The following is a 280114-nucleotide window of genomic DNA, read 5'->3' on the forward strand; positions in this document are numbered from 1 at the left end:
CACGAGAAGCTACTGGCAAGCTTTCTCACATACCCACATTGGCTGAATCCGAGACTCGAACTGCCACAGGCAGCGGTGAGATGACAGTGATCCGTAACGGAAAGCACTTTAGACCACTCAGCCACTCGGGGGCCCCTTGACACAAGGTAATCATCACAAGAGTTCATGTGGTGTCTAGTTGCTCTACACTGAAAATAACTAACCCTCAATATCTTGAAAATATTATTTCTACTTCTTCCCAATGGAGGGCTGTATGAACATGGGGTTTTCACCAATAGATACCTAGTTGGTCCAAAATGAAAAGTATTCCAGTCATGCATCTTATATGACTGTCATTATAACTCCCAAGAACCATGTTCTCACAGCTCTGCATGAATGGTTCATCATTATAACTTGGTGTTTTCACTTAAAGACTTCTAATAATGCCTACTTGATCCTTAAAGAAAATGGTATCAAGCTGAAATCCAATACCACTGCATGTAATTTGAAAATCTTAATGTTGAAGAATATCGGTTATGGTTTCAACGCTTGGCAGTTTCAAGGAGGAAATGGTCTTATCTTGAATGTATAGAAATTCTTTTTGTCAAGAAAAGAATCATTTCATTAGAGGAACTCCTGTTTATTTAAGTGACTTTGCATTCTATGTACTGTCAACAGTAATGTAGTCATTGTCAGTGGTAATGTAGTGAAACCTATCAGAAGTAACTGCCATTGGAATGTGAGAGTTATGTCCTCTTAGGACAGGTGATTACTTAAATAGAAGTTCATTTCTGCAGTGATTGGATTGGAAGGACTCAGAATAAGCGGGTGATTAAGACAGATGGTTGCTTAATAGATATTACGTTTATGACACTGATGATATTAACATATCTTTTAGAAAAGATCCCCTGTATTGAGCTTACTAGGTGAATAAAGTTGCTCTAAGTATTTATCCATCGCAGAAAAATAATTAATTTGTCTGGGGCTTATAAATAATTGTAACGACTGTAGTCAAAAGTCAGTAAATGTTTAATAGTATGACAATTCTAGTAGTCTTTTTTTTTAGGAACAAGAAATCACTTGGTAAATTTTGTAAGAATTTAAAAAAGTATACTGCAAAAGTTATGCAAAAGATGGGCTTTTATTAAGGGAAGTACCAGTATAAATTTGATGGATCAGTATGTTAAAATAAGTAAATGTTAATATTTCAGGAAAAAGTTTTACTGTTGCCCATGTAAATTGTAGATATTATCTGTGTAATTATGAAAAGATGTACAGTTGTCCAGCAAATAGTTAGTTTTTTTTTAGTAATGTATGAAATACACAAGGTGAAATTGCATGCTTACCTATGATATTATGTCTGGTTATTTGTTAGAATCATTTTGCACTCATGCATGCGTACGCGAGGGTTCTATAATGATCTGGACAGTTGGTAATAGTTTAATCTATTGCAACATGGCAACTTTGTGGTAATACAATTGTTTTTGTTTCTAATAAAGTCTAAGCTGATGTTCTGTATCTTTTACACCTTTTACATGGAATCGTGTGTCCAACTGCAAAATGAATATACCCCGATCAGCTGGTAGATCTGGGTCTGTGTTGATTGCAGTTTTATGCCCATAAGTCGGAAGTTAATGTGTCGTACATACATTTTGATGATAAAGATACCTCTAACTTGTAGAAAGACTGCTTTATGCTGAAATGGATTTTAAACTGAATGATATTACTGAGTATACATGGTTATGATAACAGTTAATGGAAATGGATTTTAAATTGAATGATATTACTGAGTATACATGGTTATGATAACAGTTAATGGAAATGGATTTTAAATTGAATGATATTACTGAGTATACATGGTTATGATAACAGTTAATGGAAATGGATTTTAAAATTGAATGATATTACTGAGTATACATGGTTATGATACAGTTGATGGACTATTTTGGGATATTTTTCTTCAGAAATTAACCTTGTTGTCAACTGTAAGTTATTAGATTAATTTATATTTATTTCTTTATGTAATGAGGAAATAAAGATTGTAAATGGCTTTTTTGTTGTACATTAATGACATGAGATGTCAGAACTGTTGATGTGGGGTTTAACGCCATCTTTCAGCACATGATAGGCTATGTATGGCAGCCAGTATTAATGGTGGAGGAAGAACCCGGGAAGAACCACCGACCTACAAGAAGCTACTGGCAAGCTTTCTCACATACCCACATTGGCCAAATCCTAGACTCGAACCCATGCAGACAGAGGTCAGATGGCAGTGATCCATAATGGAGAGCGCTTTAGACCACTTGGCCAGTCAAAACTGTCATGGCCTACATATATTATGTGTGAAACAATAAATGTATGTCTCATGGATGGACATGACTGGGCATTTTAAAACTCTGTAAGGTTTTCTTAACTAGCTTACATTAAGGAGAGGATGTCATTTCACTAACAAACAAATTATGGTCTTATTTTTACACAAGCATGGGACTCCGTAGGATTTTGAAAATGGAAATCCAGGGCCAGGGCCACAATTTCTTCAAAACCACGAGTCTTGTATATGGAAAACTGCTTACCAGATTTTGAAAATCAAGAGTTCAATTCCAGAAACTAGAAGTAGGGTTACTAACTTTAATAAAATGATTGGACTGTTCTTCTTTGAACTATTTTATCAGTTTTTCTAGTTGGCCCATGCTTATATTAGTTATGTAAGTTTAACAATACATGTATCACCTTTTTTTGTGAAGAATCTTGAACATGTAAACACTTGATTTTATTGTACTGTGCAGAGAATTAGGAATGAATTTTTATTTTTATAACAGTATTGATAAATACTGCAGGTTAGGGAATCATTAAGTTTAGGTTACCATGGTTACTCGCTTATAAGTCAAATCCAACTGCAGTTTGCAAACCCAGCTCTGCTATTGCATAATGTACTAGCAGATCTGTGTCTGTGCAGTTTGTTAGGAGTAGTCAGTAGAAACAACATAGACCCTGCAGATCATGATAACTGTGGTTTGCAATTAAACTTGACTTATAAATGAGTATGTATGGTACTCTTCCACCCATTATAAGTTGCATCAGCATTTTTTTAAACTGCTTGTCAGTTCTTCAGTGACTTTTCAAACATGTTACATACTACTTGTAGTATTTACTCAAAGTTACTACTAAAATGGTCACATTTAACTAAAAGCAATAACTGGCAAGTGAAAAGTGTCGGCCATCTAAAAGTAATAACTGGCAAGTGAAAGTGTCAGCTATCTGAAGGTAATAACTGGCAAGTGAAAAGTGTCAGCCATCTAAAAGTAATAACTGGTAAGTGAAAGGTGTCAGTCATCTGAAAGTAATAACTGGCAAGTGAAAGGTGTCAGTCATCTTAAAGTAATAACTGGCAAGTGAAAAGTGTCAGCCATCTAAAGGTAATAACTAGCAATTTAAAAGTGTCAGCCATCTAAAAGTAATAACTGTTAAGTCAAAAGTGTCAGTCATCTAAATGTAATAACTGGCAATTGAAAAGCCATCTGCTTCCCTCTGAATTCTAATGTGCCAGCTAGAAAATTATCGGTACTGTCTAACTACAAGCACCACATTTCACATTAAAAACGTTTGGATGTAGTTTAATTCACAGCATAATCACAATTTGATTTTGAGACTGCTTTTTTCAGTATTGAGTTGGTATCTTGACATGTGACTAGTCTGGTTTAAATTCTGCTGACCATTTTAATACATGATTTGTGCAATGACCATTTTAATACATGATTTGTGCAATGAATCTCAGCTAATGGAATGGATCTGGAAAATTTGGGGGCATGAATTCAAATGCTGAATATAAAGATGTCAGTCAAACTTAGATAAATACTTGGTTTATTTAAACCTTTACATTCATAATCTTGTACTATTTCCCCATTAAATTAATTTTGGCTCTTTTTGTGTTAGGCAACCAAATTATTAGGGTTTGGCAACATAAATTTTAAATGGCTTCTAAAATTGTATGTAGGTAACCCTGTGCAAAGTTTGATAGGTGCTTTCTATTACAACATTATCAACTTGGTAATGATGGCAAACTTAGTTCTATCTCTTAAAATGCTGTTCATGGGAGACAGTGTACAACATTATAAGTGAAATCTCAGTAATGTCATGGGTGACAGTGTGCAACATTATAAGTGAGATCTCAGTAATGATGACAACTTGCAGCTCTGTCTCATTAAAATGCCGTTCATGGGAGACAGTGCACAACATTATAAGTGAAATCTCAGTAATGTCATGGGTGACAGTGTGCAACATTATGAGATATCAGTAATGATGACAACTTGCAGTTCAATCCCATTAAAATGATGTTCATGGGAGACTACACATTATAAATGAGATCTCAGTAATGTCATGGGAGACAGTGTACAACATTATAAGTGAAATCTCAGTAATGTCATGGGTGACAGTGTGCGACATTATGCGATATCAGTAATGATGACAACTTGCAGTTCGATCCCATTAAAATGATGTTTATGGGAGACCATGTGCAACATTATCAGTGAGGTCACAGTAATGTCATGGGAGACTGTACAACATTATAAGTGAGATCTCAGTAATGATGGCAACTTGCAGTTCTATCTCATTAAAATGCTGTTCATGGGAGACTACACATTATAAATGAGATCTCAGTAATGTCATAGGAGACAGTGTACCACATTATAAGTGAGAAATCAGTAATGTTGGCAAACTTGCAGTTCTATCATTAAAATGTTGTTCATGACCGGCAGTGTACTGCATTGAGACAACATAAAAAAACCATTAACATTGAGGTTAATTTCCAGGGTGTGGTGAGATGGATATGCACAAGCCAGGACACTATATGATAGGTATGCAGAACTTTCACCATGGCAGGCTTGAGTAAGATTTATAAATATAAAAGTGATGTTTCACATAATCTTCATAGAACTTCAGTATTTTGCTACCAAAAAAGTGACAAATTACTAAAATGTCAATGAACTGTGATAACAAACTTTAAAGCACTGGAGTTGGGATGAACAATCTTAACTATATACAATATCTGTCAGATACCTGAGAAGGAGGGAAGCGTTTAAATCCAAAAGAGAAGTCTGAGAATTTATTATCTTTTTCGTGTGTTCTAGTTCATGTTTGAACTTGTTTAAAGTACAAATGTTTGAAATTGTTTGAAGTGCAAGTCATAAAGGTCATGTAGGTATTTGGAACCAACTATTTCAGCTACAGGTGTCATTTTTGAGAATCAGATTACACCTACCTTTAAATGGTGATTATTCAGCGTATTGCACTTTTCATTGATTAACTTTCCTCGGAAGACCTTTACATTAATGTCCAGAGAAAAAGAAGAAAAACACTGTAAAAGTATGTTGACATTTTTAGATTAGGCCCATAAACTATTGTAATCCAGTATAAACCAGACTGAATGTCAAATATGATGATGTCAGAATAAAATGATTGCATATTGGAACAAAACTGAACATGTTTTGGAACTGATTAGACCAAAAGTTAGCTTTTCCTACCCAAATTCAGTGCCAGTTTGCCACTGTAAAAGTTCACATAAATCTATTATTTTCTTTTAGAAAATTTGTGATAACAACAACAGTCCTGATTACTCAACCATCAGGAACAAGAAGATTTTGGTAAAACTACTTTAGTATTAAATTTTAGAATATTTTGATATATATTAGTATACTTTAACTGTGTATTGTTACTACATGATACACTAGCAAATAGTTTTGGTCCCTTTTGGGCCTGGTATCACTCAACCGGTTTTCACAGCTTTACCACTTAACTAAGCATGCTTATGTAAGAACACAAACCTAGGTAAACTAACTCCCAATCTTTAAATTGTGTCAATTCACTCTAGTATGATAAAAGATTCCTTCCAAAAATAAAGGCATAAATAACTCGTGGGACTCGAGCTCAAAATCAAACTTGTCCAAAATCCTGATGCTATAAACCTATTTAGTTTGATTAAAATTGGACATAAAATGGCTGCTATTCTGACCTCTCGTGAGACTATCACACGCAAGATCCCTTGATTAATATGTGTAGATTTCATTTACTATGAGCCTAAGACCATGATGCTATATAGCTTATTTACCAAGATTGATCGAAATCCTATAAAATATACAATCTATAAATTATATGCAGAGCTCTTGTTCATAACGAGACCTGCCCAGCATTGTGATATTAGCATATTTAAAAAAAATTAGGTCAGAAATAGTTTCTTCAGTGTAAAGTCACCCTGCCATCCAAAGGCAAGATCACATTTAAAGGACAAGTCCCATGGGTCATGTATGCACATTTACTCATTTTAAATTAAAGAAACATTTTACTTTTAAAATTTAACACTAATTTTCTTTAACCCAAGTCTATTGAATCCCAATTATTGAATGCTCTGCAACTTAACTGTCACCAAGAAACTTCCAGACGAAAATCATCTATCGCTATGGACTTTTACAATGGTGGCCATGTAATAAACTTGGGTCGAAATAAGAGCGCATCTAGTAGAATCATCACAATCAAGAGTAGTACAAATCAGTTTATCAATATGAATAATTTTCATTGTGACATCACAGCGAGTGACATTCAATCCGGATTGTACTGGATCACACCTTTAGATTCATTTCATCAAAAATATGTCTATGTAATTTAACATTGATTTTGCCATATGCACCTCTCGAGGCATCTAATTAATGACCTTCCAAAGGAATATGTCTGTATAAATGAAGTGAATACTTGCCACTTAAAGGTACAGTACATTGTATATAGAATCAAATTCTAAAAAAAAATAACCACTACTGAAATAGTCCATGTTGAATGCCTACATGACCCTGTGTGACTTGTACTATAATATGTGTAGATCCTGCACACATTAAAACTTTAGGGACATCTTGAGAACATAAGACCATTTCCTAAGTTGGATCAAAATTACATCGGAGATAGTTTCGTGAGTTTGACAAGTTCTGCCAAAAGATGCATAATAATCTCATTAATATTCATGAACCTTTGCAATAATCATACTCAAAAGAGATCTCAAAGATATATATATTGGACAAGAAATGTGACCTCATCAGAAAATAACATGTTTAGCCAATCAATATTAACTCTTTAAAATGCATAGATTTCACTTTGCTGATAAAAGCTTATCTTCTACAATTTAAAACAAAACTGAGAAATATGGCCTCAGAGTGTAGAAATCCTCAGCCAATCATATGAAAAAGATCACCTGACATAATGTGTATATCATTCTTTATTACTGAACCCAATATTCAAAGTCTGATCAAAACCAGATGATCATAGATCAGAAATAAGGCCTCCATAACAAGCTCAGCCAATCTGATGCAAGATCACCTCATTAATATACATGAACTTAGCTCATTGCTGAACTCAACTGATATCTTGATGCTAAAACCAATATTACTGGATCAGAAATATAACATCAGAGTGGTAACAAGCTCAACCAGTCAGATTCAAGACCACCTCATTATTATGCATGGATCTTGCTTATGACTGAACTTGTCCGAAACCTTGATGATATCAGTGCAGATTCTAAGCTTGAGCAAAATCCGATCAGATTTCCTACAGACTGGCAACATTCCACAGGGATGGACGATCAATGGATGTATCAATGAAAAATCCTAGGCCACATCATAAGCTCACTTGACCTTATGACCTAGTGAGCTGAAGATTACTGTAACTTCCTCATCTGATTCCAAGATCTGAATACAGTTGATGTTACAAAATTGCCAACGTAAAACCAACTGAAAATACACTTGTCACATATTAATGAATGTCTTTAACAATAAAAGAAAGTTGAGCTCCATTTTATTTATTACAAACAAAATAAAAAATAGATGCAAAGCAATTTTCCCTCAAGATATGCATTGATAAATATGAAGGAAACGTCATTTACAAAAAAAACCTTTAGGGATTTTTGAAAAAGTGAACTTATTCATGGACTGCTTTGTTCCACTTCTTAACATGCTAAAATTAGTTAATTGTTTTTTAAAGATAATATTTTTTGTATTTCTTAAGCAGACAGAATATTTTAACATATTGAAACTGTCAAAAAAATTAATCTATCATTTCAAAGATAAACTTGTACATAACAAAACTTGTACATAGAAAAAAAATAATTTCACATTCTAAAATGAACTACTGATATAGAAAGATATAGATTACATTCTAAATTGCATCTTTATTAGCAAATTAAAAAAATCTGATTGTTAGTCTTATGATGTTTTTACCTTCTTTAAATTTCTTTGGCCGTTTCTTTAACAAACTTCTGTTAAGCAAGTAAGTTCAAGGGTAAAATATTTAGATTTTCAATTAATTAAGCAATTATTAAGTTTTGGCACATTTAGCAGACCGTGTTGTTTGGAAAGAGAATCTAAAAATGTTTTAATTCTAATTTTAATTTTTTTGTTGAAGAAAACAAATTACATTAAGAATCTTCTGAAAATACATATTTATGTGGATGAGGGCACGTTATCTTTAACAACCTTCAAACCCTGTACAAGGAACAATTTTGATACAAAGATCTACAGTTATTTATGTATGAATTTTGTTTCTTTTATTTTTTTACCACAAGTCTTTGACAAAAATCACAACTTCCAATCACATAAAAATTTGACAAACAGTTAGGACATTTAAATCTCGAGAATCTTGGATGAACAGAAGTAAAAACAAAAACTGCAAAAATGTCACAGGTTTGGAAATTTACCGATCTGAAAATTTAACAAGAAAGTTGTTATACTATTATTGGTTAAGTAATTAAGAATTTTTTTTTTCTTCAGTCCAATTTCTAGCCACTAAAACCTATAAATAAGATTGGTCTCTAAAAAGTATAATGGAATGCATCAGTTGGAAAGGTAATGCCTGTGTCATTAAATGTACTTAAAATTACACAACTCTAAGGCACCAGATCAACTAAGAAGTAGGTAAATCTTGTAAAATGACAAGAAAATAGGACAATAAAGAGTATGTATATAATAATTCTTTAATGAATTATAATAAACAAGTATTATTTCATTATGTCTTGATGAGATACAAAACTTATACTAAATGACAATTAATGGGTACATCGCTTATTCCTGGCAGTGAGTCTGATATACTCAATATTCTATTTGTGTAAGCAGAAAGATGGGATAACTGTTCACAGGTGAAATGTCACATTTTGTAAAATCCTTGACATTTACTTGCTTTGATCCTCACTTTCTGAAAAAGACTAGTAAGAAATAAAAAATATACACCATTATCTCAACATCCTACACGGATATTTTTCCAGTAACAGTCATGGGAACTGATGACAAAAAGACACAAAGCAACTACCCTTAAATCAAACAATGGTAGATCAATGTCTTGCAGATGAAAGTAAGTAATATATAAAACAAAACGAATTCATCTATAATAAAAACTTGACTAGCTCTGTGGAAACATGCATTAAATAAGAAAATGAATACAAAATAGCATACGGACCAGATCTTATCTCCCCATTTTCAGCATTTCTCCAAAAACAGGTCTGCTTTGTTAAAGTTTTCAACAATTTGGGGTCATTTTAACATCAGATATGTTCATAGTAAAACTTTGCAAAATTTCTGAAAAAGTTGATGGCCATTATGATCCAGCATCAGCATATCATAGGAGAGACTGTTTAATCTGCGTATTATCATCTTCACTAGCCAAGGTTCCAATGTGATAACTCTATCTACACTTTGGCATATCGAGCAGACATTTCTGTGCTTTAAGTCTGAGAATTTCATTGGATATAATGGTAAGCCACTGCATCCAATCAAAATTTTGTTCAAATCTGAATAATGTTCCTGCATGATTGAGACAAGGGAAGCACACAACTTGAATGGACTGATAAATAAACAATTTTTCACTGCCGGTCCGTGTTTGCACAAATACCTTTCACTCAAATACACCTGTTATGGCTTCCCTCTGGTATATAGCCATACTTTTTATGTTAAACTTACAAAATATCTTTTTTAGGTCAACTGCCTCCACCAGTTTCAGCTAATGTGCAATGCACCATGCTATTCGTTAGTTAGCATTACATACTAAGGGAGGTAACTAATGAAATCCAAGACGTGTTGCTAGGACAAAGCACCAATATTATCTGTTTGATCTGCCACGGTGTAAATAGGGTTATCATATCAGAACCATGGCTAGCAAAGATGGGGTAATATACGCTTATGGATAATGACGGGAGCATTTTATAGCAAATATAACTCCCAAAAAACTTTTCACTTTCTTGTTTAAAAAAAAAATAAAAAAATTTAAATACACAAAGGTATTATATGTAAGAACAATAAATGGACTGGAAAGTGAAATCATTTAACTGAACATCTTTCAGACAGTGTCAATCTGAAATATGTCCCAAACAGAAAGAGGATAGATGTGGAAGAGGTTACTGAAATTCAACTAGTACTTGGTTGTTTCATACAGGTTTTTGTGAACCAATGCTTGCTGTTGATGCTGGAACTCCATTTTTCAATAAAGCTCGAATGTAGACCACTTGGACATAGAAGAAATTTTGTTCACTTTTTGTGACTGCAGGCACTGCACACTATGCACTTTTGGTCTTATTTGTTTCCTTGTCCAGTCCAGTTTTACAACCTAAAGGTCAATTATGGATGTTTCTGATTGACTTGTTTTTAAATTTTCCATAGCTTAACATACCATATTCATTGTTAATATAAATGTAACTTTGCGTTATTTATGAGAAATTGCATTTAAAAATATGACCCAAACAAATGTTGGCACAGGTATCACCTCCTTGATAGCAAGCAGAAGTGATGAATCACTAAAGAACTTACTAACATGGAGGTTACAGCACAAGGTAATTTCTAATAGTTTGTGAAATGAACAGTAATACTGTGAAAGTGAAATGGCTAATGCTATACCAATGGTCAGTGATCGATCATGAGCCCCAAAAATGGGAAAAAATTAATGACAATTATTGGAAATATTCAAATACAGATGCATTATCTCAATGTGTTTTCTAACTTTTATATAATAAAGGTCACACTTAGAAAATAAATACATCAGATTCTTTTTTCAAGTCAGAGTTAAAGACAAAAACTCTTAAAAAATAAACCAGTTTTTAAAATGTGCGACCCCTTTAAATCTAACCCTTTATCTCCTAATAAAATTTATATTTGCCTCTCATTTCTCCTTCATAAATCTCTAAAGCAAATGTTTAAATAAGAAATGTGTTTGCAGTTCAACTTCTGTACCCTATGAATGGGGATTACTTATTTTTAATATTCTTCATCTTTCCCTCTCTTGCCATCTCTCAACGACTGCCTAAATATATCTAAATTAGCTCTTTTTAAAAAAATGATATTACACATAACAGCAAAATAATCATTAGTCAAGTAATGCAGGCAGTAATGTTTGGACAACCAATCTTTCATTAACTGTAACAATAAATTTTGGGAATCTGTTGTAATTTTACTAACTTCAAACCTAATGTTGTAGAAGAAACATTACAAATGAACAGTCCGAAATTTTTCTTCATTAACTGACCTTAAGTATCAAAAAATGACTTATCAGATTAAAGGTATTTTTAAATTAATTAAAAAGGCCAATGAGTCATAAGAAAGTATTCTAAGATCATTATACATTAATGCACACATTTAGAATGTACAAGTACACTTCCAACACCATTTAACCATAAATATAGAAATGCTTGTACATATTACCCAAATTTGACAATATTAATAGTCAATGACAAATTATTGTGAAAGCATTACAAAAACTAGGTATAATAAAATGATAAATTCAAACCCAAATATTTGTGTGCATATATAGACTACCCTGACAAATCACAAATCTGTTTAGTTAAAAACCATACCCTGATGAGAAATGTAACCCTGTTATATTTCTTAATAGATACAAAATATTCATATTTTATTGACTCATGAATATAGCAATAATAAAATCTGTAAATACATCTCAAAAAACTATGTATTATGATTCTGGCATTATTGTACTGTTACATTTAATTAACCAAATGCTTAAAACTAATAAATATAAAAATACACTAATGTAAACTCTGAGGAAATTTTTTAGACCTACCATATGTACTTGCTTGTAAGTTGAGTCCAACTGCAAATTGCAAAAAAACCGCCAGATCTGCTGTCACTTAATGCACCAGTAGATCTGGGTCTATGCAGTTTTTAAGACGTAATCTATACCACAACATACACCTTGTGCTGCCATCACATCATGTGATGACAGATCAGTGTCGTTTGCAGTTGGATTAAACTTAGCAGGTATAAACAACTGACAAGGTTTTATTTTGTTCCTGCTGAATTTATTTTTATCATATTCTTAATTGTCTATTTCAATTTATTCTCCATAAAACCTTAATTTATTAGATCATTTTGTTAATGCTACATGAGAGGTCATAAAGGTATTCTTACAAAGCTCTTCCTAAACATGTAAAAACAGAAATAAGAATGTTCTTGAGAATTTCATTTAAATTAATGCTAGTTTTACATACCCCAAAAATAAGTTTTACCAATTCTACCGAGGTGCCGCTGGTTAGATTCAATTTAAAAATTAAAACAGCAATTAAAAACCTAGAATACTGAATTAAAAAGACTGCTATTCTCTCCGTTCATAGTGTGAAATATGTTGAATGAGAAAGAGTATTCATCATACAATAAAGATACCTTATAAAGTATACATGCTTGCAAATCAAACTGCAAACAACAAAGATCTTGATCTGCCATAGCATAATGCACCTGCTGATCAGGGTCTATGTTGTTCGTTCTATCAATTACTCCTAATAAACTGCAAACATCCAGATCTACCAGTGCATTATCTGCAGATCTGGGTCTGTGCAGTTTGCAGTTGGACTCAACTTATAAGTGAGGACTGTTCCAGTAAACTATACCTAGGACCCAGGGAAGACACTTTTGACTTTTGGGTACTCACCCTTAGATGCAATTTAGAATTTTCTTATCATTTTAATATGAACTCTATGAAAGGAAAGTACCCTGGCATATATTTTTTAAAAACTGCCTTCCCTGGGTGCCATGTATGTTTAAATGGAACAGACCTGAGTATGTATGGTAGCAAATACAAAGCACTATGTGACATGTAAAGTATTATAATATGAAGCATTAAAATGTACAGGTACTATCATTGGGAAGTCACATATTCCCACTGGATAACATGGTTTATGCAATGACTGACTGTCTTAAATTTTCTTCACAAAAATGTCTCTGAATGAGAACAACAATCATGCTAAAGGATTCTGAAAACAAATTTGGTGGTTTAAGTGTTGCAAAATGCTGCACTGACTGTAAACCTCAAACTGCAATGGACTATTTACATCACATGAGATTCTCAAATACAAAATAGTTGTTATCCCGGAATTAAAATGAAATAAACTTGAGTGGTAATAAGCTCAGCCAATCAGATCCATGATCGGTAACAGTGGATCTTGACTTTGACTCTTGTCTTATAAGTCTGATCAGAAATATGGGTTCCAAAGTCATAACAAGCCAACCAGATACAAAATAACTTCATTAATAGAACTGGATGTGACTCTCGACTGAATCTGTACGAGATCTTGATGATAAAAACTTATATTCCAATATCGATCAAAATACGATAAAAATATTACTCGCTGATGAGAGATGATTGATGGGCCATTGACAACAGCTGCAGAGCAAAACCATAAGCTCACTTGGCCCTACTGCCATGCAAGCTAAAATTACCAAATCCATTAGCAAAATAAAACATTACGAAAAGTGCATAGGTACATATATATATATACATGACTGTATTTTTCTGGAAGCACCAGTCAGTGTAAAGGAAAATGTGCATAAAAAATGTTAACATATACTTTCTATCCAAACTGTTTGATAAAGAAATGACCCCACAAAATACTGCATGAAAATGAGATTGCAAACAATCAAAATTGGGACTTCCAGTCCCCACTGTCCAATATGTATATGATTGCATATAATGCCCAATCTTGTAACATAAGAATATTTGTAAATTTTGTTTAAACCGGACACAAAAGTCATATATACAGAGTATTTTGATTTTAAATGAAGTTCGGAACTTTTTTGAGAGTTATTACCTGAATTTGTTAGTGATCAATAACTGATATACACCATGGAAAAACTGGCAAATTATTAGATCAATAAATCAAAAAAACAAGTTCAATTAGTTTTAACAACTGAAAACAGATACTGCAAATGATGTATATGCATGTGACACAAAATAATGTTCTTAAAAATATAAATTTAACTTTCAAAGTTAAGAGTTTTATCAAATCTGTATGGTAACAAGCACAGATGTACAACTTTTTGATGGTGAAATCAATATATAAACTGACTTCACACAAAAAGTTCCATCTAAAAACAAAAGATAATGGAGAAAAACCCACCAATCACAACCAATTTCTAAGAGCTGTTCCATTTAAACATACCCTGGGAAGGCAGTTTTTAAAAAAATATATGCAATATAGAGCTCATATTAAAAGCATAAGAAAATTCTAAACTGCATTTATGGGTGAGTACACTAGTTTAAAAGTGCCTTCCCTGGGTCCCATGTATGTTTTAATGGAACAGCCCTAACTAACTGGGCAATGGGTGTGGTGACAGGTTTGTAAATGCAAAGTTACTCTAATGGTAATCCCTCTCTCATAGGCACCTTTATGAAGCACAGGCAAGGAAAGTGCTTGGAATTGGGCCTCATAACTAGATGACTTAATGACATGTATACAGGCAAGAGAATGAAAGAACTGTTTGGAAAAAATTGTACATTTAAGGAAGACAAGAGACTAGTTTAAGCTAATTAGCACCTGAACTTCTTCCTTTAAAATTTATACAACAAACATACATCAATATAGAGTGCCTATCTAAACTGATGTCAATGACGTGAAAGTATTTAAAAAAATAAAATATGAATATAATATTGATTTCATGTTGCATTAACAAATTTTTCAATACGTAAATGTAAATAGGTACATCATGTTAGCTATATCCCCCCTTTTATTACATATTGGTGGGGGAGACAGAAAGGAATGATCCTTTAATCAACATCTCCATGTGACTGCACAGGAATAAAAAATAATGAACTAATGTTTCTTCAAAATTAATCAAGCTTCTTCAATCTGGATTCTGCAAAAAATGAAAATGTCTGACACATTTGGAATCTCTTCTTAGACTAGCAGAATTCTTCTGACTGGTCAGTGATTGTCAAGGAGTCAATGTCAGCATCCACTTCCTCCAGCATCCATGGAGCTTCATCAATCACCACAGAGATGAGGTGGTCCAGGTACCACTTCTGTCTGCTGGCCTCTTTAACGATCTCTTTCAAGCAGTCCACAACCTCTTCCTGAAATGGGTTAATAATATTATGATAATAAGAAAAAGAAAAAAAAAAACAATAACTTCAACAAGTGTTCCAAAAAACATGCCTCACCTGTAAATGGAGTTCATATGATGTAGCTTTTTCAAACAATGTTGCTACTGTTTCTGTCACCAAGCAAGATGATGATCTTAATAACAATAATGACTGAGATGTTGATGATGATGATGTGTCCTGTATTATTCTATACAGTAAAAGAAAATTCTCATATGGACTCCCTTCAAGATGCATATTTTTTTCTGAATTAATGATGATCTGGATAAATATTACTAACAATGATGATCTGGGTAAATATTAACAACAAATTACAGGTTTAGAGGACACTTGTCTGGGTTAGTTATAAGTTCAAACTATTGGTCTGGATGAGTTAAAAGTTCAGACAACTTGTCCTGGGATAACATATATTTACTGTATTACTAGATACAAAGGATATATTCCATGTAGAAATTATATATTCTATGTATAAAGGATATCTTCATTGTAAAAAAAATTCTTCTACAAATGATATCTTGTATGCATAAAGGACATCTTGTATGTATAAAGGATATCTTCTATGTATAAAATATATCTTCTATGCTCAAAAGATATCTTGTACGCATAAAGGACATCTTGTACGTAAAAAGGATATCTTCTATGTATAAAATATATCTTCTATGCTCAAAAGATATCTTGTACGCATAAAGGACATCTTGTATGTATAAAGGCTATCTTCTATGTATAAAATATATCTTCTATGCTCAAAAGATATCTTGTACGCATAAAGGACATCTTGTACGTATAAAGGATATCTTCTATGTATAAAATATATCTTCTATGCTCAAAAGATATCTTGTACGCATAAAGGACATCTTGTACGTATAAAGGATATCTTCTATGTATAAAATGTATCTTCTATGCTCAAAAGATATCTTGTACGCATAAAGGACATCTTGTACGTATAAAGGATATCTTCTATGTATAAAATATATCTTCTATGCTCAAAAGATATCTTGTACGTATAAAGGACATCTTGTATGTATAAAGGATATCTTCTATGTATAAAATATATCTTCTATGCTCAAAAGATATCTTGTATGCATAAAGGATATCTTTTATGTATAAACATCCTCTATGTATAAAGAATCATCTTCTATGCACAAAAGATATCTTCTATGTATATAAGATAACTTTTATTCATAAAGGATATCTTCTATGTATAAAGGATCATCTGCATAAGAGACATCTTTTATGTATAAAGAATATCCTCGTCTACATACACATTTATATCTTTTCACACAGTACATTTTGCTCTGATAATATAATATTATATACAAACTTGGTGTCAAATATGGTCAATGTCTGTAAATTTTATGCAATTTGACAGGTGCACAGACCTTTGATGCAGACTGGATATTTAATGACTCCATTGTCATGGAATAATATTCAGACCCTCCCCTGCTTCTACTGTCTGAAAAAAAAAAAAAGAAAAATGAAAATATTACCATGAACAGCCGATACTGCAAATTCACTTTTTCACATAGCTGCAACAAACCACAAAATCTGAATACCTAACCAATGATATTTTCTTTCAAAACAAATTTCTATCTCAATCCATGAAAATAAGTACCAACGAAAAGCAAATTTTTAGTAAATTATGTTTCTCCGAGAATACTTACCCGATCACATTAACGTTAGGGGATATAAGCCTGCTACCTCTCGAATCCAGCCCTACTAAAAGATGAAAATTTGTCTTTTCTGTCTATCTCATATAGACCAAAGGGCAATAACACTTGCCCCTTACCTTTCCTTGCCACCGCCAGGTGTCACTAGTTTTTTAAGCCGAGCGATATATATTATACGAGGATGCTTGCATAGCGGGGTGGTTGGGAGGGTTTTTTTAAGTAATATGATCGGGTAAGTATTCTCAGAGAAACATAATTTACTAAAAATTTGTGTTCTCCTTTAAATTCGTTCCCCGATCACATTAACGTTAGGAGAATAGGTAATAGGAGGAGGGAATGCTGAGCATCCTACCTCCACCCCGGGTACCTTCTAGGGAATGATGGCTGGATTCCCCATTTGAAAGATAACCCGTTCTCCTAATTTCATCAGCAACACAGCCTAGGGTCCTGTGATATGTGACCCCTATATACGGTTAAGAAGAAATCTTCTTACCTACGAAATTTCACTGGCGAATCCAGCGAAGCTGATAGGCTGTGCTGATTGTTTTAAATGGGTCTGGTGGTCATCTGGGCTGCCGACACCGGACCTACCAGATTCAAGGTTTGCCTCTGTGAAGCCAAATCTCTGAGATAAGAACTGAAGAAGGTTGACTCTGCATGCCAGCCAACAGCTTCTATTATATCTTGGATCGAAACATTGCATTTCAATGCAAGGCTCGCCGAGATTGCTCTAATCTCATGAGCTGTAATCTTCATGAGGCGACTCTGATCTTGTGAGACCTCAGAGTACGCTGAGTGTATAACCCACTTCAGCCATGAAGCAAGGGCTTGAGGGGTGATATCCTGTTTACCAGCTTTGACCGGAAGAAAGAGGCGCTTACATGTGTCCCGACACGCCCCTGTGCGTTTTAAAAAGTGCTTGAGTGCATGAACAGGATTTTGCATGGCTGCTGCTCTTGACTTATCTATGGAACAGAGTGAGCGAATGACGATTCTTTGATTGCCAATGGATGATAACCTATTTTTGGCTACAAAGCCTGGTTGCGTCAGGAGGACCACCGAACCATCTGATCTGAACTGAAGAAAGTTCGGGTCACTGGAAAGGGCATGTAACTCACTCACCCTGCATGCTGAAGCTAAGGCTATCAAGAAACATGTTTTGTATGATAGTAGCTTTAACGAAGTGTGGGCTAAAGGTTCAAATTTGTCTGAATTGAGCCATGTTAAAACCCAAGACAGATTCCATTTTGGAAACAGGGTGAGGGATTTTGGTCGATTGAAATCAAAATTGGCTAAAAGATCTGATAGATCTTTGTTATGCCCAATATCACATCTACCATGATGGCGGAATGTGTCTGATATCATGGAGCACTAGCCTTTGATAGTAATTGGGGCCAACTGTTTCTCCTCGAAAAGCCAGAGAAAAAAGTCGGCCAGTTGAGGGATTGAGACACTCAAAGGGACGATGTTATTGATATGGCACCAGTCCCTGAAAACACGCCACTTTCCCTCGTAAGCCTTCAAAGTGGAGGGCCTTCTTGCTCTTGAGATTCTCTCCACAATCGAAGGTTTAAATTGTTTGTCTCACAAGGCTGTCCAGACAAGAGCCAAGCGTGACGAAGAAGACGGTCCGGGCAGGGGTGGAACACCCATGACTGCGGTTGTTTGAGAAGATTTGGGCTGGTTGGAATCTTCCTGGGTAGATCTATCGCTAGATCGAGTAGATCGGTGACCCAGGACTTGTTCCATCTGAGAGAGGCAATCAGAATCATCTGACAGTTCTGACCCCTTAACCGCTGGATTATTTTCGGTACCAAAACCATGGGAGGGTAGGCGAATGCCCACAACCCCTCCCAGCCGATTGACAGAGCGTCAACGGCCCAAGCCTCTGGGTCTGGAACCGGAGAGACGAAGATGTGCAACTTGCGATTCCACCTTGTCGCAAAAAGATCGATCATCGGACGCCCCCAAAGTGTGCAAATCTGAAGAAAGACTGATTGATGGAGTAACCATTCCGTGTGAAAGGTCATTTCCTGGATAGAGTGTCGGCCAAGACATTGAGTCTGCCGGGAATGTGTCTGATTTGTATGTTGATGTGGAGGTTGTCGCACCAAGGGAGAAACTGCCAGATCAGAATGCACAGGTCTGGTGATTTGGTGCCCCCTTGTTTGAGGGGGTAAGTCACCACCACAGAGTTGTCTGACATAATGAGGACAGTTTTTCCTGAGAGTTGATCCTTCCAGAAATGAAAGGCGTTGAAGACAGCCCTCATTTCTAAAAGATTGATGTGGAGAGGCCTCTCCCCTGGCTCCCACGTGCCGCAGACTGTAGCGAAGTCCGGCAACAGGTGGGCACCCCAACCATAGGTACTGGCGTCGGTACATACTGTTATCTCCGCTTGGGGCATCTCCAGAGGAATCCCCATGGCCAGCCAACCGGGGTTGTGCCACTGATGCAGGAATCATCGTATCTCGGGCGTGATCATTATTGTTTGATTGAGGGGATTTGAAAAGGGGCGCCACTGTGCCAGTAACGTCATTTGTAAGGGATGCATAAAAAGACAGCCAAGTGGGATCAAGTCCACCGCCGCATTGAATAATCCGAGGAGTTGCAGGAATTCTCTCGCTGAAATCCATGTCCTGTTGGAAACGGACTTGACGAGTGCGACGATCCGGATTACGCAAGCGCGAGGAAGCCGTACCAGATTCAGATCGGTGAGAAACTCCATACCCAGATGGACAAAACGCTGGGATGGACGGAGATCGGACTTTTTCCAGTTCTCGAGAAAGCCTAGTTGATCTAAAAGTGCTAAAAGATCGTTTCTGCCTTTGAGCAGAATAGAACTTACCATATGTTTCTGAAGGATGTCATCCAAGTACACTGCTGTCCCTGTAGATGAAGTCGACTGGAACAGGGTGATGATGCAATCCATAACCGTGGTAAAAGCCCAAGGGCTGATGTTGAGGCCAAAGGGTAGGACCTGGAACTGATAAACCGCGTTGCGGTAAGCGAATTGGAGAAATTTCCGTGACGCGTGGTGGATAGGGACGTGAAAATATGCGTCGGTCATATCTAGACTGACGGCATACTCGTCCCGCCGGATGGAAAGACAGATTGATCTTGCCGTTTCCATCTTGAATTTCGGTGGTAAAATGTATTGGTTGAGGTGACTCAGGTCAATGATTGGCCTCAACTTGCCGTTTTCCTTCTGGATAAGAAACAGCCTGGAATAAAACCCCAGCGATTGCGTTTTTTTTTTCCCCACAATCTCCACCGCCTGTTTTTCTATGAGCAGCCGTATCTCCTGTTGTAGAAAGGTATGCTTCTCCTGATCGGACGGTACGTCCGTGAAGAGGGGAGAGGAGGACAGGGGAGGGGGTTGGATAAATGAAATCCGAAGCCCCTCTGAAATGACCTGGATCACCCAATCGTTCTGAGGAAAAAAGGTGGTCCAGTGGTCCTGAAATTGCAGGAGGCTGCCGCCCACGGGTAGGCTGTCCACGGGTGGTGGGGAGGGTATGTCAACTTTTAGAGTTAGGAGGCTTGAAGCCGGAGAAACTTTGTTCCTTACTGCCTCTGTATGGTTGCCTCCTAGCTTGATTAGACTGTTGTCTCCTGGCATTGGGTTGGAATCTATACTGCACATTTGATTGTAAGGATCCCTTGTCCCTGGTCCGCCAATCATCCCTCCACTGTGGCAGGGGATTTTTTCTAAATGCCAGCGAGGGTTGGGCAGCGAGTTGGAGGGGCAGTTCCTGAGCTGCCTGCTTCCAAGCTTCTTCAATTTTTCCTCAAAAGAGTAAAGGCGACCCAAACGGAGTCATCCGTAAAGCCTGAGTATGATGGGGCTTGAGCGACGTGGACCGCAGACATGCGTCACGTCATATCAGGTCTAAGTTGGCAGAAGCAGTCAACGTATTAGCCATGGAATGGTGAGCTGCCCTGTTAATAACTCTAGCAATCCAGGCCATCGCTTCCCAAGCGTGGTCATTGTTGGATTTTTCTGCGAGTCGGAAAATGGCTAATGAAGCCAAGTCTAACATTGAAGACGTAGCGACTACGTTCCGGTATAGCTTTGACGTGGCATGGAACACATTTTTGTCCACTTTGTAAAACTGGAGCGGACATGAGAATTGCTGCCATATTTTTGTCCAGGGCCGGAAGATCCATACTGAAGGCGTCTGAATGAGTTTTGTACCAGCGACATGAGAACGTTGCTGGTACTTGGCTTTCTGAAAAGAACGCCTTAGCATTCCTCAGATCACCTATTCGTCCTGATAGACGATCACTGATCTCCTTAATTTCTTTACCGACTGGGGAAGGAGCCGGAAGGACGGCGTCTCTTCCTCCCCGTCAAGATCTACAGACGCCTTAACTTTGTAGTCTTGAGTGGCAGTAGGAGGTGGAGGGCATTCTGAAGTTGCCAACACCCTATAAATTTCTTCCACTGCCGCCTTGAAGCAAACTCAGTCCGTTCCATGGCTGGATCTGTGTACGGCTGATTTGCAGGAGTTTCATCACCCTCACTGTGTGCCGAGTCGTGTTCTGGAATAGCTTGCATTTCTGGATAGAGCATACCAGGTGGCATAGATGATTCCGTCATCCTTGACACTGTCACTAACTCTCCCTTGTGGATAAGCCGTGAACATATGGACGGCCGGCCCTGCCGACTGGTTTGTCTGGCTTGTGGTTGGCCTGAATGTTGGCGACGGTCCTGCTATCACCGGTACCGGCTGCTCCAATGGCCTGGCTGGACAGACAGATTTCTCACTAAAATCTCCGCCATAGTATTGGTATGTTGCCAGCGGTACAGCTTGACAGATGGATTTATCACTAAGATCCCCATAAATCATATTTGGTCGGACCGTTTTAGCAATAGGGTCCCCATTTTGGGACAGCTGGATGGCCGGTCACATAGAGGTTGTATAATGAAATGGATCTGATGGATCTGGTAAAAACCCCATGCGTCCTGACTTACAGGCCCGAAGGCCATGCTCGGACATGCGGGGGGACTTATGCCCACTGGGCAGCCTAAAAATTGGGGGAACATTCCCCCAAAGAGTCAGAAAAAGCTGTGGAAGCGAGCGAGGGAAATAAGGGTAATATCAGGCCTGATGTCAATAGCTGCATCATCGTTTCCTGGACCAAACAATGCATCTGTTCAAAGGTGGACTGTTGTACCCTGTCAACATTATTTTCCTCCATTGCCGCTGATGTTCCTTCTGGACTACTTGAGCCCACATTTGCTCTGTCCAAGTATTACACACGCTGCATGGTATAGATGATGTACACTTGGTACATACAATACAAGAGTCATGGTTGTCTTCTTTTGCTTTGAACTCTTTGCATTTCATGCATTAGGTTGACATTTCTACTGAAACGACACAAGAAAAGAAAACAAAGCACAAATTAGCAATTCAGCATGTCATTAATTCGCTAATACCACAACCGTTACTAATGGAGTAAGCGAAATTAGTCGGTGTCACGTTAACTCTTAACTGACAACACGAGTTCAGCAATAGCGTGTGTAACATGGTCTTTAGTACACGAAATCCGTAAGGGTGACAAAGTCACTCAATTTTGAAAAAATTGTTAAAATAATGTATACAACCTGTAGAAGAATGATTGTCCAACACAAAAAATCCAAATTTAACTTCGGATGGTCCAATTTAACGCTAAGATGGCTTGGATTGTTTGGAGGTATAATGTACGTGTTATCAGTACAAGAGAAGCTTAAAAACTAGTGACACCTGGCAGTGGCAAGGGGAGGTAAGGAGCAAGAGTTATTGCCCTTTGGTCTATATGAGATAGACAGAAAAGACAAATTTTCGTCTTTTAGTTGGGCTGGATTCGAGAGGTAGCAGACTTATATCCCCTAACGTTAATGTGATCGGGGAACGTATTTGAAGGAGAAATGACATTTTGTGCAAAAGCAAGAGATGTATTGCCAGAAAAATTTTCAACAAATTATATTTAAATCTGACAATATTCTATCTTTGATTATACTGCATAAGGAAATATATTAAATATGATCTGGAACCTGATACTTTTTGCACAAAAATATATTTTATGGCAACAGTAGTGAAAATTAAATGCCCTTTGAGAAATAACTTCACTAACTGAATGATGTCATGGCATTTCCAAATCTACCTGCAACATGCAGGGTCTACTCTGTTTGTAGGGTTGCATGAATACTATAAATCACAACTTGATCTAAAGTCTAATATTAAGCTACACAACCAGCCAATAAAAAAAGGCATTTCAAAAAGGCATTTCAAAAAGTAAAGTCGCTTGCAATTGGTTAATCATAAGTCTGGAGCTTAAATGCAAGTATTTTATGCTTTCCAGGTATGAACTTTGCACACAACATGCAATGGGAAATCTGGGTTTTGGCTGTTGTCATTTGAAAGCAATTTGCAAATGAGCAAACATGGTACCTTATTTGAATCAATCACTCAGATCAATCTATCTTTATTTCATTCTAAAAATCTCAGATATACAAACAATCCACTCTTCAAGCATGCTGACAACAAATTTTAAATAATAATCTATACATAGTCTGCATTCCAAGCTTTTGATAAACTGGTATGATCAGTTGTACACGTCAATATTTATCCATACACTTGTAAGTGAGTATGATCTTGATTCTTATCTTATGAATCACTAAGTGCATGAACTATACCAATTTCCAACAAAAAGAGTTCTCTATGAACACACACACACACACACACACACACACACACACACTGCATGCATTTGTGTATTTGCACACACACAAACACATGCACATACACATACAATCACACAAACACCCTCTGCTAAAACCAAACTGATCACATAAGAAATAGGCCTTATAAATAATGTAAATACCGTAAGTAACAAGAACTTGCTGTGCAACTGAGATGAAATCTTATAAAGTTTAATCTCAAAAGGGAGATAAATCTTACTTTTTGTAACTCTCTCTTTGGTCACTTCATGGAGTTTACTGATGGCTTGGTCCCTCTCATCCTCTGCTTCTTGTAGATCGAGTGTCTGAAATATATACAAGGAGTATTTAAAAAGTTCTGAATATTATTGTACAATGCAACAAAGTTCTTTACAGTACATCCGTGCATCCCGTCCATGTAGTCACATGCACCTCCACACACTTTCTAGTCTGATTGGCGAATTATTACATGCCATTCTGTATTCACTCTTTGATATGTTGTCATTACACTAGAAAACTGCACTTCCACCAACATGGCGATGTTCAAATGTTCAAATCATCTTCCCTTCATCAAATCTTGATGACAAGATTCAGCCAAAAATCACTTGCTACTAAATCACAGCTGTGACAAAGTTTGGAGGCTGTGTTCCTTTGGGCATTGTCATGGAGTAGATTGCAGACCCTGAGTATCAGTGCATGGACATGTGTTTCAGCAGTGTTCAACAAGTTTTGGCAGCACTTAGGAGGCATTAAAATGTCCAGTGCTGCTAGCAGAGTCTAACACCAATACCAGTATGACCAGGCCTTTTACAACAAAACTTTTACCAGGCATTTAATCATTAGATTATTCTTTTTAATCAAAGAATAGATAATCAACCAACACTGAAGTTACTATTTCATATTAGATATTCCATCAGTTCAAAATCATAAGTGAATGTTATGCCAATTTCTGCAAGAACATAGCTGAGGATGAAAACTTGTGCACATTTTACAGCAAACACATGGTGAGATCAGGGTTTAAACTCAGAAGGTATCTGAAATCTTTGAACGATCATGACATATCAACCATGTGGTTGACTTTCTCTATTTGATCTAGGTTTGTTACTTCTCAGCAGACTTCATTTGCAATGGACAAGCAACTGAGCTAGCTGTCTCCTTAATGTATCTATAAACAAAAACATACTACAAAAGCTTCTGGAAATCTATGAATTAATTCTTTCCATCAGAACAGAATGACTGTTGATGTTGTTATGGTTTTAACATCATTTTTGAGCACATGATAGGCATAAGATGGAAGTCAGTATATTTGGTACATGAAGAACGAGGGAAGAACCACAGACCCAAGGGAAGCTACTGGCAAGCTTTCTCACATACAAACATTGGTCAAGCCTGAGTCTTGACCCCATGTGGACAGAGGTCAGATGTTAGTGATCTGTAAAGGCATGTGCCTTAGACCACTTAGCCACCCAGGACCCTAGTACAGAATGACAACTTTATACAGTGCAAATAGACAATCATGCCAAATGATGAAATAATAATAATAATGATAATAATATAAATAATAGCAGCAATTGTAATATTGGTATTCAAAGATGGTATCTGTTCAACCAAGTTTGAAAGGTGAACATGCAATCAGAGGCCACCTGCATACATTGGCCTTAATGGCAATTTCCCATGGGTGGCTGCTTATATCAGGCTTGACTACTGATTGAGTTCGAGTTACAAAAAAAAGAGTGAACGATGGAAGGATGCCCTGATGAATTGACAGATGGGTGGACAGACAGAGAGACATTTGATCAGTCATTATATAAATTGACTAAAAACTAGTAAAGGAAGACAATACTGCCATTTGCTCTTCTAAAGGATGAACCACTGGAGTTATATATCCACAGAAATGACAAAATTCACCTGCGTAAAATTAGAACACAAATGTAAACAATATCAGCCCAGATATGCCACAGCACACCGCATTATCAAATCTGAGCCTACACGTTGATGTTAAAAACCCATATCTGCCAGCTAGTTCAACAACAGTAGATCCAAATTAATGGTGTTGATACCTGGGAACCAGTCTGTGTGAGATCCAGTCTGTATGGTAATAAGTCAGTGATAGCTTACCTTCGAATCAAGTTCTTGCTGTAGATTTTCATTCTTCTGCTCCAGAAACTTGATTTGGTCCTTCAATTTTGTTATTTCATTCTGCAAAACAGATAATAGCACATCAGTGAGCAAAAAATTATAAGAACATTTGTAAAATATTTTTGCTGTGGAGGAGCTGAACAATAAAACTGTAAGTACACTCTTGATGTGAAAAGAATACATAAGAACACACAGAATAAATGTGAACTAATAATAAATGCAAAAAAACCCGAATAAATGTGAGCAAAGAAAACATAAGAACAAACTCAAACCAGCAGTCAAAGTGTTGTTTGAATGTTTTGCTCCAAAAAATACAGCTGGTCTGGGATTTACACAAAATACACCACTGGCCCAAGTTTTACCCTAGTTTTTCAAATTTCATATGCAGCTGGTTGCTGTATGACCACAATATGTTTCTACTATGCCTTGCTTCATGCTCCAAGCTCTGTTTTTTTTAGACAAATAGAACAAAACTCCATTTTTCAAGGCTTGCCTTAATGAATTGTCTCATACAAACTACACTCTCCTTGAACCAGAATTAGGAATATTCTTGCATAATAGACATTTTCTTCACAAATATATCTTTTTACAAGGAAAATCTATAAAGATTCCCAACTCAATACAACAAAAAACTAGGTGTTCTATAATCTAATTTAGGTGATGTAAGCTCAATGTGGACTGTGAAGCCAAAGCTATCTTACATTCTTAAATATGGTACAAAACAAAAGTGTGAGTTGTGGTCTCCTCAGTGCATAATCAAACATTTTGTAAACAACCATCCCTGAAGAAGAAAAAAAACCAAATGACTTCTCAGGTGGTCACTAACAAGATTTTTATTTATCAATGCTTTGGTTAAGAGAGTCTATAAAGGTAGCTTTTATGCCAGGTACAAATCTCTCCCTTGATAATACTTTTATGCCAGATACAAATCTCTCCCTTTATGATACTTTTATGCCAGGTACAAATCTCTCCCCATATAATAATATGTATGAATGCCGTAACAGAAAGCTGCAATATAAGAGGTGAAGTTATACACTGAGGGATGTTCCAACATGGCTGTGTAGCGATAGTGCTTTAGTGCTTTAGAAGACAAAAAAATTGTATTGAATGCTGTGAATCACACTACAATTGGTTCTCATAGGATATGAATTATAATAGTAATTAAGTAGCAATTACAAAACTAAATTCATATTCATATTATAAGGTGGGCAAAAACATACTGAAATACTTACTAGCGAGGAACCACCATATGTGCACTAGCATAAATAACAGACCAAAATCTGCTGCTGCATGGTGTACTGGCAGATCTGGGTCTTTTTGTGTTAACAATGTATACTGCAGTGAAAGCTATGGGTGATCAGGGCAGTAAATCTCACATTCTGTGATATCCAAGCAAAGGTACAATAATGAGTTGGTAAAAACCAGAAATAGCTTTTTTGCTATTTTTTGCTCCAAATCATTGTTCACAAAATCTGCTTTGGGAGCTGTTATCATTGCTGACACCTTAGAAGCCCAGGTTGTACTGAGTAGGAATTACCAGGCTCTGAGTAGCCTTAAAGTGGTAGATGTCCATTGTTAAGCACAGTTCATGCATCAGTACTTACCTAGATTAACCACTACAACTGAGATCTCACATGTATAGTAGTTATTATGAAAAGTTTACCATCAAATAAACATTTTTAATTCTACTTTCAACTGCATGGGTCAGTAAGGCTTTCTGTGGAGTTTTGGATATATATATATATATATATATATATATATATATATATATATATATATATATATATATATATATATATAAATAAAACATGGAAAGGAATTCTTTTAGTAAACTGTATCCAGCCCTCCCTGAAAGATTAGAAAACATTTTTCCTTTATATACATCATGTGGATCAAGGGAAGTAACCCTTACAGGTTAACTCCCCTGTTCTTGATAGGCAGCCAAACGTAACAAGATTGTTACTAGTTTAAACTTGAGCAGGACTTGTAACAAGATGCTCACATTTGTGGAGAAAGGTGGGAGGGATTGAGAGTAATGTGATGAGGTAAGTATGGTAAAACAATGTATTAAAATATTTACCTTAAAATTAGGAAAATAGGTAAGTGGAAGAAGATATGCTTGAGCATGTTACCTTGAAGGATAAATCTCTCCTAACGTGAAGGCAGCATAACGGAAGATAATGTGTTTATATATGCACAAAGTTGCATAGTAATGCCTGAGGCTAAGGTTGTGCTGTCATGAATGGGGCATAGTAATTGTTTGGGCAGCTTATCAGTGGCTCAGGAAGATTCAGCTCTCTCCTTCATGAATGCTTGTCTCAAAAATTGAAGCTAGAGAAAGTAGACTCAGCATGCCAGCCAACTGACTCCACACTGTCTCAAACTGGAGACTATGTCTGAGGACCTGGCTCATGGATACTGCTCGTATTTCATGAACCAAAATCTTCATAACCCCCTTAAACTAAGAGGCCAGCACATGTAAGTTTACGTCTTGCTTTGACGGCCAATGTGGTCATTATCCATGTGCCTCAGATAGCAAATGACAGCAATTACCAGGAATGAGGTCAAATAGTGATTTGTTGATTGCTTACTGCAGTAACCTGTTCTTAGAAGCAAATCCAGATTGCATCAATAGTATGACTGTGCTGTCGAAATAGAACTATATGTAGTTTGAATCCATAGATAGCATATGTAGCTCACTCGTCTATGAAGCTCAAGTTAGTACAATCAGTCTTGTATGATAACTGTTTGAGCCACATCAAGACCCAAGGAGGGCTCTATTTTGGGAACATGGAGAACAAAGTGCGGCATACAAATGTCAAAACTGGACACAATCAAAAAGGATCCTCTTGCAGCCTATCTCATCCTCTCCTACTTGCAGTCAATGTCATCCTCTCCTTTTTGCAGCAAATGTCATCCTCTCCTTCTTGCAACTTACGTCATCCTCTCCTTCTTGCAGCCAATGTCATCGTCTCCTTCTTGCAGCCAATGTCATCCTCTCCTTCCTGCAGCCAATATCATCCTCTCTTTCTTGTAGCCAATGTCTCCTTCTTGCAGCCAATGTCATCCTCACCTTCCTGCAGCCAATGTCATTCTCTCCTTCTTGCAGCCAATGTCATCCTCTCCTTCTTGCAGCCAATGTCATCCTCTCCTTCTTGCAGCCTGTCATCGTCTCCTTCTTGCAGCCTATGTCATCCTCTCCTTCTTGCAAACTATGTCATCCTCTCCTTCTTGCAGCCTATGTCATCCTCTCCTTCTTGCAGCAAATGTCATCCTCTCCTTCTTGCAGCCTATGTAATAGTATATATTCATTATGGTAGGGGCTAGCCTCTTGTCCTTAAAGAGGAAAAGAAGGAAGTTACCAACTGAGAAACAGAGGCTGAGAGTATAGAGATATTATTATAATAACACCAGCTGGTAAAAACATGCCACTTACCCTAATATACCTTCAAAGGGGAGGCCATCTAAACTGTCATGATTTTGTCCAAAACAGAAACATAAACTTCTTTTCTCATGGAACATCAATGACAAGAGTGAGGCATGAAGGAGGAGTTTCTCCAGATGTGGATGGATAACAGCAACCTCAGCTGCTTAAGCAGCATTAGGGCTGCTATAATTTTTTTGTTTCCAGAACGAGCTGTTCATTCATCCAGGATTAGTTTTAGTATTAGTCTTGCTGAAGGGAAGGCATATTCCCATATCCCCTTGAAGCTAAATGAAATGGGCTTTGAAGGCCCATCTGTCTGGAAAGGATAGATGATTGTAGGGTGGGGGTATTTTTTCCACCTTGTCATGAACAGGTCTAACATCACCTGGACCCATCAGTGGAAGACAAAGACAGACCACTCAATATGAAGCAGCTGGTTTATCTTTGATGATGAACTGGCTAGGGCATTGAGTCTACTATGGATATGTCCGACATGTATGCTTATATGATACTAAGCACACCAGTGAGGTTGATCCTAGTAAGGAATTGATTAACTCTATTGATTGTGAGGACAATCTGCCTGGAAATGATGGATGCCAAAATATCAGCAGATATCGTACACTTTCTTCTCCCTTTAGAAGTGGCCAAACAGAACTGTAAATCCTAAGTTGGGAATAATAGTCAATGCTGATCATCTGTAGTAGAAATATGTCTGCGACTGGAGACCTCTACTGAGAGTGGAATTTTACCACACAAAGCTGCTTTTGAGATGGTTCATGGAAAGGGTTGATAAAAACCACAACATGCACAAGAGAATCCACCCATGCATTAGTCAATAAGAAACAGGTCTCTGCAACTCAAAATACCTGATACAATTAGAAATATGAGGATCCAAACCAATGGCTGGGCAATTTCAGACCATTTCCTGGCCTGAGTGATGCAATTGGCTCAAAAACTTGTCCTGGCAAAAAAATACAACCAAATAAGATGAGCCAACCATGAAGCTGGAGAATCTGTGGGCTGTTGTGCAGAAAATATCCTCTGTGTTACTCGAGTAGGTTCCTCTACTGATGCAATGTCCTGGTGACTGGTGTTCAATGTCCAGTCACAGGTCAATGTTTGGTCAAGAAACTCTGATCTTATAGTGGAGCCCTCCTCAGAACTTACTGAGCGAGAATGCTGCTCTCCCTTTTTAAGTTGGCTTGATCTACTTGTTACCATCAATAGGCTAAGAGTTTGGCAAGGGTGCTGTTCCTCCCTCATCACTGGGGGACCACTCTTACTCTTCAACCAAGTATTTCCTTCCTTGGGAGGGACCATGGACTGAAACACTGAGTAAGATCAACCATCAGGGGTCCAATGGCCTTATGATCATAAAGTGAAAGATACCATATCCTCCTGGGACCTAGGAGTATTCTTCTTTAATGACGAACTGTTCTCCTTTTGAGCCCCCTTTAGGCCCAGAGAAGGATCCCTTATTCTCTGGGATTTAAATTTAAATTTAACACCAGCAATACATTATCTGTTGATATAGTATTGATGATAATAAGTGGTGTGAAACCACCAAAACTTACTACTTATGATAATGGCTGTGAGTCCCACAAAAATCATCTAAGAGCCATCATGTAATATTAGTCAATGTACCATCCAACCAGATCTATTCAAAATATTGATAGAAGAAGAAAAAACGTCAAAGAAATTCTGGACTTGAAGGGAATATAACACCAATCTTCAAAATTTGGAAATAATAAAAATAAATAATTAAATTAATTTTATTTAATAAAAATTAATTGATACAAACTGGATGTCAATAGGAATATGACAGGTAATGTATTTCTGATATTAAAATGACTTCACAACATGCATTTCATTGGGCAAGACAAAACTGGGTGAGCAAATGAATCTTCAAAAATCGGCAGCTCTCAAAAGAGGCAAAGGAATCTAATTCTTCTAGTGACTTGGATACTATTTAAGACATCATCTCTGGGCACTCTTTATGGTAAGCCCTAACCTCATAATATACAGTTATTATGTTGAATGTAGTATGAAAAATACCTGTAGTGTGTATCTGTCAGTGACCACCTGATCCTTCTGCACAGAAATTTCCAACTCTTTCAAGCCTGACTCTGTGTCTTCATTCATCATCTGAACCAAAAGAGACCGCATTTTATTCCAACGCCATTCATCACTGTTGATGTTTTCAATGTTCTCAGACTCTGGGATACTGTAAGATAAATGTGTGCTGTCAGATACACACATCTTAGAAGAGAAATTACTGAGAATAATATGCCCATACTTTTCAAAGAAAAGGTGGAAATTAAGTTGTCTTTGATGTTTGGACATGTGAATGTGCAATAATGCAAAATTAATCCCATACCTTTTAAGGCAAAAATTTCAAACTTTGGTTTATGATTTAAGGTAGTCCTGCAGAACTGTCTGGGATATGATTTAGGGTGGTCTGTAGAGGTGCATAATAGTTTGAGATATGATTTAGGGTGGCCTGTAAAGGTGCATAATAGTTTGGGATATGATTTAGCTTGGTCTGTAGAGGTGCATAATAGTTTGGGATATGATTTAGCTTGGTCTGTAGAGGTGCATAATAGTTTTGGATATGATTTAGGATGGTCTGTAAAGGTGCATAATAGTTTGGGATATGATTTAGGGTGGTCTGTAGAGATGCATAATAGTTTGTGATATGATTTAGGATGGTTTTAGAGATGCATAATAATTTGGGATATGATTTAGGATGGTCTGTAGAGGTGCATAATAGTTTGGGATATGATTTAGGGTGGTCTGTAGAGATGCATAATAGTTTCGGACATGATTTAGGATGGTCTGTAGAGATGCATAATAGTTTTGAATATGATTTAGGATGGTCTGTAGAGATGCATAATAGTTTGGGATATGATTTAGGGTGGTCTGTAGAGATGCATAATAGTTTGGGATATGATTCAGGGTGGTCTGAAGGGGTGCTTAATAGTTTGGGATATGATTTAGGGTGGTCTGTAAAGGTACATAATAGTTTGGGATATGATTTAGGGTGTCTGTAGAGATGCATAATAGTTTGGGATATGATTTAGGATGGTCTGTAGAGGTGCATAATAGTTTGTGATATGACTTAGGGTGGTCTGTAGAGATGCATAATAGTTTGGGATATGATTTAGGATGGTCTGTAGAGATGCATAATAGTTTGGGATATGATTTTGGGTGGTCTGTAGGGGTGCATAATAGTTTGGGATATGATTTAGGGTGGTCTGTAAATTGCATAATAGTTTGGGATACGATTTAGGGTGGTCTGTAAAGGTGCATAATAATTTGAGATATGATTTAGGGTGGTCTGTAGATATGCATAATAGTTTCGGATATGATTTAGGGTGGTCTATAGAGGTGCATAATAGTTTGGGATATGATTTAGGGTGGTCTGTAAAGGTGCATACCAGTTAGGGATATGATTTAAGGTGGTCTGCAGAGGTGCGTAACAGTTTGGGATATGATTTAGGGTTGTCTGTAGAAATGCATCACAGGTTACAATTTGATCCATATTTATGGGCACTTTTGTACTGCTGCAAATATACACTTACCTGCCATTCTGCTTATCAATATTCCTGACAACGACAAGCTGCATGCTTTCCTGGCGGTCCAGTAACATCTGCAGACTAGTTTCCACATCTTCCTGGACCAGAGACAGGTTACCCAGTACTTTGCCATTGACCTCTATGATCCTTAATATACAATGATTAAATAATGAACAACAAAGATTGTCTGCTTTTAGACATGGATTCACAAATAAAGTAAAACATAGTTAACGTAAGCATGTAAGCCATGAATATTATTGTTACCAAATATACCTGCTTGTAAGTCGAGTCAAACTGCAAACTGCACAGGCCCAGGTCTGCAACTGCATAATGTGTAGGCAGAAATGGGTCAATGTAGGTTTTTGTTTGGCGACAGATAATCCGAGTCTATGTTGTTTACAGTAGTCTCAACTTATAATTGAGTACAGATGGTATTATAACAGAAATTCTCAGTATGTTTCGTCACGGCTCTGTAAGTGAGTACAGACGGTATTATAACAGAAATTCTCAGTATGTTTTGTCACAACTCTATAAGTGAGTACAGATGGTATTATGACAGGAATTCTCAGTATGTTTTGTCACGACTCTATGTTTTTAAACTATGTTACAAAAAGAAGCAAAACCAATAAGTTCAGCAACATCAGCAAATAACTTATTTCCCAAGAATACAAAGTGAAAATTCAAGATACATACAGTATTATGAATTAAATCCCAAACGATCCTAAATATTCTACTAAAAGTCCAAAAGTACAGAATGTTCCAAATGAATTCCAATAATCGTCTTTAATGAGCACTTTGTAATTACACTGAATAATTAAAACAAATATATAATTCCTCTCAAATTATATCCGAACACAACTAAAAGTCATTCCACGCACTGATCACAAAACAGGAACAAGTGTACACACATCAGCATCCAGGGAACTAAGCTAAATAAACAAACTTAAAATAAGCACTGGAAAAACTGGCAGTGCAACCTAGTTGTTTAGTGAGTAGTACCCTCCAATATAAATCCACCGGGTCCAGTTTCATAAATGTACATACAGCAGTGTCAGAGAAACTAGCTAAATGCAAATCTTAATGCAATCAGTGAAACATACAAAGTAGATCACAATGACCTCCATTCAAAATGTGATGTGTAGTAACCTCTAACATGAATATACCTATCAAATTTCATAACTGCACATACACAGGTGTCAGAGTAACTATGTTAAATGTAAAGGTTGAATGCAATTGTGGTAATATTAAAAGTAGATCACAGTGATATACTTTTGCCCTTGCTAAGTGGTACCCTTTGCTAAATACAAAAACGATACGATTACAACAACAAAGCCATTCAAAAAATGATCTATATGTCTCACCTATGCTATGCTGGCAAGACAAAAAAAAAATCAAAGCAGAAACTCTGTATCTGACTTTTTATGATGGCTATTTTCCTTTGTCCATCTTGAAAGACATACCTGTCTCCTTCCTGAAGTTTCCCCTGTACTACGTCTGATACGGATTTCACTGTCACATGACCTCGACTGTTGATGTTTAGTACAAAGCTGAGGTTTCCATCGACCTGCCTCTCAAGCTCAATGTATTTAATGCATGACGTCCCAGATTTCAAACAGCTATCAAAGAGTGAACGGGGGCCTCTTTTCTGAAGAAAAAACATAAATTCATTTAAAAATTTTAAAACCGCAAATGGAATCCTATTTTCTGAAAAAATTAACTGAAAATGTATCAAATAGCTTTCAAAATAGGGATACAATGTATTTATTTATGCATAACCTCCATTCAACTGCAAAGAGGGACCCAGATCTGCTACTGCATGAAACACTGGCTCTTCAAGAAAACAGTATAGACCCTGATTTGCTGTCATGTCATGTAGTTGCAGATCTGGGTCCATGGTCGTTAAACAGTGCTATGATCTGCTGGCATGTTATGTGATGGAAAATCTGAGTCAGTGCTCTTCAGACCATATAAACTCTGCTCTGCTGCTATGTACTGCAATGGCAAATCTGGGTCAATGCACATCAAACAGTTATAGACTCTGATGCTACTATGTATTGTAATGGCAAATCTGGGTCAAAGCACTTCAAACAGTTATAGACTGATGCTGCCATGTAATGTAATGGCAAATCTGGGTCCATCACATGCATCATTAAGAGCATGTTATACACTAGCAAATAGAGGTCGCAGGTTCGAACCCCAACTGAGTTATACCAAAGATTTATAAAAACGGTACTAGCAGCTGCCTCCCTAGGCACTCAGCATTAAGAGGATAGTGTTAGGACTGGCTGGCCTGGTGTCAGGATAATGTGACTGGGTGGAACATGATGCTACATATCTGCAGCATGATACCCCAGTGCTAAACATCACTATAAGCTGTAACACTGCAGCCATCTTAGTGATATGATTTTAATTTTTTTTTTAAGGCCATGTTAAAAATCCAAAACACACACACACACACACACGCACAATGTGTTAAATACCTTGAGTAAAAACGGAACTACACAGTGCTATAAGCAATCTGAGTGGCTACATACAGGAAATGATGATCAATTACAAACTGATAATTTGCAGCAGTAAATTTGTTACTCTAATATTTTAAAATCTATAGGCTGGTTTATGTTTGTCTGTATTTTAAAATCTATAGGCTGGTTTACATCTGTTTTAAAGTCTATAGGCTGGTTTATATCTGTTTTAAATAATGTGATGTCCCCTCTGTTGTTGTTGTTGTTGTTGTTGTTGTAGGGTTTAATGCCATTTCAGCACACGATAGGCTATACGTGGCGGCCAGTATTATTGGTGGAGGAAGAACCCAGGAAAACCCGGAAAGAACCACTGACCCACGAGAAGCTACTGGCAAGCTTTCTCACATACCCACATTGGCTGAATCCAAGACTCGAACCCACGCAGACAGAGGTGAGATGGCAGTGATCCATAACAGAGAGCGCTTTAGACCACTCGGCCACTCAGGGCCCCCCAATGTCCCCTCTGTAACACAAGTTTATTTTCTAGTGAAACATGAAACAACAATGTATACTTACTCCAATACCCTAATAAAATATCATGCTATTATTAATCATTTGGTTATAATCTGAACTAATGATTGTATGAAAACAGCTTTCATTAAAATGAAATTACGTATTAAGAACAGTATGACATATCACCTATCTGTAGTCTATATCAACATGGTCATACAGGTATAACCTTCCAGTTTTGTATTTTAAAAAATTCATTAATTAATTAAACAAAAATGACAACTACAAACCCAAAAATTATAATGTGAGAACTGAATTATTCTGAGCAGGCAAATGAATGTCAAATTCAATTAGAAGTATAATTTACAACAGATGATGGTAAATGTGGAAATTCCTGTGCAAATCAAATATTTATGAGAGTCATTGTGGACAATTTTAAAAAAGGCAAAAGTGGCTGAATGTTACAGTCAAATCTGCCCTAAAAGTCAACAGCCTGGTGACCAGATGTTTCCAAGCCAAACATTTTTTAGAACTGTTATAAGGATTAAAAAAGCATAATGACAAATGCAAAAGAAGCACTACTTTTCCCAAGAAAGGTAATATCTATGTACAGACATGTCATCTGAATTGATGTGTAAGCATGCCTTATCTTTCTTATTGTGACCACACTCCAATCTGTCTGTACCTTTAAATTAGCTAATCTCTCCATTGTCATTTTAGGAATTTGAAAACAGTCACAATAATGTCTAGAAATTCATTCCTGGGATAAATACTCTAGGTAGTGTAGTATCATTTATTTTCATGGGTCTCAAATCCAAGACTTGCATATTTGTAGGTATTTAGTTTCATGGATAACCAGTACAAATGGGTCCCGAGTGGCCAAGTGGTCTGAAGCACTCTCCATTATGGATCATTGACATCTCACCTCTGTCTGTGTGGGTTTGAGTCTCGGATTTGGCTAATGTGGGTATGTGAGAAAGCTTGCCAGTAGCTTCTCATGGGTTGGTGGTTCTTTCCGGGGTTTTCACTGACTGCCATGTACAGTCTATCGTGTGCTGAAAAATGTCGTTAAACCCTACAACAACAACAACAACCAGTACAAATACCTCAATTAAGAATACAAACGAATAAAACTAAACACTAAGTTGTTAAAGTATATAACTTTAAAGTATATAAACTATAAAATATATAAAGTATATAATAATGATTATATTAAGTTTGTTTATTTAGCTTAGTTCCTTGGATGCTAATAATAACCTTTCCATTATTTTTGGTGAATAGGGAGAAGAGAAGCATTGATGACTAATAAATATATTCATCGGAAAGGATTACTTGTGAAGTACTTTTACTCAGAATTTGTATTAGTTTATGCAATCTGACCTATTTAAAAAATTCAGTTAGTGTTTACTAGTTAGTTTGGGGTTGTGATAAGAGCTTTGTACGTTTATGTGAAAAATTAAATACAGCTTTCTAACAGTGTTCATTTCTGTTGGATAGGTGGATTGTAATTATTGTAAAAAAAAAAGAATGAAAAATTTGAAAATCTGTATATTAGTATAAACAAGTGTGCACAAATCTGTAGGCATAAAACTACCTTGTGGTAAAAGGAAAAGAAACAAATATTCATAATGTACATACTGGATTTTCATTAAATATCAATTGACATTTGAATGAAATATTTTAATAATGATTTAATTTATCTGGGTACTCCATTTAATATAAGAACAGATAATGAACCAACAATACAGTCACAATTTCATATTTTAGTTTAAAATTTTCACTGAACACTCTGTTGAATTCTGGAAGAACACAAAGCTGAGTACAAAAACGTGTGCATGTTTGGTAGTAAATACATGATGGGATCAATGTTTCAACTTCAACTTAAAGTGAACACAAGTCTTTTAATGAATGTGATCTGTAAATTGTTGGGTTGACACTTTCTAGACTTGGCCTACCAGACATATTACTTATGTGACAGCTAGTTCCAGGTGCAAAATACAAGCAATCAAGCTATCCATCTTTTACCATATACTTTTTAAGCAAAAACATACTTCATGAAAAATAGACAACAGGAAACTTTTTAAAAAAATCTAAGAGTTAAACCCTTTACCGCCAGAATTTCTGAATTATAAATTTGCATGGTCAATTCTTTGAATCTGAAATTACACCAACTACTTGAAAATACACCCAAATTATCCCTAATCAATATTAAGATGCTCTGAACATTTTGGGGAATATAGACTTAAGATTTATTCTAGATTTTAAAACTGAATCAAGTAAAAGTAACAATAGCAAAAACAATAATAATACTATAAGTACTACTAATAATAAATAGTATCTGATGTATGATATTTGCTCAAAAACAAATTTTATTAGTGGAACCTCTGTTCAGAGGTCAAATATGGTTGGCCTATTCCCATAGTTGGTGTAACTACTTTCACAACTTCAACCCCGCAATGAAAAGTTTTGCAATGGTGAAGCTAGCACCAGTCATACCCATAATGCATTGCAGAAAAAAATCAAATAATGACTTGTGAAGAGGGAGCTAATTTGTACTGGTTTCCATTGCATATGCAATTGTCTAATTATACTTGTAAAAGCCATTCATTCACCTGCTCAAAATAACTGATCTCTCATGTTATCAAGGTCTGCAAATATCATTTTAATCTAAGCAATTTTTCACAAAATCTGAAAGGAGATACCCACCTGAATAATTTATGTGAATTCTTATATAAATGTAATGTAAATCATTATGCCGGAAAAAAATGGGTCTTCCATTAATATTCATCAAATGCTATGCTAGCTGTGATATATAAGCACCAGATATATCACTAAAAGTCAAAGCAATAGAAGAAGATACAGTTTTGTAACAAACGTTTGTGTTTACACACAAAAAAATACTGCTCTGCATGCTAAGAACCAACCTTTGCTGTTGTAGATCTTTCTGTGGAAGTACTTGAATTGGAATCCGAAGACACTGACTCTCTGGAAATGGACAACATAAAGTTTGTGTAACAATGCAGGGTCTATTTCAGAATTGAAACTTAGGGCGTGAATCTACCCCCTCACTTTCATTTCAGAGAAAGGTAAATTTTCTGCATATGAACCCAACAATTGCACATCCTAGAATCGACCCTGCAATGTATATTAAATAATTCACTTAAAGCATGTCCACATCATTTCCATTTGTCTCACAAAATAAATGACTGCTATAGGAAATAAAAAAGAACTCTGCAGAAAAAATGTCAAAAGTGACAACTATTTAGTTCATTCCTATCATATATGTTATACAGACACTCCATGCGAGAAAGGCATGTGTGATACCAATATCCACAGGTGCACACTTTAAATAATATCATTATCCTTAACATAAAACTGTGTAATATTTCTTGCCTTTATAGTATTGACAATACCAACTGTTTGCGGGCCTATAAACAGCAGTTCTTATTTGGCAGTACATTAAACATGATATACTCCTTCTAATGACATAAAAAACCTTTGTTTTGAGATCTTAAAATATTATCTTACCTTTGTAAACATACTGAGACTAATTGCTGTTGTTGTGGGGTTTAACGCCATATTTCAGCACAAAATAGGCTATGCATGGCAGCCAGTATTAATGGTGGAGGAAGAACCCGGGAAAACCCCAGGAAGAACCACTGACCCACAAGAAGCTACTGGCAAGCTTTCTCACATATCCATGTTAGCTGAATCCTACACTCGAACCCACGCAGACAGAGGTGAGATGGCAATGATCCGTAACGAAGAGCGCTTTAGACCACTTGAGACCCATACTGAGACTAATAAGATCCATACTGATGTGAGATAGGGGAATTCCATCATCATGGTCAAATTTGTGGGCAGAAACTTAGCAAAGCTTCAGGGAAATCCAACCATTTGGATCTGAATTTGCAGGCAGAAATTACATAAAGCCTTGTTCCTTTCTTTAAATTCTGGTCCTCCAGTGGGATTTCAATTGATTATGTCAGACTCACTATGTTTTATATAGATGAGACAATAGCTGAAGATCTGAAAAAATTAATACATAATTAAACAGAAAAGCTAAAGCATCCTGGTCAAATACTTTAAAGGTGTTCTACAATTACTCTAATAAAAACAGGTCTGTTGTCCCTGTAAAATGAAATTAGTGCCTCTTCTCACTCTTGTAACAAACAAATCGTACATTTAGGATCATTTTTATTTAATTATGTTTCTTGACTACTTTCATGTACATGTGGTTTAGTTAGCCTGATATACAAAGATAATAATCTATTAAAGTACATTTTTGCTAATAATTGACACTTAAATATTTCTGCCTATTTAAAAGCAAAGACCTTATGTCCATGAAATTGAGAATCTTTGCATGTAAAGCCTACTGAGGAAAAATACAAGGAAAGGATTACTACATTTAATAGATTTGGTTACCTTGTATTTAAATCTCTTACATGCACAAGATCTGTTTCATATTTACAGTTCTGGATTGGGGCCCCGAGTGGTCTAAAGCTCTCTCCAGTCTAGGATTTGGCCAATGTGGGTAAGTGAGAAAGCTTGCCAGTAGCTTCTCGTGGGTTGATGGTTCTTCCCGGGTTCTTCCTCCACCATTAATACTGGCCGCCATGCATAGCCTATCGTGTGCTGAAAAATGGCGTTAAACCCCACAACAACAACAACGACAACAACAGTTCTGGATTGATTCAGCAAAGGTCAACATTTCACTTTATTTATTTCAGTTGTAAAATTAAAATTTTATAAGTTTTACAAAAGTTTGCTTCGTCTCAGAAATAGAGATGAAATAAATTATCATTACAATGAGAAAAAGTGTTAAAGTCATGAGTAGTGTTTGCATGATAGTGTATGTCGGAGTGAAGAAGATAGAGCCACACAATATTGTGAGACTAAATTTAGAGACTGAAAAATGCTTCATTACAGTGAAAAAAAATACTAGGGTTTTTGACCAAATCTGTGTTTGTTAATCTGTGTGTGCATGTGTGTATGTGTGTATGGGTATGTATGTGTGTATGGGTATGTATGTGTGTATGGGTGTGTATGTGTGTATGGGTGTGCATGTGTGTATGGGTATGTATGTGTGTATGGGTGTGTATGTGTGTGATAGAAATAGAGAGAAATTGGATGATTTAAAATACTGAATAGCTTATACATATTTATGCATGAAGCAATAGAAGTAGAAAACAACTTTTAATGACTTCAACTGGAAAATGCTTGATCTGCAAAGTAAGAAAATTTACACTGTTTGGCATTGGGAGCAGTGCAGAATTTTAGCCCTAAAACAAGGCCTGAAGTATTTCAAGAGAAGAGTTTAGATCAGATTATCTATTTACAATTTTTTTTAATATTCTGATAATACAAATTCAAGTTTTGTTATTTTCTTACCTTTTGACTGCCTCATAATTTTCTCTAAATGATAAATAACAAAAATAATCCAAACTTGCATTTGCCCTAACACAAATCTGTTCCAGTGACTCTACTGTGTTTTGGAGAAAATTATGCATGGTGTTTGTTGTGACATACTCAGCAGAGTCTGACATCATGAAAATTTAACTGTACAGAAATATAACCATGAATGGTAAGCATACTTGTGTGCAACACATTCAAATGATTCCTGCAGTCTTTTATTGTAAAACTAAAGCCATTAATGATTCTAATTTATCACTCTCACAATTGCAGAAACTATGGCAGACAACATAAAGATCCAAACCTTTTTTGATCTAAGTTTGTTGATAACGTAGGACTTTTGCTGGTTTGTGAGCTCTGTGAGCTATTTTCGTCATACGGCTTGGCACTAAACTGTAAACTGGAGGCACCTGACTCTGATTTATGTCGAGGTTTAACTGCTGGTGAAGACTGACTAGAGGAAGTTGTAGGGGGGTGTTCTGAAGCCAAGACTAGGACAGAACTGGATCTGAAAGTAACCAAAATTGGTGATACTAAATTTTGTTGTGTTTATAAAACATGACCATAAAAGTACCAAAGTAAAAATAAATGAATTGGTATCATATAACTGACACAAAAGTTACATGGCCCTCTACATATTCATGTAGACATATAAATCTAATTTGTCTTGGTCAAGCACTTTCTATGTAATTGCTGTTCCAGTAAAACATTATTTTTGTTCCATTAAAACATACCTGGGACCCAGGGAAGGCACATTTAATGTGGGGTACTCACCAACAGACACAATTTACAATTTTCTTACCATTTTAATGTGGGGGCCCTGAGTGGCCGAGTGGTCTAATGCGCTCTCCGTTACGGATCACTGCCATCTCACCTCTGTCTGCGTAGGTTCGAGTCTTGGATTCGGCCAATGTGCATATGTGAGAAAGCTTGCCAGTAGCTTCTTGAGGGTCGGTGGTTCTTTCTGGGGTTTTCCCGGGTTCTTCCTCCACCATTAATACTGGCCACCATGTATAGCCTATCGTGTGCTGAAAAATGGCGTTAAACCCAACAACAACAACAACAACAACAACCATTTTAATGTGAACTCAGTGAAATCAAATTACCCTGACATATATTTTTTTAAAACTGCCTTCGGTGGGTACCATGTATGTTTAAATAGAACAGTCCTAACTGTGCTAACATGGTTTTCACACAAATAGTCAAAGCCCCCAAGAAGGCGAAAAAGAAATTTTAAAAATGTAGACACTGCTTATATGGAGTGAAAATCAGGTCATCTTCACTTACCTAATCTGTCTAAATCAAGTTTCATTCACAAATCTGATATTAAGAACTGAAGACAAGGTATTTCATTGATAAAAATGACTTGACATTACTCAGTTCACTTGTTGTTGATAGACATTTTTTAAAATTAAATTGCATCATTGGTGAGGAAGTAAATATGTGATTGTGAACTCTTAATTAGAAATTAATGAAGTTGTTAACATCAGGATGCATTGGCATCAAGTACAACCTATATTTAATCATTTTTTTGGCAAGTGATCTTTATCCATCATTTTTAATTACTTTAAACTTGATGCAGCTAGAAAGAAACTATAGCTGGCAAGTATATTTATTAAAATGAGGTGTTTACATCAATTTGATAATGCTACCCATGACCTATCATATGTATGAAAATATGGGTTAAAACAAATCAACATGAAACCTTGTATTATATTTTTTATTTACTTTTTAAAACAATATTATTGGACACAAATGTATAAATAGTATGCAGTGAAAAAACACATACCCAATTTACATACACTACCAGTATTACCATACGTTTCCATATAATGTTCGATCATTTTCGCTCTAACACTCTTCGGTACACAACACGGTCAGCAGTTATGGACCCAGACTCTCACATTATAACAGTGAAGAGATGAAGCAACCAGACAACATAAGATGTTGATATGACCACCTATTTAGTAGAAATAGCAATAACACCATCTATAACATACACTGGACAACAAATTTTTACAAAAGTCATGTTACTGAAATAAAATTAGTCAATTCTTATCAATTTTTATGTGCTGAACACGAATATGACAGTCAAATTGCAAAATTGGCTCTAGTTTTTTTGTAATCTGCAAGAAATTAATGTTTACATAACGAAATGCATTCCAATAGTAAAAGGTCAACTGTAATAGCCTATCTATAAAAAATCAAGTCATTGACTACATCTTAGATTTCTTCGCCTGTCTCTTGTACAGCTGTTCGGGAGCATCTCTGAGGAGTGTCCAGCAGTAGTCAGCCAGCATTGTAGTGGACCATTTTCCCTGGTATCTTTGTTCCATTGTTGCGATATCTTGATGAAAACGTTCGCCGTGTTCATCACTAACAATACCACAGTTGCTAGGAAAGAAATCCAAATGGGAATGAAGGAAGTGAATCTTTAGAGACATATTGCAGCCAAGTTTCTTATACTTCATCAACATGTCTTCTACTAGTTCCTTATAGTTTTCTGCCCTAACATTTCCGAGGAAGTTTGTAGAAACTAGGCGAAAAGCATTCCATGCTTGTTTCGCGTCACCTTCCAGCAAGTTGTTGAACCGGTCATCTTTGAAAAGCTCTCGAATCTGAGGACCCACAAAAACTCCCTCTTTAATCTTTGCTTCGCTGAGTCGAGGGAATTTTTCATGCAGGTATCGGAATGCTGGCAAAGTCCGGTCAATGGCTTTCACGAAGTTCTTCATCAAACCTAGTTTGATGTGAAGGGGTGGTAGCAAGATTTTCTGAGCCTCAACCAGAGCTGGGTGTTGGATATTCTTCTCTCCAATGGCTACATTCTGCCTGTGAGTCCATTCCTTCCTCATGTAGTGCATTTCCCTTGCTCGGCTATCCCACTCGCATAAGAAACACATGTATTTTGTATATCCTTGCTGCAGTCCCATTAAAAGGGCAACTACCTTCAAATCACCACAGAGGTGCCAGCTCTACTTGTTATACTCAATGGAATTCAGTAGCTGCCTTAAGTTATCGTATGTCTCTTTCATGTGGACAGCATACGCTACTGGAATAGATGGAAGAATGTTTCCATTGTGCAAAAGCACAGCCTTGAGACTCAGTTTCGAAGAGTCCACAAATAGTCTCCATTCTTGTGGGTCATGAGTGATTTTTAAAGCATTCACGAGGCCCTCAATATCGGAACAGAATATCAGATTACTTTCCTTTCTGAAGAAAGGCTCCAATTGCTGGTGGCGCTTTCGATATGCAGTAATTGTGACATCTTCTTCTAGAAGATTCCATTGTTGGAGTCTTGATCCTAGCAATTCTGCCTTGTTCTTTGATAAGTCCAAATCACGAATCAGGTCATTTAGTTCTTCCTGTGTTATTCTGTGTGGGGTTGATGATGCACCACAGTGAAAATCTGGATCACTGCATGCTGATGGACCAGGAGAAGAACAGGTCGACTCACCTTTGTCTTCGTCAGATGAATCAAGAGAATATTCTGCTGGAGGTTCTGGAATAGGAAGTCCCTCACCATGTGGAACTGGTCTCAATGCAGACGGAATGTTTGGGTAGACTATTCTCGACTTCTTTCGCTTCGTTATTCCGCCGGAAAGAGGAGGAACCAAGCAGAAGTAACAGTCATTTAGGTGGTTGCTTGGCTCTCTCCACACCATTGGGACTGCAAACGGCATTGATGACCTTTTGCAATTCAACCACTGTGAAAGCTGTGTTGTACATGTAGCACAGCATATATGCGGAGCCCAAGGCTTGTCTTGGTCACCAACCTTGCATCCGAAGTAAAGATGATATGCCTTCTTCACTTGAGAATTGATACTTTTCTTCTGGTTGGCAAATGTCACTTCCCCACAAATATAGCAAAAATTGTCCGCGGTATTAACACACTTTCGAGGCATTACTGTTCTTTATTGTACGTAAATGGATAAAATAATAAGTTTTATGTAACAGTAGCTTGAACTGTCTCGCACAACGTCTAAAATATTTTAAATGCTGAACCTATCTGATTGGGCTTTATATAGTACACTGCTTACGTCAGCTTCAGCAGCCGCCTGGCATTAGTATAATAGGCCTACACATGTATAGTACACTGCTGACGTCAACTTACTTCAGCAGCCGCATGGCATTAGTATTGCATTGCATCAGAAAATGATGCAATCAACTGTGGATGATGTGAGCATGATGGTATTATGCAATGTTACATCATTATTCCGGATGTTGCTGCAGTCCTACTGGAGAAATTTACACAGTGAAACATAGAAAATGAGGTATATGAATATCTTCAAAACGAGAGCCAATACAAATTTTTCACGGTTATATTCGTGTTCGGCACACCAAAATACTACAGATTAGGGCCTTTTCAAGTCAGTAATGATTTCACTGTTGACCAGTGATATTGGACATCAGATCAGCACCATTGTCATTCAGAATAAACTAGACATTGTAGGAAGTCTTGAGGGGAAACAACATGTTGATATGACCATCCATTCAGGTAAAGAAGTGACATGATTTTCAAGATGGTTGATGTGGTGGGCATATTGGATATCAGATCAGCACAATTTTCACTTAGACCAACTAGACATCATATGAAGTCTTTTAGTGAAAACCTCGTGTTGATATGACTTTCCAAACAGGTGGAGTAGCCATAACAAGATTTTCAATATGGCTGTTATGTTGACCATTACAGATATCAGATCATCATTGTTTTCATTTATGACCAGCTGGACATCATAAGAAGCCTTTTAGTAAAATCCCTATGTTCATATGACCATCCATTGAGAAGCAGTAGAAATAGCAAGATTTTCAAGATGGCAGCCATACCGGATACCTGAATAGCACCATTTTTTTTTAGGACCAACCTGAGCATGGGATGAATGTGTGTGTAAAGTTTCAAGGCAATCTTCCAAGTAGTTTACAAACAGCAGTGATAAAGTTGTGCAAACAGATAGATGGATGATGAGGACAAACAAAAGACCATACCATTAGCTCTTCTGGTTTATAACCATTAGAACTAAGAACAAAGACCCATCACATACTGCACCACTGTTGCTTGTTCTACAGATTACTCATACAAAATGTATAGACCCTGTTCTGTGAGCATATTATATGATGTCAGATCTGGATCTGTGAATCTGGTGTTGGACTCAATTTACATGCAAGTATATATGGTAACAAATATCACAGTGTCCAACCTTAAAATTGCCCCTGCAGGTTGGGCAAGTTGGATGGCAGCTAGATACTTTTCCCTCTGTGCTGGGGACTTGATTTTGCTGAGATCCTCTTGGCTGACACACTTTGGCTTGGGGTTCAATAGGGCATAGATCTCTCCCAACAACACTTCTCTTTCCTCCACTGTGATGTGTTCATAGTCCTCTTGAAAAAAGCAAAAGCAATGATTCTTATATATGAGTAAGTAAATACAATGATGGCATTTTATTAAATAGATAATACATGGCTTGAGAATTTCATATATTGTGCTAGAATATAGGATATAATTTTGAACCTGAAAGCAAAGACTGAAGACTGGTAACTTTTTTTTAGAAGTGCTTCAACTGAAACTGCCTGTATATTATGACTGAGGGCTGTTCCAGTAAAATATACCTGGGACACAGAGAAAGCACTTTTAATGTGCATTAGTCACCCATAAATGCAATTTAGAACTTTGTATGATTTTCATTTTAACTCTTGAGTAATCAGAGTACCCTGGCAAATATTTTTTTTAACAGTGCCTTCCCTGGTACCATGTATGTTTAACTGCAACAGCCCTGAGTAAGTATTACTGAATAAACTTGTTCAGCTGCATAAACTGGGTTCTTTATATACACTACCTAATCATAATACATTAGTTAAACAGGTAAGAAGTGGAGGGATTTACATCCCCTTACGCTGGAGATGTCCCTGGTTTCCAGTCTCCTAACATTTGCAAATAATCTAGTCTCATGTGAGATATGGGCTAGATTACCACAGATCATTGAAGGGATGCAAACCTAGAGAACAAGAAGCTGCTAAGTAATCTGGCTTGTTGTGCTGCTGATACAAGAGGGTTCCACCAGGTCAAATGTAGCCTTTTGGGCTGAAAAATGTCCCTGATAGAATCCGAAGAATGTTGTATATAACCTGAATAATGTTATATCATAACCCCAATCCAAGGCTTGAATGATGTCAATCATGAAACAGTTTCGCCTGACTGCTTTGCTGTTGGCAAGTACCCTAAACTCATGTACTGATACACACAGGAAATTCATATAGACTTGAAAGTAGTTACTTGTAGGCTAAGTGGAAAACTAATGGATCCAAGACAAAAGAGTCTGCACATAAATACTGTCTCCTCCTTCTCTGAGTGGACTAAACTAGTGAGATCTCCTTCTGCTGAATGGCTCAGTTGGTTTTAAATACCACTTAATGCCCTTTCAGGGTTCTGAAAATGCCCTTGGGAACACGAGTCCAAAGGAGACAGCAGTTTAAGACAGAAGACTGATTTGCAATGAGTCTGGTCTTAAGAATGAAATTAAGGGCCGATCATAACAAAAAAAAAAACATCACGAGAAACGGTGTAAAGTTCAGGCTGCCAATAAGGCATGGATTTAATTAATTCTGTCAGCGAAAGCTTGAAGTCAATCGTATATGAAAGTGGAGCAAGACAATGGTTCAAAAGGGATCTTGTTCAACGATGTCAAAACCCACAGAATGTTTAATTTTAGACAAAAGGCCAAAGCCTTTGGTTCAGATGAATCAAAACTGGCTAGAAGGTCAGAGAGGTTTTCATTTCGGCCCATGTCCTCCCTTTCATAATGGCCAAACATGCTGGAACTCTTGATTTTGTTTTGGAGGTTAGCATCTTCTCCTTAAAAATCCATATTGGGAAGTAAGCTCTTTTAAGTGACAAGGTGTTTAAAAAAAGTGATATTTCTCTGCTAGGAACACTGGAAGTAAACTCTGCATTTCCTCTCACAAGCTTTCAAGAAGGTGGGCCTTCTTGCCTTGTTTATGCAAATGATTATGGGGTTTTATTTGTCAAGAGCCAGGCATGCAGGTTTAGCATTTTGGGTTGGGATGGAAAACCTTGCAGTGCTTTTCTTGGAATCTCTGATACTAGATTTAACGATGCTGACACATGATTTTTTTCGTATAAGAGGGAGCATTCACAATTAGTCTGTACCTGGGAATTGGAGGGGTTGGGGAAAGGGCATACATAGTGAAGCATTACAGATCAGAGAATGGCTGCTCACTGGCCTGAATTCAGGTCCAAGAGTGGAGTCACAAGGGATGGGAGCTAGGTGTTCACCTCCATTTTGGGTTGTCCCCAATGCTTAGAGATTTGACCGATGACTGATTCCATCAAGACAGCAGGACAATGAGCAGATTCAAATGTTGAGTTGACAACAATGATGTCACATGGCAAAAACCCAAAGAAGAAGGCAGAGATCTAAGGACACTGTTCCATCTTGCCTTCTGAGGTAAATGATGATAGCTGAGTTATTGAAAAGATCTAGAATGCCCTTCAAAATACCACTTCCTACTCCAATCAAAAGGCATATGCTGTGGCCTTTAACTTCAGCAAATTGATATTCATGGATTTCTCATGATGGGACTATACCCTGCCCACTGGAAGGAGGGCTGGAGATGGGCACCCTAGCCAGTTATGCTGGTGCCCATGAAAATTAAGATTTCCTGTCAGTGGTGCTAAAATGGAATGCCCACCATATGAGGTCATCTAATTTGTTAAGATGGAGCTTCAACCTATTTGAAGTTTTTATCATTTGGTTGGGAAAGCTTTGGCCACTACTGAGGTAGAAGGTTTATCAACTGGGATTTCTTATGTGAGTGGCCCTGGGTATGAAGAGACATTCTGTACAAAAATGGTCCCCAAAATGAGGCCAAGTATGTACTTAAAAATCAAATATGAAGAAACTCTTACGATGGTTTTTGTAGAACATTATAGCTATACTAAAAGTCTGTTAATCCTGTAAAATTTTCTCCACACAAATTCCGTATATTAATTTACCATTAAAATTAAATTAAGAGTTAGTAATTGTCCACAATTACCAACTGATTTACCTCCCTTGACTATACATTATTTGCTGTTTTATGTGATGTCGTTCTAGAATGATCAGCTCAGTCACTAATATAGAAGTGTATTGACTGCAAGCCCATTTCAAGTAAAATAATGATTTTAATGTTCATATGGTCACAGACTGTGATGAAACACAAAATGGACACAGTTTCCCTTTCATAATTTCTAAAAAGAATGATACTGAATATTAGGGTTCACCAATTACATGTATATTGTGTCAAAATGAAGCTTTATAATGACCTTTCTGAGTAAGAACTATTGCTCGTTCAGATTTTTTTCAAACAGATCACAAACCCTGCTTATTGCTGATAGACATATCATTTAAGCAATCATGAAGGAAAAATGAGAGAGCAGGACAGAAGAAAAAGAATACTGAAAAATAACTAGTCTCCTTTCATAAAATGCAGAAATTTGAACTTCAAACACATATCTACTTGAAATCTTTGCTTTGAACATTTATGACAAGAGAAACAAAAGCAGAAACAATTAAGAGGAACATAGTGAAACATTATGTCAGTAGATAAGGCAGATATGTATTCATTTCCCTACTTTAGCTTACATCATAGAAACATTACAAATTCTGTAACGATCATGCTCCTGCATTGGAATGCACGTTATTTTCATTCCAGTAATTGTCACCATTTGTTTTCCTTATTCTCAATTTATGGCTGACAATTATGACTGTAGTCAATACAATTTCTTAAAATGCCCACAGGATCACTGTTCTATTCACCAATGCTGGACACTCTGTAACATTTTTCTAAGGATATGATGTGTGAAAGTATGTAATATCACAGCTTGTGATCAATACAGTAATTCATGTCATTCAGTGTACATGGGTATTTTCTGTTTTCCACAAATAATCAAGATGTGTTAATTTAAAAGGCAATTCGAGCCCTGTTTATACTGCTATAGAAAGCTAAAGTATTATTAATCATGTATACAGGGTTCAGAGTTTTGGATTTTTTGTTATAGCCATAGTTAAATTGAACTGACATTTATTTGGTGCAAAGGATTTCATCTGATTAGCTGACTCAACTATAATTATAATATATGTATGTATGTGTATATATATATATATATATATATATATATATATATATATATATATATATATATATATATATATATATATATATATATATATATATATAGACTATATAGCAAAAATTCATTTGCCAAAAGGTTTCATGTTGGGAAGACTCAAATAAATAAGATCATAAAAGATAACGAGAATATTCTGTGGCAGTGGGAAAATGGAGTCAATGGAAAGAGAATTATTTTAAATATGAAACAACATATGTACCAAGATTTAGATAACGTTTTTGAATCGTTTTATAATGCGCATGCCAACAATATCTCACTCACATTTCACACCAAAGAACAACAACTTTTAATCTATGTTACATTGAAATAACTCCGTTTTTAAACAAGAAGAACATTTTAATAATTAATGCTACTTTTAAATGAAGATATTAACCGCTATAATTTATATGTAGCTTTCCTACTATATACACATATACATACACATCTCACTAATATAGTCCCCCTCTGGAAAAGCCACCCATCTTATAATGCCACTTTTCCGGTGCAGAAAGAGTGGCCGTATAAGAGGGAGACCACTGTATCACTGTGACCTACTTTTGCCTCAAGTAAGAAGTATATCTCAAGACAAATACATCTAACAGTTTCATGACTGTACATACAACAGCTTCTGAGAAAAAGAGCTAAATGCAAAGACTTAATGCAATCAATGGAGTTGGAAAAGTAAACCAATGTGTGCTCCTTTTGCATATAATTATCAGTTTCCTCATTAATAAATATATCCATTAAGTTTCAGGACTGCATGTACAACAGTGTCAGAGAAAATGAGCTACAAAAAAACTTAATGCTGAGGCTGATGACTATGAAAACAACAACAACGCTAATATAGTAAAAGAGATACCTATGTTTCATATATGCTTTGCAGGTGTGTCAGAATGTGACATGGATCCACAGTTGTAGTCACATGACAGGATCAAATTTCTACTTACCAAGGAAAGGCAGATTTAAGTCACACAAATCTTCACCTGTGACATGGTGTCCTGAAAGACAGAACAAATTTATTTGTTATGCAAAACTTACAGCATGGGTTTTACTATCAATGTATTTGTTCACACAGTCCAATATATAAAAAGATACTGACTAAAAGAAACGAGTTCTGCAAATGGCACACGATATTTCTATACCATAACCTTTTACCAACTTATGACTTTTAAGCTACAGACATGGCTACTATATAACATGAAACATGTAACAGTTTCATCAAAAACTCTGCAAGGGTTGAGTTCATCACCCAATGGGAATTAAAAAACATCTCTGCTTTACTTGTGTAAAATCATGACATCTGGATATTACAACAGTGCTTGCTTTGCACTTCTGCAGTCCTGGGTTCAATCCCTGGTTAAGGTACAAACATGAGTAATAGCTGCCCATCAAAGGCAATTGGAATTTTCTGGCTGATGGCATGTGGAATGTACCCCTAACTGCTGTTTGTCACTTTGGCCCAATGAGTAGGGAATAAAAGCATTTTTGTCAAAAGTCCCATAAGTTTCATACCAAGAAAAAATTAGTATAAAAAATATCAATGGATGTTGCAAAGAATACAGCAAAACCTAATTTTATTATATGAATGCACAGTCATTAGCAACCAGCTGCTGAACACAACAAGTAGCCATAATTTCTTTGCAAAATATGATTTTCTACACTTCTATGCCTGACCACATCACAAAAGCAGATACGAACACCACTGACTTTTATTGAATCTTTTGTAAATATGGTTGCTGAGTCGAGCCTGCACCAAATGCCACTGCCAGTCATCAAAATCCCTATTACAAGTATCCATTCAATTATTAAAGGATTTGCAATCATGGACACACTTTGTTCAAAGGTTAATATTGTTTATCCTTTGTTAAAAGCCAAACAAGAGATAACAATAATGTCATAATGAGGGATCTTCTCACGCTTCTTTCACTGTAGGGTAATAAGTCTGTGCCTGTAGTGTCACAATACATAATGAATGGAGTGAATAAGGTCTGTCTTTTGCTCTTAATAGGGTAAGGTGACAAGTCTGTGCCTGTAATGTCACAATACATAATGAATGGAGTGGATAAGGTCTGTCTTTTGCTCTTAATAGGGTAAGGTGACAAGTCTATGCCTGTAGTGTCACAATACATAATGAATGGAGTGGATAAGGTCTTTGTCTTTTGCTCTTAATAGGGTAGGGTGACAAGTCTATGCTGTAGTGTCACAATACATAATGAATGGAGTGGATAAGGTCTGTCTTTTGCTCTTAATAGGGTAGGGTGACAAGTCTGTGCCTGTAGTGTCACAATACATAATGAATGGAGTGGATAAGGTCTGTCTTTTGCTCTTAATAGCTTATTTGCATTTTATGGATTAGCTAATTGTTTCTGTTGTTTTAAAGATATGAACTATTTGATCCTTAATTAATGTTGCTGTTTATTAAACGTTAGTATGAATGTACTGTGGTCAGAGATCTCATCATCTGTTCATCTTAGCACAACTGTTACATACTTTTGAATTTTGAGCATTTATTATTTGTTGTGGGTGACAGAGATTTTGGCTTTGGCTCTAAGTAAATTTATTGGGTAAGTGTTATCTTAGCTAACTTTACAATTTGTTGGCAAGATAGAGAAGTGTTCCTTAACTTTACAATTTTTATGCAACAATGTCAAATGACACCATGTAAACTTCAAGTAAAAATCAGAATGTATATAATCAGTGTATTTTCAGTGCTATGTATTTTTTAAATGAATGCATGTACTATTTCAACAAGAGCTATGAATAAGAAACAAAAAGGCATGTGCAATTATCTTTTTCCTTATTGAATTTAGACCTTAAAAACGGGTCATCTGTGCAAACCTCTTATGAGGAACTACATGTCTTGAGCAATCACTATTCACTGGCTGTTTGGTGTGGTCTCTCAAGCACGTCAATAGTTATGTGGAAAGACTACTTTGTTTGGTCATAAACATATATATACTGGTCATATATATACTGCAGTAAAAAAGTATGAAAATCTGCTGGGACAGGCAGTACCACAAAACTGTGGTACATGCAGAAGGGAGTGTATAATAGATTATCATCTTGCTTCTGAGTGTAGAGGGCACATCTTATTTATAAGGCTTGTTAGTAAGGAGTGTGTGTGTTTGTGTGTGTGTGTTTTGGATTTTTAATGTACCTTTAACAATTTTTCAGTCATATCACTATGATGTCTGCAGTGTTTCAGTTTTCAGTGATGTCTAGCACTGGGGCATCACGCCGCAGACATGTAGCATGATGTCCCACCCAGTCACATTATCCTGACACCAGGCCAACCAGTCCTAAAACTAACCTCTTAATGCAAAGCACCTATCAAGGCAGCTGTTTGTACCATTTTTATAAGTCTTTGGAATGACTAGGCTGGGGCTTTGAACCTGCGACCTCTTGCACTGAAAGCTAGGCCACAGGAGCAGTTGTTAGGAAGGAAGAAATGGTTAAGAAGTGAGAGGTGTCAACCTATTTAAAAATAAAGCACATTTTTCAGTAAATTATGTTTCTACAAGAAGACTTACATAATTACATTAATGTTAGGGAATAAAAGTCTGCTGCCTCTGTCTTTTCTGTCTATATCATATAGGCAAAGGGCAATAACTCTTGCTCTTTACCTCCCCTTGCCATGATCAAACAATTTTCTTCTTTTTTTGGAGAACTCCTATTATTGTGCAGAAACCATTTCATCAATCAGCAGCCATGATTTTTTGAACCCAGAAATGATTCTTACACCAAGTGCAAGCTGTCTACAAAGTTTTTGTCCAGATCTAATGTTACTGTCTGAACTGTTTGAAACTGTTTTCTTTCAATCAGTGACCTCTGGATTCCAAATTCAATAGGATTCTTAGTCATCCCAGGTGCAATCTATCCACATAGTTTGGCAGAGGTATATGCCGTAGAACTTAGCTCACTGTACCAAAGAAAAAAGCTAATGGACAGCTAGACAGACAGGGTCACAGCCTGATACTCTATGCCAAAGTGTCAGACGTTTAATAAAAAACAGGAAAAAAATGAGATAATACATCATACAAGTATAGCTCGTGAATAATATGCTTTCAAATATAAACTAAGTCTGACATCACATAATTCACCAGCAGAAAAAGGTAGACACTAAATCAGCCGCCACATTATATGATGAAGATCTAGGTCTATGCTGTTCAAGATAATTGCGTGCTTCACATGTTAGACATGGTTGTTGCAAAGCCAAGAAGAAAAACAACTTACTTTGGAACATGAAGATGAATTTATTCAATCCTCTTTTCTGTTGCCATCTGATTACATCTGCTGTGGACCACTCTCTTATCTGGAATGGAAAATTAATTAATTAGTTAATTATTAATTTCTTTATAACGAAGTCTTCACATTATGTATTTACTCTTATGTTGACGGGAAAATTAAAGCATATGTCATTACATGGCAAAGTTCCACAGGTCCTTTTTGATGAAAATATATTTAAAAAATTCTGATAATTATAATGTATATAAAAAAAATTTGCTTTATTTGTGGTATCAGAAACCTATTTCAATACAGTAGTCCCACTCTTTAACGCCCCCCCCCCCCAGACCAGTGGCCACCCACTTCTTATGGCCTCAATCCCTTGGCACTGACGAGTTTGCATTTAAAAGTACCCCTCAAGAATGGCCACCCCTCTACTCGACCAGTGGCCTGCATATTAGTACAAAAATGTAAAATGTTCCCCTCATGAGTGGTCACTTTTTGCTTCAACTCTCCCGACTGAACATCGACATTGCCTGCCTCCAGGAGACCCGACTGGCTGACAGTGGCACCATCAGGGAAGCCAATTACACATTCTTTTGGCAGGGGAAGCCCTTGGATGAACCTAGGCAGCATGGTGTAGGCTTCGCTGTCAAGAACACGCTAATCGCCTTCATTGAACCTCCATCATCAGGTACTGAGAGAATCCTTGCCCTCCGGCTGTGAACATCCTTAGGCCCGGTCAACATCTTCAGTGTGTACGCTCCAACCCTCTACTCCACCTACGAGGAGAAAGACAAGTTTTATGAGGCTCTGGATCAGGCAATATCCAGTATCCCCAACAATGAAAGCCTTTACTTACTAGGAGACTTCAATGCTAGAGTGGGAGCTGACCATGAGGCCTGGTCCACCTGTCTCGGCTTTTACGGAAGGGGCAAGATCAACAAGAATGGTCAGCGACTGCTGGAGATGTGCTGCTCCCACAGCCTATGTGTGACCAACACTTTCTTCAAATGCAAGGAGATCCACCAGGTGTCGTGGAGACACCCACGTTCACGCCACTGGCACCAGCTGGACCTCGTCATCACCAGGCGTGCAGAACTGGCCAGTGTCCTCCTTACCCGGAGCTACCACAGTGCCGATTGTGACACGGACCATTCCCTCGTGGCCAGCAAGGTGCGAATATTACCCAAGAAGCTGCACCACGCCAAGAAGAAGGGTCACCCACGTATCAACACCTGCTGTGCAAGCAACCCAGAGAAAACACAGCAGTTCATCAGCAAACTGAAGGAAGCCCTCACCAAAGTGACACCTGATGACACCATTGATTCCAAGTGGTCCCATATCCGTGACTCTGTGTACAATTCAGCCATCACAGCTTATGGGAAGAGGGAGCGAAAGAATGCCGACTGGTATGAGGCAAACTGGGAGGAGATGGAGCCCGTGACTGAGGCAAAGAGGAAAGCCCTCATGGCATACAAGGCTGCACCTAGCCCCAGAACACTACAAGCCCTCAGGATTGCAAGGAATAACGCCCAGAAGACCACCCACCGCTGTGCCAACACCTACTGGCTGAACCTTTGCAACAGTATACAGACAGCTGCTGACACCGGGGATACAAGAGGAATATATGAGGGTATCAAAAAGGCAACAGCACCCCCCCGCTACAAGACCACCCCCCTCAAGTCCAAGACGGGTGAAGTCATCACAGACCAGGGGAAACAACTGCAGCGATGGGTTGAGCACTATCTCGAGCTACATGCAACCCAAAACAATGTCACTGGAACTGCCCTGGATGCCATTCCTGGCCTGCCTGTCATGGAGGAGCTAGACACACAGCCCACCCTGGAAGAGCTTGGAAAAGCCATCGATTGCCTTGCCTGTGGGAAGGCTCCTGGAAGCGACGGCATTCCGCCTGAAGTCCTCAAAAGCGGAAAACCAGCACTGCTCCAGCCCCTACACACACTCCTCTGCCTTTGCTGGGAACAGGGATACATCCCACAGGACATGCGTGACGCCAACATTGTCACTTTGTACAAAAACAAAGGAGACCGTAGTGACTGCAACAACTATCGGGGCATCTCCCTCCTCAGCATCGTCGGAAAGGCCTTCGCCCGTGTTGCTTTGGCGCGCTTGCAGATCCTAGCCTCCCGCGTCTACCCAGGGTCCCAGTGTGGATTTCGAGCCGGCAGGTCAACTGTAGACATGATCTTCTCACTACGTCAGCTGCAGGAGAAGTGTCGTGAGCAGCGGATGCCCTTCTACATTGCCTTCATAGACCTGACGAAGGCGTTTGACATGGTTAGTCGGAGTGGACTCTTCAGACTCCTGCAGAAGATCGGCTGCCCCCCACGTCTGCTTGCTGTCATTATGTCGTTCCACGAGAACATGCACAGCACAGTGTGCTTCAATGGCGCAACATCTGAAGCATTCCCAGTCATTAGCGGAGTCAAACAAGGCCGTGTCCTTGCACCGACGCTCTTCGCCATCTTCTTCTCCATGCTTCTCCAGTACGCATTCAAGGACTGCAGCGAGGGAGTGTACATCCATACCAGGGCTGACGGCAAGCTGTTCAACATCGCCCATCTCCGTGCTAAGACTAAAGTCACAGAGGTACTCATCCGTGAATTGCTCTTTGCCAATGATGCAGCCTTGACATCACACACGGAAGATGGACTTCAGCAGCTGGTATGCTGCCTCTCCCATGCATGTAAGGAATTTGGACTGACCATCAGTTTGAAGAAAACGAATGTCATGGCACAGGACACAGACTTCCCTCCCTCTGTCTCCATCGATGGGTACAATTTGGAAGTTGTCGAGAACTTCACATACCTCGGGTCTAACATCTCCAGCTCACTCTCCATTGATTCTGAGGTGGGCGGCAGGATTGCCAAGGCAGCAGCAGTGATGGCCAGACTTAACCAGAGGGTCTGGAACAACCCCAGCCTCACAGAGAAGACCAAACTGCGTGTCTACCAAGCGTGCGTGCTCAGCTCACTTCTCTACAGCAGCAAAACATGGACCATCTATGCAAGACATGAGAGGAAACTCAACAGCTTCCACCTGAGATGTCTGCGGCACATTCTGCACATCCAGTGGCAGGACAAAGTACCCAACACAGAGGTTCTAGAATGCGCCAACATGAACAGCATGTTCTCCATACTCACCGAGAGGCGCCTTCGCTGGCTCGGCCATGTCAAGAGAATGGACCCAGGTCGCATTCCCAAGGACCTGTTATATGGGGAGTTAGCAGAAGGTGCACGACCAACTGGACGACCATATCTGCGCTACAAAGATGTTTGCAAGAAGGATATGAAAACAGCAAACATCAATGTCAATGACTGGGAGAGCTGTGCAAACAACCGTTCCAGCTGGCGACTAGCTGTCAGGCAGGGAGTTCAAAATGCAGAGGAAAAGAGAAGAATAAAGCAAGCTGAAAAGAGAGCTAAAAAGAAGGATAAGCAAAAGCGTACTTTGGAGCTATGCCATCGTCTCCCGTAGACGGACGGATGCCAAGAGACAAAGACCAAAAAATCACGCGACAACACATTATCGCTTCCTTTACGAAGAAGGCATTTCATCCACTTGCCAAACCATTTTATGTAGAAAAGACTAGAATAAAACAATTTAATGTTTAAAAGACTCGAATAAACAACTTCATAACCGATAAGGAGGTTATTCAGCAGCAGTGGAAAAATGGAGCAAATGGAAAGAGAATTATGTATGTACCAAGATTTAGTTTTTGAATGGTTTTGCTACGTGCATGACAACATTACCCACTCGTATATCATGCTTATGCCAAGAATAAGAGCTATTAATGTATATTCAGTATATTCAGTTGAAATAAGTCTATTATTATAACAAGAAGAACCTTTTAATAGTTAATGTTACTTTTAAATGAAGATATTAAGTGCTTTGAAGTATGTAGCTTTCTTACTACGTACATTACATATAAAATACTTCTCACAAAAAGTTTAGTCCCCCATCTGGAAAGGCCACTCATCTTATAAGGCCACTTTCCTGGTGCAGAAGGGGTGGCCGTATAAGAGGGGGACCACTGTATTGTTCATTTGTTAAAAAAAGTACTGAATTAAAATTAAGATTTCATGTTTTACATCATTATCTACTTCATTACTTCAAAAATCTCATAAAGCCTTTTTGGCTCATGTCGTGTTGAATGAAACAAAATCTACACATTACTGACAATAGCAAAGCTGCTGTCACCACCTGAAATTGTCACTCTCTGCTAAACTAAACAATGTTTTTTTCATTTAGATGCAGTATAAATAACAAGCTTTTCATAACAGCTATCGGACGTCATATTGTCACCATTTTTGTACAGTACCAACAACACATCATAAGTAGTCTTCTTGTGAGAAAACCATCACTGATATGAAGCAGTAGCCATAGGAATCTCAAGATGGCCACTGTGATGCCCATACTGGACATGAGATCTGCACAATTGTTATTTAGGACCAACTAGACACCATAAGAAGTCTTTAAAAAAAAAACATGCTGATATGATCTTCCATGGCTGCCATGGTGACCATAATGGCCATAAGACTGTGTTACGTTTAGGCTCTTTTAAACAGCAACAAGAAAAGAGTGAAGAGAACAAGCTTTGTAAAATTTAATAAATAATTACTAAGATTGGCAAATTAAACCTTGATACATTGCTCGTTTTATCATTGAAAATGGTGATTAATGCCCATAAAAATAGAATCCATATTTTGAAATTTGCAAGTTCTAAATAAAAATTAATTTCAGAGATCTCGAAAACGCCTAATTACGCGTATTTGGACGACAATTTTTGATCTGGGAAGCAGAAAATCACTGAAGCAAGAGTCCTCCGTACGCATGAAAATTCAAAGATTTGCCAGTCCTGTTTCAGCCACCTGTTTGTGGGAAAATGTGTTGATCAGTTAGCTGTGCTGATATTTACAATGAAAGAATTCGGTGACTGAAAGACTCCTTGATGTACATACATGTTGCCATTTTATAAGAGTACATAAAAAAAGAACATGATGCAATAGCTAGGTGGCTAGTTCAAAGACTTTCACCGGCGGCCGGGTGAGAAAATGTACTGATAGTTAGTGATTGAATTCAGAGGCAGAAAGACCCAGTTTTAAAATCCTAGCGAGACCTCTGTTTAAAGATATCATATATTATGTAAGTTTTTATGATAAATAGTTGTCAGTACACTGAAAATAAAGTCTGATGAAATAGCGATCAATGAAAACTTCTGGTAAACGCTAACAGAAAATGAAATAAACACCAATTCATTGTCTTCCTATGTGAAAGTCACGTTCTAATCCTTTAATTCCGTTTCAGTGTAAACATTATAATCACAACATATTCTGTTCATTCGAAACATGAAAAGAGTCAATCGATCGTCACATCGAAACCCGTGAGTACTTCTGTGAGAACCTAATTACATGCCGGCTTTGTTTTGATCAACAACTTGGGGAAGTGTTTGTTGCATTAAAAAATTGATTACAAGAGACCTGGGGTGCTGGATTAAGGGTCTTGGAGCAGCCTTTGATATAAAGCAAAACAGTAGCAGAAACAGCGACGATGATAGTGACTTTGAAGGTTTCAGTGAAACTGATGTCATTAATGCCGAGGCTGTTTGGGAGAAATTCGTACAGACTCATGGTCCTGAGATGGGCGTTCCTCTTGATGATATGGCGGAGTGGATTTGTGCTGACAATGATTGCCCCACAGCTGAATACATGTCAGATGAAACAATAAATAATTCTATAATGAACAAATTTGTAGCAGAAGACAATTCTAACTGGAGTACAAGTGTTGAAAGTGATGCAGATGCAGATGTTGCACCACCTCCCCCCTCAGCACAGGAAGCAATCAAATCTTTTGATATTGCCATAAGGTGGCTGGAGACCCAAAATGTTGACTACGTAAAGCTCATGCAGTTGAGAAATCTGAGGGATTTTGCTCTGCGGCAGAGAAACCAAGGAGTAACACACAAAATTTTTTGTCAAGTGTGGCACAAACGGCAAGTATTAACTTGTTCTTATTTACATTGTTTTAAATTTGTAGACCCATTAAATTCATGTTAGTACTGATTAACCCTTGTTTTTTGTTTTCCATTTTACTTCTATCGCAATCAAATTTATCGATATATCTATCGTTCGATCGACACTGTTTCTTGAAAAGAGTCGATCTTTTTTATATATAAAAAACGTCTAATTTGGATCAAACAATAAAACTAGAATGTATCCAATTTAACATAAAAATTAGTGACGTAGTATACAATGTGTGAAGTGGTACACATGTTAAGCGAACGGAAACCACGTGGAATAATGTTTTCGATGATCGCCTCAATATACTGTAATTTATCCTGAAATTAATGTTGCTCTATGAGGAAATAATAAACAAAGTACACCATTATGAAGAGATATTTATTCACAGTTAATCTCAGCACAATTATAAAGTGAGTATTCAACACTATAATCAGCCTACCCCTCCCCCCCTTATTTTTCCTTTATGTTGTCAATCACTTTATTGGTTTTGGGCTTATTTTATAGGTCCCTCGATAACTCGTGCCTCATAATGCGGTCGATGTTTCTGGACCCCAATGTGCGCGAGTTATCGAGGGAGTGGTGTATGTGGTAGACCAGTCAAAATTGAAAATAAATGGTGCCAGATCAGAAGATAAATGGGCTTTACCAATATGACTATTGGATCTTACATGACTGAAAAATTATATTGAAGAGAGATTTTGTTAAACTTGAAAACATGCTGCAACTGGAAAAAGATAAATCAATAGCACTTTAAAAATTCTGAAATAAGAATTTTACAGTGATGTAAGACAGCAGTGATCATTTGTGGACTTGACCATTCGTGAAAGTTAGATATGTAGACCAGGTAAAGTGAGTGTTATGCATAAATAATTTATCAATTTCTTCTGTGTCTAGGTTCTTGTGCTAAGTACTAATCCACATGGATTTAGCTGATTTGTAAGAAGAATATTTTCTCCTCTTCTTGACAGAAAAAAAAAACGTTTCATTCTTTCCATACCAATCAATGAATTAAATATAGCGGAGCCTACATGCATTTTCTAACACACTAATACAAAATTTGATTTTGGTTTTAAGTGCGGTGCCTTGAGATTTTCAAGTTACATATTTTCTTACCTGTTCAACTTCTCTTTCATCACTATCAGTCTCTGAAACTAGAATTTGTAAAGAAAAGATAAATTCCCAGCATATTTGGTTTGGTGTGTATTGCCATACACTTAAGAAAGATGCTCACACAGCATCATGCTAATTTTACTAAGATAGTAATAACTGTCTGATGAAAGAAAACATTCTGAGTTAAATTACAATGAAGCTTTGAATAGTCCTTCATGCTGAATATCAATAAACTTTACCCCAATTTTTTATACAAATATTCTGTACACAAGAAACTCCTTCCCACTATGCCAGTGTGAACTGACGATTATGAATAACTAAAAATTATCTACAGGAATCCTTACCTGAAATGTGCAGATCACATTTACATGTTGCTGAAAACATGGTGCTCCACACAGTGAGAGGCACTTCTCAACTGTATTTCCTGAACATTAATCATAAAACACTGTATTAATCTGCTGACAAGCTAAGGGTTCATAAGAAACCCACTTCACACTTTTACAAAATCTCGGAAAATATTCACTAAAGACATTTATGCTTAGTTTTATCTAGGCTGTACCCTTCCACCTTTTACCACCTTCAGCAGTATAGTAAAATTTAAAAGCACAAGTACAGACAATGGCAATGCATCATACAATGTAGAAACAAACAACAACTGTACATTTTGCAAAAAAATTAGTCCCCCACCCCACCCCAACCACATTTTAGTATCAGTAATACCATACCTGTTGCTACTGCATGCTGAATTTGTCAGTCTGGTGAGAAAAATGATGATCCCACAACTGGAAATACAAGGAATACTGATCCTCATGGAAGAGTAGGAGACTACAAGGATGGAATCCTCATAGGCCAATGAGTGACGATGATTGGGCCTAATGAGAAAATGCCTTTGCTTTAGTGTGCTAATGAGTGATGGTAAAAAGAAGAGAAAGCAACATTATTACATCCTCTAAAGATGAAAAAGTTAGACAGGCTCATGAGGTTTAAATGTCATGGATTTTAATTTTCATGAAAGACAGGTCCCTATTGGTATGGTACTAATAAGCTTTCTTGATAGTTAATGCAATCCACTTAGAAATGGTGGAAGCTAAAATATCACCTATCAGATAAACCTTTAATGGGGAGGAAAAATTGCTTCCTACCCTTCCTTCTTATTTTAGAGGCTGCTAAATAGAAATGTACAGCCCTAGCTGGACACAAAGTCTATCTTGATCATCCCCAGCACAGATACAGCTGAGAGTGGGGATCTCAATTGAGAGTAAGTAATCAGTGGAAGCTGGATTTTGCAAAAATGCCTGGTTGGCAAAGAAGAGAAACTGATTCATAATTCCCACAGAACATTTGAGTTGCAGATGCTATGGCAAGCAAGACAACTGTTTTGATGGTAAGGTTTTCAAAGGAAGCTTCACCTTAAGGGTTAAATAAGAGACCAAAAGACAACAGAAAGATTTGATTTGGGTGAAATCGAAACACTAGTCTTTGCAGCTCAAAATACCTGATCAAGTCTGCTAAGTGAGAGTCTTTCCTGATGGCAGGGCCTTCAAATTTTTTTTAGAGTGTTGGAAAGGGATACTTGATAGTCCTTAATAGCAGAAATTCAGCATTTTTCACTTTAAAAAGGAATTAAAGAAAATCATTGGGTGCAAAGAGGGACATTAGGATTGACACGTGGTTTACTACACCAAAAGAGTTTCCATTTGGCATCATATATCGGACTGAACGATGCACTTGGCAACTTTGGTCTAAACTTTATTTTGCAGAGAGATAATTTGAGATGAGCCAAACATGAAGATAGAGAATCTGGGGGCTGTTGTATATAGAGAACCCCTGTGCTGCGACAGGAGGTCTCTCCTCTAAGGTAAGGACTAGGGATGGGCCAGCAGTTGATCAAAAAGACCACTGAAACATGACTGTTGGGGTCACTGAGGGGGTTATCAAAACAAGATGAGCAGTGGAGTGCTGAATTTGTGTAGAACCCATGGGAGCATCCTGAATGGTGGGAAGGATTAAGCAAACAGATGCCACTTAAAGTGTCCATTGCCAAGGACCTCTGGTCGGGGACTTGGGAAACATAAATGGAGAGTTTGTTGTTTAGCTTGGTCGCAAGCATGTCCACCAAAGAAGTCCCCCAAAGATGGAACTGGAAGCTTGATATGGATGGGTGGAGTGAATATTCTCTGAAGGCTATCTTCACATTTTTCACCAAAATATTCTTTCTGCTGTGAATGAGGCAAACTTAAGAGGGTAATTCCTCCTGAACTTGGCCAGTGAGTGAGGTTCCCAACATCCATGCAGTAAGTAAGTGCATTTGTACGTTCTTGTCAACTGAGATGCTAATAATGATGTGTTGTTGGAGGAGACCATCACACAGCAACCTCTTTTTTGGTGGACATCAAGAACACTGCTCTCATTTCCAAACTGTTGCTGAAGAATCAGCTGGCTCAAGATGAGTACTCCAACTTGAATGTGGCACGTCTGTGAACAGGTAGGAGTGGGGTTCAATGGAGGGGTGCATGGGGTCTCAAGCCTGAAACCAGTCCCAATTTGTTCACCAAATCAGATGGTGGTGGTAATGCTGACTTAGAAAAATTGGAGCATTGAGGGTAAATTGGAGCATTGAGGGTCCTTGTGTTGTTTCTACGCCACCAAATGGAGAAACTGGAGTGACACGAGTGGGGTCTGCTGTGGAGTTCAATGTCCCCAGCAGAGATAAGAAAAAGACTAGCTGACAATGTGGTCTTTACTCTCAGCACCTCCATCAGGATCTTATCTACTCTGTCCCAACAGAAATGGACTTGTCCTCTGCTTTTGAGGTAATTCATTCCCACATAGACAAAATCTTGAGATGGAGTGAACTCTGATTCTCTAAGTTTGCCAGAAAGTCCAGCCTGGTCACTATGGATCAACAGTGAGACATGTCTAATATGAAGAACTCTAGATGACCATTGTGGATCAGCCAATTTTCAAAATATTGGAGGATTGGGATACCTGGCGACATTAAATTGAATGCACCTATTTCCATGACCCTGTTAAATTCTCAGGGTGTGAAGGCCAGGCTGAATGGAAGAGCTTGAAAATGGAAGACATCAGCAAAACTGGAGATACTTCCTGTGTGGAGGAAAGATAGTGATGTGAAGGTACACATCCTGAACATCAATGGAAACTGCATAATTGCCAAGTCATTCCTATTCTGAGTGGTTCCTCCAGCAGAAGGCTGTTTAGAGATGAAACGCTGATAATTAGATAATTAGACTTACACCCTGAAGATGGGAATGAAACTCATCCTTTAAGTGCTCTGTGTAAGTCTTTGCCCTGGCTAAATCTATGAGGCAGCTCCTTAATTGTAACTGAGTAAGGAAGCAACAAGAGATCTGCTTGAAAGTTTCCCACAGGAAGTTTTTTTCCAAACTGGAAAGAATGTTAGAGTCACCAGAACCTGAAGGCTTGGGACACAGCTCACTGGGCCAGAGGTTGCAAACCTTTGTTAACTGTTTTATCAGAAGACCATCTCTCTTCCTCCTCTGCCACCTGAACTGATGAGTAAGAGGGCAAGGGACTTCAAGGGATGGGGTACCATGTCAGCCTGTTTTGTCTCAAACTTGTGTGTATCACCAGGATGGAAAGGATGTCATCATCGTAGATTTCTGGGAGGCAGGACTACATGACCAATTGTCTCTCTGTTACATGGAAAGCTTGAGGAAGAGGAACTTGAACAAGCAACTCCTCCAATGGAGTCAACAGACTGTCCTTAGCAGGTGGGTGAGGGCAACTCTCCACCTGCCTATACCATTTGGGGGAAAAAGGTCAATCCCCTCCCATTTTTTGACCCAACTTCATAAAATGATGTAGGTTCATGGATCACAGCAATGACTGCACTACCATCTGGCCAACAACCAGAAGACCATGGCCGCATGTTGTGAAAGGGCCAATTCCTTCCCTGCGGTGGAAGGCCCCACATCCCAAAGGGATTTAGAGGGGTCATAGGGAAGGCAGGATGACGATACTATCCACTTCCCTAATCTGGCATCTGTAAGCCATTCCCAGTCCACCACAGGATGAAATTTGGAGAGGGGAGACTTGGCACAAACCTTTTTCCTCATACCATACGGGATCCATTGACTGTTGGCTGATCAAAGATCTGTCAGGTGACTCAGATCAGTAGGAAGACCCTTTCCTAGATCCTCATGATCTACTCGCTCTTGCTCTGCCCTCACAGAATGGTGAGTGTGCTGCTCCTCTGACACGAAAGGCATGAATCACTCTGCACCTATTTATAACCTTCCTTAAGAGAAGGCCAACTAACCCTAAGAATCCCTGGAGAGATTTTGGTAATCCTTCTCTGAGACCAGAGTTGACACAGAGAATGACAACCCTGAAAACTCTAAATAAGAAGAAGAAGGAATCTTTTTCCTCACTTTATAGGTATGTCTATGCTCTGTGATTTGGACTGGGACTTTTTAACATAGCTTTAACAATTTTTCAGTCATATTGCTACGATGTCTGCAGCATGGCAGTTTACAGTGATGTCTAGCACTGGGTCATCATGCCGCAGACATATAACATGATGTCCCATCCAGTCACATTATCTTGACACCAGGCCGACCAGTCCTAACACTAACCTCCTAATGCTGAGCGCCAAGCATGGCATCTGTTAGTACCATTTTTATAAGTATGACTTGGCTGGGGATCGAGCCCATGACCTCCCACATCCGAGACAGACACTCTAACCACTAGGCCACCTGAGCAGTCTATGCTCTGTGAGATCCCAAACTTCATCTGATCATAAGCTGCAGAAGGGACAACCATCTATCTGCTCTCAGTGTGTGCAATTAACTGAGGTGCATGTTCCAGGGGGCTTTCCTGTGAGAACAACTACCCACACTCTGTGTAGGTATTGTTCCATGTAAAAGAAAGATGAAAAGAAGATTCTTATACAAAAAAATTCTATGTAACTTTATGTAATTACAAGGTAATATGTAATAACTCTTTAAAACAATTGCAGGAACAGTGATTTGTTGACAAGTTGTATTAATGTGACTGCATTCAACTACAACACACACACACACACGCACGCATGCATGCACACACACACACACTATCAACTGGGCTAGTTGCTCGAAATAGATTATGTGCCAGATGGATGGATGGACAAGAGAATTCCTATGGTGGTGGTAGTATAAAAAGATGACAAGGTCACAATAAGCCTCTCAAACTGAAAATTATAAAGGGCAGGGTGATGCATGTGTCCAAGAAATGAATTTTTACCTGCTGACTTTGGTTTACTGTTCTCAGTTTTGCTGAGTAATGTTCTGGTCACTTTTTGTTCACGTTGTAAGTCATTCAGTGATTCATTAATCTTTATATCCTGTTCTTCCTTAATTCTTTTTAGTTGCTCCAAATTACTTCCAAAGGACTCTGTAGCACGCTCCAAAGTTTGGCGTTTGATTGACATTTTCTGAGGAGCAATGAAAAACTTGATTTAATACCATGTCATACAATACACCCATAAAGCAAAATAAGCAAATCATCAACAAACAAAAAAAAACTTGCACCTTTAATTTACACAAATTATACATCCTGCAAAAAATCATTTCAGTAAAATAAAAACAAGGTGATGATACTGTTCAAACAAATCATCAAAAAAAAAATTCCCAAAAATTGCACCTTTAATTTACACAAATTTCAGTAAAAATAAAAACAAGGTGATGATAATGACAAAATTTTCAAGATGGCTGCTATGGTAATCAGTTGGTGATGTCAGATAAACAAGTTTATCTGAACAAATTGTGCAACAGAAAAAATGTTTCAATGGAAACCCCACCCCAATAAGGCAATCTGTTGAAGACAAGAAGTGATATAACAATTTTCAAGATGGCAGTGAGGCCAGATTGGTACCATTTATATTTATAATCAACCACAATTACAGTAAGAAATGCTCACAAGAAGTAGCAAATACATCTTCAAGAAGCCATCACACTGGAGGTCAGCTCATAGCCATCTTCTGCGAGGTCTTTTAGTGAAAATGCCATCCCAATATGAAGAAGAAGTGTTAAAAGATTACAAAGATGGCACCCCATAGAATAACCAGCCACTTGGAAAAATGTTTTTTTTAAATAAAGTTGCATGGCAATCCTTTCAGTAAATTTGACAAATATGGATAACATTGTTCTAATGAATGGCTACAGCCAACCATAAATTCTTCTGGTCTTTGACTATTAGAGCTATAATTTTTATAAACAGTTATCTTTATAAATTTATATTTGGAAATGATAATGAGAAACTTTGCCCAGTGGGTATGCATTAATCCAATGGATTAGGTGATGCTTTAGCAAACAGGGGATAAACAGCCAATGATACACATCACTGTTTCCCTGCACTCATACATCCACTTGTGGAGAATAGTGTGACTGCTGTACTTTAGTACTGTTTGTTCTTTAACGTCCAGTTCAATGCATACCTTTGTGCCAAATCCTTTCCTATCTGCACTGGGAGATGTATTAATTTTTATGGCAATCAGATGATGTTGTTGTTGTAGGCTTTAATGCCATTTTCAGCACAAGATAGGCTATACAAGGCGGCCAGTATAACTGGTGGAGGAAGAACCCTGGAAAACCCTGGGATGAAACACCGACACACGAGAAGCTAATGGCAAGCTTTCTCACATACCCATGTTAGCTGAGCCTGAGACTTGAACTCACGCAGACAGAGGTGATATGGCATTGATCCAGAACATGAGCACTTTTGACCACTCTGTCACTCAGGGCTCCCACTCAAATAAGATTCTTCAAAACACATGAACTTGTAGATCTAATGATTGTATGCCACAAACAGATTGTTTGGTAGTTTACCAAGGGATCTAAAAGTCTGAATGCTTTTTGAAACTATGAGAATGTTAGTAAATCAGTAATCTAACAGGAAAACTGTCAATTGACCCGAGCAAGACCAAGTAATATTTGTACAACACAATGACAATCATTGCTATTATATTAGACTCAAAATGCTTGTCAAAATGTCACCACAAAAGCAAAACAGTTCTTCTGTCACCACAGAAACAGTTCTTTTCATTTATAATCTGATTTAGAATACAGTCACACCAAACTGTCCATAATGTCAAGTAAAACTTCCCTCATTGAACATGAACTGGCAATGTGGGTTTGCGAGAATGCAAAAGAATTAACTAGAGTACCATAACTGATATGAATACTCCATATTTAATAGCCCTCAAAACCATAACTAGCACATGATATGCCTGCCCCATATTTAATAGCCCTCAAACCAAACTGGGCACATATCTGCCTGCCCCTTGTTTAATAGCCCTCAAAACCATAAATGGCACATGATATGCCTGTCCCATCATGTGGAAACCATTTACCTTCTTTCAGTCTCAGCAACCTTGATTGCTTTTGATGCCAAAATCAATAGCATCCTCCCTTAGCTCATGTGCAAGCCATCCCAAATGTTTGGTCCAGGCATGTGATTTAGAACTTCTGATAATGGGTGCAAGAAATCAACAAAATTTGGTAACTGTAGATGGTGGGGAACTTAAGTTTTTGCACAGAAAACAGTTTTATTTTTTCAGTCACGGTAACCTTCATCTTTCAACTTTCGACACAAAATTAATAAGGTTCTTCTGTACCCAAGTGCAAGCCATCAATGGAGTTTGACAACTGCTGATTGCAGGCAAGTCAAGTTATTGTGCAGAGATGAAATTTTTAACAGACAGATGCACAAATCAATGGGTGGACAGATAACATCATGATATAATACATACCACCTTATGGCAGCATATAAAACTGATATCTCTGCGATATTTTCCTAATTCTTTGACTAAGAAAATTATATATAAAAATATATAGATACACACACACACACACACACACACACACATATATATATATATATATATATATATATATATATGTGTGTGTGTGTGTGTGTGTGTGTGTGTGTGTGTGTGTGTGTGTGTGTGTGAAAATCATTAGATATTTACACAAAATGGTGGCAGCACCTCTGAAGACGGAAGGTCAAATCAATCAAGCCTGTTGTCATTATGAAAAATAAATAGAGGTGTAGATATGACTTTTTAATGAGACCCAAGTGGACCTGACACATAACTTAACTCATTATGATCAAAAAGTCTTTAATATGCAGTCTCTAGTCCATAAGTGATGTCATTAAAGATTTTCATAAGTTCAATGATCAAGCTTTAATCTCTAATCTACAGATTCATATGTCTTCACAGTTATGAATTTGTTCTTCAATTGGAAGATTGAGAAGAAACGTAATGCTTATTTCCTTCACAGAACAAACTACACTTACACTGTTACCTTCTCAATGTGTGTATAGCAAATTAAAAAAATCACCTCTTGAACAGACCATAAAAAATTGTGGTTGCTATGTTTTTTTTTATGCAACAGCCACCAAAAGCAAAAAAAAAATTAAAAAAATGAAAATTATGAAATTATAGAGCTGTTTATCAGGTCTTGGAAACGCTTAGTCATGCATATTTGGACACCAATTTGTTTTATCTGGAATGCTGAAAATCACTTAGGTGGGAGCCCTCCACACACATGTAATAGGTGGGCGGCAAATTTTTTTAAAGACTTGACAGTCCTGCTTCAGCCACCTGCTTAGTGAGAAAATGTATTGATCAGTTAGCTGTGCAGATATTTACAATGACAGAATATCATGGCTGAAAGACCCCTTGATGTACATGTTGTCATTATAAGAGTACATCAAAAGAACATGATGCAATAACTGGGTAGTAAGTTCAAAGACTCTGACTGGCGGCAGGGTGGGAAAATGTGCTGATATTTACAATGACAGAATTAAGTGGCTCTATGACCCACCTGATGTACATGTTGCCATCAAAAGAGCATGATGCAATAGCAAGTTCAAAATCACTGACTGGCAGCTGGGTGGGAAAATATACCACCATGTTGGCTAATTCTGTGAGTCTGGTAATTCTGCGCAACGATACGTCATTTCTGTAAATACTGGATCACGTGTTATTTGGGTCAAAAATCCATTTTGCATCAAGAAAGAACAGCCGTACTTTAATTAAGAAAAGTGGTATTCATAAACTGTACAAAAATACCCCACATTTTGACTCAAAATGCATATAAAAATGTGATTTCTAAATGTCAACATGAAGACCCACTCCATGACCTTCTTGAACATGTAACCCAGAAAATCCTATTTACTATGTCTCTTTTAGAATCATACAAATAAATACATTATATAAAAGATGGAAATGTATACCCTAACAAATTCTGCATCTTAATCCAAGTTTCCAATTTTGCAAATAGTTGCTCCACACGTACAATATCGTCTGCTACCAAATGTGTTAACTTGCCGCTAGAACAGCATTCTCAAGAAATTCCCCGACATATAGTATGTTTCTAAATTCTTTAGTAATTCTTCCCCATAAACAAGACATTGTAAACACATTACATCCTATTCATTGTTGTTTCTCTTCCACATAATAGCTTATTGTTTTTATAAAATGTTGAACTTTACAATTTTTTTTACAAGATCGGTTTAGTTTGCTTAATATCTCTTGCCATTTATTGGCATTGTTACGTTGAACTTTGTAAAACTAGCTATAAACCTAATTACTTGACTGAAATGCTGACAGAAACAGTCGAAAGTAAAGTATTTCATTTCAATAGCCCAACGGATAAACATTACATCATTTCAAAGCTGTGTGCAGAATAGGTCGACGTATCGCGAGTCACAAAAACATGGGGGTGGTATCCCGTGTGTCCAAAATTAATATTATTTAGAACAGAATATTCTGGTGACAACTGCCTCTTTTCAAATGGTAAGTATTGCAGTATTTTATTTTCATTAATCGGTCAAATTCGGTAAATGTTTTGCTTCAATACTGGAGACGGAAACCGTAGGTGCGCAGATATTCCAGACAGCATTGTACTGATATTTACAGTGATTGAATTCAGAGACAGAAAGACCCAGAGATGTACATGTGGTCATTTATAAGAGTACATCAAATAAACAACTTCAGCTTTCATAATAGTGTTCATTTCTGAGTGTAGTGGAATAAGCAGTGCATGTGACCTCAGAATCGAGACATGTTGAGACTTAGACAAAATGCCATTCACAATTTTGGATAGTATTTTGGAGTTAAACGGCAAACTGTGAAAGATTGTAATGAGATTCAAAAGACAGCTAAAGTTGCTAGAACTGAAAGTTCAGATGTGACAGTAGCCAAGTGTAAGAAAAGTGTGTGATGCCTAACTTAGTGCTTGGAACAAGATCTTTAATGGATTGACAAAATTCAGTCTCACTCTGATGGACGAACAAGAGCTATGTCAATGTTATAAAGAATGTAGCAATTAAACTCAATGGCAACCAATGGTTCTTCTAATTTGCATAGTTTTCTGGGAGGGGACTGCAACTTTTGCTGATGGGACTCCTATTATTACCAAAATGGTAGTCCTGGACTCCTAGTTTTAAAATCGTAGCGAGATCTCTGAGGTTTATGATCAGTTATCTAACTTTATGTAAACAGTCTTTACCTTAAGAGCCTTCAAAGAGGGCTCTGGCTCTTCGTTTGAATTCATGGTCTATGACTGTTACCCACTCATGGCTTACCTGAAATGATGAAAGGGAGTCATGAGAGAATCAGCCATGGCACTACCGTTAGAAATTTATTTTTCAGAAACCAGGCAGGTGTGCATTTAAATTAAAAATTTTAGCATGATTTATTCTACAGTGACTGCTAGCATGATTTATTCTATGCTGATTGTTAATATGATTTATTCTACACTGATTGTAAGCATGATTTATTCTACACTGATCGTAAGCATGATTTATACTACACTAATTGTCATCATGATTTATTCTACACTGATTGTTAGACTGATTTATTCTACACTGATTGTTTAGTCTCAGAATTCCAACTAAGCACCTTGACGTGTATATCTAGGTTTAATGGTGTGTGTGTGTGTGTAAGCATGTGTGTGTGTACACATACACATTCACTCATACACACATGCGCACACATATAGTGAAACAATGAAAAACTGACAAATCTTTGGGGAAACAATAAATTGTATTTATTTCAGTTTTCAGTTAAATCCTGGTTTCACATATGTCGAAAAAATGTCTTTTTTATAAGCACTGATGTAATGAGATGGGAGTGAGAAACAGGGAGAGGGAGAGAGAAAATGCAATTATGAGAACATCTGTCAATGTGTGCATAAATTAAGAAAACTGGTTGTTGCTTTAACATTTAATAAAAAAAAAAAAATAACAATGTATGTTTTCTTCCAAAAATCATGAGACACATGAACAGAGAAATAGTCATCATCTCTAGAAATGCTTTGGGGGCCCCGACTAGCCGAGTGGTCTAAAGCGCTCTTCATTATAGATCACTGCCATCTCACCTCTGTCTGCAGCGGTTCGAGTCTCGGATTCAGCCAATGTGGGTATGTGAGAAAGCTTGCCAGTAGCTTCTCGTAGGTCGGTGGTTCTTTCCGGGGTTTTCCTGGGTTCTTCCTCCAACATTAATACTGACCGCCATGTATAGCCTATCGTATGCTGAAAAATGGCGTTAAACCCCACAACAACTAGAAACGCTTAAGGAATACAACAAGATACATTTATAACTTTACAATCATCAATAAACCATGATAATCCATAATGTTTAAATACTCCATATAATTCATAATGTTCCAATACCAATTTCTTCTCCATGTTTCTTCACTGTAGGTTTTGGTTTTTGGTTTTTAATCTTTGATCAAACTTTTATCCAGTGCTATAATGCATGCTTAGCTGGTTGTTCTGACATCAGAATATGCAAGTGAAGACAAATGAATTTGGGCAACATGAATGCATGAAAGTAATGAATTCTCTTTTTGAAAATGTCTTGTCTGTCTCCATCTGCACAGCATCAAACACGAGGCAGCATGCCTGATTAATAAAGTCTGGACATTTAATTAGCAAACAAAAAGAAGAAAAACAAGAAAAGAATTCTTTTGATCAATAATAGGAATGAAGAGCATCAATCACAATTATGCAATAAGATAAACATGATCCTTTACAAATGGCTTATCTACATGCATTTAATTATTAATAATTTACCTTAAAAGCTAACTCTCAATTTTTTTGTGTGCACAGAATTCAGATTAGAAAAGATGTAACCTTAAGTACCGTTGATACATTTTCTTAACCAAAAACCTAACTATAAATAATACGGACCAGTGCTTTACAAGAATTTAGCAGCAAAAACACATTTTCAGGTTTTAAGTACTTTCAGTTTTATGGTTTTTTTTATTTAAGTCTAAAATTGTAATCTGAGATCAAAATTTGATTTGGCTTTCAGGGTAGAAGGGTTCTGGATTTACTAGGAAATGAGGATAAAAGAATTAAATGCAGGATTCCAAAAACTTTTGATCGTGAGGGGATTCTGGTTTACTAAGTGCTCAGTTTAAAGAGTTTCACTATATATATATATATATATATATATATATATATATATATATATAGAGAGAGAGAGAGAGAGAGATATATATATATATATATATATATATATATATATATATATATATATATATATATATATATATAGGCTCACTTATAAGTCAACCTTTTTACTAAAAATGTTTTAATGCAGAGCAGGGGTTGTCTTATAAGCTAGATATTACAAAATTAGGTTTCAAGATCTAAGATGATGGCAAGTGTTCAGCAGTCTTAAATATTTTGATACAGTGTATCTATCCTTTACACAAGGTTAATTTCATAACATCAGCAATATTTTATTAACCAATCAAATGTCCTCAATGGTCAATACAATGGGATATAATATCTCCAGACGAGAAAACAATCTGATCAGAGATTTGCAATCAAACAATGTACAGTAAAACCTGTCTTGAAAGACCACTGCTATGTGAGACCACCTGTTTTGTGAGACCACATTCTCAGTGCACAAATTTATTGATTATATAGGATTATGACCTGTTATGAGAGACCACCTGTCTTGAGAGACCATAATTTTTTGGCAAAAGAGGTGGTCTTTCAAGACAGGTTCTACTGTAATATAACTGTGTATTACTTCTTTTAATAAATACACCCACAGATAGGCAGCTAAACATGGACAAAATATATTATTTTTGTCAGTTAATTTAATCCAGATAAATTTCAGGAATGAAATTAAGTGTTTAAATTTAAGACAAATACTAATGATACTATTAAAGCAATTAACCTTTCATAAAACAGATTTTTATGAGGAAAGTTGTGAAATTTATGAGTAGATTTACATGCATCCTGGAGAAACCACTGAATATATGGACATGCAGTTTGTCAGTTAGAAACACCTTGATAAGTTTAGACATAAATGTGTGTGTGTGAGATTTGGATATTTAATGTAGCTTTAACAATTTTTCAGTCATATAGCTACATTGTCTGCAGTGTGGCAGTTTATAGTGATGTCTAGCACTGGGACATCATGCTGCAGACATTTAGCATGATGTCCCACACAGTCACATTATCCTGACACCAGGCCGACCAGTCCTAGCACTAACCTCCTAATGCTGAGCGCCAAGCGAGGTAGCTGATAGTACCATTTTTATAAGTCTTTGGTATGACTCGGCTGGGGATCGAACCCACGACCTCCTGCATCCGCTCTAACCACTAGGCCACCTGAGTGGTAGATATAAATGGAATAAATGTATCATCAACTGTTTAGGAGCTGAACAGATCCAATCATAGTGGTTAAAAAGAATGAGACTGTTGTCAGAAAGTTGATGACTTGTTCTATTGGTAAATTTAACTTGAAAAACTTGACATTTAGCTTCTGTAATATCTTTACAGTTTTAATGTATCATTCCTTCTTTGTTAACAAATGATCCTGAATTTCAAAACGTAATGTCTAGGTACATGTATTTGTAGCAAGTTATATGGGGCAATATAATTAAGAATAATGACAATTTTGACTAAACATTCGTATCTTTATTGACCACTTTTTGAAAATAAGAATATTTTTTGTTTTTTGTTCATTATAACTACCTTTATTTCCTACTAGTGTTTTGTTACAGCATGGGTTCAGCTGGTGAAAAATTAGATCAACAAGAACTCTTTTTCTGAAGGCATGACTGGTGGTAGAGAACAATGGTATAAAGACAATAATCAATTTTAAAGGGTCAGCTTGTTAAAAAGGTGGAGTATGTGGCCGCTCACTACTAATTAATCAATTTATCTGGACTGACCATTGTATGCAGACAGGTAAGTATTATCCCTCTTCTACTGATCCCTGACATTGAGTCCATTAAAATACTTTAAAGTATATTCTCTTTCAGAATGCAGTACCTGTGTTTTCTTTAGATGCTGACCATGGATCTGGTGACAAATGCAAGGAAAGCATTATTGCCTCAAGATAACTGTCAGCAAGGCTTGTATAACCAGGAAGTTACTCATGCTTGGTACAGGATGTAGTGTCAACAATACAGAAATTTGGGAGAGAGAAATGTTATGTCAGAAATTTGAGCAAGAGGATCATAAATTAAAAATATACCACAAATTGTATTAAGCTGTAATAACTTCTACAGGATAGAAATAATGTTACACAACAACAACAACAATAATAAAATTAATAATAATAATAATAATAATAATAATAATAATAATGACAATATTATTATTATTCATGGTAGCAACAGTAGATTTTCAATTACAATGGTATTAATGGATATCCTACATGTGCTGTACATATATGTGGGAAGAAAAGAAAAATAAAGGGGGGGGGGCTATTAGTTCTTTGCACATACTGCAAGCAACACATTGACATACGACAACTCGGTTCTGACCAGAATTCACTCAGAAAATCCAGCAGAGAAGTTTCAACACCATGACCATCCAGTGAGTGTAGTGATGACGACATGATGAACACTAATGACACTTGCATTACCTTCAAACCCCTTTGAACCCAACTGAATTTAAATTCAAATTGTAGTAATTACAACATTGTGTGACAATATTAAAAAAAGGGGAAATTTTGGGCATGTGGAAATTGGAGTCCCAGCTTGTGGAATTTCAGTCAGAGCTTGTGAGTTTATTAAAGTCAAAAACCCTGGGCCCATTGTCTAAAAAACGTTTTTCAGCACTGTGCTGCATCCATCAGTAGTCTGTTATTACTTGACACAATAAATGATAATGTGCACAATTTTCCATTTGATCAAAGACAATGTTGACAAGTTTTACAACAATCTGTACTACAGTTGCATTTGTTGAATAATCAAATGGTGCAATTTCCCATTGAATATTTTCTTTTAAGTCATTTGAAGGTTACCCATTTCTGGGATCTGCAATGCTTCAAGAATTTTGCTTCTTATACAAACTTGCCAATCATTGGCAACTTTGATCATGTTTTCATCCATTGTCATCTTCATCGTGCTTGACTTGCAAGGTAGAGACAAGCATCACACTTATGACTACCTCAGGTACATCTCCCAATCTATTTGTATTGGCTGTCTGGTATCCATTAATACAACTGTAAACATTATTATTGAAAATACTACTACTATTTCAACTATTATACTATTACAACTGCTATTATTATTATTATTATTATTATCTAGCATTATTTCAATTCTATATGAGTTATTACACCTCAATATAATTGAATTTTTAAAAAAAATTTTAAATTTATTTTACTATTTCAAATTTCTGACTTGATCATTCCATCTCTATCTCTCCCTATCAATTTCTACCATTAGAAGCATGACAATCCCACAACTCTGTCCAAGCATTAGTCATTTCCTTATGATATAGGGCTTACTAGACTATTTTCACATGTTGCCAAGAATACGCAGTTAAAATCTGAGGTCATCTGCTGCTGAATGCACTTGATCTATTCTGACAGGGATTAATATTAAAAAATGAGTGTTCAAATGGATTTTGTTGGTGCTATTGTGGGCTTAATGTGGTTTTTCAACACAAGGTGGCTAGTATAACTGGTTGAGGAAGAACCCAGGAAAATCCCATGATGATCCACAGACAAACAGAGAGCTACTGGACACTCAAACACATGTGGACAGAGGTTAGATGGTAGTGATCTGCAATCGGCAAGACCAGTAGGCCACCAAGGGCCACTTGAAATGATTTAATGTCATGGACCAATGATGGATTAGATCCATCTGGATACTAATGTCAATCAAAATAAATTTACAAATTAGCCAAGTGCAGCCCAATAATCAGACTGTATAATAAGCTGATCCCCCAGAAAGGATTATGATTTTAGAGTTATTCTACAGTTATGTCTGAGAATTAAAAAAAAGATGGAAAAATACTTGTTGTTCATATTAAAAGCTGCATCAATACATACAGTGGGATTTATGATTTTCATAAATTAGAGTAGTGATGGGAATCAGTCAGAATTTCATAATTGATAATCGGTTCCACTTAATCAACTGATAATTGATTATAATTGATTACTAAGAGCAAATTTTCATGTTTGTGAGACAAATATATATTTGCTCAAGTGTTCAAAATTTTAACAAATGTACAGGAGTAATATCTACTAATGACATGTATAGTTAAGCTGATAAAAATATTACCTATTGTGTTGTGTTTGTTCTACAATTTTATTAAATGAAAGCACTTTTTTATGGCTGAACAGTCTCGTGTAACTGAAATACTGCTGCAATCCCCCAAAATAATTTCATTCATATGTGATGTGTCTATAAGTTAATGTATAGAAGGATATGATTCTCTTGTTTGTTGTTATTTACAAATACTATAACGGATTTAACATTTAAACTGAAACAAATCATCAAATGTTTAAAAATTTATTAACTCAACAATTTAACAGCTTAAATATGTAATCATGACTTAAGTTCCTAATTGTGAAAGTCTGCACCTATAAAATAAGGTATGGTCTTATATTGGTAAGTTGAAGCAAATAAATAATTCAGATCAACTTTAGTGGATTGGGAGCCTATTTAGCTTCCCATCTGCACAAGAATTTTACTAACCTTTGTGTTTTGAATTCAACTAAAATGTAGTATTCCTTTACATACAATCAATTATGGAGTTTCACAATTGATTATCTTATTATTTTGCTCAACCAGCTGATAATTGATTATAATCAAAAATTGGAACAACACTAAATGAGACACCAGGCTAGTCAATGAAGGTACATGGATCATGCAATCCCTTAGGGCAAGTTTATTTGAGCATCCATTACTTGCACAGAACTATATAGTTTGTTCCTCACACCATTGTGAACGATATCCATGTCTGACTAGCTCAGTAAAATTTCACTTCAGCATCATTAAATGTACTTAAAATTACTTAATTCATTTAGTGCATGAACTATATCAACACCATTTGTATCAATAAACAGCATAACACTTGTCACTCAATAATGCTTAAAAAAGGTGGTCTGTTTTTGTCAAATTCTTCACTGCCACCATAACCTGTGGAAGAGTCAATTTGTTTATTAAGTATTTATCAGTTTACCTATTTAGCAATAATATAGTTGCCTCACTTTGATGTATCTGCAATATAAAAAACTGACTGTTCAAGAACTAAGGACAAACATGGTGGATTATTTCATTTTTGATAGCCAAGGCTCCAGTATGTTAACCCTATCAACACCTTGATGGATTAAGCAGATATTTGAGTGCTTTGTCTGAAAACATTTATTGGATTTCATGAGTTGACTCTCTTAGTATGAAATGCCAACTAACCAATAGAGTCTAACTGCGGTGCATTGTACATCAGCCAAAAATGGTGGAGGTAATTGACTTCAAAAGGATACTTTGTAAGTTTAACATTGAAAGTATGACTACGTACAAGAGAGAAGAAATTATAGGTGTATTTGAGTGAAAGGTAAATGTACAAACTCCGACCGGCAGTGGAAAATTGCTTATTTATGATTCCATTCAAGTTGTGTGCTCCCCTTGTCTCGATCATGTAGGAACAGTGTTCAAATTTAAACAACTTAATTTTGAAATTCACAGCTCCAAAGCAAATAAATATCTGCTCGATCCGCCAAGGTGTAGATAGGATTAACATATAGGAACCTTGGCTAGAGAAGATGACTGCATGTATATAGACCGGTCTTTTTCATTATATATCGAATGAATGTGTTGCATCAAATATCAACATGAATTATGCTTAAATCATTCGTGCACAAAACGAATTCGGTAATGTTATCTACACTACGAGACGATGACGTGAAAATTCAGTGTGAAACACGCGGATATCATTCGCGATGCCGTGTTGAACGAAATGTAGAGTGAGCTCAGTACTTACAGATGGGTATATCAACCGCCATACAACACTCTTAAAAAAGTTCCACAGAAATGCATAAAACTGAAGTATTAAACCCACGTTATGCCTATCCTAAATATGCATTCATTCCCATTATATCCATCATACCAGTGATCATACTATTGTCTTAAGTCAGGTGACAATGTAAATATGGTGTACTGCAATGATCAGCTTCATTGTTTGCAATAATTGGTTTCTTTTGCGTAAATATATAAAATACAAATGGTCCATGCTAAATTTTATAAAATAGTTACTGTGTAACATCCTGACCACCTGCTGCTTTACATTTCATGAATGCTTATGCAGTGCAGTGACAATCGTTGAACATATGGCTATTTTATTTTTTAAGCAGGATTAAATATAGGTGGTCAAAAACGGTCGAATACACGGTTATTTCCGGAAAATGACGGGATCTCTAACAATATTATGAGAGTTAAAGTTGCTATAACATCTGAGTATGGCCAATCAAAGGATAGAGGTCACATGACTTATTGGTTAAAATGGCGGATGGTAAATATGTATCTTATTATAATTTTTGGAGAAAAATGAAATTTAAAAAAAATGTATAGATCATTTTACAACTTCGCCTATTAAGAATGTGCACAACTGATATTAAGTTGCCTTATTATAAGTCATTCAAACATAAGTTGATAAAATGTACAAATTTTAACGCATAAATGCACTTTCCCCACCCACATCTCACACAGCTCTATTGCAAAGTGACCCGCCCAGACTATTTGTAATTGATGTTCACTTTTTGTTGCGATCTTTTAAAAAGAGAAGACACAAACTACTCTCGAAAAGGAAAAGATAGACCATGTCGTATAATGTAAAGTATAACCCATATGATTCTGTTGGCAGGGTAGACCTATCGGCAGAATATTCTCTTTGATATACAGATTACTTTTTTAAATTGTGTTTATGAGAGAAAAGAAACACACAATTCTGGTTATGCACACTATTACCGAATAACACTCTCTCCGATAGCAAGCATTAATTTGTTGTGTTTTTTTTTTTTTAAAGATAACGAGGCATTTGAAACTGAATAGTGTTTAAATAAGGGCCTGTGTTGGTGTGTAGATGATCTGAGAATGCGTTGCTGAAAAAATTACTTGCCTGTCAACGTTTAGATGTAGATAAATGATTCATGATATAACATTCTGCCCCATGGTAATATATACAAATAAGTCAAAGCCAATGGAATGAAGTTAATGTGTTATACATTTTACTTTTAATTGTAAGTCATGTTCTGAAAATGTAATCATGTTTATATGCATATTATCTTTATTATTGTCTTATCAATAACTCAGTTATTAGTTCCTAAAATGTAAACAAATTATCTTAGCACACACTAAAAATTCCTTCCTATGAAATGATGAAAAAGAATAAGCAAATTTATATTATAAGGCTTGTGCTAATATTGTGTTAGAATAGAATAATAATTTAGAATTTTATTTTGTCTTCAGGAAACTTTGTCTCTTAGTCACATTATTATCATTGTCTTTGCATTTGTTTACTTTCTTAATATAGGAAACAATTATACACATTTAGCTATAATCATTATGCCTTTCGTAGCTGAAATGGTGCATTCAGCTGTATTGAATGGCATGGGGATTGGGAGTTTGTCTTGTTGATTCTGGTTTGATAATTACTCCAAAGTTAACCATTGTTCATGGAAATATTTTTTAGACATGGTCCCAGGAAAAGTGGCTATACAAAAAATCACTTGCCCCAACTCAAATTAGCTTACTGACAGGGTCATATTTTTGTTTGCTAAATATCATTTCATTTAAAGCAGGAGCCATAGTGGTACATTGGTGAGCATGCTGGACTCATGACCAAAAGTGTGCCAATGTGAATCCTACGGTTGGACTGGCCTGGGTCAGCTGCTGTGGTGCCCTTGAGCAAGGCACTTTACTTCAGTTGTCTCAGCACTAAATAAATTACTTTTGTTGCTGTGCTATAAAGCATCAAGGCAAACCAAAGCAATGTTTTCTCTATGTTCTTATGTAAACTGGGTGCTTAGTAGTTTCATTTTCTGGATGGTGCAGAAATGCCTACATTTCTTGGTCAGTATTGAAAATAAAAATTAATATTGGAGAGGTATTGGTACTTTTAAAGAAAATATTAATCAGTAATTAGTTCATGTCACACTACTGTGGATGTGTCACAGTTACAGAAAAGACTCACTCCTTATATCAATAGAATGTTTTACTGTCAAAACATACCCAAAATGAAATGTACCTGAGTGAAAATGTACTGCAATCAAAATATACCTATAAATGCAAAATGTACCCAAGTCAAAATGTACTAATGAGTCAAAATGTTACCATACCAAAATTTAACTGATTTGTGTGTGTGTCATTAGCATTGTTAACGTTAGCTTTAAAAAAATTTCATTCATATTACTACGATGTCTGCAGTGTGGCAGTTTATAGTGAAGTCTAGCACTGGGACATCATGCTGCAAACATGTAGCATGATTTCCCACCTAGTCACATTATCCTGACACCAGGCTGACCAGTCCTAACACTAACCTCTTAATGCTGAGCACCTAGCGAGGTAGCTGTTAGTACCATTTTTGTAAGTCTTTTGTATGATGCAGCCAGGGTTCGAACCCATGACCTCCAGCTTTCGAGGCGGATGCTGTAACCACTAGGCCACTGGAGCGGTCGAACTGATTTTTATGATTTAGCACAAAATAAAATATTTTATGCAGTTCACCCACCAAATTAAAAAATTATATTATCACAGGGATAAAGGAAACTATGATAATTTGGGCCAATTAAGCAATAACCCAATGATTTATGCACCTGATCAGTTTGAATCATCAGTTATAATTTCCTTCTGAGTCTCTTTTTGTTAAATACTAGCGATTTTAATAAATAATATGAATATTTAGCCACATTCAAATCCATTTATTCCGACAAACTTTTATAGTAATTAAATCATCTGAACTGGAAAAAATATGTTTACACACCTGCAGTCCACCCAAATTTATATAAATGTTTGGCTACTTTTGATTCCGAGCATTGATTACACAATGTTGTTAATATCATAATTTTCACTACATTCATAGCTGTGATCTTTTTCAAATTTTCATGCATTATGTGCTTTTGCATCTGTTTTTATGGAAGCCCTATGAAATGCTATTTTTACCATAATCAGATTTATCACTTTACCGACAAGTGAACTGGAATGAATGATGACTCACATGCAAAATCTCACCTAGATCCAATTAAATTGAAGGCACTTTCTCTGTTTTCTTTATTTTCAGTACTTTTTATCATGAACAGTTAATTGTCACAGTAACCAAGTTACTTATACATGATGTCAGTATTATAACTTTACATATGCAATGCTTTGATCGCAACAAAGTGCACAGATTGACAATCATCTTACTATAGAGGCTATTGCAAGTTTTTACATAGCAGCCTGGTAGAGGATATATAAGACAGATCTAATTCACAACTGATATTTCCAAAGTTATCTCATTTTCTCTATCCATCTATCTCTTTGTCTCTCTGTCTAGTAACTACCTACCTTCCTAGGGTTCATTTTTTAAACCCATACAGATAGATTTTATTTGCAAATTATATCTCTTACAATAATGTGTTATTCCAAATTAAATTTGTTAATGGGCTCTCAATATCAGTATAAATTGCACTTGCTAAGATGTTGTTTCATTATTCACGTTATCTTTTCTGCAGTGTTAAAAAAAAAAGAATCTAAAACCATCTATCCTATTCACAACTTACTAAGAAGTGGTATCTACTGATGTATGTAACTTTCATCATATAAAAGTTAGCAAATGTCCAATATTGTGTTGGGTCTTGCTTTAGTTTGGGTACATTTTGACTTAAGTGCATTTGACTTGAGTATGTTTTGACCTGCTTCCAACAGAACCACCAACTACAAATTTGAATTTAATTGATCAAAATAAAATGTAATTATACCAGTTCCTTTAGGTTTGAAAAATATTGGAGTGTTTTATAAATTTCTAATCTCCTTGCTTAGCTTAATTGTCAAGTAAATGCATAACTACAACCCAATATATTTAATTATTGATTCATTAATGAGTAAGCATGAGCAGGGGTCAGTTGATTCTTATTCATAAAGGATAGATGAATGTTAATTATAGGTAACCAATGAAATTCCCCATTCAGTGCAGTTAAGCAGAAGATCTTCATAAGGTCAAGGGAGATAATGGAACCCTAACAGTGGGCTGAATGTTAATAATACTGCAGTGCCTTTTCAAGAACTTTATAATGAAATACAGTATTATGTCAGCATGCTCAGGTTTACTATCAAGAAAATTACATCATACTTATGTTTGGAAAAGCCTAATGTTCTGCTCACTGGGAATATGGAAGGGTGCCATAGATATTCCTCAGCTGTCTTAGACTTGTATTAATTTGTGAATTTGTTTCTATGACACATATCTAGATTTTCAAACTTCAGAGTCATAAAGTTATAGTTGCAATCTCATCTTTCAAATGTTGATGGCAGTTTTGACTTTGGGCTGTTGAACATTGCTTCAAGGGGCTTGTGGTCAGTGATAAATTGGAAATTATGGCCATAGAGATATAAATGAAATTACTCACAGGCCCAATTTGTTTTTGACTTCTTTGAGTAATGTTCAGTATCAGTGTTCTGCTTCCATATGTAACAACTTGATTACTTTTACTCATAAACCAACATAACTGGCATCTACAGGTTAGTGCTGTTTGCTTGCTTGCATCAAAGTAGTTTATGACAGTGCCGCTTTTCAAGCTTTCCTTCACTTGATCAAATACATTGTGCTGGTGGCTTTGCTAATACCAGTATGTATCCTTTGAGTGAGTTTTCTCTGTGGCTCATTTGAATAGTCATGACTGACCCTGGAGGTTTCTCAGTGGCTCATTTGAGTAGTCATATTTGACCCCAGAATTTTCTCATTGGTTCATTTGAGTAGTCATGTATGACCCTAGAGTTATCTCAGAATATGGTTTATCTTTGTTGAATTCACATTTTGTGTAAGCATTTTGTTACATGCCAACAGGTATTGGAGTGTGGTATGCAGACATATTTTCAGCATGTTTTTTTTGTTTTCTAATTTCATGGTGTTTGTTTTTTGTAATCATATCATTATATGTTTTTTTATGTTATAGGTGTTGTCTAATGTTGTAAAGCGCTTAGAGCTTCAAAAGATTAGGCGCTGTACAAAGTCTTCATTTTATTATTATTTATTATATATCATGTTTTTCTTGATTCTTCATATAAACAGTTATGTCATCACTGAGAATCTTGTATTGCCATCCAGTCCTTCTAAGGCCTTGCTGACTGCTGTTTGGATTACTTTTATTGCCATCCAGTCCTTCTAAGGCCTTGCTAACTGCAGTTTGGATTACTTTTATCACCATCCAGTCCTTCTAAGGCCTTGCTAACTGCTGTTTGGATTACTTTTATTGCCATCCACTCCTTCTAAGGCCTTTCTAACTGCAGTTTGGATTACTTTTGTTGCCATCAAGTCCTTCTAAGGCCTTGCTAACTGCTGTTTGGATTACTTTTATTGCCATCCAGTCCTTCTAAGGATTGCTAACTGCAGTTTGGATTAATTTCACTGTAGATGACGTCCCATATATAAGCTCTTTGTACATGTATCGTCAAAGTTGTTAGATATCTTGACTGTGGATTGACTCTGATGGAACACAGTTTTGTGTTATTTTGAACAGACAGTTGCTCCATATAGATCTAGTATCATGCCACTGACAGTTGACATTGTGTGTCCTTCATGTTGGCTGCCTCTGAGTGTCCAGTGGAAATTAACTTGGTTACTGTTTTCTTGGCATGATATAGTCAGTTATGTGTTAAATGTTGCCATGTAAGAAAAACACAAACCATTATTAGTGGTCTCATGTCAACACAAATTTGGATTTCGGCATAGTGTGTCATTCATTTTACCTGCCCAGGTCAGCTTTGGTTAGCTGCCTCTGTGCCATGTGTCCATTGGAAAGGCATTTTGCTCCCATTTTCATTGCATGAGCTTGTGAATGATGTGTTAAAAGTGCCATTTAAAACAAAAACAAAACAAGCAAACAAAACACCAAACATATCATCCATGTTCACATCCTTATTTGGTATTTGCATGTTGAAACATATTCAGAATTAAGTGTGTTTCGTTGGTTTTGTTGCTGAGATATCCACTGAGTATGTCCCTCATCCTTTCAATAATATGTAATTCCTCAAGTCATTTGAGTTCCAGGGCTTGAATTGTAGCATTTTTTTATTAGCCCACAGGATCACCAAAATAAAATTTTCACTGATCCTGCTTAACTTTCACTGTTCCTTCTAAAATCAATCAGAACCAGTTTAGTATCTAGTTCAACATTTGTTCAGCAAAATAGATTCAAAACAATAACATCTCAATTTCACCAACAAGACTCATGAAAAGTTGAAAGTTGACGTTCAATTTATGTATCTGATTCATTATTGGATCTTGGCGGACTGCCTGTTTCTTGGTCCATCAGCATGATGGCATTTCTTGGATTATAACCCTTGTTATCCTAGTGAACTCTTTTAAAATGATTTCACCATTTTAATTTCACAACACCCATTCAGCAGCAGCATATTGCACAGTTGGAGTCTGAATGAATTTCATCAGTCCCATAATTTGTCTCCCACTTCCATGTTATGAACATCTCCACAGCTAAAAGAAAATTTAATTTCTACCATTTTGGTGGTAGCAGCACACCTTGCAAATACTTCCACATTAACATTTGTCACTGCGCACTGCATCATATGTTTATCAATAGTGATATAAATATTAAAACGTGTTGTTTGGTATATTACTGGATTATTCATTGAGTCGGCCAATGCAGCCATTTCCAGCCGGTCAGTTCAAGCCTGAGATCCTGTACCTGTTATATACAGTATAATAAGTAATGAAATCAGTGTTTTTTGGCTGGTTCCAAATATATCTGCACCACATTTCTTTTCATAAGGTCATTCCCATTATACACAGCAGTTGAGGTTTGGGGTTTTGTTCTTTTCTATACAGTAAAGAAGCAACTATTTAGATTTCTATGCAGAAGCATGTTTAGTTTGTTGGTGATTTACTAATCTCATTGTGCTATACATGAAAGGTGGACAATTTTATATACATTTGTTGTAACAGCCTACATTACATATACTTTATAAAATTTCAGCATGTATGTATAAAACATTACGAAGTGTGAACAGCATAAATCCAGAATAATAAAAGCAGAAATATTTAAAGCTGAATGGTTGCTCTCTGGACCACTGTACTTACTTGGGTGCATGTGATGAATTGGTTTTCATTGAACATCATTAGATATGATGCACACTTATATAAAGTAATTAAGTCAGATAAAGTATTGATAATTTTTCACAGCATGTTACTTACACAGATTTATGTCATAATGTATCAGATTTTAACTGACTTACCATATATTATATACTCATTAATAAGTTGATTCAGACTGCAAACAACAAATAGCCTTTAAGTTAGCTTTCATAGCATAATATGCCTGTAGAGCAGGGTCTGTGCTATTTGGTCTACTGATTACTCCTGACAAACTGCAGAGACCCAGATCTGCTGGAACATTATGCAATGGCAGATCTGAGTCTATGCAGTTTGCAGTTTTACTTGACTTATAAGCAGTTATATATGGTACAGGAAGCTGGCTTTTTTCTCATAATCTTATTGCATACATATTTCTTGCTTCTTTCAAATGTTTGAATGTTGCAAGATATAAAATTCTTTATTTCTACTATATTCAATAATTACTTGCACTCTCAGAAATTGAGTCTATTCAAGGACTGCTATTTTCATGCAAATTTCTAAACAAATTGCACCAAAAACTCAACCAAAATGTGCAAAAATCATGCATTATATTATTTTAATTTTACCTTTATTTTGATGTCAAATCCTGTCTCTATTCAAAATATTTTTTTTATTATTTAAAATTCCTTGTATTTTTTTTGTTCTTGAATAGACTATGTGAAATGATTGTTTCACACATATACCTCTATTAATCCGCTTCAGGCACTAACCCAAGGTTTGGTGTGGATGATCTACTAACCACGGTAACAAGTCCTACGAGCTCCTCTGGCAAGTGGATTTTTCTGTTATTGTTTACTTTGATATCTAATGACTTGTGATTTTTCTATATTGTATACTTTGATATCTAATTACTTGCATTATTTTTTTTCTTTCTTTCATTCTCCTTACTAGCATAGATTATGATACTGCAAACAGTGGCATGGGAATATATTATTCTCTGTTGGCTGCCATCTTTATTTTGAAATACAGAGTAAGGATTCTTGCATGAACTAATTTCATTGTACTTTATCTGGAGATAACATTTATATGTATTTTTTTCTTCGTTTTTCAAATTCACTAGACAACGACTGATATTTTAGCAATGCATTGACAAAAGACAGTCCTTGTATATTAGTGGTCCACCAATTATATAGTTATATATGGACTCTATTTGGCTTAGGTTGTCCACTTTTGTAAAATGAACATTTCTGCTCAGTTTGAAATGAACATTGTAACATAATATGACATCACTTTTTACCTAGGTATATCACAGTGCTATGAATTCTGGGATTGATTGGAACTAACATGACTTGGTTGTAATTTCAGTCTCTTTGAAAAACAAAAATATTTTTAGAATTGTTCTAATTACAGTAACAGTCCCATGATAGAAAATTACAAAGTCCACAATACCTTGCAATATCTTTAGCAATCTATAACCTGCCTTGATCATACATTTTTGGATATGGAAAACCATTTTGATATTAATAACTGTGTTTATGATAGAGAAATGGAATCACCAACATAAGCTTTTCTTTGTGTATTTGATAAGAGGTATCTGCAGTCTGTGCAAATCTCATTAATTGTTAAGAACTTTTTCAGCTATTTATGGACAGTAGGTGACAGGTTTCTTTTTCACATATTTTTCTATGCCTTGACCCTTACTTACAGACGTGTCGCTTATCCTGACCTACTGATTTTCAGAATTTTTACCCAAAAGTCTTATTTTAAAAAGGACCCTGACCCTTCCCAATACATGTTGATTAACAATAGCATTGCCTCTTTTATAGAAAGTAAAAGTGGTGCAGAAATTCCATGAGGAATGCACTACAGTTATAGTATAAAAATCTATCCTTTTTCCATTTTCATCTTTTATGCTGATATCTACTTTGTTAATTTAATTAATACTAAATATCAGCATAAAATACAAGAAAGGAAACAAAGTATTAAGTAAATAGCACATGACAGTGGAGATGGCAATTCGTTTGTTAAGTTTTTGTAAATATATAGTTGTGAACACTGATCCAGATTTTTATTCCTTTGGCATCTGATTTTCATTCCACTCGAGGTGGCAGGTCTGGATAACTATTCAGCTAGAGTACTGTAAGAAAATTCAAACTGATCAATGAAGATTTTAAGTAATTTTGGATTGCTTGGTCACTTAACTATTTAGAAAGAAAATTAAAAAAAAAATTTATTATGGTCAGTACTCCACATTTTAGAAGTGCTCACCCTTAAAACTTTTGAAATACTCTGCCTTTTCCTATTCTTTAGTACAATGACACCCATTCATCTGGTCACTTTCGTTTCAGTCCATTATTTATTTATATATTAGCTAGAAATCCAGATTTACAAAGCATAGCAGAGGAAATATTTTCAGAAATGGTTACCTGAATCCTAAGACATTCATAAAAACAGTCTGGATTGACAAGAATCCACATTCTATGAAAATTAACAATAATTCTTCAATCTCTTGGCTTATTGCTTCACTATTATGTTGATATCTTTAATGCTGTAATTATATTGTAATGTTCAAGAATTTTTTCCAGACCTATATTTTGTTCTAAAAATACGTGTTGGCAGGTATAACATTGTTTAATCACAAAATATTTAGACTGAAATCCCTAGTTCACGCACATCTCATTCAGATTTAAAAATCATACATATGACTTAAAATATGTTATTTAATCCAAATCCATCAGACAAACTTGACAATGGTTTATATTGAAGTAAATAATTGGAAATCTGAGTTTGTAGTCAAAATTTCAGAAAGTTTGTCTGATCCCATGCGTTGAATGTTTTTCCATTGTAGGGGAGGTTATCAAGCTTCAGAATCATTTACGTCTGCTACGAGAAGAATATGTCAAGCTACAGAAGCGTCTTGCAGAAGTGGAGAAGAAGTACCAGATTGCCATGGCATCCAGTGGACAGGGGGAAGAAAACAGTTTTGTTGCCAGACTTATTAAGATTATAGCAGATTTGTTCAATAAGGAACTCTACAGGTATATATTGATATGAGTGATGAGCAATTTAAATTTCTGTTATAATGCAGTATGTAGTTATGATTATCTGATGACCAGCTCTTCTGTTATATAACCATGCAATTGCCTGATGACCAACTTTGTGTACTATATAACCATGCAATTGTCTGATGACCAGCTTTGTGTACTATATAGGTGGCACTCCATATTTTGTATAGGGTTAGAATTTGAAAGAAAAAGAATTTCCCCAGTTTTCCTCACTGGTTGTACTGGCTATTTAAAAAAGACCTTGTATATCTTAGGTATTGTTCAAAAGAACCTTTAATTCCCTTTATTTTGGTGTATGATTGATGGTTGTAATATGAGTTATAGAGTATACAGCTTGGTCTTACTCCAGATGTACACCTTTCCAAAAACTGTTAACTCCACTTGGTCATTTTCACTTCCTGAACTTCAGAGGTAGATTGTAAAAAAAGAAAGAGCCAATAACTATTTTTTACATTTTATATATTTGGTAATTCATTGATTGCACTTTCAGAAGCTAATATTGTCTTGTTGAGAAAAATTCATTTTCCTTATTTTAATAGGTGCTAAAGATAGTGTACTTTAGACTAATTTAGGCTGATTTTTCTAGCACAAGGTAGCAGTCATTTAGCATTGTGCTTAGATCATGTATAATTTCCATAAGTACAGTATCCAAAGAAACGTCAGCCACATTACATTAAAGGAGCATAGAGGAATGTCAACATTCTCTCCACTGTGCATGTTTCAAATGCAGACAACCTCACTTTACATATGTCACTCTCAAAAGTACATAATAACTGGTGAGCACAGGTATTATTATTGTATGATTTAGGTTTAATCGTATGGCTGAAAAATTTAAGTTACAAGCATCAAAACAGTCCTTTTTAACAATTCTCCTGTATATTCCCCCACAGAACAATATTTATTGATGTCAGAGTCTCACACAAGCCTAGCCCCCCACCCATGATGAAAAATGAGCTATTTTAAAAATGCACATTACATTTTGTCAACATAGTAACCAATATTATGCTGAAAGACAAGAACATGAAACTTGCCAGAATTATTCCTGAGATGTCACCAATAAATTTTACAGTTTGAAAAGGGATTGAACAGATGCAGTTCATGAAGGTCAAAGGTCAGATGTTAAAATATTTGCTGATTGTTTAATATGGAAGAATACAAATTTGCTTTGTCATCATTTATCTTTTAATTTCATTGCAAATAAATGAAAAGAAACATTTTCACTATATATTTCTTTTACTTAATGTAACAGTTTTAAAATTTAAGTTGGCTGAATTTAAGTTGACTTCATTCCTATATTATAAGACTTCTAATTTCCTTATAATTAAGGTCACTACTCATACAATACTGCCTCAAGGTATATTATGGAAGCACAAGCAAAATAAGCATAATTAGCTTATTTTCCTACATACTATCAATGTTAATGTACCATTTTGTTTAGAGCATCATACACAATGATATGAAAATAAGAAAAATATTGAATACATTTTCATATTTGTATTAAGATGGTGCATTACAGTTCCATATTTTGTATAGGGTTAGAAGTTTAAAGAAAAAGAATTTCCACTGGTTTCCTCACTGGTTATACTGGCTATTTAGAAAAGACCTTATATATGTTAGGTGTTTTTCAAAGAACCTTTAATTCCCATTATTTTGGTGTATGATTGATGGGTGTGATATGGGTTATAGAGTATGCAGCTTGGCCTTACTCCAGATGTGCACTTTTAAATAAAAAATATTAGCTCCACTTGGTCATTTTCACTTCCAGAACTTCAGAGGTAAATTGTTAAAAAAAGAGCTGATAACTTTTTATATTTTATGTACTTGGTTATTCATCCATTGCACTTTCAGAAGCTGGTATTGTCTAGTTGAGCAAAGTTCATTTTCCCTATTTTAGTAGGTGCTAAAGATAGTGTACTTTAGACTAATTCAAACTGATATTTTTTTAGCACAATGGAGCAATCATTTTATTTTGCAGTGTGTTTAGATCATGTACAGTTTCCATAAGTACAATATTCAAAGAAATGTCAGCCACATTACATCAAAGTAGCACAGAGGTATGCCGACATTCTCTCCATTGTGCATGTTTCAAATGCAGACAACTTCACCTTACATATTTCACTCACTCAAAAGTACATAATAACTGGTGAGTGCCCCCATAATGAGCCTGATCATGCAATTGCCTGATGACCAACTTTGTGTATTAAATAACCATGTAATTGCCTGATGACCAACTTAGTGTACAATATACCATGCAATTGTCTGATGACCAAGTTTGTTTACTATATAACCATGCAATTGTCTGATGACCAACTTAGTGTACTATATAACCAAGCAATTGCCTGATGACCAGCTTTGTGTACTATATAACTATGCAATTGTCTGCTGATCAACATTGTGTACTATATAACCATGCAATTGTCTGATGACCAACTTAGTGTACTATATAACCAAGCAATTGCCTGATGACCAGCTTTGTGTACTATATAACTATGCAATTGTCTGCTGATCAACATTGAGTACTATATAACCATGCAGTTGTTTGATGACCAACTTTGTGTACTATATAGCCATGCAGTTGTCTGATAACCATGTTGTGTACTATATAGCCATGCAATTGTCTGATGACCAGCCTTGTCTGCTATATAACCATGCAATTGTCTGCTGACCAACAATGTGTACTATATAACCATGCAACTGTCTGATGACCAACTTTGTATACTGCATAACCATGCAATTACCTGATCAGATTTTTGTAGTATATAACCATGCAATTGTCTGATGACCAGCTTTGTGTACTATATAACCATGCAATTGCCTGATGATCAACCATGTGTACTGTATAACCATATAATAGTCTAATGACCAGCTTAGTGTACTATATAACCATGCAATTACCTGATGACCAGATTTGTGTACTAAATAATCAAGCAGTTGCCTGATGACCAACTTTAGTGTACTATATAATCATGCAATTATCTGATGACCAACTCTGACCAACTTTGTTACTATATAACCATGCATTTGCCTGATGATCAACCATGTGTACTATATAACCATGTAATTATCTGATGACCAACTTTGGGTACTATATAACCATGCAATTGTCTGATGACCAACTTTGTGTACTATATAACCATGCAATTGTCTAATGACTAACTTTATGTACTACATAATCATGCAATTATCTGATGACCAGCTCTTACCAACTTTGTTACTATATAACCATGCATTTGTCTGATGACCACCTTTGTATACTATGTAACCATCAATTGTCTGATGACCAACTTTGCGTACTATATAACCATGCAATTGCCTGATGATCAACCATGTGTACTATATAACCATGTAATTGTCTGATGACCAACTTTGTCTACTATATAACCATGCAGTTGTCTGATGACCAACATTGTATACTATATAACCATGCAATTGTCTGATGACTAACTTGATGTACTACATAATCATGCAATTATCTGATGACCAACTCTGACCAACTTTGTTACTATATAACCATGCATTTGCCTGATGACCAACTTCGTATACTATGTAACCATCAATTGTGTGATGACCAACTTTTTGTACTCTATAACCATGCAATTGCCTGATGATCAACCATGTGCACTATACAACTATGTAATTGTCTGATGACCAACTTTGTGTCCAATATAACCATGCAGTTGTCTGATGACCAACTTTGTGTACTATATAACCATCAATTGTCTGATGACCAACTTTGTGTACTATATAACTATCAATTGCCGGATGATCAACCATGTGTACTATGCAACCATGTAATTGTCTGATGACCAACATTATGAACTATATAACCATGCAATTACCTGATGACCAGCTTTGTGTACTATATAACTATGCACTTGCCTGATGATCAACTGTGTGTACTATATAACCGTGCAATTACCTGATGACCAACTTAGTGTACTATATAACCATGTAGTTTTCTGATGACCAACTTTGTGTACTATATAACTATGAAATTGCCCGATGACCAACTTAGTGTACTATATAATCATGCAATTATCTGATGACCAACTCTGACCAACTTTGTTACTATATAACTATGCAATTGTCTAATGACCAACTTTGTGCACTATATGACCATGCATTTGCCTGATGACCAACTTTGTATACTATGTAACCATGCAATTATCTGATGACCAACTTTGTGTACTACATAACCTTGCAGTTGCCTGATGATCAACTGTGTGTGCTATATAACCATGTAATTGTCTGATGGCCAACTTTGTGTACTGTATAACCATGCAATTGTCTGTTGACCAACTTTGTATACTATGTAACCATGCAGTTGTCTGATGACCAACTTTGTGTATTATATAACCATGCAGTTGCCTGATGATCAACTGTGTGTACTATATAACCATGTAATTGTCTGATGGCCAACTTTATGTACTGTATAACCAAGCAGTAGCTTGATGACCAGCTTTGTGTACTATATAATCATGCAATTGTCTGATGACCAACTTAGTGTACTATATAACCATGTAGTTTTCTGATGACCAGCTTTGTGTACTATATAACTATGAAATTACCTGATGACCAACTTAGTGTACTATGTAATCATGCAATTATCTGACGACCAACTCTGACCAACTTATATAACTATGCAATTGTCTAATGAACAACTTTGTGCACTATATGACCATACATTTGCCTGATGACCAACTTTATATACTATGTAACCATGCAAATGTCTGATGACCAACTTTGTGTACTATATAACCATGTAATTGTCTGATGGCCAACTTTATGTACTGTATAACCAAGCAGTTGCTTGATGACCAGCTTTGTGTACTAAATAACCATGCAATTGCCTGATGACCAACTTAGCATACTATATAATCACGCATTTGTCTGGTGACCAACCTTATGTACTACATAACCATGCAGTTATCTGATGACCAACTCTGACCAACTTTGTTACTATATAACTATGCAATTGTCTGATGACCAACTTTGTATTCTATATAACCATGCATTTGCCTGATGATCAACTGTGTGTACTATATAGCCATGTAATTGTCTGATGACCAACTTTGTGTACTATATAACCATGTAATTGTCTGATGGCCAACTTTATGTACTGTATAACCAAGCAGTTGCTTGATGACCAGCTTTGTGTACTATATAACCATGCAATTGCCTGATGATCAACTGTGTGTACTATATAACCATGCAATTGTCTGATGACTAAATTTGTTTACTATATAACCATGCAATTATCTGATGACCTACTCTGACTAACTTGGTGTGCTGTATACCCATGCAATTGCCTGATGACCAGCTTTGTGTATTATATAACCATGTAATTGCCTGATGACCAGCTTTGTTTACTATATACCCATGCAATTGTCCGATGACCAACTTTGGGTACTATATAACCATGCAATTGTTTGATGACCAACTCTTCTATTATATAACCATGCAGTTGTCAGATGGCCAACTTTGTTGTTGTTGTAAGGTTTAATGCCATTTTTCAGCACACGATAGACTATGCATGGCGGCCAGTATTAATGGTGGAGGAAAACCATGGAAAGAACCACTGACCCATGAGAAGCTACTGGTAAGCTTTCTCACATACCCACATTAGCCAGATCTGAAACTCAAACCCACACAGACAGAGGTGAGATGGCAGTGATCTGTAATGGAGAGTGCTTTAGACCACTTGGCCACTCGGGGTCCCGCCAACTTTGTGTGCTATATACCTGTGCAATTGTCTGATGACCAACTTTGTGACACCGCTCCGGTGGTCTAGTGGTTAGAGTGTCTGCCTTGGCAGCTATAGGTCGTGGGGTTATTCCATGGCTGAGTCATACCAAACACTTTCAAAAATGGTACTAACAGCCGCTAGGCGCTCAGCGTTAAGAGGTTAATGTTAGGACTGGTCGGCCTGGTGTCAGGATAATGTGACTGGGTGGGACATCATGCTACATGCCTGTGACATGATGCCCCAGTGATAGACATCACTATAAACTGCCACACTGCAGACATCATAGCGATATGACTGAAAAATTGTTAAGGCTACATTAAAAATACTAATCACACACATACACACGCACCAACTTTGTGTACTATGTAACCATGCAATTGCCTGATGACCAAGATTGTTTATTATATAGCGATGCAGTTGTCCAATGACCAACTTTGTTGTTGTTATTGTTGTTATAGGGTTTAACGCCATTTTTCAGCACAAGATAGGCTATACATGGCGGCCAGTATTAATGGTAGAGGAAGAACCGGGAAAACCCCGGAAAGAACCACCGACCCATGAGAAGCTACCAGCAAGCTTTGTCACATATCCACATTTGCTGAACCCGAGACTCGAACCCACGCAGACAGAGGTGAGGACCAACTTTGTATACTCTATAACCATGCAATTATCTGATGACCAAATCTGACCATCTGACCAACTTTGTGTGCTATGTACCCATGTAATTGTCTGATAACCAGCTTTGTGTACTATATATAACTATGTAAATGCCTATGACCAACTTTGTGTACTATATAACCATGTAATTGTCTGATGACCAGCTCTTCTGTTATGTAACCATGGACTTGTCTGATGACCAACTTTGTTTACTATATACCCATGCAATTGCCTGATGACCAGCTTTGTGTACCATTTAACTATGCAATTGTCTGATGACCAGCTCTTCTGTTATATAACCATGTGATTATCTGATGACCAACTGTTGTCTTACATAATCATGCAGTTGCCTGATGACCAGCTTTGTATACCATGTAACCATGCAACTGCCTGATGACCAATTTTGTGTACTATATTACCTATGCAACTAATTGCCTTATATTTTACTTTTCATACTTTATATTTTTCAGTGATATACAGATTAAGCTGGAGGGTTCAAAGAGTATACATGCTCATAGATTTGTTCTGGCTGCTCGTAGTGAACACTGGGGAGTCCCAGATTTATCTCAAGTTTCTACATTAGACTTCACAGGTATACTGCATATAGTCTGCATAAGAATCATTAATTAAAAAAGGATATTTAATATTTTATTTATGTTAAATGATGGATCATCTTCTGAGAGTATCGTCAGATCTGCAAAGTATAAAATTAGAAGGTTTAAAAATGACCATTTGTAAAAAAAAAGAAGTTTGAACAGCAAACAAGGCTGCAAAACCAAAGTTCATTATGACACAGGATCAGAATAAATAGAATGACGGCATCTACAGTAGGAGAGATTACAGATGCCGCAAATATCCCACAATGTTAGTGCGAAGATTAAAATTTGTAAGAAATATTAGAACTGTAACTGTGCACCAAGGGTTGACAACAGAACCTGAAGCAGCAAAAGCCTATGCAATACACACAAAAAAATAAAAAAATTAACCTCTATCCTTGTGGAGTGATTGCAAATTTTTGGTGTCCTTGGTTTGCTGCAAGTCCAGACCTTTCGATTTATTAGAAATTAATTGTCCACTGGTTGTCAGTGTCCTAGAGGTCAAATATCTGGCTAAAGTACAAAGTGGAGTATTTAAGTTGAAAAAAAAATTCACAAGTACTATTACTAAAATTTGAAACAGCTTGCAGTTACTGGATTACAGTGATGTGATCTTTTGATCTGGTGTCAAAATGATCAGCATTTAGAAAAAATATATTTCAACCAAGCCATCTGGCAACAAGTATAAGACAAATTTGATGACTTTTGTTTCAACTACTATTTGTAACAAGGATCTTTAAGGTCCAGCATTTGACTGTGCTTGCACAATGGGACCTCTAAAATTTGCAAGCAAACAGGCAACAGACCAGAGTTGATTTATTGAACCAGTTAGTGAAAGGGAAATTGGAGAATCAAATAAACGATTTTCTTTTATGTTTCTGTTCATACGTTCAATGTGAATCCTAAGTTTTGCAATTTGCTGTGTTTTTTTCAAGTTTGCCAATACTGAACTGCCTTTTAATGCTTAGAAAATCAGATATATGCAGTGTAATACCCTTTTCAGCCAAACTTTTACGAATAGTGAAACCTTTGTCTGCTGTGACATCATCCCCACGTTCTAGAAAATCAAGTGAATCAGATAATTTTGCAATTTCTACATCAGACATGCAACCAGTATAAAGTGAAGATATGAAAGTTATTGCTCCATGAGGTGCAATACCCAAAAGATGTGTTGACGTTTTTGTTATTTGAAAATGGCTAGGAATTAAGTACAAGGGATGAAGGTTGTTGAGTTCTGTATCAGTACAATCAATTACAACCCAGGCGGATGGCTCTGAAACTTTCTGGCATTAATTTTTGAACTACCTCTCTTGGTAACCAAATAGGAATGGCACTAAGAACAAAATATAGAAAGTTAGCCAAAGTGACTGTTTTATGGTTTACAGTTGCCAAAGAACAATTGAATCTAACACTGTGATCCTGTTTAAGAAGACCAGCTTTTAAATGACAAAGAAACATGAACAATTCATCTATAAGGAGCATACTACATTTTCTGCCTGCCAGACTAACAGTTTCACTATATTTGTAATAGGCAATCTGTATGATTGGAGCTGATGGTTGAATACAAGTAAAGAAAGCAGTAAATATGTCATAGGAGGAGCAACCTGTATGAAATAATATAAGAGAGTTGTCACTTGAAAACCTATTTAAGCCAAAATGTTCTTTTTGCAATTGTTTTTTTTAGCCTATCACATTCTTCTGATTTATGCAGAAGTTTCTCATCCAGCATTTGTGGATTGTTCTTAAGCCTCATTAGGCATTTGACGTCTGTGTCAACTAACAGATCTATCTCAGTCACATCAGTATCCAGTCTATTCAGGATTTGACGTCTGCGTCAACCAATAGATCTATCTCATTCACATCAGTATCCATTCTTTTATGGATTTGACATCTGTATCAACCAAGAGATCTATCTCAGTCACATCAGTATCCATTCTTTTATGGATTTGACATCTGTATCAACCAAGAGATCTATCTCAGTCACATCAGTATCCATTCTGTTAAGGATTTGACGTCTGTGTCAACCAACATATCTTAGTCACATCAGTATCCATTCTGTTAAATGAAAAATGCATCCTTGTACAATCCAACAATATTTATAGCATTATAATGTTAGCCAAACACTAACATATTTCATCTGCTGTATCTACAATTACCTATGATGTAATTATGCTTCTTTTAAATTACCTGGCTATATTGTAGTTTTTTATTAGCTATGTCATTAAATGTTGTGTTCAGTTAACAGCATATGAAAATCTATTTTCTTGTTTATTTTTCCCTCTCATTCTACAAAACATGTTCTTAATTAACTTTTAGAAACTGTAAGTGGCACTTCAGAAGCAAGCAGTTTTCTTTTTAAGGGTCTCCTGGGTGTTTTTTCACTGCTGCAATCAAAGATTGATGGCACTGCTTAGCGGCATAGTCTTTTTCCTATTGGTGTCCATGACTTGTAATCTTCCTTTGTAAATTGTTTTGAACACATGATTGTTGACTTTTAACCTAGTCAGTGTGAATAAACAAACTATGTTGCATAAAAAGACTAATACACAATACTAAGAAGAAATATTTAAGGCCTTTACTAAATATTACTATTTAGTAGTAACTGAAATTTTTTAAAAATGTAAAAGAGAACAAGTCTTTAAAATGAAGAACTTTTATAGCTGAATAATAGTAAAGAGAGCTGGAGATTTTAAATAAAATTAAATAAAAAACATTACTTCATATTTCAAAACCATATTCAAAATTTTATTTAAACAAGAGTAAAATTTGGATATAATTTAGAAAACTCACTTGAAAGAGTGGATCTTGATCTCTTCTCTTAGTTATTCATAGCTTTTTCAATGTAGACTCTTCTGATTTGAATGAAAATGAAGTGTTGGATCATATCATGAATCTGACATACAGTGGGGCATACAAGAATGCAGTGCTGATTTTCTGCTAGTATTACTTTTGGCATCCATAACTTAAGCAGTTTCTGCTACAGCTTGCTAAGTTAGCCTTGTTTTAGCAATGGAATGTCAGGCATGCATATAATTTGAGAGAGGTCTGTCGTTGTTTACACTCTAGTTCATGATATGTAGATGTAACATGTTGCAATACATTACCAGCAGTAAGATCACATGCATTACATTCCCAATAATATCACATGTATTACATTCCCAATAATATTACATACATTACATTACCAATAGTGAAACTGCATGCATTACACTACCAAAAATAAGATTACTTGTATTATATTGCTAATAATAAGAACATGTGTATTACATTACCAGTAAAGACCATATGTATTACATTGCCAATAATAATAAGAGTACATGTATTACATAGCCAATAATAAGATCATGTGTATTACATTACCAATAAGACCACATGAATTACATAGCCAATAATAAGATTACATGTATTACATTGCAAATAATATCACATGTATTACATTACCAACAATAAGATCATATATGTTAAATTACCATTAAGACCACATGTATTACGTTGACAATAATAATATTACATACATTATATTGCCAATATTATAACCACATGCATTACGTTACCAAAAATAAGATAACATATATTACATTGCCAATAATGAGATTACATATAGTACATTATCAATAATAAGATTTAATGTATTACATTACCAATAATAAGATCACATATATTACACTGCCAGTAATAAGATCACATGCATTACATTACCAAGAATGAGATTACAACCATTACATTACCAATAATAATATTACATGTATTATAGTACCAGTAATATAACCACATGCATTACATTACCAATTAAAAGATCACATGCATTACATTACCAATAATGATACCAATAATGATATTACAAGCATTACATTACCAATAATAATATTGCATGTATTACATTACCAGTAATAAGATCAAAGACATTATATTGCCAATACTATAACCACATGCATTACATTACCAATAATAACATCACATGTATTACATAACAACACTAATAAGGTACATGTGTTAGATTTCCAGTGATGAGATCACATACATTACATTATCAATAATAAGATTATATGTATTACATACCAATAATAAGATCACATGTATTACATACCAATAATAAGATCACATGTATTATATTACCAAAAATAATATTACATATATTACATTGCCAATAGTAAGGCTAGATGTATTACATACCAATAATAAGATCACATGTATTACATACCAATAATAAGATTACGTGTATTACATACCAATAATAAGATTACATGGATTACAGTACCAGTGATAAGATTACATGGATTACAATACCAATAATAAGATCACATGCATTACATACCAATAATAAGATTACATTCATTTCATACCAAAAATAAGATTACATGGATTACATTACCAATAATAAGATCACACGGATTATATTACCAAAAATAAGATTACATGTTTTACATTACCAATAATAAGATCACATTCATTACATACCAAAATTAAGATTACACGGATTACATTACCAGTAAAAAGATTACATGGATTACATTACCAGTAATAGGTTCACATGCATTACAGTACCAAAAATAATATCATGTGCTATATTACCAATAATTAGATTACATGGATTATATTACCAATAATTAGATTACGTGGATTATATTACCAATAATTAGATCATGTGGATTATATTACCAATAATTAGATTACATGGATTATATTACCAATAATTAGATTATGTGGATTATATTACCAATAATTAGATTACGTGGATTATATTACCAATAATTAGATTACGTGGATTATATTACCAATAATTAGATTACATGGATTATATTACCAATAATTAGATTACGTGGATTATATTACCAATAATTAGATTACGTGGATTATATTACCAGTAATTAGATTACATGGATTATACCATAAAAAAGAGATTTGAATCAGAAGATGTAACATTTTTAATAGTGATCATTTGAAGCATTTTTTGTTGCCTAAAAAACAGGACATGATCCCAAAATTGCCAGGTTGAAAGTTTGTCGATTACTTACAGTCACTGGTTGTTTTTCTTATTTTAAGGTAATTATATTTAATTATAATATACTTAACTACACTGGTATGTTTTTCTATTTTATAGAACACCATAATCATAATTTGGAAATGAATCATACTGACATTCACTTTGAGTATTTTCTAATATGATGGCCATGATAAGAAATCATATCTATAATCAGAATAATTCCATTCTGTTCAATGTCTCTAGGAAAAATTCCCATGGATTTCAGTACAAAATTGTCAGCAAGTATGGAGAGTAACTTTCTGTTACAGGTTTTATGCCACTTGGAACATATCACAGCACAGGAATTGTAATCCAAATACCCCATTGCCTATTAATTCATCCAATATGGATGTGATCAATAATCACTGCAGGGAAGTCATGCCTGTTACTAAAATAACAGCTAAAGACCATAATTATCACCAATAAAATGCAGGTATTGGAATATTTATCATTAACTATAGTCCACAGCTGCTTTTATTTATACTGTTATATTTTCAGCAATTAACTACAATGTTGCCTATGCAGTACTGAAGTGGGTGTATACAGATGAAATAAACATAGAGACAGATAACAACTTTCTCTTAGAACTTTTAAGAGCAGCCACAAAATTCAGACTGGAGATGCTAAGACAAAGGTTTGTTATAAATGTCAAGTTAATGACAAACAGTGGTCAAGTTTTTCAGTCCTGAATTATTACATGTAGTATTCTCAATGAATGCTAATGCAAAATATTTATTCTCATCTCAATTTTAGCTCATAATTGAATCATTAAAAGTACTAAGATAAAATACTGTTAGATCACAGTTTTATCATGGGGTCCCAATTTTTGCGGATCTCATAGTGGCTTATAAACCATGATTTTTAAAAACAAGCAATGATCATTTTTGGCAACTTTCAGTTTCCCATTTCCTCTGTTTAAGTGGCAATGATAATGTCATATTTGGCAAAACTAAAAATAAAAAAATTGATGCCATTTAAAATAAATGAACCCATAGTACCTGTTTTGGGAACTTGTTATAAAGTTTGCATTGTGTAATGGCTTTACATGTAAAACTTATCAAAAAGATTTTGTGGGGTTTTGGATCACCTGAGTGTAATGCCAAGTTCGCTGATCATAATGTCCTACAGCTAATTTTTGTCACGCATTACTGATCTATCAGAATGTACTGTTTTAAACTTATCAGAAACTACAGAACAATTTTAACCAAATCTGACCAGAGCATCTTGGCATAAAGATCTTTCAGGTTTTTACAAATTAAACCAATCCACTTTAAAATACAGCCACTGTTACTAAAAATAGATAAACCTTTAAACAACTTTTAATGAAAGATTGCTGAATGAAAATTGACCAGATTTGATGTAAAGTATCTTGTGATGAGGGCCATTGAAATTGATATTAAAGATGCTGACCTTCTGGCAGATATGGTTACTGTTGCTAAATTTAGGGAAACCTTTAAACAACTTCTTTTCTAACACTGCTAAACAAACTGTCACCAAGTTTTACGAAAAGCATTCTAGCTTGATGTACTTTGAGATTTGTACAACTGATGGCAACTGTTACTGAAAATGGTGAAAAAAATGTTTAGATGACCTTTCTTCTGTTCAAAACTACTTAACAAAATAAGAGTCAATTTGACAGAAACCTTCCTGACATTAATATATGTTACGAAGACCTAGGTCTGGATTGATTTTCACTCTCTTTACTCAAATTAGAGTCATTGCCCCTTCTTTTCTATAACCATCATGTCAGGGGCTTATTTCTTATAGTTTTAAAGATCTTATTAACACCATTTTAATTAGATATTTTGGTTTCAACATTTTTATCTGCTACAATTTTGTCCTGATTCTATTGTATGTAGCATTTTATTTTAGACTGCTGTTTCAATCTTTCTGATAGCTTAAGATCAGTTCATCCATCATAAAATTATTTAGTATTTGAAACAGAAGGATCCTTTCTCAGCTTTAGGGTTGAGGAAAACTATGTCATGGTGGTCTTTATGCAAAGATCACTGCTACATTAAATGTGCACATATTGTAGGGAATAATCAAGACATATTCAGTTGCAAGACATTTTCTACATTTCGTAAAGTTTGCTTAACTTAATTTGAGAGGTTGAAAGTTTTCATAATTTTGAAATAAACATGACTAAACTAACAAAAGAATTTTTTAAACAGGTCCATAAAGAGAGCTTTCATTTAAGAATAAAAGCTGTGAAAACCAGATTTACCATTATAAGTAATTTTAAATGCATTAAATTTTAATGAAACATTTGTACCATTAATTTACATGCCTGGCATTGTTCTGCAGGTGTGAGAATGGCCTGATGTCTTATGTCAATATGAAGAACTGCATCCAGTTTTACCAGACATCTGAGGAGATGGGGGCTGAGCTACTGAAAAAACACTGCTCAGAATTAATTTCTAATCACTGGGTTAGTATTTATGACTTATTAATGCAGGATCGCCTGTGATTTTAGGTATTTTAAAGAAGGCAGTTTGCTGGCTTTATCACCCATCTTGTCTTAAATTTACAAGATCTATGTTCATGAAATTTCTTAATTAAATAATTTTAAAATCTCACAGCAGTCATCCAGTTTTCTTATTTACATGTTTGTTATCAGAAGGCAACATTAAGTAGGACCTAAAGTGATAACCAACCAAGCAGTCACCACTTAAAATTTACACAGTTATATAAATCATGTTTAAATGCAAGTTACATAAATCATGTTTAAATGCAGACAGATTATAATCCTACATTTTCATGTAAACTTCTATTTTTAAATATGCATTTTCCATCAACCACTCGGTGGTCTAAGTGGTTAGAGCTTCCACATCGGATGCAGGAGGTCGCCTATTCAGACCTCAGCTAAACATACCAAAGACTTATAAAACAATGGTACTAAGAGGTTAGTGTTAGTACTGGTCAGCATGGTGTCAGGATAATGTGAGTGGGTGGGACATGATGCTACATGTCTGCGGCATGATGTCCCAGTGCAAGACATCACTGTAAACTGCCGCACTGCAGACATCATAGTGATCTGACTGAAAATTTGTTAAAGCTACGTTAAAAATCCAAATCACACACACACACACAAATTCCATCAACTTCTTTCAGGTTGAATAAATCACTTTCTGCAAACATGACCTTGGTCTGATTGAAATTATTTTACTGATTAAGAATTTAAGCTGGTTAAGAGTTAAGACCTAGAAGCAGAACAAGTGGGGCAGATTATTTCTCAGAATATTATTTTGCATAATTGTTGCTATCCAATTTATTGTAAAAATCATGCAGTCTTCAAATGAAAATGAAGGTGGTTCTTCCTATTATTTATTCATGCAACATATCCCTTGTGATTGTATGTTAAAAGTATTGTTATATAATGTGTGGTTCATTTGTGTTTAAATTTATTACATCATAGGGGTGGCCAAGTGGACAGAGTTGCTTGCCTGTACAGATCATTGACATTTGACCTCTTTCCATGTATGTTCACATCTTAATTCAGCTAATGGCATGTGAAAAAGCTTGCCAGTAGCTTCCCATAGATCAATGATTCTTCTCAGGTTTTTCCGAGATTCTTCCTCCACCAAATATACTGGCTGCCATGTATAGCCTCTTGTGTGCTGAAAAATGACATCAGACCTTATACTGTATTGGTTTTAATCGTGCTAGAAGTGTACAAGAATGTCCAGTAGATTAAAAACATATACCTTTGTTTTCAACCATCACATTTGGATTTCCTTGAATTAGATTGTCAACTTTAATGACTGCCAAATAAATTTACAAGACAGGTGGTATAGTAGTTTGATATGTCAGCTGAAATTTACTTATTGTTCAAAGCTGAAACTTGTCCTGTGGAAGAGAAAATGTAATTACATCCAAACTTGTGCTGTGTTGTTTGAATGAGCAGCAGACTGTCAGCATTTGTTGAAATTTTTCCGTAATATTTATTGTCTAAGAATTCTTTTGAATATTAGTCAATTCTCACAGAAGGTGATAAATAGATTATTAGCCCAAAACACCCCAAACAGAAAATATAATAAATAGATTAAAATACATTGTTCCCAAGGTGTAATTCATGAGTAGGTGACATCATTTATCAGAAATATGTTTCCATGACAATATTTTTTTGTTTAATTACATGTATGTTTTTAACAACGATCACTTTGTCTTCAGCTGCTTTAATTGCCATTTCAGAATGATTTCACCAGTGAGGATTTTTCCTCCATGCCAGCCCCTCTCCTGTACAAGATGTTTAAGACAAAAACAGAGTACCCTCTCCACACTGCCATTAGAGCCAAAAGGGAGGATGTTGTCTTCCTTTACCTTATTGAATATGACTCACAGGTATAATGCTTCAGTGTAAATGCTGATGGTGTGTTTGTGTTGTGTGTCAGAGTTTATTCTTAATGAGAATTAAAATATATTCACACACAGTTATTTCATTTATTTTCATGGACAGCATATTTTTGTTTGGTTTTGCAATAAGATTACATTTTTCTTTCTGCTTAGGTTCATAACTGTGCCTCAGATTGAAATAACAAGTAAGGCAAAGAGATTTTATTTTGAATATACAATAAAACCTGTTATTAGAGACCACCTCTTCTGCCAAAAGAAAAGATGGTTTCTCAAGACAGATGGTCTCTCATAACAGGTTTGTAAAAAAAAAAAACAGTTTCCAAGGTCCAGATTCAGAACAATCTAAAGAAAAATAACCACAATCACTGTATATATTTTCTATTCTTTATTAATAGTTATTGCTAAAACATTGTAGGCACTCATCTGAAAATAAATTTATATAGCAATAAAAATGTAATTCTGTCATTAAACATGAAATCACATTTACTTTCAAAGATCATATATACATGTATTAGCATATGAAATCATTTCTGATGTACTCCTTTTCCTTTATAACACCCTAAATTTGTTTTACCGACATTTAAACTGCTATTTTGCAAGTGGTTTGCTCTTTTTCTCTTCTTTCATTTTCATAATTGGTTTCTCCAGCATTGAAATTTGTCTTGCTTTAGTTGGAGGTTTTTCCATTGTTATTAAGGTACTAGGTGTTAACTGTATGAGTGCTCAGTTGTAATATCTTCTGTAAAGACAGTTTTGAGATGGCTTTGGGAAAATATGAAAAATCTATACATATGCATTGTGTATCTAACAATTAATGAAGTAAAAAGAAACAGTTAACTCATCCAGGAACAGAATCATTTACTCAGAGACAAAAAACAAAACAGCTTAATTCAATGAAGGCATACAGGGATTAACTCTCTAAACAAGGTGTACAACCCAGTCACACCAACTTGAATAGACAACAGCTTGGTGACTGGGATGTAATCCCTGTAACATTGTAACATGAGGAGAGAAAAAACCAAAACAACAAATATCACAAGCCTTTAACACTATAAATCAGTTCCCTCAGACCATTCTCACTTGCTGGTTTAATAGACAAAGACCATATTCACCCCCAGGCAATATGGATTAATTTTAAATACACACAATATACGCGACCACTACGTTAATTTCGGCATTACAATGGCTAATTCATGACATGTACATTAGCCTGGTTTACAGACTGTACCATCTGTCACTATATACAAACCGGTTTCCAGAATCCTTTTTCTTTTCATGCATGTTTTTGATCAGAACACTCTTTACTATTCAAGTGATTGCTGTTGCAAATGATTTCATAATGGCCAGTGGTGTCTCTGTTCTTGTGATATGGTCGTTCATAGAGCTGGACAATGGACCCTACTCATAGCCTACATGTCAGCGGTAGCTATGATGGTCCCACTATGATAAGGCCAAGAACCAGGCTAAGTGCTTGAATACAGGTACTTTATTCTGGTTTACAGCAGAAAATACAAAATACTAAAAGCATATAAAAAAAATTCATATACTGGCAGCCAGACTTTTTTTTTTAGCACATATAATCGGTCATTGGATTAAATAAAGGTCAGTGGAATTTATCCCCGATTTTGCAATGCGGTCATTTATAGCAGTGTTGAAATGCATATTTTGCCAAGACATCGTGGTCGCTGGTTCATGTTCAGCATGTGGTCGCTCATGATAGAGCGTTTATATAATGAAATCGATCCGTGCATTATGATTGTGGTCAGAAATAACAGGTGGTCACTCATAGCAGAGGTCTCTCCTAACACTTTTTACTGTATTTGATGATTTTTTAGCAACCACAAAAATCTTTGCATTGATGCCCTATAAATTCATGGTACTTTTCTCAACCACAGAATCTATGTCAGTTGGCATCCCATTAATTTACTGTACTTTATTCAACAGATTTTGTTGCCTATGTGTGTGAAAGGCAAGACATCATGGTCATGATGTTTATCAGTCTGTAAATTCATAAGTATTGCCTTTTGTTGTCCTGGAATATTTTAAATGGTTGCATCCAATGACGACATTATCAGATCAACTGGAAACTCTTGAAAATAGGATCACTAGGGACTCAGTGTAGATGTTGGGTTTACTGCTGTGATTTTTGTCATGAATTTATTATTGCATGGTTTCTTACTTAAACTAACAGATTCAGTATTTTGGTTTTTTTGTTATACCCCATAGTCATCTTCTAGGTATCTGAGTGATACATCATCAGAGATTTACTTAAGAGGCTTGTTACGCCTATTAGTTAGATGTCTACCTTGATTATAAATGTAAAAAAAAGCATTTTACCAGTAACATATAAAGAGGCTGCCAGCAAAAGATTTTGAATTGGCGGTGATGAAAAATCGTGCCATATGAAAAAATCTGACACTTTTTGTTGAGTAAATTGACCATCTGTAGTCGAGCCCCAACAAAAATGTGTTTCCAGTCAGCCGACCATTCCAGTTTCTCATTGCCAACCCTAGCACTTTTTTCCCCAATGGTAAAGAAAATAAAATCACAAAAATTACACTATATATATAAATATAATGTTTTAAAAAAATATGCATGCCTACCCAAATTTTAAAACTTGTGCAATAGGAAACATATTTTTTCTTAGCCTCTTTAAACTAATTTATTATTGACATTTGTAGATAGACAAACCTGTTGTGATCTTTATTAATTATAATCACATAATAGGACTGCTCATCTCTGTGGACCTTATTAGAAATTTGCAAAGCATTATAGATAAAAGAAATTGGAAGACAAAATGATGCTGTTTCAGCTATGACAGACAAGTTTACCTGGTGATTTTAAATGCTGACTCTGGATTTATGCCAAATTTGGACAAGTTTGTTGAGGAATTTCATTTTTAAATCCAGGTTTAACTTTTATCAAAGAGAATGGTAAATGAATCAGGATGTATCCAGTGCAGAAGTCTGGATTAGTCATTTCTTGCTGCTACTAAGTTTAATAATGCTGATTCATTAAGTTTGTTGGCCAGTAATTTGCAGGTTTTTTTCACTCTCTCATGCACACATGCACCAACAATGAAATACACATGTGCATACATCCATCACTAATGTATGTTTCTGATAATGACTGCTGATGCTGTTAGAAATGGATCAGAGGGTTAACCTGGATCAAAATAAATATGCTGCTTGATACCCTATTCCAGTTCTCTGATTGATGCTTATTATTATTTCCACTTTTGTGCATATTGGACTAAATCAAAGTTGGCATCATTTTGTCTTCCAAATTGTTACTCGTGTTTCTTTGTGAATTTCTGACAAGGTTCATTCAAAACTGCTTTCCTCCCAACACTGCTTAAATTTTTACCTATCTTTATTAAAAATAGGTGGTCCCCTTAGCAGCTTAACAGAAGAAATATATCAATGAAAAAAATGTCCCCTTGTTTGTATCTTGAAATCCATTAGAAAACACAGGATCATGGGGTTCAGATTTATGGGTTTACAGTGAGAGTGATATCCATTGCAAGTGAGTTTTATTTGTCAAATTTTATGATCATTTTTCCAAATTAAAGGCATTGTTCATAGTGTGATCTTTTTTCCCCAAATGAATGAGCATTGTTTTAACTGTGATCTTTGGAATGTAGAAGTGTAGGAAGGAGATCTTTCTGATAGTGTTTTTTTTAAATATATTATTTGTATGTAGTAAATATTTTTGTCATTTCATAATTGCAGCTGTTTTGCAGTTTTAAATATAGTGTGCACATATTTTGTTTTGGACTTTGTTTTTAAAAGCTTATATACATCTTCACCACGTAAATTTTACCATATTGCAGTTATCAGCAAAGTTGAATGAGGTAGACAACTTGGGTGATCTCCCCCTGGATCTTGCATTAAAGTCTCATCAGGAGAGTGTTGCCCAAACTCTAGTTGGTCACCATGTAGATGTTAACAAGAGAGATAACTCTGGGAAATGTTTGCTTCATAAGGCAATTAAAAGAGGTATGCAATAGAGTTGCTTTCTGAAATATCATTCCAATATATGCCCACATGAACAAACAAACCTTCAAGTTCTTAGTTAAGCAGATGAGAAAGTGAAACAAATATCTGGTACTGTAGATCATTTTATATTGGTGTTACCAGAATTTGGTGCTTTTTGAAACTGAAGTCATTCGTAACAGTAAAATTTGTCAGATCTTGAACATTAAGAGAATTACAACACATTGACATAGTTTGTTCTGATATTTCCATAGTAGTCTTTATTTTGGTGCTGAGTGATTTTCCAGCAATGTTGCAAAAATTAAATCGCTACCAAATGTATATACTATACATTAAGTAAACTTGAATCAGGTAAATAAACCATGACCTCAGGGTGACAAAATCAGGTGAGTCATATCTCTGATTCAAAATGCATAAATGCATGAAAATAGAAAATTCCATTAGATCTGTGATCAAAGTCAGGACGATTCCATTTAAACATACCTGGTTTTCAGGAAAGGCCCTTTTGTAAAATCAGATGCCAGGATAATCTGGTTGCTAAGAGAGGCCACATGAAAATGATAGAAAGTTCTAATTTGTATCCATGGTTAACTACCCCCACATTAAAAGTGCCTTCCATTATTGGAGCATCCCTCATTCATATTCATTGTGAACAAGACTTTAAAAATGAGTTCTTTTTAAATATTTATATTTTTTTGAATGTCTTAAGTTTGTTCACTAATTAATATTTTAACTTGAAAAGATTCCTAAGTGAGAAGTTTCTTGATTCTGAAATCCAGCAGAGCTTGTTCTTCATTTTAAATTCATTCTTGGCAAAGCAGTTTTTATTTTAAATTTTTTTCTTTGTTTAATTAATTAATTGTTATATTTAATATTCTGTTGCAGATTTGTAGAAGTTTTAAGCCTGATTTTAAGCATCTCCAGACTGCTTCAATAAGTGTACAATTTGGTATTAAAAACTGTCATTGTTATACAAGTCACCTTTATTCAACCACAAATTGAATGATAGTTGCAGAATTGTGCCTTTAAAATGTATTTGTGTATGCAACTTGCTCATTAGCTGCAGAATTCGGTATGTATTATAGTAGAAAACCGTTGCTTTATGTACAACTCTTCATCCACAGATTCTAATCAGTATAGTGGGAAAGAATAATAAATGTTTTCATTGTGACTATGTTTAGTGATTCGTAAGTGCCATTAATGAAGGAATGAATGCTTCACTGAAGTACATCTTTGATCTGGTGCATTCCATCCTGTGACTCATGAATTACTAATCATTATATTAATATCAACTGTTCTGCTTATTATATGATTATTGTTAGGAATGATTTCCTTTTTTGTCATTGTACAAATAAATCACTTGTAAATGTGCAGGTTTCTTTTCTTGTTAGGCAAATTAATAAATTGTGCCACACAAATTTACACACTTTAAGTATCCATAGATTTTCGTACCATTTGGTATGAGAGTAAAATTGATTTCATCCCATATTGTTAGTGTGATGACTCAGAGGTAAAATGTGGCAAACATATTGTTCACATGAGGTAAATTTTAAACAAGGTATAATTGTAGAAATGAAAACTGGAGGGGTGAAGTGATGAGAACATGGGGCAGAATTGTATATAAAAAAGTGAAGAATTTAAGAAAGAAATGAAGGTATGGCTTGAAAATATGCTCAGTTTCTGCACATTTGGGTTTAGAGCTTGGAGCACGTTGTGTAGACATTAGTGTCATTTTTGCAATGACATGCTATAATGTAAAACCCAAGAGTAAAGTTTGGTTGTTTGGTTTTTTTATGACATGGCAAGTCATAAAGGACAGTGAGTAAGGTGCCCTGCTCAAGGATACAACACTCTTGGCTGATCCAACAGTGGAAATTTAACCTGCACCCTTCTGGTCATAAATTCAGCATCTGAACCATTGCTGATCTGATAAATAATGACAATTCTACAAATGCTTCTAAATTATGTGAGATCACTGTGAATGCTGAAGTTCTGTAATATTGACTCGGCAAAGCAGGTATGACCATTTCATTAAGGTATGACCATTTCATTACAATGTTAGATTCATCTGCCAGAAAAACCTATTCATCCCTTCTGGAAGACTTTACTCATCAGAGATATCTGGTCAGGTGCATTAGAACAAAGTCTAACCATCACCAGCTAAAAGCAGTGCAATTAGATTAACAATAAATGTTTAACATAAGCACCTAGCAAACAAGAGAATGGTGAAAAATATGAATTTTCTCAATACAGCCCTGAAACATTGGCTGCAAAATTCAGTATATAATTGGACCTAATTAGTAACATACTTTATAATTTTCAGCTGCAACACATGATTAATGCTATGTTTTACATAATGTAAAATCTAAATATGAGTGAATAATGACATCATAATGGATGAAAAGTTAAGGGAAGTGGTGTGTGAAGACTTACAGTCAAGTTTGATTACCAGTGGAAATTATACCTATAATTAAACCTATCCCACATTTCAAGTTTTATCTTACAGAATGCTCATAGCTTTGATGGTAGTCAAAGAGATCGAAAAGTTACTGGAAAAATATGTTGCATGATTCATAACGGACACGGAATAGACTATAAAGTTGGTCTTTTGGGGCAGGTTTTCTTTATATAAAGGTATAGAACTTGTGCCATTTATGTATGTGTGTCTTTTGCAATCAAGGTATTCACAAGCACAGGTTTTATTGCATGATATTATTTCTCTGTTTCAAGGAGATGAATTCTCAGCAAGTTTCTTGATAAAGAATGGCTGCAACGTGAACCTTGCAACTCATTTGGATAAAGAGTCACCGTTACACATGGTGGCTTGTTTTAACCCTGAGGTAACTAGTGCAGAGGTGTTGCAAGGGATGGCCAGAATTGCTAAGCTGTTGCTAGATCATGGATCTGACTGCAATGCTCAAGATGCAGTAGGAAAGTAAGTACTATATTGCATGTATTTTTTTAAATACTTTTTCAAAGGTAACTTTTATATTAATAATTATAGATTGTGTATTGCAGTAGGTTACCCTCAGTAGGTTAACTATGCATTGTACAGTGATTTAGTATAGGAATTAGGTGAGTTGAGCTCATGGTGCATGCATTCATGTGAGGCCTCAGTTGTAGTGGATAATCAAGGTAATTATTAGGGCATAAACTATGCTTGTACCCATGGCTGTCCCACCAAGTTTGTTCAAAGCCTGTGATATTCACCCAGTAATGTCTGAATTCTGGTTGTGGACAATGACAATTACTTTTTAAATGGATTTCAGGAATACTTAATTACAGACTATAATATAAAATCCCAGTAACTTCGCATTTTTATCAACTTTTTGTAGTATCTCTACTTTGATATGATAGAAAAGAGTTTTCATTTTATTGTTCTATGTCTTTTATGCAGTGTCATAGTAGGTAAGTTTGTAGGTAAGTGGAACGGTGGGTGGGTAGGTAGGTGGTTTACCAGTACATCAATGCAGTACTAGCCACAGAGTTCCATTTAAAAGTTAACATTTTAAATTAAATTAAATTATTCTGATTTAAAATTGAAAGAGAAAAGTCGGCTAAAAATATGCATTTGAATAAGAAAAGGGACAATATTTTGTTGTCAAGATGACATTAGTCAAAACTTATTTTCACAATGGCAAATAATATTTACAATGCCTTTTTGAGATGACTAAAGGATTTGTGTTGGTGAGCTTTTTAATCAGGTTGGATTATAACATAGTTGAGCAGGCAAGACACAGCATTCCTCAAACTTCTTGTTCTTAATTGATAAATTTTAGCTCTGTTGGTCATACATCAGGGGACCTCAAGAAATGACCTGTCATCCATTGTTCACACAAGTTTGTTATCGCTATTCCTCCTAAACTACTTGGAGGATTGCCTTCAGACTTTACACATGTATACACCCAACGGTCTAGTTGGTTCAAGTGAAAATGGTGTTTCTCAGACATTTATTATTACTGTTGTAATGGTTGAAAATTCTGTTGTTGTTGTTGTTGTTGGGTTTAACACCATTTTTCAGCACACGATAGGCTATGCATGGCGGCCAGTATTGATGGTGGAGGAAGAACCCGGGAAAACCCCAGGAAGAACCACCGACCCAGAAAATTCTGTTTTACTACTTCTGTAAGAATGGTCATATCAACAGGGGGTTTACACTACAAGGCATCTTATGATAAAGAAAAGGTGCTGATCAAATGACCATTATGACTACCATGGCAGCCATTTAAAAGATACTGTTATCACTTCTCCCTTGAACATAAATTCATATTGCCATAGGGGATTTCACCCAAACGCTTCATGTGATGACCAGCTGGGCCTAAATGAAAATGGTTCATCAAAGATTTCCAATATGTCTACAACAGTGGCCAGCTTGATCACATTTTAATTGCTACTTCTCTTGAATAGATGGTCATATCAGTGTAGGGGATTCACTAAAAGACTTCTGCTGTCTACTTGGATCTTATTGTAAATGGTTCCCATTTGACATTCATTATGGGCACAATGGTATCCATCTATCCATCTGAAAAATCTTGTTATCACTACTTGTCCTGAATGGATAGTCATGTTGACATGGTTTGTTTTTTTACCAAATGATTTTGAAATCTTGTTGATCCTGAGTGAAAATGGCTGCAACAATCAACATATTGAAAATCTTTTCACTGCATTCTTTTGAATGGATGGTCATATCAGTATTGGTTTTCATGAAAATCTTCAAATGGTGTCTAGTTTGTCTGGCAAGAAAATGGTGCTGATGTTTGATAATTATAGGAACTATTTGTATGTTAACTACTTGAATATATAAACAAAATAGAAGCTGGGAAATACTTCAAAATCATTAAAGAACATACAGTTAATAAAAAAAAAGTTGTTAATATTAGAAAATGTTTCCAATCATTTTGATACTTTTGACTATTGTGCAGCAAGGGCATTAACTTAGTGTAAAAGTTTGATTAAGGCCATTGTTAAACTTGGCAAAAAATCAGTATTTAAAAATGTTTTTGCATATATGCTTATATAATTTCTTAAACATACAAGTTACCTACACTTTGCATCTTTTATATGAAGTAAATTTTGTTGCAGATTTCACAGAGATGATATGCTTGTATTTCACGTATGTAATGTGTTACTATAGTCTTTCTTCCACTTGTCCTAAGAATGGGGCACCCAGGTTTCTTTGTCACTTAGTCATCTACCTTAATTCCTATCCTTTGGATTCCACTTTCTTTCTTTTAAAGCAATTTTTCATGTTGCATATAAGTGCAGTTTTTACGAAATGCATTAATTCATTTTCCATCACCTACTCCATTTTTCTTACCATTACAGGACACAAAATGATGCATACTTAACATGTCAGACAACATTGTATGAGATTCTGTTTCAGCTCTATTCTACTTCTTGATCATTTCCTTTTAGTTTTCTGTGTACTTTCCACCTCTCACATTTTCACTACTCGTCAGCATCAGTGTTAGGATACATCACAATGAAAAATTCAATGAAAAATAATGACTTGTATCCACAAAAAATCCAAATATTGCACCCTTTCTCTCATTTTGGAAGATTGCTGGTCAGATAAAATGGTTTATTTTGCGACAGAAATTATTCAGCTAGTTAAGTTTATCTTAACACAAGAATACCAGTACTTCAGCATGAGTGCACACTTTTTAGCTCTAGTGGTTATAGATCAGAAGAGCTTATCAGATTTTTTCTTGTCCATCGTCCACCATCCATCTGTCCATTTTTATTATCACTACATCTACTAAAGTACTTGGAGGATTGCCATGAAACTTCACACAAGCATTCATTCCAAGGTTTAGGTGGTCCTAAATGAAAATGGTCCAGCACAGGCCTTCAGTATGGCCTTTACAGCAGCATCTTGAAAATCTTGTTATTGCTACTCAATGGTCATATCAACATGAGGTTTTCGCTAAAGAACTTCTTGTGATGTCTAGTTGGTCCTCAATGAAAATGCTACAGATCTGATGTCCAGAATAGTCACCTAGTCACCATAGCAGCCATCTTGAAAATCTTGTTATTGCTACTAGATGGTCATATCAACATGAGGTTTTTGCTAAAGGACTTCTTGTGATGCTGCAGATCTGTTGTAACCATAGCAGCCGGTTTTGAAAATCTTGTTATTACTTCTTTTCTGGGACTGAAAGTCATATCAGCATGGAATTTTCACCAGAAGACTTCTAATGATCTTTAGTTGTTCCTTAATCAACATGGTGTCTGATGTCCTGTATGACCATCACTTAAGCTGTCTTGAAAATCTTTTTATATCAACTCCACCTAAATAAAAGGTCACATTGATATTTTCACCAGAACGCCTCTTATTATGTCTAATTAGTTTTAAATGAAAATGCTGCTGCCCAGACATTCAATATGGCCACCACAATGGCCATCTTGTAAATCTTCTAACTGGTTATATAATCATGTAGTTTTCACTAAAAGACATCTTATCTTGTCTAGTTGGTCCTAAATGAAAGTGGTGCCAATCTGAATTCCAGTATGGCCACCACAGGAGCATCTTGAAAATCTTGTTATTGCTTCTTCTCCTGAACAGAAAGTCACATCAGCTTCAGGTTTTCACGAGAAGAGTTCTTATGGTGCCTAGTTGGTCTTAAAGAAATTCTTATATCCAGTATGATCGCTATAGCAGCAATCTTTACATTCTTATCAATAGTCAGAAAATATCTTAGTTTGTACTTAATAAAAATAGTGCTGATCTGACATCCATTATGACTTACATGGCAGCCATCTTGAAAATCTTGTTATTGTTGCTCATCCCAGCTGGAAAATCGTATCAAAATGTGGGTTTTGCCAGAAGACTAATTATGATATATATTTCATCCTGAATAAAAATGGTACAAATCTGACCTCCACTATGGCTGCCACAGTTAGCACAAAGCCTGTCACTAATTCCCAGAATGGATGGTCATGTAACATGTTTTTTACCAAACATCTTCATATGGTGTTGAGCTGGTTCTAAATCAGATGGTGTGATCTTTCATCTAACGTGGCTGCCACTGCAGCTAATTTGAAAATCTTACTGTTCAAGAATATCAGAACTGTTTCTTTTCAAGCACTAGATGATTGTCAGTCCCTTTGAGGGATTCTTTTTCTAAATACATTATAAATTGGTTGTTCCTAAATCAATCTATATAATTATATAATTTTTAAAATAGCAGAGCTGCCTGTTTCTGCTACTTTCCATGACATATTCACTATTTTCATCACAAGGGAAACAAGTTAAAAATAATAACATGCAAAGAGGTAAGTTATTAGATAAACACCTCTTTGTTGTTGTTATTAAACCAATGTAAATCAGTCCAAAAGAATAATAAAAATATGTAACATTATATATATATATATATATATATATATATATATATATATATATATATATATATATATATATATATATATATATATATCTCAAGCAAATACCTAAGGCATTTTCGTCAAGCCCACTTTTCTGACTGGCAACAGTGGTGGTGCAATCAATAACTTGTGGTCTTGGCTTAAGTTTTTTTATTCATATATATTTCCTAATCCCCTTGATAAATTCTCATCATATCTGGCATGAATCATTATAAAGAAAATTCATTCTGTTCACTCATCCCATTTACCTGTGGTCAAGAACAATTGCATTTAAAGTTTTGGATAAAATCTTTGAGAGATTCTCATGATACCTAACATTAACTGTCATAGAGTCAAGACAGATCATTTTAGGACACACTCACTTACCCCTGTCACCTTGGGCTCAAGGTCACAGTCTTAGGAGATTTGTGTTAAATTAAAGGTTAGTGATGTTTTATTTGCATATGTCTCCATATGGATCTTCTTCATATTTAGGACAAATCATTTTCAAGTTAAGACAGTTCATTTGGTGACATTCCTGTTTGACAATGTAGTTAAGATTACAGTATTAGAACATTTATTAGGTCTTTGGTTCTAGTTTTGTGTTTGCTTATACTTCCAAACCCATTGATGAATTTGATTGATATTTCAGCTGAATCATTATCAAGCTAAGACAGTTTATTCTATGATGTGCAAGCTTGGCACTCTGATCTTAGGTTCAATGTCATATTCATTGAAAATTTGTATTAAGTTTTGGTTAAAGTTTTTTCATTGTCACTAGCGGCCACTCATGGGAAATAGGTAAAACTGCCTGTTGCACAGAGGTGACCGCTGTACACATGTTCACCCATTCAAATTGTCTTTTGAACAAATACCATATTATTATTACCATGTTATTATTATTATTATTATTATTATTATTATTATTATCAAGATTGTTTTATGTGCACTGTACAAAAAACTATAATTATAGTATCTACTGTTCTCTTTCAAATTTGTGTTCCACACAAGATGACTGTATCTTGCTTACTTTAATCTGTCAGATAAATAAAATCTTCACCAACTTAAATATATACACCAACCAAAGGACAGTCAGCTTACGTTGGAAACACAGAAAATCAAAGCTTTTGTTATGACCCATGAACCAAAGCTTCACCTGCCTTTACAGATTTGTTTTGAATGTTAAATGATCCAGACCCTAATGAAAAGGGATCAACTCATACCTCTTCTCAAAGATGAACATTTTCCTTCAGAAATAGCACAGGCAAATAGTTGAATATATCTAACTATACTTGTGACACAGGCACATCAAGTGACTTCAGTTTCTGCTAATATATCACAACAAGTTTTCCCACCATTCATCAGAGAGATTGCTTTGACTCCCTATACTTATGATAACAACTACCTTGCCTTGAAATTTGACATTATTATAGCTTAGAGTTACACTGTCAGTGGGACTGAAGTTATGAATACAAGTGAGATAAGAAATGTTCGCACATTGATTGACATGATATTCTTTCATCCACAGAAGCCTTCCTTGTGAAGCAGAACTTAAGTTTGCAAAAACAATTTAGATATGCTCTAGTGACTGCTTAATGCAGGGAGAAACTACTGTATGGTTAGGAAACACCTGGCCACTGACTCAAGAAGTCAGGTGACCATTACATACAGGACATTTATGTAGGAAATGGGGGGTGGGGTGAAATTATAATGTTCATTGTAAACAGGTGACTGCTGAGTAAAGGTAACCATAGGATGATGTTGTTGTTTTGGTTTCAATGCTATTTCTTAGCACATGGTGGCCACTATAACTAGTGGAGGAAGATCCCAGGAAAACCTTGTTAAGAACCACCGACCTACAGGAAGCTACTGTCAGCTTTCTCACATACCCACATTGGCCAAGCCACAGGCTCAAACCCATGTGGACTAAGGTGAGTGGCAGTGATTGGTAAAGGTGAGCACTTTAAACCACTCAGCCACTACTACTCTAAAACTGGAAGAAAGTCACACATGAAACTGGCCACAGCTTCTTCCAAGTGTCTGGTTTGCTGTAATGAGACTGATGTTTCCCCAGGTTACCATGTTCAGAATTTATTTGTTTCTGCTCCTTCTCTATGGTTTAGGTTTTCACTTTTGGCCATGATAAAAATGGTGCCAGTTGGACTTTCTATATGGTCGCCATAGCAATTAACTTCAAGATCTTGTTATAATTCCTGCCTCAGAATAAATGGTAATACCAGTATGGAGCTTTATTTGAAATGAAACATTTCCTGTGCTATATAATTGGTCCATAATTGCTGATCTTCACTTATTTATTCATTTACCTTTTATATTTTTAGAATTTGACCAACCTCAACAGAAATCATGCTAGCATAGAGCCCTTTCAGTATATGACCAATTCTAACAGAAATCATGCTGGCATAGAGCCCTTTTAATATTTGACCAGCCGCAACAGAAATCAATCTGGCATTGAGCCTTTTCAATATCTGACCAAAAATTAACCTCAACAGAAATCATGCTGGCATAGAGCCCTTTCAATATTTGACCAACCTCAACAGAAATCATGCTGGCATTGAGCCTTTTCAATATTTGACCAACCTCAACAGAAATCATGCTGGCATAGAGCCCTTTCAATATTTGACCAACCTCAACAGAAGTCATGCTGGCATTGAGCCTTTTCAATATTTGACCAACCTCAACAGAAATCATGCTGGCATAGAGCCCTTTCAGTATTTGACCAACCTCAACAGAAATCATGCTGGCATTGAGCCTTTTAAATATTTGACCTTGGCATTCGTCCGTCTACGAGAGACGATGGCGTAGCTCCAAAGTAAGCTTTTGTCTATCCTTCTTTCTTGCTCTCTTTTCAGCTTGTTTTATTCTTCTCTCTTCCGCTGCGTTTTGAACTCCCTGCCTGACAGCTAGGCACCAGCTGGAACGGTTGTTTGCACAGCTCTCCCATTCGTTGACATTGATGTTTGCCGTCTTCATATCCTTCTTGCAAGCATCTTTGTAGCGCAGATGTGGTCGTCCAGTTGGTCGTGCACCTTCTGCTAACTCCCCATATAACAGGTCCTTGGGAATGCGACCTGGGTCCATTCTTTTGACATGGCCAAGCCAGCGAAGGCGCCTCTCGCTGAGAATGGAGAACATGCTGTTCATGTTGGCGCATTCTAGAACCTCTGTGTTGGGTACTTTGTCCTGCCACTGGATGTGCAGAATGCGCCGCAGACATCTCAGGTGGAAGCTGTTGAGTTTCCTCTCGTGTCTTGCATAGGTGGTCCATGTTTCGCTGCTGTAGAAAAGTGAGCTGAGTATGCAGGCTTGGTAGACACGCAGTTTGGTCTTCTCTGTGAGGTTGGGGTTGTTCCAGACTCTCTGGTTAAGTCTGGCCATCACTGCTGCTGCCTTGGCAATCCTGCCGTTCACCTCAGAATCAATGGAGAGTGAGCTGGAGATGTTAGACCCGAGGTATGTAAAGTTCTCGACAACTTCCATGTTGTACCCATCAATGGTGACAGAGGGAGGGGAGTCTGCATCCTGCGCCATGACGTTCGTTTTCTTCAAACTGATGGTCAGTCCAAATTCCTTACAAGCATGGGAGAGGCGGCATACCAGCTGCTGCAATCCATCTTCCGTGTGTGATGTCAAGGCTGCATCGTCGGCGAAGAGCAATTCACGGATGAGTACCTCTGTGACTTTAGTCTTAGCACGGAGACGGGCGATGTTGAACAGCTTGCCATCAGCCCTGGTATGGATGTACACTCCCTCGCTGCAGTCCTTGAATGCGTACTGGAGAAGCATGGAGAAGAAGATGACAAAGAGCTTCGGCACAAGGACACAGCCTTGTTTGACTCCGCTGATGACTGGGAATGCTTCAGATGTTGCGCCATTGAAGCACACTGTGCTGTGCATGTTCTCGTGGAACAACATGATGACAGCAAGTGGACGTGGGGGGCAGCTGATCTTCTGCAGGAGTCTGAAGAGTCCACTCTGACTAACCAGGTCAAACGCCTTCGTCAGGTCTATGAAGGCAATGTAGAGGGGCATCTGCTGCTCGCGACACTTCTCCTGCAGCTGACATAGTGAGAAGATCATGTCTACAGTTGACCTGCCGGCTCGAAATCCACACTGGGACTCTGGGTAGACATGGGAGGCTAGGATTTGCAAGCGCGTCGAGGCAACACGGGTGAAAGTCTTTCCAACGATGCTGAGAAGGGAGATGCCCCGATAGTTGTTGCAGTCGCTACGGTCTCCTTTGTTTTTGTACAAAGTGACGATGTTGGTGTCACGCATGTCCTGTGGGATGTATCCCTGTTTCCAGCAAAGGCAGAGGAGTGTGTATAGGGGCTGGAGCAGTGCTGGTTTTCCGCTCTTGAGGACTTCAGCAGAATGCCGTTGCTTCCAGGAGCCTTCCCACAGGCAAGGCAATCGATGGCTTTTCCGAGCTCTTCCAGGGTGGGCTGTGTGTCTAGCTCCTCCATGACAGGCAGGTCTGGAATGGCATCCAGGGCAGTTCCAGTGACATTGTTTTGGGTTGCATATAGCTCAAGATAGTGCTCAACCCATTGCTGCAGTTGTTTCCCCTGGTCTGTGATGACTTCACCTGTCTTGGACTTGAGGGGGGCGTCTTGTAGCTGTGGGGCCTGTCGCCTTTTTGATACCCTCATGCATTCCTCTTGTATCCCCGGTGTCAGCAGCTGTCTGTATACTGTTGCAAAGGTTCAGCCAGTAGGTGTTGGCACAGCAGCGGTCAGTCTTCTGGGCGTTGTTCCTTGCAATCCTGAGGGCTTGTAGTGTTTTTGGGCTAGGTGCAGCCTTGTATGCCAGGAGGGCTTTCCTCTTTGCCTCAGTCACGGGCTCCATCTCCTCCCAGTTTGCCTCATACCAGTTGACATTCTTTCGCTCTCTCTTCCCATAAGCTGTGATGGCTGAATTGTACACAGAGTCACGGATATGGGACCACTTGGAGTCAATGGTGTCATCAGGTGTAACTTTGGTGAGAGCTTCCTTCAGTTTGCTGATGAACGGCTGTGTTTTCTCTGGGTTGCTTGCACAGCAAGTGTTGATGTGTGGGTGACCCTTCTTCTTGGCGTGGTGCAGCTTCTTGGGTAATATTCGCACCTTGCTGGCCACGAGGGAATGGTCCGTGTCACAATCGGCACTGTGGTAGCTGCGGGTGAGGAGGACACTGGCCAGTTCTGCACGCCTGGTGATAAGGAGGTCTAGCTGGTGCCAGTGGCGTGAACGTGGGTGTCTCCACGACACCTGGTGGATTTCCTTGCATTTGAAGAAAGTGTTGGTCACACATAGGTCATGTTGGTCACACAATATTTGACCAACCTCAACAGAAATTATGCTGGCATAGAGCTCTTTCAATATTTGACCAACCTCAACTGAAATCATGCTGGCATAGAGCCCTTTCAATATTTGACCAGCCTCAACAGAAATCATGCTGTTATAGGACCCTTTCAATATTTGACTAACTCTAACAAAAACCGTGCTGGCATAGAGCCCTTTCAATATTTGACCAACCTCAACAGAAATCATGCTGGCATTGAGCATTTTCAATATTTGACAAAAGATATTGAATGCCATCAACTATGAATGAAGGTATAACAAGAAGAGTAACCCAGGAACAATGAATTTTATTGAAAACCCTTCATCTAAAGTCTTAGTGTGTTACCGTGGATAATCATTGTCTTCAGAACATATCTTTAAAAATTATTTTAAAAATCTAAATACTTTGCAGGCATAGTATGTTGATGTCCACTGCATTGAAGGCAATAAATATTGTTTTCTCAGTCATTTTAAAAGCCAGTGTTCAGTTAGTTTTTGAAAATATTTTTCAAACTGGTACTAATTTCTATTTCAGTACACCTATACATTGTGCAGTAATCTGTAAGAATCAGGCTGTATTCAGTGTCCTTTTGCAGCATGGCAAGCTGAATCTGGAACTTAAAAATGCAGATGGTTTCACACCACTCTGGCTAGCATTACAAGAGGTACTTTTTTCTATTCCTACTTTATTTTGTTTAGCTTGCATGTACAGTTAGTTACAGTATTTTGTTTAGCTTGTGTGTGTAATTAGATGCATTATTTTGTTTAGCTTGCTCGTACGATTTATAGTTACTTTTTTTTGTTTAGCTTGCATGTACAAGGTATAGGAGCTATTGTGCTTTGATTTGTGTCAGCACCCACACATAAAACTGCATGTATATGTACAGCCTCACAGCATTTGACTCATTCTTTCTTTTTTTCATCCTTGGCAACAGTTTGGAGTGGGTTTGATGGCACCAAACCCCAGGGGTGGGGAACAAGAAGTCTTATGTTTTTTGCAATCAGTATTCAAACTGTTATCTCAAGAGTCATGAAACTTGGATCAGGATGCATCTCAGTGAGCAATTCAACCTGATCACAGAGTTGGTCACTGTGAACCACATTTCATGATTCACTGATTTTGGTTACATTTTTTGTTTATTGCTAAAATCATTAAACTAGAATACTGTACACATCTTTATTCGTATTCACCCTTACAACAAAAGAAGTTCACTGATCTAAATTTCACATTGTTTTGGATGCATAGGCTACGTTTTTGTGTTTAACTCACTTCCACAGGTAATGTGCATTGTTATATACATACACTCACTGTCTTGATAGCTGCTTGGTTGTACACACACCCTTGTCAGAAGCTTCAAGTTAGTTTATATATTTTCTAGACAGGCAGCAGGACACTTCAAATAACCATAATCAGTATATGGTGGAATCTATTAATTTATGTTATCTGTCTACATGTCTGTTTGCAGTTTCGTTTCCATACAATAACTCGTGAATTGCCCAGTGTCTAAAGTTATCAAACTTTGTAGATGGCTTGCAAATGGGATAAGGAAGACACCTATCAATTTCAGGGTCAAAAGTTCAAAGGTCACTATGACTGAAAGAAGATAAAATGGTTTCTGCAGTTCTCTACCTCAACATTTACCACACTTTGTGGATGACATGATGTTATGATAAACAAAATCCCCATTGCTTTTGAGGGCAAATGGTCAAAGGTCAGTGTTTAACACCGTGACTTAAGTTCTCTACCATTTATAGTTACCAACATTGTGAATGACATGCACTTGGACTAAGCAGTAAGCCAGTTGATTTTGGTGTCAAATGGTCAGTGGTCCAGGTCACTGACAAAGAAAAAAGTTGAAGGTTACTGTGACCTCCAACTTGGCAGCCATAGTGGCCAACTGAATTATCTAATATTGCTAGTATTCTTGGTTGAATAGCAGCACTGATAGTTTTCACTAAAGCACTTTTTGCAGTATTACATATAATATTGAATTTAGTATATTTGAGAAAAATCTGCCAATGTTTTGACACTTCAGAGTAATATTTCTTTGATTTGACAATAAATTTTAAAATGTTTCTTAAAGATGGCATCTGTGAGGAAGTGTACTTTCAACATCTATTCTATGCTCATAATGTTTCAATTTGATGTTTGGTTGCAGGGAGAAGATATTCAAGGAGAACCAGATGAAGTGTACAGTGAGAATAGTTTTGCTGCACAGCTTATTAATAAAGGGAGCTCCCCAGATGCAGTTGAACCAGAATCAGGTATTACTTCATATGATTTCTTTTGATTCCATGCTTTGTGATGGCTTTTTATGCCTTGGTGTTCTCAATACGAATATTAACAATTCAGATTATGAAATCTGAGTACTTACCTCATAAAGGGATTTGGAATATCTGGACAAATATTTGATTTCTGTAATGTCATTTTCCAAGTAAATTTTATAGGAATTGTTTGCATCATTTTTTTTAATTGTGAAAATATCTGTTGACTTCGGACTAATTCACAGCTATCATATGCAGTAATTTCTGTCAGATATATCAGTTGCTATTTCAACTTATGTTTGTTAGCTTCTATTAAGAGACTCCTTTCTTCCAAGCAACCATTACTTGATAGGCTTATTAAGTGAGCTAGGTTGCAGTGTAATTTCAAGCTTTGAAAAATAATTTGAAACTTAGAAAAGCATTGCTTGGAGCAGACTTTGCTTTGTATTTGAAGGTTGCAAGATTGTTTATGGCTGGGAATGATGAAATGTATTCTAGGCCTGATTGTCAAGAAACTCCTTTTTGTTGTTGTTGTTGTTGTTGCTGTTGTAGGGTTTAATGCCATTTTCAGCACACGATAGGCTATACATGCGGCCAGTATTAATGGTGGAGGAAGAACCCAAGAAAACCCCGGAAATAGCCACCGACCCATGAGAAGCTACTGGCAAGCTTTCTCACATACCCACATTGGCTGAATCTGAGACTTGAACCCATGCAGGCAGAGGTGAGATAGCAGTGATCCGTAACGGAGAGCGCTTTAGACCACTTGGGGCCCCAACTCCTTTTTGTGGAATAGTGGTATGAGTTCATCTGTCTGCTCATTCATCTGTCTGATATCAACACTTTGTATGCTGTTCATCTGTCTCATCTCAGTGTTTTGTATTGTCATTCATCTGTCTGCAGGGTTCCCACACTTCCGGGAAATCTGGAAAAAGTCAGGAGAAATGAAAAAAAAATGTCCCGACTGTGAAAAGTCCTTGAATTTTGCAAATATTGGCAAAAGTCGGGAAAAACCTGGGAATTTTCCTCCAGAACTTGATGCTTGAAACAATTACATAATTGAGTCATAACTGAACTGATCGTGAGTTAAATTTATCCATTTCTTAACAGAATATTAGGAGGTTGCAGTATAGAGCATTTGGGTGCATGCCATAAATATATTTGTTTAGACAATCCAAACACTCAGTGGATTAGATTTGTCTAGTACACTTTTGCTTAATGCATTGAACTTTGTTTCTCAGACTCATTATCCTGCAGAGTTATGTAACATGTTATGTTGATGTGTTATAAATAGTGGTGCATGTTTCAGAAAAAAATTAGGTCACTATGATCTTTATTTCACACTGCAGTTGTCTGTGTTAAGTTTTGCATTTAGATTACTTTCTGAGACACTACTACCATAAGAGCAATCTAGATGAGTACAAAACAGTAGGGGCTCTGAGTGACCAAGTGGTCTAAAGTGTGCACCTTTACCCATCACTGCCATATCACCTCAGTCCACATGGATTTGAGTCTCAGGCTTTGCAAGTGTGAATATGTGAGAAAACTACCAGTAGCTTCCTGTGGGTTGGTGATTGGGTGGTTCTTACCAGGGTTTTCTTGGGTACTACCTCCACCAGTTATACTGGAATCCATGTATAGCCTATCTTGCACTGAAAAATGGCATTTACTCAAAAACAAACACAACTGCTACTAAACAGAAAGGCAAAACTATGTCATTGTAACCTGTTTTTCTTGCACCAGTGATCTGCATTAAGTTTTGCAGCCTGCTCAGTTTCATAGACACTATACAAATCAGAGACCAGTAGTTTGATCTATAATTGCCAGATGAGATGCAATTTTTTCATACTACTATAAGTAGTTTATTGGCCATACTACCATAAGAGGTTTTCGTCTATTTAAGTTCAGATTATATACTTGTTACGGAAATTGAAAGTGTGGTTAGTTTTACCTGCCTCTTGCATTATGCTGTCTTAAAATTGACAAGATTGTTCAAAGCAACAAATAACAAAGCTTTACAGAGTGGTGAAATTGTTATAGACAACATTTTGACAATGAATAAGCAAAGTGGTTTTTCTACTGTGAAAGGATCTTGATTATTTTCAGTAATACATTTTGTATATACAGGTGATTCTCTACTTCATTTGGCCACTAGAGCCAGCAATGACAAGGCAGGGATATTCTTGGCCAATTCAAAAGCAAAGACTAACCACACTAATAGCAAGGTAAGTGTGTATGTATGTGCATGCATGCACTGTGTGTGTCTGTGTGTGTGTACAAGCCACCCTTTTTCAGATAAAATTTTAATTTGGTTTTGGTCTGGTGTTTTATGGCACAGTAATTCCAGAAGGTTATTTAGTGCTGCAGCAGTTGATGCCTTGCCCAAGGACACACCGTGGTATCCATCCAGATCGAGTTTTAGGGTTCAAACCCTCACCCCTTTGATCATGATTCCAGCATTACAACTACTGTGACTTCATCAGTTTGTTTTAACAGATTTTGCATTCCAACAGCAGTATTGCTTTAAAGTTGATTTTTATGCTAATGTAAAATTAAATTCCCTTGATTAAGTCTTAACAAATCACAAACCACATGCTGTCCTATCATTAGACCTTTTCATTCTTACTTTTAGCGATGGAAAATATAATCTAGATTGACAGAATCGTTAGATCAGCATTTAAAGTGATTTCCTAAAATTTTCTTTAGTTGACTAAATGCTGGCAGAAACATAGCATTCTTTGAATCTTTATATAGCAATCTCATGTTTCTCCCTGTCTTTACCTTTTCCATTTGTTTTTATTCACACATAAACAAATAATTTTGCTGTTTACATATTGGTATAAAACCTTGTTTGTTTCAATCATGTTTTTATATCTTTATCAAACTTGTGACTTAGTAGGAGATAAAAAGCAGAAATTGAATGAAATATTGGAAATGATTTGAGGGTTCCAAAATACCACTCATGATGCATGTTGTTCTCTTTCAAGTTTTTATAAGTATAAACTACATGACATTGCTTTATTACAGCTGCTTCTGTTGTGATTTGTATCGGAAATAAAAATTCAAAATGCATGAATGACTTGTCTTTTATTAGCTTGACCACTACAATGGAATGGCCTCTATTTTCATTCCTTTATGCATATTAGTGTGAGAGAGAGACATGGATGGACTGAGTGGGAACTGGTGAAAAGGACAAAAATCAGTTATCAAAACAACAAAATTTATTTACATAGAAATAAAAAAAATGGAATAAGATAAAAAAATTATGATATAATAAGCAGTTTCTGGTGACATATATTTTTGCATATACACAATCTAGATATTTCAAACATCAAATTTTGATCAATTATTCAGTTCATGATGGAATACACATTTTCTGTTCATTGTTTACATATGTACAAGATAGTATTACTGAAGAGATAAAATACTGAGATGTTGTCCTCATGATCATATAATAGAAATGGCTACATGCTGTCTATTCAGTAATGGACTGAAATATCCTAGCCATATAAAAGGGGTGGAGTTATTATGCCCATATAACAGGTGTGAAGTTATCCTGTCTACATATCAGGTATAAGAAAGTATCCTATCCCAGCTAATTTTAATAGGACTTGTAAACAAAGAATGAACCAAATTCGGCATTCCTTCCAATCTGCTTAAGAACTCCCAAAGGACTGTCACTTCCAAGCAGATGATGAAGATGGAGGTATATCTTTCAAGTAGAAATCCATCATTCCACTTAGCACTGAATTGGGTTAATCATGGCTTTTACACAGCCAGTCATCACCTTTTGATTATGCACCCATCATTCCACTTACCATTGAACTGGGTTATTCATGGCTTTTACACAGCCAGTCATCTCCTATTGATTATGCACCCATCATTCCACTTACCAGCGAACTGGGTTATTTATGGCTTTTACACAGCCAGTCATCTCCTATTGATTATGCACCCATCATTCCACTTACTATTGAATTGGGTTATTCATGGCTTTTACACAGCCAGTCATCTCCTATTGATTATGCACCCATCATTCCACTTACTATTGAATTGGGTTATCCATGGCTTTTACACAGCCAGTCATCTTCTATTGATTATGCACCCATCATTCCACTTACTATTGAATTGGGTTAATCATGGCTTTTACACAGCCAGTCATCTCCTATTGATTATGCACCCATCATTCCACTTACTATTGAATTGGGTTAATCATGGTTTTTACACAGCCAGTCATCTCCTATTGATTATGCACCCACCATTCCACTTACCATTGAACTGGGTTAAACGTGGCTTTTACAGAGACAGTCATCACTTTTTTATTAATGCACCCATTAAACACCAGTGGGTTAACTAAAATACTCAAGAACCATGCATGATGTGGTCTTAAGTCTTACATGTATTTGGTGGAAATACAAATATACATGTTAGTAATGCATATGCAAGAAAAAATACCTTGTTTAAACAGTAAAATTATTCTATATTAAGATTAACTCAACAGATTTACATGTTAACCAAATCTGTACATGAAATCTATGAAAAGAATGATTATATGGGATTATAAGAAACTAGAACTTACTGTTCTCACCATTTGCTCTACACAGAATTTATACTAACTTGAAATTTAGGATAAAATTATGACTGATACAAAAATAGAAACTAAAGAAAAAGCATTATTTGATGGTGAATTGGACTGAAATCTATAAAATCCAGATCATCCAATAAAATTTATTAAAATCAGTCAAACATTAATGAAAGAGGAATGGAAATGACTATCACATACTGATATAGCCATAAAGGAGACAGCATCCATACAAGTTTTAACTGTTTATGTATGAAAGAATATGGTCTTTATGTATTCATTATAAACTGAAACCACAGAACAAGAAACATGCAGTAAAGTTAGTAGCACAAGCAAGATATGACAGCTCACACAAATGAGGTAGTGTGTGAATCACCTCAGATAGCTCACACAAATGAGGTAGTGTGTGAATCACCTCAGATAGCTCACACAAGTAAAGTGTGTTTGAATCACTTCTGACAGCTCACACAAATGAGGTGTGTTTGAATCACCATTGACAATTCACATGGGCAAGGTAACTGTTAGAATCATTGCTGCCTGCTCACAAAAGTAAGGTAACTGTGTTGGAATCATTGTTGACTGCACACACACAAGTAAGGTAACTGCACTGGAATTGCTGCTGACTGCTCACACAAGTAAGGTAACTGTTGGAATCACTGCTAACTGCTGACACAAGTAAGGTAACTGCATTGGAATTGATGCTGACTGCTCACACAAGTAAGGTAACTGTGTTGGAGTCACTGCTGACTGATTACACAAGTTAGGTAAGAGCTTTGTGTTTAATTATCCATGATTGGTGCCAAGTAGTCTGAGGTACTTGCCATTAGCAGCAGAGGGGGCGAACAGACCAAAGCAATTTTACAAGTAACCCCTTCCAGGAAACTATTCCTCGATAGAGGGCTTATTTCGACGAAATAAACCCTTCTATTCAGAATACAGGACAAAAAAAAAATGTCCCAAAAAATTCGGAGAGTCTCTCCTCGAGAAATTTTTCGAATTTCCAGGGGAAAATGCAATACATTTCCACTGGCAACTTGGGTTACTTCAATAAATCTGAAACAGTTTCCGTGGCGGGGTCGTTATTGAAAAATCCATGGGGTGGGTCCAGCCCCTCTGCTGCTCTGGGAAATGAGTTTCCAAGGAAAAACATTTTTATGTTGCAAATAGTGTATCAAGTCCAATACGGTATCTTGTTCTGGGATCGTGTAAATTTATTGTCACAAATCCGTGAGGTTTTCTTTGAGCATGACTGAAGAAATTTTTAAATTTATTTAAATCCATATCGCCACCACACCAGGTTTGATGAATATTTCTCAGTGTATGTGTATCAACTCCATTGAATATCGCAAGAAGATTACAATTATCCCTGATTACTTTAGGAATTTGTGTATAACGCTGAGTAACATAAATCACATCAGTGTTTTTGTGACGTCCCCGGGAAAATATTCTTGCGGGATTTTTTTGCTTGTCCAACATAACATCATCATACACTACTAGGTTGTTAATTGATTCATCAAGATCCTCGACGCTGGGGGCTTCTTCGATATCAGTGATAAATTCAACAACATCCTCACCGTCTTTACTCAGCGCGCTTGCACTCTCATTAAAATCTTTTATAACGTTATAGCATCGTTGATCATCTACAGATGGAGCTATCAAATACAGTTTATCCCATTTCATCCACTTCATTATCAAGTTCAGCAACAGCTGTGTTTTACCTGAACCGGATGGCCCAATTATAATCGCGCGGATAGAGTTTGGTAGCACTGAATTATGCTTAACTGGCTCTTTCTTTTTTGTCGCAGAAAAATCTGTAATTTCCATTTGTATATAAAGAATAATAATTATGGATCTATATTGTGTGAAGTGTAAGGCACGAACCCCTACGAATGATCTAACAACCATTACAACAAAAAATAACAGACAAGCACTTTCTGGTAAGTGTACGCGATGTGGCACAAAAAAATTTAGATTTCAAAAAAAAAGCGAGAATTTAGCGGAGGTGACATTGCAGCCAAACTTGGAAAGCTCCCCGGAACTCCCTGGGCTAAATATCCCGGAGAAAAACATCTTCCGGGATACAATTACTGCGGTCCAGGGACACGACTAGATATCAGACTTGATGAACAATCTAAACCAAAACCGGGAGAGTATCCGATAAACGCTATCGACGCAGCGTGTCACATACATGATGTTGCTTATCGAAGTAAAGATCTACAAGACAGGCATATCGCAGATGTGAAATTAATTCATGCACTAAGCGCCATAAAAAATAAATCATTTAAGGAGTCACTCGCTAATTGGTTAGTAAGATCAGCGATGAAATCTAAATTAGTATTAGGCGCTGGATAATTAAATAAAAATGCAAGCGATTTATTATTCCCCAATCGGATACTGGAGAGGTAACTCAGCAATTAATAAACTCGCCAACGCGGCATCAGTAACACGCGAGGTTGCCAAAAAATGGCTGTCAAAACAAGCAATATGGCAAATCTACTTACCACCACCTCGACAAATCAACTTTGCACATTTTGATGTTAGTGTGCCCAATGAAGTTCATCAGGCTGACATACTATTCCTGCCTCATGATACTGTCCGTAGAAAAATATACAAATACGCGCTAACAGTAGTTGATGTTGCCAGTAGATACAAAGAAGCAGAACCGTTAGCGACTAAAACAGCGTCCGAAGTCGCCTCTGCGTTTAAACGAATTTATCAACGAGGACCTCTAAACTGGCCACGATTATTACAAGCTGATCCTGGCAAGGAATTTCAGGGCGCGGTGTCATCACTGACAAAGCAGCATAACGTTACCATACGACGAGGACATACTGAAATTCATCGGGATCAGGCAATTGTTGAGCGATTTAACCGAACACTCGCTGAGAGATTATTCGGATACCAGTACGCGAGGGAATTCATTTACGATACGAGATCTCGTGAATGGGTTGCAAGACTGCCAAACGTGATAGCCGCACTGAATAATGAAATTACCAGAACAACAAATATGAGACCTGTAAATGCAATCACAAAAAAATATATACCCCGCGTCAGTACACGCAGATATGTTTCAACGCAGCCACGGACGCTAGCGTCCCCACTGCTGGGTAATGTCACCGTTAGGTATTTATACGAACCAGGCGAACTAGAAGGAGGAAAAAAAAGAGCAACCGATCCCACATGGAGTGTTACTACACATAAGATATCCAGCATAACCAGATCAACTGGGAGAAACGCAATCTACAGATTAGATTCGACTGCTCCTCAACGCGGATTTAAACGCGAGCAACTTCAGGTGATTCCCACGGATACACAATTACCACCCCGATCACTAAAGTGATCCGCACTAAAGTGATCCGCACTGAAGTGATTCAATCATTTAAATAACTGCAGCAACACCTCTGCGTCGGTTACACTCAAGACAGGTCAACATCACATTTTCACGTGTATGACCAAGGCTACTATCTATTCTATCTACGGTAAATTGTCTTGGGTCGTTTTTCGAATACTGCCACAGCAATAAACAATTACAACTCGCACAGTGATTATTCTGCTGTTGTCGTAATTGTATTACAAATTCAACATCCAAACTTTGTTGGGGATCAAACTCTCTACCATTTTTTTTGTCGCTCTGTTTGTAACCGGCTAATTTCTTTCTTATTGTATCATCGGCGATTGATCTGTTGATGCTGTCGTTGACAACATCATCTAATACAATTCTTCGTAACTGACCTATCCTTCTTACTCTTGACACGGCTAAATAAACTAAATTTGACCACTCGATGCGATCATCAACAATCCAAACTGTTGTATCTGAAATAGTTAGTCCCTGCGAACTGTGGATGGTCATAGCGTATCCTAGCGTCCACGGGGATTTGCTCATTTTCAGTGCCTGTTCAACAGCATCAATATCAACTGTGACAATATCATTTAATACTAAATTCTGTTTCTCCGGACCCGACGCAGTCAGGCGCCCTGGAATATCAACATCAATATTCTGCAATCGCGTATCAGCTGGTCTATAACACAACGGCACTCCCAACATGGGAAATTTCTTCTGATGTAACTGAAATAACCGCTGCTGAAGTGTGTCCCTGACTATCTTTCTACTTGCCACAATTAAATCACCTGGTTTCCACGTTTCCCAAAAGTCGCTCAGCGAAGTCTCTGGAATTATTTCACGCATTATCTCACACTGGACTTTATTGGTTTGTAGCCTGATCAACGCCTTAAACTCTTTCAGCGTTTCATCGAGTGCTCTAACATCGTTAGTTATTTCCTCATAATAATCCACAAAAGTTTTCAGCCACGTGTGTGGAGATTCACCTGTAAATGGCGGTGGTTGACCATGATCGCCGCACATCACCACTGCGGTATTTTTCTTTAGCAACCAATCCAGAAACTGTTTTAATATATCTAACGGCACAGTGTCTATCTCATCCCAGATTATTTTCTCGGGAATATATTTCGTCCCCATTCGTTCAGGTGTCCACGTGCCGCCGCTGTATTTGAAAAAACTGTGATACGTGCACGCGTTAACATCCCGTTGCCTCATCTCCCTGGCAAGTCTGTGTGTGGGAGTCAGCACGACCAGGTCAGAACCGCGAAATAATTCAATCGCCCGAGTTGTCTTACCAGAACCACCAGGCCCGTTCAGATAAACTGTTTTGTGTCTTGTAACAGGATCGTGCACCGGCGGCAACAACGACGTCGAAGACATTTCTGCGCTGCGATACTCATCCACGATTTCAACGTCAGCTGATTCACAATATCCTTGTAACATTTCATTCTTTATTCTCCACGAGCCCCACGATGGATCATCCGATATAACATTATTCAACACCGCTAAGTGTTTTTTATCAATATAAAATGAATCCGTTGCAACTCTTACTGCGTCAACGGGGAATCTATTAATCATCGACAACAAATTTATGGATACATAAGCTAGCATCGAAGATCTCAAATGTGTGTACTGAGATGATTCTCCGTCGATATAACTAAAAACAGTCCCTAGTTTTTCCCCGTTTGACAGAAACACATCTTCGCGGTTACAGAACATGTTGTTCGTGGCTGCATCAGCGACAACAAGATCCAATTCAGTCTTGTCCATGATTAATCGACTGTGATGTTGTTTATGATCATACGCTCCACCTTGAGTGAATTTCCCTATTATTCTTCGTCCTAGATCTTTTGCTGTGCTTTCGTCATTTCTGAGTTTGTTTTTAAGTACTTCAGGAGCTTCCTTGATGATAGCGTCGATAGAAGTTTCCGGATGTTCTCGTGACCAATCTTCGATGACTTCTTCTAACGTAACCGGCGTTGGAGTTGGCAACCAAACTTCGGTTTGACGACAATAACATATAATCGCTTCGCTGACCGTCAGCGACAACAGTATTCGACTGTCAAGCATGTATCGCAATAACACTATCGGTGCCCATCGCTTCTCAACGAAATGTCTACCAAACCAAACATAACACACAGGATGTAAATCCTTAGCGAATTTAAACGACGACACACAAGCAAATCCGGTCAAGTCAAAATCAGGCAATGGTCCGTTTACAGCAACTCTTGTCATCGAGTTTGTAACGTGGCCAAACCGTTTAAAATATTCGCTGCATTCTCCACGCCCAAGGAAACTTCCTGGATAACACGCCGTCATGTCCACGGATATCATATCGCGGTAATCATATCGAGTATTCCACAAACCGCCGTGTCCGTATTCAACACAGCTCTGTTGGATATCCGCAAGAAAACTTTTCGGAGTTGGTCTCCATGAATTTCGTTCCCGGGCTACATGTGCGGCAACACCCGGGACAGTAAAACAGTGTGTCAGTAACGTATCAGCGTTGCCCGCATGATATTTTTCTGCGAGTTTTTTCATTTCGTGCTGTAACGCCATTGTTCTGTATATTTCCCCGTCGGGTCTCACAAACTGATCATATTCTCCATCTTCGCTACTTCTGAATAACCACACAGACACCGGATCGGTTTTACTTATCTGATAAATAAAATCAAACATGGAGTGCCTCGCACTCTCCCCGTTAGCGGTTCCGCTCGGCAATTCCGGATAATACTTCACAACACGGTCTCGCGGGAATATCCTAACCGAGTCAGTCCAGGCGTGACTGTTATGATCGATAATAGTTATTGGTGCTCCACGGGAATCATATTTACACGCATACAATACCGTACCGGTTAACGATGAAACCGTTATAGGAAATTTTAGTAATCGCTCTAGCTCAGCAACATCATTTATTGACGCTCCTTTATCCGCTACGTGTGTCGCCCACGCTGTTATTTTAGTTTGTCTTAGCGGTGTTAGGCCGTTTCCTCGCATTGCATTTTTAAAATGTTCCATTACTCTCTCAGCTACACAATTCATCTTTGACTCTGTCAACGGCGACACCTTCATCGGTTTGAGTTTATCAACGCGTGGTTTCTTCATCGGATAAATTCCATAAATGACTGCGGTCACAGGATACGCTCTGGCATAATATGGTATATCAATCCCAACAAGTACTCCCGGGTTTGAGTCTTTACTTAACAGAACGGTTTTTCCACGAACGCCTCTGGCATCAAGAACAGGGTCTAGTTTGTCTCTGATAATCCACTTTCCGTCGTCGACTCCAACAATAAATTTTATCTGTATGAAATATCTTCTATCGTCGAGATACCCAATTATGTTACGCGCGATTGTATCGTTCATGGTAGCATCAATGATACGGCCACGAGAACCCCTTGGGGTTCCAGAAATGCCTCGATGAGCGATGCTAGCATCGCCGGGGATAATTTTATACGAAGACCACGTGTGTGCGGCACCATCACGACGAAACTCTTCTTTGGCGTTCTTGATAACACCAATTACCGTTGCTAACTCTCTTCGTCGTGGATCAGCGGTTAACCGGTCAAGATCGAATCGAGAACCTGCGGGTTTTATTCTGGATAGTCTTTCAAATTCCTCCATATTATAATTAAGACAAGTATTTAAATAGACAAAAATATTATATATAATGAACGGAAACTCAAAGAGTTTCTCATGCAAGTGGATTAAACTTAATTCATCAGCGCCGTGTAGCAGACGTTGCAGAGGCGAATACTGTGGACAACATGCTCAACAGGTCCGCGGGGGAAGTCTAGGACCGATACCGTGTATCAGATGCGGCATTGGAGTACGAGGAAAAACGCAATTATGTTCAGCGTGTGGTGGAAAACGCTATCGAGAACTAAAACGGTATTATGATAAAAAAAATCCAGACTCGAACACTCTCTCGGAGCGTGATTACATAAATAAGTTTTCAGACAAATTATGAATTAGACAAATGATTTGCTTATAGTATAATGAATCAAGAATTCGTCCCCGAACAAGAATTTGTTCCACATCCAACTATTCCAAATTATGAGGCAAACCGAGATGGCATAGTGAGACACTGCACGTGAAGACGACCAGTTGGTGGAGTTGATAATGGTGGTTATTTAAGATTTACTGCCACGTGCTCAAAGAGGTATTTATGTCATCGTTTCGTCTATGAATGTTTCTTTGGAGTGATCCCTAAGGGTTTTGTCATTGATCACATTAACGGTAACATACTTGATAACTCTATAAACAATCTTCGCGTGGTCACTCAGAGCAAGAACTGCCTACTGGGTAACACAGGGCGTTGTAAAACAGTTGCAAGAAAAGCTATTAAATCTATAAACGCAATTACAGGTGAAGAAATTGTATTCCAGTCAATAAACGCCGCCGGTAGGTATTTCGGTATTTGTCCACCTGTTGTACAGCGTGTCGCAACCGGGATCTACAAAACAGCATTTTCCAAGAAGCTCAAACAGAAGATTTCATTCTGTTATATCATTGACACAAACAACGATATAATATAAGACCTGTAAATGCAATCACAAAAAAAAATCCTAACAAAGAACAGTAACCGGAAGAGTACCGGGTAGAAACACAAAGTGTTTCCAGTGATAACCGCTTATCTACGTGTGTGTTTTTGTTATCGTTGAAAACTCAAAGAGTTTCTCCGGAAGTCCAAGGGACTTCTCATGCTAGCATCGCTCAGTAAAGTATTTCTGTGGAAGTCCAAGGGACTTCTCAGAAACGCTAGCGTTTCCCAATTTAAAAATATGAAAATACATAATAATATGAATCACGAAAACATAAATACCATACTTGTTGAAATTAAAGAATTACAACAGCGGGGTTTTAATATTTTACTAGACACTGAAACAATTATGTCAGATTTTGAATCCCTGAATGAGCTATCAACGAAGAAGAACAATCTCCCTGCGTGTTATAGGTTCATTAAAAATATACAGGATCGTGTTTACAAATCACTTGCCACGATAACGTCCAATCAGGTATCTGAATTTATTCCACTATGTCGTGCAGTTGAGAAGATCAGGCTTGGATTGTCACACGAGTATGAGACTCGAAAATTAATTAACACCAGGGTGAGACTGTTGCGAGGTTATATAAAGGACGCGGAAATGCCTACATGTACTAGTATTTGTGACCCCCAAGTATAAATGCACGAGTCAAAGAGACTTCTCACGGTAAAAAAAAAGTGTATTATTTTTTTTTGTATTTCCAATTTCAGAGTGTGTGAAACGCATAGCGTTTTCCACTCAAAGAGTTTTCGAAATGTTTTACATTTTCAGGATTTGCTTGAGCGCTTCAGCATCAATACAACAATGAGAATAGTTCATGATCTGTTCTCGTTGACACCAAGCTGTGATCATATGATTTTGCTGTAACTGCGTCAATTGTGACCGCGTCAACAAGAAGTCTTCGTCGCCGTACACGTCAACGATTATTTTAACGGGGAAATACTGTTCCGGGGACTGAATCTTTGAGTTTCCAGAAACGCTAGCGTTTCCAAATGCGGTTTTTATTGCCTCGTGAAGAATTTGCTTATCATGAATATGAACTCGTGCGTGAATGTATTCATACATTATACACAACTGTTTTTTTTTTAATTGTGAAACGCTATGCGTGGAAACTCTTCGAGTTTCAGGACTTCACCAGTAAGTTTATACTAACAGTCTCGTCACGCAGGTCCAACAAATTTCCCCGTTGGTCGGCAAGTTTGAAATTTATCGTTGACAACCACGGATTATTACACCGTAGATAGACGGGATTGATTGGTTCTTGCACAATCAGAAACCCGGGCGGATCTTTTGGTGTGAACGTATATATGATAAACCCCTGTTGTGCCGTCGTAGTATCTGATGCGCTGTAACTGCCATCGATGACGTCACATACAAGATTGACCGCGATAACATCTGTGATATTTACGATCCCGGGTGAGATGTGTCTGCCATCGGATGCTGTACTGTTGTCGTGCTTGAGAATAACAGGTTGTGGTTTTGTTCGCGTGTACGTGGCAGAAATATCTTCGAAAGATTCCGCGACAAGATCAGAGACCGATTTTCTCAGCATGTGCGCGTTATATCCAGGAAGTTTAAAATCTGGAATATCCTTCACGGGAATACCAAATCGGGTTGCAAACTCCGATCTTTTTTGGTTTCCATAATCATCTTTGTAATCCAGTAGACTCTGAATTATTTTTTGATTTATAATTTCCATCGCGGATGCGAGTTTGTTTAGTTTTTCTATGGCTGTGATAATTTTATCGCGAGAACTTGTTAAATCAGAAATATAATCTTGAAAATATACTCGCAACAGTTCTAGCTGTTGTTTATGTGCTTGTTTGATCGGATTAAAAAAATGAGCTTCTATATCTTCTGGAAGGTAAAGACGGTATTCCCCGCCTTTGAAATCTGCCTCTATCATATCCAAGTGGGGTCTACCTGATTTTGCAAACCAGGCTTCTCCTGATTGTAATTGATCTGAAAATAATAAATAATTGCCGTACACGAGGTCGTGTAGTTCTTGTTTATCGGTCATAAAATCCGATTTTTTAGGTTTTGGTGGACCCGGTTCGACCTCGGGTCGTTTTTATGGCCATCCTAATACTGTTCGGATTGAGCTGTTATAAATATCCACGGCGTATTCTGGCGTTGAGATTTCAATGACCGCAGACAGCGTTGGTTCGTGCGCGGTCACAGATATTTTGGCTTCCTTGCCGGTGATTCGTTTTATTTGGCGTTGTATCTCATTATTGATTTCTTCGATCTGATAACTCCCAGTGGGTAACGTAATTGTATCCCATTCAAGTTCACGTTGTGGGTCCGCGCTGGGTCTCCCGAACACGAATGAATTATTCGGCTGCAGATCACCAAATGATGCCGACCTGATATTGGGCCAGCTGTGATACACACTAAGCTTTGCCAACGCGATTTCGCTCACACGAATTGGAGTTCGAAAATTAATACCGAATTGTGGTGTCGTCGAGGACACTGAGATCATTGTGGTCCTTACCAGTGTTGTGTTTGTGACTATTTGTTGAAGCAGTTCTTGTGACATTATTTATTTGTTTAGTTTTCAAATAGTCATTGTACGCATCTGACATTAGTTTGAATTCAGAATCTGATATCAACGCAGCGTCGCTGAATTGCGCGTCTAACGATGATGATATCAGTGATGATAATTTCTGATATGCGGTCGTGGCTGTATTTAATTTTGTCGTGTAATCGTGTAATTTCGTGTTAGCACACGAGGATATTTTTTTTGCTATGATGCCGAAAACTCCTGCCGCGGTAGTGGCCGTACAAACAGAGATTGTGGCCGCGACTGCAATTACCGGAGTGACCGCTGATAGTATTACTCCCGCGGATGCAACAACGGCAGATACTGAATAAACCATAATGTCTAACACTGTTATGCGTCTGCGGTATTTTTTTACCTTTCGACTGGTTACTTCGATGACAGTTTTTAACTCAGATTGCCACTCACGGACTTGATTATACCGATATTGTTGAGCATCTGGAAATCCTTCGGATTTCAACGTTGACATTTATTTAAAAATCGCTGCCGATTTTCAATTACGCGGTAACCAACTCAGGCGTTGCAGCGACGAATTCCAAACACCACCAGTAAGATGTCGCGGTTAATTTCTTGTCTGCGGCTTCAAGTATAAATATTTCTTCGGTTCCGCTGTTTAGTATTATAGTTACAACCCCGGAATACTTATCGGTGGAATGTCTCCAGGGAAACGTTGTGAAGATTTCAAATTTAGCGGCTGAAAACACAGACAACCTGTACACGCCAGTGACCGTTGCTGTGTATTTGATAGTGTTATTTTGTCGTGACCATGTTGCGAATCCCGATGATACCGTGAATACGATGTTGGTGATATGCCCCGGAGTAACTCCAGTGGGAACTTTAATCAAACTGGTTTTGTTAACGATCTCAGGAATACCCGATACGATATTCTGCTGTGTTTGTTTGATCGTGTTAATGTCGGTCTTTACATCAGCGAGTTTTACATCGACGACTGGAGGAGGCCCAAAGAACTTATCCACGGTTTCACTAGTTTTTTGCAAGTTTCTTTGGAGTCTTTTAAACCCGTTCACGTGAACATCATACTCTGACCGCAACGTGGCTAGTTTATCATCAACGGTGTCTACGTATTGTTTGTTTGCGGCATCTTCGGGACCTTCCGGATTTTTTAGAACGGTTATTTTGTTGCCGTTCATGCTGAGTTCGCCTGTCATCGTGTCACCGGCTTTTTTCACACATTTATCAACACCTTTATCAATACTGTCTTTGATGCTTGCGATTGATATATTCGAGTCCTTGATCCGGCCGCCATCACTAAATGCAACGAAGTTATCCTTGGTAGCTCCAAGAACTCTGCGAATTATATCATTCCACTTAATGTTGCTCGTTCTTAGTTTTCCTTGCCTGTCTTGGAAAATAGCAACTTCATCTGGGTCAACTCCAGCTATATTCAAAAGATTATCGACTTCATCTCGGGTCGCATATTTTGAGAGATCAACATCTGTGCCTGGTTTTACTTTTCTTGTGAAAGGTCTTCCGTAAATATCCACCATTATTCTTATTGCTGTTTTTCAAATGCTAGCATGAAAATGCTAAGCATTTCTCGATGCGGTATATTCATACACTACTTTATGAGGAGGAGTTGCTGGATTTCTTGAGATTGCATCAAGAACATTTAAAACCTCGTTCCCACAAATGGGCGGATCAACTAATGTTTGTGTTGGTAGCGTCGACTGCCACACTGGAACATTAAAAAATCTGCTGTTGAGAGTGCGAGGCACTCCGCGGACATACCTGAGAAACTCAGTTGGCGGTGCTAAACCGTACGAATCGAAATAAATAATTCCACGTGGATCGATCGCGTAAGCAACCCAGTGAGTTCCCGGACCATCTTTGTTGTCGAGATTGATAATGCCAGTTTCTGGATTATTCGGTTGTTGCGGTAATTGATCTCGCATAAATACTCCTCTAAAATGTTTTATACGCAATTTTTTAACAGCATCGAGTAAATCAAAATTAGAAGCTGGAAGCTTCAACATCGGGGACACTTTGTGTTTCAGTGTTAGAAATTTTTTGGATACCATGATGCGGGAGTTCCTGGTAGTCTTAGACCGCGTCCCTTTTTTTTCTTGTATCCGTTTCCGGTTGCTTTCTTTAGTGCCATTCCAGCTGCGGTTCCAACTGCACCAAGTGCTGCTGCCTTTGCTACGGCTGGTGCTGCCGCGGCAATCAACGCCGGTATTGCTGCGAGAAGAGGAAATATTCCACCGGTTTTAGTCATGTCCTTGATAGCTGCAGCAGAGAAATTAAGTCGGACACCGGTTTTTGCTGTTAGTGCCTTATTAAAATGTTTAATCTGAGTATTAGTCAACGACAATTTGTTTGGACCGCCAGTAATCTGATCTCGTTTTAGTGTTATTGATGTCCCGCATGTGCTTGCGTTCTTCGATTGCAATTTCTTTGTCTGACCGGAAGTCAAGGTGACGTTAACGTGACTGTATGACATTATATTTCAGAAACTAATCTAATTGTTACATATTTTCTACTGGAGCGTCAATAACTCTCATTCGTCCGCCAACACCTTCAAGCAGCATGGCTTTATCGGAGAGTATAACCGTGACAACTCTGTAGGGAGGAACAGCAGCACTTATACGAGCTCGGAAATGTAGGTCGACAACAGATTGTTTAACCAGATCAAGATGTTCCAGCGAAAAGTAATAAATGGGATACAATCCCACAAAATCTCGCTGTGATATTTGCAGGCCAGTGTCCACATTAAGGTCGCGCCCCATAAATGACATCAGACGATGATACGCGCGTGCGACACGACGACGTTCAAAATCTATTAATATATCCTCAGATGGCTCCTGATGCCCATTCATTCTCAACGAAACTTCAGAAACTCCAAATGTATCAAATACCATTGGATTTCTTGTCTGGTCACCTATTCTAGCACGGTCTTGAAATGCAATGAAAATATGTCGTGGTGCTGATACTCCTTGTTGCGATGATATATGCCATGTAAACAACCCGTTATGATCACCCTGAATAGCGTCTGTGGTTGTTGTTTTCCAGGATAGCAGTGATTTACCACCCGTGTTCATAAAAGACAACAGTCGTTGTTCTTCGGTGATTGACGGAGACAACACTGGCATCCACAAACACAGTTTAGTTAGTACTATTTGACCAGCGTCAGCGGCAGCATCTCGCCAGATAGCGTCATTATCATCAGGTTTTCGCACAAGTACAACTGTGTGTTTGGCACCGAATATGACCTTTTGAACATCTCTGCAGAATCCAAAGATGTGAGACAATGGAATCACACTTGAGAACTCTTCATTTAAACTTAACATCGATCTACGTGTTGCAAAACCTAAATTAAAATTTTCGTTCATCGATGCAACTGCGTCACCGCCAGCATTCATTATTGCACTCCTGTTATCGGGGCTGTCGGTTATATCCTTTGCAAACATCATTGATGGTCCGGCTGATCTAGTGTAATCATCCGAGTATCTCGCCAACCCGAGAATTGTTGTGGCAACGTCGACGTTATCATGAATTGTTTCAAGTTCCTTTCCATCTATCATATAAATAGCGGATTTAAATAATGCCATGATGCCGTTGTTAACAAATCCAACTCGATCGTTGACTCCGTAGGCGGTGTTATCATTCTTTAAAAAATTACCTTCAACTTCGATGAAGGCCTCAGCGGGCAAGAAGTATCTACTTGTATCCTGGACCTGTAGTTCAATTCTTCCCCGTTGGTTAGGATTACGTGCTTCATAAGAATAATATTGAAAATCACGTACAGAATCATCCCTAAGTACTGGTTTGGACATATCAAATGCATCATTGGATTTTCGCACAAACATTATTATTATTTGTGATGGTCTAATTAAAATGTTATTGTCACCGGAAACCACTACCAGCTATCAAATTAGCAGTTACACTATCTTGCAACGCTTTGGAGGTAATTCCTGCTGTTGCGATCTCAGCTAATTTCTGATTTACGGCCTTATTTACTACGCTACTAACATTTGCCGGCATAGCTTCAGTGGATGGTAGTTTTACTGGCGCGGACTTCTTGACTGGGGGTTTTTTTTGTATCAGCTGTGCTAGTCGATCCTTGATTGATTGAAATGCTTTTCCGGCAAGACTACCAACAGTGCCAATGGCTTTATCCTTGACAACATCAGCGGCTTTCATCGCGAATTGTTTTGCTAACGGTCCAGCTTTCGGAGCGATTCTTGTGACTAAATCCCTAACAACATCACCGACTCCATCTCCGTAAACAACCTCGTATACTGGTAATCGTGAGTTTACTACTCTGACACTTCTTGGTCTGCGAAAAGAATCGTGTAGTATCATTTTATTTAATTATTGTTTCTCTAACTAAATTTACTAGTCGCTGTAGTAACCATCCGCGAGTTCATCAATGAGTCCCCGGTAAACGCCGATATCCATAATGCCACGCTGAAATAGTCTCTGACAGATATCTGCGGCTTCATTTATAATTTCCGGAGAATTGTTTCCGGCACGTCTTCCTCCGATGAGAACTTCCAACCGTGATACGTCATTGACGATATTATCAGGGCAAGTAATGTGACCACCAAGACCACTACCTGTAGCTTCAAGGAGGCCAAGATCTTCGAGAGGATCATCGCCTTCTGGACGCTTCTCTGCTGGCGGTGAATAGGGAGGTGGAGGTCCTTGTCGTCTACTTCTGCTAAGTTTCTTTATTGCGCTTATAAGTGCTGAGTATTTCGGATCTCTAGATTTAACCGTTTTCGTGTCGTAGTACAGACGATAAGCCCATTTAACAAAATTATCATCAGTCGTGCGCTTATATTTCTCGGCTAAAAATTTTTCTTTGTTGTATAAACCCTCTAATATCAATTCAGGTAATTTTTCTTCTGGCGTATTTTTAAGAAATTTAATAAAACTCGGATCAAATCTCGCAGTTAATTTAACAATTTCCTTTACTGGTTGGGATGTAGCAGCTTCGGAGACTTCAGCGACTTCAGCGACGGGTGGAGGCTGAGCTGCAACTATATCAGCCGGAAGATCTTGTAAAATCTTTTTTGTTTGCTTCGTTCTTTTTGCTATTTTTTGAGTCAACGGGATAATACCCAACTTTTCTCTCTCCTCCTCTTTAATATCGCCCCATATTGCCTTTTCAGCGGCTGTTGCGGCTTTTTTTGTAGCTGTTGTAACGGGCTTAAATAATTCTTCCGCGCCAGCTGCAAATTCGATTTTTGCTTCTTGTCTTGCTTGTAATTTTTCTCTGACACTATCACGGACAGGAATAAATTTTTTAATTGCTTCGAGTCGTTCTCGTGCTAGTCTAGATGCGAGAGATTCGCCAATATTTGCCATTATTTATTTGTCCATGATTTAATTCCCCCGAGCAGCAGCAGGGGGGGCTGGACCCACCCCATGGATTTTTCAATAACGACCCCGCCACGGAAACTGTTTCAGATTTATTGAAGTAACCCAAGTTGCCAGCGGAAATGTATTGCATTTTCCCCTGGAAATTCGAAAAATTTCTCGAGGAGAGACTCTCCGAATTTTTTGGGACATTTTTTTTTTGTCCTGTATTCTGAATAGAAGGGTTTATTTCGTCGAAATAAGCCCTCTATCGAGGAATAGTTTCCTGGAAGGGGTTACTTGTAAAATTGCTTTGGTCTGTTCGCCCCCTCTGCTGCTCCATTACTTGCCAAGTAGTCTGAGGTACTTGCCATTACTTGCCAAGTACCCTGAGGTACTTGCCATTACTTGCCAAGTAGTCTGAGGTACTTTCCATTACAGATCACTCATATGTCTCACCTCAGTCCACATGGGTTTGAGTCTCAGCTAGGCTAAGATGTATAAATGTAAGAAAGCTTGTCAGTAGCTTCCTGTGGGTTGGTGGTTCTTCCTGGGGTCTTCCCAGGTTTTTCCTCCACCAAATATACTGGCCGCCATATATAACTTATCATGTACTGAAAACTGGTATTAAATCCACATACAAATATATGCATGGTATCCAGGGAAGACAGTATCTTTAAAATATACACCATGGTACTCTAAGTGTGTTTGAATCACTGCTGACGGCTCACACAGCAAAGGTTAGTCTAATTACTGCTGAGTTTGTGTAAGTTTATATGTGCATGAGTATGTGCAAATTACATGTATTCCAGAATGGTTCACTGGTAATCAATGAAAGTTGACAAGATTATTGACAGTGGTCAACAAAGAATCATTAAACCATTTATGCTGCTAATGCTAAAGTGGTCCCGGTCTATAAAGGACTCTTCAGGAGACTATACATTTTGTCCTCCATCAACAGGTGCTCTTTATATGCAGGTAATTTTTTATGTAAAAGAACATGGTTAAAAAAGTGTTAAGCAAATGGCAGATTTCAGTGTGGCATGTATTTAGTTGTGTCATCCAGATGAATTATGCTTTTGTTGCCATGCATTGCAAGCCAATGCAAGATATAGAAATTAAAATTCTAGGATTGTAGTGTATACAGTACAACAGTGAAGTACTTACAGCAGTGATATTAAGAAGTCTGGTTTTGCAGCTAAACTATTAAATTTTGAAGTTGGACAAGTCAGATTGCCTAAGGTACTTGTCCGAGGCAAGTGGTCTTTTTTTCCCTATTTAACTTGCATTTTTATTTGACAGAAAATGTGGTAATGTTAGCTTTTTTGGAAAATTTGTACTTTCCAGATAACAGCAGTTATTGATAGGAAGAAAGACCAATGTAACTTTCTAAAACCCAGAAAAAGGCAGTTAGGAAATAATTAATGTCATTCTTTATATGGTACATGCTTTCCAATACATTTTTGTACACAAAAAAATATCACTGAGGGTAAATGAGCTGCCTAAAGTGCAGAGGAAAAAGTTATGTCAAGTTCTCAGTGCACCTTTCAAGGGTTATTATGATCCAAAAGTGTTCTTTTTCTATTATTTATTACACATTTATTTATTTATTTATTATCATTATTATTATTATTATTATTATTATTATTCTTAATTGTGTGCATACAATGCACCTTTTCTATATATGGGGGTTCTTCCTCCACCATTAATATTGGCCGCCATACATAGCCTATCGTGTGCTGAAAAATGGCGTTAAACCACACAACAACAACAATATATGGGGGATATAAATGATCATAGAACAAAATTGAAATATCACCGGTAATTAATTTCCTCAACATCAAATTCTAAATTTGATCTGTCTACTCAGTTCGTTTTTTTTTTTTTTTCTTCAAGTAGCTCAATTTAATTTAAATGCGAGAGAGCTACTGAAACTTCATTTGTATAAATCGCAAGACCTTACAAGACTATCATCATCGTCACGAAACACACTCGGATTTCGATACTTCACGGCAGTTCGCGAGATTCTGTGTGACGTCATGATGCGACACACTTCATCAGACGATTGACTTCTGGCGTTCCTATAATGCGGCAAAAGGTAATTTGTTAAAATAATTATCAGATAAATGTGTTACATGTGATATATGCGTATAAAATGTTCTGCAAGACATAGCTTCTCCAGCGAGCATCATCTCCTTGTTTTCGACAGCACTCGGAAGTCGAGTTCGGACCCCTTTATATGGCGCCATGTTATTAGAATTTACCCAAAGTAGTATTATCTACTGTTAACAAAAAAATAAGAACGTCAACAACAAAACCCCATCAAATTGTCATCGTTTTTCTTTCAGTTAGAAGGTTGGATTTACGATTTGAACGTTGCTTAGTATTCAGTCATCGAGATCTGGGAGCTAATTGGATCTAACCAAGTTTTCGAGTTCATTACATGGGAAGTGTGTAATTATTCTATAATATGCGTTTACTTAGTCGAATCTGATATAAACATGGTGGATAAGTTGGTAACTCCAGTTGGCTTCGAGAGATCACACTTTTGTATTTGATGAGTAAAAGATGTTATTGGTCTTAGATCAAATAAGCAGCATTTTACAGTCACAGTAGACCAATAAGATGATCTCCGTTTCCATTTTTTCTTCTGACATTTCTTGTGTCAGAAAAAGGCGGAAATATGCTTATTGGTCTACAGTCACATGTGCTGATATAGTTGCTTACATACAACAGTGGCCAGTCTATAGCTAGTTGTACATACCTCACATGGATGTTACAGTTAGCAGTATCTTGGTTCAGATGACAGAGCCTTGTACATGTACCATCTTCAGATTCTGTTATATATAAAACAAATTCTTCTCATTAAGATAATTACAAAATATATAATTTTTTCGAGAGAAAAAATACATTTTCCAACGAGTGAAATCTATGAATACAAGTTTTTATTATCACCTTGCTAATACAGAATTAGTAAAGCAGTTCGTTGTTCCTGTAATTTTCTAAAATTTCAAATATTAAATGTTCATCCTCTGTTTTCAGACTATGTTCCTCAAAAGGTCTTGCCCATTTTAAAAATCACATGGTAAAATGGTACAGTTATCTTCTGCTACTGCTGATGTAATGAAACATTGTGGCATACAAAGTATGCACCATTAATATGATTCTCTTTTCCCAGAAAAGCCCGGAAATTCCTGTGATTCCTTTGATCTCGGGTGCAAAGAACTGTCATTATTATATCAAAAGGAAACCAAAGGGTGGGATTTCTTTTTACCATATATACAAGTTTCAGGTCTGATAAATAGAAGAATATATGGATTAAATTTAACTCTTTTTATTGCTAGATCATTTTTACCCATATAATTACTTATCAACATTCTTTTGAATTTCTCTAGTTATATATACTTACCTTGATGATTATTTTATTAAGGCATTCATGATTGACCTAGATGACATGACAGCACTGATAAATAATATGTGGAAGCTATTACAGGCAGTGATGAAATTTAGCTCAGTAAACTAAAACAAATTAGAAATTTTCACATATCTTTCATCAAATTCACAAACAAGAATGTTTTAATATTATTTCATTCAGTCCATCAGACAATTCTTGGTTTATTTTAAAACACTAAATGTAAACAGTTTACTTTAATTCCCATATTGATTCAATGTAATCCTGCCACCCAATGTTTGATATGAATGATGGGTCATGTGACCATGTTACAGCATTTTAAACAAAGTGAAAGAGCTAATTAAATGTAACTTTGCAAAGTTTGTTATCCCTCTGATGTCATGTTTTACAACTTTATTTTATATTTAGGAATTCAAACTTGAAATTAAGGTTCATAGATCATAAAGTTAGGCTTATGAATTTATGATTGTCCCCTTAACAACATTGCAAAGATATTTTATAAAATAAATGACTGAATTTTTTCAGTGTGTATATTGTTGCATTAGGTGTCATCTGAACAGTGTAACTTAAATGGAATGTTTCAGTTCACACAATAGCTGACACCTGTAAAAGACATTGTGCTGACATACAAGAACACATGGATAAAAATGAGAAGTGTTGACACTGAAATCTATGCTCAACTAACTACTTCAATGATATAGCAAGCAAATAACCTTTGATCGAGTTGGCAACACCCGGGCAGTGATAAAACAAACACACTGACTTGATAAGTAAGAAAATAGCTAGAGAAATCCAAATTCAAGCACTCCAGAAAATCATAGAATTAATCTAATCTTAAGATTACAATTATAAAGAATATATGTACTTAACACATTAATGACTTCTAAAAACTTAAAATTGCTTCTTTTCTTTAATCTGAAATGTTTCCAAATATCTTTCAGAACATCCCATTCAGTTGAAACATTTGCATAAATGACACATTATAAATGTGGTATTAAAGATTCAAACATATAATTATTGACCTAATATTCCAAATTTGTGACAGATACATTTGTTTTTGTAAAAAAATCGAAATCATTTTTGGAATTTTTGAGATTATGCATTTATTACCATTAATATGTAACATGATTAGTTGGAAATTTCCAGTTTTTACTGATAGATCTCTAATATTTGTGTGGCTATATATATATTCAGTAAATATCCAAAACAAGATCATTAATACATTAGAACCTGTCTTAAAATTCCACCCTTTCTGCCAACATATTATGGTCTCTCAAGGCAGGTGATCCCTCATGACAGGTAACAATATTATATGATCAATAAATTTGTGCATTGAGAATGTGATCTCTCAAGACAGGTGGTCTCACATAGCAGTTGTCTTTCAAGACAGGTTTCACTGTACTGCTATATGTCAGTATAGCATTCAGCACTTACCATACCTTTAAAGCATGTCATTTTAATTGGCACACAGAGGCAGTTATTATAAAATGCATGTGCTTAGAGACATTATTAAAAGTAACAAATATATACATTTCTTCGGTGACATATTTTGAAGGTACATTTGTTATGAATGGTTCTTACATGTTCAAAAGTCAAATTTTGTATAATTTCATCTTAATGATAAGTAGCCTGATAAAACTGTCAGTCAGTATCAGTACAGATTTGGGGGGGATGATTTATCAGACTACTTTACGGTAATTATTATGACTAATGAAACTTTGTTAGATTCTTTGTTTAACTGCACTTATGAATAATTGCTTTCCTGTATTAGTGCAATGTTGCTTAAAGATGCACTGCAATAGTTCTGTTTTATGTTTTACTTTTTAAGGGAAACAAAATTTGTATTTCTGTAAACTCTTCTTTATTTCTTCTTCAGAAGTCTCCAACAAAGAAATCTGGAAAGGGGTACAGATTCTATGAATTTGAGAATCTGTTACTGGCCTACAAAGATGTACTTGAAAATGGAATGAGTGTGAATGGTGCAGCCAAGCGATACAATGTCCCTGTAACAACTTTGCGGGACAGAATAGATGGCCGTGTCTCCATAGGAGCTGTTAATCCAGGACCATCTCCGCTCTTTTCAAAAGATGATGAGCAAAAACTTGTAAACCATGTCAGATATATGGCATCCATTGGGTTTTCTTTTAGCAGAAGGGATTTAAGAATAATTGCCACAGACTTTGCCTATTACCTTGGACACAAAAGTGATCCTGATGCTTTATTTAGTGATCACTGGGTCACTAATTTGCTTCGTAGATGGCCTGACTTAGAACTTGGTAGGGAAAGGGTCTTGTCTCGCATTCAGATGAAAATAGCTCCAGATGACATAAAGAGGTATTATGAAGAATTCAAGTCAAAACTCCTGATCAAGTATTTACAGGAGAATCCAGGTTCAATATATTTCCTGGATGAAACAAAGATATCCATTGAATGTGATCCAGAAACTTTTGGAAGTGATGATGACACCCATCCTCTTGTATTTCAGGAGGCCACCATTATAAGTTGTGGGAATGCTGCTGGTGGTGCCATTCCACCCTTTATAGTTTTTCGTGGCAAGAAAGTCACTCAGGAGTTTCTGAATGGTGCTTTGCCAGGAACCTCAGCTGCAGCTACCACCTCAGGGAGTTCAAATAGCCTTATCATCAAGAAATACTTTGAAGAACATTTTTTGAAGCATGTCCCAAACAATCCAGACCCAGGGTCTGTAACGTTAATATTTTACAGTGTGTACAAATCCTTTGGTTGCCAGCCTGTTATTGAATGGGCAGCCAGTAATAGTATTATTCTCTTCATGTTACCTCCTCACTCTAGTCGACTGCTCTATACCTTGGACAATTATTGCTTTGGGCTGTTGCGAGGAGTTGTAAAACAAGAAGTTCAGAGTTTTAATCGTAGAAATCCAGGCATTGTAGTGAAGAGAACTGATATTTGTGCGCTTGTATGTCGAGCATATGAGAGGGTTATGACAAAGAGCAGTTTAATTACGGCCTTTCAAATGTCGGGTATATATCCTCATGATGCAAACCTTATAGAGGACGATATGGTTGCAGCCAGTAATGGGTACAAGCCTAAGAAGCCGAGACCTGTAAAGGAGGTGGCGATGCAGCAGCCGAAGCTGAATATGGAATCTCTTCGCATTAAACTGACCATTCCAAAGACAGAAGAGAATGCTTCACAATGGAATGGGAAATCACATGGTAAAAGAGCAAGAAACGACAGTCCAGAGAAAATGAAAGGTGGGAAAAAGACCAGGAAGCATAGGTCCAGAAGTCAAAACAAAGGAGATAACAGTTTGGACAGCAGTTTTGAGGATGATATTGAGGCCATCAGGGGGTCAACCTCACAACCTCAGAGGAAATCTTCACGGAAAAGAAAGCCTCGTAGACTTCCCTCTCCAGAGCCAGGACCATCAGGAATAAACCTAAACACAGAGTCTGGTGATGAACCTGGAGATGACTCTGATGTAGATGACGCCGATATTGAGTACCATTCTGATTCTTCAGAGGATAGACCTGAGGAGGAAAAATGCTGTGTATGCGCTAGATGGCAGCCACTTGAAGTGAGAGAGTCCAAAGCCACAGTGTTTGTCAAGTGGGTTGGATGTGACAACTGTAATCATTGGACTCACATGAAGTATTGTACTCCAAAACAAGTATGCCGCCGCGGCTCATACTTTTGCCCCCACTGTGAAGGCAATGAAATTACTGTTAGTTAATATGATTGACACAGATGTGTACATTTGCATTTGCTCAGCTGACCAGAAGCAAAGACTGGAACCATAGATCTCACATGTATAAAAATAAAAATCACTCTTGAGTAACCATTCACTATTCCCTTACATTGGCATATTTCATCACCTCATTACATTAGTTTTGCGATATATTGTGCATTGCATTATGAACAGATATTCTTTAGTATCGTTTAAAACTTGTCATCTGTACTGATAAATATTTCATATTTTAATTACAAATTTGTCTTCATTTCACTCAACACACTCCACTACACTACTTATGGGCCCCCAAGTGACCACGTGGTCTTTCTCCACAAAGAATACCGGCTGCCATACATAGCCTATCATGTGCTGAAAAATGGCTTTAAGCCCACAGCAACAGCAACAATACTCTTATGCTCTTACTAAAAAGAAACGGGCACCTGATGCAAGCTTGGTACTAAGTTTAGTCAAAATTTTTAGTAAAGGCAGTGGGCTTGAAACTCGTATGATACATGGAAACCAAAGTAATAGATATATAAGGTCAATGGTTTGTAACAAGAAATTGTAGTTGTACATGTAGCCCTCGATTCTTTATTCATATTTACAGTGACACATGTCGTAATTTATGTCTCATTTACTTTTGGAGAAATGTTCCTGTTCAATAAGTTACCACACATCATTGTGAGTTGGACATGTGAGATATCAAGATATAATGTGAAACATCTGTGAAAAGTTTTTGTCTGGTTACACTCACCCTAGGTCATCAGAATTTATATTAACAGAAAATCCGTTCCCAAAATGTGCCCCCCCCCCCAATTTATCGTTAGGAAACATTTTATATCTTGTATTGTCCCCTTGGAATGCATAATTCATGATACATGTATTAAAGAAAACAAATAATATTTTATTTTAAGGTGTTATTCAAATGATAAACTACATTGGCTCTAGAAGTCATGAAAATTGTTATTTGTTTTTTTTTTTTTAGTTGAAAAAAACAATATATCTTAATTATTTTGGACTCCTGTTCGGACTTTAGCACCAACTTAGTATATATTTAAATTTAATCTGTTAACGTAATTTTCTTATCTGAAACTGTTATTAAGGATAGGGAAGTCTCAGATTCCTCCTCATCCGCTATCAGGGTAATTTTATTTTTGTATATACCAGAATGTGTTGAATGGATGTAAAACCAAGTCAGTAAAATTTACAGTAAGAGCATAAATGTTTGGGCTTAATATCAACTCATTATACCCATTTTAAATAAGAAGACATAGCCTTCATAATGAAGATATTAATACTCTGATAGCTTTAACTCAAAATTATTTTCAGAATCTCAATGAAAGTTTTGCCTCCTGAGTCAGTATAAAATGTAGTAACAAAATCGTTACAAAGTAGACATTTTTTTTATTATTTAAAGTCACGATGAAACTGCTCATTCTTTTGTCAAATTTTTAAAATACTTTCTCAAAAAATTAAAACTTAATTTGGACAGGAAATTTAAAAAATGTATTAGAACCTGAAAAAAAGGCCCCAGTATCTAATCTGACAATGCACATGAAGATGCTGTTGATTGTGTTTGTAAGTACACCTGTCTGTACACCTGTGTTAGATTTTCTTGATACTTTAGATGAGTTATGAAGTTCGACAACTTATTTTTTGACATGCAGTTGGTAAATGGAAATGCTTGTTGGTAAAGTTTAATGGTAGTAAAATACTTTTGTCAATGAAGCATAACAAATAAATGATGATGTATTCTTTGCCTTGAAGTAGCAGGTTTTTGGTCTTAGGTACAAAATGAACTCTTTTATCATTGTACAAAGTATATGTCTCTCTCTCCTTTGAAGCAGCAGTTCTGTTGATTTTTATGGTTTCAATTTCTTCACAGCAAGATTGAAACCAAGATGGTGACTTGGCTATAACCATGATCCTCTCAACTATTCACAAGTGCTGACACACTGGTGACTCAAAAATATTATCATGATTTTGTTTACCCTGGTATTGGCTAATCTGAAAATTGTGTTGTTTTTTTTTTGGGGGGGGGGAATATAGTACATCGCATAGCAATGTGCAGAAGTTCATTTACAATATGACCTGATCTACTTTTGATATGGAAAAATATTGAATAGTAAGAATAATGCAAAATAATGGTTTTAAATATACAATCCGATGCTTGTATTAGATTACGTACTAAATTTGCCCAACATATCCAATTCAGTGCTGTTTGATTAAAGTCATAGGGAGATTTGTTATCATCAACCCTGATCTGCTGATCCAGTGTGCAAAGCCGGAAGGTTGTAACAATTCATCAATGCGCATACAATATTTCTTCCTGGCACTACCTAGTCTGTCATTTTTGTTCCTCACATCATTATACTTATCCACAACAAATTAAAAAAAGATTACACAAAAAATAGCCAAAATGTTCTTTTAAAGAGTGATTTATCAATAATCGGAACAATTATAAATAGAAAACATATCGAAAAAGCTTCGCAGACTGCTGTCATTCTGTATTTAACATTATTGGTTTTAAAACCAGCTTATATTTTCCAAACATTATTTAGTAACAGAGTCCTAAGAAGTTATGGATGGAGTATGAAGCTTGGCATCCAAAGATTATGTTTACGTTTAGTGGCAAACTTAGTGTTTGGAAATTGACACGGGTCTTGGACATAAAGACTGAATATTTTTGTAGACTCTAAAATTTGTTTTACTTTGATGCATGTCATATTGAAAGATCAACATTGCAATATGCATCATCAGAAAATCAGTTGATATCATGATCACATCGTTTCATAAACATTGTATCATGATGGTCATCACACCATGATTGCTAGAAGATGTATAGGTTGAAATGGCAGATCTGGGTCTATGCTGTTTACATTTTGGTTAATATATACAAGTAAATAACGTATAGTGCAAAAAAGTGTTACTTTAAAACTGGTTCTACCTCTGAGTAAACATTTAAATTTCTGATCTGTGCACAAAAATGTTTTCATGACAATTGGTCTCCAGAAGCAAAGATCTCTTGGGTCGGGTTTTTACTGTTGTACTTTAAGGTCTTTTATTTCATTTCAAACGTTTTCAAGCGTCCCCACTTGAGACATTCTTTATTTCAAAAGCTTTCATATTTATTCTGGCTGCATCTATTGATGTATGGTATTCTCAAAAAGTGTAAATTATATGAAAAGACTTTACTTTTTTATTTTTGAGGATTGTACTAATTTTTTGTCTTGGAAGGATTTTACCCTGTCAAGCTGATGGCAAACTGTATGATCACTGTATTTACAATAGTTTGTGTTTCTAATAATAGGCATATTTCTATATTTAGCTTTATTGGCCAGTTTGGTTTTGGAAAGTGTCTAGCTATGTAAAGGGACATAACTCAAATTGTGAGATGGCAGTGATTTGTAACGGTGAGCGCTTTAGACCACTTGGGGCCCTATTTAGATCTTTAACATAGTTTTAACAATTATTCAGTCATGTCGTTATAATGCCGCAGACATGTAGCATGATGTTCCACCCAGTCACATTATCCTGACACCAGGCAAACCATTCCTAACGCTTACTTCTTAATTCCGAGCACCATGCTAGGCAGCTGCTAGTACCATTGTTTATAAGTCTTAGGCATGACTCGGCCAGAGTTAGGATCCACAACCTATGCATCTGAGGTGGACTTTAACTATTTCGTGACATACAAGAGAAGTAAATGTTTTTCACAGAAAGAACCATTCGAGTAATTATTACTTCTACAGTTTATTTGATGTTTTATTAAATTATTTGTGGGTAAAAAGTCTGATTGGCTTTTAAAGTTTTTGGTGGGATTTTTTCCCCATCTTCTCTTTTTTAGTTAAATGTCTTTATTTTTGGCATTTGTACTGAATGTAATGTGCATTTTTTTCTTCATGTGGATAAAGATTTGATTTAGCCTCCACAGGGGCCCACACTGGTATAACATTCAATCACAAAAAACAGCGTTCAGTAGTATTTACATTACTGGTATAACATTCAATCACAAGAAACAGTGTTCAGTAGTACTTACATAGCTCAGATTGTACTTTAATGGTTCTAGTCAGTGCTTATATATCATTCACATTTTGAGCTGGGGTAATTTAAATTTGTTGGCTGTTTAAGAATTTCTATCTTGGTTTTAATTTTTGCTATATCAGATGCTCTGGCATTTATGTAATGAATCTAACCGTCCCTTGAGATGTTTGCAAGATATTTTTGCATTGTGTTGTTAGAGATTATGTTTGTGAGATAACTATGCCTTCTTATGATATTTGCAATTTAAGACTAATCAAGTTCTGCCAAGCGAAGGAGACTTGGTGGTTCATTGGTTAGAGTGCTGGCTTCATGACTAGGAGAATGCAGGTTCAAATTCTGTCCAGACCAAGATCGATCATCTGCTGTGATAAAGCATGTCCTTAAAAAGGCTCAGTAGAAGTCATCCAGGCTTAAGGGCTTTATATTTTGTACATAAATATGGTAGCCATTGCACACAAAAAAGGAAACATCAATGTTATCATTTTTTTTAAAAACGCTGACTAGAAATACCCCAACATGAAAGAATCATGGCATAAGCACATTTCATTATTGGATAAATGATGCTCTTTTAACATCTGTCTGTAGTCAGCATCATTGAAAGAGTCGATATAGCATCCTACAGACCTGGGATCCTCAGTGCAAGTCAATATAACGTTCTGCAGACCCGGGATCCTGGGTGCCTTCATGATCATTGTGCTTGACATGTTTCCAAAATTGTGTTGGTTGAAATCTTGACATTGTATAGGCCTGGCTTAGCTATTTTGGTGTGTACCTGCGCAAAGAGCTTACTCTAATTGCCTTGGCACTGAATATCCTGCATGTGTTGCTGTACAATAAAATATCAAAATAAACCGGACTTTCTTGGTCAACTGCACTTGCATTTGTCTTTTAGTCAGATATCAGCCAGGTGAGGAATCAAAGGCCCCTGTGGGTCTCTTGTTCAAAACTATTATGGTCCCAATTGGTTAGTGACTAATCTCATGCATGCCCAGTAAGACGTAAAGGATCATGTATATACCACCTTGAATGCTAAGCATGTTTAACTCCCAGGCAGTGTTGTTAATTAGTGATTTAATTCTACAGTGGTTTTTTAATATTAAAAGAACAAATTGAAGTGTCTCAAGTTTTTGTGAAAACTTTCTAGATGGACAAAACATTACTCCTTATGAATTTGTAAAAATTTTCCAAGGGAGGATTTGATTCTACAGTTTTGCTATTTTGTGTGTTAAAGAAACTGGTTCAAGTTTAACTCAGATGCTGGATTTATCTATGTATAATTTTCACCAAACTGAACAACATAGACCCTGGACTGACAGTGTATTGTTCAGCTAGATATCTGGATTGTAAGTGATTATGCATTATACCTAGATATAATATTACCTGGTTTATGGCCTGATTGCAGAATCTTGAAATGATAAAAATGCAACTACTTGCATACTGTGGCAGTTTTAAAAAATTTCAGTTTCTCAGCATCTCAGTGAAATTTTAGTTCAGTTATTTAGTGCAGTACTAATAATTTTGGGATTTTTTAATTGCTTCAAACCATAACTTAAAGACAATTAAATATTTTTGTCTTCTTAACAAAAATATATTTGCTCATCAACAATTCAGAGTACATGTTGTGTTGAAAAAATCAACAATTTTAAGTACATACAGAGTCAAAAAATGAACAATTCTCAGTCCATATGCAGTCACAAAAGAGACTATTCTATGTAAATGTACTGCCAAAAATCTGATGTTTTACCTCATCTGCCAGTAAAATCAACTGAGCTGCATGGTCCTTGGTCCATCATGAGTTGCCTGTTTATAATATTGGGGGCACTGGTTGGATGAGTTGTCTAAGACACCTTTACAGATCTCACCTCTGTATGGATTTGAGTCTTGGCATGGCCAGCATGGGTACATGAGAAGGGATTCCATTAACTTCCTGTGGGTCAGGGTTTATTCCTGTGCTTTCCCAGTTTTTTCTTTTACGAAATTTCTGGATGCTATTATCACAGAATAAGGGAAGAAAATAATTTGGTTTTGCATTAAACAATGACAATGTATATTTGACTTTGTCAACAGCATTAACTAGAGTAGCTTGTTTTTATTACCTTGACATAGTTACTGAATGAGTACATCTTGTTGTAGGTCACTCCTAGCGTGATGCCTATGTTTCTCGACATGCACAGGTACATTACCCTTGGGTCTTGAACATCATGTTTTTTATATATAGTATAAATAGTAAGGTTTTACTACAAGTGGTACATCATCACTTGCATCTTTTCACGGAGTGTCGGTTTGGAACCACAAAACTACACCCATAGGGGAAAGTGACAACTGTTAAAATAATTTTGATTCCCATGTACATTTATGCTTTTCGCTGTGTTTGTGACATATTTTATTATTATCGTAAATTATGATAAAGCTTCGAAAGATTAAAAAAAACGCGTTTAACAGACAATTCACAGTTAGAATTTATTCCTTAGGACATGTAGGACTCAGAGTAGAAAGTCTCACGTAGAGTGCAGGTTTAATTTATTTTTGTTTGTATAAACCGTTAGGGACATTGATATAATGTAATGGACTATAGGCATTTGTTGAGTGGATATTTATTCATTTCATATACTTCTGTTTTAGTATTTTGTGTGATGGTGTATTTCGTATTAGTGTATTTCGTATTATACGCTACCAGTTTCATCTGTTTGTAGCTGAAACTGGTGGAGGGGGAGGTGTAGGTGAACCAGACTGGAACTGGTGGGAGGTGTTGTTGCACCAGACTGAAACTAGTGGGAGGTGTAGTTACGCCAGACTGAAACTGGTAGAGTGTGTAGTTGAGCCAGACTGAAACTGGTGGAGGGTGAAGTTGAGCCAGTATGAATCTCGAAGTTGAGCCAAGTGGAACTGTGATACTTTGTGTTTTATTTCATTCAAAGTGGGAAGTTGAACCAGTGTGCATCCGGCATGGGTCACAACTGTGATATTTTGTTTTGTTTCATTTTATATAGTATATCGGTTATATGAACCAACATCATCATTATCAGTGGTAATTTCAGCACTGTGTCATCATCATCTCTATCCTCATCATTATCATTATATATATATATATATATATATATATATATATATATATATATATATATATATATATATATATATATATATATATTTCTCTCTTTTGTGAATGTGTGTAAGGTGTGTGCCAGAGTTGGGTATTTCATAGGTTGTTTCATTTATTATTTTTGTGCCATCATCTTATCGTACAATATACAAGTCTTGTTGTTCACACACATTGTATTTGTGTTATTCATTTCGTCCAAAGCCTACTCGGTTTCAATTCTGTTACAGCCATGTGTAGTCTATTTATAGCCTATCATGTGATGAGAAACTGCATTTAACCACACAAAAATGAAAAAAACAAAGCTGTTCATAATATTGCTATTTACAACTTTTTTTCTCAAAAACCAATTAACTAATCTGAACATGATTTTATAAATAGAACTTTGGCATCAAAGACTTTCACATTTATTCTGTCATCCAGTATGGTCACTGTTCCAAAAGAAATAGAAGAACCTTTTAACAACTTGTTCTGAAACGCCTCTGAACAAAATTTGACCAAATTTGGAATAAGACATCTCGACATGAAGGTCGTTTAAACTGTTTAAATAATTCCAGTCTGCCGTTAGCAATTGATGTCATTGCTAAAGTTAGAAAAACTATTCAACAGAATGGGAATAAATTTGACAGAAAGCCATTGATGGCTTTAAGGTTTACTGAAACAATGTTGATCTATCATATGTGGATGTCAATAGGAAAAGAAGAAGAAAGTTTTAAATGATTTCACAGAAATCACTTAGATATTGAAAAGGTATTTCAGATTTGTTGGAATGATGCCATCTGCCATTGAATATGGCTACCATTACTACAATTAAAGAAACCTCTAAACAACTTATTCTCCAAAACTGCTCAACAGTGTTCAAAAAATTTGAGAGAGTATTCCAACATAGAGAGCTTTCAGTTTGTTATTATGATGCAGATATGTAATTTAAAAAAAAACATTTTTACCATTACTAAAATTAAATTATCAATATTATGTCAGCTTTTAATGGAATTGTAGCCTTATATTGAACAATCAAGACTTATAATTTCCAATAATAATGCTTTTCAATTAATATTGGTGTGTGCTGATTAAAATTCAGTGGAACCAACCTGACTTCAGTTCTGCATAATTGTTAGGTATGTTTATGGCTCTAGATTGCCAGTTCTTTCACACTCTCGTTTCTGCAGCATTATAAACAGAAAAGTGGATTGTTAGAATTAAGGAAAATTTTGATATATTGCTTTTTAATTCTATTTTAATGCATAAATTAGATTTACTTATGGGCACTAACTGCATTATATGCCCAGTTTTGTCTCCATGCAGTAACTATGTAATTAAAAATGTGCAAGTTCATGTTCTCAGTTTAATTCTGGAAAATTAGGGTCCAAATAGACAGAGTTAATTACGAGTTTAAATACAACAAAAGTAAATGTTTACTCTCAAATTCTGTTTTTGCAGGGAGAAACACCCCTGCACATAGCATGTGAAAAAGGTCTTACCAGATTGGTAAAGGTTTTGTTAGACAGAGGAGCTAACCCTAATGTCCAGACGCTGAAACCAGTCCACCCCACAACGGGTCTGCAGATGAATCTGCTCATGGAAGGGGAGGCAACTCTTGTATCACAACAGACACCACTTCACCGTGCTCTTTTAAATGAACATGAAGATATTGTCAACATATTCCTCCAATATAAACGTATGTTGTAGGGAAACTGGAAAGTTTGCAGATATTAAAATGTTTTATTTCATACAGTCCAGACTTTGTTGATGGCAGGCCTTTGCTTGAAATAACATGGGAACAAAAACTGAAAACAGAACACCAAAGACAAACCCAAACAAATTCCACCATTGCAGTGTAATGAATGAACTTATTAAGCATTTTTGGATATGAAGGAGCAAAGTTTCAGAAGAAAAAATATACCCAGACATTTAAATAATTTGCTGTACTTCTTCCTTTGAAATTAGATAAGTTAGAGTTAGCTTATGGAAAAAAGTTAAAAGTAGCCCAAAACTTTTGGGTTATTGGATGAGGAAAAATCTGTCCCTTCCTAAAAAAATCACTTTGATCAAATCATTGACTTTATTCATTCATTTTACCTGCGCACAAAATTAGTTCCAGATCAGATTGATAAAAAATAACATATTTCCATAATAACAAACTACAAGCTTCAAGGATAATAGAAAGGGGTTATTAGTAAGAAAACAACCACTACATATGGAAAATGTTCACTGACAAAATCAAAGGGAGGTAAGTATGTTCTGACTCCAAAAAGTAGTTCCTGTAGTGAAAAAAATAGTTATTTTTTCACTACAGTGAAATATCAATATTATTTTAATTGGAAAATCGAGTAATTCACTGCTTAGCATAAAATAAATATTAATAACTTTCATCTTATACAAATGATGATCAGATGGAATAACGTGTCAAACATCTCTTTGCTAGTCAATGATCATTGTAAAATTTGAAGCAATATGTCAAAAAGTTAACACTGATAATTACACTGAATATTATCAATTATTTAAAAATATTGTTGTCACTGGAAACAGCATTAAAAATTGTATTGAAAAGAGAAAAATGTACGTTCAGAAACAGTTTGCTGTTAGAGAATAAGAATATAAATTCCTATATAAAGATCTGGTAAATAATAAAAGAAATTAACCTTGTAGAAATTGTGAGACTTCGTCCAGAAAAATAAGGTGACTGATAAATGATCACACTGGAAAAAATCCCAAATGTAGGCTATGAAGTGCATCTGGTTTAAAAATGTAACTGCCTTTCAGTTTAAATTATTGCACAGAATTACTTAACAATAAATTTGTGAAAAAAAAATTTTTGAGCACATTTTATGATTGCAGAGTTATTATTTTTGGATTTTTTTTATTGTGTAGATTAGAAATTAAATACCTGATATTATGATTTCCAAAAGTGATATATATATATATATATATATATATATATGTATATTTATATATATATATTTATATATGTGTATATGTATATATAGATATAGTCAGAAGTCTTATAGAAGTGACCCTTAAAATATGGACTTAAACAATAAAAGCACGAAGTATAGACTTATGATTGTTTGTGCTGAAATCCAGATACTGGTTCATCCATGTTTGATTCAGATCAAAGTTTCACATTAAATTCAGTGTTTTTGGTCAGGGAACCAGACCGACTTGATAGCAGTACCTCGGATGCTTTAAACTGCACATATTTTGTGATGCACGCTGTTGCTTATTTGTTTTAAAAATGGAGTCCATTAAGCAATACATTTTCAGAATGAAAGAGACAAGAAACATATCAGGTTTTAATAGTCAATACAGAAGAATAAAATGGAATATTCTGATTCTTGGGGACAAAAGCAGGAAGGGTAACAATTATGTTTTAGTGGATATCATCAGTTGATTTGGCTATGGCACATGGTAGGAAAGACAATTGCCATCACCTCAGTCCACATGAAATTTTATTTATTCTAAAGATTAAGTCGGGTTGAGAGATAGCATGAAGCAATTGAGCTTTGTAGGTTTTTGGAACTGGAGTTTGTGAAACTGTGCTGGAGGCAGTTAAAGTTAGATAAACTTTAATATATGTTTAGGCCTAGTTGACCACAATGTTCACTGTTGCTGTATCGGTCTTAAATCACATTTCTGGTCTTTTAAATGCTTGTAAATATATTTTGTTGCACCTTACTGAAAACTCGTCTAATTGATGGAAAAATATTGAGTGCTTTACTGAGGTCTTGCTATGGTTGGCTGGTTTGATATTAACAAATAACTGCTCATTCCATTGATTTTGCCTGATTGCAGTGTATGGCTAAATCTTGTGAACAAAATTGGTCTCACTGTTTTCATTGTAATGAAGAAAACTTGGTATATGCTATAAACAAGTCACTGTGCACTAGCAATTTTTGTTAGTTATTTCCCATTTGGTCTTGAGTTTTTGCTAGAGTTATTGCCCTTTTGGTCATGAAGGTGAATTCCGTATAAGATAGAATATTGTGAATACAGCTAGTCTCAGAATTGTTATGGATTACTGTGAAACTTTGTACATATTATGGTCATCATCACCTTCCTTGCACCTGCAATCTTTGTTAGATTTCTTGCCCTTTTTGACTTGCAGATGGATGTAATGTATGACAAAATGTTATAAATGGAACTAGTCTCAGATGTATATGGATGATCACGAAATTTGAGAACTGTTATGGTTATGAAGATGTACTTACTGGCAAATCACTGTGCACCTGGGATTTGCCTTAGTGATATTCCTTGCAGCATGTGACTGAACCTTGTAAATGCAACTTGTCTTGCAGTTTTCAGTGGATCACCATGAAACTTATGGTTATTAAAGGAAGATATGCATTTCAGCAAATTACACTTCTCGTTTTTTTTAGAGTTATTGCCCATTTTGTGTTACTGCTGAATGCAGTTTAATATATGATAGGATCTTCTGAATGTAACTTGTTTTGAAGTATTTGGTGGATTGCCTTGAAACTCAGTACTTATTGTGCTAATCATCAAAAGATGGGCTTATAGACAAATCTTGGTCACAGTTTTGTAATAGTTATAGTTTGACTTACAGTGTATGGCAGAATGTTGTGATTGCAAATATTCTTGCATTTGTCAGGGGAATCATGTGAAACTTGGCATATACTATTATCATAATCAAAAGATCCAGTGCATTTTGACCATAGACTCATCTCCATCTTGGGGGTAAGGGCGGGATACAGGAGAAGAAGAGACACATTTGCATGAGCAAATTGATCTACATTTCTTCATGTTAAAATTTGTTTTCTATCCTAACATAAATTGCTTGTATTAGTGATTTTGTGTATTGCATGGTTACTATGCACCACACATTCAATGATTTTATGAAAATTGACTATTAATTATGTTGCTATTAACCACACATTCAAAGACTGTATGGAAATTGACTATTATGTTACTATGAACCACACATTCAAAGACTATGGAAATTGACTATTAATTATGTTGCTATGAACCACATATTCAAAGACTGTATGGAAATTGACTATTAAATATATTACTATGAACCACACATTCAAAGACTATGGAAATTGTATTAATTATGTTCCTTTGAACCACATATTCAAAGACTTTATGGAAATTAACTTTATTAGTTACATCCAATGGATACTATGTCTTTTGATTTATCCAACTCTGGAAATCTTGGCATAGAAAGGCTGACATAGTGTACTGCATTGAAGGCAAAAATAAAGGCTGTGTCAGCAGGGGCAAACAGCAATTGAATATGGAGATGCTAGTACTATGATTCAGTACAAAACAAGCCCAATTACTTGCACATTTTACCTGAAAAGAAATGTTTTTATTTTACTATAATGATCTTTTTTTAATTCTTTTACTGAGAAAATTCCCTACACATTAATATATTCTTAGTATTTAAAATTAAATTTTGTCACATCTTTTAAACAAATCTGTAATTTTTCAAAACTTTGACAGAAAAAAAATAGAACAACTCCGGTTGAGTAAATATTAATACTTTCTTATTTTGTTGGACTTTTATAGTGATAATTGTATCTGAAGTTTGCTCTGTTTTTTTGTGTGCCTTTTATAATGAAAAATGTACAAATATTATTGTTTGGGGAAAAACTGTCCCCATTAAGAGTAATTTTAACATCTTTGTTTCTTTTTATGTGGCCTGTTTAGAATTTAATGTTGTAGGTTGAATTTTCTCAAAAAAAATTTAAAATTTTAATAATTCCTTTTAACATGCTGTTGATAATGTAATGGTTTGCAAAACCAGGAAAATTTATAGCCACAGAAATATATAAATTCAGAGTTTTAATTAACTTCTTGTTTTTGAACAAAGAAATCAGGGTAAATTTTTATAGCTAGATAACAGAAATGATCGTCCTTTCAGTGAATGTGGGTCAGAGTAACGACAACACCAGAGTTCTGCCAAACTTTAACCTGAAGGACTCTGAGGGCAATACAGTATTAGGCCTTGCATTGTGGAACAACCTGTACAGAGAGGCAGGGCAGTTATTGGGGGCAGGGGCCAGTATTAATGAAAAGAATGTGGAAGGTCTTACACTGTTACACCAAGCCATAGAGAAGCAGGACACATCAGGGGCACTTTTTCTCATTGAACATCAAGCCGATGTTACTATCAGGTTTGTATATAACGGAATACAATTATTTGTATGGGCTTTGTAAAATAAATACATAAATAGATTTACCTCTGATGAAGAAGGGGTCATATTGTTTTCACAGGTAAATAGTTATTTGCTGGACCTTTAAATCTGTTATTTTAGTGACCATGAAATACAAAAAATGGTGCCTCATGCAAGAAAGTGAAATCTGATAAATCAGTGTTCTTTGCTTTTCTTTATTTCAACTTTATGCAAGTAGTATTATGCAAATGAATATCAGACAAATAAATTGACATATAAAGTTGTGAATCTGAAGAAAAAAAGTTTCTAAAGGACAAAATAGGTTAAATTTTAGTAAATTTTGATATATAATGTTATTGAAAATATCTTATTAAACACATCCAATTGGTCATTGGGGTTACTAAACATAAAACATTAGTTTAAATACAGTTATTTGAAATAGTGACCACCTGCCCTGCAGGGATGATGGATCTGAGTGTCAGTAAAGACTAGTGGTGTTTATCATTCTGATTATGCTGTCATTGATGCCACTTTTAATTCAGCAATTATCACTGCTTAACTCATTGGGTTATAATGTCAAGTTACTTTCATGTGATTAGTTGTAAAGAGAGGACTACAATTCTACATACTTTACAATCTAGGCTCTCATTTTACTCATTACTTTTTGTTAACACACTATCATTCTGAGCAATTTTCTGATGAATCGCCCTATACGTACATACATACATACATGTACATACATACATACATACATCTATATATATAGATAGAGAGACAGAGACAGAGAGAAAGAGAGAGCATAATAAGTACCAGCTTATCCAAATTATGTTTAAATGGCTTATTCTTTTCAAGCTACTATCAATCAGCTAATTCTATATAAATTATATCCACATACTCACTAGGTCTCTGTTTTGAATTGCAGCATGCCTAAATAACATAAATATAAAATAAACACCACATGTGTATGCCATTCAGGGTCATCTGTTAAGAAAACAATTGCTTTATTAGAGAAAAAAAAATTAATCGATTTTTATAATTTGCACTTTAACCACTGTATTTTGCTTCTGGTTTCACTATACATAAAATGTCCACATACAGAACTAAGTGTCACTTGGTGTAGTTGAAAACTAGTAATTTTTCTCTTTGTTCCTATATTTCGGTAATGTTTATTTCTTTATCCGTTTTTTTATATTTCAATTTCTTTGTGCATTCGTAATTCTCATATTTCTCTCATTTCTTATACCTTCATATATTTGTAATTCTCATGCTTCTCTTATTTCTTATGCATTCGTATATTTGTAATTCTCATATTTCTCTCATTTCTTGTGGATTCGTATATTTGTAATTCTCATATTTCTCTCATTTCTTGCCCATTCATATATTCCTTGCTTAATTTGGTATTTTGCTTCCTTTCTCACTCTGTTCCTAAGTTCTCATGTTTGTTCATTTGTTTGTAGATTCCACTTTTTAATTCATGACTGGGGAAATCAGAAATATAATTAATTTGATCTTTATTGAGAGTCTGAAATAAAATAATTCAGAAAAGTATCAATTGCCAGCAAAATCTCAATGCATATAGTGATAATAAAATTAATACTTCATGGAAAAAGGATTGCTGTAGAATTTGGGTGAAAACAATATGCCTGGAAAATAATACAATCTTAAACTGTATTTTTTATAATTTTGCGTAAATGCCGATCTGTCTACCAACCATATCTTATTTTTGATTGAGAAAATGACCATTAAGTTGTGTTAAAGTATTTATTTTATCTCTAAATATAAACTGGTTTTCGCAACTAAAGATGATTTCTCACAAAGAATGGTACATTTTGTTGCAGAATGTTTGTATGACCACATAACAGATGATAGATTTATTCCTAGTATTTACTCTTTATGAGGATTATTATAACATTTCATTGTTTATAAAGATTGTTATTCTGGTGCAGTTATGGTCACTGTACTAAAGAAGTGTCTGCAAGCTTTTCCTTGCAAGTGTATTCTACATAAAATATCATCACCTTAATGAAAACATCAGTCTTTGCAACTTCTGAGGAATTGTATCATTTATGGTGAAATGTGAAAAATTTTCATCATTACATATCAGCTTGATAAAATGGAAATTTTAATGTTCTTTTTCGTTATCCCCATCTTTTAGACCACCAAGAGAGTAGCATTCTAAAAGAGGTGGCTTATCTTGACAGGAACAAAATGATGAAAATATATTATCTTAGGTTGTCTTTAATTGGGTGTTGGCCTCTTGTGAGAGGTTTCTTAAGAATAGAACCTTTGTAATATAGTTTTGGTAGTTTTATTTTTGATGGTTTTAACAGAACTATTTTTTTCCATGTCATGCAGTAGAAATGGGAGCTAAGTGTCTATCCCAGGGATATGCCAAGTTGTTTAGCAGGGCTGACCTTGGCAGGTATCAAACCTGCAACTCTTGAATAAAAGTCTGATACTTCACCACCTGAGCCACCACATCTTCCTTTTGAGAGTTATTTATTTTATCAGTTTATAATTAAACTTTGAAAAGCATAGATCCACATCTGTCCTTGAAAAATCTGTCGGCAGATCAGGGTCAGAATTTTGCTGTCTGAAGCCCTGAGTAGAATGACTTTTGTAGACTATCATCGTGCTATGAGTTATGGATTGGTAGATTGGCAGGTCTTCACGGTTTGGGTGGAGGACACTGCCAAGGATACACTATGGGTATGTGCCACAGTAAAGCTCCTCCAGATATTTTGTCCCAATAAACCTAAAATTTTCAACCAGCACCTTTCCATATAGAATCCACTTGACCTGCATTTCACGCACCAAATGACTTCAAAATCCAGCACTGATCACATGCAAATCCAGTTTTGAGCACATGTAGTTCCATTGGGTTTCAATTTGGGGGCTTGGATAGAGTCATTACATCAGTTTTTTTTAGGACCAGTAGGCATTAAAAAAAACCCATCATTTTGAAGCAGGGTACAATACATGCCCATATAGTTGGGTAGTATCCAACCACCCACTGCTCATAGGGTCTGTCTTCATTGCTCCCAGTTAAGATATGTTTTACAGTTTTATACAATGAACTAAATTTCCACTAAAAAAGAAGTTCCATTAGCAGTCTAAATTATATAAATAATCTATGTTCACTAGGTGATCATAACATATGTCTCTTTGTTGCAATGACCAAAGAAGAAATAAAGCAGTAGCCAAAGTTGATTATTCCATTAAATTAATAACCATATAGAAAAGATTGTTTTCAGTAAGTGTTTATGGTACCACTAATTGCGGTATAGAAATAAAGGCTGCTGGCAAAGGGTTATCCTTGACCTTCTGCTGCTTATGGTCGTTCTACATATTTCCATGATAAAGGATTATATTTAAACAATTTAACTTGAGTATCCTCTTTTATTGTGCTTAGAACTCCAGATAAAGAGACACCCCTTCAGCATGCAATAAAGCGTCATCTGCCTGTAGTGGTTGATGTCCTGTGTGAAAGAGGGGTGGACATGAATGTGTTTGATGATAATGGCAACTGTCCCCTATGGCAGGCCCTGGATTCTGGACAGGAGGACATTGCCCAGTCTTTGGTTTGTCATTTTTACGTGAATCTGCATGTATATTAAAGTTTAATGTTATTTTGCCAAGATTTCACTGGACGTGTAAACTTGTATCCCTCATAATTAGAATCCTTCTTCGATAATGAATTTACACTTAACATTTGACCAATATAGTTATTTGAATATTAAGTTTTTTTCATCATGAATTTCTCTTTGGAGTGTCCTCTCTGTTCTCACCATAAACTTTTTGCATTTTCTTCAAATACAATTTCTAATTTTATTTCTTTTTCCAAATAAATAGTGCTAAGAAAAATGTGTATAATGTATAGTAGACATTTCAAAAAGCTTGACTAACAGAGAAATGAGGAGAAAGAAGACAACTAAGGAATAACCTGAACCTTTCTGTTCTGTACACCTAACTAAAATGGAAGAGAAGACCATTTATTCAAATGCCCACTAAATATATCTAATTTGGATTTTGATAAATAGTTATGCTTAATGCTTAGTTAATGCTTATCAACATCACATGTAGTAGTGTAATGTTCATGTCTATATTCATAATTAATTTTAAATATTTTTAATGGTTTCATCTTTATACCTGCTTATCTTTTCATCCATCATTCACACTTTCACTTTGTGGGCATAATTCCAAAACTGCTCAAGATATCTCTTTGAGACATTGTACACTTATTATTAGATTTGTGGCATTAACCAGATGTGTCTTTTGCTGTTCACATTGTTCGGTTTCAATATTTAAACATTTTCGTCCTTTCTATCCATCTAATCAATCACGCATTCATTTCCGGGGTATAACTTCAGAAACTATCAAGGCCTGTTAGTGACTCTTGGTACATATTTTAGACTAGTGGGGCAGTTGTGTTTTTTTTGCAGTTCAGAATTATCCTGTTTTAATATTTGTAACATCTTTGTTTGTCTTTCATTCATCCATCCATCAGTCTCACTTATGTCCCCAATTTGACATGGCTTATAGACAAATTCATCTTCTTGCTTTAATCAGTGCCAACTCAAATACTAGTATATGTAAGTTGTAAATAGTTCAACAATTGCTTTTGACAGAGCACTACAGAATAATTTGGTGTTTGTTATGGAAATATGAACTGAACATCACTGTTGAACACCATATCAAAGAGGCAATATGAAATGGTTATGTAATATATAGATTTTGATGTTTTTATGAAGATAATGTGATGCAGATGCAGATGACTAATGTTGATGATTAATACTACTACTGGTACTTTTATTTTACTGATGATGTTTGATGTTGATAATTACTAACAGTACTAGGGGCCCCAAAGTGGCCGGATAGTCTAAAGTGATCACTATTCTGGATCACTGCCATCTCACTTCTGCCTGCATGGGTTCAAGTCTCGGGTTCAGCCAATGTGGATATGTGAGAAAGCTTGCCAGTAGCTTCTTGAGGGTTGGTTGTTCTTTCGGGGTTTTTCCTGGGTTCTTCCTCCACCATTAATACTGGCCACCATGTATAGCCTATCTTGTGCTGAAAAATGGCATTGAACCCAACAACAGCAACAACTAACAGTACTCATACTAATGCTACTAATGCTTATGATGATGTTGGTGCTGTTACAGATTCTACTACTGATGATGATTGATGTTGATGATTACTGCTAAAAGTACTTGTACTATTAAAATGACTGCTGCTGCTGCTGATGATGATTGATCTCAGTGATTACTAATAATATTGGTACTCTTACTAATGCTACTAATGATGATGTTGATTACTGCTACAAGTACTTGTACTATTACAACTAGTACTGATGATGATAATGATTGATGATGTTGATTACTGCTACAAGTACTTGTACTATTACAACTAGTACTGATGATGATAATGATTGATGTCGATGATTACCACTACAAGTACTTGTACTATTACAACTAGTACTGATGATGATAATGATTGATGATGTTGATTACTGCTACAAGTACTTGTACTATTACAACTAGTACTGATGATGATAATGATTGATGTCGATGATTACCACTACAAGTACTTGTACTATTACTAATACTACTAACTGCTCTGGTGGCCTAGTGGATGTGGGAGGTTGCAGGTTTGAGCCCTGGCCAAGTCATACCAAAGATTTATAAAAATGATACTAACAGCTGCCTCGCTAGGCGCTCAGCATTAAGAGGTTAGTGTTAGGACTGCTTGGCCTGGTGTGAGGATAATGTGACTGGGTGGGACATGATGCTTTGTGTCTGTGGCATGATGCCGCAGTGCTAGACATCATTGTAAACTGCCACACTACAGACATCGTAGCGATATGACTGATTTTTAAAAAAAGCTACATTAAAAATCCAAATCACACACACACACACACATTGATAATAATGATTGATGTTGATTACTTCTAGAACTCGTGCTACTTTTGTTACTGATGACGATAGTAATGTCATTGATTACTGCTGCAAGTACTCATACTGTTACTACTACTAGTGATGATGATTACTACTTCTAGTACTCATGCTACTTCTACTGCTGCTGCTGATGATGAGTGATGTCACTACTATATCTCTTACTGCTACTGTTGTTACTTATCATAATGATGATTGATGTCAGTCATCACTACTATTACCAGTATTCTTATTACTACTACTGCTGCTTCTCCTCCCCTTACTACCACCACAGCAGCTACCAGTATGACCATCATTATCATCACTGCTACTATAATAACCTTGTCATTGCTCTATAATTTTCCTATCATAGGTGCGGCATGGGTGTGATGTGAACCTATGGAGTAAAGGCCCAGGAGACTGTCAGCAGACGCTGTTACACAGAGCCATTGATGAGAACAATGAGTCTGTAGCATGCTTTCTGATTAAAAGGTAAAAGAGGTCAGTAGATAAATAAATTCATAGCAAGTCTTTTCCTTGCAAGCTGTTCAGTGCCAGAGCATCGGTCACTGAAACACCCAGACCACAAATGCTGTTTGATAAGTTTCTCAAGAGTTCAAGGGAGGGATAAACAGTAAACAACTTGACCCACATGATGGCGACCTGAACCTCAATCAGTTGTTTCAATTATTGACTGAATACAGCAATGTGTGCCAATTAACAGGATGGGTTATGTTTATATGGACTTGGCATACTGTTATTTGAACTAATGAAAGATGTAATCAATGTTATTATTTCTGTTCAAGGAGATGCTAAGAATAATTACATTGAACTGTAATGGTCTATTCTTATGTTACGTGTTTAGGCTCTAATAAATAGTAACAAAAGAAAGAATGAAAACAACAAGCTTTGAAAAATTTAATTTATTTCCCTGGACAAACACTGTAAAAGTTAAAAAAATAAGAACTTATGGTTTTAAGAATCAGATCCAAAATTAATCCAAGAATAATCCACAAATCAAATTTTAGAAGTGCTAGTAATGAAATGTTCTGATGAATTCAAGTTCGAATCCCAACGAAAATTCCAAAATGGAAGGCGATGACGTATACTATAGCTAGTGTTGTGTCTACAGTTCTTTGTTGATTCATGAACAATATTCCAGTGTTTGAATTTCCAAATAAAATTTAAATAAATGTCTTTGTCCAAGAATTCTGTATGAGCACTCAAATATTTACAGGAAAAAGAATTATTCTTATTGAATCCAAATAATTGGAATAAAAATTAAAATATAACTCCAAACTGGTCACAAACACTTTCCAATGTAAAGGTAAAATCCCAAACAGAAATATCTCTTTAAACATCACTAATAAATGTATTAAACTACTGTACAGTTTCGGAAAACCCATAATTGCGAAATAGTTCTGTTTGCAATCTAAAGTCACCTACTCTCAGTATGACCTTAATGAAAACCAATCATTTTACTCGAGAATAAAATAAAAGTAGAAAGTTGTTTACTTGTCTCAGTGATTTCTGAATCAAGGTTGGGAACTAAGTCAAAAATAGAAACAGTGTTTCTATTTTTAGGTGTTTATGAAAAGATTCTGGTCAAACTCAATTTTCTGGAAAATATCAAATTCCTAGTAAACAAAATTACATTACTTTGACATGTAATGAAATTAAAAATAAAAAGATTTTAAAATTTACAAACAATTAAATTAAATCAAATATAATTAAATCAAATATACATAACACTCATAACGCCAAACTACTCAGTGTCATCAGGTATTTAAAGGTAAATCAATATATTACTGCATGTTTGCTATGAACATGTTAACTTAGAACAGTTCTATATGAAAATGGGTTGGTATCATCAATTGCTATCCGGATACAAAACACAAGCAGGGAACATAAAAAGAAATTAAGATATTGAAAATATATATATATATATATATATATATATATATATATATATATATATATATATATATATATATATATATATATATATATATATATACAATATTTCAAGCCAGGAAGACTAGAAAATGTGAGGAATTACTAAGAAAGATTCAGCATTATTTATCTCGTAGTTTGCATTGTTTTATTCCAAATATTTCAAATCTGCTGTCTTTTCCAGAATTATCTTCTCATAATATGCCAAATGTTAAACTTAAATGCCAAGAAGCAAAATATAAATTGTCACAGATAAGAATTGGAATTGTGAGGAAAAAAAACTTGTGTGTGTGGATGGTGGTGGTGGGGGATTAGGATAGAAAGATTCTCTTTGCTTGTAAGAAGGTATGCTGTATTTTGGAAACTACCATTTGAATGGGCTAGCATATTTCAGTGGATAATTGCATGATATTTACCAGACCCAAATTTTACCGAAGAAAATGTGAGTTGTCCATATTGCAGTGAAACAATAAATAGAAGAATACATTTTTCTTCACATGCTAACACTTAAAATGTTGGTCTTTTGTAGAGAAGGTTACTTTTCCAAAAATAAATATAAAAATTAGGCTGACAATGAAAAATATAATTTTAATATCAAAATATGTTACTTATTTCTATTGCATAGCTTACCTTTTTTGTGATGGGAATTATTTTTGAAGCTGCCATTTGAATGGGCTAGCATATTTCAGTGGATAAATGCCTATTTACCGTACCCAAAATTTTACTAAGAAATTATGAGTTGTCCATATTGCAGTGAAACAGTAAATAGAACATTATTTCTTCACATGCTAACACTTAAAATGTTGATCTTTTGTACTATTTACTTTTTAAAATTTTATTATTATTAAGTTAGTGTCCTGCTGAAGAGGGTGGACAGAATCCTGACCCATTTTGGAGGCACTGAGAGCCAAAGTTGTCATTGTTGGCTCGCCAGTGTCTATCCCTTTGGGGGACCATGAACTCCGTAGCAGACCTTGTTCCGCTAGGAAGACTGCATATGTTTCCCTCCAGTTTTTCCTTATGGTGAATTGGAAATGATACGGGAACCCTGAGACTGCTCAGATTTCACTTGGATTGGAATTTCACCATGACTTGAGTTGATGGACGAATCGGGACCAGTTTCTGACCAGGGGCCCCATACATAACCCCTGAACCTCACTCCTACCTATTCACTGACAGATTTGGGGTGGGACACTCACATGGAGCTGAAAGGGCTAATATTTAAGGATTTGTGGTCAGGAAACAATCTACCCTACACATAAACAATTAGGAAAGGAGGGTAGTATTTTTAGCCCTCCAGGGATGCATCAACAAAGTAAGGAGTCACTGTGTGATAGTCTCTGATAAAATGTTGGTGGCAGTTTACATCAGGTGACAGTGAGGCACACATGCCTCTTTTTTTGTATGTATGCTTTGGGAGCCTCCTTCACTTGGAAGGTATTACCCTCTGAGTTCATCATATTTCTGGCAAAAAGAATATTTTACCAGATGTCTGTCCAGGAGAAGCAAGGTTGTCCACATGGAATGACCTGAGCATCAGTCCATAGCAAAGCAGAGTCCCTAATGAGACTGGGTGGGAAACTCTTGGTGGATTTGTTTTTGTAACAATGTTAAACAGAAAGTGTTCATTTTACATGTTCCAAGTCCCAGACCAGAGAGCCTGGGTAGTGGACACCTTCGCATTATTCATGATGATTCTGCAAGTTCTCCACCAAGTCAGATTATTCACCTTCATATTTGGTTCATCTCAAGCAAACTGTTTTGGGATTGGTGCAGTAGGAAATGCAAAAATCCTACTAGTCCCTCTGAGTGCAGTTTTTTATAGAGAGAGAATACTTGGTTTAAACTAATAAGGGCTCTAGGGCAGTCTTATCCATCAAGCTCAGATTTTCAAAATGTCCCGCCATTGTTTCAGATCCTAATATTTCCAATCTTATCAGACATTTTGAGTTGCAGTTACATGTTTCTCTCTTGTTAATGTCCAGATGGAATCAGTCTTGTTCATGTTGAACCATTTGGTGAGACTTCTTTTGATAATCTTACCTTTCAATCTGTTATTATGAATCAGTTTAATTTTCTTTGCCAAACAGGCTTTTAGCAAATAACATTTAGCTTTACTCCCTATAAAGATCCCCAGTCTCAGTCAAATCTTTGCCGGGGTTGATCAGGATCGACTCTTTCAGTTAGAGCTTTTTGATTCTATTTTAGCTCTTCTAATGGGAGAAGGAAGGATAGGAAGTTAATTTCTGGCCCTTACTTGGCTTTGTTAATATTTTAGCATCCACTGATTCCAAGTGGATTCTTCTGATGATCAAATGGGTGTATTAAACCCTTACTGAGAGAAACCTTTTATTCCTGAAGATTAAAGCCCATGAAATTTTAAGCCATTGCTATCTCACGGGCCATTCAAATTCATTCATCATTGGAGGATGTTATGAAAGCTGCATTTTGGCAGTTACAGACTACTTTCTTCTCCTTGTACTTTAATCATTCTTTGGTGACCCTGGTTGAAGTCATCTTTTCTTTAGGTCCCATAGTTGTGGCACAAAATTGGTGCAAGCAGATACCAACTTAAAGTATTGACATTCCTACCACAAAGGTGAGTTTATCCTTTCAATACCATTTTTGAGGCCAATGGTCTCCCACCACGTGGGAAATCCAGCTATGCAGTAGCAACAGACAACATATTACTGATATTAAATTGTAGTTTTGGGGGTAGTAAAACTAATATTCATGATGTACCTGTGACTATTGCCAGATTCCCTCCACCCAGCCCATTTAGATGTCCCACAAGTAGTATGACTACAGCGCATGGGTCTGTGGTATGCGGAACAAACTGAGTCAGTGTTCTTCTAGTTCAGAATTTTTTAATACTTGCTGAACTTTTTGTTTAATAAGAGGAGGTTAATTGTCTTCTTGGAAAGGTTAGCTAGGCAGTAGTGACATAGAATTATTACATCATTAAAATCAGTTTACCTACCCCCAGCCAAAAAAATATTTATTTGATATTAATGTGTTAGTTTAATGGCTTAATTGAGCATCAACAAGTCTTAATATGGATACATAAAAGATATACTTTCATATTTGAAGAAGAGATGGCTCATACAAAAATATAATTTGCAGCTGATCTGAAAAAATTCCTTTTAATATCATAATATGAAATACATATGGAAGTTTAAGTTGTTCTTCACTGATTACCTTTAAAAAAAAATTCCTATCATTTTAATGATTGTCATTATTATTATATATTATAGTATATAAACACTAAAATATTGTCATAATGCAACGATTTCTTGATGTATTGAAAGATCAAAGTATTTATAAAAATAAAAGTAAAACAACTCACAATTTATATTATCTTTAAACATATTAAATACATTTTTTAGATGAAATGTATTGTGGGAAAGGTTTCTTCTCATAGATATTTTTTTCAATGGCTGTATATTATAAAGACATGAAAGACAAATTTAGTTATCTTTCTGGTAGAGCTGGATTCAGGTTGTGGAAAATAAAAATAAATGTGATCTGGTAAGCATTCTCAGAGAAACAAAATGTCAAATTTCCTTTCCAGACCTGGTTTACATTATCTCTGTGCACATTGGAAAAGGTCAGTGTGGCTTAAACATGCAAAATAATAAATGAAAATATTCTTTTGCAGTGGTTGTGATAAGAACAGTCCAAGAAGACCAGGTCCCAATAGCGAAGGTGGAGATGAGGCAAGGTAAACTATAGAACAACTAAAAGAACAAGTTGTGTTTGTACTCTTTTTAACTGTGTGTAACATGCACCCAACTGTGATCAGGTTGGGATTAAATATCTGTCACACAATAATGTCTCAGTAGATTGGAATCTGTACAACTGCCACACTGCAGACATTGTAGTGATATGACTGAAAATGTTTTAAAGCTACATTAAAAATCCAAATCTCACACACGCATGCATGATGCACCAGTGTTAGACATCACTATAAACTTTCACACTGCAGACATCATAGCAATATGACTGAAAAATTATTAGAGCTACATTAAAAATCCAAACACACACACACAGACTCTCTGTTCAAGACACATTTTGATTTAAATAAAATGGGTTCTTCCACTTCGTGTAGTTATTAGCATAATGGGTTCATAACAGCTTAAAGGACTCTCAACACAAAATCACTCCAGTCATTATCAGTCATTTAAGTAACCTCTATACTGGTGGATTTTTATCTTTGGTACTTTTAACTTTTATTTGCTCTTGACAATATATTGTATAAACTGCCCCACAATGATAGTTTTCCATGAGCGCTAAACACAACTGTTTACTGTTTATACAGATTAAAAACATATTATGGTGTCTCTACCATTCTCTCTGTTTATTTTCCTGAGAATTGTGTTTTATAAACATAACTGAATTAAGGGTTTTGGAAGTTAAAAAAGAATTTTGTTTTTCATGTGGCAGATATGGCATTGTGTTATGTGAATTTGTCCAATCTAATGGAAATAAGGACAAAGTATCTATCATTTTACCCATGTAAATAAAACTAACCAAGTCACAATCACTCAAAAGAACAACAATATACACCATGGGTAATGCTGCACATGGCAGTGAGACATGTACTATATTTATATTAAAATTCATTACTATGGCAACTTTGTGCACACAATTCCTTGACGTAAACCATGTCTCCAGTTTTGGCACATTGATTAGAATACCAGTCCTGGGCTAAAGACATTATTCAATAGCCTGCCATACCTTGTCCAGTCCATATTCTGTTACTGATGCTCAGTACTGCTGGCAATGGATTTGGAGAAAAAAACTTCTCTCACCATCCATTTGCAGACCATTGGAAGGAGAGGTGCACAATCCATGGCCCAGGGGCCGGATACGGCTCACAAATGTGTTCTGTCCGGCCCTCAGGTGGTCTTAGAAAATGCAATCTGGCCCTTGGCCAAAGAGAATTGTGTACCCCTGAGTGGAAGGATCAAGGATTGGCACTAGACAGGTCCATCACTGATGCCTGCTCCATCCAGACCCAGTACAGGCTTCAGTGACTCTCCATTCCCAGACACCCAGCACCTGCTTAAAACCTTTTGGCAGGTAGCAAATGAATGCCTGGGGATTTCTGTGTCCCAGTATGGATTTTCTCCCAATTTCGTTCACAATCTCCAGGATCCAGTTTTTTTCCTGTTTAGGTTTTGAATCCACTGAAGACCATTTCGTTTTCACCCAACCATATGAATTTGAGAACACATGCTAACAAGCACCATCTTCCTTCCTCAACTGAACATCCAGAGAAGATCCAGCCATTCATGCATCCAGTGAAATAGTCTTCAAACCTTCTCTCCAACTCTTTTAATGGCCTCATGCAGGATTCCCTCACCTGTTGAACTATAAAAAAGACCATTATTAATGTCAAGTCTTTGACATTTTGCAGTATAGCAGCATAGAGCTCAATGCTTGACTTAGTATCAGTGACTTTAGTCTTTATTCCAGGAATTTTTGAGATCTCAGCTTTCTGAAGCAACACCTTTGGGCACTTGAGTTCTGCATGTATATCTTAAAAATCAGTCCCGAATGCCATTTGAGAGGGATAGTTTTCAGGTCAGAAGCACAGAATGGGCATCCCTGTATAGCAAGACATGAAATCCTTTGTTTCATTTTTACTTAATCTCCTTTGTTTCACTCTTGCTACATCTCAGTTTCCTTATCAGCAAGTCCAAGTCCCATCTCAGTATTTCCCAGTTCTTCATTAATCTGGACATGGGATCAGAAAGCACTTTTAGCTTTGAGTTTGCCTCCCCCGAAATGCCAATATGATTAAAATCAGATCTCCACTGTTACACATGAAGATCTGACAGCGACCGCTTAGGGGTAACCATTATTGCTCATCTGACCAGCGAGTCAAATGAAGTCTTATCTCATTTGGAGACTGAGCAGTGTGGACGAAGATCATGAATGTGTATTGAATAGTTTGATTCACTTTCAGATTTTTGAAAGCTGCATTTTCATTGGCTAATTCAAAGGTCACCAGAACATGACCCCTAAGTAGTCATCGTCAGATCTTCACATAGGACAGAGGAGATCTGATTTTAATCAGATTGCCAAAATGCCCTCTGAAAAACACCTTTTTAGCTTTTTCAGAGTCATATCTTGAGCTGAGATGCATCAGCTCAATTCGCAAATATCTTTTCAGTTGATGCCACTAAAACACTTGTGTGTTCATTAGTACTTTCAAGACTGGACTATTGTAACTCAATTCTGTCTGGTTCATCTCAATGTCTGCTCCAGAAACTTCAAAAAGTTCAAAACACAGCTGCTCGAATCATACTTAGAGTACCACGATCAGAGCATACCTCCCCGCTGCTCTATACCCTACACTGGCTATCCATTCGATCTAGAATCAAACACAAAATTTGTTCTCTGTGCTATGTTTCACTGTTGGACTCTAGTCATAAATACCTATCTGACCTCACCCATGTGTATACACCAGCAAGATACTTACGCTCCTCTTCTGACAATTGTATATTCATTATTCCCACTATGAAAACAAAGTCATATGGACAGCGTTCTTTTGTATACCAGGGCCCAGCAATGTGGAATGAATTGCCCACTGAACTTAGACACAAAGACAGAGTGATCACATTCAAGAGAGCTCTCAAAACTCACTTATTTCGACTGCAAGAACAAACTTAAAGACCTAATAATGTTTCCTACCTTAAATATTCTCAGCAAGTTTTTGAATGTTTTCTAATTTCATGGTGTTTGTTTTTGTAATCATATCATTATATGTTTTTTATGTTATAGGTGTTGTCTAATGTTGTAAAGTGCTTCTAAAGATTAGGCGCTATACAAAGTCCTCATTATTATTATTATATCCTAGATTGAAAATCTTTTTGCCAGTTGAGTCTTCACAATGGGGCCACAAAGCCTTCTGCCCTGCGCCACAAGTTCATTTTATCTGGCTGTATTCAGTTACAGCTGTGACTTTGTCTATGAGACTAAAATAAGGTACCATCTGAGCAAATGGGTCGACTTTCCTCATTGAACAGCAGCTGTCTTGCTGACGGGTCAGCTACCAAGCATCAAGGTCTGGATACCAGCACAAGCATGATGCTTACCTCCTGCCCTCCTTCCAAGAGTGCCAGGTTTGACCTCTTCTTATAGTGCTCAGCACATATCAACCCTCTGGAGCTGAAGGTTATAGTGATACCTTTTGACCATGCTTTCAGTTTCCAGTTATCTTGATTGTTGTCTTTTCTTTTTTAAGAAAGGAAGTCAGTCTACAGACCTCTGTCATCCATTTTGGGATTTTCTCAGATGATGTCAGGTGATGTCCTCTTCAAGAAGTCCACATTCATGTTTGCCATATCCCAGGCATGCTCATGTTTCTAGTAGACTTACCATCCAAAGGTATAAGCCAATCCACACATCAGGGTCCTGTCACCACACAGGCTTAAGTTCAGTCCATACCTGCAGAGGTTGCTCGTTGCAGTCCATCATGTAGAAAGTTGAAAGGCCAAGTCACAGGTAACTGGAGACAGTGCCAACTTGAGAGTAGTTGGATGTGAATTTCTCCTCCAGTTCCTTTTCTTTAAACATACTATGATTGGGTAACATATTTGAAGAAGAACCAATTTTTAGAGTAAAATGTTATTTGATAATGCTTTCCTGATGACAATGCAAGCTCTTCCTTCTGTTATATCCCTTTAAGATCCTATGCATCCATTCCGTAGTAAGCAACAATTTGAAGAGATTTGGTGAAAACCTCACTAAGGGTAGACCAGTCATATCAGATCTACCTTGGCAAGCAGATTAACTTTTAACACATCAGTCATGAAAACAAGCCAAAAGACAGACTGAATGTCTTTTGTTTGCTTGGAAGGGCTGGATTTGGAAGGTATTGAATGCACTGCCATTGTGTTATTATTGGGCTGGTATTATTGAAGAAAAATATATTACTCCCATTATTTCACCAAAGTCACAAAGGTAATAACTAATTTTAACCAAGGTTGTGGGGCCCCGAGTGGCCGAGTGGTCTAAAGCGCTCTCCGTTACGGATCACTGCGATGTCACCTCTGTCTGCGTGGGTTGGAGTCTCGGATTCAGCTAATGTGGGTATGTGAGAAAGCTTGCCAGTAGCTTCTTGTGGGTCGGTGGTTCTTTCTGGGGTTTTCCCGGGTTCTTCCTCCACCATTAATACTGGCCGCCATGTATAGCCTATCGTGTGCTGAAAAATGGCGTTAAACCCTACAACAACAACAACAACAACAAAATTAACCAAGGTTGCATTTCATTATTTTGAACAAAATATAAAATTGTTGCACAACATAAATCACATGACAGAAAACTATGGGAAATTCCTCTACAAATCAGCCATTTTGAGCAGGTCATTGTGGTAATGACGGATATCAGCTATCGTTTCACAAATTCTTCAGTGAAGATGAATAATATTTATTTTTTTTTTCTGCTCAGAGATGGTCAAACACCCCTGCATTTGGCCTGTGCATGGGGAATGGAGATGGTAGTGCAGTGTTTGATGGAGCAAGGGGCAAATGTCAACAGTCAGGTATTGCTTTTAAATGTATTTGTCTACATACCCAAGCTGTTGTTTACAGCATACAAGGCTTCCTTAGGATAGATCCAGACTCTTCTAATAATAGTAGAAATGGTCTTTGTTGTATTTTGTTTAAATTAACATGATACAATACAGTGTTTTTAAATAAATATTTAATCATTCTGATTAGTTTTTTTTTCCAAGGGACAAACTTAGGCTTAGAGTTGTCATAGGTCGGGAGTTGGCGAAGAAACAAAGACAAGTCTCTTTGAATTTACTAAAATTGTTGCTTGTTAAAAATATAATGTACCCAATATCCCTGTTAAGGACAAATCACAATATTTAAATTGACTACTTACAAGAACTTTGCTTAATTAATTAATTCCTTTCACAATTAGATCAGTGGAAAATAGCATAAAAAAAGTGAGAGAAAAAAGCATGTCACTGATTTTAATTTGAGTTATAACTGTGCCATGTATGATCCATCAAGGAACAGTCTGAGAAGGTCAGAGAGGGATAAAAGAAGCAACAGTACATATAAGTAAGAATGTTGTCAGGGATGCTCATTTTCATCATATATATTGAATTTGTTATTTTATTTAAGAATATCAGATGGTTTTAGTAGTCAGCAGTTAAGAAGAGGAAATTGACTTATCTTGGAAATTATTGTTGGACATCATTGTGAGTCCCATCAAGACATTTGTTAAATGCCTGCCATAAGGCAGAGCATATCATGTTATGATGTTTTCCATCCATCTGTATGTCTGTCCATTTTTTCACTATTTCATTTCCACACAATAACTTGAGTTCCTTGCCATCAACCATTTTGAACTCGGGCTCAAAAGGTCAGAAGTCAAGGTCAGAGGAACTAAATGAAGGAATGTTTTCCAACAGTAACTTTAACTGTATATCAGGTATCTTGACTTCTACTTTATAAATGGATTGCATCTGAGATAGAAAGACAGCTTTTGATTCTGAGCTAGAAGGAAAAAGTGAAGGTCACAGGGACTAAAAAGACAAATGGTTTCCAGATGAAGTTTTTAGTTTTTAGTTTTTTTGTTGAGTACTTTTACCAATCTATGTGGATAGCTTTAATCTAAGACACGTATTCATTTTGGATCAAAAGGTCAGAATTTAAAGTCATTGGTACTGAAAGAATGAAAAGTGATTTCCACAAAAGTACTTAAATCATGTATCACTTGCCTTGATTAAACTTTATAGATGGATTGCATTTGATAAAGAAGACACCTGTTGATTTGGGGTTAAAAGGTCAAGATTAAAGTAACACCAAGAAGGTAAAAACAATTTTGATAAGATAACACCAGCCTTAAAAAAACCAAACCATTGACAAAACATTGTGAATGGCCTGGATAAGAGACAAGAAGGGTATCAGTCGATTTGGGGATAAATAGAGGTTAAGGTCGCCAAGACTGAAAGTCAAAAATTCTTTCTGCGTTTTAACTTGTCGTAGTGATGTATAATGTCCCAGTTTACAGTACTCTTGTTTTATATTCATTAACCCTATTTTTACAAAATACAAGCATCAAAATTTTGCACCTTGTTGACCATAGTTTGCATGTACTTAAGTAAATGCCACTATGCTGGAAACACCTACAAACAGGTACTTATCATTGTGATGTTTGACGTTTAATGTCCTTGCATCATGGTGCACATAACCACTAATGTGATCTGTCTTTAAATTGCTCCAAGCTTGTTCAGCCATAAATCACATATGTGCTGTCCAAATACTAGGTATAAATTTGGAGTTTTGAGCTCGAGTCCAACATTTGCACTTACTTATTGTGAAAATTTTCAGAGAAGAGTTTGATTCATTGTTACCATTCAGTAATGCTAGATTGATGGATGTGTAAAACATTAAGAAGCAGTGCATTATTCAAGCTTTATATTTCAGCATTTTAAGCACACAATATAAGGAATAGATAACAGATATTTTCATCATCTCAGGTGTAAACTTGAATTGTAGAGGCTGTGTTCTTTCTGCCCTTAAAAATATTTTAAGTAGCTTAGCTTGGACTGAAGTTTGCTTGATGTTAAATGTTTGGTTATAATCAAAATGTTTATTCATTGTTCTCAGAGTGAGGAAATACTTGTTACCACAAAACAGGATTTATGAGTGCATAAACATGCTTGATGATCATAATTTTAGTTATTTTTTATTTTTAATGCATAGGCATTGTATAATTAATTTTTCTTTTTTCTTTCTATTTGCTGCTGTTAGGATGCAGAAGGAAAGATGCCTCTACATATAGCCATAGAAAATCAACACCATGTGATTATCTCCCTTTTGCTTGGCCATCCAAAGTTAGATCTGACCATAAGGGACAAACAGGGTCAGACTCCATTTGCTGCTGCCATGACAACCAGAAATAACAAAGCTGCTCAATCTATACTCAACAGGGAGACTAATGCTGCAGAGCAGGTATTTGCAAATGATTTATTTTTCTTCTCATTTTGATTCATTTTTGGCTTTATTTTAGAACCATAAAGTATTGTACTGTATGGGATATAGGTAATCGATTCTGTTAAAATATCCCATTCTTTTTCAGAATTTTCATGATGGTAAACATAAACATGGATTGGATTCCAATTTACAGAAATTTTCCGGTCTGACTGATATTTTTGTCCTTTAAAAAAGGTGTCACCTTCATTGTCTAAAAGAGTACAAACTAGGAAGTCCAAGTCAAGAAGCAGGGCATGGTGGTGGCATAGACCTTTTCTCTGGACCCACCCGCTAGGTAGCCCCCTTGACCAGTGTCCTGCTTTTCAGTATTGTGGGTTTTTCCAACTTTCACCCATGTACTGGAGCCCCGAGTGGCCGAGTGGTCTAAAGCGCTCACCGTTACGGATCGCTGCCATCTCACCTCTGTCTGCGTGGGATCGAGTCTTGGATTCGGCTAATGTGGGTATGTGAGAAAGCTTGCCTGTAGCTTCTCGTGGGTCGGTGGTTCTTTCTGGGGTTTTCCCGGGTTCTTCCTCCACCATTCATACTGGCTGCCATGTATAGCCTATCGCATGCTGAAAAATGGCGTTAAACCCTACAACAACAGCAACAACATCACCCATGTACTATATGTAGCATACAGGAGGCAGGCCCAACTGTATTTCACCTAGCCAAGTAATCCCTTACTTGGTCATTGTCCATCCCCCATTGATGTATACATGAGGTTTTAGAGAGACAGAACAAATGAGGATGACACAAATATAATTTATTTTCTCTGGTGATAAACTCATGCTTGATAATAAAGCCCAAGCTAAATAAATTCACCTACCCGATGCCCAGGACAAGCCCACATTTGGCTCAGGCAAGCTCGAGTTTGTAATTTTGGAGAGTGAGAGAGATGTTGTGTTCAATTTGTTATGCTTCATACTGTGCTAGCTTTCCACAGAAGATTTATCTGCATCTTTATTTATATCATAACTGTTTGCAGTTTCCTTCTTTCTAACGGTTCTTTATTTCACACAGTATACTGCTAAAGTCTATAACTTCCATCTTGTCAGTATCAGAGTCAGTCTCACATTTTCTTGTGTTGAAGACTTTTTGCCCAGACATCTCTGCCTCCCTCTCTTTCATCATTTCCAAAACCCTTATCTACCTATCCATTTACCTATTTTCATAAATGTGTATGTCCATCTTTGTTTTTCTAACTATATCTACACTCTAACCCATCCTTTTTTCCTGATTTAGAAATCTGTCTACATACATTATTTACATATATCTTGTTTGATGATGTTAATTATTGACGTATAGTTTTAAGGTACAAAAAAATATAAAAAGAAAACAACTGTTCTGTATTTTTAAAATAAATATAATGTGTTTTCCTTGAAACATCCAGTATTTTATAATTATATTTGTATTGCTTTAGTTGTGATACTACTTTATTATGGGGCAAACTGAAATCTCCCAAAGGGCAGATGATTTTCCAGTTTGCATGCCCTGGGCATTCTCACTGATATAAAATTTGTATAGCTCTGATGCCTAACCCAAACTTTTACTAAAGAGAAGGAAAATTCATATTCTATAAAGTAGTGATCAGCCTAGCCCCAACTATTTGTTATATTTATTATTTTTTTTAAAAATATTTGTTGATGGCCTCAAGGGAGATTAGTTGTTGTTGTTGTAGGGTTTAATGCCATTTTTCAGCACTTTATAAGCTATACATGGCGGCCAGTAAGAATGGTGGAGGAAGTACCCGGGAAACCCCTGGAAAGAACCACCAACCGACGAGAAGCTACTGGCAAGCTTTCTCACATACCCACATTGGCTGAATCCGAGACTTGAACCCATGCAGACAGAGGTGAGATGGCAGTGATCCATAATGGAGAGCGTGTTAGACCACTAGGCCACTCAGGGCCCCGACATTTGTATGTGGATGGTAAGTAAAATTCCACTTCTTTTCACTCAGAATTAAATCCTTCAGAACACTCATATTTTCTGTAATAATCCCTGTCATCAGAACACCTGCATCTCTATCGTCTGTTGACCCTTTGTTAATTTTCAGACGCATGCATGGAAGGCAGCATCATGCTGCTACCACAAATGGATAAAAATTGCATCTTACTTCTTGGTTTCTTCAATAGGCATCGAGGGACAGTACCTAGAATAGTCCAAACAGTGGCTAATTCCTTTTTAAAAATGTACCCAGATAAAATAGTTTGCTGAAATTTCAAAGGAAACAGATTACGTTTGAGGTACCGACTGTTATGAAAATGTACTCAGCAAATGGAAAAAGTACAAATCTCAATCATGCAATACAATTATTTGATGTTGCTGCAACAATAAAAAATGGGCATTTGTTTGGTTCTCCAAAGTTTTCCTTTAGCGATGACTTCAATAGCGCATGCAGCTTCATCAAAGAAAGTAAACTACAATCTTTCAATAACAACAAAGAACTTTTCTTCAAAGGAAGTCAGTACCAAACTTAAATAAAAGTGATGGAATCTGATGGATTTTTGCATTTTCCAATGTGACTGGAACATGTTAACTGTGCTGTGAAAGTTTCCTTTTGTAGGGAAAAGTTTATGCTTATGAACGCTACCAACGGCGGCTTAAAACGCAAACTAACTTTTACCAACTTGGAACATACTGAAAAGTAAATGTTCTTCGTCATTCATTACGTGATTGTGCTATGTTTTTCCACTGAATTAGACCAATATGACCTGTTACAAAATTACTGAATAATTTAAAGTTCTGTGTGTGCATATTTTCAATGGAATCACTTGTACTGGATTCAATGTATATTATGAGGTTCGCGGGTGAGTACACGGTGTTGATATTCTATTCATGTTATACATTATACATTTATATATAAACAGGATTCATGTATATGTACCAATTCGTGGTTCTCGAAATAAAGTAATCTATTATATATGATGTCTTCTGTTTTCACTACTGGTGTATTTCTCATTTAATATGCATCAATTTAAGATGGTAACTGTGCTGATGAAGCACGTATCTTACCGCCCCTATTTATTACCTACACCCTCACCCACCCCAATATTTTTGGGGTACATTTTCTTCAGCTAGCTGACCTGGTTGCTTATAACAAGGTTTGGTCTATAATGCGGTCGGCTTCTATGGCTCCCAACTACTGTGTTATAGCAGGGTCACACTGTGTTATTATTGTTATTATTATTATTATTATTATTATTATTATTATTATTATTATTAATGTGGTTGTTGTTGTTGTTGTTTTTATTATTATTATTATTATTTTTATTATCTGAGTTTCTCATGTCAGAAATCCTGTATTGTAACTCAGAGATGGAGATATTTTTTCTTCATGTCAGTTCAAATCTCCATCATTTATTATTTGTCTCACTCATTTGTTCCTTAAAATGTGTGTAAATATCCTATCTTTTTTCCATCAATGCATGGATTTGCTTTAATCGCAATTCATATTTTTATAAATTTTGATACCATTAAATTGTCATGTTATTCCTGAGTCACGATTCTTTTCAGTTTCTACTTGAAAGCAAACTTGTACTGTAACTATGGGTTATTTGTGTATATCATTGATATGATACCATTCAGGGTCTGTGATAGAACTGATAGTTCAAGGGAGTGGAAATTACCCTCAATTTGAAGAAAAGAAGAGCATTTCATTGAAGGAATAAAAGATGGGCATAATGCCCCAGTGCTAGACATCACTATAAACTGCCACAGAGCATACATTGCAGTGATAAGACATTTTTTAAAGCTACATTAAAAATCAGAATCATACAAACAAAAATAAAAGATGGGCATGAAATTATGCTATATGATGTTCACACATTTTGATGATTTCTTAGGCATGACTTCTGACAGAAAATCTCACAATGACATGTTCTTGAGTAGACTGCCTGTATATCATTTTCATGTTTTTTCATTACATCATGATGTCACATTGCATCAGCATAACATTAAAAGTCTCGCACATGAATATTGACAGTATTTTATGCCATTTGTTTTAATTAACTGACAGCTTAGAGTCAGATCTGCTGTCTGTCACTTTATATGACAGTATACCAGGGACAACTTTTTACACAAGAAAATAGTATTTTTTTATTTTAATCAAAAAACTTTTGTCGCAGTTTTGTGTTCATTTTAAATAAAAATTTATAAAAACAAGTGGAATATTTTTTATAATTCTTCTACAAGATGCAATCCAGTATGACCATGACAGTATTTCTTCCATGAATATTTCCTTAAAGATGCAGTGTGGACTTATTATTAGACCACAAGTTCATCAGTAAATATTTGTCCAAACTTTTTGAGGGAACAAAAACGGTGGTAGGCTTATCATTAATCTTTCGTCTGTCATTAAATAAATATTGTATTATTTCAGGTCGACAACCAGGGCCGTAACTTCCTACATAATGCCATACTAAAATTTGACATTGAGAGTGTACTGTTTCTCATCAGTGTAAAAGCAAACGTTAACTCTAAGGTGCATGATTCCAAACAGCTGACCCCTCTACACCTGGCTGTACAAGTTGGATCTGAGATAATTGTTAGGAACTTGGTAAGTAGTCAGTAAAATCATATGCATAAGGAGTGTCCCATGTGGCAGCTGAACGGTTGTGCCACTTATGGGAGTTTAGACTGCATTTTTATCTTTAAGTGGTAAGAAAAATTATTGGAATAAAATATGTAAAGATCACTACTGCTTGAAAATTGACGGTTTTCTGTTATCAATACATATATATATATATATATATATATATATATATATATATATATATATATATATATATTGGGGGGGGGGATTTTTTTCCCCATTTGAAGCTGCTCCCCAACAGATGGAGTCCCCTCCAGTCAGGTTAACTAGAAGCTGTCTCACATACCTCAGGGGAACGGAGATGGTATCTCCATGGTAAGGGGATATACCTCCCTCCACCTCTAACCTATTATCCTGAGGTATTATGATTGGGTAACATATTTAAAGAAGAAACCAATTTTTCTTAGTAAAATAATGTTTCTTCAAGAATACTTACCCAATCATAATACACATGCACCCTCCCATCCTCCCTGTAGTTGCATCCATAGAGAGCATGCCTTACGCTCCAGTAGTAATGAAAGGTTCATGGATTTTGCCACCAAGCCTTATACCAAGGGGAGATCACTCTGTTTGCCACCTAGGTCAGCAGAAAACTTTTAGCTCCCTTTAGCTTAATGTAGTATCTGGGATGACTGGATTGGCAAGGTAGAAGTAGTTTTCCTTAGGTTTTATGATTGTGTAATTATTCTCAAAGAAACATATTTTACTAGGAAAAATTGGTTTATCTTGTTTCTTTATTAAGTTCATTTATATAATCAGTGTCAGTTCTTCAGTTTTTGCATCAGCAGAACTGAGTCTATGCAGTTTTGCACTCGGGATGGACTTATAAGTGAGTATATATATTTATGTGTAAGAATATGCTTTTTATAACTCTTTCAGTGTATAGTTTCATATGTGCCGACAGTTTGTTAGTCTGGCAAAAAATAAAAATGACAAATTCATCTGTTGGATAAACAGAGTTGATTATGAATTTCTTGAAAATATGCAATTGTTCTACTAACTTCTGACTGAAACAGTCATACTGCTCACCAGGATTTTTAATTATAAAATTTGGGGATAATTAGATGAGAGATGTTGGAGTTTATACATTTGTATGTTAATTACCATTATAGGTTATTTACTAGCTGCTTTGGAACAGCTTGACCAGCCCAAACACATGAAATCAGTATTTGATTAAGCTGAATGGTTGCATTGGTCAACAGATTATTATATGGCAGTTTCAAGTAATCAGACAAGCGTGTGCTTGAGTAAATGTTTCCCCTGTTTTTCAGTTACTCGCTGGTGTGGATGTGAATGCCAAAACATCCAGTGGCCAGACAGCTCTACACTTAGCAGCCATCAAAGACTGTTCCACTATCTGTACTGTGCTCCTGGAAAATGGAATTGACTTCGATGCTGTGGATGATAATCAGAACAATGGTAAATGATATGTAAATACAGGCATGGTTCACTTACTACACAGTCACCATTGGTACATTGTGAGAATAACCACCAGTTACTTCAGAGTGTTCAGTTGGATTGGATTCTGTAGTTAAAACTGTGACAAGCACTTCACCTCTGTGTACACATATAAATCTTTATCCCGTCATTATAATACCAAGAGTAGAGAATAAATGAAGTTATAATACATAATCTCAATACTATTTAGGAACACACAAAGGATATACTTAATTAGAAAACAATTGATAGACATATGAACAGACAGATAAGTGTAACATACTAAATGGAATACAATTTAGAGACATGTGAACAGACAGGTGAGAATCACATACCTAATGGGAACACAATTTAGAGACATGAATAGACATGGGAGTATAACATACCTAATGTGAATACAATTTAGAGACATGTGGACAGACAGGTGAGTATGGCAATACAATTTAGACACATGTGGACAGACAGTTGAGTATAAAATATCTATTGGAAATACAATTTAGAGAAATGTGGACAGATCAAGACATACTTGGGAGTATGCATTTGAATTTGACTGATATATCGACACATAAGTGAATAGAATATGCTTATCATGATGTAGATAGGCACAATTTAGCAATGGATATTTCAACGATCATCACATGTTAATGGCCATATCAAAGTTTGTCATAATTGAGGGTTTATAAAATACTGAATGATTATTGAACATAAAAAAGTATGAAACAGAGCACTAATGATCCATTATATTGAATATATGTAAATATTTCTGTTTGTAATGGAGATCATGTACTACAGAGAGGAACATATTTCCAGATATATTTGTATATGAACAACTGATTCGTTAATCAGATTATGGATCCATACGAAAGAGGTAGGAATAAAAGTGTGTCCATAAACAAATTATTGATCCAAATAAAAGCTGTCAAAATGAAAGTGCTTTCATAAATGGATAATTGATCAAATGAAAGAGGTCAGGATGAAAGTGTTATCATAAACAAGATTTCATTATTTTTTCTCCTTTGAAAATGTTGGCAGATAATAATGTTTCTAAAACACCAACATGCATATTAATTAACTATTTTTCTGATTTGCGTCTTTGTCTGTTCAAAGTATGGAAACTATTAATACTCACACGAATGTCCATTATTCTTAAGCATATGCACACGAACATCATCGTAACCGAAGGACTCTACAAAACCAAGGTGTCCTGCATATTCAACATCTTCTTCCCTTGGAATATCGATAGGAGACTGCCATTTCCCAGCACAGCTTTCAAAATGCTGCGACCAATAGGAGGGGCCTACAAGGAAAATATATCCATCTAATTCCTGGATCGATTGACAAGACCAGATATGCTCATTGGCAAATCATTCAAAATAAAATCACATTTTTAAAAAAAGAACAAAATTGTTCATAAAATCCTATTTAAATTAATTAATTTCAATGTCAAGGATTTACAATTAAAAACAAACATTTGATGTCCTGATTTATGTAATCTACTCTGTGGAACATTTTGAAACATCTGTTGGTACATACAGTCATATCTGTCCTAGGGGTGACCCTGTAGACCCCTCCCCCCCATTCAGTAAAATTTCCTTCATAAGTGTTGTGTGTAATTGTCACCTGCTTTCTGTAGTCAGTGGTCAGGTGTTTTCTAACTAAACAGTGGTGTCTCCCTGCCTTAAGCAGTCACTGGAACATATCTAGAGTGACCACTCAGTCTATGCAAACTAAACAGTTGCTTCATGAAGACGGTTTTGTGTAGATAAAGGACTATCATGAGAATCAATGTGCAGACATTTCTTATCTTGCTTGTACTCACTGTATTCCAGTGACATGTTAGTGTAAGTCAAGGTGTCATTATGTCAGATTTTGAAGGCAAGGTGGTTTTTATTATTATGGTTGAGGGTCAAAGAAATTTGCTGGCTGATAGGAAAGGGAGTTACTTTATACAGCAGAAATGGAAGTTGTCTTTTGTCCCACAGGTGTAGTTTGTTATCTTAATTTAATTGCGTGTGAATTAAAACTCATATGAAAAAGGTGCATGTTGAGAATAGCTACAACTTACATCACTTTTCATTAGGGTCAGGAGTCATCTTGTATTTAAAACTTGTTTCTAAAGGCAGTCAGAGTTTCAGTTCATGGGTCACAAAGAATAACCATATATAGCTTATTTTGGCTCCTATTCATCACAGGCTTCTCATATAAGATGTCTGTCTTTTGATCTGAGTGAGTCAAGTAACTGGTTTATCCAAATATTGTTTTTGAAGCATGCCTTTTGTTTCCAGACTTGATTTATACAAGTTGGCAGACCAAAGTTTCAGTTCTTTTATTTTACATTTATATGTAAGCTCTCAATTTCTAGTGAAATAAGAAACAAAGACCAGTTTAAGTCGGCATTGATTAATTTATAGGATAGATTTAAGTCTGCAAAATATAATAATCTTGTGTAGAACATAGGTTTGTTAGAGAACATATGTGCATATTTTCTGATTTTGTTGAATCGTGCACATAAACAAATTTGATATCATAATAATAATAAATAATAATAGCATAGTATTTTTTATTTAAAAAAAAAAACAATTTTAAAATGTGTGTACAGCAGTCACTTGTGTACAAAGACCACTTTTGCCTTTTCTCATAGGTGGCTGCTATTGACAGGTTTGACTGTAAATGTATAGACCTTAAGAGATTTTGTTTATTTATATATTTTGCAGCTCTTCACCTGGTTGTACAAAGTGGTAATGTGAACTGTGTAAGGGTGTTGTTAGTAGAATCAAGAATAAATGCAGAAGCAGTTAATGCCAGGTGAGTATTTCATGGAGTTCAGATCATATGTGTACTTTAAAATATATTACAATAAATATTGGTTAAATTAAATTTAACTTAATTCACAAATTTGTAGAGTCCTGTTATGTAGCAAATAATTACATAAGTATTGTCTTGTCAAAATTACAAGAAAGTTTGAAAGCAAGCATTGTATGTACAAAACATAAATGTAGTGAAACCTATCCATAACAAAGTTTTACTTGGTGAATATTTAATTTGCCAATAATGAAAACTAACTATTGTTTAGATGATATTATAATCTTGGCATTCTCTTGTCTTTCCTGCATTTACAAAGGGTGCGAAATGGGTATCAGTTCAATGCCAACAATGATGAAGTGGCAGCAACAAATAAGTTTAGAATGTGGGTTAAAAGGTTTAAAGTCTTAACATTATTTTTAATTTGTTGCACAATAACACAGGTGAGACACCCTTTTGTGGAATTCTTTTTCCAGTTAACAGAGAAATTTACTAAAAGACAGATGCATTAACTTGCTAGTCCTTATTGATTTGTTATATACAGTTAACACCATTTGCCACAATAATTTGGTATGAGTGACTTTTGTGTTGTTGATTACAAAGGTTGATTCTATAGTTTTACTTCATTGTGCATTGAATATAAAGAGCTTTTTATATTGAAGTCAGAAAATGTTTAGAACGAAAAAGAAATCAAGATCAGAATACAAGTTAATTACTTAATTTAAAACATTTAAATCAATAAAACATTTCAAGTTTTGAAATTCATATTTTCTGGTGGTAAATTCGTGTTTTCTAAAGGAAGAAACAATTTTAAAAGGTCTTTGTTTTGATATTATATACTATATTAATTTTGCAAACTTCCGTGATTATTTTACTGAGCAAAGTTTTTTGTTGTCTCAGTATTAGCTTTACAAAACCCATATTAAAATATAAGGTGTAAATAAGTTGTGTCAGTTAGATTAATTAATATTAATGTAAAATAATTAATTAATTAATAATTAAAATTAATAATACTTCAGAATATTGTAAAATATAGTTTTCACAAACATAAAAACAGCTTTGATGGTCTAAGTGGTTAGAATGTCCACCTCGGGCATAGGAGGTTGCAGGTTCAAACCCCAACTAAGTCATACCAAAGACTTATAAAACCTGTCCCACTTTACCCTCATTATAAAGAGGTTAGTGTTAGAACTAGGCTGCCTGGTGTCAGGATAATTTGACTGGCTGGGACATCATGCTCAATTTTTTTTAAAGCTACTTTAAAATCTAAATCACACACACACACACACACACACTGAGTTTCATAGTCTTACAGAGGAAACTGAATTCTGAAAAAATATACACAATGAAAGTTTTAATATAAACAAAATCTCTAATGGACATATGTTTTTAGTTAGTTATTGACTGATGAATAATTGTCTTCATGAAAAAATCCTGAATGCTTTTGATTTTCAGACTAATTCATTGATGTAATATTCTGTTTTTAAATAAAATTCCAGAGGCCAAAATCCTCTCCATATATTGGGCCAATATGGTAAAGAAAATGCAGCTGCCATATTTGAATTGTTCCGAGAATGTATGCCAGCTTATCCTATTGATAAACCAGATGCTGAGGGAAATACAGGTCAGTAGATGTTGTTTTTGTTGTTGTTGTTGTGGGGTTTAACGCCATTTTTCAGCACACGATAGGCTATACAGGGTGGCCATTATTTATTGTGGAGGAAGAACCCGGGAAAACCCTGGAAAGAACCACTGACCCACGAGAAGCTACGAGCAAGCTTTCTCACATACCCACACTGGCTGAATCCGAGACTCGAACCGGCGCAGACGTCAGTAGATGTACTTTGTGAATGATCACTTGTGAAATGTTAAGGTACTTGTCAAACAAAATTTTATTTTTATCTTGTTAAAGATCGAAGCTATTAAAATATCATTAAAAATTTATAACTTTGTATGATATAGTTGAATATCAGTTGCCAAGTTAAGGGTCATTTCTCAGAAAATTATGAGAATAAATTACCGTCGCTAATTTCTCATACAACATAAACTGAATACAATGGTGAATGCATATTTTCAGTGTGACACAGTTATTGAAATACTTCTATTTTTCACAGGTAAAAGCAGGTTTTAAATCACTAAAAATCTCACAAGGTCTCGTACCGTTTTTCATTATCTTTTACATAACTGTTATTACATCTACAAGGTCTCACAGTTTTCATTATCTTTCACATGACTTATTACATCTTCAAGGTCTCATACATTTTTTCATTATCTTTCACATGACTGTTATTACATGTACAAGGTCTCATACAGTGTTTCATTATCTTTCACATGACTTATTACATCTTCAAGGTCTCATACAGTTTTTCATAATCTTTCACATAACTGTTATTACATCAACTAATATTACACACACAGTTTTCTTTTCATTACTTAATAAGAGTTGCAGCCAAATCATTTTATGTCCCATCTCTACACTAAAATTCATAGTGCAACAATACACTTGGGTAAAATCTTAAACTGTCATAAATGCTTAGTTTGTTATAAGTAATTGGTAGAACAAACAGACCCTCATCTGCTGTATTGTGTTGTTTGCAGTAGGACTCTAGTTATAAGCAAGTATTTTACATATAGATTTTATGATAACACTTTCAGTTATTCCACATCCTAAAAGTTACCATATATATTTGCATTTAAGTTGACTCCAACTGCAAAGAATGTAGAGCCTGATCTGCCATCACATAATACTTCAGCAGATCAGGGTCAGTATTGTTTGTTCTGATAATTACTAATAATAATCTGGGACCCTAGGTGGTCTGAGGTGCCCACTTTTACAGATCACTCAAACATCTCACCTAACACAGCATGACCTCAAGTCTCAGCTTTTAATGTGAATATGTGAGAAAGCTTCCTGTGGGTCGGTGGTTCTTCTTGGGGTCTTCTCCACCAAATATACTGGCCAACATGTCCTGAAAAATGGTTTTAGACAGACAATATGAAGGCTATTAAGTTGAGTCCAGCTGCAAACTGCACAGAACCATATTTGCCAATAGATCTTTTTTTATGCAGTTTGTTAGGAGTAATTAATAGAACAAGGAACATAAACCCTGATTTGCAGGGACATTATGATGTCTCAAAAAGGATAGAATAGGAAACAATCAAGTTTTTGGTACAGATGTTAGTGTTCTCTTACAATGGAGTGATCTGTCTTTACAGGAACCTTTTTAAATGGAGAATCACTGTATTGACAAAATTTTAACAAAGGTGAAGCTTCATTGGTTTGCAGTTCACTATGGCTTGCTTGAGGTCCATAGATGGATAAGTGAATAGTAACATTGGCATAATGTATATTTTTTTAATTAAAATAAATATATAAAATATTTTAATTAGTACCATATATATTTGTTTATAACATAAGTCCAGCTGCAAAAAACAGAAACCCTAATCTGCCATTACATAATCAGCAAGCAGATCAAGGTCTGAGTTATTTGTTCTTCTAATTACTCCAGACAAACTGCATAGATCCAAATTCGCTTTTTGCAATTTGCCTTGACTTAAAAGTGAGTACATACATGTCCTGCATTCACTATTGCTGAGCATTTAGAATGTCCACCTCAGATGTGGCAGGTCATGGGTTTGAACCCAGGTCTAGTCATACCACAGATTTATAAAAATGATACTAACAGCTGCCTCGATTGGTGCTCAGCATTAAAAGGTTAGTGTTAGGACTGGTTGGCCTGGTGTCAGGATAATGTGTCTGGGTGGGACTTCATGATATATGTCTGCCGCATGATGCCCCAATGCTAGACATTACTATAAACTGCCACACAGCAGACATCATAGCTATATGACTGAATTTTTTTAAAGCTACTTTAAAAATCCCAAACACACACACACTATTACTGTTTTGCAGTGTATGAATTTCAGTGCTTGTACATAAGAGGTTTTTTTCCTTACCATATCTCTAAAACTTTTTCGCAGATGCTACATTTTGTAAGATAATGCAACTAATGAGCTGAGTCATACCAAAGACTTGAACAAATGGTGCTAACAGCTGTCTCGCTAGGTGCTTAGCATTAATAGGTTAGTGTTAAGACTGGTTGGCTTGGTGTCAGGATAATTTGACTGGGTGGAACATCATGCTACATGTCTTTGGCATGATACCACAATGCTTGACCTCAATATAAACTGGAAAGCTGTCGTATATTCATACATATACCTGGTTTATATCTCCTATAAGTCAGTTTTATAAAAATTAATGTTGGCCTGATTGAATGAAGCTTATTGTGCTATGTTTGTCTATTAAACGTTTGCATGTCTGGTAACTATGCAAACCTTAAAGAGATTTATGTGAAACTTGACTGAGATGGATATTAGGACTAGATTGTGTGTCATGTACAATCAATAGATTCCTTGCTCAAAGGTTAAAGGTCACAGCAAGGGCAGATTTAACTCTGTGATCGATGTCCTTGTCCAGACTGCAGTTTAAGGAACCAGTTAGCGAATTTTCATGAATCTTTATATATACATCATGACTACATGTTGCGTAGCACAAGTCAGACCCCAACACTAATGTCAAGGTCATGTCAAGGAAAAAGGTATCAGCATGTTTCCTTGTCCAGACTGTAACTTTTGAACCACTCAAGATGTTTTTACCATACTTTATCCAGATATACAATATTGCTAGACAGTGTGATGTATTTGCAGTCACGCCTACTACCTCAAAGTTAAAGTCACAACAAGGGAAAATGTAAATCTGTAAATGTTTATGTGTGACATTTTTTTCGGTGTTTGGTGTGTCAATTTTGAACTATAAGGGGGATACTGTGATAACATTTTTGCAGTTAGAAGGTGTCTCTTAAAATATAGTTAAGTCCCTAGTGCTTAGGTCAAGTAATTGCAAGGGAAATGTCACATGGTGAGCATATCATTTGCCATTTGTGGGACTCTTATTTTTCTTTCTGCCTGTTTATTTCAGCCTTGTTGCTGGCCTACGTGAATGGAAATGGTAATCTGTGTCGAGCTCTGGTCCGAGCCGGTGCATGCTTAGGTATAAGTAACAAGCAAGGACTTAGCATTTTCAATGCTCCAGTTGCTACTAAGCAACTTCTCTTTAAGCTTTTAGGTAAGTCAAAATGTTCATTTTTAGCTTCATTGTTAGATGAAGTAAGCTTATTATAACATTCTCTGTTCATTATACATCATTAGCACATCAACCATTGCTTTAACAGTTTGAAAAATTGTTTATCAGTTTCAACCAAATTTGTAAATATCCAGGAATCAGAATTATCAGATTGGTACAAAAGATGCAAATCCAGCATCAGATGTATCCACTGTTTCTTAAACAGCAAAATCCTTGAAAACTGCTCAGTACTGTTGTGAAATAATTTTCAAACCTAAATTTAGAATCATGGCATCATGTGCTTTCAGCTTTATACAGATGATGGTGATTTACTATCAAATATGGCCACTTTTACCAAAACAGAAAACAAAAAAAAGCCTCTTAAATATCACCTCAACAGCTGCTATACCATCTTTGACCAAATTTTGATGAGTATTCTGGGGACTAATGCATTATACTTCTAGTGTTCATGAGACCACATATGAATTTCAGCTACTATCTTTGAACAATGTAAAAAAATTCAGGATCATTTACCCATAATGCACCATGCCACATGTGAAGCTTCTAACCAAGCACTGTAATTCAGAACTTAATTCAGTCTAGCCATTATGGGAATGACATCACTTTTGTGAGAATGACCACACTTATTATACTAACCAATCAGAAGACAGATTTTACTAGTTACAGACATATTTATTGGTTTTGCTAATTTAGGCCAGTACCAGTCAATAAGGCCTTTTAAGTTTAAATGAGTGTGGCCTTATTTTAAATGTATCAATGGGCTGAAAATAGTGTGAACATGAAATAAGTGCTTATTATAAACTGCAATTCCAAATTTTGACAGAAAGCATTGATATAAAGGCTTTTGAAATTTGTATAAAAGATGCCACTCTGGTAATTAGTAGGATGACCAATACAAAATTAAATATAAACAAACTTCAAAGCCCATCTTAAATAGTACATAATCTAGAGTTCTCCCAGGTAGCCAAGTGATCTGTGGTGCTCACCTTTAGTTAATAACTAACATCTCACCTTTGTCTTTGAGGGTTTGAGACTCAACCTGACCAGTGTTGGCTATGTGATCTACAGTGCTCACCTTTAGTTAATCACTAACATCTCACTTTGGTCTGCGAGGGTTTGAGACTCAACCTGACCAGTGTTGGCTATGTGATCTACAGTGCTCACCTATAGTTAATCAGTAACATCTCATCTTGGTCTGCAAGGGTTTCAGCCTCAACCTGGCCAATGTTGGCTATGTGAGAAGGTTTCCAGCTGCTTCTCATTGGATGGTGGTTCTTCTTGGCTGTGCTGCAAAATTGGCATTAATCCCATAACAACCAAACAACCATCATAATCAAGCCCTTAAATAGTAGTTAAGCAAGACCAGCATAATTTGATAGTTATCATCCTAATAACTCATTACATTTTTGTGGAAACTGATTCCACATAACCTTCAGGTTTGGATACCATTGCAGAAAAGGAAAAATTGGGAAGAAAACAATTATTTTGATGTTTTGTTTTGATAAAAGTAGACAAAGAGCATCTAAACATTTTTCCTGTAGGCTTTTGTTTAAGTGAGTGATTTAAGGCTGTTTTGAGGGTATCTTATTATGCCATCCCACCTTGCTATACCATCCCATCTTGATATACCATCCCATCTTGTACCATCCCACCATGTACCATCCCATCTTGTTATACCATCCCATCTTGTTATAGCATCCCACCTTGCTATACCATCCCATCTTTTTATACCATCCCATCTTGTATCATCCCACCATGTACCATCCCATCTTCTTATACCATCCCATCTTGTTATACCATTCCATCTTGTTATACCATCCCATCTTGCTATACCATCCCATCTTCTTATACCATTCCATCTTGTTATAGCATTCCATCTTGTTATACCATCCCATCTTGAACCATCCCATCTTGTTATAGCATCCCATCTTGATATATCATCCCATATTGATATACCATCCCATCTTACTATCATGCTTACAAATCACTAATGATTGAGTTACTTGATGTCTTTATTTATGTAATAGAGTCTTAAACTTCTAAAATCAAGAATAACTGCCATCATTTCACCATGGAAAATAATATATAAATCAAATGAACCACTCTGTATTTAAAACAACATGAATTATAAATGTCTGTGTATTTTTTTATATAAATGTCCACTTATCTTTGTTCCTTATGGCTTGTGAGAAAGAGAGGGGGACAAAAAGGAAAGCAGAGGGTATTTGAATGAAATAGTTTAATTTAGTTCATAAATAGGGATTTTTGAGTGATTATTTTTAAAAAGTGTATAGTTATTAATAAGTTGTAATTCTTCGCTGATTTAGAGAGCAAAGAAGCAAAATTGTGTTCATAATTACATGGGTATTCATATGCCATGGAGAAATCACAATTTGTTGTTCAAAAAGTATTGTTATATATTACTTTATACCAACACTTTTGCATTAAAACAAGACCAGAAAAATAGAATGAAATGAGATTGTAGAAAAATTAATCTTTTTTTATCCATGCACTTAAAGTATGGTTCTATTTTATTTCAGATATGCTATCTAAGGAACCTCCATGGAGTGATGGTGAGATGTGTCTGGAATGTGGAACCAGATTTAGTATCAAAACAAGAAAACATCACTGGTAAATGCAGATGATAAACATTTTCTTTTGGCTCTAGTGCAACAGGGCTTTTAAAAGGAAAGAAACAGCACTTATTATGTCTTTTAATTTGTCTGTTCTGTGGTCTATCAATCTGGATCAAGCTCTTTGAATTTACTTTAAACTCAATGAATCATCATCTAATATTTCACATAACACACCACTTTGATGGGGCATCTCAGGAAGTAAATGATGTTCAAAATTAACTCATAGGGTTTAAGTTTCAGGACATTGCTGTATCCTGTTTCCATTTATGAATTGTCATCACACATTGCATGCAGTAGAGTATATTGGAGGTCACAAGATGAAAGTTCAAGGTCATATGTTTCATTTGGTTGAAATTTGTGTAATTAAAATTTCTTGTGTACTGTAGAACAGGATTTTTTAGTAGCTTTTTGTGGCCATATGTGTGATCAGTCTGTTATCTTCAGAATAAAACATTGATAGAAATTTCATGCAATATTGTATAATGATAAAAAAATAACAAAAGAAATAATATCTGATGGATAGTACTATGAAATTAAAACACTGCAATAAAAATAATAAGATGGCAGGAAAGAAATATTGCCAACATGAAAATAGCCTGTGATACAATAGCCACTGATAGATTGTTATCAGGCTTGGCTCATCAGTTTGTGTGTGTGATTTAGATTTTTAATGTAGCTTTAACAAGTTTTCAGTCATATCACTACAATGTCTGCATTGTCACAGTTTATGGTGATGCCCATCACTGGGGCATCACATCGCAGATATGTAGCATGATGTTCCACCCAGTCCCATTATCCTGACACCAGGTCTACCAGTCCTAACATTAACCTCCTAATGCTGAGCGCCAAGTGAGGCAGCTGTTAGTACCATTTTTATAAATTGTTAGTATGACTTGGCTGGGGATCAAACTCACGACCTCCAGCATCCTAGGCACACGCTCTAACCAATAGGCCATTGGTGCTGTTTTTCCATAAGTCTGACCGGTTTTCAGTAAGGTGTAAGAAAATATCATGTACTGCTATTGTATCATTTGAAATCGTATTTATAAATTTTTGGTATTCAAAACTGCTGCAGTGACGATAAGCATTATGTTCAACTGAAAAATTTGGAAGGTACACACAGACCTTATTTACCTCTATTACAGTTGCACCAACTTCAGTTACAAACCCTATGTGGCTCAATGGCTTGTTGCTTTCTGTCCCCTTGATGTAATTCTAAGACATTTTGTTAAATTTCACATGATTGTAATTATATCCACCACCACTAGACATACTCATATTGATATATGATGTCCAGTAAATGCAGTTGAGTCCCTTCCTGCTTTTATTCACTGGAATCTGATTATTCCTTTTCATTCTTCTGTACTGGTTATTAACACTTTTTAAGATGCTTATTTTCCCTTTATCTTCAACATGTATTGCTTGCTAGTTTGATCATGCAGATGCTCTGCATGAAACAGTTTTTGCAGTTTGAAGCATTTGTGTTGGGGGCGCTCACCAGTTATGTACTTTTGAGAGAGTGACGTATGTAAGGTGATGTAGTTCGCATTTAAAACATGCACAATGGAGATAATGTTGGCATACCTCTATGCTACATTAATGTAATATGGAAGATATTTCTTTGGATATTTTACTTTTGGAAATTTTACATGATTTAAGCTCACTGCTAACTAAAATGGCTGCTCCCTTGTGTTAAAAAATCAGCCTGAATTAGCCTAAAGTACACTATACATAGCAGCTATCATAATAGGGAAAATGAATTTTGCCAGACTAGACAATACCAGCTTCTGAAAGTGCAATGAATGAATTACCAAATATATAAAATGTAAAAAAAGTTATCGGCTCTTTTTTATACAATTTACCTCTGAAGTTCAGGAAGTGAAAATGACCAAGTAGAGCTAGCTCTTTTTTGAAAGGTGCACATCTGAAGTAAGGCCAAGCTGTATACTCTATAACCCTTAGTACAACCATCAATCATACACCAAAATAAAGGGAATTAAAGGTTCTTTGAATTATACCTAAGATATACAAGGCCTTTTTTAAATAGCCAGTATAACCAGTGAGGAAAGCCGGGGAAATTCTTTTTCTCCTTCAAATATGTTCTCCGATCACATTAACGTTATATAACGGGATATAAGCCTGCTACCTCTCGAATCCAGCTCTACTAAAAGACGAAAATTCGTCTTTTTGGTCTATCTCATATAGACCAAAGGACAATAACTCTTGCCCCTTACCTCCCCTTGCCACCGCCAGGTGTCACTAGTTTTTAAGCTTCGCTTGTATGGATAACACGTACATTATACCTTCAAACAATCCAAGCCATCTTAGCGTTAAATTGGACCATCCAAAGTTAAATTTGGATTTATTGCGTTGGACAATCATTCTTCTACAGGTTGTATACATTATTTTAACAATTTTTCTCAAAACTGAGTGACTTTGTCACCCTTACAGATTTCCTTTACTGAAGACCATGTTACACACGCTATCGCGGAACTCATGTTGTCAACTAAGAGTTAACGCGACACTAATTTCGCTTACTCTGTTAGTAACGGTTGTGGTATTAGCGAATTAATAACATGCTGAATTGCTAATTTGTGCTTTGTTTTCTTTTCTTGTGTCGTTTCAGTAGAAATGTCAACCAAATGCATGAAATGCAAAAAGTTCAAAGCAAAAGAAGACATCCATAACTCTTGTATTGTATGTACCAAGTGTACATCATCTATACCATGCAGTGTGTGTAATACTTGGACAGAGCAAACGTGGGCTGATGTAGTCCAGAAGGCAGCAAAAGGGAGGGATAGACGGAATAAGTCGAAAAAAGATAGCATTGATGTCCTCAGTATACATCCGAAGACAGCCTCCATTGCGAGCCTTGTGGGGGACGTTGGGGTACCCCCTCCACCTAAAATTCGTCGTTTGCAACCGTCAGCCACCGTAACATCAGCGGCAGTGGAGGAAAATAATGTTGACAGGGTACAACAGTCCAGCTTTGAACATATACGTTGTTTGGTCCAGGAAACGACGACGCAGCTATTGACATCAGGCCAGATATTACCCTTATTTCCCTTGCTTGCTTCCACAGCTTTTTCTGACTCTTTGGGGGAATGTTCCCCCAATTTTAGGCTGCCCAGTGGGCGTAAGTACCCCTGCATGTCCGAGCATGGCCTTCGGGCTTGTAAGTCAGGATGCATGGGTTTTTTACCGGATCCATCAGATCTATATCTTTATACAACCTCTATGTCCCCGGCCGTCCAACTGTCCCAGCATGGGGACCCTATTCTGAAACGGTCCGACCAAACATTACTTACGGGGATTTTAGTGATAAATCCGTCCATCAAGCTGTACCGCCGGCAACATACCAATACTATGGCGGAGATTTTAGTGAGAAATCTGTCCGTCCAGCCAGGCCATTGGAGCAGCCGGTACCGGTGATAGCAGGACCATCGCCAACATTCAGACTGACCACAAGCCAGACAAACCAGCCGGCAGGGCCGGCTGTCCATATGTTCACGGCTTATCCACAAGGGAGAGTTAGTGACAGTGTTAAGGATGACGGAATTGCGTCATCTATGCCACCTGGTATGCTCTATCCAGAAATGCAAGGTATTACAGAACACAACTCGGCACACAGTGAGGGTGATGAAACTCCTGCAAATCAGCCATTCACAGATCCAACCATGGAACGGACTGAGTTTGGCTTCAAGGCGGCAGTGGAAGAAATTTATAGGGTGTTGGCAATTTCAGAATGCCCTCCACCTCCTACTGCCACTCAAGACTACAAAGTTAAGGTGTCTGTAGATCTTGACGGGGAGGAAGAGACGCGGTCCTTCCGGCTCCTTCCCCAGTCGGCAAAAATTAAGGAGATCAATGATCGTCTATCAGGACGAATAGGTGATCCGGGGAATGCTAAGGCATTCTTTTCAGAAAGCCAAGTACCAGCGACGTTCTTAGTACAAAACTCATTCAGACGCCTTCAGTACGGATCTTCCGGCCTGGACAAAAATATGGCAGCAGTTCACATGTCCGCTCCACTGTTTTACAAAGTGGACAAAAATGTGTTCCATGCCACGTCAAAGCTAGTCCGGAATGTAGTCACTACGTCTTCAGTGTTAGACTTGGCTTCATTAGCCATTTTCCGACTCGCAGAAAAATCCGACAGTGACCACGCTTGGGAAGCGACGGCCCAGATTGCTAGAGTTATTAACAGGGCAGCTCACCATTCCATGGCTAATGCGTTGACTGCTTCTGCCAACTTAGACCTGATACGATGTGACGCATGTCTGCGGTCCACGTCGCTCAAGCCCCATCATACTCTGGCTTTATGGATGACTCCGTTTGGATCGCCTTTACTCTTTGGAGGAAAAATTGAAGAAGTTTGGAAGCAGGCAGCTCAGGAACTGCCCCTCCAACTCGCTGCCCAACCCTCACAGGCATTTAGAAAAAATCGGCCCCTGCCACAGCGGAGGGATGATTGGCGGACCAGGGACAAGGGATCCTTACAGTCAAATGTGCAGTATAGATCCCAACCCAATGCCAGGAGACAACAGTCTAATCAAGCTAGGAGGCAACCATACAGAGGCAGTAAGAAACAAAGTTTCTCCATCTTCAAGCCTCCTAACTCTAAATATTGACATACCCTCTCCACCACCCGTGGACAGCCTACATGTGGGCGGCCGCCTCCTGCAATTTCAGGACCACTGGACCACCTTTTTTCCTCAGAACGATTGGGTGATCCAGGTCATTTTGGAGGGACTTCAGATTTCATTTATCCAACCCCCTCCCCTGTCCTCCTCTCCCCTCTTCATGGACGTATTGTCCGATCGGGAGAAGGATACCTTTCTACAACAGGAGATATGGTCGCTCATAGAAAAACGGGCAGTGGAGATTGTGAAGAAGAAAAAAAACGCAATCTCCGGGGTTTTATTCCAGGCTGTTTCTTATCCAGAAGACAAAAGGCAAGTTGAGGCCGATCATCGACCTGAGTCGCCACAACCAATACATTTTACCACCGAAATTCAAGATGGAAATGGCGAGATCAACCCATCTTTCCATCCGGCGGGACGAGTATGCCATCAGTCTAGATATGACTGACGCATATTTTCACGTCCCTATCCACCCCGCATCACAGAAATTTCTCCGATTCGCTGACCGCGACGCGGTTTATCAGTTCCAGGTCCTACCTTTTGGCCTAACATCAGCCCTTGGGCTTTTACCAAGGTTATGGATTGCATCGTCACCCTGTTCCGCTCGACTTCATCTACAAGGATGGCAGTGTACTTGGACGACATCCTCCAGAAACATATGGTAAGTTCTATTCTGCTCAAAGGCAGAAATGATCTTTTAGCACTTTTAGATCATCTAGGCTTTCTCATGAACTGGGAAAAGTCCGATCTCTGTCCATCCCAGCGTTTTGTCCATCTGGGTATGGAGGAGTTTCTCACCGATCTGAATCTGGTACGGCTTCCTCGCGCTCATGTAATCTGGATCATCGAACTCGTCGAGTCCGTTTCCAACAGGATGTGGATTTCAGCGAGAGAATTCTTACAACTCCTTGGATTATTCAATGTGGCCGCGGACTTGATCCCGCTTGGCCATTTTTTTATGCGTCCCTTACAAATGACATTACTGGCACAATGGCGCCCTTTTTCAAGTCTCCTCAATCAAACAATAATGATCACGCCCAAGATACGATCGTTCCTGTATCAGTGGCACAACCCCGGTTGGCTGTCCACGGGGATTCCTCTGGAGATGCCCCAAGCGGAGATAACGGTATGTACCGACACCAGTACCTACGGTTGGGGTGCCCACCTGTTGCCGGACTTCGCTACAGTCAGTGGCACGTGGGAGCCAGGGTAGAGGCCTCTCCACATCAACCTTTTAGAAATGAGGGCTGTCATCAATGCTTTTCATTTCTGGAAGGATCAAGTCTCAGGAAAAACTGTCCTCATTATGTCAGACAACTCTGTGGTGGTGACTTACCTCCTCAAACAAGGGGGCACCAAATCGCCAGACCTGTGCATTCTGATCTGGCAGTTTCTACGTTGGTGCGACAACCTCCACATCAACGTACAAATCAGACACATTCCCAGCAGACTCAATGTCTTGGCCGACACTCTATCAAGGAAAGGTCAGGTTATTCACACGGAATGGTCATTCCATCAATCAGTCTTTCTTCGGATTTGCACACTTTGGGGGCATCCAATGATCGATCTTTGTGCGACAAGGTGGAATCTCAAGTTGCCCACCTTTGTCTCTCCAGTTCCAGACCCAGAGGCTTGGGCCGTGGACGCTCTGTCAATCAGCTGGGAGGGGTTGTGGGCATTCGCCTACCCTCCCACGGTTTTGGTACCGAAAATAATCCAGAGGTTAAGGGGTCAGAACTGTCAGATGATTCTGATTGCCCCTCTCAGATGGAACAAGTCCTGGGTCACCGATCTACTCGATCTAGCGATAGATCTACCCAGGAAGATTCCAACCAGCCCAAATCTTCTCAAACAACCGTGGTCACAGGTGTTCCACCCCTGCCCGGACCGTCTTCTTCTTCACGCTTAAGGCTCTTGTCCGGGATGCCTTGCGAGACGAACAATTTAAACCTTCGATTGTGGAGAGAATCTCAAGAGCAAGAAGGCCCTCCACTCTGAAGGCTTATGAGGGAAAGTGGCATGTTTTCAGGGACTGGTGCCATATCAATAACATCGTCCCTTTGAGTATCTCAGTCCCTCAACTGGCCGACTTTTTTCTCTGGCTTTTCGAGGAGAAACAGTTGGCCCCAATTACTATCAAAGGCTACCGCTCCATGATATCAGACACATTCCGCCATCATGGTAGATGTGATATTGGGCATAACAAAGATTTATTAGATCTTTTAGCCAATTTTGATTTCAATCGACCAAAATCCCTCACCCTGTTTCCAAAATGGAATCTGTCCTGGGTTTTAACATGGCTCAATTCAGACAAATTTGAACCTTTAGCCCACACTTCGTTAAAGGTACTATCATACAAAACATGTTTCTTGATAGCCTTAGCTTCAGCATGCAGGGTGAGCGAGTTACATGCCCTTTCCAGTGACCCGAACTTTCTTCAGTCCAGATCAGATGGTTCGGTGGTCCTTCTGACACAAGCAGGCTTTGTAGCCAAAAATAGGTTACCATCCATTGGCAATCAAAGAATCATCATTCGCTCACTCTCTTCCATAGATAAGTCAAGAGCAGCAGCCATGCAAGATCCTGTTCGTGCACTCAAGCACTATTTAAAACGCACAGAGGCGTGTTGGGACACACATAAGCACCTCTTTCTTCCGGTCAAAGCTGGTAAACGGGATATCACCCCTCAAGCCCTTGCTTCATGGCTGAAGTGGGTTATACGCTCAGCGTACTCTGAGGTCTCACAAGATCAGAGTCGCCTGATGAAGATTACGGCTTATGAGATTAGAGCAATCTCGGCGAGCCTGGCATTCGAACGCAATGTTTCGATCCGAGATATAATAGAAGCTGTTGGCTGGCATGCAGAGTCAACCTTCTTCAGTTTTTATCTCAGAGATTTGGCTTCACAGAGGCAAACCTTGAATCTGGTAGGTCCAGTGTCGGCAGCCCAGATGACCACCAGACCCATTTAAAACAATCAGCACAGCCTATCAGCTTCGCTGGATTCGCCAGTGAAATTTCATAGGTAAGAAGATTTCAATAACTATCTTCTTAACCATATATAGGGGTCACATATCACGTGACCCTAGGCTGTGTTGCTGATGAAATTAGGAGAACGGGTTATCGTTCAAATGGGGAATCCAGCCATCATTCCCTAGAAGGTACCTGGGGTGGAGGTAGGATGCTCAGCATTCCTTCCTCCTATTACTTATTCTCCTAACGTTAATGTGATCAGGGAACGTATTTGAAGGAGAAAGCAAATTTTTAGTAAATTGTGTTTCTCCGAGAATACTTACTCGATCACATTACTTAAAAACCCTCCCAACCACCCCGCTATGCGAGCATCCTCATATAATATATATCGCTCAGCTTAAAAAACTAGTGACACCTGGCGGTGGCAAGGGGAGGTAAGGGGCAAGAGTCATTGCCCTTTGGTCTATATGAGATAGACCGAAAAGATGAATTTTCGTCTTTTAGTAGGGCTGGATTCGAGAGGTAGCAGGCTTATATCCCTAACGTTAATGTGATCGGGTAAGTATTCTCGGAGAAACACAATTTACAAAAAATTTGCTTTCTTTAAAATCCTAACCCTATGCAAAATACGAAACTGTAGAGGGCCACCTTAATACTGTAAAAGATAGTCTGGTTCCCTGTCTAACTCCATTAAATCTAATATGAGATGGGGGATCCAGATCAAACACAGATATGCTAGTTACCTGGAATTTTAATCATATATCCATAGTTTTTGCTTTTATTCCATGAGTACGTATTTTAAGGGTCATTTTCACAACTTGTTACAAAATGGTAAGGTTTGGCAGGTGTGCAAAGCTATTGAGATGAATTGTCCATTACATAATCTTTGTGTTCATCTGCCCATCTTTCCTTGTGTCACATGATCTTGTGAATGCATCTAGTCACACAGTTTTTGATGGATTGCCATAAAGCTTGATAAATATTTTGGTCATCATCTGCATATGTGATGTTTTACAAAATGCTTTGCTCTCACAAATTTCTTAAGAGTTATTGCTCGTTTTAACTCTCAACTGTATGTATTATATGACACAATTTTTAATTCAGTCTGCAGTTTTTGATGGATTCTATGAAACATGGTATATATTATAGTCATCTTCTGAAGGTGTGCATATTTACAGGTCACTGGGCCATAACTATATTAATTAGGTGATATTGCTTTGGATTAAGTCTCAAGCACTGCTTAGGCCAGAACTAGGCATTTATTACCAGACCCTTGGAACATAAGATGGTCATTGTAACCTACATTTAATATTTTTCTTGGTTGTTTTTACATTTAACTTGTGATCACATTGATGTTTTAACTACTGTGTAATACTGGTATACCGAGAATGATGGAACATGGCAATAGGATGCATCTTGATAAGTATCTAACCGAGTAAGCATCTTAAAAGTAGGTCATTGTTACTTATCTATCACATTTCAAAGCCTTTGGTTCAGTTATCTAAGTCATACCAATGGTGATGGTAACCAGAATTGACAGTCCTCAGTCCTGAAAGTCTGGCGACTTATAGGAAAGGAGGTATAGTTTAATTCTGACACAGTGAGGGCCAGAGTAATTTTACTTTCAGTACAAACTACATTAAGAATCTAATTGTGCTTTCTTTCCCCGTATAAGTCATCACATTTTCAGGACCAAGGACCATCAGTTCTGGTTACTATTACTGTTGGTTCGATTTAGTGGGCAGATGTGAAAAAATGGGGATGTCATTCTTACCAGAAAAAAAATAATTCAGTTGGAAACAGGGTAAACATGTTTAATGAATCGAGATTTTTGTGCACAGTTATCTCCAGTAGTAAACACCAAAACATTATCCGGTAAGTGTTCGTTATTTATTAAAGTAATAATATCCTGTAAGTGTTCTCTATTTGTAGGCAGTGATATGGTGCAACCTTGTTTACCTAGCCCACTTCTAACCAGCATTGAATGTACACACAATAGAGATATTAATTTTCTGAACAAGATTTTCAGGAAAAATTGTCATGTTTATTTGAAAACAAATTATCCAGATAGTGAGAAATGTAATTGTTTAATGTCTGGAAATTTTGGATAAATGAAGGTAAATTTATCAAGAAACATAACACATTCTTAGAAATGTTCTAATAATACAGTCTTGTGTCTGGAGCAAGGACAACAGTCCCTATAATCCAGATCCAGTGTCTGCAACTTAGGCTCGTGTGCCAGACTTTGGAAGGGCATGTAGTATGAGTTACAGTTTTGTAAGTTTTGTATTGTGTGTACTAAAAATGATAATTAAATTAAATGGCCAAATATGACTTAGTATGCAGCATTCTACAGTTGAACTTAATGCAGAAGTTTGAAAATGTTGCCGATGCCAGATTTATAGTCAATGACATGGGTGTGAAGATTGGCATCTGGTTAATGGCTACTTTGCTAAAGAATTATCTAGACCAACAGCAATTTGTCCTTTTCTTTGTAACATAACTACATTGATTATACATGTTTGCTGTGTGCATGTTTGCCAGAGCATGAGAAGAATTCGAACCCAGGGGTTCAAAGTCTTTGACAATTACTCTTGCAAAACATTTGCACACAACCGTTTTAAGATCATGATTGTTCCATGAACAGTTACTATGCACATATATTATATATACCAAATACAGGACACAAAAGACTGAACTCATGCAGTACATGCAGTTCTTAAGTTTAATGCTGACATAACAAGATAAAATGAAACTTAAAATGTTAAAACCAGCCAGATCTTGTTGAGAATTATTTCATATGAAAGTAGATATCAATAAACATAGGGCCTTAAAAACAAGATTCATTTTTGCCAATTACTGTTGAGTTGAAGATTCTGCACATTGTTCATTCTCTTGTCACTTGTACTTATAATAATGTAAAATCCATTTTTACTTTCAGCCGCCACTGTGGACGTTTATTGTGTGCAAAGTGTTCAAATAAGGACATGCCTATTGTGAAATATACTTTATCCAAACCAGTCCGAGTGTGTGACATTTGCTTTGATGTTCTATCACTAGGAGGAGTATTCTAACAACATCATACCATGGTGTCCTGTTTTACACCTATACAGAACTCATTCAACTGCAAATAACATTGACCCCGATCTACAATCACATACCATATTTATTAGTATACAAGCCATATGCAGCTGCAAACAACACAGCATAATGCTTTGGTAGTCTAGGGTCTGTGTTGTTTTTCTTCTGACTAGTTCTAATAAACTGCATAAACCCAGATATGCTGGCACATTATGTTAAGGCCTATGCTGTTTGCTGTTGTGTTAGACTCGTACATGATTACAATAGTGATCTCAGATCAGGGTCTATGCTATTTGTAGTTGGTTCTGACTTGTAAATGATAGTGATGTTTATAGTCGCTGGCTGACCAGGGTCATGTTCAAAGTTTGACACATATTTATACAGGAACAAATGTGAAAGATATCATCAGCACACTACAAAGTGACCTTCCACAATGAGCACGCAGCATCCAGGGATTTTCTTACTGCACACAAGAGTGCCTGTCCATCAATTGCAGCAAAGTGTAGATAAAAAAATTAAGTTTTTATCATTTGGTGCTTTTGTGTGTCTTCTTCTTAACATCAGTGTTTTTGCCAATAGGATCTAATATTACATATGTTAATTAACTGATAGTAAACTCCATGTTGAATTTTGAGACTACTCAGCTATAGACATTAATAAATAGTACACCCTTAAATATATATTTTACAGAAGCAGAACAGAAGTAGATTTTAAAATTGTGATCAGTAGGATTTATTATCATCTTAAAATTTATGCATTTTAAGGATACTGAAAACAAGTAATATTTGGTCATAATATGTTTTCTCTTTGTATGAAAATATAATGAGCAAATTCAGAACATGACCTAGATTCTGATTTCAGATATTAATGAATGTTGCAATTAATTAATACAAGTCACATGCCTGGTGATAACATTTCTTCCCCCATATGTTATCTTAAAATCCACTTTGAATAAACCAATGTTTGCTATATGCCTGCACCTACATAAACTCTAATTTTAAAGCATTATTAAATTTGTAATATTTCTTAGTGGTCGAGTTGGTTTTAGGAGAAAGCATACTTTTCAGCATTTTGATGTTAATTTGCCATAAAAGATATTAACTGCTCAGAAATTTTCCCCTTAAAGCATCTTGAAAAACAAACAATGTAACAAGACAAAAAATATAAAAATACTTACACAATTGTTCCTGCCAAAATCATTTTGGGTCAGTCTTCCATTTTTATCTCACCTTCACCCAGAGGTTGGCAGACTTGAAATGAAAGACCCCCAATCATTGTGAACCACATTTGATAACTTTGTTACTTACCTCAATAAATATCCCACCATTGGCCATAAACTCCCCAAATTACTGGGTAAAACAAAATGGTATTCAATTAACAGCCTTTTGTTTATATCTTTCAGTCTTAATCAGAATAGGTAGCAGAATTTCACAGGTCAACAAGCTGTTGGAAATGGTGCCCAGATGACTGGTTCTGGCTGATTTTCTTAAATGTGATTAAAATACCAAAAAAATGCCATCTTTTCACTTTTGTAAAAAAAACATTAAAATTTTCAAAAACAGTATATTTCAACTATAAAAGGCTACATGCAGTATTCTTTAAAATTGTATTTTTGCCCTACCACTGGTAGAATCACATGTATGCTTAGAAGATTTGGTTCTATAAACGTAATGCAGTGTTTGCATTTCATTCTTTGTTCATTGGTTGCAAATAAAAGTTACTTTATGATGCTAGTTATGAAGCAAACTAATTTTAACCAAAATCTTATTGTCACTAAAATGAAGAAATGAAGCAATAGTTATGGTAGAAATGCTGTCATTTACCCAGACTTACAGTTTTGTAAACAAGTAGACATTAATAACTATTTCATATGTGCCATGTTATACTAAAGGTATTGTAAAAAAGAAACAAAAAGACCTACTGGTGTAAATCTGATATCAAATATGGCCACCATGACATCCATCTTGAAAATTTGCTTCAAAATGGTAAGTCGCATTGACATGAGATTTCTAGCAATAGACATCTTATGATGCGTGGTTGGTTCTCAATCAAAATGGCGCCAAGTTGATATTGACTATGTCCACAACAGCAGCTAATTTTAAAATCTTGTTTCAGCACTCTGCAGTTACAAGAAAGAAATGGTCTTGTATTGAATTCCTGGATATTCGTACCATCTAGTAGAGCATTAGTCTCTTCAAGGGACTCTTGTTCATGTTATCAGTTTTGTTTTAGCATTCTGTCATTGATATTGATTCATGTTAAATGATGTTCATCTCATGTTAGAGAAAAACAATTTGATCTGTTACAAAACACATCATGCAATTACATTCTTACTTTTTATTAGGCAAGGAACAACAAGCACCAAATTTTGCTAATTCTGCCATCGGAAAATCTGTAAAATTATGTGTCACTAATATGCTAAAATTCAAAATTAGCTACACTTTTATGACTGTAAAGTTGTTTATCAGTTTTACATTTCATGGGCAGAAAATGCATTTAACTTGTAGAGAATAATGGGCATATAAAAATTAAATCACGCATTATCTTCTACATCATTGTGTGATTTTTCTTATTGTCAAAATTCACTTGAGAGCTTGCATTTTAAAAAAGGCCAGTATTGCAGTAAATATTATCCATTTTGCTCCATTTTATGAGAGATTAATTCCAAGTATAATAATATTTAGCATGTATTAAAAGGAATGATAGCAGATGTGTAAAAAAGTTTTTTAAAAAAGGAACATCTCAGATAGATTTGTTATTTGCCCATGAATGGCAAGATGTTATCATTTTTCTGATGGTGATGGTGGCAGTCTGAATAATATTAAGATTGTGTATTCAAGTATTTTTAAAAGTCATGTATCTTCTACATCATTTGCCAATGTGTGTGTATTTTGGCTTTTTAATGTAGCTTTAACAATTTTTCAGTCATGTCACTACAATGTCTGCTGTGTGGCAGTTTATAGCCATGTCTAGCACTGAGACATCAGGCAGCAGACATTTAGCATCATCCCACCCAGTCACATTATCCTGACAACAGTCCTAACACTAACCTCTTTAATGCTGAGCACCTTGTGAGGCAGCTGCTAGTACCCATTTTGTGAGTCTTTGGGATGATTCAGTTGGAGTTCAAACCTGCAAACTCCTGCATCCAGTGGAGATGCTCTAACCACTAAGGCCACTGGAGTGGCTATTCAGCTAATACTTGGATGTAATGTTACTATATACTTTAAGTTTATACCCAGATCTCCTGTTTTGACTGCATAAGTAGAAAGGTTTTTGATTCATCATAATACAGGTCATATGCAAATTCACACATTCTACAGAACTGCCTAGTTAATATTTTGTTTTAATTTGAAGAATGGATTGAAATATTTCAAATACTGAACAAAACATGAGTACTGTTTTGAAACCTTCAGTTAATATGTCCTAAAAGACTAAGTATGAAACTACAATTTAATGTTAATTTTGCGCTTGCTGCAGAAAATGGTATCATTTTAGCTTAAAAAGTCATTTTGTTTCACTACAGTATACAGCTGCAAAGGGTGATAAATATTAGACTCTCTTGTTCATGGTACATTTGTGTCTGTGCAATGCTTTGATCAAACCAGTGCTTCCATCCATGACAGAAATTCATTTAAAGTTTTATTATATCAGCATTACACACAGGGAAATTCTGTATCTCAGTAGTTAGTACACAAGACTCAAAGGTCACAAGGCCTCGGATATGGGAGGTCATGGGATCGATCCCTGGCCGAGTCATACCAAGATTTACAAACATGGTACTAACAGCTGCATTGCTTGGCACTCAGCATTAAGAGGTTAGTGTTAGGACTGGTCAGCCTGATGTCAAGATAATGTGACTGGGTGAGACATCATAATACATGTCTGCGGCATGATGCCCCAGTGATAGACATTACTATAAACTGTCATACTGCAGACATCGTAGAGATATTACTGAAAAATTGTTGAAGCTATTAAAAATCCAAATCACACACACACACTCTCAAGTTCAAATCCCACCCAGATTAGTTGACCTGAGGATTGTCTCATGGCAACACTCTTTCCATTGCCTTGGTACTGTATAGACTTTTAAATGTGGAAGAGCCGTTGAACATCAAAACAGTTTGCTCATATAAGATCCCCTATGTGCAGAGTTTCCAATTTCCAGTCTAATGGATTGCCTAATTTATATTGTGTACTTAATTTAATGAGATTATATCCTTACATTGAATCAGAATAATGATCATGTTTTGAGCTTAAATTGTCAGATGTCTTTTTATAGAATACTCATTATTGAACCTCGTATAGATCTTGTCCATATGTCTTAAATAATATTTATATGAAAGTTTAACTTGTGATTGCAATCTAAAAGCACGTTTTTATCCATGCTATTTGAAGAAAAAAGCAAGACATTGTTTCAATGTTTCGGTTCATACATACACTTTCATTTTCACTGTTAACTATAAAACCATTGGTGGTTAAGGGATTAAACTTGATGGTTCATCATTACATGACATGTTACATAGTATATTTGGGGTTCTGTCAACAAGGTAAAGGGGGGCCCCAAGTGGCCGAGTGGTCTAAAGTGCTCTCCATCATGGATCACTGCCATCTCACTTCCGTCTGCGTGGGTTCAAGTCTCGGGCTCAGCCAATGTGGATATGTGAGAAAGCTTGCCAGTAGCTTTTCGTGGGTCGGTGGTTCTTTCCGGGGTTTTCCCAGGTTCTTCCTCCAATATTAATACTGGCTGCCATGTATAGCCTATCTTGTGCTGAAAAATGGCGTTAATCCCTATAACAATAACAACTACAAGGTAAAGGTTCAAGATTTTGTCATCACACATCCCCTTCTGCTCCATAATCCATTGAGATTATTCTTATACATTATCACACCACATTGTGGTGCTCTCTTTAATGTCAAGGTCATGGCTTAGTGTTTTTTTTTTTCCATGACAATTTCCCTTCAACAACTCTATTGAAAAATTAACTGAAGCTTGGTATACTGCATAGCATCAGTGGAAGGCATGTCATCACATTAAGGGTCCTATCTTCTGCTGTATCATTTTAGAGCTGCTAAAGATGAACTGATGACATTTTATATAGTCATAAAGCAACACTAGAAGGTGTGTCATGTAATACAATACTTTTACTGTCTTCAAGCTCATGGCCAGGGCTCAGCATTAAAATATTCCATCGTCACGGTCAATGTTCATTATTTTCATTTTCTATCACAATTTCTTTTCCACTACAAAGTGTGGCATGTACCACATTGGGGATCATGTACCACATTGGGGATCCTATCTTCAAGAACAAGGTCATAGATCAATACTTTTGGTTTTAGTCATGTTTAACCTTCTACTTGGAGAGCTGTTTATGGATAAAGAGAGATGGAGAAATAAATGGATGAAGCTTGGTAAACTTTTATATTTTTCACTGAAAACATTTGGGGTATTATCCTCAAGGTCAAGATCACGTCAGTATTTTTTTTGCTTCTGCTTTATATCATAAATCAGTCTGAAATAAGGAATAAACTATGGTAAATTTATTCTTCTCAGTTTGATGGCATTTCATGTATCACATTCAAAGTCAAGGTCACTGTTAAATGTATGTACCCCTTTTCTGAACTGTTTTTCTATGTCCCTTAGAATAGGGCAGTGAAACTTGGTTACTTTACATGCCTACCCAGTAACTTTACGTCTATGTCTTAAACGTTATATTAATATAAGTATAATCTGATACTCTTTTAGGTCATGCATAGAGAACTGGTCATACTCATTTACCTTGTATAATTTTGCTAGTTTACATTTTGGTGGTTTTGGAATATTCCCCCTGCATAATGATGAGATTATATCTTATTTTTATTTTTCTTGTTGAACCTGCTGTGGCAAAAGTTCAACATAGCAATTGGTGTTCTGGTGCATATCCATCCATACGTCTGTCCACACCCTAGGTTAATCTCAGTATTCATGTTTTAACTTTGCTTTCTAATTTGTCTAGGATTTTAAATATAGCTTGGCAGCAGAATCAACACGTTGGCCATGGCTAGCTTCTTATTTATTCTAAACAAATCAAGATTTAAAAAAATTGAATATATACAGTGGGCTAATTACTATTTACACACCTTACAGCTACAAAGACAAATATATACTATACCATGACAGTACAATCAGTTTCAGATAGGTGCTTGATCTTCAAGTCTATTGACTTGATTCCTTTGCTTTAGTAAATGTGTTTTATTTTCCATTTCTTGGTCCAGAAGGGCATAAAACATTCCTCACGGTCTTTTATGTGATAAGAACACTATTTGCTTTGTTGGTTTTTATATTTATTTCTCTGTGAACCAATTGAGTGTAAGCTTACATTGTAACTGTTGAATTATGTATTAATTACTGGATGCCATCCCAACTGTATTTTATGCTTCTTGTATTGTGCCATTTTAGTCAATATTCTTGTACCTAACTTACAATTTTAGTTGATACAAAGGATTTATCAACCTCAAAAAAAAATTGTATACATCTCTGCTTATCACGAGTTTCCTGGAGTTGATATATCCTTTTAACAACTACTATAAAAATTCAATGTTTGATCATTCATTCACAAATATAGTTGTTTCAAGACATGAGATTTCATTCATTTCCACTTTTATAATTTCACTGTTCATATATATATTTTATTTAATTCTTAACTTAGCCAGTATTTTGAATACATTGTACATGTATAAAACTTTGTTGATTCCTGTCATAGAAAGGTACTGATATAGTAAACAGGAAGTTTCATATATATTATCCATTAATGACTGTCTTGGACATTTTGGTCAAACATTTATTAAAGTTTAATGAAAATTAATGCTAGACTTAAAAAAAGCTAATATTGAATTGTATTTGTCTACATGGCAACAGAAGTTTGTAATTCAAGTAGTCAGTATGGCTTTAATTGTAATCCAAGTACTCAGTTTTGGCTACAATATATGTCATCTTATTGGTCACTAAAGCTATTAATAGAAGTTTTCATAACCTTATTTACAGTATTATGTGTTGTTTAGAAAATTGTGGTAAATGCAAAGCTTCCATTTCTTGTGACTAATTTAGACTGATGCATACTTATTTATGTAATCATATACTGCTATCTATTAAAACTTTGTATTATGTGTCATATTTCATGTTATTTTAATACCCTTGTAGCAAATAAGAACTGTTTCATATATGGAATATTGAATAGTTATTGTAATGGCAGTTTCTGGACATTCTAACAAGATATGTTTGACCCTTTTTGAGTTATCAACAAATGTGGGTTGACAGTTTTCATTGTAAAACTCATCAAAAGGGCAATTGCTATTTAAGTATATTCAGTCCCAGGTCAGCTACCATGGGGTGTTCTTGAGCAAGACACTTTACTCTACCTGCCTGTGTGTGTGATTTGGATTTTTAACGTAGCTTTAACAATTTTTCCGTCATATATCTACAGTGTCTGCAGTGTGACAGTTTATAGTGATGTCTAGCATTGGGGCATCATGCCGCAGACATGTAGCATGGTGTTTCACCCAGTCACATTATCCTGACACCAGGCCAACCAGTCCTAACACTAACCTCTTAATGCTGAGCGCCAAGTGAGGCAGCTGTTTGTACCATTTTTGTAAGTCTTTGATATGACTCGGCCGGGGATCGAACCCATGACCTCCCACATCTGAGGCAGATGCTCTAACCACTAGGCCTCAGAACTAAATAACCTACTTGTATTGCAGTCCATAAAACACCAAACCAAACCGCTGTTCTAGGCATCCTAGTATGTAAATATTTTATATATTCTTTACTTAAATACTCATCCAGATTCTCTCTACACCAGTGATATGGATACAGACATAGTTAACACAAGAGTTTGGATTGGAAGAAGCCCGATTATTAAGTTCAGTTTGTCACTCTTTCTATGCATGGGTAATATTTGGTTATCTCCCTTGTGAATGGAACATAACATCTCAAGGATGATTCTGGTGTTGTAGAATTTATTTTAGTCTTGTAACCTACTTAAGACCAATTAGAATGATTCTGATGTAATAAGCTACAATAAACACTCACTTTTTATCAGCCACACTTCCAAAGAAAGAAAAAATATCCAAGACAACTCAGAAAAATGATACAAAACAGAAGGACATCCATATTTTTAAAAAATGATCCTAAACCTAAACCTTATTATGTTGTTGATTTTTGGGGTCCAAGAAAGATGGCTTATTTGTGAGTACATAATTATGTACCTGATAAAACCTCTTTTTATTTGTATTTTTTCCATCATACTTAAAGGCCAAATATAGAATACAAATTGCTGGTAACTAAAAAGTTACTTTAAATTCATTTGTCATTTCTACTTTATTAACAGGAAATGCAGGAGGATAAGTTCAATAATTATCTGGGTTCTTTCATGAAAAGTCTGCATTAATTAGCACGTTACTAGTGTTAGCTGTGTATTTGTATCAAATTTTCACAATGTATGCAAACAGATCACATTTTCTGAAACTTCGCAAGAGAGGTGTTGTAAAAGAAATTTAAAAAGAAAGCCTGACTGAATGCATACGCATCCAAAGTGAGACAAGGTGAACCTCGTGAATGCATACGCATCCAAAGTGAGACAAGGTGAACCTCGTGAAAACAAAACTTTCGTCCTGTTGCACCATATCTGTCTTCTTATAAACATTTCTTATGTATACAGGTTAAAAACATTTGGCCATGTCTTCCATATGAACTTGGTTAAGATGTCATGTCTAGCTATGTCTTACAATATCTATCCGCTTAAAACAACTTTTGGACATATCTTGCCACATCTGCCTAGTTAAAACAACATGGCCATATCTTGCTACATCTACCTAGTTAAAACAACTTGTGATTAATTCTAATCATGTCTCTCTGCTTGAAGACAATATCTGGCTATATCTACCATTCTACTTGTTTAAAAAAAAGGACATTTTGGCTGTGTCTTACCATTTTTACCTACATAAAAACAACATTTGGCCATGTCCTGCCATATCTACCTACTTAAAAACAACATTTGATTGGTTTTTGACTATGGTCATTTTGTAGCATGATCTGCGAGACTCGTATGTACTTAACTTCTGCCTGGACACATGAATCCTGATGGATCAGAGATAACTGGAAAATTAAAACTTAAATCATACCAAGTTTCACAAGCATAAAATGGTGTCAACAAACAAACCTTAAATTGTGAAAATATTGGTCACATTTATGACAGTAATTTGAAGGCAGCTATATCAGACCTGTTAAAGATGAGCAAACATTTTATGTTGTGAAAATGCCACATGTACCATAATTTAAAAATCTGATGATAATGATTAACAGTACTCTTTACATAGTTTGTGTATAATGAGAACTAATATTATACATCATGCAACAAATGTGTACAAAATAAAATAGAGAAAAACTGCTAATGGAAATAGTATAGTATGTAAGATGAAACCTTATCTTGTAAGTTTAGATCACTTTCCTATTCAGATCACCATATATCAGTCATGTTATCTTTGGAGGGTGGGGGTGGTATTTTATGTCTGATTCTGAGGTGACAATGATAATAAAAATAAATGACAAAACATCAATTAGTAACCCATTTCATTTTGTGTACAATTTACATTGATTGATGACTTATATCAATGTTCCAGAGAAACAATACACCAAATAATGAATTTGGTAATAATAAGTTCATTTTTATCAAAACTTATGGCATATTTGTAAGGAACATACATCTAGTGTGAAGTATATATCACAGACATGTTTTATGCAAACTTACAAAATATGGCTGATCACTTACACCAAGAATAAGCTATTAAACCTCTTACACTGTAACTGACATGTTTTAATATCTAGTCCAACATCTTCACTGAAATCTCATCTTTTCATTCAGTCCATGTTTTCTAATTCATTTAATCCATTGTTCTCATTTTATCAGATATATATATATATATATATATATATATATATATATATATATATATATTTATATATGTGTGTGTGTGTGTGTGTCTGTGTTAATGTAGTAATTTTTAATAAATGTAGTAATTTTTATAATGAAGCTACCACAAATTAGTTAACTGTATCTAAAATGAATTTTACCTTTCATAATTTGAAAATAACCCAAGGGTATTTCAAATTATTAACAAAAGTCAGCTAGAGATGACACCCCCCCCACTTCCCTGCTTATGTAAAGACTTCTATTGAAAGTATCTTATAGACTGTCATTCTCAATTTATATACTACTTTTGATAGTACTCTAATGTGCAACAATTTCAAATTTTATAATTTTAATGCTAGTAGCCTATGGTCCACTACTCTCAAATTTTATACTACTTATACTAGTAGCCTATGATCTACCACTCCCAAATTTTATACTCTCTTGCTAGAAGCCTATGGTCCACCACTCTCAAATTTTATACTACTTATGCTAGAAGCCTATGATCTACCACTCCCAATTTCTATACTACTTTTGCTAGTAGCCTATGGTCCACAAACTCCCAGTTTTTCTATTACTTTTGCTAGAAGCCTATGGTCCACCACTCTCAAATTTTATACTACTCTTGCTAGAAGCCTATGGTCCACCACTCTCAATTTTTATACTATTAATGCTAGTACCCTATGGGGCAACACTCTCAGTTTTGATACTATTAATGCTAGTACCCTAAGGGGCAACACTCTCAGTTTTGATACTATTAATGCTAGTACCCTAAGGGGCAACACTCTCAGTTTTGATACTACTTATGCTTGTAACCAATGGTTTGTCACTTTCAATTTTGATACTATTTACACCAGAACCCTATGGTCTGTCACTTTCAGTTTTGTATGCTATGTATGCTAGAATCCTATGGTCTGTCACTTTTAATTTTGTATACTATGTATGCTACAATCCTATGGTCTGTGACTCAGTTTTTTTACAACCTATGCTAGTATCATGTGGTGCAACACTCACAATTTTTATATTACCTATGCTAGTAGCCAATGGTCCACCATTCTCAATTTTTATGCTAGTGCTCCATGGTACAACACTCAATGTTTATACTACTTAAAATAACAGCCTACGGTCTATGACTCAATTTTTATACTACTTATGCTAGTACCCTATGGTCTAACACTCAATTTTATATACTATCTAAGCTGCACGTTGTTTCTATGGTAACATAAAAATACAGAATGCAGATCATTCTAAGTATCAATGACATCACCATGCAACTTACTTGACACATGTACCAAGTTTGGTTAAAATATCAAGAAACACATATGTTTAAGAACAGACAGACAGCAAAAACCACAACCCCTTTATTACATACTGGGAGGATAAAACACTAGAGATGACTGAGCGATATACATCCCCAACCCAGCCTGAATGTCTGCTTTGAAACTGAATGATTTCAAGATTACATATGTAGGAAGTTCATATGTACAAAGTGTACAGGGAAGTGATAGGCAAGTTTTCCTGCATATGTGAAAGCATGAATAGTGGATGGATGATAAACAAAGAAATGGACAAAAATGTAAAAGTACTGAAACTGAAGAATAGCAAAAGACACATCTACATCACTAATCTAACATGTATTTGACATATCTACCATGGTTTGAGAGTCTTGCTATGCCAATAAAAGTGTGAACCATGGGTTGATGAACGGAAAAACAGACAAAAAATTACTAACACTAAAGACCTGAGGACTGTAAAAGGCACATTTGCATCACTAGTCCAATATGTGTACCAAGTATGACAGAGATATTTTTAATGGTTTGAGTTACATTCCAGAGACAAGTGTGAACAAAGGACAAATAGACAATAAAATGGACAAAAACAAATAATGAAAATGAAGTGTGAATAGCAAAAAGCACATCTGAACTACAAGACTAATATGTGTACAAAGTTTCATTGAGATACCTTGATGGATTTGAGAGATCTGCTCAAGAAACAAACAAGTTTATGCACCAATTAACATATATAGTTTTCCCCATATATTTTAAACAGGGGATATCAAAAATGAATCACAAATGTTCTTTATTGGTTTATACTTTGTCTTCAGCCAAAATGATTATTGATCATACTGACATTACACTGGTATGCTAGTGAGAATGCAATGCCCAACTCAGCACTACATGTGCATTCTACAGCCAAAATTCTCCCATGGACAATAATTCAGGGTTGCTTTATGAAACTGTTTAATTTCCGCAAACGATGAAGGTTTCTACCCATATGCTAGTAAATGTTATGATCGTTGTGAATAAGAATTTTCTTAATAAAATGGAACCAATTAATAACAAATTCAAAAGACAAATGTCTTCAAATATACTAAGTTTCATTAGGAATGTTAATAAATTCAAAATATAATCACTACCAGTTCATTATTTCTGATTTATTTAAAATTTCTATCTGCAAATTTAATCTGATTTACTACATGCTAGTACAAATTAATCAAATGTACTACATGTTATTACAAATTAATCAAATGTACTACATGTTAGTACAAATTAATCAAATGTACTATATGTTAGTACAAATTAATCAAATGTACTACATGTTAGTACAAAGTGATACAGTTTACTACAGGTTAGTACAAATGAATCAAATCTACTACATGTAAGTATAAATTACTCAGATTTACTAGTTAATACAATTTAATCAGATTTACTAGTTAATACAATTTAGTCAGATTTTACAGTATATCTAACAACAACAATGACATAAAATTTAAACTGATATTTTCTCATAACTTTAAAAAGGAAAATATTCATATTGTAATGATATTAAATTCATATCAAACAATCAAATAAATGATTTATAACATCTGAGTAAAAATTAATTTATCTCAGTCATTAACAGAATAAGAAATTGGTATATATAAATGACATGCAACAGCTATTTAATTGGATTACACTTAATGTAAAAAAGTACCATTACTTATTTAAGTTTTTCTCTATAATTCTCATCACAATTTGCATAAAACCTTCAAATCATTATCTAATGCTGTCCCATTGAAGTATATTGGGTCAAACTTATAAAGGTCTGGTAGCCCAATGTGTGGGACATCCTTAAAATCTGAAGAGCTCCATTGGAAAGGAGGGAGATCATCCCAGGTTGGTCCAGAAATGGCTTTGAACTTCAACGCTTTAAACATGTCACTGTCTGTTACCTATATAAGAAAACACAAGAGAAAAATCAAGGTAAACTCATGTTTGGGTTTTAAAAAAATACATTTACAGTCAAATAAACTGAGAGTAAGGACCATCTTTCCTCATCCAGTTAATGAGGAAATGTAAGAAAGTAACATAACTACTTGTCCTGAAGAAAAAAACATCTAGCAATTTTGATTTCAGTGTGTGAATCATGTTGAAAGCGTAAGTTCTGTGCAGAATGTGGTATGTCACCTGCAAATGATGTTATGATTCTGCCGAAAAATGTTATAAATAATGGAGTTTCTCACCTGTATGTAGTATTAGGTAGGGTCCTGCAGAATCACATGTTGAGAGCATAAGTGTACTGCAAAATGTGACATCTCACCTGTGAGTAGTGTTAGGATAATTCCTGCAGAGTCACATGTAGAGAGCACAAGTGTGCTGCAAAATGTGATGCCTCACCTGTGAGGAGTGTTAGGATAATTCCTCCAGAGTCTCTTGTAGAGAGCATAAGTGTACTGCAAAATGTGACGTCTCACCTGTGAGTGGTGTTAGGATAATTCCTGTAGAGTCACATGTTGAGAGCATAAGTGTAATGCAAAATGTGATGTCTCACCTGTGAGTGGTGTTAAGATAATTCCTGCAGAGTAACATGTAGAGAGCACAAGTGTACTGCAAAATGTGACGTGTCACCTGTGAGTAGTGTTAGGATAGGTCCTGCAGAGTCACATGTAAAGAGCATAAGTGTACTGCAAAATGTGATGTCTCACCTGTGTGTAGTGTTAGGATAGGTCCTTCAGAGTCACATGTTGAGAGCATAACAAGCATTCTGCAGAATGAATTGTCTCGCCTGTGAATAGTATTTGGATTCTGCTTCCACACCCAGTACAGGAACTTAACAATACATTTTTGTAAAAAGTTTGGACATATCAATATTCAAAACAAAAGTGAAGTAGCATACAGCCACTGATGTAGAAGATTTGTGACTTAAAATCATTAAGAATGTTGACACACTCCACCAGCATCTGAAAAGTGATAAAGTATTTGCTTACCCTGCCATTTGTTTGTACCCAACTACTGAAATTAAAACGAAAACCATCATGGCTATGCAAAATGCACAAAACATTTTAATCCTAAATATATAATTTCTAACCTGACTGTCACCGTTGTCAATTTAATCCTAAATATATAATTTCTAACCTGACTGTCACCATTGTCATTTTAATCCTAAATATATAACTTCTAACCGAACTGTCACCATTGTCATTTTACTCCTAAATATATATGAGAGTTACATCTTTCTATTTTGTTACATTTTTAAAAAATAGAAATATAAAATAATGACATTGCAAATATTGGATGCAGGTAACAGTTTTTCCTGAAAATGGACCATTCTAGAAATCAGAACTGGAAAGTGAACAGTCTGTCTGACTGTTTACAGTGACAGCTTCTGTTTGGTTTGAAATGCTAACAAGATGACAATGATAGGGACCACATGGCAACAATCAAGTTGGAAATTATACATTGAGTAATAGACTAAGTTTTGTGCATTTTTAATATCCTTGATGCATTTCATTTTTAAAACCAGCAGGAGGATAAGCAATTACCATTAATCTGTTTTGCCATTCACAGGTGAGACAAAAACCAGGAGAAGCCAAATTATGAGACTCCCTTTTTGTCAAGCTTACCTTTTATTTCGCTAGACTAGAAAGTAAAATAAAACTGTAATAATGTGCTTAATCTAACAAGATGCCCAAGTGGATCTGAGATTGCTCATCTGACCAACATACACCTAATAACCTGAGCGGCTGGACAAAACATTTGGTCATCAGGATGGTTCTTGTTCTTGTTGCATATCTGATCGCACACCAGCAGCACTGGTCCTGAATTGAAATATCTTTATGTATGGATGCTGGTCAAATTCTCTTCAGCATTTGTTGTTTTTTTTTTTTTTTTTAAAGTTGTGTAAATGCACTGTACGTTTAGTAACAACAGCCATATTTGAAGAAAGAAGTTAGGGCACTTTTGTCATATCTGGCAGAACTCTGTTGAGTAGTTATTTAGAAAAAGTTATTAATGGTTCTGCTATTTTTAAAAACAGCAGTCATATTTGATGGCAGATTAGCATCATTTGTAAAAACGTAAAAGCTCTGTATGCCAGAATGCTTTCATTTTTTTCACAAAAGCACCAAAAATAAATGAATTCACAGTATATGATAACAAAAAGACTGTGACAAGTTTGTTTCAATCCAGACCAAAATATTTATTCACCAATCAGGCTCAGGCAAACTGAACCTACCTGGCTGAAATCGATCAAGCAATATATATTCTGTGTTCAACATAATACTTGCACATGCATTCCTAAGTACACACTATTCCTTTTTATTAAAGCCAAAAAACAAGAGCCCCATGAAAGAACTGGCACTCTTCTGGCCAAATAGAATTTTCTGGAATTCAAGTATATTTCTTTTTTAAAAATGCTGAGTGTTAAAACCATCTCTGCTATATTTGAGCAATATTAAGAGTTTCCAAGAGGATGCTAATACTACCACTGGCAGTCACCAAACACCATGTCAATATGACCATCCAATCAGGAATAAGTATTATAAATTAAAGATGGCTGCTATAGTGGTCCTATTAGAAGCCAAATCAGCACCATTTTAATTTAGAACTTGATATCATAAGAAGTCTTCTAGTGCAAACCTATATCAACATGATTTTGCATTAGGAGGTGTAGCATTAACAAGAATTTCAAGATGGCAGCCATATTGGAAGTCAGATCAACACAATTTTCACCTAGCTCTAACTAGACATCACATGAAAGCCTTTTGGTGACAATGATCACTCTTCCAGGAGTAGTAGTAGTAATGGTGGCGCTCACCAGATAATATGTACTTTTGAGAGAGTGACGTATGTAAGGTGAAGTAGTTCGCATTTAAAACAAGCACAGTGGAGAGAATGTTTGCATACCTCTATGCTACATTAATGTAATGTGGATGATATTTCTTTTGGATATTGTACTTTTGGAAATTTTACATGATTTAAGCACACTGCTAACTAAAATGACTGCTCCCTTGTGTTAAAAAATCAGTCTGAATTAGTCTAAAGTACACTATACATAGCAGCTATTAAAATAGGGAAAATGAATTTTGCCAGACTAGACAATACCAGCTTCTGAAAGTGCAATGAATGAATTACCAAATATATAAAATGTAAAAAAAGTTATCGGCTCTTTTTTATACAATTTACCTCTGAAGTTCAGGAAGTGAAAATGACCAAGTAGAGCTAGCACTTTTTTGAAAGGTGCACATTTGAAGTAAGGCCAAGCTGTATACTCTATAACCCATAGTACACCCATCAATCATACACCAAAATAAAGGGAATTAAAGGTTCTTTGCATTATACCTAAGATATACAAGGTCTTTTTTAAATAGCCAGTATAACCAGTGAGGAAAGCCGGGGACATTCTTTTTCTTTAAAATCCTAACCCTATGCAAAATGCGAAACTGTATAGCGCCACCAATAAGGTTTTCAATATGGACATTATCATGGCCATCAGATCAGCACTAATTTCATTTAGGACCAACTAGAAAGTCTTCTCATGAGAATCCAATGTCAGTAAGTCTTTCCATTCAGAAGGAGCAGTGATGCAAGATTATCAAGATGACTGTCATAGTAGACATAGCGGACATCAGTATAATTTTCATTTAGGATGGAAGTCTTTTAGTGTTTTGAGTATCCATTCATAAAGAGATGCTAAAACAAGAGTTTGAAGATGGTGACTTATTGGATATTGGATATCATAGGGCACCATTTTAATTTAGGCCTAGGTAGACATCATACGAAGTCTTCTGATTAAAATCCCATGCTGATATGACTTTCCATTAAGAAGGAGCAGCAATAGCAAGATTTTCAAGATGGATGCCATGGCCACCATATTTCAAATCAGAACTATTTTCAGCTAGGACCAACTGTACATCACTCACAAGTCTTTCATGCTGATATAACTATCCATTCAAGAGATGTAGCAATCAGATTTTCAACATGGCCACTATGGCAGCCATACTGGATCTCTGAGCGGCACCATCCTGACTTGGGACCAACTAGACCTTGAGATGAATGTTTGTATGTGTGAAAAGTTTTATGGCAATCCTCAAAGTAGTTTATTCTTGTGGGTCAGCCGTTTTTTCCTAAGTTTTCTCGGGTTCTTCCTCCACCATTAATACTGGCCGCCATGTATAGCCTATCGTGTGCTGCAAAATGGCGTTAAACCCCACAACAACAACAACAACAACAAAGTAGTGTAGGAGGAGTTAGTATTAACAAACTTGTAATAACAGATTGACAACAGACACTGGATGACAGACAACTGTAAGCTCTTCTGGCTTGTAAATGGTAGAGCTATAACTGATAATCGGTATAAAAAAAGTTCTAGATTTAGCTCATGAAATAGTTTTTAAAAATTACTGATGATGAGATGTACTGTTCTGAAACATCAAAATTTATTGGCATTCTTCCCAACTCATTTATCTAGAAGTGCAAAAAGATACTGGAAAAATATTTATTTTTAAATTTGTTACTATTATGTACAATTTAAGAACAGGAAATTGGTTAAAATAAGTTAAATAACAACATTCAGTTAATTAAGAAAGGATATTGGAAAAAAGTTACTGCTAAATTAAGATCGTGATTTTCCATCAGAAAGAACTAATACTTGGATGTAAATAAGAAAAACAGCAAAGCAAGCTGATTTAATTATAAAATACATCATAACAGTTTATCTTGTAAATATGCACAAATTATAATAAGAAAAAGCCACTTCTAAACATCACTAAATATCAGTCATGATATGACAGCTCCACCTGAAACTTCATAATGCCATACACTACCCCAAACAGTGCTATCGATGTAGTTATCCACTGTTAAACTAGACACCATTAGAAAATATTTGGTGAAAAACAACTGCCAATATGACCATCAGTACATTCATTGTAACAGCCATAATGTGGGACACCATTTTCCTTTTGGTCCAACTGGACATTATAAGAAATCTTCTGTTGAAAACCCAAAGTAGATATGATTTTCTACTTAGGAGAAGCAGCAGTAACATGATTTTCAAGATGATCACATTTGGTGGCCACATTTGGTGTTATATCACCATCATTTTCACCCAGGACCAAAATGAAGAAATATCAATATTTCAAGATGTCTGCTGGAGTGGCTGTATTGGATGTCTGGTTTGTGCAATTTTCATTTAGGATATTAATACCTGATCAGGAATTACTTTTTTCATTTAGGATCAACTAGACATCATGAGAAGTGTTCTGGTGAAACCCCATCTCAAAATGATTCTTTGTTAAGGAGGTATAGCAATAAGATTTCCAAGATTTCCATATTGGATGTCTCATTAACACATTTTGATTTAGGACCAACTAGACATCTTAAGAAGTCTTTAGTGAAAACCTCATGTTTTGATATGTCCATCCATTTTGAAGAAGAAGAGATTTTCAAAAGCCCATCCATTTTGAAGAAGTAGAGATTTTCAAAATGGCTGCTGTGGCAGTCATATTGGATGTCTGTGCAGCATCATTTTCAATTACTAGACCTTGGGATGAATGTATGTTTAATTGCCATCCTCTAAGTAGTTTGGTTGGCCCAGGATAGCAAACTTGTGTGACAGACAATGACCAATGAAGAACAGGCCATACCATAAGTTCTTCTGATGTATGACCAGGAAAGACAAATATCAATCAGTGAGTGCAAGCATCCCAAATTCAGCTTACCTCATGAGAGAATGGTGGTTGCTAACCACCCACCCCACCCATTCATGATTTTGCTTGGAAACTACCACCATGAATATCTGGTTCCTTGATACCACTTTACTTTGAAGGTTAATTTAGTCTAACAAACAGATAAAACATCTTTTTTTGTGCTTTAATAGTGAAACCATATTGAAAGAAAGTGAATATCAAAGAACAGATACACCACATTGTACAACTGACATAAACAAAATTAAAGGTTAGATTTATAAAATGTGTCTAATACCTTCATGTCTGTGCCCCCATGGAGACGATGACCAAGAGCCCCAAAAGGATATTTGCCATCAGCAGGGTTTAGGTCGCTACGGGCAGAGATGCCATTTTCCCCGCTGTAAGGTGGGGAACAGTCACACTTTGATAGTGGATCTTTCTTGAAGTTATTGTATCTGGGAATAAAGATTGTGATAGCTTAAATATGCATATAAATAACATACAACCAATGTAGGAATACATGCAAATTTGTACTCATGCAGAATGGTCATATATACTCTTTGGCGTTTATCCTTCACATTATTCAGAGTTTATTTATCCTTTATACTCTTCAGAGCTGAATACTAATTCGTAAAAATTGTGAAAATTATAGCCAAGAAAACATCAGGGCAAATGTTAATATCAAGTTTATAAGCAAGGTAGCAAATAACAATAAAAATAGCAACAATAAAATCTTTAAAATGGCTACCATAGTAGCCACAACAATAACAAACTCTAAGAATAGCTACCATGGTGGCCATAACTATAACAAAATATCTAAAGATGGCTACCACTGTGGTCATATCCACAGGAACACTTTGAAGATGGTTACCATGGTGGTCATAACAATGACAAAGTCTCTCAGATAGCTACCATGATGGCCATAACATAAACATCATCTTGAAGATGATTACCACAATGGCGATAACAACAATAAAACCTTAATGATAGTTACTATGGTAACCATAACAATAACATATGCTGTATGATGGCTACCATAATGGCCATTTAAATGTCAGATCTTTTTTTATTTTCGATTAATTCAATACAGTAAGGATTGCTTTTGTGAAAACCAATCTAAATAGAACCAGTCATTTGAAAAAATTAAAAATAACAAGATTTTTATATAGGCTGCCATGGCATCTGTATTGATTAGGACAGTGGTACATTTTAATGTAAAAAACAATAATATTTGGTAAATAATGCCTTTAGGAAAATCCTGTTTCATGTTCTCTCCTCTTGCAGGTTATCAGCAAAATGAAATAAGCCTGATCTGGGTACTTGCCTCATAAGTCTTGTCATGGACTCTAAGTCCTTCACCAGCACATTATCTCGTCTAAAAATTTGGGCTCTTGGTGACTTGTCATAAGTAAACCAGTCTCCATACTTAGCTACATTCTCCTGCTGTCCACTCATATTGAAGATCTTTTCACAGAAGCTGGAAACAAAAGATAAATTACTATAAAGCAAGTCACTGTCTTCTTATTACAGTTGTGCACAAGATCAATATCACATCTCAGTCTCATCAATCAGCAAATCAGATTACATATGATCTAGTCAAACGTGCTGTTATCCAATCAGATTAAATATAATCAAGTCAAACAAGTAGTAAGCCAATCAGATTATATATAATCAAGTCAAACATTTTGTTAGCCAATCAGATTACATATAATCTACTCTTTTGTTAGCCAATCATATTACATATAATCTACTCTAATAATCTACTTTTGACACCACTGCTCCTGCAATCAGCTGAGTTTATTTAGGGAACAGAACTCAAGTAGCTGGCTACATAAATATTCATTCTGACATTGACTGTCAAAGAAAGAAACATCAATATAAGCAAAACTTGATGTGCTTTGGTATAAGCTACTTAAAGGTTGCCTGACAACTGCTAATTTATGGAGACAATACTGGATTTCTTGACAGGTTTAATTTACTTTCTTATATAAACAGAAACTATTTTTCCATGCAAAGGCCAATGACTCCATATCATGGGGGAGTAGGGAAGGGGTATTTATATTCATATAAGTAGGTATCTTTTGCCCCCATATTTTTCCAGACTCAATCTAAAGGGATTTGTTTCTTTTTTAAACCACACTCTCCTAAAACCTCCCTCTCCACAGTGACAACATTTTTGTCATTCTAAGAAACCAGCACCTAATATAAAGAGAGGAAAAATCTAGTCAATCAAGTGATTTTTTGTTAAGATTTTCATAATGAAAGTTGCTCATTTTTAAGGCTTGGATTTTAGTCTTCTCCATGCTCAATTAAAAACCACATTTCAGTCAATTTTAGAAAAGCTGATTTCAACATTCAAAACATCATAGGTTTGATATTTGTCTGAAAAGCAGGCCAAGAGGGTAAAATCTTGTACCTCCCCAGAAAGAAAAAAAATTATCCTTGTAAAATACTGCAGACCAAATGATCCTATTCCAAACAAACTGAAACGTCCCTCACAGGGACTGGTGCTCTACTGGCTTAAATGAATTTCCTGGGCTCCACAATGACTCCGTTTCTGCTTTCTTCTATTCTTTTTAACTGCTGGGCACTGAAATCATCTCTGACATACTTTGGAAACTGCAACATACTTAACTTGGAAACAGCTAATTTGTGTGAGGCAACATGTTCACAATATACTTTTATGTGCAGAACAGAAATCTATGTCAAGGCCTTTGACAGCAAACCTGATATTACAAACTAAAGATTTTAAAACTTATCTCAAATGATACCATGATATACCCATATGCTAAGTTTGGTTCAAACAATACCAAGATATACCCATACACCAAGTTTGGTTCAATCTACAAATGACATTTTTTTAGAAAAGAAAAAAGTTATTTAAGTGCTATCATTCAAAGCTTTCTTCAGAGATATCTACAAACTGGGTGTGATAAAAAATTCAATTATACTTCTTTGTGTTACCATGCTCAGAAGCCAGTTGCAGCTAAAAACTGAGTATAGATTTCTGACATTAAAAACAATGTCAGTGAGATGACTATCAATCTGTTACCAGAATACAGCTAAATACAAAGTCAAAATTCATTTGTATATGAACAAATCACTGTCTTCATTGAAATACAAAAATGCAAGCAATTATCTTTGACTTGACCCAAGGTAAATTAGGTCTGTTTTTAACTTTATTCACCAATGATAATAATAATAATAATAATAATAATAATAATACCGGTAATAATAATAATAATAATAATAATAATAATGCTAATAATGATAATAATAATAATAATGCTTTATTTATAGAGTTTGACTCATTAGTCAATGACTATTCTCCCTTTAAGCCCTCTAAGGAGAGTAGAACAATGCACATTATATGAAGATAACAATAATTACTGTTTACTTTAAAATGTTTAGTATCAAAATACTAAATTCCATTATCTATTAGAAGCATATACATGCTCATGATATCTCTTCTTAAATACTCTAATATTTTCAGCAGATTTTACATTGACTAAGGTTTAGATGTCTCTATACTCCACTTTATTGCGGATGAAGATCTCCTTAGGTTCACATTTTAACCACTTCAGATAACCAAGCTTGGTTCACCCTCATCTAACCAATTCTGCTAGAAATCGTTATTTATTATTGGTAGACATAGAATATATTCAAGATGTACACTTACGGAATGTTGTAACTGGGCCAATATGTCTGGTTCTTCAGTAACTCGGTCATATCCATATGCATGATGAAGCCTCTAGAGAAAATAAACATTTCCAAAGAAAAATTAAAGTTCTGGGTAATGGCTGGAATTTAGTCTAAGGAAGAATACAAGATCAGTATTTTTTTTCTAAGATAAACATGATTAAGTACCTCTATAATTTTGTTTTGATAGTATAATAATACCTTTGAAATTTAATTATCAAATAATAATACCATTGAAATTTAATTACCAAATCTTACGGAAATACTATCTGAAGAATAGTGGTTTGTGTGCAATAAATAATTTTATGAGAAAATGGAGACTCTTCACATATTTACATTTTATCTTGTTAAAAAATATATTTATATTTACTTAGAATGGTTTCTCTTCCTTCATTTTTGGCTTTGTACATTTTAATCAACACCAATATAGCCAGTAGTGTGCTGACATGCTTTTGAACTCTAAACATACATACATACATACATATACACACTTTCTGAAAAAATACTTTATCGAATCAAGTTAAAATAAGAAGCACAGCACAGGAATTCAGTAATTCATGGGAGATATTTGAAAAAATCTGATGAAATTAGCTACAATACCTTTTCCCCTGAGTAATAACTTCATAAATTACTGTCATACATTTCTAAGCACATCTGTGGAAATAAGCATCTTTGACAAATACAGTATACCAAATGTACTTGCTTATAAGATGAGTCCACCTGCAAACTGCACAGACCCAGATCTACCATAGCATAATGCATAATGCACTGATTGATCTGAGTATATGCAGTCTGTTTAGGAGTAATCAGCAGAACAAGCAACACAGACCCTGATCTACCAGTACATTATGTAATTGTTGATAAGGGTCTGTGCTGTTTGCAGTTGAACTTGTAATTACAGTATTTATTCACTTACGGAATCTGTTCCAGAATTGTCAGAAGTCCTTTGGATGGAACAACCCCAGGTTCAAATTTGTTATAATCAACAATCATCCACTGATTATTGTACCTGAAATACAACAAAAAAAATATTGTACAGGATTAATGGTTTGTTTCTGTCATGTAAGAATGATCACTGCTGAACTTCATCAAAATTAAAATTTGAGCAACCATATTCCATTGTTACTAAAAGCCATAAATCAAAACAAAATAAATAAATGTAAAATTGGTTGTTCACCATAAAACATTTTATTATAAACTCATTTTTTTCTCCATTAACTTTACATTATCAGAACTGTACAGTATTCTATGATATTGAACACCTTGATACTGCATGCACATACATGACACGTGTGTATAAAAATAGTATATTAGATGTAATGTACATGCTCGAAAAAAGTATGTGGAGTACGGTCACTTATAAGTAGATAAAAAAAACTGCATAGAGCCAGATCTGCAGTCACATTATCTGGGCTTATGTAGTTTTTTAGGCCTAATCAGTGAAACAAACAAAACAGACACTGATCTGCCAGCGAATTTTGTAATGTAAAATCAGAGACTATGTTAACTGCAGTTGGACTTGACTTGTAAGTGAGTGTATATGGCTTCAGTATGTTGCTGCATAAAATCTTTAGTTTAACAACTTGTATTAAGCTGTTAACTGTAATATAAAGAACAGGTATCACAGAATTTCCATTTCTTTTCTTTTAAACAAAGGTTGTTGCTTTATATTGTTTGCATTTATAAAAATTCTTTTCATCATTTTATATGGAACTACACTTGTCCCCTTCATATATGGCCACCTCTTCTGCTCCAAAAAAGTGGCCTTATAAAAGGGGGAGCCTATCATGTGGGTGTCAAAATGGTTTAGATATATTATTTTGTTGTTGGTCAAGACGGAGAGGCCTCTTTTTAGAGGAGCTTCTAAAGATAGGGACCACTATATGTTCTGATTATATCATGATGATATAAAAGTTTCTCTCCAAAATCTAACAACAATGGTACCTAGGTGTAGTCAATGACCTCACAGTGATAGGGCAATAATGGAAGACTGATAAAATATTATAGTCTAATGTCCCAGATCATTCATATTTTAAGTCAGACAAGTAAAAGTTTCCAAAGCGCATGTTCAGGATAAGTGCTTTTCCCTACTTTAACTCTAATTCTCCTACTTCAGTCTCTTGAGCTACTTTTACCTGACCATTTATGCCCTCTGGGAATGCTTTAATTTACCTTTCTTCATTCATTCATTCACATTCCGTTAAACTACAGCAAGTTGTCCTTGACAATGGTCACAAGTGTACAGATTCTAGTATTACTTTACTGTATATTGGGCGACCAAACTATAAACCAATCAAAACACTTCAAAAACAAAATAAATCCAGCATGATAAATTGGCAGTGTTTTAAATGACTTGTTTCATGTATAATCAACCTAGATCGCCCTTTGATTTCAAGCAAGTGAGTTGATGCAATGAAATTAATGATAGGCACTTTACTGACATAAGTGTCTTTTTCCTTTAAGAACCAATTAGATAATATGTATTAGGTCTCTAATTTTGTAACTGATTATATAGTGGATCAACTGCATCTCTAGCAGGGTTCATACAGAATTCTTTATGATGAATTCAAAGACTTTTCCCAAACTTTCAAAGACTACAAACATAGATTTCCAATACCTATTTTCACTATCATTTAGTATACAAGTTATGTTATATGAGAAAACAATAAATGCAAAATACTACAATATTGTTTAATGATGAAATGAAACTGAATGGGTCATCAAAATAAGGAAACCAGGAAAACTCAACTACATCTGAATCTAACAACCTTGGACAAATTTATTTGTGATTATGGAAAGAAATTAAAATGTTTGGGTTTATTTCAATTTTCAAAGTCTTTTAAAGACCTCAAGGTAATCTGCTCGGTTTTCCCATACTTTCAAGGCCTTGAAAATGCTACCTCATTGTTCCCAAACTATCAAAGACCTTCAAAGACTGTATGAACCCAGTAGCAAAATAATTACACTAATTAAGGAGTGGTCTGAGTTTACACTTAAACAACAAAGTCTAAGTTATGATCACTTTAGCACCAAATGACATCTTTTTTTTTCTATTGGGATAAAATTTGTTTGCAAATTAATTTAGATTAAGAGAAGTCCTAATCACATGAAAGACATGGAAGACAGGGCTTGTGTATTATAAACATATCAAAGTGGGGAGATAAAATCCAAGGTCAACATTGAGACTGAGGTAACTGTTTCTCCAAAGAGACATAAACCAAGCTCTGTGGCAGTAAAAAATGTTAAACATGATACAACTAAGCCACAAAGGAATTTTAGACATACTGGGTTGATAATTATCCATGGCTTGAATTCACTTACTCTTTAGGAAAGATGTTTTGCAGTTACTGCAAACAATACCCACCAAAATCCCACTAGTGTATTTGTCCATCTAACCAACAAATGCAGAACTTGATTAAAGCAAGTCTCATGACAGTTTTGGACCTCATAAAGCCAATGTGAAGAAAATTCCTAATGTCAGAGTTGATATCACTCCACTAGGAAAGCCCATTTTCAAACACCATGTACTGTAGCCCAAAAAGAAAAATATTTTTCACATTGGGCTCATGTATATGGCAGTTTATCCAAGATGCAAAACCGCATTAGTCATTTAGTAAGCTGGCAATTCAATAACCATGACTTGTGATTTTTCTTTCACCCTCCCTATTTTATCCATATATAGTCATGACTGACCAATACACATATTATAAAGATTGAACAGGACAACTGTGTGATGTTCTGAACATAAAATCAAGTTGGATAAATATATACTGAACTGAATATTAAATTCATCAGAGATTTTATGTCGTTTCAATGTACATCAAACAATTCTACATTAAATTCATCATTACATTTTCATCAATTTTATAACTACAGTATATCAATAACATACAATTTTCACAATTGAACAACATTTGTAACACATATGCACAACTGTAATGCACTTAAACAGGAATCATATTTTTACAGATTCCTTGAAATATTTCTGAAAATTGTACTGTTAAAATTTGTAATTTAGACTTGTTTTTTTTATGTATTCTTTAATACTAATAATTTCTTTTTTCTTTTCTTTATTTTGATTTTCTTTTTTATTCTTATCCGTACTCTGATATCAAAATTTGTGTACATCACTGAAGATTTGATGATCAGCATGCTAGGTTATAATATATTTTGCCCCAATGCTGGGGAAAATCATTTACAAACACGCCTTAATGATTTTTCAAGCCCAACACACTGAAAGTATTTTGTTATTTATAACAATGTACTGTAGTTTCATCAATTTTTTTTGGGGGGGGCCAATTTTCGTGGTTTTCATTGTTGCCCCGAACCGCAAATTTAAATCCCCAACGAAAAATGAGCCATGCAGAATGATGCCCCCCCCCCCATTTTCTTACAGTGTTTCATTCATAGAGATTAACACAGCTACTAGTATTTGATAAATCAAGGTCAATACTGTAATATGGTAATTAAATATTAGCTTCTACATGGTTTTATTTTTTATTTTAACCTTTTGAAACAAGAATTATAAATCATTTTATATTGTTTCAATTTACATGTTCGATAAGGTATCCAATAGCCATTATTTTACACTCACTGCCTTAAATCAATATGTGAGGCAAGAAAGGATAGAGAGAAAATAGAGAAAAAGCATAAGGTATTCAAACAATAGTAATACTGAAAATGAAAGAAAAATAATACAAATTAACACTATATGAAAATTAAATTTAATACTTATTCAAATTGATTGATGTTGAAACATTTAAATCCTTCTGAAAGCACATTTCATCTTATCCATGCATTTTTAATCCAAAAGAACAGCAATCCTGTAAAATACTAAAACCATTTCTTGAAACACTATGTATATACACTAATTACAGCAAAGTATTAAAGCTAACACTTCACAGATTTTTGGATAAAGCCACAATATCAACATCGTGTCAATCAAGTCTCATGGTACTCACAAATGCTTCTCAGGTAAATAACCACCAAATTGCTGAATTAAACAAGTCCAGCTTTCTCAAAACCACTGATAATTAGGTCCTATCTTTCACTCATTGTCACATGAGCTGCAATTATCCATTCAGTGTGAATTGGCTTGACTTATGAGGTTGCAAGGTTTTACTAATACTGTGCACTGATCGTCACCAATAACATCTTTTTCCTTAATGGCATCTATGACCTGTTTAGCATACTACTAGTGGAAGTATGACTTTTATTCTTCTTTAATAACTGATTGGCCTAGTGTTGTTGGTTGCGTCAGCTTCCTTTGATGTTGAGCACTCAAACTAAAACATGGCGAAAGTGATTAACCTTGACAGATATTTTATTTGTGCTCATAGAGATGGAAGCATTGTTCAAGTGTTTTTGGCTGCATCGGCTTCGACTGATGTTTATCATTTGTGCTCATACATATGGTAGTACTGCTTTAAACTGTGAAGTGACTGCCATTTGTGTAGGAATAGTTTTATTCTTTTGTATTCTTTATTTTGGGTATTTGTAGAGGTTAAACCATGAAACAAAATACCTGTGCAAACTTTTACAGGCAAAACCATGAATTTAAGTACCCATGAAAATGCCCTTTTTTTAATACAAAACCACGAAAATTGAGCCCAACGAAAATAAATGATACTACAGTATTTAAACTAAAAAAATTAATAAATGATTGTAGATCTTCATATGCAGAAAACATCAAGTATATACAAAATTTTTAGCGAAGGATTTCAAGCAAACACGGGTCACAAGCTATTCTACATGTTGAAAGAATAGAAAACTTTTGGTGAGACTCACGTGCCACTGTTGAACTGGGAGAAGATTTGGGCCCAGTCATCTCCTGTCTTAGCCAGTCTATTAGCTACCATGGTTCTTATACCCTCCATGACACCTCCAGTAGGTTTGACAAATTTCCACAGGTCATCATTACTGTTACCAATAGTGGTCTCTAAGCTGGCCTATAAAATAGAGATAATTAGTCTCAAGACTGGTCTATAACACACAATTAGTCTCTTGTCTGTTCTACAACATACTGTAGTATCATCAATTTTTGTGGGGGACCAATTTTCATGGTTTTCGTTGACCCGATCCACGAAATTTAAATCCCCAACGAAAAATGAGCCATGTGGGATCATAATCCCCCCTTCATTTTCTTACAGTGTTTCATTCCTAGAGATTAACACAGCTACTGGTATTTTATACATCAAGGTCAATACTGTAATCTGGTAATTAAATATTAGCTTTTACATGTGTTTGTTTTATTTTTTATTTTAACCTTTTGAAATAATAATTATAAATTATTTTATATTGTCTCAATGTACACGTTCGATAAGGTATCCGATAACCATAATTTTACATTCACTGCCTTAAATCGATATGTGAGGAAAGTAAGGTTAGAGAGAAAATAGAGAAAAAGCATAAGGTATTCAAACAATAGTAATACTGAAAATGAAAGAAAAAATACAAACTAACACTATATGAAAATTAAATTTAATACTTATTCAAATCGATCCTTCATCTGAGTACAACTGTTGTTGAAACATTTAAATCCTTCTGAAAGCACATCTCATTTTATCCATGCATTTTTTATCCAAAAGAACAACAATCCTGTAAAATACTAAAACCATTTCTTTAAACACTATTATTAATGAAACACTATGTCTATACACTAATTACAGCAGATTATTAAAGTTCACATTTCACAGATGTTTGGACAAAACCACTGTATCACATCGTGTCAATCAAGTCTCATGGTACTCACAAATGCTTCTTAGGTAAATAATCCCCAAATCGCTGAATTAAACAAGTCCAGCTTTCTCAAAACCACTAATAATTAGACCTTTCACTCATTGTCGCGTAAGCTGCAATTATCAATTCAGTGTGGGGGGTGTCTAAGTCGAATTTTACCACTCTTAAGCCATTGTGTGAAAGCCATGATCATCAGAAAGTATTGATGGTGCAACTTGACTGACAGTGTTTTAAGTAAGACATCATTCATATGTACTTTAATAACTGATTGACCTAGTGTTGCTGACTCCATCGGCTTACTTTGATGCTGAGCACTCAAATGAAAACATGGCAAAAGTGATTAATCTTGACAGGTGTTTTATTTGTGCTCATATAGATGGAGGTATTGTTTTAGTGTTGTTGGCTGTGTCGGTTTTGACTGATGTTATTCACTTAGTCAAATACAGGGTGCAAGTATTAAACTTGAGAGGTCTTTCATTTGTGCTCATACAGGTGGAAGTATTGTTTTAAACATTAAAATGAACACTGTTTGCGTCGGCATAGTTTTATTCTTTTGTATTCTTTATTTCTGGGTATTTGCAGAGGTTAAACCATGAAATTAAATACCTATTAATATGCACATTTTGACAGGCAAAACCATGAATTTAAGTACCCACAAAAATGCCTCTTCTTTTTTACAAAACCACAAAAATTGAGCCCAATGAAAATAAATGATACCACAGTACATACAATTAGTCTCAGGACTGGCCTACAACATGCCAATTAGCCTCTAGTCTGGCCTACAACACAGACAATTAATCTCTAGACTGGCTTATAACATACTTACAATTAGTCTCTAGACTGGTCTACAACACGCACACATATCGTCTCAAGACTGGCCTACAACATGCAGACAATTAGTCTCAAGACTGGCCTACAACACACAGAAAACTAGTCTCCAGACTGGCCTATAACATACAGACAATTAGTCGCAAGATTGGCTTATAAAAGATGGAGAGTCTAAAGACTGGCCCATAAAAAACAGAAAATTGGTCTCTAAGCTGGCCTACAACATACAGGCAATTAGTCACTATAATGGTCTACGACAAATAGAAAATTGGTCTCTATAATAATGATAATAACAATAATAATAATAATGAGGACTTTGTATAGCGCCTAATCTTTAGAAGCTCTAAGCGCTTCACAACATTAGACAACACCTATAAGATAAAAAACATAGAATGACATGATTTAAAAAAAACACACCATGTAATTAGAAAACATAAAAAACATGCTGAAAATATTTAAGGTAGGAAACATTATTAGGTCTTTAAGTTTGTTCTTGCAGTAGAAATAAGTGAGTTTTAGAGCACTCTTGAATGGGATCATTGTGTCTTTGTGTCTAAGTTCAGTGGGCAATCCTTTCCATATAGCTGGGCCCTGGTATGCAAAAGAACGTTGTCCATATGACTTTGTTTTCATAGTGGAATTAATGAGTATATGATTGTCAGAAGACAAGTGTAAGTATCTTGCTGGTGTCTACACATGGGTGAGGTCAGATAGGTATGTTGGACTAGTGTCCGTCTGTGAAATGTAGCAGAGAACAAATTTTGTATTTGATTCTGGATTGAATGGATAGCCAGTGTAGGGTACAGAGCAGCGGGGAGGTGTGCTCTGTTCATGGTACTCTAAGCATGATCCGAGCAGCTGTGTTTGAAACTTTTTGAAGTTTCTGGAGTAGATATTGAGATGAACCAGACAGAATTGAGTTACAATAGTCCAGTCTTGAAAGTAATAATGAACACACAAGTGTTTTAGTGGCATCAACTGAAAGATATTTGCGAATGGAGCTGATGCATCTCAGCTCAAGATATGCAGCCTTGCAAATGTTCATGACAAATTGGTACAATATGAGAGTACTGTCCAGAGTAACACCTAGGTTTTGTACTTACTGTGAATTTAATGTTTGAGTTGCTGACATTTATTGTTTGAGGTAAAGGATGTGAATGAGGTCTTTGTGTTGTAATCAGAATGGTTTCAGTTTTATCATCATTCATCTGCAGCTTGTTACATGTCATCCATGATTTCACATCCGAAATGCACCTGTCTACACCTTCGATGGTAGCATCAACTTCAGTTGGGTGGCTAGATTTGTATATCTGGGTGTCATCAGTGTACAGTTGGTGATACACTGGATGATGACACTTGAGAGCGACTGAGTATATAGAATGAAGAGAACAGGTCCAAGAACAGACCCCTGTGGAACACCACAATATAGATTAACTGGGCTGGAGTGTATTCCATTTGCAGACACAATTTCTGTCCTGTTGACCAAGTAGGACTTGAACCACAGTAAGGCTGTATTGTGAATGCCAAATACATGCCAGAGATGGTGAAGTAATATATCATGGTCTATTGTGTCAAATGCTGCAGACAAATCAAAGAGGGTGAGGATTGTAATTTTTCCGCTATCCAAAGCAGAGAGAATGTCATTAACTATTTTTAGAAGAGTAGTTTCAGTACTGTGGCAAGGGCGATATGCAGATTGTCAATTGCTAAAAAGACTGTTTGAATTCAGATGAGATACAAGCTGAGATAGAACAACCTTTTCTAAGATTTTTTATATGAATTGGAGATTAAAAACTGGGCAGTAGTTCTTTAGATCCTTTAAATCGAGTGTTGATTTCTTCAGCAGAGGCTTTACAATGGCAGTTTTGAAAAATGATGGGAATTCTCCGGATGAGAGAGAGGTATTAATAAAGGCAATACTGGATCTAAGCACTCAAGCAGCAGTGATGTTGGAATTGCATCAAGTTCACATGACTTTGGTGCACTCTTCATTAGGACTGTACGTACTAAATCCATAGAGACAGGTTCAAATGCTGCTAATGGTTGCCACTGAAATTCTGTATCCCAACTGTATGGTGACGACATGTCAATTGAAATTGTGTTCTCAAGCTTATCTCTGATGGTTTGTACTTTGTCATGGAAGAAATTTGCAAACAGGTCTGGAAGTTCAACTGGAGAGAAGGTAGTTGGAAATTGTGTACATTTGTTCCTTGACATTAGCTTGTTAGTATCTTGAAGAGCTCTTTTCAGCTGGAACATTCCATGATTTTAGTACTGTAATGGGCTGATTTCACTGCATGGACTATGTGTGTGTCGTTCTTCTTAGCGGCTTCATAGATCTGCTTATGAATACTGAGTCTGGTGGAAAGACAAAGCCTCTCAGCTTTACAGCGGTCTCTTTTAGTAGTGCGAAGCTGGTCCCTAACACTGCTATACCATGAAGAACACTTCTGAACTGATACTCTGCACTTGGTGGCTGGGGCATGTTTGAAGTGCAATGAACGCAGGCAGTTATTGAGTTGTTCCGCTGTAGAATGTAAGCAAGTTGTTAGGTTTGCTTGGATGTCATGCATTAGTTTGGTTCTATTTATCATAGAGGTTTCTCTTAGTAGCAAATAAAGGTGGAGGGTTAGGGACTGATACGTCAAGATGACATATAATGCAGAGGTGATCTGATGCAAGTTTGTGGCATACCAGGGAGGACCATAGAATATTATCATCAGGTCTACAAAGAAAAAAGTCTAAAATGTGACCATGTTTATGGGTGGGTTGGTTAACTGACTGTTTGAAGTTGAAAACATTAATGGAATCTAGGAGTTTTGATGTGTTTGGGTTTTCGGGACAGTCAAAGTGAAAGTTGAAATTTCCAAGAATAATCAGGTTGCCACCTATCAAATTTCCATACTCCAGGAGATTCAGAAACTGCTCCAAAAAGAGAGATTCAGTCAGCTTGGGTTTTTTTACTAGGAGAAGGGTGGTATAGGCAGAAAAAATGGACTGACCTTTGTTCGAGAGTGAGTGTGGTTTGAACTAGCTCAAACGATGTGTGGTAGAAATTGAAAGTTGTGGTGTGGTTAATACGTTTGATCATCGAGTTCTTTGTGATTCCACCTCCCCAAGAGTGACGGGGGAACGACCTGATGGAGTAACCGGTGGGTGTTAAATCCACATACTTGTGCTCATCGCCTGATGTTTTTAGCCAAACTTCTGTCATGAAAAAGATGTCGATATTCTGATCGTTGATAAAATTAACTATTTCTGTGCACTTTTCCGGTGGTCCTACTGATTGGGCATTGAATAATGCAATATGCAGAGGTATCTCTTGGATAGTTGACACAAAGGTTGACGACAGACTACAACATGGCCTATAATGGCCTACAACAGACAATTAGTCTCTACACTGACCTACAACATACAAGCAATTAATCTGGAAGATTTTACATTCTGTATTGCTAGCAATTGTAATAAAAAAGATCACACTTTTTTACATGTACTACTAAGCAACAACATCAAGATAAAGTCTAAGGTAAAGAGGATGAAGGATTTGTCCTTTAACAAACATGTGTCAAATGCATGAGTACAAAACAAAAGTGCTTTATGTGACTGATTCATAAGTTTCTATGTAACTAGCCCTTGAGTATTAAAGCATTAAAAATCTGAATCTAATCTCTGGAACATAAGAAAATATAAACTAATCTAATAAATTACTTTCAAATGACTTTTGATCTCTTAATTCTTTGTTGTTTAATAGCATACCTAAATTTCACCATGGAAGTATGATGGGATGTGGTACCAATTTATCAAAGGTCTTGATAGAAATCTTTTATCTCTCATGCAAAATCCTCATAAATTATCTGCCATGCAAATCCTCAAATGATTATCTCCCATGCATAATCCTCATAAAATTATATCCCATGCAACATCCCCATAAAACTATCTCCCCTTCAAAATCCTCATATCTTATCAATTGTAACAATAAAAGAATTAAGTTCAAAATTCATTTCTGCATTTGTATATGACAAGGTCAACTCAATGTCTGGAAAAATAAGTATACGTTTGAATGAGATTAACAAGTTTGAAGGGAGAGATTAACATTAGTAGACAATGTGTTGATGAAGAAATGCTGTAACAGCCAAAATAATATACTGTACAAATTAGTTATAAATTTCACAATCATCTGACAATCAAAAATGATTTCTCCCATTTTCATTTTCATCAAGTAATAATAAAGGAGAAAAGAACACCGATTGATATCTTGTGCTCATTTTCTAGTTACATGTACATAATAAAATATATATTTTGTGAGAATCAAGCAAATAGAAACTGTATCCATGAGTGAATATTAGAGAGAAAGAGAGACTTGGACAGAGTAGTGCAAACACAAATGAAGTAGGTATATGTTGGATCACTTTGCTTCAGTTTCATGTGGGCTCACAAACACTCACAAAACTAATAAGCCAGTAAAATGAGAGAGAAAGATTTGTGTGTGCTGGATGAAATTAACATCCACACATACACACATGCAGGTACATGATGGAAGAGGAAGTCTCAATTTAATGTGTTCTAGACATAGACAAAAAATTAAGACATACAAAATCCAGTTAAATGAATGAGTGAGAGAGATAGATAAATGACATAAGAATTGAATATTTAAAGATATATTTCTACATCAGAAACTATACCTAGAAGAACTCATCCATATTTGTAAATTCTTGTGCATGTTTATAAAAAAAGGTTTAACATACAATATTATGTACACCTCTCAAGTCCATATATTTAGTATTTGCTGATAAAACAAGACAAGAAAAATAAGATGAAATAGTTTTATTTTCTTTAAGCATACTTATTGTTGTTTTTAATTCTTGTTCTTGCACCTTTTAGTAAGCTATTTTTTAATAAATAAAATTAATATATGTATGTATGTACATGTATGTATGTATGTATGTATGTATGTATGTATGTATGTATGTATGTATGTATGTATGTATGTATGTATGTAGGCACGCACTAATTAAAAGTAAATGACATTAACACAAAGGCTTGGGTCTTTACTGCTGTTTATTCAAGGTCAAATGCCTTTGAAACTGCATGCACAATTGTTCTTTTTTTTCTGCTTTCCCTATGAACTTCTGTGAATCACCTGCAATATTTAAGTTTCACATCTCAGTCTCTGAACTGTTGTGAACCATCTACAGCATGCAAGTTTCATATCTCAGCCAATGAGCTGTTGTGAATCACCTACAGTATACAAGTTTTATATCTCAGCCAATGAACTGTTGTGAACCACTTACAGTATACAAATTTCACATCTCTGCCTATGAACTGCTGTCAAATACTTAAAGTATGCAAGTTTCGTATCTCAGCCAACGAACTGTTGTCAACCACTTACAGCATACAAATTTCACATCTCAGCCAGTTCCTAACCAATATTTAACACCAAACTGTATCACACACTACACACAACTAAACTATATTGGATGACATCATGACCACTTAAAGCAGTGTGATGATAATATGCTACTATAATTTGCTCTCTCTCTCTCTGTCTCTCTCGATGTCTCTCTCTCTGTCTCTGTCTCTCTCTCTCTCTCTGTCTCTCTCTCTGTCTCTCTCTCTCTCTCTCTCAATTAAAAGGCAACAAGTGGATCACTGATAAATGCAATCATGATATAATTTTAAAAACAAACAATTCCTCTATTAGGTATATAACCACCTGCTACAATTTAAGAAACTGTTTGTTTTGATGTTTATCTAACTTTAGAAACAGTGTTAGAAAAGGTCTGTTATGACCGAGATAATTGTTCTGGAGAACAAGATGTCTACCCCATGTCTGTGCAATAATAACTTCCTGACCACTATTTCCCATCCACCCCATATCTGACTTTTGAAAACTTTATCAGTCCAATTAATAGCTTTCTTGCTGTTATTCACCACAACCCCATATCTGACTTCTAAAAACTTTAATACAATACATCAACTCTGAAGCTGATGCCACCATATTTTTCATCATGCTTACCTGGGCAAGATGACAAATGAGAGTAAATTCATCGTGAATATCAGTGACTATACAAAGGAAAAATAACAGATTGTATGAACATCAGATTGCAAAATTATGTCCAAATACTATACAAGTACATGTAGCAAATATAATGTAGAGTTACATAAAGTAATTCTACTTGCATCATATTTTCTCACTTGATTCTACATAAAAATATGCTTTATATAAGTAAGTATGAAATAAGCAGTACTTTATTTTATTTTGAAGTATTTCCTGAAAGGAAAATTTCATGGCACGTAAGAGTGTTTAACTTTTGCTAGGAATGTACAATTGTATACTTTCACCGTATAGTGTAGTGTCTTGATTAAATATAAAAAAAATATAAAATATGCGCGAATAAGATCACCTGACATTCAACATTTTTACATCATTTAAACCAATGTCTGAATGATTCAACACTCAATGAAAGTTCACTGTTTACATGAAACTCCTTTGAAATATGGATCAGACGATTGAAGCCTTGTAAATCTTTTCTCACAGAAAAACTGTGCAACAAAATCTTTAAAACCTCATAATCCTCTACATTTACAAAGAATTTTACAATCTATCATACTTTAACATGACCACACTGTGTGTACAGGATTAGAAGTGAACTTAAATTTTAAGATGTGAGAGGTTTTTTTTTATAGGGTATTTCAAGGTCATACAAATTTGTTGAGGTTCAAGACATAAAGCAGTTACAAGATTATTTACAAGGTTAGCATAATATTTATAAAAAATTTGATAAGTACGGTTTGAGCTTGTACATGAATAAAAAGATGGAGTGAAAATTAATAAATAATTCAAATGACCAGATGTCTTTAATTTGCACAATGTGTGCGCTTTCTTGACGACTAAGCCAGCCTTATGAAAATATGAAAAACCATGTGCAAAAAAAGAATTTTTGGAGTCATTCATCATTTTTTCAAATTTGAAGGATCTTTTTTTATTTAGGTTTTCTTCATTTTTTTCTAGCCTTGCTTTAAGTTTTAAGATCAAATGAAATTTTCGGTTTCTTTAGGTTTTTGTGGTCCATTTATAATTCTGTATGTTTACTCTAAACTGATTGGAAAATGCAGATACCAGTCCAGATGAAATCAGGTAGTAGTCATCTCCAGAATAGATGGTGCCAGGATATGATGAAAATGTCATGGCCCGTCCAGGAACTAAGTCTAGAAAAAAATAACAAGGTTAGAAGATATGTGATCATTTGCTAATAAATTCATTAAAGCATAAAGTCTTTCAGTTTTATTGCAACTATATGACTAGATATACTTGTACCCATTTTCCTTAACAGAATATATAATGTGTAAATAAACACTGTATTAGGACTATTGATCCCTTAAGTTAGTACATGCATGTATAATACAATGTAGAACACAAATATATTAAGACTCCTTTGATCTTGTCTGCAAATACATGTATCTATACTATTATTTATCTCTTCAGTGCAGTGAATACATGTATCTATACTATTATTTATCTCTTCAGTGCAGTGAACACATGTACCTATACTATTATTTATCTCTTCAGTGCAGTGAATACATGTATCTATAATATTAATTATCTCTGCAGCAAATACATGTATCTTTACTATTGTTTATCTCTTCAGTGAATACATCTATGGTACTGTTTATTTCTTCAGTGAACACATCTATAATACTGTTTAAACTACATGTATCTATACTATTGTTTATCTCTTCAGTGAATACATATATCTATACTATTGTTAATCTCTCCAGTGAATACATGTATCTATACTATTATTTATTTCTTCAGTGAATACATGAATGTATAGTACCATGAAGAAAGAAAAAAATGTGTAATACTGAGAAAAAATTTTTTTATGTTAGGACACTTTTGATCTTTTCTGTGAATAAATGTATAATATTAGTGATATTTTCTGTGAATAAATGTATAATATTAGTGATATTTTCTGTGAATAAATGTATAATATTAGTGATATTTTCTGTGAATAAATGTATAATATTAGTGATATTTTCTGTGAATAAATGTATATTAGTGATATTTTCTGTGAATAAATGTATAATATTAGTGATATTTTCTGTGAATAAATGTATATTAGTGATATTTTCTGTGAATAAATGTATAATATTAGTGATATTTTCTGTGAATAAATGTATATTAGTGATATTTTCTGTGAATAAATGTATAATATTAGTGATATTTTCTGTGAATAAATGTATATTAGTGATATTTTCTGTGAATAAATGTATAATATTAGTGATATTTTCTGTGAATAAATGTATATTAGTGATATTTCCTGTGAATAAATGTATAATATTAGTGATATTTTCTGTGAATAAATGTATAATATTAGTGATATTTTCTGTGAATAAATGTATATTAGTGATATTTTCTGTGAATAAATGTATAATATTAGTGATATTTTCTGTGAATAAATGTATATTAGTGATATTTTCTGTGAATAAATGTATATTAGTGATATTTCCTGTGAATAAATGTATAATATTAGTGATATTTTCTGTGAATAAATGTATATTAGTGATATTTTCTGTGAATAAATGTATATTAGTGATATTTTCTGTGAATAAATGTATAATATTAGTGATATTTTCTGTGAATAAATGTATATTAGTGATATTTTCTGTGAATAAATGTATATTAGTGATATTTTCTGTGAATACAGGTATGTATATTATTATTGATCTTTTATGTAAATATATGCATGTATAATAGAGTGAAGAAAAAGTATATTAGGACTCTTTTCAATCTTGTTAATATCCTATATGAAGATCTGACAGCGACCACTTAGTGGTCATGTTCTGGTGACTTTCTGGTGACCTATGCAATTACCATAATCACGAATTTTATCAGCCAATCAGATGATGTCTTATATCTTCGAATTTGGGAGTCTGAGCAATATAGCTGAAGAGCATCAGAATGTGCCTATCAATTAGATCCAATTTCAAATTTCTGAAAGCTGCATTTCCATTGGCTAACTCAAAGGTCACCAGAACATGACGCCTAAGCAGTCGCTGTCAGATCTTCACCCAGGACAATGGAGATCTGGTTTCAATCAGACTGAACTCTTTTGATCATTTCTGCAAATACATGCATGTCTAATATTTTTGATATTTTGCTGTGAATACATATGTGAATAATATTACTGATCTTATCTGTAAATATGTGTATGTCAAATTTTAATAATCATTTATGTGAATATGTGTATGTATAAAAATATTGATCTTTCCTGCAATGATAAAATTTGTTTTTATCAAATTATATTTATCTAAACCCAAAGCAGAAGCAACATACCTTTAGTCCGGCTGGTAGAATGGAATGCAAAGTCATACTTCTTTAGGACCCTGAGCATGGTTTGGAAGCCAGACCATGTATCATGGGCAACATACAGATCCTTGAAGCCGGGCAGGAGCTTAATCAGAGCAGAGCATGATCCTGACCCAAGGACGTGAGATTTTAGGTCTTCCTTCCCCAGCACAGACTCAAGATCTTCCATATCACCACTAACTTGGAACATACTAAAATAAACCATATATATTTGCTTATAAGTTGAGATTATATTTTGCTTTTAAAAACAATTGAATCAGTCAAATTAATATCCAGGCATAGTTTTAAAAAAAAACAATATGGTTAACTTCTCCTTACATGACATTAATCATTAATAATAAGAATTTCCCAATAAATCACCTTGGTATTTTTTGTGAAGAGAATGACAATATATTTGAAACATTCCTACCTTATAAGAAGTATAAATTACAACTAAAGTATGAAACGAACAGAAATAATACATGTATAGAACTAATGTAGACAATTATAGTAAAATAAACTCAAACTAGTAAAATGTTAATTGAGAAATGTCTCTGTTGTATGTAATTTAATGAATCAATCAAACTTTCTCTTCCAACACAAATGGGACTTTCATTGATGTGTAGAATATTTTACATTGTGCTGTTGATAACATGATTTTGTTTATGCATATTCATGACAAATGAGGAAATCGTGTTGCAAGTCACCATTAGTGAAAAAGAAATGCAGTAGATTTTCCCACTTTGTTGTGCAATAATGACCAGTATGAAAAGATTTATTTACATGAAAAAGAAACTTATTCTTTGACATCAACACATATATTTTTAGACACAGAGAATTGAACTTTTATAAATCCCAATAAGAATGGATTCATAGAGTGAAGCTATAAATGTTTAGAAAGCAGAAAAGATTGGCTATGTAAATAAATAATAATAAACCACCTTCATGTTTTGTTTTCTGGAAAAAGAATTCATTTTGATACGGCTAATGAATACGACTCAGCCGGATGGCCTCAGTGTATCCCTATGCCACATCAAATTTGTTCTTTCCATAGACTCTGGACAAATCACATAGTTTTGTGTATGTACAAAAATGTAATGTCCTTCACACCAGGTCAAGTTTGGCTAAAAGTGGTTCCGCAGTATTTGAAATGAGTCTGAAAAGAACAATTGCAAATGGACAATAGACACATGGCCATACCATGGTCTTACAGCCATAGGAGCTAATAAAAGCACTTAATACAATAATTTTAAACACTGTTAAAAACATACAAATAACTATCATGAACAGTCATGATTGTCAGCAACTCCCTCATCTTGCTTACATGAAGTGATAACTTGGTGTAAAATAAAATGTGCGATACACTTTACTGTTCTTAATCAAAGTCTGTATCAAGTATAATTGCTAAATATTGTCATAATGTTTCAATAATGTTTAGGTTCATTTCATAATGTTTTCTTTCATCAAAAAATAAGATTTAGCAAAAGATAAACAGTGTTAGATATGCAAGATGCAAACCTCTGTACACAAAATCTAGACATTATGTAGGTTGCTTATAACAAAATCCATGGAAACAGTGAAACTTTTTCATTAAAAACTAAATCACATTATCACCAGGTTAATTGGTTTTTAAATGTTTTTTTAATTCAATTTTATTCAACCCAGATTTTCAATTTTTACAGTAACATCATTAAAAAAACATTTTTCTCCAAGGTAACAGAAAATATACATTTGCAATATAATAGGGGAAACAAAATGAATAGACTTACTAAAATCCAAAAGGATCCACGTTGGTAGACCCAGCTTGAGGAGTGACATTAAAATAGCCATCTGTGATCCCACTGACTTGATACAAAAACAATTCCACCTGTATCAAAAACAAATACTAAGATGAATCATCACAGAATTTAAAGCCATCTCCAAAATCTCACAGAAAACAAAATTTGTATGTTTTCATCTATCATTATTTTGTTATTTCTGAGGCCCAAGTGGGTCTTCTATCACTCACCGGTCTCATATAACTTAACACTCAACCGCTGCAGGCTTATGTAGTATTGTAAGAATCCAAACCTGAAAAAATGTCTTCCAAACTTTATATAATGTGGAGTTTACATACTGTACTATATCCCAATTAACAATTCTGTCTAAAGATAAAATAATGACAGTCTCTTTTCCTCATAGTAGAAGCCATCCAACATCATTATTAAGAGGTTAGTGTTAGGACTGGTTGGCCTGGTGTGAGAATAATGTGACTGGGTGGGACATTATGTCTGCAGCATGATGCTCCAGTGCTAGACATCACTATAAACTGCCACATTGCAAATATCATAGCGATAGGACTGAAAAATAGTTCATGCTATGCAAAAAATGAAAATCACACACACACAAACTTTCAAGCTCTTAAGAATTAATAAAACTTCATACCAAATGTTGGTTAAAATCCCGAAATTCACCTCAAAAGTTATCCTGTGTAAATGAGTGTGTGTGTGTGTGTGTGTGATTTGGATTTTTAACGTAGCTTTAACAATTTTTCAGTCATATCACTTCAATGTCTGCAGTGTGACATTTGATAGTGATGTCTAGCACTGGGGCATCATGCCACAGACATGTAGCATGATGTCCCACCCAGTCCAGTCACATTATCCTGACACGAGACCGACCAGTCCTAACACCAACCTCTTAATTCTGAGCGCCAAGTGAGGCAGATGTTAGTACCATTTTTTTAAGTCTTTGGTATGACTCAGCCAGGGATCGAACTCATGACCTCCCACATTAGAGGCAGATGCTCCAACCACTAGGCCACCGGAGCGATCCTGTGCAAATGAAATTGTTGACATACGAACAAGCAAGATTACTAAAGGTCTCTGCTAACTTTGTCAAGCTGGGCCATAATAATAACCTGACTGAAAGTCATGACAAATGAAAACCTAGGTATATATATTTAGTTTTCTATGAGAACTGTGAGATTGTCCTAATTCCAACCTACTGACCATGGCTTGCACATTCACACGTAGTTTCTGATGCAACTTACAGATCAACACCACAAACATTAATAGCAAATTTTCACATTAGCCACAATAGTCCAAATCTTATTTATTTTGAAACAGTTGATTGATCATTATATATAATTGTTACCTAGCCACAATTAACTGGACATAGTTGATGTTTCAGCATACTACATTAGACTGAATATTTTTTGTCTTCCTGTTTGTAAATAGTTATATTTTGTTTGAATGTTTGACACCTACAATCCTCTGACTCAGACTGATTGATGAAAAATACATTTATTTTTAACTAAAGCATTTGAACTTTAAAAGTACTCTGTAAGCATTACTTACACATCCTGGACCCTCAAAGGCAAGTTTTGGACCCCAAAATTTCAAGAATGTGCATTGTGTGGATCCTTAATAATTAGCCTAGGTACTGACTTTTACTATGAATATTAAAAAAGTACAAAAAAGTTATTATCAGTCATAAATATAAAACCTTCATTGTAAAATAAATGAAATCTGATGAATAGAAGCATACTTACATTCCGTGTTATGTCTTTAAATGAATTCACGTAATTCCGAAATAGTTACTTAGTCCTAAACTTTACGAGCACCTTGTAACTCCAATGAATAATTCAAATAAATAAATCCTCTCAAATAATAACTGAACACAACTTACAAATGACTGTATCAGCTACAGATGTTTTAGATAGGAATAACTAATTCTGTTATTCACTACCTTATATAATACATAAAAAAACTAAAACACAATTTCAGAACCAGGATGATGATCAAATATTCATTTCCAAAACATTCCAACTTGCCAACAAGGTCAGGTCTTTCAACAGCCAATCAATCAGAACTCAAGTGAGCCAGAATTTCCAAGGAGTAAACTAATGAATTCAACTCAACCCAAATTCATTAACAAGATTACCTCTACACCTTCCACCATCAAAAATCTACAAATGCATGTTTACTCAATTTAAAATTACAAACATTATCTTGAAACTACATGTGTTTACAAAAATGACCTTTATAAATCTACAATCAAGGATAAAAGTTAAATGCATAATATATGTATGTATGTATGTATGTATGCATGCATGCATGCATGCATCTATCTATCTATCTATCTATCTATCTATCTATCTATCTATCTATCTATATATATATATATATATATATATATATATATATATATATATATATATATATATATATATATATATATATATATATATATATATATAGTCAAATAATATGCCAGACATTTACTGCTATGCAACGAAACTAGTGACCTACTGCCTACAGACAGTTTCTCTTTTCTCACCTGGACCATCAGTTGTCTGAGCTGGACCCTCAATTTCTGAACACTGATGTTGTTGTTGTTGTTATGGGGTTTAATGCCATTTTTCAGCACATGATAGGCTATACATGGTAACCAGTAATAATGGTGGAGGAAGAACCGGGAAAACCCCAGAAAGAACCACCGACCCATGAGAAGCTACTGGCAAGCTTTCTCACATACCCACATTAGCCGAATCCGAGACTCAAACCCACACAAACAGAGGTGAGATGGCAGTGATCTGTAACGGACAGTGCTGTAAACCACTCGGCCACTCAGGGGCCCCCTGAACACTGATGATCTATGACATTGTGTGATTTAATGTTTACAGAGAGCTGATTTTGTTATCAATGAAACTAATGTCTCTTTATCAATAAAACTAATGTGTCATTACCATGTGCCAGTATGGATCAGTTGCTGCCTTAGCCTTTATCTGTTCATTCATCCAGTCTATGTTTTCCTGAAGAAAGTCATGCAGTCTCTGGCAGTATGGATTGTAAGGCTCAGAACAATATCCCTCCACATTATTAATCCAAGTCTGGCTAATTAGTTCACGTGTGAGGGATGCCTCAAGATAACCTGCGAAATAGGCCTGAATGTTGTCAGGGAAATCACTGCTGCTGGAGATTGTTAAATATGACCACCTATGGATAAAAATAGAGCTTTTGATTCAATGTGGCAACATCAGCAGAAACTACACTGCTAAGTGCATCACACTTATGGTATGTCTGCAGATAAATATATCATCTACACTTGAATACATGTTGAGTCAACTGCAAGCTATATAAAACCAGATCTTCTGTTATACAATGCACCAGAAGATCTGGGTCTTTGCCATTTGTTAGAAGTAACCAGTAGAGCTACATCGCAAACAATGATCTGCCAGCACATTATGTGATGGCAGATCAGAGTCTATGTTGTTTGCAGTTGAACTCCACTATGAGTATATACAGTAAAGTGTAATCTTTCAAATACATCAAAATTTATTTCTTTTCACCCATTACGGACCATGCTGATATGAAGTTACCAACTATTATGCAAATGATGACTATTCTGCAGATGATATCACTGATTAACCAAATGGGAGACATATTATGAGTTACCAGGCCATGGCAATGACTTGCCAATTTAGGCCTGTACTAGCCAATCAAACGGAGCCAATTTAGGCCAGTACTAGCCAATCAAACTGAGCCAATATAGGCCAGTACTAGCCAATCATACCATGTATGATCCCTCTATAATGACCAACTAAAACTCTCCCATAATACAAAAAAAGTGACTAAAATTATAACAAATGGTTTTTACCGAGGTATGTTGAATGTTGTTTGATCAACACAGTGTTGTAACTAGTGTATATTGCACACACAAAAACACACACATATTTATTTATGCTTAAATTATCACCTACAAGTTCAATGCATCAATAATTTCTCTTATTAAATGAAAACATAAAAATAGAGTTTGAAAGTACTCTAAAATTAACGAGCTTGCTGTATAAAACTGAATGTATTTAATTATAATCAGTCCATAGAATTTTACATGAAACTTGCTTGGAAGTAAAACATGTGCATTCAGTAAGTAGGTTGTAAGAAAAAGGGTCACTTAATGATCCAAAACCTATGTTCCATTGGAAAAGTAAGGAAAAAAATCCACTTGCCAGTGACTGCAGTTTAAATATATTCATATTTCCCATAAAATATTTTTAAAACTCCAAAACTAAAGAGAAAATCACCACATCTGCAATGCAAACAGATGCAACTGCACAGTATATATCAAGGACTAACCCCTTTTAATTATTGTCGTGATATCAGTCTTGGAGTGTCATGTGTTTCAGAGCAGCCATTTTATTCTGCTAATATCAGGTGATAACATGTAACTGATGATGCAATTTTCATAACTTTTCTTGACAGTTATGTCACACTTTGCTACAAGTAAACAAAATGCTTCCTGCTTGTCTAAATCCTATAAATATACACATCATGCATAACAATGACTAAACAATTTCAAATTGCCTAATAGACTTTCATACCCATTCAAAATACCTTTATTTTTCAATAATGTAAATGAACTGAAACCCTTGATGCAACTTGTTTGTTGTTGACTAATTAATAAAATCAGGTGATTTCTTATTTCTGTCCACTTCGCGTTTTGTTTTCCCTATTGAAGTTATTAATGAAATAATAATCAATTTTGTTGTTAAATTTAAAGACATTTTCTTTTTTGTTCTTTCCTTATTTCCAGTAATGAATAAAGAAAAAAAGTAATCATAGATATTGAAATAAACAGTATTAATGTTTCTAAGCCTGACATAAATGCATCACATGCCGTTTGCATGATTTTCAGAATGGTAGAAAACTACATCGTTATTATGACCAAGAAAAAACATAAATAAATGCTTAAGCAGAAGAAAATATTTACACATATTAAGATTATTTATTGTTATATTTGCCGTTGTTGCCACTTCCTGTGATCGTACATTTCTTTTCTCATCTATATGATGGCTATGAGTGGCACTGTTATCAACCGTTGCAAAACAGATGACATTATAACAAGAAAAGCAAAACATGGTACTCAATAAATAAACTGTCATGGAACGAATGTTTGCAGTTATGAATAGTTTTAAGATTTGAGTTTTGGTACTGGTATAATGATGATTCAAAGTGTAAATTAACTTTTAATAAAATGTATATTGTTTACAAATTATTCCATGATTTGTATTTAAGGGCTCCAAAACTCATATCACGAGGATACATGGTAATTTTTCAAGGGTTGTACAATATCTTTCATAAATATCAAATGCCTATTTCATTTTTCACAAAGTATACATATAAAAATTGAAAAAATGTGTGAATATAAAGGGGATATGTAGTAAATACAAGACCACATAAGTAATTTATTCCAAGTCAGGGGAAAGAACTCGTTCGATATGGCATAGGAACAGATGTCTCTGCGTAATGGCCTCTACATATTCCTATGCAATATCAAACTCGTTCTCTCCGCTCACTCAGAACAAAACATGTAGTTTTGTCTATGTAAAGTTTGCACAACAGTATCAATGTGGGCTGCGAAGTATGTGAGATATTCTTGAAAACTTGGCCTCTAATTTATCATCGCCCTTCCCACCCCACCCTCATCATCATGCATATTAGGGTCGACGTCTAATATTTGTTTGTTTTCTTCTGCAAGAAGAAACTGTACCAGTGAGTGGGAATTTTTTCAAATAAAAAAAGACAGAAATAAAAAACACCACTGTCTGGGAAATGAAGGACAGTGATATATAAAAGAGTGAGAGAGGAGGATATAAAGATAACGGAAATAGGCAGACAATTAACAGACGTAGCAAGTAAGGAAGCAGTAGTTCCGATAAATCAGACCTCTAAATCTGTGTTGATACTGACGGATGATTTATAAAACAGCCCCCGTTAGTATCAACACAGATTTGGGGGGTCTGAGTTATCGGACTAAGGAAGAGGTGAATGCAAACCCTGTCTCGTTGATTTGGTTGGAGAAACTTCCTTTTACGACCCATGGTGCTGAACTTGACAGTTCATCGTTTTGATGTAACTCGAATTTCTTCGTTTCCTCGTGGTATGTCAAATACGCAGATGTTACTTTTGGAGATGCTAAACTCACTGAAATCAGTGTAGACAAAATTAAAATCGTTGTTGTGAGCTTCGCCATTTTGTCAAGTCATATGAACAATCATGTGACTAGAGTTTTGTACACAGGCACTTAACACACGTTAACTAACTCTCGCCGGTCATAACCTGACCCCCGGATGAATCTGATATATATATATATATATATATATATATATATATATATATATATAATTGCAACTAATCTTTTTCGCATATTCTGTTTAGCTTCTTGACCAAAACAATCTAAATAAAATTCATTAAAAAATTTAAATCAATGCACAAATTTCATCATTATTCAACTCTGCTTGCAAAGCCCTCACTTTAGGATATTCCATTCAAGAACGATGATGTCAGAACGTAAAAATACTGCAATGCATTATTTTTACTTTCAGATTAATATTTTATGTTATAAATATTGAATATACTTGCATTTAATATTATATTGAAAAAATACTTCAACTGTAAAAATGCTGTAGCAGGTTTTTGTTTTTGGCCCAATTTCTTCCCTTCATCTTTCCTTCTGCATGAAGACATTGTACCAGTTGGTGGAAAGGAATGATGTTTGAGCAGTCCAAAACTTTCAAACAGCTGTCTGGAACATCGTATGTGAAACTTTAAATTTGTTCATATACCAGTCATAGGGATGCCTCTGCAAATATGGTGCACTGAAACAGCACATTTCTGATTAAACACGGTGGCTGTAACTCAATAATATTTTGTTTGAAAATCGTGAAATTCAAACTTTGCTGACTTTTTTTAAAATTTTAAACCTCAATGAGCAAACATTGAAGCAAAAGGTAAAAGTCAACAAGGAGTCATAACTCTACAACTTTGCAGAAAGCCAGTAAAGCTTTCTATAAATGGACAAGGTATGCTTAGGGCTATTATAAATTAACATTTTTTTAAAATAAATACATAAATAAATAAAGAAGTGCATGAGTGATTGCTTAATTGGCTTAATTTGTTCTGACACATCATTATGACTATGCTTGGGGAGTTGTTGTTGTTGTGGTGGTGGTGGTGTTTAATGCCATTTTTCAGCACACGATAGGCTATACATGGCGGCCAGTATTAATGGTGGAGGAAGAACCAGGAAAAGCCCCGGAAAGAACCACCTACCCACAAGAAGCTACTGGCAAGCTTTCTCACATACCCACATTGGCTGAATCCGAGACTCAAACCAGCGCAGACAGAGGTGAGATGGCAGTGATCTGTAACGGAGAGCACTTTAGACCACTCAGCCACTCAGGACCCTTGCTTGGGGAGTAAGGCATAACTTGATATGAGGGCAGATATTTTTTCAATCAGTGATGATCAGAGACAAATATGCACACATATTTAAAGAGAATTAAGGGTATCTTTGCCACCCATTGAAAATCTGATTTCAATCTGATAGTGGGTATCACCATTCCTTATCATTCCTTATCCTTTGGGAATCTGATTTTTATTGAGAGTGGGCCTTATCAGTAATTATCATCTCTTGTCTCGTGGGACTCTGATTTCAATCTGAGAGTGGGCCAAATCAGTCCTTATCATCTCTTGTCCTTTGGGAATCTGATTTCAATTTGAGAGTGGGCCAAATCAGTACTTATCATCCTTTGTCCTATGGAACTCTTATTTCAGTTTGAGAGTGGGCCAAATCAGTCCATATCATCCCTTGTCCCTTGGGAATCTGATATTTATTTGAGAGTGGGCTAAATCTGTTCTTATCAATCCTTGTCATTTGGGAATCTAATTTTAATCTGATATTGGGCCAAAACATTCCTTACCATCCCTTGTCCTTTGGAAAGATGCATTAGCTCATTTGGTACAGTGTCAAACTTGTAATCCAAGGGTCAAGGGTCAATGGTACAATACATCTCCAGGTCAGTCCCAGGTTAGGTGCCTCAGTGTATCCATAGGAAAGGCACTTAGCTCCCATTGTCCTTTGGTTTAAATCCATGCAGCTCTTTCAGTGTTATTTGCACAGAAATTAAATCTGTGATGGAAAGGATGGATATGGGTTTTTGTTTTTAATATGCCTGGTTGTTTTGATTGATTTTAGGGTATATACATTAAACTATCACAGTGAAAAACAAGTATACTGTTAATGGTGCATTATGTACCTGTTCCATGTTTGACAATCCTGTACGTCAGAGTTAAGAAGGCACATTTAACTCTGATCAATGTTAACCAATGGCCACAGAAACCCAGACCAAAACTTTTTAACTTACATGCAATATTCCTTTTACGCCAAAGAAGCAACCATTTTATGAATTTAATTGAAAGATTGTTGGTTATTTGTTGTTTGGCAGCAGATTTAATTTATTATCATGCCAAGGAAAAAAAACTTCTTTGAAAATTTTCAGTCAACAAAGAGAATAGAAATTTAGTAACAGATCAACAAATTGTTTTTCTGATAAAAAAAATTTCTAATCGTCAAACAATAAAATTTCAACCAGTATTTGTTTAAATAAATGTAATATATTCATTATAACAGTAATATGCATATTTGATTATTGCTCATATTTTTCTGCATATTCAACTTTATCAGTGAATTGATTTGAAGTTGTAGTAATACTGTCTGCCATTTCTTGTTAAATGTTAATCAACTATATGAGGTATAGACATGTTTGCCATTTTGACAACCAAAATCAATTTTTTCTGAGAATATATTTCACAAATTTAATGAATTCAACAAATATTTTATTTTTTTCTGAGAATATATTTCACAAATTTAATGAATTCAACAAATATTTTATTATCATAAGAAATATCTAATTAAGGAACATGGACAATTATTGGCATACACTGCAACAAAAAATGTGAACTGCTGGCCTGAAGACCATACAATCCCTGAGTTTGAGTTTCCATTATAGGTCAATCAAAAAGGACAGTTTACTGTCACAAAGAAAAGTTCTTTGTCAATGATTGACACAAAATCCTAAGCTAAATTAAATCTTGCAATTTGTATGATTTCCATCTTTTGTTAATTTGCCTTGTATACTTATGTATACGACAGATTCAACTGTATAATGTGTAGATCAGTGAGGATTCAGCTTAATGGTGACTTCCTATGTCAAAGGTGAAACTGACTCCTCCAGGCAACACCTGGTATATACTTGTTGAATAAAATTTGGTTAAAACATGAGACCTTTGAAGGGACTAATGCTCTAATGGCTGAAAGAAGATAAGACCATTTGTTCTTGTTAAATGCTGAGTGTGCAAATGATCACTGAAATTTTGAATAATAACAAGTTTCAGTAGTGGCACCCATGATGGCTGTTAGATTGGTGCCATTATCATTTAGGGCCAATTATACATCATTTAAACGTAATTGGTGAAAACCCCATTTCAGTATAACCATCCATTCAGGTGGATTAGCAATAACAAGATTTTCAAGCGGTTGCCACGGTGGCCATATTGTATTTAAGATGATCACCATTTTCATTTAGTATCGCAATCAACATAAGAAGTCTGTTGATGAAAATCCCATGCTAATTATGACCATCCATGTACAAGGAGTAACAGACACAAGATTTCAATATGGTCACCATGGTGACTATATTGGCAATCAAATAGGCACTATTTGAATCTAGTATCAAGTATATATAAAAAGTCTACTGGTGAAAACACCAAATCAGTAAGACTTTCCATTCACTAGGAGTAGCAATAACTTGATTTTAAAGCTAGTGGCAATGGTAGCATCAGATTGACACTATTTTCATTCAGGTCCAACCAAATATCAAAAGAAGTCTTTGGTGAAGACCACATGCTGATACTACTACTACTATTACTAATTATACTATTACTACTACTACTACTACTAATATGATGATAATAACAACTTCTTTAAAAGGGTAACAATTAGTTGAATGGAACTAACTTTCCTTGTGCCCTTTATGATTTGCATATTTACATACATAATACATAGTTGAACAACAATTAGAGGCACATCCAATTTAGAATTCTTTGTAGATGAAGAAAAAAAAAACAATACACAAGTTTGAATAAAAAAGAATTATAATAATAAGCTAAATGTATGGACATAAATAAACAAAAAAACTGGATAAGAACACACTCAAAGTAGAATGTTTGAGAATTATTCTATGAAGCTGCAATATATTTGTCTAACTAAAGAAGGTTCCACTTCTCATTATTTGAATTAGATTATAATTATTAAATGTATCTATATTTACACTTCTCTAATTGCACTTATTATTCTGTCTAAAATAGTTGACCCAAATATTTAAAACTTTTCTTAAAGAGCTTTTTTTTTGGTTTTGGGATGGAAATATAGCTGGCTGAAATGGATCTTAAACTAAAAGACTTACATTTTTTTCTAGCTGAAATTGAAAAACCATTTGTAAACAAATGTTATTAAACTTGAGATTCAAATTTATCATTTTTAAATTTCACCCTCTTTTACTGGGTAGTAATTATTATTACCTTCATCTTGTCTGTGTTTCATATTAGTCATTAATACTTTTATCTTGTCTGTGTTTGGTAGTAATCATTAATATGGTCATCTTGCCTGTGTTGAGTAATAATCATTAACATGGTCATCTTGACTGTGTTGAATAATAATCATTAATGTGGTCATCTTGCCTATGTTGAGTAATAATCATTAATATGGTCATCTTGCCTGTGTTGAGTAATAATCATTAATATGGTCATTTTGACTGTGTTGAGTAATAATCATTAATATGGTCATCTTTACTGTGTTGAATAGTAATCATTAATATGGCCATCTTGCCTGTGTTGAGTAATAATCATTAATATGGTCATCTTTACTGTGTTGAATAGTAATCATCAATACTTTTATCTTGTCTGTTTTGAGCAGTAATCATGAATAATATCTTACCTGTGTTAAATAGTAATCATTAATGCCATCATCTTGCCTGTTTTGGTTAGTAATCATGAATAATACCATATGACCTATGTTAGATAGTAATCATGTCTATGTTGAGTATCATTAATACTTTTATCTTGTTTGTTTTGGGTAGTGATCATTAATACTTGCATCTTGTTTACTTGTTTAGTAATCATTAATACTTTTATCTTGTCCATTTAGGTGTTAATCATTAATACTTGTATCTTGTCCATTTGGGTATTAATTATTAATACTTGTATTTTGTCCATTTGGGTATTAATCATTAATACTTTTATCTTGTCCATTGGGTATTAATCATTAATACTTGTATCTTGTCCATTTGTTTAGTAATCACTAATACTTATATCTTGTCCATTTAGGTTGTAATCACTAATACTTTTATCTTGTCCATTTAGGTAGTAATCATTAATACTTTTATCTTGTCCATTTGGGTTTTAATCATTAACACTTTTATCTTGTCAATTTGGGTATTAATCATTGATACTTGTATCTTGTCTATTTGGGTATTAATCATTATTACTTGTATCTTGTCTATTTGGGTATTAATCATTAATACTTTTATCTTGTCCATTTGGGTATTAATCAATAATACTTTTAACTTGTCCATTGGGTATTGATCATTAATACTTGTATCTTGTCCATTTGTTTAGTAATCATTAATACTAATATCTTGTCCATTTAGGTTGTAATCACTAATACTTTTGTCTTGTCCATTTAGGTAGTAATCATTAATACTTTTATCTTGTCCAGTTGGGTATTAATCATTAATACTTTTATCTTGTCTATTTGGTTATTAATCATTAATACTTGTATCTTGTCCATTTGAGTATTAACCATTAATACTTTTATCTTGTCTATTTGGTTATTAATCATTAATACTTGTATCTTGTCCATTTGGGTATTAATCATTAATACTTGTATCTTGTCTATTTAGGTATTAATCATTAATACTTTTATCTTGTCCATTGGGTATTAATCATTAATACTTTTATCTTGTCCATTGGGTATTAATCATTAAAACTTGCATCTTGTCCATTTGGCTATTAATCATTAATACTTTTATCTTGTCCATTTGTTTAGTAATCATTAATACTTGTATCTTGTCCATTTAGATTGTAATCACTATACTTTTATCTTGTCCATTTAGATAGCAATCATTAATACTTTTATCTTGTCTATTTGGGTATTAATCATTAATACTTTTATCTTGTCTACTTGGGTATTAATCATTAACACTTTTATCTTGTCTATTTGGGTATCAATCATTAACACTTTTATCTTGTCCATTCGGTATTAATCATTAACACTTTAATCTTGTCTATTTGGGTATTAATCATTAATACTTGTATCTTGTCTATTTAGGTATTAATCATTAATACTTGTATCTTGTCCATTTGGGTATTAATCATTAACACTTTTATCTTGTCCATTTGGGTATTAATCATTAATACTTGTATCTTGTCCATTTGGGTATTAATCATTAACACTTTTATCTTGTCTATTTGGGTATTAATCATTAACACTTTTATCTTCTCTATTTGGGTATTAATCATTAATACTTGTATCTTGTCTATTTGGGTATTAATCATTACACTTTTATCTTGTCCATTGGGTATTAATCATTAATACTTGTATCTTGTCCATTTGGGTATTAATCATTAATAATTTTATCTTGTCCATTGTGTATTAATCATTAATACTTGTATCTTGTCTATTTGTTTAGTAATCATTAATACTTGTATCTTGTCCATTTAGGTTGTAATCACTAATACTTTTATCTTGTCCATTTCGGTAGTAATCATTAATAATTTTATCTTGTCCATTTGGGTATTAATCATTAATTCTTTTATCTTGTCTATTTGGTTATTAATCATTAATACTTTTATCTTGTCTATTTGGTTATTAATCATTAATACTTGTATCTTGTCCATTTGTTTAGTAATCATTAATACTTGTATCTTGTCTATTTAGGTGTTAATCATTAATACTTTTATCTTGTCCATTGGATATTAATAATTAATACTTTTATCTTGTCCATTGGGTATTAATCATTAATACTTTTATCTTGTCCATTGGGTATTAATCATTAAAACTTGCATCTTGTCCATTTGGCTATTAATCATTAATACTTTTATCTTGTCCATTTGTTTAGTAATCATTAATACTTGTATCTTGTCCATTTAGATTGTAATCACTAATACTTTTATCTTGTCCATTTAGGTAGCAATCATTAATACTTTTATCTTGTCTATTTGGGTATTAATCATTTACACTTTTATCTTGTCTACTTGGGTATTAATCATTAACACTTTTATCTTGTCTATTTGGGTATTAATCATTAACACTTTTATCTTGTCCATTCGGTATTAATCATTAACACTTTAATCTTGTCTATTTGGGTATTAATCATTAATACTTGTATCTTGTCTATTTAGGTATTAATCATTAATACTTGTATCTTGTCCATTTGGGTATTAATCATTAACACTTTTATCTTGTCCATTTGGGTATTAATCATTAATACTTGTATCTTGTCCATTTGGGTATTAATCATTAACACTTTTATCTTGTCTCTTTGGGTATTAATCATTAACACTTTTATCTTCTCTATTTGGGTATTAATCATTAATGCTTGTGTCTTGTCTATTTGGGTATTAATCATTACACTTTTATCTTGTCCATTGGGTATTAATCATTAATACTTGTATCTTGTCCATTTGGGTATTAATCATTAATAATTTTATCTTGTCCATTGTGTATTAATCATTAATACTTGTATCTTGTCCATTTGTTTAGTAATCATTAATACTTGTATCTTGTCCATTTAGGTTGTAATCACTAATACTTTTATCTTGTCCATTTCGGTAGTAATCATTAATAATTTTATCTTGTCCATTTGGGTATTAATCATTAATTCTTTTATCTTGTCTATTTGGTTATTAATCATTAATACTTTTATCTTGTCTATTTGGTTATTAATCATTAATACTTGTATCTTGTCCATTTGTTTAGTAATCATTAATACTTGTATCTTGTCTATTTAGGTGTTAATCATTAATACTTTTATCTTGTCCATTGGATATTAATAATTAATACTTTTATCTTGTCCATTGGGTATTAATCATTAATATTTGTATCTTGTCCATTTGTTTAGTAATCATTAATACTTGTATCTTGTCCATTTAGGTAGTAATCATTAATACTTTTATCTTGCCTATTTGGGTATTAATCATTAATACTTGTATCTTGTCTACTTGGGTATTAATCATTTACACTTTTATCTTGTCTATTTGGGTATTAATCATTAACACTTTTATCTTGTCCATTGGGTATTAATCATTAACACTTTTATCTTGTCTATTTGCATATTAATCATTAACATTTTTATCTTGTTTATTTGGGTATTAATCATTAACACTTTTATCTTGTCCATTGGGTATTAATCATTAACACTTTTATCTTGTCTATTTGGGTATTAATCATTAATACTTGTATCTTGTCCATTTAGGTATTAATCACTAATACTTGTATCTTGTCCATTTGGGTATTAATCATTAACACTTTTATCTTGTCCATTTGGGTATTAATCATTAATACTTGTATCTTGTCCATTTGGGTATTAATCATTAACACTTTTATCTTGTCTATTTGGGTATTAATCATTAATACTTTTATCTTGTCTATTTGGGTATTAATCATTAACACTTTTATCTTGTCTATTTGGGTATTAATCATTCACGCTTTTATCTTGTCCATTGGGTATTAATCATTAACACTTTTATCTTGTCTATTTGGGTATTAATCATTAATACTTGTATCTTGTCTATTTGGGTATTAATCATTAATACTTGTATCTTGTCTACTTGGGTATTAATCATTAACACTTTTATCTTGTCTATTTGGGTATTAATCATTAACACTTTTATCTTGTCCATTGGGTATTAATCATTAACACTTTTATCTTGTCTATTTTTGTATTAATCATTAATACTTGTATCTTGTCCATTTGGGTATTAATCATTAACACTTTTATCTTGTCTATTTGGTTATTAATCATTAATACTTGTATCTTGTCTATTTGGGTATTAATCATTGATACTTGTATCTTGTCTATTTGAGTATTAATCATTAACACTTTTATCTTGTCCATTTGGGTATTAATCATTAACACTTTTATCTTGTCCATTTGGGTATTAATCATTAACACTTTTATCTTGTCTATTTGGGTATTAATCATTAACACTTTTATCTTGTCCATTTGGGTATTAATCATTAATACTTTTATCTTGTCCATTGGGTATTAATCATTAACACTTTTATCTTGTCTATTTGGTTATTAATCATTAATACTTGTATCTTGTCTATTTGGGTATTAATCATTGATACTTGTATCTTGTCTATTTGAGTATTAATCATTAACACTTTTATCTTGTCCATTTGGGTATTAATCATTAACACTTTTATCTTGTCCATTTGGGTATTAATCATTAATACTTGTATCTTGTCCATTTGGGTATTAATCATTAACACTTTTATCTTGTCTATTTGGGTATTAATCATTAATACTTTTATCTTGTCTATTTGGGTATTAATCATTAACACTTTTATCTTGTCTATTTGGGTATTAATCATTCACGCTTTTATCTTGTCCATTGGGTATTAATCATTAACACTTTTATCTTGTCTATTTGGGTATTAATCATTAATACTTGTATCTTGTCTATTTGGGTATTAATCATTAATACTTGTATCTTGTCTACTTGGGTATTAATCATTAACACTTTTATCTTGTCTATTTGGGTATTAATCATTAACACTTTTATCTTGTCCATTGGGTATTAATCATTAACACTTTTATCTTGTCTATTTTTGTATTAATCATTAATACTTGTATCTTGTCCATTTGGGTATTAATCATTAACACTTTTATCTTGTCCATTGGGTATTAATCATTAACACTTTTATCTTGTCTATTTGGGTATTAATCATTAATACTTGTATCTTGTCCATTTAGGTATTAATCACTAATACTTGTATCTTGTCCATTTGGGTATTAATCATTAACACTTTTATCTTGTCCATTTGGGTATTAATCATTAATACTTGTATCTTGTCCATTTGGGTATTAATCATTAACACTTTTATCTTGTCTATTTGGGTATTAATCATTAATACTTTTATCTTGTCTATTTGGGTATTAATCATTAACACTTTTATCTTGTCTATTTGGGTATTAATCATTCACGCTTTTATCTTGTCCATTGGGTATTAATCATTAACACTTTTATCTTGTCTATTTGGGTATTAATCATTAATACTTGTATCTTGTCTATTTGGGTATTAATCATTAATACTTGTATCTTGTCTACTTGGGTATTAATCATTAACACTTTTATCTTGTCTATTTGGGTATTAATCATTAACACTTTTATCTTGTCCATTGGGTATTAATCATTAACACTTTTATCTTGTCTATTTTTGTATTAATCATTAATACTTGTATCTTGTCCATTTGGGTATTAATCATTAACACTTTTATCTTGTCTATTTGGTTATTAATCATTAATACTTGTATCTTGTCTATTTGGGTATTAATCATTGATACTTGTATCTTGTCTATTTGAGTATTAATCATTAACACTTTTATCTTGTCCATTTGGGTATTAATCATTAACACTTTTATCTTGTCCATTTGGGTATTAATCATTAACACTTTTATCTTGTCTATTTGGGTATTAATCATTAACACTTTTATCTTGTCCATTTGGGTATTAATCATTAATACTTTTATCTTGTCCATTGGGTATTAATCATTAACACTTTTATCTTGTCTATTTGGTTATTAATCATTAATACTTGTATCTTGTCTATTTGGGTATTAATCATTGATACTTGTATCTTGTCTATTTGAGTATTAATCATTAACACTTTTATCTTGTCCATTTGGGTATTAATCATTAACACTTTTATCTTGTCCATTTGGGTATTAATCATTAATACTTGTATCTTGTCCATTTGGGTATTAATCATTAACACTTTTATCTTGTCTATTTGGGTATTAATCATTAATACTTTTATCTTGTCTATTTGGGTATTAATCATTAACACTTTTATCTTGTCTATTTGGGTATTAATCATTCACGCTTTTATCTTGTCCATTGGGTATTAATCATTAACACTTTTATCTTGTCTATTTGGGTATTAATCATTAATACTTGTATCTTGTCTATTTGGGTATTAATCATTAATACTTGTATCTTGTCTACTTGGGTATTAATCATTAACACTTTTATCTTGTCTATTTGGGTATTAATCATTAACACTTTTATCTTGTCCATTGGGTATTAATCATTAACACTTTTATCTTGTCTATTTTTGTATTAATCATTAATACTTGTATCTTGTCCATTTGGGTATTAATCATTAACACTTTTATCTTGTCTATTTGGTTATTAATCATTAATACTTGTATCTTGTCTATTTGGGTATTAATCATTGATACTTGTATCTTGTCTATTTGAGTATTAATCATTAACACTTTTATCTTGTCCATTTGGGTATTAATCATTAACACTTTTATCTTGTCCATTTGGGTATTAATCATTAACACTTTTATCTTGTCTATTTGGGTATTAATCATTAACACTTTTATCTTGTCCATTTGGGTATTAATCATTAATACTTTTATCTTGTCCATTGGGTATTAATCATTAATACTTGTATCTTGTCCATTTAGGTTATAATCACTAATACTTTTATCTTGTCCATTTCGGTAGTAATCATTAATACTTTTATCTTGTCCATTTGGGTATTAATCATTAACACTTTTATCTTGTCTATTTGGGGATTAATCATTAATACTTGTATCTTGTCCATTTGGATATTAATCATTAACACTTTTATCTTGTTTATTTGGGTATTAATCGTTAATACTTTTATCTTGTCCATTTGGGAAATAATCATTAACACTTTTATCTTGTCTATTTGCGTATTAATCATTAACATTTTTATCTTGTTTATTTGGGTATTAATCATTAACACTTTTATCTTGTCCATTGGGTATTAATCATTAACACTTTTATCTTGTCTATTTGGGTATTAATCATTAATACTTGTATCTTGTCTATTTAGGTATTAATCACTAATACTTGTATCTTGTCCATTTGGGTATTAATCATTAACACTTTTATCTTGTCCATTTGGGTATTAATCATTAATACTTGTATCTTGTCCATTTGGGTATTAATCATTAACACTTTTATCTTGTCTATTTGGGTATTAATCAATAATACTTTTATCTTGTCTATTTGGGTATTAATCATTAACACTTTTATCTTGTCTATTTGGGTATTAATCATTAACGCTTTTATCTTGTCCATTGGGTATTAATCATTAACACTTTTATCTTGTCTATTTGGGTATTAATCATTAATACTTGTATCTTGTCTATTTGGGTATTAGTCATTAATACTTGTATCTTGTCTACTTGGGTATTAATCATTACACTTTTATCTTGTCCATTGGGTATTAATCATTAATACTTGTATCTTGTCTATTTGGGTATTAATCATTAATACTTGTATCTTGTCAATTTGGGTATTAATCATTAATACTTGCATCTTGTCCATTTGGCTATTAATCATTAATACTTTTATCTTGTCCATTTGTTTAGTAATCATTAATACTTGTATCTTGTCCATTTAGATTGTAATCACTAATACTTTTATCTTGTCTATTTGGGTATTAATCATTGATACTTGTATCTTGTCTATTTGAGTATTAATCATTAACACCTTTATCTTGTCCATTTGGGGTTTAATCATTAACACTTTTATCTTGTCTATTTGGGTATTAATCATTAACACTTTTATCTTGTCCATTTGGGTATTAATCATTAATACTTTTATCTTGTCCATTGGGTATTAATCATTAATACTTGTATCTTGTCCATTTAGGTTATAATCACTAATACTTTTATCTTGTCCATTTCGATAGTAATCATTAATACTTTTATCTTGTCCATTTGGGTATTAATCATTAACACTTTTATCTTGTCTATTTGGGTATTAATCATTAATACTTGTATCTTGTCCATTTGGATATTAATCATTAACACTTTTATCTTGTCTATTTGGGTATTAATCATTAATACTTTTATCTTGTCCATTTGGGTATTAATCATTAACACTTTTATCTTGTCTATTTGGGTATTAATCATTAACGCTTTTATCTTGTCCATTGGGTATTAATCATTAACACTTTTATCTTGTCTATTTGGGTATTAATCATTAATACTTGTATCTTGTTTATTTGGGTATTAATCATTAATACTTGTATCTGGTCTTTTTGGGTATTAATCATTACACTTTCATTTGTCCATTGGGTATTAATCATTAATACTTGTATCTTGTCCATTTGGATATTAATCATTAATAATTTTATCTTTTCCATTGGGTATTAATCATTAATACTTGTATCTTGTCCATTTGTTTAGTAATCATTAATACTTGTATCTTGTCCATTTAGGTTGTAATCACTAATACTTTTATTGTGTCCATTTAGGTAGTAATCATTAATACTTTTATCTTGTCCATTTGGGTAGTAATCATTAATACTTTTATCTTGTCTATTTGGTTATTAATCATTAATACTTTTATCTTGTCTATTTGGTCATTAATCATTAATACTTGTATCTTGTCCATTTGGTTATTAATCATTAATACTTGTATCTTGTCTATTTAGGTATGAATCATTAATACTTTTATCTTGTCCATTGTATATGAATCATTAATAATTTTATCTTGTCCGTTGGGTATTAATCATTAATACTTGTATCTTGTCCATTTGTTTAGTAATCAATAATACTTGTATCTTGTCCATTTAGGTAGTAATCATTAATACTTTTATCTTGTCAATTTGGGTATTAATCATTAATACTTGTATCTTGTCTACTTGGGTATTAATCATTAACACTTTTATCTTGTCTATTTGGGTATTAATCATTAACATTTTTATCTTGTCCATTGGGTATTAATCATTAACACTTTTATCTTGTCTATTTGGGTATTAATCATTAATACTTGTATCTTGTCCATTTGGTTATTAATCATTAACACTTTTATCTTGTCTATTTGGGTATTAATCATTAACACTTTTATCTTGTCCATTTGGGTATTAATCATTAATACTTTTATCTTGTCCATTGGGTATTAATCATTAATACTTGTATCTTGTCCATTTAGGTTATAATCACTAATACTTTTATCTTGTCCATTTAGGTAGTAATCATTAATACTTTTATCTTGTCCATTTGGGTATTAATCATTAACACTTTTATCTTGTCTATTTGGGTATTAATCATTAATACTTGGATCTTGTCCATTTGGATATTAATCATTAACACTTTTATCTTGTCTATTTGGGTATTAATCATTAATACTTTTATCTTGTCCATTTGGGTATTAATCATTAACACTTTTATCTTGTCTATTTGGGTATTAATCATTAACGCTTTTATCTTGTCCATTTGGGTATTAATCATTAACACTTTTATCTTGTCTATTTGGGTATTAATCATTAATACTTGTATCTTGTTTATTTGGGTATTAATCATTAATACTTGTATGTTGTCTATTTGGGCATTAATCATTACACTTTCATCTTGTCCATTGGGTATTAATCATTAATACTTGTATCTTGTCCATTTTTGTATTAATCATTAATAATTTTATCTTGTCCATTGGGTATTCATCATTAATACTTGTATCTTGTCCATTTGTTTAGTAATCATTAATACTTGTATCTTGTCCATTTAGGTTGTAATCACTAATACTTTTATCTTGTCCATTTAGGTAGTAATCATTAATACTTTTATCTTGTCCATTTGGGTAGTAATCATTAATACTTTTATCTTGTCTATTTGGTTATTAATCATTAATAATTTTATCTTGTCTATTTGGTCATTAATCATTAATACTTGTATCTTGTCCATTTGGTTATTAATCATTAATACTTGTATCTTGTCTAATTAAGTATTAATCATTAATACTTTTATCTTGTCCATTGGATATTAATCATTAATACTTTTATCTTGTCCATTGGGTATTAATCATTAATACTTGTATCTTGTCCATTTGTTTAGTAATCATTAATACTTTTATCTTGTCTATTTGGGTATTAATCATTAATACTTGTATCTTGTTTATTTGGGTATTAATCATTAATACTTTTATCTTGTCTATTTGGTCATTAATCATTAATACTTGTATCTTGTCCATTTGGTTATTAATCATTAATACTTTTATCTTGTCTATTTGGGTATTAATCATTAACACTTTTATCTTGTCCATTGGGTATTAATCATTAACACTTTTATCTTGTCTATTTGAGTATTAATCATTAACACTTTTATCTTGTCCATTTGGGTTTTAATCATTAACACTTTTATCTTGTCTATTTGGGTATTAATCATTAACACTTTTATCTTGTCCATTTGGGTATTAATCATTAATACTTTTATCTTGTCCATTTGGGTATTAATCATTAATACTTTTATCTTGTCTATTTGGTTATTAATCATTAATACTTGTATCTTGTCCATTTGGGTATTAATCATTAATACTTGTATCTTGTCTATTTGGGTATTAATCATTAACACTTTTATCTTGTCTATTTGGGTATTAATCATTAACACTTTTATCTTGTTTATTTGGGTATTAATCATTAACACTTTTATCTTGTCCATTGGGTATTAATCATTAACACTTTTATCTTGTCTATTTGGGTAGTAGTCATTAATACTTTTATCTTGTTCATTTGGGTATTAATCATTAACACTTTTATCTTGTCTATTTGGGTATTAATCATTAATGCTTGTATCTTGTCTATTTGGGTATTAATCATTAATACTTTTATCTTGTCTATTTGGGTATTAATCATTAATACTTTTATCTTGTCTATTTGGGTATTAATCATTAATACTTTTATCTTGTCTATTTGGGTATTAATCCTTAACACTTTTATCTTATTTATTTGTTTAGTAATCATTAATACTTGTATCTTGTTCATGTGGGTATTAATCATGAATACATGTACTTTCATTTTGTTCATTTTGGGTAGTAATCGTTAACACTATCAGCTTGTCTGTGTTGGGTAATAACCATAAATACTATCATCTTGTATGTGCCCAATAGTAATCATGAATACTTTTATCTTGCCTGTGTTGGGTAGTAATCATTAACACTTTTATCTTGTCTGTATTTACTTTCATGCCATTTTCCTCATACCAAAAATCTATACTAAGTAAGGCTGTCTCATGGGCCATCCCCAGGAATTATTTTAGTAGTCTGATGGGCCATCTCTATGTCTTGTTTTAGCTGCCTAAAGGGCCATATCTTGGTCTGATGTTAGCTGTTTGATGTGTTATATCTTGGTCTGATTTTAGCTGTCTGATGGGTCATCTCTAGATCTGATGGTAGCTGTCTGATGGGAGATATCTTGGTCTGATATTAGTTGTCTGATGGACCATAACTTGGTCTGATTGTAGCTGTCTAATGGGCCATCTCTTGGTCTGATTTTATTTGTCTGATGGGCCATATCTTGGTCTGATTTTAGTTGTTTGATGGACCATAACTTGGTCTGATTGCAGTTGTCTGATGGGCCATATCTTGGGCTGATTTTAACTGTCTGATGTACCATCTCTTGGTCTGCTTTTAGTTGTCTGATGGGCCATATCTTGGTCTGATTTTAGTTGTCTGATGGGTCATATCTTGGTCTGATCATAGCTGTCTGATGGGACATCTCTTGGTCTGATTTTAGGTGTCTGAAATCTGCAGAGTAGTGTCATCTGCACATAAACCTGTTGATGAACCACAGATGCATATTTTCAGAGGCTGATCATTTATGAAAATGTGAAATAGAAGTCAGCCCAGGAAAGATCATATTGATATATCACATGTAATTGGTTTTAATTTAGAAAAAGTGACATTTATTTTTGCATATTTTCTTTTTGTTGAACTCCTCTAGTGGCCTAAGTGGTTAGAGCATCTGCTTCTGATGCAGGAGGTCTCAGATTAAAATCCTGGCCAAGTCATATCAAAGACTTATAAAAATGGTACTAGCAGTTGTCTCACTTGACACTCAGCATTAAGAGGTTAGTGATTGGACTGGTCAGTCTGGTGCCAGGATGCTGTGACTGGGTGGGACATGATGCTACAAGTCTATGGCATAATGCCCCAGTGCTAGACATCACTATAAACTGTGACACTGCAGATATCATGTGAATAAAATTTTTAAAGCTACATTAAAAATGAACAAAATAAAAACACAAACACACTTTTTGTTGAATAGTCTTTAAACCAAAGGAATCATAACATTGATAGATATTCAATTTATCTATAAGAATATCATAATTAACAAGGTCAAAAGCTTTTTCTAAGAAATCACATAGTATGGATCCAATAATTTCCCTTGAATTAAGGCATTAATCCATCTATCATAGGGGTGTTTTTCTTTGAACTGTGATTGGTTTGGTGAAGTTATAGTTTGATAGGTACATTATGTCATTGTTGTGAACATGCTTTTCAAAAGGTCTCATCCGAGTTGATATGATAGACGAGTCTGAGGTCAATGTCATCCTGCTTGCTGCCTGATTTATGAACTGGGGTATATTTTGCCAGTTTCCTTGTCTGGGGAAATACTGAGGTGAATATGCTCCAATTACATATGTAAGCTATGTTGTCAGATATCATATTTGCAGCAATCTTCAGGCGACCTGGTCCAACATTATCTAGGCCTATTTGTTATGTATATTTAATCTGTATTATTTGCTGGCTCTCCTTGCTGATTATATGTTATATACATTTGTATCTTGTACTTTAACTTGTCCAAAATCAAGTTCATTGTGCACCTGACTAGTGACATTGAATTTGTAAACAACTTAATACATAGCTAATATTTTTCTGTAACCATAGATTAAGTATTAGGATCATTATGGAGGTAAACATGTTTATCTTAATCTGAGTCTAGGACACTGGAATTTCCCCATAGAAAATCCTGGTGTACCTGCTGTTTGCCATGCTCTTTATTTTAATTTTAGTAATAGACCTTGTCTTTTTGACAACTTAGAATGTTCTAGAAATTAACTTTTGACCATCCTTCTCTTCTATTTTTGTGTCTTAGCTTTTTATATAATATTGTTTACTTGAGAAATTATCCATTCTTGCATTAATATCTTTAACAGAAACAGAATATTGTTGTGTTTAATATTTAATTTGGGTGGAATTATTTATTCAAATTATTATTTACTGGAAATACAAAGTGCTTATTAATAATATTTTTTGACAGAAACATTAATTTGGAATTATAGTGAATTCAGACATGAACATTTCTGGATTTTAATATTTTGATATATCAAAAGACTCTTAGCACATTGCGACAATCCAGGCTATTGTCACATTACCACGTTTGTGACCACAGGCACAGCAACACTATCAATACTAAAACTTATTGGAATACTGCTGGAATCTAGTTGGAACTGTATACATTTGGACTTGTGATAGAACTTATAGGATTATTTGTGATTTTAATTCACAGTACAATAATTTCTGTTTAAAATTTCACTTTGTATTTGAGGCAAATAGGTTATTTTTTAATTTAACAACACTTGTTGGTTTTCACTCTTTTCTATTGCCTTCATTGTCTCGATAGTTTGCAAGAATTTTTGAACTTTTTCATTTGAATTTGCTGGGAGTTAAATTTTTGTGTTGGCTGGAATTTTTCCCAAACATACTTTTGTCTGGCATAATTGGAGTTTATAATAAGCTCTTTGATTTTAATTTTAGAAGCAATACTGACAACAATTCATTAAATGACATTCTATTTCAAAGCCTCATCAGTAATCTTAACTTTCAGATTAAGCTATTGGATTTCTGATGACATTGTTGAATGCTGAATACCTGCACCTAGTTTGGTAAAAACATTCCACACATAATTCTTATTGCAATTATTTTCTAAAGTTTATTGATGCTTTTTCTTATTTTCCCATAGATTATTTTGGTTACTTTATTTTTTCTTGTTTTGATATGTGTTTGTTGACCAATACATTTTAAATATTCACTGATTTTCACAGCATCTAGAATGTCAGGAGTTAAACCAATAATGCTGGAAGTCCTTTGCTACTCTATGAGTTTTCAAAGAGGCATATTTATCTACCACTTACATAAAACATATATATATAGAGCACCATGCACATCATCACACAGATACTATACTCCCAGTACATCACAGAGACCTTCCAGAAATTTGTTTTCCCCTGAATGCATATTTGACCTCTATGTTACAGTTGAATGAGTTTTGGATTTTACATCTGTTTTTAAATCAGATTATCTGGATTAGGAAAACAGGAAAGTGATCACTAATACCTATCCTAGAAATATGCATTTTTGTCACATTTTCTACCACATTTGTATACATATAATCCATCTGAGTTATTTGGTTGGTTCACTAACAGTTGTTGTTGTAGGGTTCTGATAATATCTAAGTACAACATGAAACACATCTGCAGAGTTTTAACAGGAAACATGAAATGTGAATTACTCCAAAATTGGAATGAAACTGATTGCTCATTTCTATCTTTATATACACTGTCTATTGTGATTGTATTTTGCAGTAGACCCCATGTGACAGCATACACTACTCATTTGCCTATTCATGTGACCTAGCCCAATGGATGGGCACTTACTAAATTCTTCCAGAAACATCAAAACCCCATCAGCCAACAAGAAATTAAATCAAAGGTACCATTTAAGTATTGTTCTTAAGATTATTATAAATAACTGTCAACACATACATAAGCATCTATTTATAGATCCTATGCATTGTTATGCTCTTAGATTCAGGTCACATAGGCAAAACTAATGATATTCTGTATAAATTATAGCCATGAAGAAAAATTATAAAATCTAGATAAAATCATGTACCAGGAGTTACAAAAAGTATAGATATACATAA

At 35.4% G+C, this 280114-nt stretch overlaps 4 protein-coding genes across 7 annotated transcripts; 2 read left to right on the forward strand and 2 right to left on the reverse strand.

The window, feature by feature from the left end:
• Positions 1–13895: 13895 nt before the first annotated feature.
• On the reverse strand, positions 13896–80473 carry LOC149775662 (uncharacterized). Of its 2 annotated transcripts, none has more exons than XM_089944394.1 (15): positions 80369–80473; positions 67086–67275; positions 61824–61861; positions 54676–54754; positions 51390–51440; positions 46475–46655; positions 41581–41784; positions 38789–38849; positions 34353–34537; positions 32899–33039; positions 31373–31541; positions 25870–25950; positions 23993–24077; positions 16758–16831; positions 13896–15351 (listed from the first exon to the last, which is right to left on the reverse strand). In XM_089944394.1, the coding sequence occupies exons 2-15, from the start codon at positions 67270–67272 to the stop codon at positions 15181–15183; spliced, it is 1707 nt and encodes a 568-aa protein (XP_089800520.1). In that variant the 5' UTR covers positions 67273–67275; positions 80369–80473; the 3' UTR covers positions 13896–15180. The 2 variants fall into 2 exon arrangements, with proteins under 2 accessions (XP_089800520.1, XP_089800519.1); XM_089944393.1 differs by lacking the exon at positions 80369–80473 and adding an exon at positions 72359–72435.
• Positions 80474–80572: 99 nt separating this feature from the next.
• On the forward strand, positions 80573–219897 carry LOC149775663 (ankyrin repeat and FYVE domain-containing protein 1-like). 2 transcript variants are annotated; one of them, XM_089944143.1, is made up of 25 exons: positions 80573–80624; positions 90247–90436; positions 97337–97458; positions 102984–103119; positions 104793–104916; positions 106680–106829; positions 110674–110839; positions 113567–113771; positions 124074–124203; positions 125698–125803; positions 127931–128028; positions 161860–162097; positions 166304–166556; positions 169969–170137; positions 172860–172978; positions 178098–178160; positions 182897–182990; positions 185218–185418; positions 189824–190000; positions 191308–191455; positions 194188–194278; positions 195775–195899; positions 199254–199400; positions 201959–202049; positions 212612–219897. In XM_089944143.1, exons 1-25 carry the CDS (start codon positions 80615–80617, stop codon positions 212742–212744), a joined length of 3486 nt encoding a protein of 1161 aa, XP_089800269.1. In that variant the 5' UTR covers positions 80573–80614; the 3' UTR covers positions 212745–219897. The 2 variants fall into 2 exon arrangements, with proteins under 2 accessions (XP_089800269.1, XP_089800270.1); XM_089944144.1 differs by lacking the exon at positions 80573–80624 and adding an exon at positions 88144–88226.
• LOC149775664 (uncharacterized) lies at positions 147933–158175 on the forward strand. Of its 2 annotated transcripts, none has more exons than XM_089944145.1 (2): positions 147933–148249; positions 151440–158175. In XM_089944145.1, exons 1-2 carry the CDS (start codon positions 148238–148240, stop codon positions 153276–153278), a joined length of 1851 nt encoding a protein of 616 aa, XP_089800271.1. In that variant the 5' UTR covers positions 147933–148237; the 3' UTR covers positions 153279–158175. The 2 variants fall into 2 exon arrangements, with proteins under 2 accessions (XP_089800271.1, XP_089800272.1); XM_089944146.1 differs by lacking the exon at positions 147933–148249 and adding an exon at positions 149264–149408.
• A 2447-nt stretch (positions 219898–222344) lies between the features above and the next one.
• On the reverse strand, positions 222345–260306 carry LOC149775665 (putative aminopeptidase PLBD2). Its single transcript, XM_089944147.1, has 11 exons — positions 260076–260306; positions 256986–257235; positions 254026–254123; positions 252245–252468; positions 250028–250116; positions 241129–241289; positions 236258–236350; positions 235322–235393; positions 232967–233119; positions 231938–232097; positions 222345–225909 (listed from the first exon to the last, which is right to left on the reverse strand). The coding sequence occupies exons 1-11, from the start codon at positions 260270–260272 to the stop codon at positions 225706–225708; spliced, it is 1701 nt and encodes a 566-aa protein (XP_089800273.1). The 5' UTR covers positions 260273–260306; the 3' UTR covers positions 222345–225705.
• Between the last annotated feature and the right edge of the window lie 19808 nt (positions 260307–280114).

The sequence above is a fragment of the Sinohyriopsis cumingii genome, chromosome 19 (assembly GCF_028554795.1).
Source record: "Sinohyriopsis cumingii isolate HCF-2022 chromosome 19, ASM2855479v2, whole genome shotgun sequence".
NCBI lineage: Eukaryota > Metazoa > Mollusca > Bivalvia > Unionida > Unionidae > Sinohyriopsis > Sinohyriopsis cumingii.

Bases quoted from the DNA above. Each gene is read 5' to 3' on its own strand.
- LOC149775662 (XM_089944393.1), bottom strand. From the start codon at position 72,403: ATGAATTCAAACGAAGAGCCAGAGCCCTCTTTGAAGGCTCTTAAG. The intron at 41,785-46,474 runs GTTGGACACTGT...GGTTACTTTCAG, and splicing joins CCTGCAGGGGCAATTTTAAG to ATCCAGTTCTGTCCTAGTCT. The intron at 33,040-34,352 runs GTATGTCTTTCA...TTGTATATTAAG, and splicing joins AAACTTCAGGAAGGAGACAG to GATCATAGAGGTCAATGGCA.
- LOC149775663 (XM_089944143.1), top strand. The intron at 90,437-97,336 runs GTATATATTGAT...TATATTTTTCAG, and splicing joins TTCAATAAGGAACTCTACAG to TGATATACAGATTAAGCTGG. The intron at 202,050-212,611 runs GTAAATGCAGAT...TTTTACTTTCAG, and splicing joins AAAACAAGAAAACATCACTG to CCGCCACTGTGGACGTTTAT.
- LOC149775665 (XM_089944147.1), bottom strand. From the start codon at position 260,272: ATGGCGAAGCTCACAACAACGATTTTAATTTTGTCTACACTGATTTCA. The intron at 252,469-254,025 runs GTAAGTCTATTC...GGTTTATTTTAG, and splicing joins GTGGATCCTTTTGGATTTTA to TATGTTCCAAGTTAGTGGTG. The intron at 235,394-236,257 runs GTAAGTGAATAA...TATTTTCTCTAG, and splicing joins ACAATTCTGGAACAGATTCC to AGGCTTCATCATGCATATGG.